We start from the raw sequence: 288,358 nt of genomic DNA, 5'->3' as shown, positions 1-288,358 counted from the left end.
ATCACTTCCCTGGATTGTGTGACCCTGCCTATAGCTCACCTCTTCCCACAGCTTCGGCCACTGTGGATTCACATACAGGCTCAGCCTGACCTCAGCCCTAAGGCCAAACAAGACCCATTGGATAAGAAAGCTATAGGAGACCCCTAGCACCATGCTGGGACTCAGCATCAAGTCGGCCCAACTGCCATTTGAGGATTGGCAAGGGAATGCCCAGTGTTCCTGACATGTGGTCACCCTGCGTTGTTCTAGGTGTAAGAATCGCAGTGTGGGTAATTTCCCTCTGTAGGACTGTATTCTGCCAGACTTTTGTCCGTAATTGTTCCAGAGATTGCAGTCTTTGCAGCTGCTAGCAAACATTCCCTAAATAGACTCCTTGCTTAGCTGTCGGCCTGCCTCAGGCTCTGAAGGTTGCCTTCCCCTGGAGCCTAGGTCGCCAAGTTCTGCTGTCTTGGTGAGAAACCCCTTTGCTCCATTCCCATGTTTCAGCCTTCCATGCTGACCATTTCATTTGTTGTTCACTGCCAAACTCTTTAGTACCATTGCGATTATATTACCTCCATACTGTGTCATACCTGCTGGAATGAATTTTGTCTTTGTGCCTAGAACTAGGGTGCAAGGTCCAAAGTGCAACGCAGCCATTCTCAGTATGTCCCATCCCACTGCCTGAAATAAGACATGCTGGACACTCGGAGCAAGTCCACTGTTAAAAATGTGCATCCCGTTCGTGATGAGCCTGGGCAACATGGCGAAACCCCGTATCTACAAAAAATACCAAAAAAATTAGCCAGGTGTGGTAGCGTGCGCCTATAGTCTAAGCTACTTGGGAGGCTGACGTGGGAGGATCATTTAAGCCCAGGAGGCGGAGGTTGCAGTGCGCTGAGATCACGCCACTGCACTCCAGCCTGAGCAACTGAGCCAGACCCTGTATTTAAAAAAAAAAAAGGCCGGGCGCGGTGGCTCAAGCCTGTAATCCCAGCACTCTGGGAGGCCGAGACGGGCGGATCACGAGGTCAGGAGATTGAGACCATCCTGGCTAACACGGTGAAACCCCGTCAAAACTAGCAAAAAACTAGCCGGGCGAGGTGGCGGGCGCCTGTAGTCCCAGCTACTCAGGAGGCTGAGGCAGGAGAATGGCGTAAACCCGGGAGGCGGAGCTTGCAGTGAGCTGAATCTGGCCACTGAACTCCAGCCTGGGAGACAGAGCGAGACTCTGTCTCAAAAAAAAAAAAAAAAAAAGTGCGCATCCCTTACTGGGGGGGTCTTCTGTGACTCCTCTAAAATTTAGTCTGCTTAACATTTTCTTTAAATATCTATAATCTACTGGCTATTCACTGACATCATACACTTTTTTTCCCACCTGAGACAGAGTTTCCCTCTTGTCACCCAGGAGAGAGGGGTTTCACCATGTTGGCCAGGCTGGTCTCGAAATCCTGACCTCAGGTGATTTGCCCACCTCAGCCTCCCAAAGTGCTGAGATTACAGGCGTGAGCCACCACGCCCGGTCAACATCATACACTTTTTTTTTTTTTTGAGACAGAGTTTCGCTCTTTTGCCCAGGCTGGAGTGAATTGGTGCAGTCTCAGCTCACTGCAATCTCTATCCCCCAGGTTCAAGCCATTCTCCTGCCTCAGCCTCCCTAGTAGCTGGGATTACAGGTGCCCGCCACCACGCCTGACTAATTTTTTAAAAAAATATATTTTTAGTAGAGACGGGGTTTTGCCATGTTGGCCCGGCTGGTCTCGAACTCCTGATCTCAGGTTATCCACCCGCCTCGGTCTCCCAAAGTGCTAGGATTACAAGTGTGAGCCACCAAGCCCGCCATCATACACTTTTAATGGAAGCTTAAGATGTCAACTTTCACACACAATGCCAAGAAATAGAACGGCTATAATCACCTTCACAAAAGATGAGCAGAAGCCATGGAAGGCACCACAGTGGCTTACAACAGTGGTTCTCAAACTTCAGCGTGCATCAGAGGGAGATATTATGAATGTAGAGTGCTGGGCCCCACCCTCAAGGCTTTTGATTCAGTAGGTCTGGGGTGAGGTTGAGAATTTGCGCTTTTAAAAAGTTCCCAGGTGGTGTTCATGCTAGTGGGCCACATATAGAGGTTAAGATGAGAAAACTGAGCTAGGGGGATTATATGACTTGCCCAAAGTCACAAAGCTGGTAAGTGATAGAACCAGAATTTTGAACACAGATATTTTAACTCCAGGAACATCACTATATCATGTTCCTTTTGCAAAAACAAAACAAAAAAAATAGCAATATTGTTACGGGTGAAGGGTATCCAGGTTCTTGGCGTTTTGAACAAATAATTGGACAGAATGCACAATCAAAGCAAGAAAAAAATGAAGCAACAAAAGCAGAGGTTTATTGAAAATGAAGGTACCCAAGCATAGGGGCTCAAGAGCCCGATTACAGAATTTTCCGGGGCTTAAATACCCTCTAGAAACATTGATTACTCGGTGTACACCCTATGTAAATGAAGTAGTGGCCTGCCATCAGTCTAATTTTTTGCAGAAAGCTTTCTGCAACCAATCAGAGACTGAAGAGAAGTTACAGAGGTTACACTCCATGCAAACATCTGATTGGTTGTGGAAAGCAACCAATCAGAGGCAAAAGTGAAGTTACAAAGTTACACGTCTATGCAAATCAAGTCTAATTGGTTGTGGAAAGCACCAATCAGAGGCTGAAGTGAAGTTACAAAGTTATACTCCTATGCAAATGTCTGATTGGTGGCAGAAAGCAACCAATCAGAGGTACTTTCAATTTTCCATCTGCCACCGCAGAAAAGGGAGGGGGTTTGCAAAGGGAGTAGCCTCCGGTCCTTTTGTTACTTAGGTGTGGAAAGTTGAGGTTTTCCTTTTGATTTAGTTCTAGGAAGTCAGCGTGAATCGGCCTTAGGTTCCCTGCCTCCAGACCCTATTCTCCTGCCTCAATATAAACAAACTTAAAATCTAAAATCTAAAGAAAACATAAACATTTTAGAATCATTGTGATATAGCATTTTTAAAAATTTTTTCATAACATCTATTTTTTCAGCACCCTGAGATTCTCTACTAAGTGCTAGTGCTATTAACCATTAAATATATTTTCTCGCCGGGCGCGGTGGCTCAAGCCTGTAATCAGAGCACTTTGGGAGGCTAAGACGGGCCGATCACGAGGTCAGGAGATCGAGACCATCCTGGCTAACACGGTGAAACCCCGTCTCTACTAAAAAGTATAAAAAACTAGCCAGGTGAGGTGGTGGGCGCCTGTAGTCCCAGCTACTTGGGAGGCTGAGGCAGGAGAATGGCGTGAACCCGGGAGGCGGAGCTTGCAGTGAGCCGAGATCCGGCCACTGCATTCCAGCCTGGGCGACAGAGCGAGACTTGGTCTCAAAAAAAAAAAAAAAAAAAAACATATTATATATATATTCTCAATAGTTTTAATTGTTTTCAATATAGAAGAAAACAAATGTTTATTGAGCATCCAATATGGTAATCATGGATGGTAATTGCCAAAAATATAAACAATGCATTTCAGAAAAGCCTCTATTCATTCATTCACCAAAATCACAAATAATTTTAAATTTTTCTGGCTGAATTTTTAATAATTTAATGCAAAGCTACAGTTTCATTGGCAGCGGTTCTGTTAAAATGTTCCTTGGTACCTTTTCTGCATTTTTCACAGTGGCACCTTTATGCATTCGAAAAATTTGGAGTAAGAAATGCAAATAAATCAGCAACTGTCCTCACCGTTAAAAGTATGTGTCTTGCCAGGTACTTATTCTATCTATTACATGATTAAAAAGAGTAATCTAGAATTCCTTTCCCTAAAAATAAGTGTCAAAGTTACGGTGCTATCACACAGGCAGAGCAAAAATCTTTAAACTATTAGTAAATTTTGCCGGGCATAGTGGCTCACACCTATAATCCCAGTACTTTGGGAGGCAGAGGAGGGAGGATCATTTGAGGCCAGCAGTTCCAGAACAGCCTGGGCAAAAGAGTGAGACCCCATCTCTACAAAAAATAAAATAAATAAACTAGGCATGGGGGTATGTGCCTGTAGTCCGAACTACTCGAGAGGATTTGGTGGGAGGATCACTTCAACCTGGGAGTTCTGGGCTACAGTGAGCTACGTGCCACTGCACTCCAGCCTTAGGCAACAGACTGAGACCGTTTGTTCAAAAAAAAAAAAAAAAAAAAGGCCAGGTGTGGTGGCTCATGCCTGTAATCCTAGCACCTTGGGAGACCAAGGCAAGCGGATCGCGAGGTCAGGAGTTTGAGACCAGCCTGGCCAATGTGGTGAAACCCCATCTCTACTAAAATTACAAAAATTAGCTGGGCATGGTGGTGCATACCTGTAGTCCCAGCTACTTGGGAGGCTGAGGCAGAAGAATCACTTGAATATAGGAGGCGGAGGTTGCAGTGAGCCAAGAGCGTGCCACTGCACTCCAGCCTGGGCAACAGAGTGAGACTCTGTCTCAAAACAAAAAAAGAGTATCAACTGGATAAAGAAAATGTGGCACATATACACCATGGAATACTATGCAGCCACGAAAAAGGATAAGTTCATGTCCTTTGCAGGGACGTGGATGAAGCTAGAAACCATCATTCTCAGCAAACTAACACAAGAACAGAAAACCAAACACCACATAGTCTCACTCATAACTGCGAGTTGAACAATGAGAACACATGGACACAGGGAGGGGAACATCACACACCAGGGACTGTCAGAGGTCGGGGACAGGGGAAGGGATAGCATTAGGAGAAATACTTAATGTAGATGACAGGTTGATGGGTGCAGCAAACCACCATGGCACATGTATGCCTATGTAACAAACCTGCACGTTCTGCACATGTACCGCAGCACTTAAAGTATAATTTAAAAAAAGAAAGAAAGAAAGAAAGAAAAAAGTATCACTAAATTTTGCTAATATATTGACTAAAGGAGTCATCCATGCAGATAACGTACATGAAAAAAATAGTTATCTTGTATGTTTTAAGACAATCCTTTATTAGCATATAATATATTTTATAATATGTAATTCCATCTGACTTCCTCATACTTGCAGCTAAGAAATGGCCAATTATTAATCCATCTCTGCCACAAGGCTTTATCTTTACCTTACCTACAAAGGCTTCAGAATCCTTTAGGCTTAAAAGCTAGCAAGTTTAAAAAGCTTTGAGAAATGTTCTTGACACACCCGTGAACACCTGTGAGCTCTAGGTAGGCTCTCTGCGTACACACAAGCTCTGTTCCATTCCAACAACCTGGACAGTAGTAACACATGTAACAAGTGTGCTCTTTGGTGAAATGGAGATTCTGAATTATTCAAGGTAGTTTCACCAACAAAATAATCGAATGTGATACTGATTAAGTTTGTGTTCATATTTTCATTATCCTATATAATTTGGTCTAGAAATGCTTCAAACGTTAGACCTAAATGAAACTACAAAACAAACAAATCCATTTATTACTGGATAGGTCATTGATTAGGTAGGAACATTTACACAATTTTACCCTCATGAAATTACACCAAGGTCACCAAGCTGCAAAATAAAACTTGTGGGCCAATACAGTAGGCAGAATTCTAGACGTTCAGGAATCTGCATTAAGTCCCACACATGGAATAAATTCAACGTAGCTGGGCAAAGAATGATTTCCCTTTTTTTTAAATTTTTTTTTGAGATGGAGTCTTGCTCTGTCGCCCAGGCTAGAATGCAGTGGCACGATCTCTGCTCACTACAGTCTCTGCCTCCCGGGTTCAAGTGATTCTCTTGCCTCAGCCTCCCAAGTAGCTGAGGTCACAGGTGCCCACCACCATGCCTAGCTGATTTTTTTTTTTTTTTTTTTTTTGAGACAGAGTTTCGCTCTTATTGCCCAGGCTGGAGTGCAATGGCACAATCTCGACTCACTGCAACCTCTGCCTCCCAGGCTCAAGCGATTCTCCTGCCTCAGCCTCCTGAGTAGCTGGGACCATAGGCATGCACCACCACGCCCGGCTAATTTTGTATTTTTAGTAGAGACGGGTTTTCTCCACGTTGGTCAGACTGGTCTTGAACTCCCGACCTCAGGTGATTCGCCTGCCTTGGCCTCCCAAAATACTGGAATTATAGGCGTGAGCCATTGCACCTGTCCAATTTTTTGTATTTTTAGTAGAGACAGGGTTTCACCATGTTGGCCAGGCTGGTCTCAAACTCGTGACCTCAGGCGATCTGCCCACCTTGGCCTCCCAAAGTGCTGGGATTATAGGTGTGAGCCATCGCGCCTGGCCGCAAAGAACAATTTCTACAGAAATAACTACCAGGAAGTTGTATTCAAACAATTACCAGAGTTCACACAGGACCAGGGATCTTCAAGTTTCTACCAAGCTGAGTAAAGAAACTTTGTTGAATAAATGGGGAACTCAGTAGAGACCCCAGAGGCTTCACACCTCAGGGGTGTGGCTAACCAAGCCCTAAAAGAAAGGTTACTCTGAACCTACCCTAAACATTTTCAAAAGCAAGTCTTGAAGAGATCAAGCTGATCTGCAAGTAACATAAACTGTCTGCCAGAGCAAAGTCCAACAGTATTTAAAGAAGAATGACGAATTCTAGGACTTAGCAATGTAAAATTCATATGCCTGGCATCCAAAGAGAAATTACCTAGTATGTGCTCAGGAGTTCAAGACTATCCTGGGCAACATAGGGAGACTCCATCTCAACAAAAAAATTTAAAATTGAACCAGGCGTGATGTCACATGCCTGTGGTCCCAGCTACTCAGGAGGCTGAGGTGGGAGAATCGCTTGAGCCCAGGAGGTCAAGGCTGCAGTGAGCCATGATCATAACACCGCTCTTCAGCCTGGCAACAGAGCGAGACCCTGTCTCTAAAAAAGAAAAAAAAAGAAATTACCTAATATATAAAGAAACAAGGCCAGGCACGGTGGCTCACACCTGTAATCCCAGCTCTTTGGGAGGCCAAGGCAGGTGGACCACCTGAGGTCAGGAGTTCAAGACCAGCCTGGTCAACATAGTGAAATGCCATCTCTACTAAAAATACAAAAATTAGCCAGGTGTGGTGGCGCATGCCTGTAATCCCAGCTACTCAGGTGGCTGAGGCAGGAGAATCACTTGAACCTGGGAGGCAGAGGTCGCAGTGAGCCGACATTGTGACACTGCACTCCAGCCTGGGTGACAGAGCAAGACTCCGTCTCAAGAAACAAACAAACAAGCAAAAAACCACAATACGGCCCAAAACTAAGAGAAAAAGTAGTCAATAGAAATAGACACAGGAATTACAAAATGATGGGGTTAATAAGACAAGGATAATAAAACAGCTATTATACATATTCTTGGATGGGCTCGGTGGCTCACGCCTGTAATCCCAGCACTTTCGGAGGACGAGGTGGGTGGATCACTTGAGGTCAGGAGTTTGAGACCAGCCTGGCGAACATGGTGAACTCTCATCTCTACTGAAAATACAAAAATTAGCTGGATATGGTGGCTCTCGCCTGTAATCCCAGCTGTTTGAGAGGCTGAAGCAGGAGGATCGCTTGAACCCAAAAGGCAGAGATTGCAGTGAGCCGAGATCATGCCACTGCACTCCAGCCTGGGTGGCAGAGTAAGACTCCATCTCAAATAAATAAATAAATAAATAAATAAATAAATAAATATTCTCAATATAGTAAAGTAAAATTAAAAAGTACAGTAAAAGGAAATATGAATTGAATGAAAATATAAATGAATAATGCAAAAAAAGAACCAGGCCGGACGTGGGGGCTCACACCTGTAACCCCAAGACTTTGAGAGGCCGAGGCAGGCAGATCACTTAAGGTCAAGAGTTTGAGACCAGCCTGGCCAACATGGAAACCTGGTCTCTAGGAAAATACAAAAATTAGCTGGGCTTGGTAGCACACACCTGTAATCTCAGCTACTGGGGAGGCCAAGGCATGAAAATCGCTTGAACCCGGGAGGCAGAGGTTGTAGGGAGCCAAGATCATTCCACTGTACTCCAGCCTGGGTGACAGAGTGAGACTCTGTCTCAAAAAAAAAAAAAAAGAAAAAAGGAAATTCTAGATATGAAAAATAAACCAAGTACCTGAATTTACAGTTTCACCAAATTGGATTAACAACAGATTAGACACCACAGAAGAAAAGACCAGAGATTTGAAGACAGAAACTATCCAAAATGAAGCACAAAGAGAAAAATGGCTAAGAAATGATACACAGGCCAGGTGCGGTGGCTCACGTCTGTAATCCCCGCACTTTGGGAGGCCAAGGTGGGTGGATCACGAGGTCAGGAGGTCGACACCATCCTGGCCAACATGGTGAAACCCTGTCTCTACTAAAATACAAAAAATTAGCCGGGCATGGTGGTGCACACCTGTAGTCCCAGCTACTCGAGAGGCTGAGGCAGGGGAATCACTTGAACCTGGCAGGTGGAGATTGCAGTGAGCTGAGATTGTGCCACTGCACTGTAGCCTGGCAACAGAGCGAAACTCCGTCTCAAAAAAAAAAACACAAAAAACAAAAAGAAAGAAACGATACATAGAGCCTCAGCGACCTATAGAACTATACAATAAACCAAGTGATTTGATATATGTGTAATTGGAATCTCAAGAGAGGAGAAAGGAGGAGGACACAAAAATACTTGAAGAAAGAATGGCCAGAAAATTTCCAAATTTGCTTTTTAAAATCCTGTAAAGCCACAGATCCAAATAGCACAATGAACCCCAACAAAACAAAACTGCATCAAGGCACAACAAAGTCAAATTGCTAAAAACCAGCAATAAAAAGATTTTTTTTCTTTTCTTTTTTTTTTTTTTTTTTTTTTTTTTTTTTTGAGACAGGGACTCGCTCTGTTGCCCAGGCTGGAGTGCAGTGGCTCGATCTCAGCTCACTTCAACCTCTGCCTCCTGGGTTCAAGTGATTCTCGTGTCTCAGCCTCCCCAGTAGCTGGGATTGCAGGCACATGACACTATGCCTGGATAATTTTTCTATTTTCAGTAGAGACGGGGTTTTGTCATGTTGGCCAGGCTGGTCTCAAACTCCTGGCCTCAAGTGATCTGCCCACCTTGGCTTCCCACAGTGCTGGGATTACAGGTGTGAGCTACCATGCCCGGCCTAAAAGAAAAATCTTTTTTTTTTTTTTTTTTTTTTTTTTGTAAGAGGGAGTCTCATTGTTGTCGGCCTGGGCTGGAGTGCAATGGCACGATCTCAGCTCACTGCAACCTCCTCCTCCCGGATTCAAGCAATTCTCCTGCCTCAGCCTCCCGAGTAGCTGAGATTACAGGCATCCGCCACCATACCCGGCTAATTTTTGTATTTTTAGTAGCGACAGGGGTTTCACCATGTTGGCCAGGCTGGTCTCGAACTCCTGACCTCAGGTGATCCACCCACCTCAGCCTCCCAAAGTGCTGGGATTATAGGTGTGAGCCACCACGCCCCACCAAGAAAATCTTAAAAGCACACGGAGAAGAAAGGTACATTATGTACAGGTGTACAGAGGTAAGAATCTGTAGACTTCTCTTCAAAAACTATGAAAGGCATAAAAAACAGTTCTTTATAGAACTGAAAGGGGGAAAAAAGGGTTTATTTAGAATTCTCTACTCAGAAAAGATATCCTTCAGAAATGAAGGTTAAAAAATAGTTTCAGACAGAGCCAGGCATGGTGGCTCACACCTGTAATCCCAGCACTTTGGGAGGCCGAGGTGGGCAGATCATGAGGTCAGGAGTTCAAGACCAGCTTGGCCAATATGGTGAAACCCCGTCTCTACTAAAAATACAAAAATTAGCTGGGTGTGGTGACAGGAACCTGTAATCCCAGCTACTCAGAAGGCGGAGGCAGGAGCATCACTTGAACCTGGGAGGCAGAGGTTGCAGTGAGCTGCAATCATGCCACTGCACTCCAGCCTGGGTGACAGAGCAAGACTCTGTCTCGAAAAAAAAAGAAAAAGTTTCAGACAAACAGAAATTGGGAGGATTTGGCACCAGCCCATCTGCACTACCAGAAATGTTAAAAGAAATTTTTCCAGCAGAGAAATATGATACCAGAAAGGAACTTGGATATACACAAAGGGTTAAAGAGTACTGAAATGGTAAATATGTTGTTAAATGCAAAAGTTGTTTTTCTAATTTTCTAATTCTTTTACGAAATAATTGTTTATAGCAAAAGTAATAGCAATGTACTGTGGAGTTTTTAAGATAGGTAGAAATAAAATGTATGGCAAATTAACACAAAGGCCTGTAAGGGAAAAAGGGAAGTACACTGTTGTAGGAAGTACACAATATGTAAAGTGGTATATTATTTGAAAATAAACTATGATAAGTTAAAAGAGCAGTTTGTAAACCCTAGAGAAACCACCTTAAACCAAACAAAGAGGCATAGATGGGCAGGTGCGGTGGCTCACACCTAACATTTTAGGAGGTAACATGAGAGTATCGCTTGAGCCCAAGAGTTCAAGGCTGCAATGAGCCATGATCACATCATTGCGCTCCAGCCTGGATGACAGAATGAGACTCTGTCTCAAAAAAAAAAAAAAAAAACAAAAAAACTACAAAGCCATAGTAACCAAATCAGCACAGTACTGGCATAAAAACAGACACACAGACCAGTGGAACAGAATGGAGAACCCACATAAAAATCCACACATTTACAGCCAATTCATTTTTTAGAACTTTTTTAAAAATTAATTTTTTTAATTTTGTTTTTAATAGAGATATGAGGTCTTGCTTTTCCCAGCATGGTCTCAAACTCCTGGCCTCAAGGGATCCTCCTGCTTCAGCCTCCCACAGTGCTGGGATTACAGGCATGAGCCGCCACCATGCCCGGTCCAACCAACTAATTTTCGACAAAGGCGCCAAGAACATGCAATGGGGAAAGGACAGGCCCTTTAATAAATGGTGCTGGGGAAACTGGATAACCATATGCAGAAAAATGAAATTAGACCCCTATCTTTCACCATATACAAAAATCAAATCAAAATAGATCAAAGACTGAAACTGTGAAACTACTAGATGAAAGCATTAGATAAATGCTCCAAGATATTGGTCAGAGCAAAGATTTTTTGGGTAAGACCTTAAAAGTACAGGCAACAAAAGAAAAAACAGACAAATGGGATCACATCAAGCTATAAAGCTTCTGTACAGCAAAGGACACAATCAACAAAGTGAAGAGACAACCCACAGAATGGGAGAAAATATCTGCAAATTACACATCTGACAAGGGATTAATAACCAGAAGATATAAGGAACCCAAACAACTCAATAGCAAAAAAAATTCCTAATAATCCAATTTAAAAATGGCCAAAAGACCTGAATAGACATTTCTCAAAAGAAGACACACGGGGTTGGGCGCGGTGGTTCGCGCCTGTAATCCCAGCACTTTGGGTGGCCGAGGCAGGCAGATCACTCGAGACCAGGAGTTCAAGACCAACCTGGACAACATGGCAAAACCCCATCTCTACTAAAAATAAAAAAATTAGCCAGGCATGGTGGCACGCACCTGTAGTCCCAGCTACTCAAGAGGCTAAGGCAGGAGAATCGCTTGAAGCCAGGAGGCAGAGGTTGCAGTTAGCCGAGATAGGGCCATAGCACTCCAGCGTAGGCTACAAGAGTGAAACTCTGTCTCAAAAAACAAAAACAAAATAGAATTACCATATGATCCAGCAGTCCCGCTGCTGGGTATATACCCTCAAGAAAGGAAATTAGTATACTAAAGAAATATCTGCAGTCCCATGTTTGTTGCAGCTCTGTTCACAATAGCTAACATTTGGAGGTAACCTAAGTGTCCATCAACAGATTAATGGATAAAGAAAATGTGGTACATATACACAGCGGAGTACTAGTCAGCCATAAAAAAAAGAATGGGATCCTGTCATTTGCAATAACATGGATGGAACGGGAAGTCATTATGTTAAATGTTATTATATTATTACCTCTTGGAGAATGCATTATGTTAAATGACTTCCAGTTCCATCCATGTTATTGCCAGGCATAGAAAGACAAATATTGCATGCTCTCATTAACAAGTGGGAGCTAAAAAAGCAGATCTCATGAAGATAGAGAGTAGGTTGGTGGTTCCCAGAGGCTGGGAAGGATAGCAGGGAGAGGGAGATTAAGAGAGATTGATTAATGGGTTCAAATATACAGTTTGAAAGAAATAAGACCGAGTGTTTGATAGATCAGAAGAGTGACTACAGTTTACAATAATCTATTGTATATGTCAAAACAGCTAGAAGAGAAGAATTAGAATGTTTCCAGCTTTATGCTGGAAAAGACAAATATTTAAGGTGATGATACCCCAACTATATTGATTTCATCTTACAGATTATATGAATGTATTACATGATCGCATGTACCCTCTAAATATGTACAGCTATTATGTATCAGTGAAAAGAATAAAATTTTAAAAATACCCTGCACAACTACAGAATACACATTCTTTTCAGATGCACATGGAACACTCGCCAAACAGACCCTATGCTGGGCCATAAAACAAGTCATAATAAATTTACGAGGATTGTAAGCAAACAGAACGTGCTCCTCGACCACAACAGAATTAAATTACAAATAAATAAGAGAAAGATATCTGGAAAATGCCCCCAAATTTGGAAACTAAACAACACACTTCTAAGCCATGGGTCAAAGAAGAAATCACACGGGAACTAATACTGTATTTTTAATGGGATATAAATAAAAATACAACATATCAAAATTTGTGAGTTGCAGCTAAAGCAGTGTTTAGATCTTAGAGGAAATTTTATAATATTAAATACTTATATTAGAAAGAAGAGGCCAGGTGCGGTGGCTTACGCACTGTAGTCCCAGCTATTTGAAAGGCTGAGGTGGGAGGATTGATTGAGTTAAGGAGTTTGAGGTTGCAATCAGCTATGATTGCACCACTTCATTCCAGCGTGGGTGGCAGAGCAAGACCCTGTTTCTTGGGAAAAAAAGGAAGAAGAAATGTCTAAAACTGATTATTTAAGCTTCCGCCATCAGCTAGAGGGCCGGGCAGGGTGGGTCACTCCTGTAATCACAATACTTTGGGAGGCCGAAGCATGGAGGATCACTTTGAGACCAGGAATTCAAGACCAGCTTGGGCAACATACCACTACCCTGTCTCTGAAAAAATTAAAACAAACAAACAAAAAAACAAGCTAGAAAAAGAACATATTAAACCCAAAGAAAGGAAAAGATAGGAGTAGAAACCAATATAATAGGAAATTAACGAACAATAAAAAGATCAATGATACCAAAACCTGGTTCTTGAAAATATAAAATTGGTAAACCTCTAGCTAGACTGATCAGGAAGAAAAGAGAGAAGACACAAATTACCAACATCAGGAATAAAGGAGGGCACGTCATTCAGATCACAGAAACTATATATACATATGCGTTGCTACGTGTGTGTGTGTGTGTAGCAACGCATAATCAAAATAGGTAATAACTACATTAATTAGAAAAGGATGGATAATTATGAATCTGGTTTTAAAGCAAACATACACATATACACTCACACAAGCAACCAACCAGTAAATCTTTTTAAAGATTTTTCCCAATTCCGGTTATTACCTCTTAGAGAATGCATTTTCCACAATATTTCAGCACATAACATAAAAAATATTCAAAGCTCTAGAAAGCTGCCACTGTGACTCATCATGACGCAGTCTGAGTAGAACTGGCAAAAAGTGCCTCTTATTTTTATAAAAAAAGGATATGTTTATTTCAGAAACACAGCATTAGTGAACAATCCGAAAATAAATGTTACTATTTGCCATATTAACAGAATAAAGGAACAAAATTATACATGTCTCAAAATGCATTGTAAGTATTTGATACAGCTTCTATTCATGATAAAAATCCTTAGAAAGCTACAAATAGACATAGGCTTCCTTAGAATGACACCGACAACAAACATACACAATGATAAAATACTGAAAGCTTTGAAATAGAAACAAGACGAGGTTATCCACTCTCACTATTTCATTGCCATTGTAATGTAGCTCCTAATGAGTACAATGAGGTAAGAAAGAATAAACGAGAATGCATCATGTCTTGCAAAGGAGCAATAACTCTCATGCTTTGTTAGAAGCATGATTGTGTATATGGAAAGTTGTATATGTGGAGGGTCACCAAAGTGCAGGATAAAATGTTAGTATATAAAATCAGTTGCATTTTTATATGCCATAAAAAAATTAGGAAATGACATTTTAAGAGAAATCATTTACAATAGCACAAAAGAAGCAAATACTTAAATCTATCATAATTGTGCAAGAACTCTACAGAGAAAGCTGTAAAATCCTGTTGATATTATTAATAGAAATGCAAGGAAACTTACACCGGAAAACTTTATACTGCGAAAATATCAATTTTCCACAAACCTGTTAGATTTAATCATCTACATATTGTGTCTTTAAGGGGAGATTGGCTAGCTTATTCTTTTTTCTGAATATGAATTTTAATCCATAATCAGTGCCATTATTGAGAATATTAAGACGCTTTCATGTTGAACTGATGAAAACAGCATTTGGAATAGTAAATGGCATGTAATGTATGAATAACCTCCAGCTGGCCGGGTGCTGTGGCTCATGCCTGTAATCCCATCACTTTGGGAGGCTGAGGAGGGTGGATCTCTTGAGGTCAGGGGTTCGAGACCCGCCTGGGCAACATGATGAAACCCTGTCTCTACTAATAATACAAAAATTAACCGGGCATGGTGGTGCACACCTGTAATCCCAGCTACTCGGGAGGTTGAGGCAGGAGAATTGCTTGAACCCGGGAGATGGAGATTGCAGGGAGCCGAGATTGTGCTACTGCACTCCAGCCTGGGTGACAGAGCGAGACTGTCTCAAAAAATAAAAATAAAAATCTTAAAAAATAACCTCCAGTTATCTTTTTTCTATTTTATTTTAAGTGTAAAAATTATAAGCAACTGTAATGAAAAGTCTTCAGAGGTATTCTCTGGGAGACTCAGGATTGAAGGGGCCAGAAGCAGAGAGCCAGCAGGTCCTAGGAAATGGTCTACTAAAAGATCTGGGGGCTCACTGCCTACCTGAAAAGATACAGAACTCCTGCCCTCAATAAACGAAAGGGAAATTGAACTACTCTGCAAGTCAGTTTTCATCAGTATTCATTTTCTTTTGAATCGTTGAAAGACTGAAGATGCCTGTTAAAATAGGTCTCTGTTATAATCCTGTAGAAAAAGTTTGCCAAGATTTTCTGATTTTGAACCCAAATATTGCTTAAGCATCTGGGGCACAGCTCCAAATGTATTGAACTTGCTTCTCCCCCTTGCCAAGGGTGCATGAGGCCCTTTTCAAAGCCATCTTAATTCCATTTTGCCAGCAGTATAGGCCACACACAAAGTGGTGCTTCTGGCTTTTGTAATCAGAACGCAAAGGCACCATTCTGCCAGTACTGAAATCAGCCAAGCCCAACCCTTTGCAGGGAGCTCCTTCTGGTGTGATGGCTGATCAGCCTGCTGGCTTCAAGAAGAGCTCTCTGAGTACCAGCATAAACAGTACCAGTATAAACGAATCCACCAAGGCAAAGTTTTGTGGAAGAGCCTGGCAGGTTCCTCACCCTATACCCATCCCCAATGTACCCGTGCCTCCACTCCCTCTGCCACTCCCATCAGCCTCTCATCTGCCACCAGAATGATTTTTCTTCCTGCCTTCCTGTAGCATTTTTTAGAATGCTATTTTGATTTGGCTTTAGTGTTCTTCGGGTGTATCTCTTTAATAGTTGCCCTAAGAATTGCATTATATATACGTAACTTACTCTACGGTTGTCAACATCTTACCAGTTTGAGTGAAGTGTTAAAACTTTACCTCTTTTTATAACTCTCAATCCTCCCCCGTTTATAATATAATTGTCTTAAATATTTCCTCTACGTACATTGAGAACTACTGCATAAGCCAAGATTATAATTTTGTTTCAACTGTCAAATATAATTTAGAAAACTCAAGAAGAGAACAAAAGTCTATTGTATTTACCCATGCTTTTGCTTTATCATTCTTTCTTCCTTCCCGATGGGCCAAGATTTCTTTTTCTCTCATTTTCGTTTTGCTTAGAGAACTTCCTTTAGCTATTCATTAGGGCAAGTCAGCTGGCAACAAATTCTTTCAGTTTTTTGTCATCAGAGTATATCTCAATTTCCTTTTCGTTCCTGAAGAATGTTTCGGCTATACGATTCTGCATTGAAAGTTCTTTCCAGCACTTGAAAACTGTTTTGCCATTTCCTGCTGGCCTTCACGGTTTCTTATAAGAAGAAATCCACAGTCGTTCGAGTTGTTTTGCCCCTATAGGTAACATGTTGTTTCTGTCTGGCTGCTTTCAAGATTTTTTTCTTTGTCTTAATTTTCAAAAGTTTGTCTGTGATGGGCCTTAGCATAGATTTCTTTAGGTTTATCCTGTTTGGGATTTTCTCAGCTTCTTAACCTGTAGGTTTACTGCTTTGGCTAAATTTCAGAGCTTTTAAGCCATAATTTTTTCAGTTCCATATTTTTCTCCTCTCCTTCTGGAACACCCATGATCTGAGTATTAGATATAGATTTTGTTACAGCAGTCTCACATGACCCTGAAGCCCTGTTCTTTTGTTTGTTTGTTTGTTTTTTAGTCCATTTTTTTCTCTGTTGTTCAGATTGAGTAAATTCTATTTGATCCTCAAATTCGGATTCTTTCTTCTGTCTATATTCGGCTCTTGAGTATATGCCTTGAGTATTTTATTTCGGTTATTCCAATTTTTAGTTTAAAAATTTCCCTTTGGTTCTCCCTTATATCTTTGATTTCTTTGCTGAGACTTTCTACTTTTTTTGTTGTTTCAAGCATGTTTGTAATTGTTCGCTAAAGCATTTTTAGGATGGCTGCTTTAAAACCTTGTCAAATAATTCTAGCAATTCTGTCATCTAGGTTAACTGTCTTTTCTCATTCAAGTTGACATCTTCCTGGTTCTCAGTATAACAAATGATTTTTGATTTTTTTTTTTTAATTGAAACCAAACATTTTGGGCATGATGTTGTAAGATTCCAAATATTATTTAAATCCCGTGTTTGAGCAGACCTCTCGTGCCTTACTACTGGCAGATGAAGGTGAATGTCCAGGTTCTCCCCTCAGGGGGAGTGAGTGTGGGAGGAGTGTTCCTTGTTATTGGCAGGCAAGGGTGGGAGTTCAGGCTCCCCAGTAGGCTTCCATTGATACCACCCTGGTTTGGAGGGTTGAAGGTGTTTCATTATTGCCTCCCTTGATGCCATCGTATCAGGGTGACCTCATTACCATGGAGCAGTGGTGAAAGTTCAAACTCTCCACTAGGCCTCTTCTGACACCACCCCAGAGAGGAGGGTGAGGAGTACTTTGTTACTGCCTGGTGGAGGTGGAAGTGGAGGCTGCCATGTGGTTTCCACTGACACAGGGAACGAGGAGGCTCCTTACTCCCCAGCAGGGATGTTCCTGCTGCCTTCCTACTCAGCCTTCTCTGACCCCACTGGGTGTGGGGAAGGGGTGGTGTGGGGCATGTCCTTACAGTCTGGTAAGGGTGAAAGTCTAGGCTCCCCATTTGGCTTTTGTCCCACAGGGTGGAGCCACAATTTTTTTTTTCTGTTGTGTTTGCTTGCAGCAAAGTGATTGTTGTCTAGAAGTTTTCTGCCTTACTAAGCTATCCTTTTCCTCGTCCTTTGGCTAGAAAGAGCAGACTTTTCTTGGAGGTTTTATGTTTTGTGTTTTTGTCTGTGGCTATTGATGTTTCTAGGTTGCTGGCTTCATCAGCACCCAGTCAGGAAGATGTCAGACAAAAAGCAAATTCTGGGAATTCACAGCCATGTTGTTCCTTGGGTCCCAAGGCCCCTAATGACTGTGCCTTTTTCTCTCTGCCTTTCAGTCTTCATATGCTTATTTTACATAGAAAATCTAGGGTGTTGGCGGGTGCGGTGACTCAAGCCTGTAATCCCAGCACTTGGGAGGCCAAGACAGGCAGATCACTTGAGGCCAGGAATTTAAGACCAGCCCGGCCAACATGGTGAAACCCCTTCTCTACTAAACATGTAAAAAATAGCCAGATGTGGTGGCACATGCCTGTAATCCCAGCTACTTGGGAGGCTGAGGCAGGAGAATCCCTTGAATCTGGGAGGCAGAGGTTACAGTGAGCCAAGACCACACCACCGCACCCCAGCTTGGGTGACAGAGTGAGATTCTGCCTCAAAAAAACAAACCAACAAACAAATCTAGGATTTTGAGCTGTACTTAGCAGGAAGAATAGTACATGTACTCCATCTTCTCAGAAGCAGAAGTCCCAAAGGCTGCCTTTTCATATTTTATCACAGCCAAGAAAGTATTACTCTACTCTGTTCTATGTTTGGATTTGGAGGACCTTTCCTACTGTAAGGGAGTCTATGTTGGAATGCAGAACTGTCTTTAAAAACAAATTATTGGGTTTAAAAAAGAACAAACTTGAGGCCAGGCGTGGTGACTCACGCCTGTAATCCCAGCACTTTGGGAGGCTGAGGCAGGCGGATCACATGAGGTCAGGAGTTCAAGACCAGCCTGGCCAACATGGTGAAACCCTGTCTCTACTAAAAATACAAAAATTAGCCGGGCATGATGGTGGGCGCCTGTAATCCCAGCTACTCGGGAGGCTGAGGCAGGAGAATCGTTTGAACCTGGGAGGCAGAGGTTACAGTGAGCAGAGATCACGCCATTGCACTCTAGCCTGGTTGACAAGAGCAAAACTCAATCTCAAAAACAAACAAACAAAAAAGAACAAACATCAAAAACCTAAGCCTCTGCCAAAATTGTCCTGTCTCCCTGCTGTTAAGATTATGTAGGACAACAAATCCACGATTTTGGGGAGGAGATGATGAACCCAAGTCTGGGAGTTTTCTGCATGTTTTTTTTGAGAAGGAGTCTCACCCTGTAGCCCAGGCTGGAGTGCAATGGTGCAATCTCGGTTCATTGCAACCTCCTGCTACCCGGTTCAAGCAATTCCCCCACCTCAGCCTCCTGAGTAGCTGGAATCACAGGCATGCGCCACCGTGCGCAGCTAATTTTTTTGTATTTTTAATGGAGATGGGGTTTCACCATGTTGGCCAGGCTGGTCTCAAACTCCTGACCTCAAGTGATCCGCCCACCTCAGCCTCCCAAACTGCTGGGATTACAGGCGTGAGCCACCGCACCTGGCTGAAAATGTAGTTCTTAAGTTTATATGGAAATGTAAAGGACCAAGAATACGAAAAAGAACAAAGTTTGAGAACTTACATTACCTGACTTCAAGGATTATTATAAAACTATTATCATCAACAGAGTATGGCACATAAATTAACAAGTAGAATAAAAAGCTAGACATAGACACACACATATATAGTCATGTGATTTTTTACAAAAGCACCAAAGCAATCCAGTGGAGGAAGGAAAGTTGATGCAACAAATAATGCCATATGGAAAAATATGAATCTCAACCTGTGCCTCACACCATATACAAAAACTAATCTGAGATGGATCATACACCTAAATGTAAATGGTAAAACCGTATGTCTTTCAGAGGAAACCTCAGAAGAATATCTTCATGATTTGGGATAGGCAAAGTTTGCTTAGCAGGTCACAGAAAACAGTAACCATAAAAGAAAACATTGATTAGAGTTCATCAAAATTTAAAACTGTTCATCAAAACACACCATTAAGAACATCGAGGCCAGGTGCAGCGGCTCAGATCTGTAATTACAACACTTTGCAAGGCCAAGGCAGGAGTACTGCTTGAGTCCAGGAGTTTGAGACCAGCCTGAGCAATATAGGGAGATTCCATCTCTTAAAAATAAATAAATAATGGCTGGGCATGGTGGCTCACACCTGTAATCCCAGCATTTTGGGAGGCCGAGGCGGGCTGATCACTTGGGGCCAGGAATTCAAGACTAGCCTGGACAACATGACAAAACCCTGTCTCTACCAAAAATACAAAAATTAACCTGGGTATGGTGCCTATTCCTGTAGTTCCAGCTACTCAGGAGGCTGAGGTGGGAGGATCGCTTGAACCTGGGAGGTGGAGGTTGCAGTGAACCAATATGGCAGCACTGCACTCCAGTCTGGGCAACAGAGCAAGACCCTGTCTCCATAAATAAATAAATAAATAAATAAATAAAATTGAAAACCAAGCCACAGACTGGGGAAAATATTCATAGAATACATATTTGACAAAGCACTGCTATACAGGAAATATAAAGAACCTGAAAAATTAGTAATACTAGGACAAATGGCCCAACTTAAAATGGGCAAACAATTTGAGTAGATGCTTCCTAAAATAAAATGAACAAATGAACAATGAGCACATGAAAAAGTGACCAAGGTCATTAGTCACTAGAGAAATACATATTAAAACCACAGTGAGATACCACTACATACCTATTAAAATGACTTGACCACCCCAAATGGTGAGGATGTAAAGCAACAGGAACTCTCAAACCCTTTTGGTGAAAATGTATAATTGTATAACTACTCTGGAAAAAGATCTGGCAGTTTCTTATAAAACTAAACATTTACTACGCTGTGACCCAGCAATTCCATTCCTAGGTATTTACCCAAAAGAAATGAAAGTATTTGTCTGTCCAGGCGCAGTGGCTCATGCCTATAATCCCAGCAGTTTGGGAGGCCAAGGCAGGTGGATCACAAGGTCAGGAGTTCAAGATCGGCCTGTCCAATATGGTGAAACCCCGTCTCTACTGAAAAATACAAAAATTACCCAGGCGTGGTGGCGCATGCCTGTAATCCCAGCTACTCAGGAGGCTGAGGCGGGAGAATCACTTGAACCCAGGAGGCAGAGGTTGCAGTGAGCCGAAATCGCGCCACTGCCCTCCAGCCTCTCCAGCCTGGGTGACAGAGTGAGACACTGTCTAAAAAAGAAAGAAAGAAAGAGAGAGAGAGAGAGAGAGAGAGAGAGAGAGAGAGAGAGAGAGAAAGAAAAGAAAAGAAAAGGAAAGAAAAGAAAAGAAAAGTAAAGAAAAGGTTTCTCTACACAAAGACTTGAATATGAATGCTCAGTGAAGCTTTATTCATAGCAGCTAAGCCCAGGAAAAAACTCAGGTGTCCATGAATAGGAGAATGGATAAACAAGCTCTCATATATTCATACTGTAGGGGAGGCAAAATTTTACTTCTACCTTCTTCAGATCTCTAGCAGGGCCTGAGAATTAATTTGGCATAAGACAGATGAGCAAGAGAAAAGCATACAAATTTATTCGATGTAAGTTTTCTGTGATACTGGTGACCTCATAACAAGGAAATGAAGACCCAAAGAAATGGCAAGACTTTGCCGGGTGTGGTGGCTCACGCCTGTAATCCCAGCACTTTGGGAGGCCAAGCCAGGTGGATCACTTGAGGTCAAGAGTTCGAGACCAGCCTGGCCAACATGGTGAAACCCCATCTCTACTAAAAAAAAAAAACAAAAGCAGCTGGGCATGGTGGCGGGCACCTGTAATCCCACCTACTCAGGAGGCTGAGGCAGGAGACTCGCTTGAAACCGGGAGGCCGAGGTTGCAGTGAGCCGAGATTGTGCCCTTGCACTCCAGCCTGGTCGGCAAGAGCGAAATTCCGCCTAAAAAAAAAAAAAAAAAAAAAAAAAAAAGAATTGGCAAAACCTAAATGCTTTTATACTGAGTTGAACAGAGAGGCAATTGTGGAAAAGTAACTAAAATATACGAGAAGGTTAAAGAAGATCGGTTTGTACAGATTTCTCTCAGTCTCAACTGCCCATCCTTGATAAGAATGTTTCTATTCTCTTGATATAAAGAAGGCAGTGCTCGCATAATAATTTTATCTCATATTTTTTAAAAAGAAAAGGGGGATCAGAGTGTCCTTCTTGCATCTGCTGTTTTTCAAGTGCCTTTAACCCCAAATAGTCAATATGGCGTGGTGACATATTTTAGGGTGACATGTTCTGAACTCCTTCAATACAATGGAATACTACACAGAGGGAATTAATTGCTGATAGATACCATAACATGAAGAATCTCAAAATCATAATGCTCAGTGGAAAAAGCCTTACATAAAAGACTACATACCGTATGATTACATTTACATGAAATTCCAGAATGACCAGAGTAATCTATAGACGAAAAAACCAGAACAGTGGTTGCCTCTGGTAGATGGGATTGGACAATGCTTGGGAAAGAACATGAGGAAACTTTCATGGGTAATGGAATTGTTTTATATCCTCATGGGACTTTTGATCATATGGCATTTTTCAAAACTCAGTGAATATGCTCTTAAAATATGTGTCTCTCGTTATAGGTAAATTTTACATAGAAGAAAAACTATAAACAAATATTCAACTCTTATTAACTATTTGCCTGCTGAAGTATTTAGTGAGATGAATACTGATGTTAACAATTTACTTTAAATGCATTAAAATAAGATAGACTAATGGATGAATAGAAGGATAGATAAATAAATAGATTAGTAAGAAAACAAATGTAGTAAAATGTTAATGCTAAAATCTAGATGATTTTATGAATGTTTGCTATAAAACTCAATGTTGCCATTATGTTTAAAAATTCAATGAAAATTTTCGGCCAGGCGTGGTGGCTCACGCCTATAATCCCAGCACTTTGAGAGGCCGAGGCGGGCAGATCATCTGAGGTTGAGAGTTCGAGACCAGTCTGACCAACATGGAGAAACCTGTCTCTACTAAAAATACAAAATTAACCGGGCGTGGTGGTACGTGCCTATAATCCCAGCTACTCCGGAAGCTGAGGCAGGAAAATCGCTTGAACCCGGGAGGTGGAGGTTGTGGTGAGCGGAGATGGTACCACTGCACTCTAGCCTGGGCAACAAGAGCAAAACTCTGTCTCAAAAAAAAACAAGCCAACAAACAAACAAAAAATTAAATGAAAATTTTCATAATAAGATCAGTTATGGTGACTCATGCCCGTAATTACAATACTTTGGGAAGCCAAGGTGGGAGGACTGCTTAAAATCAGCAGTTTCAGACCAGCCTGGGCAACATAGCAAGACCCTGTCTCCATTTTTTATTAAAAATTTTTTTTCATAATAAAATATTAAGGAAAAAGTTAAAAAAATTCAGAAGAATATGTAGTAAAAAGTAAAGTCCCCCTTTTTCTACTCATCCCAACCATTTTCCCTTTCCAGAAGCAACTACTACTAACAGTTTGGTAGATATTGTTCCAAATCCTTTTCTTTAAATTTGCGTATATGTATATATTGAAATATACAGTGATCTTTTAAAAGCAAAATGGGGGGCCAGGCGCAGTGGCCAACACCTGTAATCCCAGCACTTTGGGAGGCCGAGATGGGCAGATCACCTGAGGTCGGGAGTTCGAGACCAGCCTGACCAGCATAGAGAAACCCTGTCTCTAACAAAAATACAAAAATTAGCCAGGCATGGTGGCGCATGCCTGTGGTTCCAGCTACTCAGAAGGCTGAGGCAGGAGAATCCCTTGAACCCGAAGGTGGAGGTTGTGGTGAGCCGAGATCGTGCCATTACACTCCAGACTGGGCAACAAGAGTGAAACTCTGTCTCAAAAATAAATAAATAAATAAATAAATAAATAAGTAAATAGGATTATACTAGTCACATATTAAGTAACTTGGTTTATTTACTTGACATTTTGTTTTGGAGTTTGTTTCATGCCAGCACATCTACATTGGCTTCTTTGTCTTTAACGTCTGCTTGCTACCCTATTCCCAATAGAAATGTAGGTTGCTTAAAGTTTTTTTGCTATTAAAAATTACTCTTCAAAAAGGCTGGGCCAAATTACCTACAAAATGGCTATTTTTTTATATTGTGTGTATCAATACCTGATTTCCCACACTTTTGCCAGCACCAGATACTATCAATCTTTTTCATTTTTGTCTACATGATGGGTGAAAAATGTTTTGCATTTTCCTGAGAGTTGGTAAGATTGAGTCTTTTAATGTTTTGTTGGCCATGTATGATTTTTCTTTCGTGAATTGCCTTTTCATATCTTTGCCCTCTTCTCTATTGGATTTGACTTTTTCTCATTGATTCTTTATATATTCCGGATACAATCACTTGTCAGGTATCATGTTGAAAATATAAAAATATTGTCTTTAGTTTGTGGCTTGTGTTTTTGTCTTTTCATTAACAAAAGTTTTTAATTTAAATTTATTCAAATGTATAAGCCTTTCTTTATGGTTTGCACTACTATGTCTTATTTAAGAAACTTCCCAATATCACAAGATTATAAAAATATTCTCTTAATCTCCTAAAAAGTTTCCTGGATATTTTTTCTTTTCTTTTTCTTTCTTTTTTTTTGAGATGGAGTCTTGCTCCAGGCTGGAGTGCAGTGGCGCAATCTCGGATCTGCCTCCCGGGTTCAAGCAATTCTCCTACCTCAGCCTTCTGAGTAGCTGCGATTACAAGTGCGTGCCACCACAGCTAGCTAATTTTTGTATTTTTAGTAGAGATAGGGTTTCGCCATGCTGGCCAGGCTAATCTCAAACTCCTGACCTCAAGTGATCCACCCACCTCAGCCTCCCAAAAGTGCTGGGATTGCAGGCATGAGCCACCACGCCTGGCCCCCAGATATTTTTTCTAGGCCGACCTATAACCTGTATAGTTAAAAAAAAAAAAAAAACAGAATGACAGCATGCATACTGCTTTATAACTTGTTTTGTCATTTAACTATATATTTTGAACATCTTTTCATTTGAATAAATGTATCAGTAGTGTTGTGGGTGGGGTTTCCCAGGAAACAGACTCGGAGACAGAGATTTGTGTGCAGGAAGTTTATCAGGGAGTGCTTTCAGGATCAACACATATGGGGGAAGGGAATGAGGGAGGATTAGACAGGAGGAGAAGTTAGGCTGTGGTGCAGTACCAACAAGGGCTCCGGCTTTGTTGCTTAGAGGGCCCTGCAATGCTGTCCCAAATTGAAGAAAGAAAGCTGGGTCTTTATACACCCATGTCGTTTGATGTGAGCCGCCCCTGGGAAGGGGTGGGGGTGATATTGAGCAAGGCAGTTGACTTCAACTGAATTCAATTCCCAGAGGCAGATGAAGCCTGTAGCACTCCCAATAGCTGGGAGTCCTGAAGAGGGATCTGAGCCCTGCATCACAGAACCCACCATAGTTAGGGACACTATTGATCTCTTTTTTTTTTTTTTTTTTTTTTTTTTGAGACGGAGTCTCACTCTGTCGCCCAGGCTGGAGTGCAGTGGCTGGATCTCAGCTCACTGCAAGCTCCACCTCCCGGGTTCAAGTGATTCTCCTGCCTCAGCCTCCTGAGTAGCTGGGACGACAGGCGCCCACCACCTCGCCCGGCTAGTTTTTTGTATTTTTTAGTAGAGACAGGGTTTCACTGTGTTAGCCAGGATGGTCTCGATCTCCTGACCTCGTGATCCGCCCGTCTCGGCCTCCCAAAGTGCTGGGATTACAGGCTTGAGCCACCGCACCCGGCGACACTATTGATTTCAACCAGCAGAAAACCCAACCATCCCTTGTTTCATAAATAGAAATTAGTCTCAGTTAACAGGTCCTCAGTAGGTGATTGCTGGCATCAATGCTATCTATCCCTTTTATTAGAAAACAAAAACTTTCGGAGAAATCCTCAGTAGATTTATCTTTACATTTTATTGGCCATAACTAAAAGTGTCCAGCCCCAGGTGCAAGGGAGGCTGCGAAAGTAGTATCAGAATTGTCAGGATTTTGTGTCTGGAGCAGTGAACATTGCTGCCCTGAATGGTATCCAGATTGTTAGTATAGAAGAGCATAAAGGATATTAGACATGCAACTAACAAAATAGACTTGTACAAAATTATTTTGAATAATTGCGTATGGATTTAACTTACTAAAACAGTCTCCATATTGCTGGACACTTGGTAGTTTCCAACTTTTTGCTATTCTCCACTGTACTGCAATAAACACCCTAGATATTTTTCTCTGCCCATTATTTGTTTGGGATGAAATTGTAAACATATAATTGATAACAACAACAAAAAAGTGGGGAATGGATTTTTGAAATAATTTTGATGCAGATTACCAAGAAGTACCTTTGAAAGTCCCTACAAATTCATGTTTTCTCCTGTAGTAAATTTTTTAATTTTAATTTTTTTTTTTTTTTTTGAGATGGAGTTTTGCTCTGTCGCCTAGGATGGAGTACAGTGGTGAGATCTCTGCTCGCTGCAACCTCCACCTCCCGGTTTCAAGTGATTCTCCTGTCTCAGCCTCCTGAGTAGCTGGGATTACAGGTGTGCGCCACCACGCCCGGCTAATTTTTGTATTTTTGAGATGGGGTTTCGCCATGTTGGTCAGGCTGGTCTCAAACTCATGACCTCATGATCTCACTGCCTCAGGCTCCCAAAGTGTTGGGATCACAGGCATGAGCCACCACGCCCAGCAGTCCAGCAGTGAATTAAGAGGTCTATTTTTCCTCACCACATCCTCACTGTAGCTCCAGCTACTCAGGAGGCTGAAGCAGGAGGATCACTTTAGCCCAGGAATTGGAGGCTGCAGTGAGCTATGACCACACCACTGCATTCTAGATTGGGCGACAAAGTGAGACCCTGATTCAAAAAAAAAAAAAGAAAAGGTATCTTTATTTTGTTTGTTTTTTGAGATGGAGTCTCACTCTGTTGCCCAGGCTGGAGTAGAGTGGCATGATCTCGGCTCACTGCAACCTCCACTTCCTGGGTTCAAGCAGTTCAACTGGGTTCAACCCGACCCTTCTGAGTATCTGGGATTACAGGCGCCCGCCACCATGTCCGGCTAATTTTTGTTTGTTTGTTTGTTTGTTTTGTTTTTAGTAGAGATGGAGTTTCACCATCTTGGCCAGGCTGGTCTTGAACTCCTGACCTCGTGATCCACTTGTCTCAGCCTCCCAAAGTGGTGGGATTACAGGCATGAGCCACCTCTCCCGGCCGAAAGTATCTGTTTTAAATCTCATTTTGTGTAGAGTTTTACTGTCCATATTTGCTAATTTTTGCGCTGTAGTCGAAAAATGTGCTCCAGACTGTTTTGGCTTTTTGGAAAGTATTGAAATACAGTAGATGTCTTCGTTCCTGTGCTGTGAGTGATAATTCCAACAGACCTGAGTTGTTTTGCTGGTCAAGGCAAGCAACATACAAATTAATAATGTTTCCTGGACGAGCACGATGGCTCATGCCCGTAATCCCAACACTTTGGGAGGCTGAGGCGGGCGGATCGCCTGAGGTCGGGAGCTCAAGACCAGCCTGACCAACAAGGAGAAACCCAGTCTCTACTTAAAAAATACGAAATCTTGGCTATAATAATAACTGTTATATAACTGTTATAGCCGTTATAACTGTTATAGCCGGCCGTGGTGGCATGTGCCTGTAATGCCAGCTACTCGGCAGGCTGAGGCAGGAGAATCGCTTGAACCCGGGAGGCGGAGGTTTCGGTGAGCCGAGATCGCGCCATTGCGCTCCAGCCTGGACAACAAGAGTGAAACTCCATATCAAAAAAATACATAAATAAATAATTTTTAAAATAATAATTTTCCCTTTTAGCTAGGAACCTCACAGGCTGGAAACACACAAATTAATAATGTTTCCTTTTACCTAGGAACCTCATCAAACATACAAATTAATAATGTTTCCTTTTAGCTAGGAACCTCACAGGCGGGACGGGGCAGGGAGGGGCAGGGGCCCACGCCGGAAAGATTTTCAGAGCATTTTGACCCAGTTTGATAGAATTGTTTATTGATAACAATGAGATTAGCCGGCGCGATGGCTCACACCTATAATCCCAGCCCTTTGGGAGACCGAAGCGGGCAGATCACCTGAGGTCAGGAGTTACAGACCAGCCTGGCCAACATGGCGAAATCTGGTCTCTCGTGAAAATACAAAAATTAGCCGGGTGTGGTGGTGGGAAACTGTAATCCCAGCTACTTGGGAGGTTGAGGCAGAACAATCACTTGGGTGTATGAGGTGGAGGCTGTAGTGAGCCGAGATCTGCCACTGCACTCCAGCCTGGGCGACAAGGTGAGACTGTCTCAAAAACAACAACAACAACAACAACAAAGAAAAAACAAAACAAAACAAAAAAACGACCAGACGCAGTGGCTCATGCCTGTAATCCCAACACTTTGGGAGTCCAAGGCGGGCGGATCATGAGGTCAGGAGTTCGAGACCAGCCTGGCCAACATGGTGAAACCCCGTCTCTACTAAAAATCCAAAAAATTAGCCAGACATGGTGGCGTGCACCTGTAATCCCAGCTACTTGGGAGGCTGAGGCAGGAGAATCACCTGAACCCAGGAGGTGGAGGTTGCAGCTAGCGGAGATTGAGCCACTGCACACCAGCCCTGGCGACAGTGTGAAACTCTGTCTTAAAAAAAAAAAAAAAAACCTACAATGAGATTGATGATAGCAGGTGGTCTTGGTATTACATACCCCCATTCTCTACCCCCAGGGAGCTCTGCTGTTGAGTCTTGTTACATTTCAGGAAAACAGCTAGGTATTACCAATACCTAAATATATATTCACAATTAGTATTCACGGTATTGAATATGATTGACGAAAGCTAGACCTCTCTGAATGTATCTTGCCAAAGTACTTTATTATATAAATAATTCTTTCATGATCTATGTATTACATTCTGCATATCTAATAAATAACAAATATATATATATATATATATATATATTTTTTTTTTTTTTTTTGAGACGGAGTCTCGCTCTGTGGCCCAGGCTGGAGTGCAGTGGCCGGATCTCAGCTCACTACAAGCTCCGCCTCCCGGGTTTACGCCATTCTCCCGCCTCAGCCTCCCGAGTAGCTGGGACTACAGGCGCCCGCCACCTCGCCCCGCTAGTTTTTTGTATTTTTTTAGTAGAGACGGGGTTTCATCGTGTTAGCCAGGATGGTCTCGATCTCCTGACCTCGTGATCCGCCCGTCTCGGCCTCCCAAAGTGCTGGGATTACAGGCTTAAGCCACCGCGCCCGGCCAACAAAAATATTTTTAAAATATCACTCTGAAAAGTAAAAGGGGAAAGAAATCATTTTGCTCATTTAATGAAGAATGATGACACCTGAACTTTTAGAAACATGTGCCACAGCTATCTTAATGGGAAACATGAGAGTGCTGTTTTGAAAACATTGAAGGACTATATAGTTCATAAATAATAGATCTGTAATTCTAGTTTATGTTTCATTAGCAAAAAAAGTTTAACAGTTATTATTATAGCCAAGATAAAACTACAATGCTACAAATCCAACAAAATAACTTGAATATTTCACTCTCTCTAAGTACATGAATATATTATACTAAAAATGTTTGGAATCATTTTTAGTGAATATTGTATGGAATGTAATCAAAATCATTGATGCACTTGATCATTTTTGTACACATTGTAGTCTTCATGGAAATGTGAGTACTCAATATTTTACTAGCTCAGAAAAATTATCTAAGTCCACATTCAGTTCAGGTGAAATATACAGAAAAATTAAATAGGAAAAAATGGCATTTGAAATATGTATAATACAGTTTTTAAAGTAACAAGTTATCATTGAAATACATAAAGTAAACTAACTTAGTAGTAAGAATGATGTGAACACATATGGACACTACAGAAATCCACTTAGGTATATCCGTTAAAATAAGTGAAGACTAAAAAGAATTAGGCTACCAAATGCAGATCACAATACATAGAAAACGAACACTCTCTGCATAGTAGGTGGAAACATAATGCAGTATAACTCTTTTGTGAACCAATTTAGCAACACATAAGCAGAACGTGAAACTTTTCATATCTTTGACTTAATAAATCTCTATGTCTGCATCTAGTACCCTAAGATAAACCTACATCCAGCAAAACCTTTGTACACAAAGATATTCATTGTGGCATTATGATGATGAAAATTATAAGTAACTAATGTCCAAAAATTGGAGAAAAACTGATAAATGATGAAGCCATTACAACATTATGTAAACTACAGGATCACTATATAATGGAGTTGAATTAAGGTATAAAATGGAATAAAGATATCTATAGGTTATCATTAGGTGGTCTGTTGAACATGGCGTTGATTGAAGAAAGCAAGGTGCTGAAAAGGTGTATAGTAAGTTAATTTTGGAACTACAGATATATGTACATATTTTCTGATATTTTTCCAAACAAAACAATGGAAAAATAAAGCAAGTAGTAACAAAAGTGGTTTCCTAAAGGTAGAGGTAGGCAATGTGGAACACACAAAGGTGAAAACTAGAACTCTCTGAATGTATCTTGCTTTATATTTTGGCTTTGTGTAAAAGATGGCCCCCAAGAATCCCCACCTCGTGGTATTTACACCCTTGTGATGTCCCCTCTGACACTGCACCAGGGTTGATCTGTGAGACCAACAGAATTTGGCAGAAGTTACATCTGTTTTGTGTGTGGGGAAAAAAAAAAACAGAATTTGGCAGAAGTGATGGTATAAAAATTTCCAAGATGAGATTCTAAAAGACAATGTAGCTTCCTTTTTACCCTGTTTCTCTCTCTTGGATCACTTGTTCTGGGGGAACCAGTTGCCTTGTAGAGCAGTCCCATGTGGCGAGGATCCAAAGCCCAACAAAGCCACGTGAGTGAGCCCTGGCAGAAGCAGATCCTCCGGCGTTAGTCAAGCCTTACCACATCCCTGGCTGACATCTTGACTGCATTTCAGGAGGAGACCCTGAGCCAGGACCACCTAGCTAAACTGCACCGAAAACTGATGAGATAATAAAAGCTGATTCACAGAAACTGTGAGATAATAAAATTTGGTTATTTTAAGCCGCTAAGTTTGGTATCATTTGTTATGCACCAGTAGATGTTAGAATAGTAAGACTGTTGTAAATAATTTAACAACTGGGCCGGGCGCTGTCTCACGCCTGTAATCTCGGCACTTTGGGAGGTCAAGGCGGGTGGATCGCCTGAGGTCAGCAGTTTGAGACCAGCCTGGCCAACATGATGAAACCCCGTCTCTTCTAAAAATACAAAAAAATTAACCGGCCTTGGTGGCGCGAGCCTGTAATATCGGCTACTTAGGAGGCTGGGGCAGGAAAATCACTTGAACCCGGGAGGCGGAGGTTGCTGTGAGCCGAGATCGCGCCACTGCACTCCAGCCTGGGCGACAGAGAGAGACTCCACCTCAATAATAATAATAATAATAATAATTTAACAACTGAATATAATAAAAAGGAAAAGAGGCAGTCATTAAAAATTGAAGACAAACTGAAACAAATTGAACCTCATTATATATCAAGTTGGTGGCAAAACTACACATATAATAACAATTTTAACTGATTCATGAACACAGTATTTTTCCTGTACATCCTTAGTGGGCTGGATCCTAAGGACTAAAATAACTGCGAATAAATCTTAAATGGCATTTAGTGATCTATCTGTTAGTAATAACATCGGTATTGTTATCCTGAAACTATTTCATTTATATAGGAGAAGAAAGCAAATAGGTCATTATGTTAATATCATTAGGAACCAAGATTTTACACATGAGAGAAGAGATGCAAACACAAAATCAAAGAAATTAAGTTAAAACCCTTTAATCTTTAATTTAGATTAGAAATAGCAGTATTTATTCATAATTTATTTTTATTTTGAAAAAAAATTTTCTTAGCTTTGTGCACTGAAAAGACCTGACAGAAATGACAGCATGATAGCAATAAAGACCCAGCATCCATATCACAGTGAGTAAATATAATTTAAAACAAACAAACAAGCAGAACTCCTTAGGGAACTGGCTAATTCCAATTCCCAGGCTGGAAATGTGAAAGATGAACTTGGAATTACTGAAAGTTAAGGGAGAAATTACAGATTCCAAGGGTTGTATGACAGTATTAAGGAGCCGACTTTTTAAGGTCCCTCACTGGCACAAGATGGATAATTTGAGCATCAGAAAGCATAATGAGGCCAGGCGCAGATGCTCACACCTGTAATCCCAGCACTTTGGGAGGCCAAGGCAGGCAGACCACTTGAGGTCTAGTGTTCCAGACCAGCCTGGCCAACATAGTGAAATCCTGTCTCTACTAAAAATACAAAAGTTAGCCGGCCATGGTGGTGTGTGCCTGTAATCCCAGCTACTTGGGAGGCTAAGGCAGGAGAATCACTTGAACCCGGGAGGCACAGGTTGCAGAGATTCAAGATCATACCACTGCACTCCAGCCTGGGCGACAGAGCGAGACTCTGCCACACACACACACAAAAATGACAGAATTGGAGCATCAGCTTTTATGAAGGATAGTCTGGGTATGGAAATGCTTTATGTCTTAATGTAAATGGTGGTCACATAGTTGTACAATATGTAAATATTCATCAAGCTGTTCACTTAATATTCATACATTATATTTTAAGTAGTTTCATTTAATTTAACCTTAATTTAATAATTTTATCTCAATTTTAAAATTACACTTCAATTTTCAAAAATCTCCATTGTGGGGCTGGATGCGGTGGCTCACTCCTGTAATCCCAGCACTTTGGGAGGCTGAGGTGGGCAGATCATGAGGTCAAGAGTTCAAGACCAGCCTGGCCAACATGGTGAAACCCCGTCTCTACTAAGAATACAAAATTAGCCAGGCATGGTGGTGGGCACCTGTAATCCCAGCTACTCGGGAGGCTGAGGCAGGAGAACTGCTTGAACCCAGGAGGTAGAGGTTGCAGTGAGCCGAGATCATGCCACTGTACTCTAGCTTAGGCGACAGAGCAAGACTCCATATCGGGGGGAAAAAAATCTCCACGTGCCTGCCAGTGAGGAAGTACACAGCACCCTATGAAATATGCTTGCCAAAAAATTGAACCTGAATCTAATCAAGTCTCCTAATGTGACTACTAGCTTATAGAAAATAAAGGGAACAGAGGAACATGTTATATGATACCAATAGGATACAACCAGAGGAATTTAAAATATGGGATATTCTGTAGGACAAGCGACCTGATTTAAAATAGAGAAAAGGAAGTATGGAAGGAAGGCGTCTTAGCCCCTTTGTGCTGCCATAGTGGAATACCTGAGACACGGTAACTTATAATGAACAGAAATTTATTTCTCACAGTTGTGGAGGCTGGGAAGTCTAAGATCAAGACAGCGTCTTGAGCGTCTAGTGAGGGCCTTTGTGCTGTGAAGGGCAGAAAGCTGAGAGTAAAAAGAGGACCTAACCTATCTCTTTATAATGAATCCACTCTGGAGATAACAGGATTCATCCATTCATGAAGACAGAGGCCTAATCTGTTTCCTGGACTAATTACTTCTTATTAGGCCCCACCTCTCAATATGGTTGTTTTGGGGATTAAGTTTCTAATACATTCTTTTTAGCGCATACATTCAACCCATGGAAGAAGGATTATACAGTAAAAGAGACTTAAGGGACATATTCACCAAAACAATATGTGGACATTGTTTGGGTCCTGATTCAACTCAGGCTGGTTCGAATTAAGCCTCACAACACAAGAGCAAGTGGAGAGCAGAGTGCTTTCCGTCCTTCCCGCATGCTTCCCGCTTCTCTCAGTTTCCCCACCAGGAACATCTCTTCTCTCCACTCCGCCGACGCCCTGCCCGAGTCTACACCAGAATCCAGTTGGTGGTTTTCCAGCATCACAGAACCAGCCTCGAGGCAGGCCCATCGGCAGTGCCAGCATGAGGTGAGCAGCACCAGTATTTTCAGTCTGTCACATAGGTGGTAAAGCTGACTCCAGCAGGAAATCAAGCTTCAGTGGCAGAGAAAGTCGTTGGGCAATGTAATGCAGGAGCTACAGCAGTTGGAAGTTGGGCCAGTGTGTGCTAAATTGATGAGAGTCAAGGGACAGGGGTAGGGGGCATGACAATGTTTTCTACACAGCCAAATGGCCGTTATAAAAAATTAATTTCTTAACTACATAAGCATTCATTATCCATCAAGGATACTTTGCTCTTAAGCACAGGGCTAAAATACTCTCAGTCACCACCCCCAATCCTTCTCTTCCTTCTCCCCAGAGTTAACCACCATTATCAGTTATCATTTACACGTGCTTGTATACATAGAGATACTCATTGAAATATATATGGCATGGCTTTTTAGATTTTTTGATTTTATTTCATAATATACATTGTAACTTGCTTTATTCAGTAAACAGTTTGTCTTAGAAGTTGACTATTCTAAATTATGGCATATAGATTCACTTCATTCTTTTTAACTGCTGCGTAATATTCCCCAGTATGCATATGCCATGGTTTAGGTTTATTTCACTGTTGACCTGCATTCCTTATTACAAAAATCCAGTGATTAACATCTCTGTCCCTGTGTCTTTGTCTCTGTTTAGGAGTGTCTCTCTAATGTAGATAGATAGTAGTAGAAATGCTGGGTCAGAGAGAATGTATATTTTGAAATTGCATTAGATGTTAAAAATGCATTCTCTAAGGCTAGGCCCAGTGGCTCACACCTGTAATCCCAACACTTTGGGAGGCTGAGGCGGGGGGATCACTTGAAGCCAGGAATTCAAGACGAGCCTGACCCACATGGTGAAAGCCCATCTCTACTTAAAGTACAAATTATTAGCTGGGTGTGGTGGTGCACGTCTGTAGTTCCAGCTACTTGGGAGACTGACATAGGACAATCACTTGGGCCGGGCGCGGTGGCTCAAGCCTGTAATCCCAGCACTTTGGGAGGCCGAGACGGGCGGATCACAAGGTCAGGAGATCGAGACCATCCTGGCTAATCTGGTGAAACCCTGTCTCTACTAAAAAATACAAAAAACTAGCCGGGCGAAGTGGCGGGCGCCTGTAGTCCCAGCTACTTGGGAGGCTGAGGCAGGAGAATGGCGTAAACCCGGGAGGTGGAGCTTGCAGCGAGCTGAGATCTAGCCACTGCACTCCAGCCTGGGCGGCAGAGCGAGACTCCATCTCAAAAAAAAAAAAAAAAAAAAAAAAAAAGGACAATCACTTGAACCCGGGAAGCAGAGCTTGCAGGGAGCAGAGATCGCACCACTGCACCCCAGTCTGGGTGACAGAATGAGATTGTCCCTCAAAAAAAAGAAAAGAAAAGAAAAGAAAGGAAAAATGTTCTCTAACCAGGCATGATGGCACATACCTGTAGTCTCAGCTAACTGGTAGGCTGAAGTAGGTGAATTGGTGGAGGCCAGGAGTTAAGGATGCGGTAAGCTGTGATCAGGCCTGTGAATAGGCACTGCACTCCAGCGTGGCCAATAGAGCGATACCCTGTCTCTAAAAAAAGAGAAAAAAATGTGTCCTCTGAAATGTGGTTCCAATTTACAAGTGTACCTGGAGAGCACCAATGCCCTTTTCTTACTACAGTACTTCCGATAGCTGCCTTAGCCGACATTTCCCACCTGGCACCGCCCTGTACTACTTTAGCAGAAGATAACCCAGGGAGAGAGCTGTTCATCCCAACCACCCACAGACCACTGCACACCTTCTGCAGCCCCCTACAGTCCAGGGGGCCACCAGGGCAGAACTATTGCAATCCTGCAGGAGAAACCAACACCCTAACAGAGCCCTTAGAGCGGCAGCAGTGTCTGTGGTATCCAGCTGAGAGTAGTCTTACAGAGACTGTTGCAGTGGACTTGTTCCTAAGTATGTGTGACAACCTCCAGCAACTCCTGGAAATAATGAGGTGCTTTTTGTGGAGATTTCGGGTTCTTTTTTTTTTTTTCCTTTTTTGAGATGGGGTCTCGCTACATTGCCCAAGCTGGAGTGCAGTGGTGCTATCTCGGCTCACTGCAACCTCCGCCTCCCGGGTTCAAGCGATTCTCCTGCCTTAGTGTCCTGAGTAGTTGGGATTACAGGCGCATGCCACCACGCCTGGGTAATGTGTGTATTTTTAGTAGAGATGGGGTTTCACCATATTAGCCAGGCTGGTCTTGATCTCCTGACCTCTGGTTAGACCCCGCCTCAGGCTCCCAAAGTGCTGGGATTATAGGTGTAACCCACTGCACCCGGCCTTTTTGAGGTTCTTGCATGACAGATGGCAGGGCAATTAGGTTTCACTTAGCTTTTGTTTTATGCCAACAGTGGACCTGGATGCCTGTGGGAGTGGCAGTTTGCAGGAAGAAAGCTAGACAGTTTCTATCAATTTCCCCTAAATAGGCCTTGGGCTGGAATCCACAGTGTCCTTTGCCATGTGAATTTCTGAAAAAAACATTTTTTTCCAGTCAGAGGTAACAGCAAAGGCAAAGGTGGTAGCATGTTTATGGTTAAAGGAATGGTAAGGAGGCTGGCTGGAATGGAGGGAGTGAGGGGGAAAGTAGGAAATGAAGTCAGAGAGATAATGATGGGGATTGGAGACCATGGCAGTCTTCTCACATCATTTCCTGCCCAAGGGTCGTTTTACACCTCAAAGTGTTTTGAGAGCAGGCTCTTGGTCTCTTTGGTAATTTAATTCCTTCAAAATCATAGAAGGTTTCAGATCTCTTTGCTTCCAGACAGTTCCATGTGCTGTAACCATGCCCAATGTTCTTTCTTAGACATAGTGGTAAAGTCTCCCTTATGTAGTATTTGCTTCACTGGTCCTGTGCTTCTCTCCCTTTCAAATTAATGGTGGCTACCTTGATGTCATCTCAAGCAATACGCTTAGGTGAGGGCACCAACACCCTTAATCAATTTTTCCTTTAGGGCAGGGTCTCTCTGTTTAAGTGAGAGGTCTTATGGGCCATCGTGCCAAGGGGTCAAGCGCTCCCTAAGCAGCAACAGCATAGTGGCTGACACTATTGCAGCTCTTAGGCTGGCTTGCCACACTACTAGAGATTTGGCTGGTAAGAGGTAATGAGGCCACATGGATTTGGAATGGTATATTACTTACAGAGACAACGTAAGCAAGATCAGCATGGTGTCGGCTTCCCAAGTCCTTAGTCCCACAGGGTGGCATGGAAGCTGAGGAGCCAAATGACAGGCCCCTGGAGTGACAGGTCACTCTGCTGCAGATAAGCCAGGTATAAACCATGATTGATCAGTTTTGTAGAGTGCCTCAGAAACACACAACTGCACCCTAGCTCGGAGGTGGGGAAGGTGGAAAGGGTTGCCCTCCCCAAATGAGGGAGATGCAGTCTCTCACAAGATAAGGACAAGAAACTGCCTTGCAGCAGTTCCTTGTTTTCATCTCCCCTTGTTCCAGTGGGAATCAGGGGGCAATCTGCCAACACTCAGGTCAGACTGCAGCCAAGCCTCGCTCGTGTGGCCTACATGAAGATGTGCAGCGTCACCAGCATATCATGACAAAGCCTTTCCTGTACACTTTGTGACACGAAGTCTTTTTCGGTGTCCTCTCTTCTTATTTGGGATATAGACGTTGTGAGCTTTTCTAACCCTATATCCCCAAATTTCTCAACTCTTTAATTTTTAGGCTCAGGGGTACATGTGCAGATTTGTTTTATAGGTACATTATGTGTCATGGGGGTTGGGTGTACAGATTATTTCACCACCCAGGTAATAAGTGTAGTAACCAATAGGTAGTTTTTTGATTCTTATTCTTGTCCCTCCCTCTACCCTCATGGAGGTCCAGGTGTCTATTGTTCCCTTCTTTATGCCCGTGTAGACTCAGGGTTTAGCTCCCACTTAGAAGTGAGAACATGTAATATTTGATTTTCTGTAAAATTTGTTAGTTCGCTTAGGATAATGGCCTTCAGTTCCATCCTTGTTGTTGCAAAGGACGTGATCTGGTTCTTTTTTATGGTTGCACAATATTCCATGGTGTATATGTACCACCTTTTCTTTATCCAGTCTACCATAGATGGCCTTTTAGGTTGATTCTATGTGTTTGCTATTGTGAATCGTGCTGTGATGAACATATGCATGCATGTATCTTTATGATACAATGATTTCTATTCCTTTGTATATATACCCAATTATGGGATTGCTGGGTCGAACGGTAGGTCAGCTTTGAGTTGTTTGAGAAATTGCCATACTGCCTTCCACAGGTGCCAAATTAATCTATATCTCCACCAGCAGTGTATAAGCATTCCCTTTTCTCCACAACCTTTCAGCATCTGTTTTTTTTTTTTTTAATTTTTTAATAATAGCCATTCTGACTAATGTGTGATGGTATCTCATTGCGTGTGTGTCTGTGTTTCATTGAGACTTAAGGCAAGGTGGGCTTTGCCGGCTTTCAGGCCACTGTGGTTTTGATTTGCATTTCTCTAATAATTAGTGATGTTGAGCCTTTTTTCATATGCTTGTTGGCCATGTGTATGTCTTCTTTTTTTAAATAATTTAATTTAATTTAAAGTTCCAGGATACATGAGCAGGACATGCAGGTTTGTTACACAGGTAAATACGTGCCATGATGGTTTGCTGCACCTATCAACCTATCATTTAGGTTTTAAGCCCCACATGTATTAGCTATTTATCTTGATGCTCTCCCTCCCCCTGCCCCACTGTGTACGTGTGTATGCCTTCTTTTGAAGAGTGTCAGTTCATGTCCTTTGCCCTTTTTTATTTTCTTTTTTTGAGATGGAGTCTCGCTCTGTTGCCCAGGCTGGAGTGCAGTGGCACAATCTCAGCACACTGCAACCTCCGCCTCCCAGGTTCAAGCAATTCTTATGCCTCAGCATCCCAAGTAGCTGGGATTACAGGCGCACACCACCATGCTTGACTAATTATTTATATTTAGTAGAGACGGTTTCACCATGTTGGCCAGGCTGGTCTCAAACTCCTGACCTCAAGTGATCCGTCCACTTCGGCCTCCCAAAGTGCTGGGATTACAGGCGTGAGCCACTGCGCCCAGCTTCCTTTGCACATTTTTAAAAGGGGTTGTTCGTTTTTTTTCTAGTTGATTTAAGTTCCTTATAGATTATGGATATTAGACCTTTCTTGGATACACAGTTTGGAAATACTTTCTCCCGTTCTAAAATTGTCTGTTTACTCTGTCGATAGTTTATTTTGGCTTACAGAAGTTCTTTAGTTCAATTAAGTCCTGTTTGTCAATTTTTGTTTTAGTTGCAATTGCTTTTGGAGTCTTTGTCATGAAATCTTTGCCAGGTCCTATGTCCAGAATGGTATTTCCTAGATCATCTTCCAGGGTTTTTATAGTTTTAGGTTGTACATTTAAATCTTTAATTCATCTGGGGTTTATTTTTGTGGATGTTGTAAGGAAGGGGTCCAGTTTCAATCTTCTGTATATGGCTAGTCAGATATCCCAGCAGCATTTGTTGAATAGGGAGTGTGGCATTATTTAAACTCTTTAATTTCTGCTTTTTTTTTTTTTTTTTTGGAGACAAAGTCTTGCTCTGGCGTCACCCAGGTTGGAGTGCAGTGGCACAATCTTGGCTCCTTGCAACCTCCACCTCCAGGGTCCAGGTGATTCTCCTGTCTCAGCCTCCCGAGTAGCTGGAATTACAGGTGCCCACCATCTCATCTGGCTAATTTTTGTATTTATAGTAGAGATGGCATTTCGCCATGTTGGCCAGGCTAGTCTCCAACTACTGACCTCAAGTGATACGCCCACCTCAGCCTCCCAAAGTGCTGGGATTACAGGTGTGAGTCACCGCACCAGACCTACAGAATTATTTTGAATAATTGCATATGGACCTAACTTACTAAAACAGTCTCCATGTTGCTGGACATTTGGTAGTTTCCAACTTTTTGCTACTATCCACTGAACTGCAGTAAATACTTTAGAAATTTTTCTCTGCCCATTATTTGTTCATGATGAAATTGTAAATATATAATTGTTAGGCGAAGGGAATGGATCATGAAAGAATATTGATGCAGATTATCAAGAAGCACCTTTAGAAAGTTCTACAGGCAGGGCGCAGTATCCTCACTGTAGTCCCGGCTACACAGAAGGCTGAGGTAGGAGGGTCACTTTAGTCCAGGAGTTGGAGGCTGCAGTGAGCTGTGATCACAGCATGATCACAGCATTGCACTCTAGCCTGGCTGACAGAGCGAGCCTCCATCTCAAAAAAAAAAAAAAAAAAGTGTTTTAAATTGCATTTTGCATTCACTTTTACTGTCCATATTTGCTAATTTTTGCACTGTAGTCGAAAAATCTGCTCCAGACTGTTTTAGCTTTTTGGAAAGTATTGAGATACAGTCAGTGCCTTTGCTCTTATGCTGTGAGGGTTAATTCCAACAGGCCTGAGTTGTTTTGCTGGCAAAGGCATGAAACATACTAATTACCAGTGTTTCCTTTTAGCTAGGGCCCCACAGGCTCCAGGGGACCAAGAAATTTCAGGGCATTTTGACCCAGTTTGTTAGAATTATTCATTGAGGACCTTGAGATTGATGATTAGCAGTTGGTCTTGGTCTTATATACCCCATCCCCCACCCCCAGGGAGCTCTGCTGTTGAGTCTTGTTACATATCAGAAAAACCGCTAGGTATTACCGACTCCTAAATATATATTCACAATCAGTATTCACAGTATTGAATGTGATTGATGAAAGCTAGACCTCTCTGAATGTATCTTGCAAAGTACTTTATTACATATACCTTTTATGACCTAACAATTACACTTATTAAGTGCCAAAAATATTTTTAAAATATCACTCTGAAAAGTAAGAGGAGAAAGAAATCATTTTGCTCATCTAATGAAGAATGATGACACCTGAACTTAGAAACATGTGCCATAGCTATCTTAATGAAAAACATGGCAGTGCTGTTTTGAAAACATTTAGGGACTATGTAGTTCGTAAATAATAGATCTTTAACTGTAGTTTACGTTTTCTTAGCAAAAAAGGGTTAACAGCTATTATTATAGCCAAGATAAAATTATAATTCTACAAATCCAACAAAATAACTTGATTTAGCATCTCTAAATATATGAATATATTGTACTAAAACTTTTTTGAATAATTTTAGTGACTACTATATGACAAATATAATCATTGATGCACTTTATAATTTTTGTACATATTTTAGTCTTGCATGGAAATGTACTAAATATTTACTAGCTCAGAAAAATATTCTATGGCCAGGCACGGTGGCTCACACCTGTAAACCCAGCACTTTGGGAGGCCAAGGCGGGCAGATCACCTGAGGTCAGGAGTTCAAGACCAGTCTGACCAACATGGAGAAATCCCGTCTCTACTAAAAATACAAAATTAGCCATGTATGGTGGTGCATGACTATAATCCCAGCTACTTGGGAGGCTGAGGCAGGAGAATTGCTCGAACCTGGGAGGTGGATGTTGCGATGAGCCAAGATTGCACCATTGCACTCCAGCCTGGGCAACAAGAGTGAAACTCTGTCTCAAAAAAAAAAAAAAGAAAAAAAGAAAAATATTATGTAAGTCTACATGCAGTTCATGTTAAATATATAGAAAAATTAAATAGCAAAAAAAAGGTATTATATATATAGAGTATAGTTTTTAAAATAACAAGATATCATTGAAATACATAAAGTAAACTAACTTATACCTAGCATGATGTGAAAATATATGGGGACTAAAATAATACACTTAGGTATATCTGTTAAAATAGTGAAGATTAAAAAGAATTAGGCTACCAAGGGCCAAGTGCGGTGGCTCACGCCTGTAATCCCAGCACGTTGGGAGGCTGAGGTGGGCGGATCATCAGAAGATCGAGACCATCTTGGCTAACACGGTGAAACCCCGTCTGTACTAAAAAAAAAATACATAAAATTAGCCGGGCGTGGTGGTGGGCGCCTGTAATCCCAGCTACTCGGGAGGCTGAGTCAGGAGAATGGCGTGAATCCGGGAGGCGGAGCTTAAAGTGAACCGAGATCGCTCCACTGCACTCCAGCCTGGGCGACAGAGCAAGACGCCGTCTCAAAAACAAACAAACAAACAAACAAAAAAACCCATCATATCTTTGACTTAATGAATCTGTATCTGTGAGTCTAGTAGTCTAAGATAATTCCACATCCAGCAAAACCTTTATACAGAAAGATATTCATTGCAGCATTGTTTATGATGATGAAAATTATAAGTAATTAATGTCCAAAAACTGGAGAAAAATCGATAAATGAAGAAGCCATTACAACATTATGTAAACTACAGGATCACTATATAATGGAGTTGAATCAAGGTATAAAATAGAATAAAGATGTCTATAGGTTGCCATTAGGTGGTCTATTGGACACGGCGTTAATTGAAGAAAGCAAGGCGCTGAAAAGGTGTATAGTAAGTTAATTTTGGAACTACAGATATATGTACATATTTTCTGATATTTTTCCAAACAAAACAATGGAAAAATAAAGCAAGTAGTAACAAAAGTGGTTTCCTAAAGGTAGAGGTAGGCAATGTGGAACACACAAAGGTGAAAACTAGAACTCTCTGAATGTATCTTGCTTTATATTTTGGCTTTGTGTAAAAGATGGCCCCCAAGAATCCCCACCTCGTGGTATTTACACCCTTGTGATGTCCCCTCTGACACTGCACCAGGGTTGATCTGTGAGACCAACAGAATTTGGCAGAAGTTACATCCGTTTTGTGTGTGGAAAAAAAAAGAAACAGAATTTGGCAGTAGTGATGGTTTAAAAATTTCCAAGATGAGATTTTAAAAGACAATGTAGCTTCCTTTTTACCCTGTTTCTCTCTCTTGGATCACTTGTTCTGGGGGAACCAGTTGCCTTGTAGAGCAGTCCCATGTGGCGAGGATCCAAAGCCCAACAAAGCCACGTGAGTGAGCCCTGGCAGAAGCAGATCCTCCGGCGTTAGTCAAGCCTTACCACATCCCTGGCTGACATCTTGACTGCATTTCAGGAGGAGACCCTGAGCCAGGACCACCTAGCTAAACTGCACCGAAAACTGATGAGATAATAAAAGCTGATTCACAGAAACTGTGAGATAATAAAATTTGGTTATTTTAAGCCGCTAAGTTTGGTATCATTTGTTATGCACCAATAGGTCAGTAATAGATGTTAGAACAGCAAGATTGTTGTAAATTCTTTTTTTTTTTTTTTTTTTTTTTTTGAGATGGAGTCTCGCTCCGTCGCCCAGGCTGGAGTGCAGTGGCGCAATCTCGGCTCACTGCAAGCTCCGCCTCCCGGGTTCACGCCATTCTCCTGCCTCAGCCTCCTGAGTAACTGGGACTACAGGCGCCCGCCACTGCGCCCGGCTAATTTTTTTCTATTTTTTAGTAGAGACGGGATTTCACCATGGTCTTGATCTCCTGACCTTGTGATCCGCCCGCCTCGGCCTCCCAAAGTGCCGGGATTACAGGCGTGAGCCACCGCGCCCGGCCTGTTGTAAATTCTTTTTTTTTTTTTTTGAAACGGAATCTCACTCTGTCACCCAGGCTGGAGTGCAGTGGCACAATCTTGGCTCACTGCAACCTCCGCCTCCCAGGTTCAAGCAATTCTCCAGTCTCAGCCTCCCGAGTAGCTGGAATTACAGGCATGCCCCACCACACCCGGCTAATTTTTGTATTGTTAGCAGAGACGGGGTTTCACCGTGTTAGTCAGGCTGGTCTCTAACTCCTGACCTCATGAGCCGCCCGCCTCAGCCTCCCAAAGTGCTGGGATTACAGGCGTGAGCACCACCGTGCCCGGCCAAGTTGTAAATAATTTAACAACTGAATATAATCAAAAAGAAAACTAGAGGCAGTCGTTAAAAATTGAAGACAAACTGAAACAAATTGAACCTGATTCTCTATCAAGTTGGTGGCAAAACTATACATATAATAATGATTTCAAGTGATTCACGAACAAAGTATTTTTCTTGTACATCTGTAGTGGGCTGGATCCTAAGGACTAAAATAACTGCGAATAAATCTTAAAAGGCATTCGGTGATCTAACTGTTAGTAATAACATTGATATTTTTATCCTAAACTATTCTATCTAACCAGTGGAATAAATCGAGTAAGTCATTATGTTAATCACATTAGGAACCAAGATTTTACACATGAGAGAAGAGATGCAAACACAAAATCAAAGAAATTAAGTAAAAACCCTTTAATCTTTAATTTAGATTAGAAATAGCAGTATTTATTCATAATTTATTTTTATTTTGAAAAAAAATTCTTAGCTCTGTGCACTGAAAAGACCTGAAAAGAAATGACAGCATGATAGCAATAAAGACCCAGCATCCAGATTATAGTGAGTAAGCATAATTTAAAACAAACAAATATGCAGAACTCCTTAGGGAAGCGGCTAGTTCCAATTCTGAGGCTGGAAATGTAAAAGATGAACTTGGAATATCCTATCCTACCAGAAATTAAGAAAAAAAATAAGGACTCCAAGGGTTTTATGACAAGAATAAAGAGTGGCTTTTCAAGGGCCTTCACTGGCCCAAGATGGGACAATTTGAGCATCAAAAAGCATACTGACTGCAAAGTACTGTAATATTTACACATCAAGTATTTTAAAACTCCATGAGTTCATAATGACATCGATAATCAATAAATAAAACCTCATTGGTTACCTTTTGGAGGCTGCTGGGACATCAACTCACTAATTGTAAAATAGGCAAATAAAGGAAAAGAATATCATTTGTTTTGCTTTTCTGGGCAAACTATATTCAAGAGCATCCAGAAATGATAGGAAAGTTCTTCATTATAAACTAATTCAAGTTCATAAAAAAATGACAGAATTGGAAAATCACCTTTTATGAAGGATAGTCTGGGTTATGGAAATGTTTTATGTCTTCATATAAGTGGTGGTTACATGCTTGTGTAAATATGAATATGTAAATATTCATCAAGCTGCTCACTTAATATTCGTTCATTATATTTTAAGTAGTTTAACCTTAATTTAATAATTTTGGCTGGGCGCAGTGGCTCATGCCTATAATCCCAGCACTTTGGGAGGCTGAGGCGGGCGGATTTCCTGAGGTCAGGAGTTCGAGACCAGCCTGACCAACATGGAGAAATCCCGTCTCTACTAAAAATACAAAATTTAGCCAGGTGTGGTGGCGCATGCCTGTAATCCCAGCTACTCGGGAGACTGAGGCAGGAGAATTGCTTGAACCCAGGAGGCAGAGGTTACGGTGAGCCGAGATTGTGCCATTGCACTCCAGCCTGGGCAGCAAGAGCAAAACTTTGTCGCAAATAAATAAAGAAACAAATAATAATTTTACCTCAATTTTCAAATTACACTTGAATTATAAAAAATTTCCGGCCGGGCACGGTGGCTCAAGCCTGTAATCCCAGCACTTTGGGAGGCCGAGACGGGCGGATCACGAGGTCAGGAGATTGAGACCATCCTGGCTAACACGTGAAACCCCGTCTCTACTAAAAAAAAATACAAAAAACTAGCCGGGCGCGGTGGCTCACGCCTGTAATCCCAGCACTTTGGGAGGCTGAGGCAGGTGGATCACCTGAGGTCAGGAGTTCAAGACCAGCCTGGCCAACATGGTGAAACCCCATCTCTACTAAAAATACGAAAATTAGCCGGGTGTGGTGGGGCATGCCTGTAACTCCAGCTACTCAGGAGGCTGAGACTGGAGAATCACTTGAACCCGGGAGGCAGAGAGGTTGCAGTGAGCCGAGATCGAGCCATTGCACTCCAGCCTGGGGGACAAGAACAAGACTTCATCTCAAAGGAAAAAAGTAAATAAATAAAAAATAAAAAAATAAAAATCCCCATTGTGCCTCCCAATGAGGAAGTACACAGCACCCTATGATATAGACTTCCTGAGCTCCAGCAGTCTTCCCACCTCAGCCTCCGGAGTAGCTGGGACTACAGGTGCACGCCACCACACCCGGTTGATTTCTTTTAAATTTTTTATAGAGATGGGGCTTCCCATGTTGCCCAGGATGGTCGCAGACTCCTGAGCTCAAGCGATCCCTCAGTCCTGCAAAGTGCTGTGATTACAGGTGTGAGCGATGGAATTCGGTCCCTACTTAACAATTTTACGCCTAGTTAATTTTTTTTTTTTTTTTTTTTTTTGAGACAGAGTCTTTCTCTGTCTTCCAGGCTGGAGTGTAGTAGTACCATCCTGGCTCACTGCAACCTCCACCTCCCTGGTTCAAGCGACTCTCCTGCCTTAGCCTCCTGAGTAGCTGGGATTACAGGCATGCGCCACCACAGGTGGCTAATTTTTTTGTATTTTTGGTAGAGACGAGGTTTCACATGTTGGCCAGGCTGGTCTTAAACTCCTGACCTCAAATGATCCTACCGCCTTGGCCTCCCAAAGTGCTGGGATTATAGGCCTGAGCCGCTGGGCCTGGCCTTTTTTTTTTTTTTTTTTTTTCTCTCCTTGAGAAGGAGTCTCGCTCTTTTGTCCAGGCTGGAGTGTAGTGGTGCGCTCCCAGCACTTTGGGATGTTGAGTCGGGTGGATCACTCAGGCCAGGAGCTCAAGACCAGCCTGGCCAACATAGTGAAACCATGTCTCTACTAAAAATACAAAAATTAGCCGGGTGTGGTGGCAAACTTGTAGTCCCAGCTACTCGGGAGGCTGAGGCAGGAGAATTGCTTGAACCCTCGAGGGGGAGGTTGCAATGAGCCGAGATCGCGCCACTGTACTCTGTCTTGGATGACAGAGCGAGACTCCATCTCAAACAACAACAACAACAACAACAACAACAAAACAGGTGTTCTCTGACCAGGCATAGTGGCACATGCTTGTAGTCTCAGCTGCCTGGGAGGCTGAAGTGGGTGAATTGCTTGAGGCAAGGAGTTAAGGCTGCGGTGAGCTGTGATCTCACCTTTGAATAGGCACTGCACTCCAGCCTGAACAATAGAGTAATACCCTGTCTCTAAAAAAAAGAGAAAAAAGTGTGTACCTGGAGAGCACTAATGCCCTTCTCTTACTAGACTTCCAATAGCTGCCTTAGCCTATATTTCCATCTGGCACCACCCTGTACTGCTTTAGTAGAAGATAACACGGGGAGAGAGCCGTTCATCCCAACCACCCACAGACCACTGCACTCCTTCTGCAGCCCCCTACAGTCCAGGGGGCCATCAGAGCAGAACTATTGCAATCCTGCAGGAGAAACCAACATCCTAACAGAGCCCTTAGAGCGGCAGCAGTGTCTGTGGTATCCAGCTGAGAGTAGAGTCTTACAGAGACTGTTGCAGTGGACTTGTTCCTAAGTACGTGTGACAACCTCCAGCAACTCCTGGAAATAATGAGGTGCTTTTTGTGGGGAGTTGAGGTTCTTGCATGAACAGGTGGCAGGGCAATTCGGTTATGCCTAGCTTTTGTTTTATGGCAACAGTGGACCTGGATGTCTGTGGGAGTGGCAGCTTGCAGGAAGAAGGGTAGACTATATCACTTTCCCCTAAATAGGCCTGGGGCTGGGATCCACAGTGTCCTATGCCATATGAATATCTGAAAAAAACAATTTTTTTCCTGGCAGAAGAATCAGCAAAAGCAAAGGTGGTAGCACGTTTATGGTTAAAGGAATGGTAAGGAGGCTGGCTGGAACGGAGGGAGCGAGGGGGGAAAGTAGGAAATGAAGTCAGAGAAATAATGATGGGGATTGGAGACCATGGCAGCCTTCTCTGATCATTTCCTGCCCAAGGGTCGTTTTACACCTGGAAGCGTTTTGAGAGCAGGCTCTTGGTTTCTTTGGTAATTTAATTCCTTCAAAATCATAGAAGGCTTCAGATCTCTTTGCTTCCAGACAGTTCCATGTGCTGTAATGTAACTATGCCCAATGTCCTTTCCTAGACGTAGTGGTAAAGTCTCCGTTTTGTAGTGTTTGTTTCTTGGTCCTGTGCTTCTTTCCCTTTCAAATTAATGGTGGCTACCTTGATGTCATCTCAAGCAACAGGCTTAGGTGAGGGCACCGCCACCTTTAATCTAATTTTTGCTTTAGGGCATGGTCTCTCTAAGTGAGGGGTCTTTATGGACTATTGTGTCAAGGGATCAAAAGCTCACAAGATAGGGACATGAAATTGCCTTGCAGCAGTTCCTTGCCCTTATCTCCCCTTGTTCCAGGGAGAATCAGGGGACATTTTGCCAACACTCAGGTCAGACTGCAGCCAAGCCTCGCTCGTGTGGCCTACATGAAGATGTGCAGCGTCACCAGAATATCATGACAAAGCCTTTCCCGTACACTTTGTGACACAAAGTCTTTTTCAGTCTCCTCTCTTCTTATTTAGGATATAGCAGCAGAGAGCTTTTCTAACACTGTATCCTCAAATTTCCCCTCTTTCCTTTTAACTTTTAGGTTCAGGGGTACATGTGCAGGTTTGTTATATAGGTACATTGTATGTCACAGGGGTTTGGTGTACAGATTATTTCACCACCCAGGTAATAACCAATAGGTAGTTTTTTATTCCTCCCCTCCTCCCTCTGTCCGCCTTCAAGCAGGGCCTAGTGTCTATTGTTCCCTTCTTTACGTCCATGAGGAATCAGTGTTTAGCTCCCACTTATAAGCGAGAACATGAGATATTTGGTTTTCTGTTCCTGTGTTAGTTCACTTAGGATAATGGCCTCCAGCTTCATCCATGTTGCTGCAAAGGATATGATCTTTTTCTTTTTTAAAGTTGCATGGTATTCTATGGTGTATATATACTACCTTTTCTTTATCCATTCTACCATACATGGTCATTTAGGTTAATTCCATGTATTTGCTATTGTGAATAGTGCTGTAGTCAACATATGCATGCATGGGTCTTTATGGTAGAATGATTTGTATTTTGGGGGGTATATACCAATAATTGGAATGCTGGGTGGAATGGTAAGTCTGCTTTCAGCTCTTTGATAAATTGCCATACTGCTTTCCACAGTGGCTGAACTAATCCACATTTTCATCAGCCGTGTATAAGCATTCCTTTTTCTCCACAACCTTTCCAGCATCTGTTGTTTTTTGCCTTTTTAATAATAGCCATTCTGAGTGCTGTGAGATGGCATCTCGTGTTTTTTGTTTTTTTTGACATGGAGTCTCACTCTGTTGCTCAGGCTAGAGTGCAGTGGCATGATCTTGGCTCACTGCAACCTCTGCCTCCTGGGTTTAAACAGTTCTCCTGGCTCAGCCTCCTGAGTAGCTGGGGTTACAGGTGCCCGGCTAATTTTTTTGTATTTTTACTAGAGACGGGTTTCACCATTTGGTCAGGCTGGTCTCGAGCTCCTGACTTCATGATCCACCCGCCTCGGCCTCCCAAAGTGCTGGGATCATAGGCGTGAGCCACCTTGCCCGGCCACGATTTTTTAAAAAATTTGACTTAAGGGCAGGGAGGCTTTGGGGACTTTGGGGTCATTATGGTTTTGATTTGCATTTCTCTAATAATTAGTGATGTTGAACCTTTTTTCATGTGCTTGTTGGCCGTGTGTATTTTTTAAAATTTAATTTAATTTAAAGTCCTGGGATACCTGTATAGCACGTGCATGTTTGCTACATAGATTAACATGTTTCATGGTGGTTTGCTGTACCTATCAACCCATCATGTAAGTATTAAGCCCCACATGCATTAGCTATTTGTCCTGATGCTCTCTCTCCCCTCGTTTCCCTGTGTATGTGTTTATGTCTTGTTTTGAAGAGTGTCTGTTATTGTCCTTTGCCCATTTTTAAATGGGGTTGTTTGGTTTTTTTTTTTCTAGTTGATTTAAGTTCCTTACAGATTCTGGATATTAGACCTTTGTCGGGTTCATAGGTTGTAAATACTTTCTCCCATTCTATAGGTTGTCTGTTTACTCTGTTGATAGTTTCTTTTGCTGTGCAGAAGCTCTTTAATTAGGTCCTATTTGTCAATTTTTGTTTTTGTTGCAACTGGTTTTGGCATCTTTGTCATGAAATCTTTGTGAGGTCCTATTCCAGAATGGTATTTCCTAGATTATCTTGTAGGATTTTTATAGTTTAGGTTTTACATTTAAGCCTTTAATCCATCTTGAATTGATTTTTGTGTATGGTGTAAGGGAGGGGTGGAATTTCAATCTTCTGCATATGGCTAACCAGTTATCCCAGCACTATTTATTGAATAGGGAGTCCTTTCCCCATTGCTTGTTTTTGTCAACTTTGTCGAAGATCAGATGGTTGTTGGTGTGTGGCATTATTTTAACTTTTTGTTTTTTTATTTCAAGATAGAGTCTTGCTCTGTCGCCCAGGCTGGAGTGCAGTGGCACGATCTTGGCTCACTGCAACCTCCGCCTCCCGGGTTCAAGCAATTCTCCTGCCTCAGCCTCCTGAGTAGCTGGGACTACAGGCACATGCCACCACACCCGGCTAATTTTTGTATTTTTAGTAGAGACAAGGTTTCACCACTATGGCCAGGCTGGTCTCAAACTCTTGACCTCGTGATCCCCCCACCTTGGCCTCCCAAAGTGTTGGGATTACAGGCGTGAGCCACTCTGCCCAGCCTATTTTAACTCTTTATTTTCTTTCATTTCTGCCATTGAACAAGCCAGTTTTTGAGTCAGCTTTTCTCTTCATGTAATACCTTGCTAAATACAGCAAGTAACCATCAATACATACCTAAAATTGCTTTCTATCTTTTTTTCCCTAGAGTTATAGGCTCAGGAGACATTTGGTCTGACTTCTAATTTATCACAGGTGACATTTTAATCAAGAATTTTGCTGCTTTTTAACATGGCTCTCCATGTTGTATCCTCCAATATCAGTTTTGTCACTGCTCACTGACTCAAATACAACACGTTTTGTTATTGCTCATCTTAAAGTATTACGTGGGTGAACAGGTCAATGGGGCAACCTTCCTCCATGCAGTCATTCAGAAACCCAGGGTGACAAGAGCTTTGCTACCTTCAGCACATGGACACCAAAGTCATCCTTGGGGGTCGCACGCAGTCATCCCTACTGGAGCAACCTGGTAGAGGATAAAAACATATAGGAATATGTTTGTGAGTTTTATAGGAGCAGGCTAAAAGTGGCATGAGAAATTTGCTCTCCTATTTCATTGCTTATAAAGCAATTTCATCATATGACTATATACAACTGCAAGGGGAGGCTGGGAAATGCGTTCCCAGGAAGAAGAGGAAAGCGTGGATCAGGTGAGGAGCTAGCAATCTCTGCCACAGGTGATTTGGAATAGTGTATTGGCAATGAGAGTAGTGAGAAGTGGTAGAATTTTAGGTTTATATTGAAGGTAGAGACATCAGAATTTGTTGACTCCAAGGCTTTTGGGCTAAATAATTGGAAGAATAAAAATGCCATATACTGATATGGTAAAGACTATTGAGAACTCAGTTTTAGGTATTTAATTTTTGAGATGTCTGTTAGCATCCACGGGGAGATGTCAAGTAAGCAGTTGGATATGTAGGTCTACAGTTTAAAGAAGTGGTCAGTATTGAAAATGTCAATTTGGGGGTCCTTAGGACATGGATGGTATTCAAAGCAATTGTACACTAAATGCAAAACTATATATAACAATACTGAATTTCATTCACTCTACAAAGTGCAATTTCCTCACATCTTTGAAATTGGAATGCATTTTAGAGCACTCAGCCTTCAGTTATGATTGGCAGGGTTTTCTTTTTTTGTTAGTGGCACATAAAATAACGATGTATCTACAATTGATGGCACCTCAGATTCAATGAAGCATAGTAATAATGGTAAAAAATGATAATGATAATATTGAGCACTTAATATTGTGGTTGAGACACTGTGCTAAGCCCCTTCTACGATTATTTTTATATGCAGTTGTAATATAGAAAGTCTAAGAACACAGACACTGGGGCCTGACTGAGTGGGGTCTGTCTGAATTTTAGCTCTGTGCCTACTAATCACATGACTCCAGCCAAATGCTATATCTATGCCATAGTTTTCCTCTCTAAAATAAGATAATATCACCTCACTTACAGGTTTATTATAAAGATTAAAGGAATTAATACACATATAGTGCCTAGAACAGTGCTTACTTCGCACGTAAGTACTGAAATGATTTAATATTTTTGTTAAAATATGTGAAAAGCATATGCAGGCCAGGCACGGTGGTACGCGCCTATAATCCCAGCTACTCAGGAGGCTAAGGCAGGAGAATCGCTTGAACCTGGGAGGCGGCCATTGCACTCCAGCCTAGGTGACAGCGAGACTCCATCTCAAAATCAATCCATCAATCAATCAATAACGAGCATATATGTATGCACGTAAAACTTGACGATACTTTTTTTTTTTCTTTTTTTTTTAAGACAGAGTCTCCCTGTGTCACCCAGGCTGGAGTACAGTGGAATGATCTTGGCTCATTGCAGCTTCCTCCTCCTGGGTTGAAGCCATCTTCCCACGTCAGCCTCCCAAGTAGCTGAGACTACAGGCATGAGCCACCATGCCCAGCTAATATCCCTTTACTTTTAATATATGTCTTTATATTTAAAGTTGGTTTCTGGTAGATGATAAATAGCTGGGTGTTGGGTTTTTTTAATCTCTTCCGACAGTTTCTGTCTTGTAATTGGTGTCTTTTATAATAATTAGACCATTGATGTTTAAGTGACTATTGATATAGTTGGATTAACGTCTACCATGTTTGTTACTGGTTTCTATTCATTATCCTTGTTCTTTCTGTTTTGTTTCGTTTTTGTCTTACACTTTTTTTCTGCCTTCTCTGGTGTTAGCTGAACGTTTTTTGTTTTTTTCTTTTTCTTTTTTTTTTTTTTTTTGAGACGGAGTCTTGCTCTGTCGCCCAGGCTGGAGTGCAGTGGCTGGATCTCAGCTCACTGCAAGCTCCACCTCCCGGGTTCACGCCATTCTCCTGCCTCAGCCTCCTGAGTAGCTGGGACTACAGGCGCCTGCCACCTCGCCCGGCTAGTTTTTTGTATTTTTTAGTAGAGATGGGGTTTCGCCGGGTTAGCCAGGATGGTCTCGATCTCCTGACCTCGTGATCCGCCCGTCTCGGCCTCCCAAAGTGCTGGGATTACAGGCTTGAGCCACCGTGCCCGGCCTGTTTTTTTATTTTTCTAAACAGGATTTTGCTTTGTTGTCCAGGCTGGAGTGCAGTGCCATGATCTTGGATCACTGCAGCCTCGATCTCCTGGGCTCAAGTGATCCTCCTACCTCAGCTTCCTGAGTTCCTGGGACTACAGACGTGCGCCAGCACACTTGGCTAATTTTTGTATTTTTTTTTTTTGGTAGAAAGAGGAGTTCACCATGTTGGCCAGGGTGGTCTCGAACTCCTGGGCTCAAGCAATCTGTCTGCCTTGACCTCCCAAAGTGCTGGGATTATAAGCGTGAGGTACCATGCCCGGCCAGTTGAACATTTTATATGATTCTAATTTCTCTCCTCTCTTAGCATATAAATTCTATTTCTTTCTTTTCTGAAGTTGCTGTAGAGTTTGCAGTATACATCTACAACTAATCTAAGTCCACTTTCAAATAACACTACCACTTGACAGGTAATACAAGTACCTTATAACAATGTATTCTCAATTCCTCTCTCACACCCCTATAACATTGCTGTCATTCATTTCAGTTATCCATAAGCTATACTGAATACTGCTAATATTGAATCACTGCTATTATTATTTTGAACGAACTATTATCTATTAGATTAAAAATAAAAATAAAATATTTTATTTTACCTTCATTTATTCCTTCTCTAATCCTCTTCTTCTTTTTTTTTTTTTTTTCCTTTGAGACAGAGTCTCACTCTTGTCACTCAGGCTGGACAATACCGGCTCACTGCAACCTCCTCCTCCCGGGTTCAAGCAATTCTCCTGCCTCAGCCTCCTGAGTAGCTGGGATTATAGGCACCTGCCACCACGCCCTGCCAATTTTTGTATTTTTAGTAGAAACGGGGTTTCATCATGTTGGCCAGGCTGGTCTCCAACTCCTGACCTCAGGTGATCTGCCCACCTCAGCCTTCCAAAGTGCTGGGATTACAGGTGTGAGCCACCGTGCCTAGCCCCTCTTACTTTCTTAATGTAGATACAAGTCTTTGACCTCCCTCTATAATTCTCCTTCTTTCTGAAGCACTTAACATTTCTTTCAAGGAGGTATACAGGCAAGAAAATACCTCAGTGTTTGTTTGTCTGAGAAAATCTTTACTTCCCCCTCACATTGGAAGGATAATTTGGCTGCATACAGAATTCTAGATTGGTGGGTTGATTTTTTTTTTTTCTAACACTTCAAATATTTTACTCCACTCTCTTCTTGTTTGTTTGTGTGGGCTCTAAAGAGAAGTCTGATGTGATTCTTATCTTTGCTCCTCTGTAGGTAAGGTGTTTTTCCCCTCTGGCTTCTTAGAAGATTTCATCTTTGATTTTCTTTCTTTCGTGCAGTGGCATGATCTCGGTTCACTGCAACCTCTGCCTCCCGGGTTCAAGCGATTCTCCTGTCTCAGCTTCCCAAGTAGCTGGGATTATAGGCGCCTGCCACCACACCTGGCTAATTTTTTTGCATTTTTAGTAGAGACGGAGTTTCACCATGTTGGTCAGGCTGGTCTCGAACTCCTGACCTCAGGTGATCCATTCACCTCGGCCTCCCAAAGTGCTGGGATTACAGGCGTGAGCCACTGCGCCTGGCCGATTTGAAACTTTTAGTAGCCTGCAGTAGAGTCGCTGGAGGTACCTCTTTAACTTGGCCATGGCTCTCTTGATTCTAGAAAGTTCTGTGTGGAAACAGGGCCCTTTCACATGCTTTAGAGAAGCTACTTTAATCACTAAAAATGATTTAGAAGTTTAGCATTTTAGCAGATTTTTCTAAAATATTCCAAACAACTTTGTAATAGAGACTAGATTATAAATAATTCTCTTATAATTTTGTTTATACTGTTGATTTGAATATGCTTTTTTTTTTCTTTCCCCCAATGATAGGATAAACATAAAATTCAAGACAGTTGCTGTCTAGAATATCATGTTCTAATTTAGTGAGATCCAAATTAATGATGTTATAGTAGATGAATTGGTAGCAAATGAGCATATTTGCTTATGGGCTTTAAAAGTGTTTACTTTTTCTAAGATAAGCAGTAATATTTCCAAATTAGAGTAGACTTTGAAGAAACTCTAGCAAAAGGAAGAGTTGGTTGAAAATTTGCCTTTTTACAAGACTTCTAGGCTAGTCAAGAAGAAATAACAGTGCTAAGGCAGAAAGCAGGACAGAACTGAAGCTTCTCTCTAGGTTGCAGTCATGTAGAGAATTTGACTTGATGTCTGACTTGAATTAGCAAATGGTTGGTCTGGGTGACTGCAGTGCAGTTTTGACTGTGAATATGGCTAGAAAATTTGGAATCTTCCAGATGGTACGTAGATATATATCTGAGCGATACCACTGCTAAGGAGCAATGGATTTACTAGAACCAGCATAGGGTCAGGAATGAGGCATAATCTGTGCCACAAACTGGTGATATCTCCTCCGGGGAAAATATGTACTTCTTAGGCCTAAATGAAATAAACATGATTTCGCTAGTAAAAACAAAAGGATCAAATTATTTTGCGCTATGGTGGTTTACACAGAATATGTAAGATACAGCCCTTCAAATTTTTTTAAAAAGCCCCAAAGATCTAAAAACTCTACAGTAAAAGGAGTGAAATAATACCTAAAACACTGGCTAAAAGACTCTGGTGGAATATTAATCGTGATGCTCCCTGGGGTAAGGTAAGGTGCAGGGAGGCAGGTTGACCTGGGGTCAGCTCTGGGGTCCCTCCAGCACTTTTCAGGTCTTACTCCTCAAATCTTTATTTTTATATTTTATTTTGTTGTTGTTGCTGTTGTTTGTTTTGAGACGGAGTTTCGCTCTTTTGCTCTTCTTGGCCAGGCTGGAGTGCAATGGCGTGATCTCAGCTCACAGCAACTTCTGCCCCATGGGTTCAAGCGATTCTCCTGCCTCAGGCTCCCGAGTAGCTGGGATTACAGGCATGCACCAACACATCCGGCTGATTTTTGTATTTTTAGTAGAGACGGGGTTTTGCCATGTTGGCCAGGTTGGTCTCAAACTCCTGACCTCAGGTGATCCACCCGCCTCTGCCTCCCAAAGTGCTAGGCATGAACCACGGCGCCCGGCCCTGTTTTTTGTGTTTTTTTGAGACAAGGCCTGGTTCTGTTGCCCAGGCTGTACTTGCATGTGCCACCATGCCTGGCTGATTTTTTATTATATTTTTATAGTGATGTGGTCTCACTATGTTGCCCAGACTGGTCTCAAACTCCTGAGCTCAAGTGATCCTCCCATCTTGTCCTTCCAAAGTGGTGATGTTACAGGCCCTGGCTGGCCCTTGCTCTCTCAGCCACCCCTCCTCCTTTTTGCTCCTATCCCAGATTTCTTCTTAGGGTTTCCTGCAAAGCCAGCCAGTTTGATGCCCAGGCCCTGGGGGCTCAGCTTCCACCATTTGGGCCTCTCGAGGTTCTTTTGAAAATCAGAATAAGAAACGTTTCATCTCATTGCGTATATTTATTTCATTTGTGTTTTTCTTGGCTTTCTAAATTGTTGGGGGGATTTTTAAAAATCTTTTTGTTTTTTAACTAGAGAAACTAACAAAATATACACAGACTCTCAAATGACACTACAGGTACCTTCATGGCTTTGCCTCTAATTATTTATTATTACCTTATCCCTCTTCACAGGAGCAAACCCCTGCTTTATGAAGCCTGATGCTTACACAATTCTGGGAGCCTTCCTTGAAAAAAAAAATTTCAAAATTACAAATGCAAAATTAGGTACAAAAGGGAATATTTACAATGAGAAACCACCACAAATAGCAAGATTTAAACAGCTGATAGGCCGGGCGCGGTGGCTCAAGCCTGTAATCCCAGCACTTTGGGAGGCCGAGGCGGGCGGATCACGAGGTCAGGAGATCGAGACCATCCTGGCTAACACGGAGAAAACCCGTCTCTACTAAAAATACAAAAAAAAACTAGCCGGGCGAGGTGGTGGCGCCTGTAGTCGCAGCTACTTGGGAGGCTGAGGCAGGAGAATGGTGGGAACCCGGGAGGCGGAGCTTGCAGTGAGCCGAGATCGCGCCACTGCACTCCGGCCTGGGTGACAGAGCAACACTCCGTCTCAAAAAAAATAAAAATAAAAATAAACAGCTGATAAATTAAACAGTGCAAAATCCAGGGAAAAAAATCATGGTTGATCAAAATTTCTTTCTTTTTTTTTTTTTTGAGATGGTGTCTTGCTCTGTTGCCCAGGCTGGAGTGCAGTGGTGCCATCTCCGCTCACTGCAACCTCCGCCTCCCAGGTTCAAGCGATTCTCCTGCCTCAGTCTCCTGAGTAGCTAAGACTACAGGCACGCGCCACCATGCCCAGATAATTTTTTGTATTTTTAGTAGAGACGGGGTTTCACCATTTAGCCGGTAGGTCTCTATCTCCTGACCTCGTGATCCGCCTGCCTCAGCCTCCCAAAGTGCTGGGATTACAAGTGCCACCTCGCCGGCCTTTTCTTATTAATAATTTAGAAACGTTTTTTCAGCCTCACAATTTGTGAGTAATATCAAGTACTTTTTTTTTTTTTTTTGAGATGGAGTGTTTCTCTGTCCCCCAGGCTGGAGTGCAGTGGCACAATCTCGGCTCACTGCAACTTCTGCCTCCCGAGTTCAGGCGATTCTCCTGCCTCAGCCTCCTGAGTAGCTGGGATAACAGGTGCACACCACCACGACCAGCTAATTTTTATTTTTATTTTTATTTTTAGTAGCCATGGGGTTTCACCATGTTGGCCAGGCTGGTCTCGAACTCCTGACCTTGTGATCCGCCCGCTTCAGCCTCCCAAAGTGCTGGGATTACAGGCGTGAGCCACCGCGCCCGGCCAATAATCAAGTGTGTTTTTAAGATGATCAACTGGTCGCGCGCGGGGCACGTGGGGAGGTGCTGAGGAGCCGAGGCTACGGCCAACTAGACGCGGGACTGTCCAGCGAGCACTGCAGCGGGAGCCGGCAGTCGGAGCAGCCCCGGAGCAGGAGCAAAAGCAGCAGCAGCAGCTGTCGCCGTTAGCGGAGCGCAGCCGAGCCGGCCATGGCGTTGTCGATGCCGCTGAAGGAGGAGAACAAAGAGCCCCTCATTGAGCACCTCGTCAAAGCTGGCAGTGATGGTGAAAGCATAGGAAACTGCCCCTTTTCCCAGAGGCTCTTCATGATTCATTGACTCAAAGGAGTTGTATTTAGTGTCACAACTGTTGACCTGAAAAGGAAGCCTGCAGACCTTCAGAACTTAGCTCCGGGGACCCACCCACCATTTATAAGTTTCAACAGTGAAGTCAAAACGGATGTAAGTAAGATTGAGGAATTTCTTGAAGAAGTCTTATGCCCTCCCAAGTGCTTAAAGCTTTCACCAAAACACCCAGAATCAAATACTGCTGGAATGGACATCTTTGCCAAATTCTCTGCATTTATCAAGAATTGAAGGCGAGAGGCAAATGAAGCACTGGAGAAGGATCTCCTAAAAACTCTGCAGAAACTGGATAAATATCTGAATTCTCCTCTCCCTGATGAAACTAATGAAAATAGTATAGAGGACATTAAGTTTTCTACACGTAAATTTCTGGATGGCAACGAAATGACATTAGCTAATTGCAACCTGCTGCCCAAACTGCATATTGTCAAGGTGGTGGCCAAAAAATATCACAACTTTGATATTCCAAAAGAGATGACTGGCATCTGGAGATACCTAACTAATGCATACAGTAGGGACGAGTTCCTCAATACCTGTCCCAGTGATAAGGAGGTTGAAATAGCTTATAGTGATGCCAAAAGACCCACCAAGTAAAATCGCATTTATGAAAGAGATGTCTTCATGTCTTCCCCTAAGAATATGCTTTTCCTAACAGGCTACTCTTCTTATAGCGTAGAAACTGTATTTTTTTTTTTTTTTTTTTTGAGACGGAGTCTCGCTCTGTTGCCCAGGCTGGAGTGCTGTGGCTGGATCTCAGCTCACTGCAAGCTCCGCCTCCCGGGTTCACGCCATTCTCCTGCCTCAGCCTCCTGAGTAGCTGGGACTACAGGCGCCCGCCACCTCGCCCGGCTAGTTTTTTTGTATTTTTTAGTAGAGACGGGGTTTCACCGTGTTAGCCAGGATGGTCTCGATCTCCTGACCTTGTGATCCGCCCGTCTCGGCCTCCCAAAGTGCTGGGATTACAGGCTTGAGCCACCGCGCCCGGCAGAAACTGTATTTTGCATGAACATGCAGTTATTGAAAATTAGGATCAAGGATAGACAAGGTATAGTAGTTATCTTAAAATATACACTCCTTGACTGGGCGCGGTGGCTCATGCCTGTATCCCAGCACTTTGGGAGGCCGAAGCAGGCGAATCACCTGAGGTCAGGAGTTCAAGACCAGCCTGGCCAACATGGTGAAACCCAGTCTCTACTAAAAATACAAAAAAAAAAAAAAAAAAAAAATTAGCAGGATGTGGTGGTGCGCACCTGTAATCTCAGCTACTTGGGAGGCTGAGGCGGGAGAATCGCTTGAACCCGGGAGGTGGAGGTTGCAGTGAGCCGAGATCGTGCCACTGCACTCCAGCCTGGGTGACAGAGCGAGACTCCGTCTCAAAAAAAAAAAAAAAAAAAAATACACACACACACACACACACACACACACACACACACACACTCCTAAGCAGTATTATTTTGAAATCCTTTTACCCTGCCTACCTCTGTACCCGAGTTCCCCTCTTTTTAATTTGGAGACACTCTACCACAAACTTTACACTTTAGAGGTAGCTTGCCATCTCTCAGGAGCCCTCACCATTGTGTCCCTTCACTGTGTGTAGATGGCAGAATTTTGAGGTGCAATGCTTGTTAGAATAGTAGCTACGACTTTATCAGGCAGCCCCAAACTGGTGCATAATGCATGGTACAAGGAATATTTATGTATTTTTTTGGATTTTTGTATTATTTAGTGCAGGGTGGAGAGCTAACAGAGGAAAGAGCTCCGTTCTTCAAAATAGAGTGATGAAAATTCATTCTAAAACTCAAAGTATTTTCTTTTCTTTTGGGGGAAGGGGATGTAGTCTCACTCTGTCGCCCAGGCTGGAGTTGCAATAGCGCGGTCTTGGCTCGCTGCAACCTCCTCTTCCCGGGTTCAAGAGATTCTCCTGCCTCAGCCTCCCAAGTAGCTGGGATTACAGGCGCCTGCCACTGCGCCCGACTAATTTTTGTTTTTAGTAGAGATGGGGTTTCACCATCCTAGCCAGGCTGGTCTTGAACTCGTGACCTCATAATCCACCTGCCTCGGCCTCCCAAAGTGCTGGGATTACAGGCATGAGCCACTGCATCTGGCCCAACTCGAAGTATTTTCATTTGGGATATTTATTCTCTTGTTTTTTATTAACCCAGTGATTACACTTGGCTACGTTCGAGGAAGGCATGTCCATTGTAATTTTGATGATGACAGAATTATTTTTCTTTGTAGAAAGACAGATACTACTTTATCAGGGAAGTTAGTCAAATGAAATGGAAACCGGTAAATGGACAAAAGCTACCTAGTTAAAAGGATGATCCGACAACATTCTTTAACCCCATTGTATGTGGAAAGAGCATAGCTTAAAATCTTGAGAAATTTGGGTCATAAAAGTTGTCATGGTAGACAGTTGATGCAGTATATAAATTGGCATAATGGAAATAATCTGATTTTATTTTTACAACTAACAAATCATTCCCCTTCATTTAAACACCTTTTGAATTTACTTCAATGAGGCGATTGGAGTCTGAATGGAAAGTCTTACTGTTTTCCAAGGGATTCTGAGAAATTTTTGTATTCAACAGTTGGAAAGTTCTCTACTATTCTAGTTGATAAAACTTCCCTTTTTTGATGTAGATGCAGATTTTCTATACAGTTCTATTGTTTTCTTTTACTAGGACTGTTAACTTTTGTCATAAAATTCAAATAAGATTTTATTTCTTGGTAATTTTGGCTTTCACAATTTGTCTTTAAATCCTTGAGCAAGATGTTTACAATTAAGAGATTTCTGACATTTATTCTTACACTAAGTGGATCAACTCTAGGATTTAGGCACGTTAACTTTACTTCTGTTGTGTTTTGAATCTCTCCGGAGTTGCATGTAGATAGCATTTGTTTCTGTGCACTTAAACCTATTTAGAAAATATCTACAAAGTGAAAATGGAGAGGAAATAGACATGTGTTTTTTCATGAAAATTTTGATGCAAATTTCATCAAGTTTAATGATTCACCAATTTCTTACATTAATTAGAATTAAGCATTTAATTCAAAGAGGGGGGGCATTCATTATTGACATATATGGGCTTTTAAAAACTCCATCCTTTATAAATAGTCAAGGTTTGGGTCACACAAATTATATTTTCATCATGGAAAAATTTCAGTTTCTCAAGCCATAATGTTGAACGGAATTGGAGCATTTTCTATAGAATTTCTTGAACAGGCAAATGAAAGCTTATTATAGCATGTATGTATTTTCTTTTCTCTTTGGAACATCAACACCAGTATATTGTTGGCAGCTATTGTATTTAAAAAAAAGTATATTTTCACTATCATAAAGGATTCTTCCCCCCCCTCATGAAAATAAACAACAATTTGGGGTAAAAAAAAAAAAAGATCAACTTTGAGACAACTGTCAAGTTTCTTTCATACATGGGTTGCAAGTTTTCAAGACTTTTGTGCAGTTACTAATATTAAATACTCTTTGAGTTGATAACGCTCATAACTAGCTTATCCTCGGTGTTCTCCTTCTAATGTCTGTGGCATTGATTGGTGATTAAGCCCCATTTACCATGACTAAGACCAGGTAGCTTGTTGCCTTTGAGTGGGCAGATACATGGTAGTTTTACTTTAGACTCCTTTATGTCCCCAGAACTCAGGGATGATCCAAGGCTGGGGCTACTCTTGCTATCCTTACAGGACTCTGCATCCAAGTCTTTGCCTGGGAATAGGTCAGTTTCAGAGAGATTCCCACAGAGCAGGAGGGACAGACTACTTCTGAGCATGTTGTTAGGCACTGGTGTTTAAAATTTGGTCGAATATCCATGAGCAATAGCACATTATCAACACTGATCATTTAATTCTCTCTTGCTCTCCCTAGCTACATTTTCTGCCTGTTGTCATAAAGATGAAGTGGGACCACCTACTTAGATTTTTAGTTATCATATTTTTATATTAAAAATAGTAACTCATTGTGGACTTTGCTCATTCCATTCAATCACAAAGCCTTCTCTAGGGAACATATTATCAAAGGTCCCTCCTCTTCTATTTTAGTTTGGCCATTAGCCCGGAAAGTATTTCTACAGGTATGAAGCCTTTAACCGCTTGCCTATAGAACTTTAAAATTTGTAGCCCTGAAAATATTAAATAATATCAATTTATCCAGGAAAATTTATCTATGGTTTAAGATAAGTGTCCTAGTAAACAATGAGTATACTTATCAGCTATTTCTAGGGCAGGGAGGGTGGGGAGAGAGAGCAATGGGAAATATTATGAGGAAATGTAATATAATAAGGTTTTGCCCTAATGAAGCAGAACCAGGAAGTTAGAAAAAATTACAGTTTGAAAACTAAAGGACAGGTGTTAGAAAAGAGAAACCCAAACAAAGGAAGAAGAAAGACCTGGACTATATGGATTTTAATTTAAGGAGTTACACTGTGATAATAAACCTACTCTTTTAACTCAAAACTGTTTATTTCCTATCCCATTAACTAAGTGGAAGATCTCAAAAGGGGGCAGTCCTGTAGGCCAAATGTACCCTGGGAGCCAAGGTGCACCTTCTGGGTAGCTCCAGCGCAAGGCATCAGTTGGTGGTGAGCTTGACTTGAGAATTGAGACTAAAACCGCTGGTGGGGGTGTAATGTATAGCCTAAACCATATGACATTGTATTTGGCTGGATTTTCTTTTCTTCATTTTTTTATTGTAAAATACAGATAACTTAGAATTTACCATTTTAAGAGTACTATTCAGAGGTATTAAGTACATTTGCAATGTTGTCCAACTATCACCACTTTGCATTTCCAGAACCTTTTTCATCATCTCAAACAGAAATTCTGAACCCATAAAACAACTCCCTATTACCCTCTCCCCCTAGCCCCTGATAGCCTCTATTCTACTTTCTGTCTCTATGAGTTTGACTACTCTAGGTACCTCATATAAGTGGAACCATACAATATGTGGCCTTTGTGACTGGCTTCTTTCACTTAGCATAGTGTTTTCAAGGTTCATCCATGTTGTAGCATGTATCAGAGTTTCATTCCTTTCTAAGGCTGAATAATATTTCATTGTGTGTATACACCAAATTTTGTTTATCCATTCATTTATTGATGGACATTTGGGTTGTTTGCACATTTTGGCTACTGTGAATAATGCTGCTATGAATAGTGGTGTACAAGTGTCTGTTACAGTCCCTGTTTTCCCTTCTTTGGGGTATATACCTAGGAGTGGAATTGCTGGGTCATATGGTAATTTTATGCTTTTTGAGGAACTGCCATGTTTTCCACAGCAGCTGCACCATTTTACATTCCTGCCAGCAATGTAGGAGGGTTCCAATTTCTCCACATCCTGGCCGGTTATTATTATTATTTTTTTGGTTAATAGCCTTTCTAATGGGTGTGAAGTGGTATCTCATTATGGTTTTGATTTGCATATCCCTAATGACTATGATGTTAAGTGTCTTTTCATGTGTGTATTGGATATTTACATATATTCTTTGAAGAAATGGCTCTGCAAGTCCTTTGCCCATTTTTGACTTGGGTTTTGTGTTTTGCTGATGTTGAGTTGTAGGAGTTTTTCATATGTTCTGGATATTAATGCCATATCAAATATATTATTTGCAAATATTTTCTCCCATTCTGTAGGTTGCCTTTTCACTCTATTGATAGTGTCTTTTGATGCACAAAAAGTTTTAATTTTGTTGAACTCCAATTTATCTATTTTTTCCACCTGTGCTATTGTCATATCCAAGAAATTATTGCCAAATCCAATCTTGTGAAACTTCCCCGTCACGGTATAGTTTTACCTCTTATGGTTAGGTTTTTTATTCATTTTCAGTTAATTTTTGTATGTTACATGAGGAAAAGATCCAACTCCATTGTTTTGCATATATATGTATATATTATATAATATATATTATATAATACATATATAATATATATGTATATACGTATATAATATATATATACACACACACATCCAGTTTTCCCAGCACCATTTATTGAAGACTGTCCTTTCCCTCATTGAATGGTCATGGCACCCTTGTGGAAAATCAGATGACCATATATGTTAAGGGTTATTTATGAGCTCCTTATTCTATCCCATTGGCGTATATACCTGTCCTTCCTCAGTATAGTTTCACAGTAAGTTTTGAAATCAGTAAGTAGGAGCCCTCCCAACATTGTTCTCCTTTTTCAAGACTGTTTTGGCTAGCGGAGAGGAGGATAAGGAAACTCCTTATCTGTATGAATTTTAGCATCATCTTGTCATTTTCTGCAAAAAAAAAAAAAAAAAAAGCCTGCTGGGATTTTGATAGGGATTGCATTGACTCTGCAGATCAATTTGAGAAGTATTGCTATCTTAATAGTATTATGTCTTTTAATCCTTGAATATGGGATTTTTCCTTTTATTCCAGTCTTTAATGTTTTTCAATGATCTGTAGTTTTCAATGTACAAATCTTGCATTTCTTTTGTTAAATAGATTTTTAACTTTATTGATTTTGATGCTATTGTAATGGAATTTTAACTTAATTTTCAGATTATTGCTAGTGTGTAAAAACTATAACTGATGTTTAAATATTGATCTTATATCCTGCAGTTTCCAGAACTTGCTTATTGGCTTTATTAGTTTTTTTTTTTATAGTGGATTTCCCAAGATTTTCTATATATAAAATCATGTCATGTGAAAGTAGCGATAGTTTAATTGTTCCTTTCTTATCTGGATGTCTTTCATTTCTTTTTCAGGCTAGAACTGCAAGTACAATATTGAACAGAATTGGTGAGAGGGGACAATCCTTGTTAAAGGTGCACTTTTGATAGGGTTAAAAGACCAGTGTTCAACACTTTCCAATCCTGACCTTGGGAAAATCATTTACCCTTTCTGTTTCCTTATCTAAAATCGAAGATAACAGCCTACAGTGTACACGGGTGGTCGTGTCTACTTTTTAGAAGCCCATGAGCTAGTGGGTAAGCAAATGATTCATGGAAATAATTACAAAAACAAGGTAACATATGCTAAGAGTTATTAGGGCTATGAATGATGTATCTTGGATACTCTATTAGATAATTTTGTGGTGAAAAATTTGTAAACAATCTAGTGCTAAATAGAGAAATGGTTTAAAAATTTAAGATACCAATAACTTGCTTTCACTGTCACCTAAATTAGTTTGGTTCCATTTTTAACAGTCTTTTATTACAAACTGATATAATCATAGCATAACTAAATTCAACCCTGTTCTCTATAAAATAGATCTCGTTTTGTAAGGTTTTACTATGATTTTGCATGCCATTTGATGTCCACAGGTAGTAAAGTCAAAAGGAAATCTGTAAATTAGGAACTGTTAATTTCCTCTTCATTTGGGCATCCTAGGTAGACTGTATAGAATTGTTCCAAGCACCCCATTAATTTGAGATTAGCCTAAGTTTTTCCTACGCCTGCACTTTGGAATATAAACATGTAGAAAATAGTCCATGACACAGCGGATGGGTTCATAAGTTTCTTCCGGGTTCTAACACCGAATCGTGCTGATGATCTGGCAATGGAGGCTAATCTTGCCACATCAAGTAGGGCGTATTCGCTAAGCCGTCTGGGGTACTTTATAATTTTTTTCTTTGCTGGTCTGTTTGAAGGGCTCCTATAGCCAACAAGGTGGTCAGTCCCGTCAGTTACGCTGTGAGGACGCCTAAACGCTTTCAAGTACTGATGCTGCATGATCGTGTGAAAGTGTTTCCCAGAGCACCTCCCTCGCGGGGTGGGGAAAAGGACCTCACTCCCCACGCCCCCTCCTTCCGCTGCAGGAGATAGCCACACCTTCCCCCTATCGGCGCCAAGCAGGTGGCCAGGCCCTCGGGACCTCGCGCCCCCGCAGCCCAGTGGCCCGGCCAGCTCGTGCGTCACGTGACGCGGGTCAGCTGCGCCGCCGGGACCTCCAGGCACCGCGGCGGCGACAGCCCAGCGCGTGGTCTCGGGATCTCATCTTTCCGCGCCCCTCCCCCCACGATCCCGGAAAAGGGGGAGGCCGGTGACGTCATCATCCGGGTTCTTGTCGGTGGGGCCACGGTTCACAATGGAACAAAAACAAGCGGCCACAGTCAAACTATGAGCGACGCGGCTGCGGCTCACGCGATTAACCCCGTCGTGACCGCACACCCCGCCAGTCCCTGCCGCCCAGCCCCTCCGGCGTGGTGTGCCAGATCTTTTCGGGCCTCCCTTCCCCAACTTCGGTCCTAGAGCCACCTCTGCCCTCGTCCCGCTCCTGAGCCGAGGGGCATGGAACAGGATTTCTGGCGGTAGCACGACCCTGAAGGGGCCAGCCGGAAGCAACGGTACTGCGCGAACAATCTTTACCGCATTGTCTTCCCCTCCCCCACCCTAGCTCTCCGAGTTCCCAGCGGCTCGCGCCCAAGCCCGGCCCCCTCGGCGGCTCGCGCTGCTCTCCCAGCCTTGACGGTCCGGGGTGGAAGGGGGAGAAGAGGGGGCAGCTGAGCGGGAGGGGGCTGGGCAGGAGCAGGGGGAGGCCCGAAAGGAGGGGCCTGAGAGGGGCGGGGTCTGACGGGGGCGGAGAACTTCGGGTCTTGGGCGGCTCTGGGGCTAGTGGGAGTCTGCGCCGCCGCCGCCACCGCTGCTGCCGCCGCCGTCGCCGCTACCGCCGCCGCCACTGGCCGAGCGGTTTTTTTTTTTTTTTTTTGGTTTGCCGGATCCGCCATATTGACGAGGACGGGCATCCGCGGCTGCGGACGCTAGTCTCCGCCGCCGCCGGAGCCGCAACCTCTCCGCACCCGGCCCCGTCAGGGCCTCTGCCGCGCCGAGCCCCTCCCCGCCTTCACAGCTCCCGGGCCTCGCGGGAGCCCTCCGCCGCCGCCTCTCTCTCACGGGAGGCGGCCGCCTTAGCGCCCGGTGCTTGGGTCGGCGCCGGGAGCTAGGAGAGAGCTGCTGCAAAGCCACCAGGCCCGGAACGGGGACAGAGGCGGCGACTAGGGGAAGGTGAAGCCGTCGCTGCAGGAGGAGGAGCAGGAGGAGGTGACGCAGGAGAAACGCACCGCCCGGAGCCCGTCTGAGCTCAGCGAGAGCCCCAGGCTGAGGGGAGAAGGGGGAAGAGGGCCGTAGCCGGCCAAGGAGGAGGAGGAGGCGGGCGCGGCGAGGAGCGAGTTCCGGCGCCGGGTGTGCAGCCTTTTGGTTGAGACGCCCTCAGCCCCGAGCCCCGCCGCCGCAGCCTTTCAATACACTTTGTTGCCGGTCACCCACGGGCCTGGGATGCACCCAGGGTAGGTCTTGTCCCGAGACTGAGCCCCAGCGTCCTCTGCTGCCTCCCGCCTCCACGTGCCCTGGTTCTGAGAAGACGTCTGTGTCGTGCGGTGAGTGGCCAGCTGCACCGGGGCGACGCGCCTTCCCGGGGCCAACAGCTGGATGTGGGTGAGGGGAGGAGGGCGAGGGGGGTGTGCGTGTGTGCGAGCTTCTTCCCTCGGCGGCTGCCGGCCGGGCCGGGGCTTCCCCGTTCCCCCTCCTCCGGCCCGGGCTGGGCGGGCGCGCGGGGCCGTGTTGTGTGTGGAGCCGGTGTCCCGAGAGCGTGTCTTGTGTGTTTTGGACTGTAAGGGAAAATGGCTGACGGCTCCGTCCCTCCCCCTCCTCCCCCTTCCCGTCCTGTCTGGGGCCGAGTAGGAGGATGGAGTCTCCGGGCGTGGCGGGCAGCCCCCCCGCCGTCCGCACCCGGGGCCCGGGTCGGTTTGGGGGCTGGCCGCCCCCGGCCCGGCGGCCGCTTTCCTACCCGGTCTGGTTCCACTTGACACCAAACGCCATTACTGAGGTGGAGTGATTTGGAGTCGGGGAGCTAGGCCTCGGCTACGCCTGGCTATCAGGCCTGACGACTTGTCCGCCTCCCCCCACCCTCCCGCGATAACCCGCAGTTTCTCCCCGGCCCTGGGCTTCTGGAGTCGGAGCTGGGTTATCGGCCTCCTACACTTCCTTAACCCCGCTTAATTTGCAGAGGGCCAAAGCCGTGAAAGGGGTTTTTGAGTGCAGAAATCGCTTCCAAGCTAGCTTGGACCTATTATCTTTCTATTTTTAACTGTTTCTGCAAATATTAGCATGTGCGAGTTTATTAGTGATCAGATCTTCAGATTCTTGTGACGTGAGGCTTAGGGTTGGATAAATGGCTGATTTTTCATTCATTGTGAAATAAGTTAAAGAGTTATAGAGCAGGTGTACAGATGGCTTCTTCAATTATTTTTGTGGATTTCTATAGCGACTAGAACTTACACGAGAATTTGCAAAATTTCTAGTAGAACCTGCTTAAATTAAACATGTTATTTTTTGGAAGTCCCATAGTTATAACGTTAATTGAATTTAACACGGTGCAGTTTACAGGTGTATGTAATTGTTTCAGATTGTCTTTTAGTTTAAGCAAGTTGTAGGTGTAGATTATTCATACTTTATTTTTCGGCGAGAGAAGTGTGTGTGCCGCTCTTTTACCTGGAAACCCATGAGTCCCTAAATCTACCTAACGTATGTATACTTTCACTTTTGAGGGGAATAATTTGGGGTGCGTTGATTAGGAAACTTTCCAGCAGGTACTTAACCCTCTCGGAGCTAATTATCCTTAGGTAACTCCTTCACCATGACTAGCTTGGCTGGTTAGTACACTTGAACTTAAAAATAGAGACTACAAACTCTCCTTTAGATCTCGCTGGTCTTCTAATTCGCTGGGCTGCCATTTTGGTTTCAGCAAATGCCTTCAAATTCTTGAAGAATTATGTATTAAATATAAAAAAATGCCAACATTCTTTTTCTCAATTTTTAAACTAATGTGCTGTGTCATACATCTAACTTTAACCCTTTAAACTTTATCGTTCCAGCGTTTGGGTGGAGTGAAAGCTTGAAGTATTTGGAATTGGTGTTCCACAGGTGAACTCAAAATGTCTTTGGTATTTTACTGTTTTGTTTTCTCTAATTTAAAAATAGGACATTTGGACTATATTAATTATCTCTACCCCTTTTCTTGTGTTTTTTTTTTTTTTCGCATGAACGTGTAACTTGTAATTCTGGTTATCAACGTTCTCATGTTTCTTTTGTTTGCTGACCTTGGTAGTTTCTGAGAATTTCTGGAGGGAGTAATAGCACCAGCAACAGTACATGTGAGAATTTTAAGTTACTTCAGGAAGGAACTTTGAAGGGCATATTTTACCTTTCACCAGGTTATTGGGGTCTCTAGTTTGGTGTTCCATAGTCCATAGTTCGCATGGTTTTTGTTTTTTTTTTTTTTTTTTTTTGTCTGTCGCCCTGGCTGGAGTGCACGATCTTGGCTGGAGGCACGATCTCGGCTCACTGCAACGTCCACCTCCCGGGTTCACGGGATTCTCCTGCCTCAGCCTCCCGAGTAGCTGGGACTACAAGCGCGTGCCATCACGCCCGGCTAATTTTTTGTATTTTCAGTAGAGACGGGGTTTCACCGTGTTAGCCAGGATGGCCTCGATCTCCTGACGTCGTGATCTGCCCGCCTCGGCCTCCCAGTTCTCATGTTTTATCTATGGAATGCTCAAGTAGGATTTATTTTAGATCTTTTTTCTTTCAGAGTCTTGTTTTTAATGTCTTAAGATATGAGATTTCTTTGCTATCTTCTCAGATTTTTCTTTGACATGGTGGTAATATAATGCAGTTTATGGTTTTGAAATGGTTGTTTGTCGTGAATTTGCCAATCATCCAGTTCTTGATTAGTTGGTCACACAACAAGTGTCTTTGAGCTTATTTTTATTTAATAAGATCAATTTCTAACGTTTTAGTTTCAAAATTTTGGTATTAAAACCAATCTTTGTTTAAAACAGATTTAAGAATTCGTTATTTGAAATATCTAGCAGCGTGTGTTAATGGGTTAGTGTTTTTGTAAGTCTTTTGGGCAGTGAAGGTGAGGGGGCTCTTATCCTGAGATTGAGTTAGTTGGTTTTTATTCTGAAAGAACGTATTACTTTTTATGGTAGCCTACATTATGTTTCCCCTCTTGTAGGTATGTTTTCTGAGTCTTGAATCGTTTTTCTCTTTTTTCAAAAAGGGAAAAAAACGTATTTTAGTTTTCATTTGGTTCTTTTTGGAGCTGTATTTTTGAAAGCCATGCTAAGTTCTTGTATTATTTTGTATTATTTTAACATAGAGTCTAACGTTAATATTTGGGAAAGAGTTAATACATTGGACCTCAACCCTGACTGGACATGAGAATCACTGGGCCTGGTTAAAAAACAAGAACAACAATAAAAAAAACTGATCCCTGGGTTCCACCCCCAGAGAGTGATTAATTGGTCTGATATGGGGCCTGGGCAAAGGTATATTTTAACAGCATTGTGAATGATTCTTACATGCATTTGGGAGTTGAAAACCACTGGGCTATTGTTTTTATCATCTTGTTAGAACTTTCAAGTGGATAAATAAGAAAATGGATTTTTTTCTCAATTGTTTTCAGTTATTAGCATGATTATCATTTGAGCGTTAATTATGTGTCAGTACTGTTAAGCATTTTCCATTTATTGCCTTACGGAGATGGGTCTGAGGTCTGTCAGGTTCAACCAGTGGTGCTTCAACTACTGTGCTATGTTAGTGAAATGACACTGATTGCTATTTTTAAAAAAGCATTTAGAGCTTTTGGTTTGTTTCTTGTACCAGAGTAGGTTTAGATATAGTTTAGTTTTTAAGACTATCAAGATAGTCTCCAATTTGATAAATATCTTGGTTGCCCAAGGGATATGTTAAAAGCTATATGGCAAATAGGTTTCTCCCTTTCCATATATCTTCCAGCATGCTCAGGGTGATAGTTTAGTTGGTGAGTTTATGAGAAAATATTACACAACATTCCTAAAAGGTGTAGAAACTCTGCGTTTGTCTCCTAGTAATTTATTTAAATGATCTCATAAATGACCATTTAGTATCACATGAAATTCTGTTATCTCAGTTTGAGAATTTAGAGTTTTATTTGTCTTAGTCAAAATCGGTTTGATTTTGATTAAGCGTTTTGAATTTTGTGTTGTTTCGGGATTGATGTATAGTTGTTTTATGGAACAAATGAAATAACAGTACCAGACATTTATTTGGAGTTTCTGTCTCTTAATCCACTTGGTCCATTGGACCAAATTCTGCATGGTGGGGGGATGGCAGCGGAGAAACCTATAGGAGTTCAGGATCTATGAGGTTTTTTTTTTTTTTTGGAGACAGATTCTCGCTCTGTCACCGAGGCTCGAGTGGTCACGGTTCACTGCAGCCTCGACCTCTCCTGGGCTCAGGTGATCCTCTCACCTTAGCCTCCTGAGTAGCCGGGACTACAGGCGCTTGCCACTGTGCCTGGCTATTTGTATTTTTTTTTTTTTTTTTTTTTTGTCTTTTGTAGAGATGGAATTTTGCCATATTGCCCAAGCTGGTCTTGAACTCCTGGGCTCAAGCGATCTGCCCACCTGGGCCTCCCGAAGTGTTAGGATTCCGGGCATGAGCCACTGGGCCTGGCCCTGTGAGCATTCTTAGTGTGACACAAGATTCCTCAAAGATCTTTTTGTTACATTATATCATAGAAAATGGGACTCCAGGGATCATGAAAAAAGTTGATGTAATTGTTATAAGGAAAAAAGACTTAAAACTTCTAACACTTACCTATATTGGGCATTGAATTTATCATTTAGTTATTGTGGATTATAAAGTGATGACCATTGTAATATACTTTTAAGGAATAACTTGTGAAAAAGTATATTGTTAGGATGAGATCGCTTACCTAAAATTTATTCTTCAAACATACCCATGCTAAATCTTGGTGGCTTCAACATGTGTAAACACACATACCTTATGTTTGGCAGCAAATGGATTTTCAGTTTTATTCTCAGTCACTGCCTAACAAGGATTTTCTACCACCTCTGTGTACCAGTCATCTGTGGAGCTTTTTCAAAATATATATTTGCTCTACAGGTGAGTCTGATGTGTAACCAGGGTTTTTTTTGCCATCCCTTTTAGGGAAAGGGGAGATCTAAGACCCTTTGCATGTGTTCCACCGTTAGGCAGTAGTACTCTTGCTTGAGTTTCGTTTTGTTAGTCACACAGTCAAAAATTACGGACTGAAACACAGACATGCAGTGAAAAGCTCAAACACTAGAAGAGACAGGGATTCCACACTCAAATGTAATATATACAGTATATTTGCACATACATATCAAATTTATTGTCACTTAGCACCTTCTCAGTGTTACGGTTCCAGCTTTACTATAAACATTAATATCTGTTAAGACATTTGTTTCCTTTTTAATCCATTCAACAAATACTTATGGGGCATGTGCTATGTGCTAGGCGCTGTTCTAGATATTACTGTTGTCTAGAAGCTAACATGCGAAGTGAGGTGGGCTGGACTAGCTGATCTCTAAAGTCTTTAGTGCTAATTTTCTGGCATTCTTTTATGTACCTCATAGGAGAGATTGGATTAAGTTGTTATTAAAAAAAAAAAAAAAACTTTGTTATGGTATATGCCAATTGAATTTTTTTGTCACTTTATATAGAATTTCATTCTGAACTCCAGTTTTCTCCAGTGAGCCCAAATGTCAGGTATAGTAGAAATAGGTTCTTTTGAAATTCTTGGCATACTGGCTTTAGGAATAGCTATACTTCTGATGCTGTTAATTTTTGACTGGAAATTACATACTCTGGTGTCACCCCTTACTCCTGCCATTCCTTTGCTGTATTGATGCTCTGTTATCTCTGCACAGCGTGTTTTTCTATTTAATTTACTTTGTTTAGGTGTTTTGATTAGTTTTGTCCTTCAAATTCTATCTTTAAGGTTAGTGGCTTTCATTCTAAGTCACTGATACATCCTTAGCACCTAGAAAGTGCCTGGCATACAGACATTTAGTAACTGTTGGATGAACGTAGTTTATCATATTCTTGCTATTTTGCTTATTTTTTCTAATTCTTTTTACTACTTGGAGTCATATGTCTTACTAATCCCATTACAACGAGGAGTCCTGGAAGAGATCTCAGTTCTTTCTAGTCAGACCCTTCATTTTTCAGATGAGAAAAATGACTCAAAGAGGTGAAAGGTGAAGTAACTTGACCAAGATAGCATGCCATAGACTACCTTCTTTATGAAGCTATTTCTATATCTCTCAAATCACATTAATTATTAAATTCTCTGTAGTCACTCATAAAATTAACATTAAATTGTCTCTCGTAATGGATAATAAGGTCAGGGATTCTGTCCTTTACCTTTGTGTATTACAGAGCACCTAGAATAATACTGTTTATAATAACCATTTGATTACCTGAATGGGAAAATCTGGGGCAGTATTTAACTTGCACTACCTCCAGCCTCTTGTACAGAATGGATGCATCTTCATTTTATGGCACCCTATAGTTTATTGTTATCAATCATGTGAGCTTTGAACATGTTCGACCCATGTTAGTCAACCATAATCAAAGGAATTATTTTCCTTGGGATGAGTTTGAGCTGGTGATCTTGGATATTAGATCCCATCTTCTACAGAGGCTGTGAATTGGGTGGAAAGGAAAAAGGGAGTGGTGAAGCTATGTCCATTTTATTCCTGCTGACTTTGGTGGCTACTGAGAGTTATAAATTGAGGCTGTTGGTTACATCTCTCATTTCTGGTCTTTTCTGTTAACTGGTTACTTAGAACTCCTAAGTAAGGCCGCTCATTATTAACTTGGACCCCAGAGAGCATGGAAGTCACCGTATGGTATTGGACCCATTTCTGCCTAACAGTGTTTTCTCTGTGGTCGAGATGTAGTGTACAAAGTTTTGGTTGCTCTGCTTGGTAACATCTCTGGAGTTCAGAGCAGGGATCAGTAAACTTTTTGTGTAAAGGGCCTCATAGTAAATACTTTGGATTCGTGGGCTAAGAGGCAAAATTGAGGACATTGGGTAAATTTTTTATTGGTGAAATAAAAAATATAATTAAATACAGTTATGTATAACTTAGGTCTAATGAGAAAAACAATTTGGTGTGTGTGTGTGGAGGGGAGGTAATACAGTATTTTGCTTTATTGGGTAAAGTTGAGTGTTCCCTGTCATCAAATTGAGTGCAAATGTTCTGTGTGAAATCCATTCTTAGCTTGCGAGCTGTACAAAAACAGGAGGCTGGAATTGGTCTGTTACCATATTTTGCCAGCCCCTAGTTAAGAGCAGCGATTTTTTTTTTTTTAAGAGGGGGTCTCGCTGTCACTCAGGCTGGAGTGTGGTGGCACAATCATAGCTCATTGTAGCCTGGAATTCCTGGGTTCAAGCCATCCTCGCACCCCAGCCTACCGAGTAAGTAGGACCGCAGGCCTACACCACCTCACCTGGTTAATTTTTGGTAGAGAACGGGTTTTGCTGTGTTTCCCAGGCTGGTCTCAAACTCTTGGCCTCAAATGATCCTCCTGTTTTGACCTGCCAGTGTTGCTGGGATTATAGGCCTGAGCCACTGTGCTCGACCTTCTATTTGATACACTATATGTTAACAACTCTGAATCTCCTTTCCTTAAGTTGGGTTCAGACTTCTGTACATTAGCTGATGAAAGGGTTTCTTTTTATTGCAAGGTGGTATTGCCTGAGAATAGTTTGGTTTCAGCAGCTTTGCTGTATTTGTACAGCAGTATCTTGCGTTTATGTGCAAGTTCAGGTGTATTTTGCCCTTTTATAAGAATCAGTGGAAAACAAAAATAAATGGTGCGATCTTGGCTCACCGCAACCTCCGCCTCCTGGGTTCAAGTGATTCTCCTGCCTCAGCCTCCCTAGTAGCTGGGATTACAGTCATGCGCCACCACACACGGCTAATTTTGTGTTTTTAGTAGAGACAGGGTTTCTCCATCTTGGTCAGGCTGATCTTGAACTCCTGACCTCAGGTGATCTGCCTGCCTCGGCCTCCCAAAGTGCTGGGATTACAGGCGTGAGCCATCATGCCCAGCCTACCTGGAGGTCTTAAATATCCTTGAGACAGAGGGAACTGGTTAGGGATATGAATCTTAAACCTTACTGGATTAAGTTGTGCTTGTTGGTTCGGTTAGTTGGCTTTGTTCAAATAGTGAATGAAATAATTAGAATGAAATAGGAATTAAGTGTGGCAAATGTATGATGAAGTTTATGAATGAATTTGAAAGGTGAGGGTATAATTAGAAATAAAATTTTCTGTACTCTGTGAGTGGGAAAATCCCCTAAAAACGTGTGACTGTTGTTTTTGAAATTTTTGACTTCTCTCACATTTTGGGGAATGTGAAAGGATACTGGCTATGTACAGCATTTGTCCAGACGTTTGAAAATATAGAAAATCTCATTTACTCAATTAGTGTGTATATTATCTGTTTACTGTGTTCTTTGTAGATATAATTAATTATCCAGGATTCTTAAGAGTTGACTTGGAGCGTGCTGAGCTGAAGCAAGAGGGGTTGTGGGGCCAGACTGAGTGTTGGAGTAGGAACCTACTGTAGTGTCTACGGGTGTATTTCTTTTTTCTTTTTTTTTTTTGAAATAGAGTTTCACTGTTGTTGCCCAGGCTAGAGTACAATGGCATGATCTCAACTCACTGCAACCTCCGCCTCCCGGGTTCAAGTGATTCTCCAGCCTCAACCTCGTGAGTAGCTGGGATTACAGGGGGGTGCCACTATACTGGCTAATTTGGGGTTTCACCATTTTGGCCAGGCTGGTCTCGAACTCCTGACCTCAGGTGATCCACCCACCTCGTCCTCCCAGAGTGCTGGGATTACAGGTGTGAGCCACCATGCCCGGCGTGTTTCTTGTTTGATGTCAGTGCATATCATTATCTGAGCCATGTCAGTGTCAGCTGAGGATTGCTTTGTTATCCTCGGTGCATTATGGGAAGGATTGAGTTAGTATGCCTTATCCATAATGTTTGGGATCAGAAGTGTGCCCGATTTTGTAATTTTTCCCCCAGATTTTGGAATATTTGGAATATTACTTGTGGGTGAGTGAAAATTCAAAATCCGAAATTTGAGGCCAGGTGCGGTGGCTCACCCCTGTAATCCCAGCACTGTGGGAGGCTGAGGTGGGCAGATCACTTGAGGTCAGGAGTTCGAGACCAGCCTGGCCAATATGGTGAGACCCCCGTCTCTACTAAAAATATAAAAATGAGCTAGGTGTGGTGGTGTGCACCTGTAATCCCAGCTACTCAGGAGGCTGAGGCTGGAGAATCCCTTGAACCCGGGAGGTGGAGGTTGCAGTGAACCCAGATCGCGGTACTATGCTCCATCCAGCCTGGGTGACAGAGCGAGACTCCATCTCAAAAAACAAAAAAAAGTTCGAATATTAGAGCGTTTTGGATTCCAGATTTTTCAGATAAGGGATGCTCAACCTGTGCCATTTTAGTCACCAGAGGGTATATGAAGATGATTCTCTACTTTCAAGGCTCTGAAGATGGTGAGCCAGACAATTATACAGTGCAATTACAGCTGTATTAAATGGAGGTGTGAAAAGTGTAGTAGGAGAGATGGAGAAATCATTGTTTGGCATTGGATGAGGTCCTCAAAGATGTACTTTAGATTTAGATTAGAGCAGGGACTTCCGGGCAGAGGGAGCAACTTGAGATGAGGCAGGGTTTTTTAACCTTGACACTATTGACAGTTTGGGCCAGATAATTCTTTTTTGTGAGGTGCTGTCCTACTCAGCCCTGGCTTCTACCCACAAGATGCCAGTGGTATAGCCGCCCCCCCCAATGTCTTCAGACCTTGCCAATTGTGCCCTAGGGGCAACATCGAGAACCATTATTTGACATGGAGCAATGAAAGTGTGGAAGTATAATGTTTTCAGAGTAAGAACTAGTAGGAGAGTGTGGAAGGAACACTAGAGATACTGGGAGGGGAGAGGTTATGGGAGATGGGACTGAAAGGTAGTTTGAGTGAAGCTAAAATCACAAGGGGTGACCTTGAGTGCCATGTTAGTACATTTGCCTTTTACTGTTAAGGTAATGAGATGTACTTTCAAGTTTAAGTGAAAGGAAACATTAGATTTGTATTTGTTTTCGGAAGATAATTCTGGTGGCATTCGTGGCAGATATGTTGGAGAGTTGGGTCACGGGGGATTGAGATGGTATTTTAACCATCCTTGTGAAAGATAAGAAATAATGATTAGGGAATGGAATAAAGGAAGGAGATCAATGGGGTGCTCCCATGGTATGAGGGAGGTGCTGCTAATTTGAGTTTGGCTTTTCTGCCGCAGAATGGAGTACTGAGCTAAAAAGCAGAACACCTCTATTGTCTTCCCTTTCAACTTTTCCTGCCACCTCCCAATTCCCTTTCCTCACTGAGAGCTGCTGTCTGTTGAGATCTGTTGAAAGGTCATCGAGAGAAAGGAATCTGGGTTACAGAATGACTACTCTCCCAATGTGGTTCCTTAAACAGTGAATTATCAAAGCAAAAGTGTCATCGTCCCCCCACACCCTCCTCCCCCCCGTAAGGGGTTAGACTCTGGCATCCAGAGAGCATTAATTGTAGCCTCTCCTTGGTGTGTGTAGATGTTATGTTGCCTTAAAATACTTTGACATACAAACATAAGTGAATAATCTGATCGTTTAAATAATTGTAATGATTTCATTGCTTCCTATTTTGGAGGTTAGCTTTATTTTAAGTGAGAATGTAGTCAGTGGAAGGGTACTGGACTTGGATTTACAAGATCTGTGTTTTATTTTTTTATGTTATTGATTTTTTGAGACAGAGTCTCACTCTGCTGCCCAGGCTGGAGTGTAGTGGTGCGATCTCAGCTCACTGCAACGTGTGCTTCCCGGGTTCAAGCGATTCTCCTGCCTCTGCCTCTCAAGTAGCTGGGATTACAGGCACCACCACCCACGGCTAATTTTTTTATTTTTTGTAGAGACGGGATTTCACTGTGTGAGCCAGGCTAGTCTCAAACTCCTGACCTCAGGTGATCAGCCTGCCTTGGTTCCCCAAAGTGCTGGAATTACAGGCGTGAGCCTGGTCAAGAGCTGTGCTTTAGTTCCACTTACCTAACACCCTGTGTTAAATCACTTAGCTAACCTCTTGGGTCTTCATGACTCTGTAAAACCAAGGTGTTGGACAAGAGGTGTGTTTACTACTTTTTAAAGTTCTTAAATTTTATCTTTATTCCTAGAGATGTGGAAAAATCTGTAGTCTAGAGAAGAGAAATTGTCAAGTAAAGGAAAATAAAAAAGGTAAAAACACGTTAATGGGTTTAGGAGTTGGTTATATTCATCCATTTACTTGTCAATCTGACAACTTGAATGTCTGCTCCCCCTTGTTTCTCCTTTGTGTGGTCTGAAGGGCTTTATTTTATTTAGAATCCTGTGGGTTAATTGTGCTTGGCCCACAGCTTGTACTGTGAATTTAGGGACCATAGACTTTGTAGCCAGGGGTATAATTTCTTTGTTGGCAGAGCAACTTAAAGTTTGGTTAAGTTTTCATCTGCAGTCTAGCTTGAGCTTTAATAACATAACTGTTGCTAAAAAGTGGTATAGCCTGCTAGGGGAAATAATATTTAGGGGAAAATTATTTTTTCTGAATTGAAGATGAAAATACACAGATAAATACAGTAACAGTGATTTTTATCTGGCACAGATGGTTTCAGAGAAAATGTTGATACCTCATTTCTTATTACTGTAAGAACTAGCAAAAGAAGCTTATTTTTATTGTGTTTCTTAGGTGAGTCGTTCTCAAACTTCTTGCTCTCAGGATGCTTTTATACTCTTAAATTATTGAAGACCCCAAAGAGCTTTTGTTTATGTGGGGTTACAGCCTTTGATTATTTACTGTATTAGAAATGAAAACAGACATTTAATAAAGTTGTGTATGCTTTTAAAAGTAACAAAACCCCACTGCAGGTCAATGTAGATAATATTTTTATGAAAAATAACTTTTCCAGAACAAAAATTAGTGAGAAGAGAGGCATTAGTTTACATGTTTTACAAATCTCATATCTAGCTTAATAGAAGACAACTGGATTCTCTGCCTCCTGCTGCCTTCAATCTATTGCGATATAATACATTATATAGCCTTTGTAAGAACTCCATAGTACACTTGAGAAAGAATGACAGTGAAAGTTGCAAGTAAAGTCTTATGAAAACAATTTTGACTCTGACCTCTTGAAAGGGTCTCAGGGATCTTTGAGAACCAGTGTCTTGGACTGCCAAGAGAAGTTGTGATGTTATCTTTTGAGTGACTTATCTACTGTAAATTTTACTTTAACTGATATATATAACTTACAGTAAAATGCACAAATATTAGATTGTATAGCTTGATAAATTTTTAGAAAATACATACATCTGTGTAGTCATTCAGATCAAGATATAGAATATTTGCAGCACCCTGTAAGGTTCCCTTATGCCTCTACCTCCTCCCCATAAAACCCCAAATACCCTGACCTCTGTCTTTTATTTTTTTTTTCTTGAGATGGAGTCTCGCTGTTGCCCAGGCTGGAGTGCAGTGGCGCGATCTTGGCTCATTGCAAGCTCCGCCTCCCGGGTTCACGCCATTCTCCTGCCTCAGCCTCCAGACTAGCTGGGACTACAAGTGCCTGCCACCATGCCTGGCTAATTTTTGTATTTTTAGTAGAGACGGGAGTTTCGCCATGTTGGCCAGGCTGGTCTTGAACTCCTGACCTCAAGTGATCTGGCCTCCTCGGCCTCACAAAGTGCTGGGATTACAGGCGTGAGCTACTGTGCCCGGCCTGACCTCTCTTTTAATGAATGTTATGCCAATTTTTAAACTTCAGATAAATGGAGTAATATACTGTATACTCTTGTATCTGGCTGCTTTTGCTGAACACATGATCACTAACTTTGTCTTTTTCTTTATTGTTTTTTTTTTTGAGATGGAGTCTTGCTGTGTTGCCCAGGCTGGAGTGCAGTGGCACGAGCTTGGCTCACTGTAGCCTCTGCCTCCCGGGTTCAAGCGATTCTCCTGTTTCAGCCTCCCGAGTAGCTGGGATTACAGACGCCCGTCACCACACCCAGCTAATTTTTGTATTTTTAGTAGAGATGAGGTTTTGCCGCATTGGCCAGGCTGGTCTCGAACTGCTGACCTTGGGTGATTGGCCTGCCTCGGCCTCCCAAAGTGCTGGTATTACAGGCGTGAGCCACCGTGCCCAGCCAACTTCGTCTTTTTCATTACTGTATAGTATTGTATTACATACATGATTTATTTATCCATTCTGTTGGATTGAGGTGGGGTTTTTTTTGTTGTTTTGAGACAGGGTCTTGATCTATCACTCAGACTGGAGTGCAGTGGTGTGATCACAGCTCACTGCAGCCTTGTCCTTCCAGGCTCCAGCGATTCCTCCCACCTCTGCCTCTCGAGTAGCTGGGACCATGGCCACATGCCACAATGCCCAAATAATTGGTTTTATTTTTTTATAGAGATAAGAGTCTCACTATGTTACTCAGGCTGGTCTCGAGCTCCTGGGCTCCAGCGATCCTCCTGCCTCAGCCTCCCAAAGTGCTGGGATTACAGGTGTGAGCCTCTGTGTCTGGCTGACATTTGAGATTGTTCACAGTGTTTTCACCAATATAAAGAGTGTTGCCATGAACACTTTTGTATATGTCTTTTGGTGGTCTTTTGCTACATATCCAGGATTGGAATTGCTGGTTTATAGGATATATACGTGTTTAACTTTAGTAGATACTGCCAAACAGATTTCCCAAGTAGTTTTACCAGTTTTAACTCCTACTAGCAGTAGGTCGTGTTGCTCTTCCTTATCAACACTTAGTATTATTATCAGTCAGTGTTTCTAATTTTAGCCATCTTGGTGGCAGTTTAGGAATATCTGGTGGCTTAAATTTGTGTTTGTGTCTAGTGTTTAGAATACTTTCACATGCTCACTGGTCACTTTACTGTTTAACTCTTGCTTACCTATAAAATTTGAAGCTTGGCTAATACGTCTTATAGCTCAAAATCTCTCGTTGAATGAATTTTCTGAAACGAGGCTTTTAAAAAAAACTTAATTGGCTGGTCATGGTGGCTCACGCCTGTAATCCCAGCACTTTGGGAGGCCGAGGCAGGTGGATCACGAGATCAGGAGATCGAGACCATCCTGATGAACATAGTGAAACCCCGTCGCTACTGAAAATACAAAAATTAGCTAGGCATGGTGGCACACGCTTGACTAATCCCTCTTCTGAGAAGCCTTTAATAGATACTCTCTACCCTCTTCTAATTTACTCCCTTTCCAAGTTTTTTATTAAGGAAAAATCAAACACACAGATGTAGATAAACTTCCATATGCCCATCAATCACCTTCAACTCATGGCTAGTCTCTTTTTACCTACCCTTTCCATTTTGACACAAAAACCAGACAGCATTTCATCTTACATATTTCAGTATATCCCAGTCTAATTTAGATGTTTTTTCCTTGGTGGTCACATTGTGCTGCCCTATTGTAAATTATAAGTTCAATTTAGTTCTTACTATTACTCTACTTTGTAAACTTCTCCCAGGTAATAATCACTAACACTTAATACCTGTGTGTGAGGATCTATGAAATTGCTTCACCTGCATACATTCTTTATCTTCTTCACAGCAGTTCTAAAAGGTAGATAGATATTACTGTCTCTGTTGTATATATAAGGAAACCAAGGCACAGAGGTTGAATAACTTGCCCAGCTTGTACACCTAGTTAAGTGGTAGAACAGGAATTCAAACTAAGGCAGTTTATCTTCAGTCTTTAGTGTTAACCACTGCATTACATAATGTCTGAGTAAATAAGCTCTCTACTGCATGTAAGTTCTTTCAATCGTCTTTTTTAATTAGCATTTTTTCCTTGTTAATGTTGCCTCCTGTCTTGCATTTGCCAACGGCACACAGGTATTTGCTCTTTCATAAAATCTAGCTAAAAGGGTCTTTAGCATGCAACTCTCTTATTTTATTTTTTATTAAAAATTTTTTTTTTTTTTGAGATGGAGTTTCGCTCTTGTTGCCTGGGCTGAAGTGCAATGGCGCGATCTTGGCTCACTGCAACCTCTTCCTCCTGGGTTCGTGTGATTCTCCTACCTCAGCCTCCTGAGTAGCTGGAATTACAGGTGCCCACCACCACGCCCAGCTAATTTTTGTATTTTTAGTCGAGATGGGGTTTCACCATGTTGGCCAGGCTTGTCTCCAACTCCTGACCTCAGGTGATCCACCTGCTTCGGCCTCCCAAAGTGCTGAGATTACAGACGTGAGCAGCTGCACCTGGCCAACTCTCCTGTTTTAAAGATGAGCATCCCTTGCTTTTAGCTGTTGTGCTTCTAATTTTATATGTGATATTCTGTCAAAAAATTGCAGACCTCTGGTCTCTTTGTTTAATAATAGTGTCTCTATAATTACGGGGAGAAGGTAACACATACTGAATTTAAATATTTTTGTTTTTTATATACTATATTTTAAATTTTTAATGTTTTCGTTTTTGCTTTAACGTTGTATTTGAAAATTTCATTTGCAGTAACTTGATACAGCTTTCACTTTAGATTTTTCTGTTTTGAGTATTAGCCCTCATGGTGTTATTTTGAGTGTTCGAATCTTTAGGATTAATTGTGCAAAGATATAAAGACTTTAGAGGAGCCGGCCAGGCACTGTGGCTCAAGCCTGTAATCCCAGCACTTTGGGAGGCCGGGGCGGATGGATCACGAGGTCAGGAGTTCGAGAGCAGCCTGGCCAATATGGTGAAACCCCATCTCTATCAAAAAAAAAAAAAAAAAAAAAAAAAAGATTAGCTGGGTGTGGTGGCACATGCCCGTAGTCCCAGCTACTTAGGAGGCTGAGGCAGGAGAATCACTTGGACCTGGGAGGTGGAGGTTGTAGTGAGCACAGAGATCGTACCACTGCACTCCAACCTGGGGCGACTGAGCGAGACTCCGTCTCAAAAAAAGTAAGTTAAAAAAAATAAATAAATAATTACTTTAGAGGATACTTCTTCTCAGATCTTTCTTAATGGAATTTGTGTGTATAAAACTATTACAGAAACAACCCAAATGTCCATTGTCCATCAAGTGATGAATACATAAATGTATAATGGAATATTATCTGTCAATGAAAAGAAATGAAGTACTGATACGTGCTGCAACTTAGATGAACTTTGAAAACGTCGTGCTTAAGTGAAAGAAACCAGTCACAAAAGACCTCATACCATATGATACCATTTGTATGAAATGTCCAGAATGGGCAAATTCATAGAGACAAAATAGATTAGCATGGGGCCGAGGGGAGGTTGGAGGGAAGGGAGAATGCTATTAATGGTATGAAGTTTCTTTTTGGGGGCGATGAAAAAAATAATCTGAGATTGATTTTGGTGATAATTGTGCAACTCTGAATATACTGAAAACCTTTGACTTGTACACTTTAAATGGACGATTTGTATGGTATGTGAATTAGATCTCAAGGGTGCTATTTTTAAAAAGTTAAATATAATTTATAATGATAATCTCATCAATTAAAAATAATTTGAAATTCTTTGGTGTGCTTTTTCAGATTCTTTACATTTATGACTTAACCAATCTAGTTTTGGAAGATACAGGCAAAAAGAACACCCAGTGGAGACACATAAAAAATGTTATTAGGCTAGGCGCAGTGGCTCATGCCTGTAATCCCAGCGCTTTGGGAGGCCAAGGTAGGCAGATCACTTAAGGTCAGGAGTTCAAGGCCAGCCTGGCCAACATAGGGAAAACCCGTCTGTACTAAAAATACAAAAAATTAATTAGCGGGGTGTAGTGGCACACGCCTGTAATCCCAGCAACTTGAGAGGGTGAGGCACGAGAATTGCTTGAGCCCAGGAGGTGGAGGTTGCAGTGAGTTGAGATCACGCCCCGCACTCAAGTCTGGGTGACAGAACGAGACTCTGTCTCAAAAAAAAAAAAAAAGTTAATTATTAATACTGCCTTGTCTAAAATGTTGAATAAATGAAATGAGATCTTTGTTTTCAGTGTATTGGGTCAGCATTTCATGATTGGGTTAGTAACTTAGAAAAGTTAGATAATTTTGACAAAGATTGGTAAAAAGCTGTTAACAGATAACTTTGAATTTACCTTTTTTTTTTTTTTTTTTGAGATGGAGTCTTGCTCTCTCACCCAGGTTGGAGTGCAGTAGCGCAGTCTTGGCTCACTGCAACCTCCACCTCCTGGGTTCAAGCAGTCTCCCTGCTTCAGCCTCCCTAGTAGCTGGGATTATAGGTGCCCGCCACCACACCCGGCTAATTTTTGTATTTTTTAGTAGAGACAGGGTTTTGCCATGTTGGCCAGACTGGTCTTGAACTCCTGACCTCAGGTGATCTGCCTGCCCTGGCCTCCCAAAGTGCTAGGTTTATAGGCTTGAGCCACCACACCCGGCCTAACTTTGAGTTTATCTTAACCTGTTGTTTCAACAGAGTAGATTGATAGTTAGGCCTACCCGCATTCTGTAACATTTGATGTGACTTATGTCTAATATTAAGTCAACATAGCTCACCTATTGGCTGATTTAGGGACTGGGATTTATTGGAACTTCACAGCCTTTGTAACGATTAATAAAAGGAGTTAAAAACAGGTGTTTTCTTTTTAAAATAAGTTTTTTCATTTTGATGATATTCTTCAACATTAGTATGTGCATTTTGGATTACCCAGATGAATGCCTCATAATCAAGAACTGTTAACATCATTTCAGTACTTACGTTAGCTTTGTGTTTTTATTGCCTTGCTTAGTTGTAACATTAGATTTGTGGGTTAATGAGAACAACAGAGGCAGACCTAACACATGAATAATAATGATGGTGCCAAGGGCAAATGAACACACACAGGACACTATGTGTATAGAGTAGTGTAATCATTCAAGTAGAAGTAGGAACATATGATGGTGGTATAGCCAGGCAAAACTCGAACCCATGCCTTAGCATTCAGTAATACACTGCCATCTGTCGTGTTATTTTAATAGTTTTATTTGTATTTTGTTTATAAATTTATTTTGGTTTTAGTTACAAGAGCAGTAAGCATAAGGAATTTAATCCTAATTTCATTTCTGCATTTATTTAAGCAACATTGAAATAGAGAGTGATTAGTTTTTGAAAATTCTGTTACGGTAGAACCAGAATTTGCAAGCTTGAGCCAGCTTACTTAATATTATTGATAGAAACCTAGCATTTGGCATTAGATGACTGGAACTGGGACTGCAATTCTCTATTTACTAGGTTATTTCTCTGTTTATGAAATGGGAAATATATTTATATTTCTACCTAAAAGGGTCGTTCATTTGTTCCTTCTTTCACTCAACAGATAATTAGTAAGTTGTATAGCACCACATAATTTTATGTCATTATTAGTTTAATTTTCCCTACTGTCAAATTTTCTTTAGAGCCAGCACAAAATCTGATAGGAATATTATGCTATGAATTGTCTTCTAGAGGGTAAGATACCACCCCCATTCCCCCTTTTTTGAGACAGGTTCTCGCTCTGTCACCCGGACTGAAGTGCAGTGGTGCGATCATGGCTCACTATAGCCTTGAACTCCAAGGCTTAAGTCATCCTCCTGCCTCAGCATCCCCAGTAGTTGGGACTACAGGTGTATGCCGCCACGCCCAGCTAATTTTTGTATTTTTTTGTAGAGGAGGATTTTGCCGTATTGCCCAGGCTGGTGTGCTGGGCAAGTCCTGGGCTCAAGTGATCTGCCCACCTCGGTCTCCCAAAGTGTTGGAATTACAGGTGTGAGCCACTTCACGCGGCCTAAACCTTTAACTTGAAATCTACTTTTTAAAAAATAGGACAAAATAATTTTAAAATGTGGTAGGATCCTGTGTTAATGCAATGGAATAACAGCTATATCAGTAAAACTGTTGAGGCTGTTCATGTATTTAAAAATCAACCTAAGCAATTGTAGTATGTATGCCAGGAGCAGAAAATTCTGGTAATTTATAGTTGGGAGAATAATTTTCCTCTGGGCTGATCTAGAGATTATATTTATAGGGACCCTCTGAAGGTTCAAAGATGAGAATTGTCAAAAGGGGATAATAATCAGCATTTAAAGAGAGGAATAACCAGCACTTGTTAAAACACCTACTCTTTACTGGGTCCCTCTGTGTGTGTGGTACTTCACATGCATTCTATTAAAGCTTTTCAACAGTCCCTGGAGGTATTAGCCATCTTGAGAGAGAGAGAGAAAAAAAAAGATACCTGGAGTTAGAACTAATCATCTATTGTTGACCTGTCTGCTATGTTGCAGTATATGCATTTCCGAAAACCTCATAGCCTGCAAAAATCAGGTACCAAAAACTAACAATGTGTATAGGGAAAAATGGGATTAAGAGTAAACTGATCACTCCAAAGCTGCGTTACTTTATAATTAGAGCACTAACAAAACAAAAATTCCAGTAAAATAGCAGTTTTAAAGATCCTGAATTTCTGACAAACTGCGATAAATATAGTACTTGAAAAAGGATAGCTTGATGGAAGGGGCAGGTATAAGGGGGAGGATTGGGGTGACTGAGTTAGGGAGACAAGGCTAAGATGTATAAATATCAGATGGAACTGCATACATACTTCTGAGACAGAGCATGTGGCCAGACTAAGCCAAGAAGAAGAATGCAAGGGGTTAGGGGGTGGTGGTGATGAGCATCTGGTTCAGACCTATAACCCCCAACCCCATGCTGCATTCAGCTTCTGTTACTTGTGGGTACAAAACATTAATGTGTTGGGGGAAAAGTGGCAACCAGTATTCTACTTTGTGAATTTGATGACTCTAGGTATGTCATAAGTGGAATCATAAAATATTTGTCCTTTTGTGACTGCTTTATTTCAGTTAACATAGTGCCCTCAAGGTTCATCTATGTTGTAGCATGTCAAAATTTCCTTCCTTTCTAAAGCTGGATAATTTTCCATTGTTTGTATATCTATTTTATTGACACATTCATCTGTCAAACAGATACATGTGCTTCCACATTTTGGCTATTGTGACTAATGCTGCTATGAACATGGATGTACAAGTATTTGTTTAAGTCCCTTTCAGTTCTTTTGAATGTATACCCAGAAGTGGGTTTGCTGTATGTATCATATGTAAATTCTGTGTTTAACTTTTTTTTTTTTTAATTTTTTGAGACAGAGTCTCACTCTTGTCACCCAGCCTGGAGTGCAGTGGCTCCATCTTAGCTCACTGCAACCTCTGCAGCCCTGGTTCAAGCTATTCTCCTGCCTCAACCTCCCAAGTAGCTGGGATCCCGCCACCGTGCCCGGCTGATTTTTGTATTTTTAGTAGAGACGGGGTTTCACCATCTTGGCCAGGCTGGTCTTGAACTCCTGACCTCGTGATCCACCCACCTCGACCTCCCAAAGTGCTGGGATTACAGGCATGAGCCACCGTGCCCGACCAATTCTGTGTTTAACTTTTTGAGGAATCACCATACGTTTTCCACAGTGACTGCACCATTTTACATTTCTTCCAGCAATGCACAAGGGTTCCAGTTTCTCCCCTTATCCTTGCTATCACTTGTATTTTCTGCCTTTTTGATTATAGCCATCCTGGTGATATCTCATTGTGGTTTTGGTTTGCATTTCCCTGATGGCTAATGATACTGAGTATCTTTTCGTATGCTTATTGACCATTTGTATGTCTTACACATTCAGATCCTTTGCCCATTTTTCAATTGGGTTGTCTTTTTGTTATTATTGAGTTGTATGAATTCTTTGTGTATTCTAGATACAAGTCCCTTACTGGACACATTATTTGAAAATATTTTTCTTGTAATTTGTGGGCTGTGGGTTGTTTTTTCACTGTTTATAGTGTTCTTTGGAGCACAGAAATTTTAAAATTTTGATAAAGTCCCATTTATCTATCTATTTTGTTGCTCCTGCTTTTGGTGTTGTACCTGTTAGAATCCATTGCCAAATCCTAGATCATTAAGATTTGCCCCCATGTATTCTAAGAGTTCTATAGTTTTTTACCTTAATTTAGATCTTTGATGCATTTCACGTTAATTCATGTTGTTACTGGAAAACATTTCTATATGTAATAGGCTCAACAATGAATTATACACGTGTTGTTTTAAACAACGCATTTTAAATGAGTTAAGAGAAAGGAGAAATATGCAGTCATACTGTTTTCTTATAATTTTGCATAATTGCATTTACCAGTTTTCTTTAACTGAGGATCTGTCTTGTCATGCTCCTCAGGTTGTCATACTGGAAGTTGATTTCTGAATTCCTTTTTTTTTTTTTTTTTTTAAAGACAGTCTTGCTCTGTCACTCAGGCCGGAGTGCAATGGCGCGATCTTGGCTCACTGCAACCTCCGCCTCCTGGGTTCAAGCAGTTCTCGTGCCTCAGCCTCCCAAGTAGCTGAGATTACAGGTGCCTGCCGCCACACCCAGCTACTTTTTTGTGTTTTTAGTAGAGACGGGGTTTTGCCATGTTGGCCAGGCTGGTCTCAAACTCCTGACCTCAGGTGATCCACCTGCCTCAGCCTCCCAAAGTGCTGGGATTACAGGTGTGAGCCACTGCACCCGGCCCTGAATTCATTTTTGAAATAAATTTGGTTGTGATGGTTTCTTTTCTTTTTCTTTTTTTTTTTTTTTTTTTTTTTTTTTTTGAGACAGAGTCTTGTTCAGCCTCCCGAGTAGCTGAGATTACAGGCAACTGCCACCATACCTGGCTAATTTTTGTGTTTTTAGTAGAGATGGGGTTTCACCATGTTGGCCAAGCTGGTCTTGAACTCCTGACCTCGTGATCCGCCCGCGGTGGCCTCCCAAAGTGCCAGGATTACAGGTGTGAGCCACTGTACCTGGCCAATTTTTTGTATTTTTAGTAGGTCTTTTGATAGCTGCTTATTGCCATGATCTCTCCTGTTTTCTGTTGTTTTCCAACACACCCTCAGGCAGCATATTACCATATCGTTTCAAATAGTTCACTTTAAGACAACTTCAGAACTCTATTCTTAAGGCCTGCCTTTCCCCCTGGGCAAAATCTTTACACCACCGCTTCAGAACTGGGTTGGACTGTGGCTCACTTCTCAGAGTGACACCTCTGCTTCTTGAGCAGGGTGCTTGACCTTGCCTGTCATGGAATCTTGACTCTGAGTGAGGTAGGGTGGGGGCCGTTAGGACCACGCTTTTCTTGACCTGCTGCACCAGGGGTTAAGAGCGTCTGCCTCACAAGTGGTGCCTAGCTGGAAAAAAGAGCCCCAGACTTCTTAGCCATTCTTGCCTGCAATAGAGCCTCTGCAACTCAAAGTTGGGGGTGATGAGAAATGCTGGATGTCTTTCCCTCCTGGAGAGATACCATCAACTGGGAGCTGGGTCAGGGGAGGTGTGTTCTTGGCCATTCTCCAGAGTGGAGCTACTGTCCTGCTGAGCTGGCTCAAATGCCACAGACTGTCCTTATTGAGATATGGTAGATTTTCTTAAGTAAGTTATTTTTTCATTTGCTATATGCCCTTAGGACAATTTCCAGAGGCTTTTAGTGTTTTTTGTTTTTTAAAAAAATAATTTTCACCAGTTACAGTTGTTTCACTGGGAGAGCATTTACAGAGCCTCTGTTGGCACCATTCCAAAAGTTATTTTTAAACGTAAAATTACTCAAATTGCCTACAGCCACTTAAAAATTTGTGTTTGAGAATGCTTTGGATAAGATGCTGAAGTTTATATGTATGTAAAAGCTTCAGTACCCTAATTGTGTACATACAACTTGACAGACGCTCAGTATGGAGGAGGTTTGAATAAGGGTGTTTGGCCAATTACTGAGCATTTCTAAAAGAATAAATTGCTCCTGCCACAAGAATTTCAAATGCAGGATGTCGTTCTGTTGCAGTGACTTGTAGGAAGTTATCCATAGGAAGTAGCCATGGATGTACACAGTAATTTAGTGACAAAAATCAGGAGTCTGTAAGGGGGCGTGTGTGTGTGTGTGTGTGTGTGTGTGTGTGTGTGTAGTGTTGGAAATAAAACACAAGCATTTAGCTCAAGTAACATATTTAACAAAGATTAATTAGACATGTTAATTTGCATTAACCTGAATTATTGATTGGATTTAAAGCTGTCTAGAACTAGCATCACACTGGGGGTGGGGAGTGCAGGAAACCTGTGCTTAATATAATTACCTTGACTGGCCTTGTGTATAATTTATCATAATGTGTGGTAAAAATGATAAGGTCTGTGCAAATGATAATGGCAGTGCCGGTGGAACTAGGAAAAGAAAAGCTTTTACCTTTGAGCAGAGGCCACATTTTAAAATAACTTAGGGATGTTTAGGTTTGTAGCTGTGGGCTCAACTATTAAAAATAACTTACTGTATTTCAGACTCCTTAATGTGAACCTCCCCATTTAACACTCTATCTCTGTCAGAGGGAGAGATCCCCAGACTTCTCAGCCACTCCTGTCTGTTTGAGAAGCATTCTCAAACAACACCCCCCAACCACACCCCAGAGAAGGGGCCTCATTTTGTTGCCCAGGCTGGCCTCAAACTCCTGGGCTCAAGTGATCCTCCTGTTTCAGCCTCTGGAGTAGCTGGGGCTATAGGTGTGCACGACCACACCCAGCTAATTTTTATAACGTGATTTTTTATTATTCCATATATCTGAGGAATACAGCTAATTGTGTCTTAGCTCCTTGATATGTACTATAACAGTGACAAAGAATACTTAACATGCGGAAATCGTGAATTAAGTGAAAAATCCAATTTTGTAAAACATGTTTCTGCATCAAAAACTAAACAGTTTGTCTTGGGAGTGGGGTTATGGTGAGATTAATGGTAGTTCCCCCCACCCTTTTCTGACATTATTGATGTATGGTCTGATAGTTAAAACTGTAGGACACTGGCACTTGCACTGCCTGAGTTTGAATCCTGGCTCCTACCACTTTGACGGCCTATATTCTCTCTGTCCCAGTTTTTTTACCCATGAAATTGGGCTGATAATAGGGTTGTTCTAAGGGTTAACTTGCTTAGAATAGTGCCTGAGACAAAATAAATACTTAAATGTTAGCTGTTGTCACTATTAATGAGGAAAATGTTATTTAAAATTTGAGATATGTCACCCTGGCTGCATTAGTATTGAAGTTGGGAAATGAGAGATAAAGTTGGAAAAAAAGGTTACAGGCTAATGATGAATGACCTTGAATATGTGTACCAGATCGAGAAGAGAAGCCATTAAAGGTTTTAGAGATGGAAAGTGTTAAGATTAATTTAGCATTAATATACTGAACGATTGGTGTAGTAGTGTGGACACTAGCCAGGATGCTGTTAAAATAGGAGTCTAGGCTAGAGTGGTTTGAGTGGGAGTGGAAAAGATAACATTGGACACATTATAAAAGAGGAATGAAGGAGATGGGAAGGGAGAGATTTGACTTTTACTGTATTTCCCCACACCCCCAATTTTAGTTTTGAGCTCTGCTGTAGACTGAATGTCTCCACTCCCCCACCCCGAAAATTCATATGTTGAAACCTAACCCCCATGTGATGGTATTAGGAGGTGTTTGGGAGGTGACTGGGTCATGAGAGTGGAACCTTCACAAATGGGATTAGTGCCCCTGTATTAGTAAAAGAGACTCAAGGAGAGGCACACTTTCTGCCTTGTGAAGATACAGCAAGATTGCTATCTGTGAACCAGAATGCAGGCCTTCACCAGACACTAAAATATGCTTGGCCCCTTGATCTCCAGCCTCCACAACTGTTAAGTGTTACTTGAGCCACTCACTCTGAGCTTTTGTTACAGAAGGGGCTAAGAGAAACACCTATTGTTTGCCAATGAATCCTTGGGATTCAGTGATGAGCAAAGCTTGCATAGCTTCTGCCCTTAAGGAGCTTTTATGTTTTAGTAGAACATAAACTCACACAGGTGCTATGAGAAAATAGGGTAGCTGGCTCATAGAGCCTAGGATATGAGTACTTGATGAATCCTGACTCAGGAGAGTTGGGAGCTGATGAATTAGTATGGGTAAAACTAAGCAGAGTGCTTTGTTCAGAGGCTCTCAGAGGTGGCATGAAGGAGCACCTTGTGAAGGAACAAGAAGGCAAATTGAACTGGAGTTTGGACAAGCTTTGGGTCGGGTTAGCTGCAAGATGAGGCTGGAATTGGGTGTTTGAGGGCCTTGTAGACCATTAGATAAGTATTTTGATCTTCATCCTGGTCTTCGAACATTTTTTTTTTTTTTTGAGATGGAGTTTCGCTCTTGTTGCCCAGGCTGGAGTGCAGTGGCGCGATCTTGGCTCACTGCAACCTCTACTTCCTGGGTTCAAGCAATTCTCCTGCCTCAGCCTCCTGAGTAGCTAGGACTACAGGCATGTGCCACCACGCCCGGCTAATTTTGTATTTTTAGTAGAGACGGGGTTTCTCCATGTTGGTCAGGCTGGTCTCGAACTCCTGACCTCAGGTGATCTGCCCCTCGGCCTCCCGAAGTGCTGGGATTATAGGTGTGAGCCTATAATATATCCCGGCTAGTCTTTGAAGATTTTTAAGCAGTGCCATGACATGTTTTGCATTTCAGTAATACTCATAGTGATGATTTTTAATACCAAAAGAACAAAACAATTGTAAGAATGGATGCAGGCCTGACAGTCACTGTGCTTTCAAGAGAAAGCTCAATCCCTTTTCCCTGTTGTTTCCTCTTCTCGTTTGAGTTTATAGAAAACAACAGAAGGTTCTATAGAGAACCTTCATGGTATAGTGGAAGAGCCAAGGGTTTTAGAGTCTTAACGGAAATATTGTGATCTTATATAAGCTCAGTGTACTTAATCTCTTAGCTTCTATTTATGTCTGTTAAATTGGACCGATGGCTGTGTGAGATAGGTATTATGATTAAGTGAGATTATACAAATAAAGCACCTACTGTTGTGTCTGATACACAAATAAGTACTTAAAACTTTTCAAGAATAACATAAGATAGAACAGGAAAGGAGCCACAGAGAACCTTTTAATGAAATGGAACCAACAAGTCCACAAAAGAAAATAAATCTTTAGCATAAATACTGAGACCTGTTTCGCCTTGCCCACAGGGTAGTTATGGACCATAGTGTCTGAATATAATTTATTGTGAGGTGTATGCCACAAGTAATTATAAGTAGTTAAATAATTAGTTAAACAGTAATGTTTGCAAATGAGATTACCTAAAAATATTAGAGTCAAGGTTATCTCCTTAATAATTATTTTCACTCATATTTCATGTGTTTTCTTTTGAGGCATCAAAAGAACCCTTCAAGTCCAGCACATAAACTATTAATATTTGCTATTTTTGTTTTGTGTTCTGCTTTATACAGTTTTTGTGTTTTGGCAATTTCTCGGTGTCCATAGAAGTGTGTCAAGCCTGTGATAACCTTATTTTAGTGTCCTTTCTCATGCTGTGGTAGAAAAACTGCTGTGTAGGATACTTTTTCTCTAGACAACAATGCATTAAGATTTTGTCTTTAAAAACATATTGAATCTGTCATAGCAACAAAATCTTCAATTTAAAAATTCAAAAAGATCTAAACTTGGCTTAAAAATAAGTTTTTTTTGTTGTTGTTTTTATTTGAGACGGAGTCTCACTCTGTCACCCAGGCTGGAGTGCAGTGGCACGATCTTGACTCACTGCAAGCTCCGCCTCCCAGGTTCACACTGTTCTCCTGCCTCAGCCTCCCTGGTAGTTGGTACTGCAGGTGCCCGCCACGATGCCTGGCTAATTTTTTGTGTTTTTAGTAGAGACGGAGTTTCACTGTGTTAGCCAGGATGGTCTCCATCTCCCAACATTGTGATCTGCCTGCCTCGGCCTCCCAAAGTGCTGGGATTACAGGCATGAGCCACCGCGCCCAGCCAAAAATAAGTATTTTCATACTCCAAAATGGTGGGTATTTTGAAAGAAAGCTTAGCTGAAAAGATACTGCTTACTGGATTGTAATAAACATGAAACAATTGATTTATATGTTCACATTATAATTTTAAATCATTATATAGTTGACCCTTGAACAACACGGGTTCAAACTGTGTGGTCCACTTACACTGCAGATTTTTTTCAATAAATATATTAGAAAATATTTTGGAGATTTGTGACAATTTGAAAAAAGCACGAGGATGAACTGCATAGCTTGGAAATACTGAAAAAATTAAGAAAGGTGTGTCATGAACGTGTAAAATATATGTAGATGCTAGTCCATTTACTACCATGAAATGTACGTAAATCTATTATAAAGTTTATTAAAACTTAATGCACACAAACGTTTTTATAGACCACATGTGGTGCCATGTGCAGTTGAGAGAAATGTGAACAAATGTAAAGATGGATTAAGTCATAACTGCATAAAATTAACTGTAGTACATTTTCTACTGTAGCTTCATAGCCATCTTCTTTTGCTACTGCGGTGAGCTTGTTATAAGTATCGGATGAAAATATGTGATGCTAATCTCTGCGTGAGCAGTTCATCTCTCCAGTAAATGGTCTATCGTAAAATGATCTCTCATATTCTCATGTATTTTTCATCATGTTTAGTGCAATACCATAAACCTTGAATAACATTGCGGGACTCATGAAGTGCCACTAGTGGTGCTGGCGAATGGGCTTCCAAGAAGCAGAGAAAAGTCATGACGTTATAAGAAAAAGTTGAATTGCTTGATAGTTACCATAGATTGAGGTCTGAGGTCTGCAGCTGTGGTTGTCCACCATTTCAGATGACTGATCTTGTAAACAGATGTTGTAATATTACTGTATTGGTAAATACAGTACAGTACTATAAATATGTTCTCTCTTCTGATTTTCTTCTTTATTTTTTTTTTTTTTTTTGAGACAGAGCCTCGCTCTGTCACCCGGGCTGGAGTGCAGTGGTGCGATCTCAGCGCGCTACAACCTCCATCTCCCGAGTTTAAGCGATTCTCTGCCTCAGCCTCCCCAGTAGCTGGGATTACAGGCACACACCACCACACCTGGCTAATTTTTGTTTGCATTTTTTATTAGAGACGGAGTTTCACCATATTGGCCAGGCTGGTCTCAAACTCCTGACTTCAAGTGATCCGCCCACCTCAGCCTCCCAAAGTGCTGGGATTACAGGTGTGTGAGTCACCATCCCCGGGCTCCTTCTGATTTTCTTAACTTTTTTTCTCTGGCTTGCTTTATTATAAGAATACAGTATACATGTAACAAAATGTGTTAGTTGCCTCTTTATGATCAGTAAGGCTTCTTGTCAGCAGTATGCTGTTAGTAGTTAAGTTTCTGAAGAATCAAAAGTTATTTATGGGCCGGGCGCAGTGGCTCACGCCTGTAATCCCAACACTTTGGGAGGCCGAGGTGGGTGGATCACGAGGTCAGGAGTTATAGACCAGCCTGGCCAACATAGTGAAACCCCATCTCTACTAAAAATATAAAAATTAGCCCGGCATTGTAGTGCATGCCTGTAGTCCCAGCTACTTGGGAGGCTGAGGCAGGAGAATCAGTTGAAACCAGGAGGCAGAGGTTGCAGTGAGCCGAGACGGTGCCACTGCACTCCAGCCTGGGCAACAGAGTAAGACTGTCTCAAAAAAAAAAAAAAAAGAAAAGAAAAAAAAAGTAGTGAGGTCTGCTGCCCTCTACTGGTGAAGGCTAAGTATAGCTTGTGTTGTACAGTTAGGTCTCTTGTCTCTAGTGAGTCAAATATTTTAAGAATGGAAAAACAAGGGTTATAGATGTCAGTTAAACATAGAAATTTGAAAGAAAGAGAAGTAATTCCCTTTGATTATTGGTACGTAAAACCGGAATAGGCAAAATTCACAAGTCAAGATAATTTCCGTGTATGAGCTTAAGGATGATTTATCAAATTGTTTTCTAAGAAACTCAACTCGCTTTGATGTCCAGTAAAGGAAATAATCTGGTAGGGAGTTGGAATTGTTGTTGCTTGTTTATTGTCTCTGTCCTCAGTCTGTAATGTTCTACAAAAGCAGAGATATTTGATGCACTGTGTACTTCCATATATTCTCCTATGATTAGAACAATATGTGGCCCATGTAATGCTCAGTACACAATTTTTGAACGACTGAGCTTTGTGTTTTTATTTAAACATCTTTTTTTGGATAAAAAGAAAAATTTAGAGAAGAAAATCTTAAGTATCCTAGGATCATATATCAAATCAGAGGATTTCAGTGAGCTGTATAAAAGGAGATAGATTCTGGGACATAGGGCAAATTTTAGCAGAGTTGGGATAATGACTGGGTAAGAAAGGACAATTCTTTGTCCCGAAAGGAATTCTCTGGTATTAAGGCCCTCTGTGAAAGCTGCTGGAGAAATTCAGTTCTGCAAAGTTTAAAGTAAATGGTTTGCTGTTCATGGAGTGCTAGATTACTTAATACAGTCCAGCCTTTATCTAGGTAAAGGTGATGCTTTTCCCATTATGGAAGATGTTAGGATGCTAAGTTTGAATATGAAAAAGTGCTGTTTTTCCTAGAGGTAATCAAATCACCATTTTGGTTGTATTTCCCATTGCAGAAAATTCAAGATGCATTCTGTTTGTATAATTTGTTTTTATGAAATAAAGCGTAAAACTTCATATGGTAAATTTTCACACTGTGATTCATTGTATTTGAGCATGCCTATAGAAAGTGGTTGCTACTGTGTCAAATATTGATTGATTTGAATAATTACTAAGTTGTTCAGTTGTGTGTAGGATACTGCTGCTTTGACTTGGTAGAGAGCTTGTTCTAGCCCTGCTAGGTATGCCTAAATCTCCGTGACATAAAAAACAGGCTCTTTTAGAGTTGTGAGACTGCTGCTTGAAATCAAGCAAAGCTGTGTGATTCCCAGCTGTTTCCACCACTTGAGTATTGAATAGGATTTATTAAGAAAAGTAGTGGTGTTATTCTTGGATAACTTAATTGTATCTGTGATAAGTTTTTTCTCCACTCAAACCTGTCCAAGTTATATCTGAAAGCAATATTTTCAGATTCATTCTTCAAATATTTAGGAACTCTGCACAGTACATTGTAGAAAGGGAAATGAAAATTTAATTGCTCCATGCCTATTTCTTGCTCTTTATCTTGCATCCTAGTGTGCTGAGGGAAAGGGATCAAATTCTTATGTGGTAGTAGAGAGATGCAGCGGAGTATGCTATGCTGAGACCTGACATACCTGCTCAGCAATACTGGAAATATAGAAATGAGGACAGCTTGTCGGGTAGAAGAAACAGAGAAACCAAGAGCTAGAAAGGTGAGACTATGTAAGAGATAGGGATAGCAAGCAACTTGAGGCTTTGCTGATTGAGTGTCCTGTCATAAGCAGAAGATGATTTAGTTCTGTGGTCTTAGAGAAAGGTATTTTGAGAGAGGAGCTTCACACTGCCACTTTTCCCATTTATCTTATTTTGTTTAAAGGGATAGTCCCTTAGTTATCCACATAATACTTTGGTCTAGAATAATTTATACCATGACTTTTGTCAGATATTTCTGATTTGTCTATAGATAGTTACTGAATTCGTATAGATGGAAGGATATTGTGCATAAAAATATGAGAATATAATTTTGAGCTATTTTAGCTCAAATGATCTCCAAATGCTAAAGAACTGCAAGGTAAGGGAACAGCGAGTACTCTATATATACAATTTTACTGTGGGAAAACATACATACAATTTATCATTTTAACCTTTTTTTTTTTGAGATGGAGTTTCGCTTTGTCCCCCAGGCTAGAGTACAGTAGTGCCATCTCGGCTCGCTGCAAGCTCCGCCTCCTGGGTTCACGCTATTCTCCTGCCTCAGCCTCCCAAGTAGCTGGGACTACAGGCACCTGCCACCGTGCCTGGCTAATTTTTTTGTATTTTTAGTAGAGATGGGGTTTCACCGTGTTAGCCAGGATGGTCTTGATCTCCTGACCTTGTGATCCGCCCACCTCAGCCTCCCAAAGTGCTGGAATTACAGGCATGAGCCACCACACCCGGCTAATTTTTGTATTTTTAGTAGAGACGAGTTTCACCATGTTGGTCAAGCTATTCTTGAACTCTTGACCTCAGGTGATCCACCTGCCTCAGCCTCCCAAAGTGCTGGGATTACAGGCGTGAACCACTGTGCTCGGCTGATTTTAACCATTTTTAAGTTTGCAGTTCAGTGGCATTAAGTACATTCACATTGTGGGATGCTTACCATCATCCATTTCCAGAACTTCTCTTCTTTCCAAACTGAAACGCTATACCCCTTAAGCAATAACTCCCTATCCCCCCAGCCCCTGGCAACCATCATTCTACTTTCTGTCTGTATGAGTGTGACTAATCCGGGTACCCATGTTTGTGGAATTACGCAATATTGTTCTTTTGTGAATGACTTACTTCACTTAGCATGATGTCCTCAAGGTTCACCCATATCGTAGCACCTGTCAGAATTTCCTTTCTTTTTAAAAAATACTGAATAATCCACTGAATGTATGTACCACATTTTGTTTGTCCTTGGATTACTTCCTGGAAATACTTTTAAAAGAGACATAGTATTGGCTTAGTAGACAAGGTGATCTCCCCGGCCCCCAACTTGCCCCACACTTGGGAATATATAGTCGCTTACCTCGTCGCTCTCAGGAGGAGATGGTAGGGAGTGGAGGTTGTATTTATTTTCGGGAAAAAAACCAGACTCCCAGGTGGTGCTGATGAATCCATCTCTTCCTACCCTTTTGTGATTAATTGGATCTGTGTTCAGGATTCCCAAGTTTTGCCTGAATTCTAGACGTGTAGAGCCAACTCTCTAGTGGTTTTCACCTCAGTTTCAGTGTTAGAACTGTAAGAACTGCCACTCTATCCCTTTCCTTTGAAGAGAAGTGGACGGGAAACCTGGAGTCCAGGATTATATAAGCCAAGGAAGCTCAGAGTTTCAAGAAGGGAGAGGAGTTCAGTGTCTAATGATGAGAACTGTGTCTAATGATGAGAAGAGGGCAAACAGGATGAATATTGAGAAGCAATTACTTGATTTGTCAGTTAGTAAGTAGAATGTCGGGCCTTCTTCTCGTGCTTCCCCTAACGCACATACTCAAAAGCTTTGTATGTAATTTTTAGGGGAATTAATCTTCAAGCCCATCCCTACATCTCAATTAAGACCTTCTGGCTTAAAGCAGTTTTAGTTTTAGTAGCTTTGGGTGGAGCCAGGTGAGAATGGACAAAGTGAAAGGCAAGATGGGCGGGGCATGGTGGCTCACAACTGTAATCTCAGCACTTTGGGAGGCCAGGAGGGAGAATTGCTTGAGCCCAGGATCTCGTGACCAGCCTGGGTCTTAAAACAACAACCACCAAAAACCCAAAATTTACAACTTAGCTACTCTGTCTCCATCACATTTATTTAAAAAGAAAGAAAAGGGGAGGTGGAGACAGTGTTATGACTTGTGGGAAAAGGGAAGGGCAGACACTGGTGATTTTCAGTAGGGAAGATTCAAGCACAGGCTGGGAAAAGATTGATTGGGGATGATGATGATTGGAGCATCATCCCTTGGAGAGGGTATACAATGGGATCATCACCCCAGGCTGAGGGACAAGAAGAAGAAACTGGAGCAGATTTGAGGTATAAAGTTGAATTGGTTATAAATTTGAGAATAAAGTTGAATTGGTTATCTAGTATTTTGAGTGCCAAGAATATAATCATTCACATATTAGCCTGGTGTGGCGGCACGAGCCTGTAGTCCCACCTACTTGGGAGGCTGAGGCAGGAGAATTGCTTGAACCTGGGAGGCGGAGGTTGCAGTGAGCCAAGATTGCGCCACTGTACTGCAGCCTAGGTGACAGAGCGAGACTCCGTCTCCAAAAAGAAAATAATCATTCACATAATTTGTCAGCAGACCCAAAGTGACTAAGGAAAATGATAGGCAGGTTTCTCAAGGTTTTTAAAATTGTCTGCTTCACGTAACACTCTTTGTAATTTAGGGTGTATAAAATGGATAACAAAAGCGAAAGAGGGACTGCTTAAAGCAGACCTTTTCATTTTTGTTTTCCACTTTATGTGTTTAAAGAGCTTCTATGTCTTAGACTCACCAGTACTTGATAGTATCAGTCTTAAAGCTTTGTTTTGCTTTGCCAGTTTGATCAGTGGAACAAATCTTGGTTTTGTAATTTGCATTTTCACAATTACTAATAAGGTTGAGAGGCAGGCTAGTGTAGCATTTAAGAGCTATGGACTCCCTGGGTTTGAATCCCATTTTGCCACTTAGTACTTACTGATACAGGTAATTTACTTTTGCTCTCTGTGCCTCCCTTTCCTTAGCTGTGAAGAGGGATGATACTAGTTCCTACTATATACATTTGTAAGGATTACAGTGCTACAAACAGTGCCTAACGTGTGAAAAGCTCTATTTTAAAATTACATTTTATTTCATGTATTTATTAGTCATTTCTATTTCTTTTTCTGAGAAGTCTGCATACCCTTTGCCTGTTTTTCTACTGAGGTGTCTTTATTTTGTAATTTGTTGGACATATATAGTTACGGATACTTTCTTCTACTCTGTTTGCTCTTTAATTTTTCAGAGAAAAATCTGACTTCTTCCTGAAGCCTCTGAATTTTGCCTACAGGAGGACATATCTTAAAAATCAGTTTTTGTGTGTGCTTTAGTCAAGTTTTTTTTGTTTGTTTGAGGCAGGGTCTCGCTGCATTGCCCAGGCTAGAGTGCAGTGGCCCCATCTCAGCTCACTGCTACCTTCACCTCCTGGGTTCAAGTGATTCTCCTGACTCAGCCTCCTCAGTAGCTGGGACTACAGGGGTGAGCCACCATGAGTGGCTAATTTTTTTTTTTTTTTTTTTTTTTGGTATTTTTAGTAGAGATGGGGTTTCACCATGTTGGCCAGGCTGGTTTTGAACTCCTGACCTCAAGTCGCCTGCCTTGGCCTCCCAAAGTGCTAGAATTACAGGCGTGAACCACTGCTCCTGATTTTAAACATATTCCTCTAGCACTTTCTATAGTTTACATTTTCCTCATTAATCTACCTATAATTTGTGTGTATGTTGGGTGGAGGCGGGGGTTAAAATGTACATCAACTTTTTTTTGACAATGATAGAGAACTTGAAGAGGAAGAAGTCTTAGAGTCAGATCTGAATTAGAGTCTGTTCTGCATAACTTGGGCAAGCCCCTGCTGTCTCTTATTTTTGACTCTGTAAAATGGAGATACTACTCAATTTCTGTGCTGCATAGACTGGGTATGAGAATCAAGTGAGTTGTGGCAAAGCACTTGGAAACTTCCTGCAATGGCTTAGTAACCTAAGTGTCTGGTGAAAAATACTTGGGTATTAATATTACAGAAGCAAGCCCCAGGTATGTTTTATATACCATGGTGTACGTTCGGTCTTGAATGTCTTAAGCCAGGTCATGATTAGAAAACTTAGAAATGAAACTTTGCAATGCTTGTGGGAAGTCTCTCTTAATCTCTTGAGAGCCAGTGAGTTAGAACCAATCAGTTAAGTTTCTCTATCTGGTGGCATGTTAGAGTCATTCACTGGGGAAGATTTTTTGCAAAGTACTGATGCCTAGGCCTCACTCCCAGATACTGTAATTTATTCCATCTGGAGAGGAACCTGGGCATCAGTGTTTTAAATAAAATCACTTCAGGTGATTTTATTGTGCAGCTGAAGGAGGGCTACTGATACAATGAATATAGAATTGAGGATTTGGTAGCATTCTTCTATACTCGTTTGCTGGTCAGGTTGTAAAGAAGAGTTCCCTGTTCTTAAACAGTTGTGGCCTTCTAACCCTGGCTCTAGGATAGGCTGGAGTCAAAACCTTGCCAAAGTAGAGAGCTGAGATCATCTGACAAATTAAATTGTATTGGAGTGTTACGTAGTTTGAACCCTCTTAAAGAAAATTTTGTCAGAGGTTTTTGGGGTTTTCAGGGTTTTTTGTTTGTAGGGGGTGAAGAGGGTGGGGAGCTTAACAGAAATTTGTTCTCTCAATTCTAAAGGCCAGAAGCCCAGTATCAGTGTGTTGGTAGGTTTGGTTTCTTCTCTGTGGCTTGCAGGTGGCCACCTTTTTGCTGCATCTCTACGTGGTCTTATTCTGTATGCGTGCACCCCTGATGTTTCTCTCCAAAGTGTTAAAAGTTTATGTTAAAAGCACTTGGAAGCTTGTTTAAAAAACCATTTATAATGCCCTAGTATCAGTGATAAATGTTAGTTGTGCAGCCTTCCTTAAAATGTTTTAAAAAATTACTTTATACTTTGTCTTAGTACACATTATTGAAACAGGAGACTTCCCTGACCCCCTCACAGGACGGGACGTGTGACAGGGGTGTGGCTTGTTTATTCCTCTTATGGGAAGGGGAGCTCACAGGTGAGCAGGTACAGGAGCCAGGGCGAGCGCTTTTGGGCTCCGGCCCCACAGCAGTGTCTAGGAGTGTTACAATGCTCTTTTAGCCCTGTTGTCCCAGCATAAGTGTTAAACAGCTCAGAAAAGAGTCAGTGTGACATCCTTTTTGGGTTCCCACATTCAGGGCATCCCGAGTTCTTTTCCTGTGTCCGGGAAGAATCAGGTCACAGGGACTTGAAGGATGGTGAATGTGGAGATTTTATTGAGTGAGTGATGGAAGTGGCTCTCAGTGGGATCGGGAGCTGGTGAGAGGGGATGGAGTGGGAAGATGATCTTCTGGAGTTGGGCTATCTCTCAGCCAGTCTCCAACCGCCCCCAGCTTCAACCTCCTCTCCACCTTTAGACATTTCCTCACTTCTCTTCTTCTCTGCTGTGCTACGCTGCTCTGCCACTCTTCTGCTTTTGGAGCCTGGGGCTTGGGGTTTATATGGGCACAGGATAGGGGTGCGTGGCAGGCCAAAAGGGAACACTTGGGCTGAAAACAGGAATGCCTGTTCTCATTTAGGGCTGCAGGTCCAGGCTTGAGCCCTCGCCAGGGACCCCACCCTCATACCTCCTGTCCTTATTATTCTTGCAGTATAATGAATGCATCAGCAAATTGAAAACAGATAGTTTTTGCCCTTTCTTAATTTAATTAAAATGACAAGTAGTTTGATATATTGCCTTTGGAGTCATTTCCAGGAGGCTATATTTGTTTTCTTGGTATAATGGCCGGTGTAACATTATCAGTTTTAAGTTAAATGTAGTATTAATGAAACTTCAGCTTTTTACTTTCTCTTCTTGTTTCTATAGCCCCTTTTTCCTGACTAGATTAACTGGTGATACTAAATTTGAACAGTTCCATAATTCATGTTTTTTATGTCTAAAACCAATTATTTTTTCCCCTTTCTATTTGTAGGTTATGCAATGGTCTCTGCAAGATGGTTTATTCTTGAATTGGACCTTTTTAAGACTGACAAATGCTGGTACTTCATCTTCTATAAGTGGACTATAATTTCTTTTCTCAAGACAACTACATAAGCAGACAAAATTGCAAAGATCTGCCCTGTGTCGAGTATGACAGCCACGACTCGTGGCTCTCCGGTCGGAGGGAATGACAACCAGGGCCAGGCTCCTGATGGACAGTCTCAGCCCCCCCTCCAACAGAATCAGGTAGGATGTTGAAGATACTAGTTAAAGCTACAGTGGAGTGGGGCTGGGCTCAGTGGTTCACACCTGTAATCCCAGCACTTTGGGAGGTCAGGGCAGGCGGATCACTTGAGGTCAGGATTTTGAGACCAGCCTGGCCAACAGGGTGAAACCCTACAAAAATTAGCTGGGCGTGGTAGCGTGCGCCTGTAATCCCAGCTACTTGGGAGGCTGAGACAAGAGAATCGCTTTAACCTGGGAGTCTGAGGTTACAGTGAGCTGAGATAGCGCCACTGTACTCCAGCCTGGGTGACAGAGCTAGTCTCTGTCGCGAAAAAAAAAAAAAAAAAACGAAAAACCAAAACCTACCTTGGTAGGTCTACTGTTGGGGTACTAAATGATGGAACATGTTCTAAATACTTTGTGAAGCAACTGTTATTTTAAGTTTTGATTAACAAAAGTGAACAGGTCAGGCGCGGTGGCTCACACCTGTAATCCCAGCACTTTGGGAGGCCGAGGCAGGTGGATCACGAGGTCAGGAGTTCGAGACCAGCCTGACCAATATGGTGAAACCCCGTCTCTACTAAAAAATACAAAAATTAGCTGGGTGTCGTGGTGCGCGTCTGTAGTCCCAGCTGCTCAGGAGGCTGAGGCAGAAGAATCCCTTGAACCCAGGAGGCAGAGGTTGCAGTGAGCCGAGATGGCGCCACTGCATTCCAGCGTGGGCGACAGAGTGAGACTCCATCTCCGAAAAAAAAGAAAAAAAAAAGAAAAATGAACATAGGTCTCACATAGTAACAAGAAAGCTCAAGTGGTGTAGATGGTAATCCTTGACTATGTAGTCCATCTTTTTCTGGCGGCTTAACTGTCAGTCATTAAAATTAAGCCATGTGTCGATTCTAAGAGGGAAAACATTAAATCGTTCAGTGTAGCCTATGATTAGCATGGACCCATCATAAATCATGACACCACTTTCTACCCCATACATACATACAATTGTAAATTGTCAATTTACGATAAGATTATAAAAAGAACACGGACCCAAGTCATGTTGCCTAGCATTCAAATTTCAGCTTTGTACTATATTTGCGTTATGACTCTGGGTAAATTACATAACCTCTAAGCCTCAAGTTTGTCTGTCTGTACAGTGAGGGTAATAATAGTGTAACTACTTCATGGGTTGTTAAAAGGATCAATTGAAGTAATGCTAAACATAGATTTTGGTATTAAGGTTTTATGCTGACCTCAAAACTCATAGGGTGTGTCTCTTTCTGTTCTCTGGATGAATTTATGCGAAGTTTATTATTTGTTCATTAATTGTTTGGAAGATTTTACTGGTGGACCCATCTGGCCTGGGGTTTTATTTATGTAAAAGTTTTAATTGAAGATCCATTTTTTTATTTGGAGATGGAGTCTTGTTCTGTTGCCCAGGCTGGAGTGCAGTGGTGTGATCACCATGTTGGTCAGGCTGGTCTCGAACTCCTTACCTCGTGATCCGCCTGCCTTGGCCTCCCAAAATGCTGGGATTACAGGCATGAGCCACCTGCGCCTGGCCGATCCATTTTTTTTTAAGTGGAGGAATTTTAAAATTTTTAGCGTCTTCTGGTAAATTGTGTTTTTCAAGGAATTGGTTTATTTCATCTAGATTTTCAAATTTGAGGTAAAGTTGTTAATGATCCTTTTTATTATCTTTTTTGTGTCTTGGGGCCTATGGTAATGCTTCCTTATTTCTGATACCACTACTAATGTCATTAAACCTTCTAAAAAACCAACTCTCTTGTCTTTACTCCCTCCCCCCACCCCCTCCTGCCAACACACACACACATACACACACACACACACACACACACACACAGACGCACACATACACTCTCTCTCGCACGCGTGTGCATCTCTGTTCCTTTTAGTTTGGATTTGGTTTGCTGTTCTTTTTCTCATTTCTTGAAATGGAAATTAAGATGATTGATTTCAGTTGTCTTTTCTAATATATACAGTTTTATATTGGGAAGTATTAAACTGAATGACAAAACATTAACACTTGTGATGTGCGGCTCAAACAGTGCTTAGAGGTAAGTTAGTTGAGGTGTGTGTAAATTATCACAAACATGCTGCTTCCAATTTTTACACGTTTGTGTAGAGTCGGGTAAGTTTTTAGGCAAAAGTGTTATTTTTAAGTTTTTATACTATTATTTGGGGATAAGTTCTTATTGTCCAGCTATTACAGGTTAGATATTATAAGTAGTATAGAAAAGAGCTTCTGTCTCTCCTTTTTCCTCTTCCTCTGCCATTTTAGAGAAGTGAACAAGTTGGGGTTTTTTTCTCCCCCAAATAAGTGTGTCAGTTTTATTCCTTTTCCTCTCTAGTTCCCATTTTCGAGACATAAAATATTAAAGTGTATGGTCACAGGTCTTGGACAGAGTTAAGTCCTTCCTGTATCATACATTTGTTAGCCAGTATTCAGGTTTTTAAAAGCGTAGTCAGAGGTTTGAGTTGGATGCCAAAGATTTCTAATTTTAAACCAGAAGCTAGTAGTTAGAGTTCCAATATCTTTCCCTTTCTATACCTGCATTGTCCATGAAATTCTAACCTCTTTTGCAATGTTTCTGATTTGCATGACTTTGGACAAAAATCAAACCTTTTATTTAACCTTACTCTTATTTTAAGGTATGCTTGATGATTTTTAGAGCTCTTGGGTTTGTGATATTCAACCTAATATTCTATGTCTACATTGTGTTCCTTTTCTTCTAAAAACTTTACATTTTTTAAGATGACTGGTAATTTAAAATAACAAAGGAATGAAACAAATCACATTATCCCTCACCCTAACATTTTGTTTTTCTCTACTTATTAATGTTAGGATTTTATTTTATAAGATCTGACACGGTTGTACCAAGAAGCAGCAACCAAAGTGTTAATCACTGTTCAATTTAGGGCTCACTTTTTGGATATGCTTTTTATGTGCTGGCATAAAGGGAATTTCTAAAATCAGATTTTTCACTTAAATTTTTTTAAGCATGCCGTTAAAAATATTCTCTTAGAGAATTTTAGGCTTTAGTATGTAGTAAAACTCGAGAAATGAAACAGCCTTGGCAGAGGCACTGTGGGATGAACACTTTTGGATGCGGTTGCTGGGAGGGTGCAGATTTTCTGGAATGAAATTTGGCAGTATATGTCAGTGGCCTTCAAAGAAATTGTTTATACTGTTCTAGTAATTATGTATCCAGGATCCTATCCTAAGGAAAAGTTGAAGTTCAACACAAAGGTTTATATATGAGAACATTCATTACGGCTATGTTTATGTTTGTTAGCAGTAAAAAATACCAAATACTAAATGTCTCCTTAATTTTGTTTAATTCATGCAATATTATCTGGCCATTAATATTTTTTTAAGATTTCTAATGATCAAAAATATTGAATACCTAGATACATTGAATGGAAAAGGACACAGACTTAAGTATAATTCCAGTTTTATTGAACATATATATGGACAGTTTTTATTTACTCTTAAAGATTACAAGGAAATAAATATCGGTGGTGTTTATAGGTGTGGAATTACAGGTGTTTTAAATTTTATTTTTTATATTTTCTATTTTCTATAAGCATGTATAAACTATGTCAGGGGGAAAGGAGTTAAAAAATAATAAAGCAGGCTTCCAAAGTTACATACTTCACATCAGACATTTTTGTTGGACTTGTAACACTTGACTTCTGTGCTGTAGTTTCCTTTGCCTTGAGACCAGCTCTGTGGGCACCTGCACAGTGTTCTCCATCTTAAGTAGAAGTTCACCAGTTAGTTACTAATTGACCATATGAGTTCATGTATAAACTTTGTAAGTAAAACATATTAATGCTGGTAAACTCATCTGTCTTCGTGCAAGTGCTTACTTATGCAACTCTTTATTTTACAACTGTTCAATAGGTGCTTGAGTGTTAGGGCGAGGGGCCCCTTTCTCTTAAAGGGCCATCAGCCTACAGTGAATAGAAAATTCAAGAACATATGAGTAAAAATCAGTTTAAAATTTAGGTTAGTTTCATTTTGAAAGGGAAGATACCACTTGCTTTCTGAATTAAGAGTGAAGGTCATAAAAGTTCATTCACTTAGTTGTGAAAATATGCACTGCTAAAGCAGGGGGGAGAGAAAGACATGCTAAAAATGAGGAATAAAAGAAGTGAAAAATAGCCACATTAGTTGAAAGTGATGTTACTTATTTAAGAACCATAATCATGAACTTCTAAATAATTGTTGTTTGAGTAATAGTTTGGGTGTAGGGAAATTATGGAATAATTACGTTTTCCCCCCTTCAAATAAAAAAAAGTAGAAGTTATAAATTATAATGTGTAAAATGAGATGTATCATATTTGTAGAATAATTTCTGTCATGGCTCATATAATGGGAAATGTAAGCAGAGAGGCAGTACACATTATGATTAAGAACGCAAACTATTTAGACTTCGATTCAAATCCTGAGTGTAGAATTTGAGTTGTGTGATCTTGGGCTACTTTTGTCTGAGTTTTTTTCATCTATTAAATGGCAGTAGCATACTTCATTAGGTTGTTGAGGATTGAATGAAATTATTTTAAAGCACAGTAGTACAGAGATGGCCTGAAACATCATAAAATTTCAATTATTTTATCTTTTGTAAAAATTTACAATACAGTTGTCCCTTAGTATTCATGGAAGATTGGTTCCAGGACCTCTTACCACTTGGATAGCAAAATTGGTGTATGCTCAAGTCCCTGATATAAAATGGTTTAGTATTTGAATATAACTCATGTACATCTTTCTGTATATACTTCACATAATCTCTAGATTACTTATGATGCCTAATATAGTGTAGATGCTGTATAAATCGTTATTATGCTGTATTGTTTGGGGAATCATGACAAGCAAAAAAGTTTGTACATATTCAGCACATATTCAATTTTTCCTGAATATTTTCGATCCAAGGTTGTTGGTTGACTTTGCAGATGCAGAACCCATGGATATGTAGGGCTATTTACTGAATTTTAAAATCTGCAATGCTTGTCTGTGTTGATATTTGGATTACTATTTTACATATGTTATAGAAACTTAAATGTGGAATATTTAATTTTTAATTAAGACTTCATCGCCTGATTCTTCCAATGAAAATTCCCCGGCAACTCCCCCAGATGAGCAAGGTCAAGGTGATGCCCCACCACAGCTTGAAGATGAGGAACCTGCATTTCCACATACTGACTTGGCCAAGTTGGATGACATGATCAACAGGTGAGTTGGTGTGTAACACAGAAGAAAGAGAGCAGACAGGAAAGTAACCCCACTGCCTCCTTAATAGTCTTTACAGCTTCGTCACTACCAAGTGCTTTATAACCCATGATTCTTAATGGATTTAATAAATGAAAGGGGGTGACAGTGTTAGTAAAATTTTCACATTAATGATGATGACCCTGCTTAGTTTGTTTCTGAAGTAAAATTGTATGTTCAGTTTCCCTCTTGGAGAGTTTATGAAGTTTTTTTCTCATTGGTCTCTTGGTTGCTGGATGACTTTCATAATTTTGGGATAGCCTGCGGTAAATCAGGTCATGAGGACATTGAGTTCCTCAGAACCTGATCCTAGTGAACTCTTTAGTTTGAGCCATTTAACCATCCTAGATGTTTCCTTTTTTTGGTCTTCATCTCAGGGAACAGTTCAGAATATAATTTTTCACACTTGTAGTACAAACAACCACCCTATCCCACCCCCACACACTTTGATTATTTAGAGGAAGACTCCAAGAGAGTGAAGCTTTAAGCTTTTGTGCAGAGGAAGAAAAAGATTTCAAGAGGCTAGGGAAGAGCACATCAAAGAATCCCATATGACTGTGGTCTTGACTGTGGGCTCAACAAGTGAGTGCCAGGAAGGTGTGACACATTTCCCCCTCACTACCCAAAAGGAAAGTAATGAAAACACATGTTCTTAAAGGCACTTGCTTTACTGAGTTGTTTTTTTTTTTTTTTAATTTCATTTTCTAAAAATAAGTCAACACTATTAAATGCATAATGTGAGAGGAAATAAAAATCCTTTGCATTAAAAAAAATCTAAATACATAAATAGTGAGTATGCATTGTTAAACAGAAATATTTTATGTAGGTAAACTTCTCTATACTTTCCAACCCTTACATGCACATATTCCTGCCAAAAATTACTGTTAACAATTAGTACATTCTCCAGATTGCCTTTGTGTTTACTATCATATATGAATTGATTTTTCTATAAATACAGGATTCTTACTATAATTTTGTAACTTGCTTTCATTTATCTTGAATACTTTTCCTATTAATATCCATTGTTTTTAATTATATATTTACAAGAATACATTGTGTGATTCTGGCAGGTGTCTATAGTAATGGTATATAATTATGTTTAATGGTGGTCCCTGATCATTCTCTATAGCAGTGATACCATAGCAGAAGGTTGTATTGTTTGTTGCTTTTCCATACTTGTCTGGTGGTTGGTGATTGGTAGTAAAATACTTCTTAGGCTGAAGTTGCATATTATTAGCAAGTTCTCAGTGGGGAGAAAAATATAAATGATTTTTTTTTTTTTTTGAGACGGAGTCTCACTCTGCCACCAGGCTGGAGTGCAGTGGTGTGATCTCGGCTCACTGCAACCTCCGCTGCCTCGGTTCAAGCGGTTCTCCTGCCTCAGCCTCCTGAGTAGCTGGGACTACAGGAGTGCGCCACCACGCCCAGCTAATTTTTGTGTTTTCAGTAGAGACGGGATTTCATCATGTTGGCCAGGATGGTCTCGATCTCTTTTCTTCTTTTTGAGACAGAGTCTCTCTCTGTTGCCCAGGCTGTAGTGGAGTGGCACGATCTTGGCTCACTGCAACCTCCGCCTCCCAGGTTCAAGTGATTCTTCTGCCTCAGCCTCCTGAGTAGCTGAGATTACAGGCATGTGCCACCATGCCTGGCTAATTTTTGTATTTTTAGTACAGACGGAGTTTCACCATGTTGGCCAGGCTGGTCTTGAATGCCTGATGTCAGGTGATCCGCCTGCCTTGGCCTCCCAAAGTGCTGGGATTACAGGTGTGAGCCACCACTTCTGGGCGACCCTGTCTCTTACCACAAACAAAAAAGCAGGAGGAGTGGGGGCGGTGCAATGAAGAGGTTTATCATGTCTCCTTTGATCTGATTCCTGAAAGAGCACTTCCCTGTGAATTTTAACAAAAATATCCCTGATACCTAATTAATTAATATTTGATTGTTATAATAGTTTTATATCTTAAGTTATCAAGATAATTTAGTTTTCTTCCCTCTCTTATTGCTGTATCTTTTGACAGTACCTGTAAAAATTTGTAGAGACAACAGATGGTGCTTACTCCCACAAAGCAGATATTCCGCCAACCTTGTCTTAATATTTTAATATTAAATATTTTCATAGCAAGATAATTATAATTAGTAGCTCATTTGTAGTGCCTCTTTTAGTGTACAACCATTAAGCATGTTTTATTTTATAAACCTTTTAGGCCTCGATGGGTGGTTCCAGTTTTGCCAAAAGGGGAATTAGAAGTGCTTTTAGAAGCTGCTATTGATCTTAGTAAAAAAGGTAAGTTATATGTTTTTATGCTTTCTATAATGTATGCTACTATATGTGCTTTTACTTTATCCCAAAAGTGGGTGAAATGGATTTGTTTTCCTCCATTTAATTGAGGGTCTTACCTGTTATGGGAAATAATATACAGAAGAACATTTTACAATTAAGTACCCTATAAATGATGGATGGTATGATGGACTCCAGACATACCTGCCCCCTGCCCCGCCTTGTAATTTATCTTGAGTCATTTCTGTCCTCAAAATATGTACTGTGTAAGTCTACAAATTATTTACACTTGCCCTTTGACTGCTTTACTAAAATGACAATGAATTAGGATGTGTGGCTCTTTGTACCTAGTAAAATCTTCATTCATAATCCTTTAGGTAAAAATTACCATTTTGTTAATATTGTACTTTTAAAATAAACTGTCTCGCTTACATGTTTGTAAGATTGGGTCTTCTTTGTCACCCAGGCTGGAGTGTGGTGATGTGATCACAGCTCACTGCAGTCTCTACCTCCTGGGCTCAAGCAGTCCTCCCACCTCAGCCTCCTGAGTGGGACACAGGCATGCACCATCATGCCCACTAATTTTTTTTTTTTTTTGAGATGGAATTTCGTTCTTGCCCAGGCTGGAGTGCAGTGGCGTGATCTTGGCTCACTGCAACCTCCACCTCCTGGGTTCAAGCAATTCTCCTGCCTCGGCCTCCCAAGTAGGTGGGATTACAGGCGCCCACCACCATACCCGGCTGATTTTTGTACTCTTAGTAGAGACAGAGTTTCACCATGTTGGCCAGGCTGGTCTCGAACTCCTGACCTCAGGTGATCCACGTGCCTTGGCCTCCCAAAGTGCTGGGATTATAAGGCATGAGCCACTGCACCCGACTAATCTCTTTTTCCTCTTTCTTTCTTTTTTTTTTTTTTTTTTTTGTAGAGACAGACTGGTTCCCCAGGCTGGTCTTGAAGTCCTGGGTTCAAGCGATCCTCCCACCTCGGCCTTCCAAAGTGCTGGGATTGCAGGCATGAGCTACTTACTGTACCCAGCCAATTTTTTTTTTTTTTTTTTAAATACACAGGAAAGGTGTGATTTTTCTCTTAGAGAATTGAAAGATGAAGTCTGTTTTTGTTAAACCAACAAAAGGAAATCTGGTGTTTTTACTCAGTTGTCCAGAAGAAAAAGTTTAATGCTGGAATTAATCTTTTTTTTTTTACCCCAATGTCTTTGGTCTACTTTAGGTGCAGTTGAGTTATCTAACAGAGGACTACTATTGTAATAATTTTCAATTCATCTTTTAAGATACTGCAGATTAAAAAGCAGTAACATTTCATTTTCTGAAATAGGATGGCTATGGATATGTTATAGTTAACAATAGGCACTATCACAATTGAAATTGATTATTGTCAAAATTAACATGTTTAAGTACAACTCCATGGCAAGAGAAAGTTTGATTTATAATAATTCCCCTCTTTTGTTTAAAGAACGTGTCCTTATGCCTCATTAATCCTGTAGAAGTATACCAAAGTGAAAATATAACACACGGACAGGTTACAGTTGTTTTCACCACTCAAAATTTTTTGTTCTTTTACGCGTTTATTCACCAATTCATCAAAATTTTTTAAAGAAAATATCTTTTTTATCTTAAAAATGTTTACTTTTTATGGGTATATAGTAGGTGTATATATTTTGGGGGTAATGAGATATTTTGATACAGGCATACAATGCGTAATAATCACATCAGGATAGATAAGAGTATCCATTACCTCAAGCATTTATCCTTTGTGTTTCAAACAATCCAATTATACTCTTCTAGTTATTTTAAAATGTACAATTAAATTATTTTTTTACCGTACTCCCTGTTTGGTGCTAACAAGTAACTAGGTCTTATTCTATTTTTTGTACCCATTAACCATCCTGCTATTCTCTACATCCGTGAGTTCAGTTGTTTGATTTTTAGATCCCACAAATGAGTGAGAACATGTGATGTTTGTCTTTCTGTGCTTGGCTTATTTCACTTACCATGGTGACCTTTTGTTCCATCCATGTTGTTGGAAATGACAGGATCCCTTTTTTTTTTAATGGCTGAATAATACTCCATTGTGTATATGTACCACATTTCCTTTATCCATTCGTCCATTAATACTTAGGTTGGTTCAAAATCTTGGCTATTGTGACCAGTGCTGCATCAAACATAGTAGTGCAGATATCGCTTCAATATACTGATTTTCTTTCTTTTGGGCATATCAGCAAATTTTGGAAGACTTCTGTGCTAAGCATGTTCTAAGTCTTGACTGTAAAATGATGGGTAAACACTGATTAATGGTATTTCATTTATTAGCATTGACATTCAGTGGACGTGTATTCCTCCCTCCACCGTATTTTTTTTTTTTCTGAGACCACAGTTATTTTTGACAAGTTCCAAATTTTTAAAAGTTTAAATTAGCCAGGCGTGGTGGCTCAAGCCTGTAATCCCAGCACTTTGAGAGGCCGAGACGGGTGGATCACGAGGTCAGGAGATCAAGACCATCCTGGCTAACACGGTGAAACCCCCTCTCTACTGAAAAATACAAAAAAACTAGCCGGGTGAGTTGGCGGGCGCCTATAGTCCCAGCTACTCGGGAGGCTGAGGCAGGAGAATGGCGTAAACCTGGGAGGCGGAGCTTGCAGTCTCAAAAAAAAAAAAAAGTTTAAATTACCATCTCTTTTGTACTATCCATCAAATAATACTTTCTATACAAATCGAATAGTTTTTTTTTTGTCATTAAGAGTTACAGATTTTCTTTGTTTGGAAGCACATTGCTCTGTTGCCTTTCTAAAATGAGGTGAAATTAAGCAAAGATGTAAAGAAACAGAGACACTGAGATAGAGGCTAATAAGGAAGACAAGATATAATTCATTTTATTTGATCAAACACAGAATAATATAAGGATATTGATGCTAAATGAATGATTTATGAACAAAATAAGATTTTAAAAATTGGGAAATGTTTTTAAGTTCGAAGACTTATTTTCAGGGAGCAAAATTCTATTTAAATTTGCCTCTTCTCATGGTGCTGCTGATCACCATTTTGTGTTTAAGGCTAGTGCCATAATTTGTAACATTTTCAGTTAGTGTTAATATTACTCGGTCAATCTACTTTTATGCAATTAAGTATTTGTTAGCTGTCGGTGAAGTTTTCAGTTACTACCTTTTATTGTATATTGGACAATGTAAAAACAATCAGATAAATATTTTGTTTGCATTAATTTTTCTCACTTTTCCTTAGGCCTTGATGTTAAAAGTGAAGCATGTCAGCGATTTTTCCGAGATGGGCTAACAATATCATTCACTAAAATCCTTACAGATGAAGCAGTGAGTGGCTGGAAGTTCGAAATTCATGTGAGTCTTGTTTTTGACTTTAAAGGATCAGATTTACATAGTGATGCCAGTGATTGGGGAGGGGTATATGTATGTATGTGTGGCTGTGTTATATTTATTCTGTTATAATTGAATTAAAAGGTCTAAAAATGAAAAACTTAAAAATGTTTATAAATTAAGTCTCTTGAAGGCGGCAGCATGGTCATTTAGAGTAAGCATGAGATTTAGAGTTAAACTTGGGTTTAATCTCTCCCCTGGGATCTCAAGTGTCTGTGACCTTAGGCAAGTCATCACATTTCATTGAAAATGTAATGCTATCAATTGTAAGGTACATCACTGTTTTATGGCCTATTAAGAAAAATACTCAAGATGGGGCATTTCATATACATCTGGGACACCAAAGGGTCAGTGTAGAGGTAAATGAGAAAGAACTTGCTATGCAGAAAGGGACAGCAAAAAACCCTGCATGTCTTAACCTTGGCACTTGGTGGAGGGAAGGATTTAAAAAAAAAAAAAAAGTGAAAATCTAAACCACAAGCCAGTATTTACACAGTTTTGTAGTCTGAATTCAAATTATAGTTGTGATACAAAAAGCCCTTAAGTGGAAAATGTAAAGTGGTCTCAAGTTGATAGTGCCCCCAAGTGACTAACAGAAGCAAACACAATTCCTCTTTGCAAATACCTTCCATTTAGGAAAACAGTAATGTATTATTCATTGATTATAAGATAGAGTCAGATTCCAGAGATCTTAAAAAGTGAAAAAAAAGTATATGTCCCAGACTGATAAAATGCCGTCATTACTCTAAGTCTCTGTTACTTTTGTTTTTTTTGTGTGTGTGTTTTTTTTTCCTGAGACAGAGTCTCGCTCTGTCTCCCAGGCTGGAGTGCAGTGGTGCGATCTCAGCTCCCTGCAACCTCCGCCTCCCAGGTTGAAGCGACTCTTCTGCCTCAGCCTCCCGAGTAGCTGGAACTTAGGTGTGCGCCACCATGCCTGGCTAATTTTTGTATTTATAGGAGAGATGGGGTTTCACCATGTTGGCCAGGCTGGTCTTGAACTCCTGTCCTCAAGTGATCCGCCTACCTCAGCCTCCCAAAGTGCTGGGATTACAGGTGTGAGCCCCCATGCCCGGCCTCTGTTCTTTTGTATACTGTGTAAGTGGTCATGTCAAGCAGATAATGTTTTTGTGGCCTGTAACCTATTTCCCAAATATGACCATAGCATAAAAATTCCACATTTTCTAGCCGGTGGCTCATGCCTGTAATCCCAGTACTTTGGGAGGCCGAGGCAGGAGGATCACTTGAGGTCCCGAGTTCGAGACCAGCCTGACCAACATGGAGAAACCCCGTCTCTACTAAAAATACAACATTAGCCGGGTGTGGTGGCACATGCCTGTAATCCCATCTACTCCGGAGGCTGAGGCTGGAGAATGACTTGAACCTGGGAGGTGGAGGTTGCTGTGAGCTGAGATCGTGCCATTGCACTCCAGCCTGGACAATAAGAGCGAAACTCCATCTCAAAAAAAAAAAAATTCCACATTTTCTGATTTAACATGTAATTTTATAGGTGTAGAAAGGGAAACTTTGGAAGTGGAGTCAGACTTTTGCATTTGACATTTAGCTAGCAGATTTATCTTGGATGATTGACATATTGTATTTTATTTATTTTTATTTTTTGAGACAGAGTCTTGCTCTGTTGCCCAGGCTGGAGTGCAGTGGCGCCATCTTGGCTTCCTTGGAACCTCTGCCTCCTGGGTTCAAGCTGTTCTCATGCTTCAGCCTCCTGAGTAGCTGGGACTACAGTCACATGGAAGCACACGTGGCTAATTTTTGTATTTTTAGTAGAGACACGGTTTCACCCTGTTGCCCAGGCTGATCTCAAACTCCTGGCCTCAAGTGATCCACTCTCCTCAGCCTCCCAAAGTGTTGGGATTAACAGTCGTGAGCCACTGTGCTCAGCCTGACATATTGTTTAGATTTTAGAATTGCTGCCTCTCGTGTACAAATTCCAGAGAGAAAAAATAGTAACTTGCATCTTATCTGTGGACGTAGAGCAGGAATAGATAACTTACGGTGCCTCTTGTATTTTTTAAGCCATAGCAAATGGCTTTTGAAAGTACCATCTAAATTATGAAGTAAACAAATTCTAACTTGTCCTTTGATAATCAGTTTGATCCCAGTATTAATGAAATGGTTAGAAAAATGGAGAGATCATTATTTGTTAGGATACGATTAATATTGAAGATATTTCTGTTTGAAATTGCAGTGTTTTGATCTTGTAAATTGCCTTTCCTCCTCATGTAACAGAGGTGTATTATTAACAATACTCATCGTCTGGTGGAGCTATGTGTGGCCAAGTTGTCCCAAGACTGGTTTCCACTTTTAGAACTTCTTGCCATGGCCTTAAATCCTCATTGCAAATTCCATATCTACAATGGTACACGTCCATGTGAATCAGTTTCCTCAAGTGTTCAGTTGCCTGAAGATGAACTCTTTGCTCGTTCTCCAGACCCTCGATCACCAAAGGTGTGTTGGTTTGTTATTTTCAAAATTAAATAATACAATTGTTTTGCTCTGACACAGAATCTTCAATGATCTGTATTTAAAGTGTGACAATGAAATAACACTTTAAATGAAAATACACCCAACCAGAAGCCTTTTTCGTAGCTTTGTCATTCTGGTTCTGTCTTTGTTTTTTCTGCATGTATAATTATCCCCATTGTCTTCTGTCCAGCCTCTTTAGAAGTAGTCATAATTTGGGTTAGTAGGAAACACTGTATTTTTTCTTTGAAATAGAGTAGGAGATTATTTCTTTGACCAAGGACTCAAGTGTTGTTCTGTAGGGCCATGATCATTTTAGGCATTCCAAGATTTTGACTCCAAAATCAAGTATATCCTCTAAATACCTAATAATACATCATAAAATTACAGAAATTGTTAATGAAATCAATATAGTAAATCTTCCAAATCTCACTTAAATATCTATATTCGGTACATAAATGTAAATTTTCTATATTGGTGTAAACAGACTATATACTTCATAGTCTGTTTGAAGTCATAGATGAAGTGAAAACTTCATCCCGAAATGCTGCTGCTTTTAATAAATATTAAGTAATTTAAAAATTTTAGATTTTAGGGAGACATTTTTAATATTATAGGTCTTGTACAAATTTCCCTTTTTCTATCCAGCCAGAAAAATTTTGTCATACATTATGCAGAACTTGGTTTATTCTTCTAATAAGCTGAGGTTATCAAAAACATGTCAAACATAAGTTGAGATTTTCTGATATTTCCCAGTTCATATAGTTGCCACTAGATGGCTTATTTTTGCTTGAGTAGATCCGGTTAATATCTTAATAATGGCAATCTTCAAAATGAAAATTTTAATCTATACCTGTATTTCTTTTTAAATTTTACTTTTTTTTTTTTTTTGCTCTATGTGCCAGTAATCCACAACTTAAGAGACTCAGAGGAAACAAAACTTGATTTGGCAATGCTAAATGTAAAATTTTTAGATGACTTCTGGTTGAAGATAGTTTTATATCTTCGAAGTATAGTTCTTGCTATTAAACTTATAAAATACAGTGACTGGGAGAGTAGTTAGCCTTTCAAAGCCTTCAAGAGTACAATTTTAAAAAATATAGCCCAAAATATAGTTGTGAATCAAAGAGAAGCATATTCTATGGAGTTACCTACACATTTACTTGCTGTTGAAGTAAGAGAAATTTTATACAGCTAGATAAGTCTTCTATAAATCTGATTAAAAGGGGACATATTTGGCAGAATCTTCAACCATGTCTCTAGTTGGATGCAGATGTCATGATATAATGAAAAATCTAAGGGATATATAATAGCCTCCATATGTTTTTTTTAATCCTGTTCTTCAAAGGTGGTAGTGGCAAAATTCAGATCATCAGACTTAGTCGATGGAGGTAAACTTTCTAAGCTGTAGATTCACTTTCGGATACTGTTTGTAATGAGTTTCATTTACCTTTGAGAAATTTGAGTTACAGAGCTTAAAAGTCTGTTTTATTAGGAATATTTTTGAGCCTTAATCTTAATCATTTTCTAGAGCTGTTGGTAGGTCTTCTGTTCTACTTCAAATTCTCTCTACACCCCCTACCCTCCTGGGACATTGAACCTCTGTGGCCTCAACTTTTGACCCATGAGAAAGCTAAAGCTGTCAGGACTATCTCTGAGAGTGTTTCCTGTTCCCCATCTTCCCCCAAGATGTGTGAAGATGTTTAAATGAGATTATTTATTCAAACATTTAAAATATAATAAAAACTTCATTGGTTGTGACAAAAGGTCTCAGGTGAAATTCACCATGCTATTTTTGAGAAAAGGAACTTGTAGTAATAGAAAACTGTGTGGAAAGCATATGGTGAATTGTAGGCTATGTGGTCATTTTGAATTTTCTATTTAAGGTGACTGATCTTTCTCTGCCAGTCTTGACGACTTAGAGCCAGCCAGAGAAGGAAAGCTGTTGTTGGCAGCTGCTGAAGCTAGCCTATTAGCCTCAGTTTGAAGCACTCTATCTGAATATTCCCAATTGTTTTAAGTGTACATTGCAGCCAAAGAAATACAGAAAGATTAGCTTTAGACTAATTCTTTACTGTGTCCACACCTGCTGTTTTACAAATATTGTAGCTATCAAGTATATCAATCTAATACTCTCATTATAGTTACTGAAGAAATAAAATATATTACATAATGAGCATGTACTTTCTTACAATTGCTGAATGACAAAAGGGATCTGGTGAATTAAGTACTCAAGAGTTTTAATGGTTTTGAATTAGCCTTTCATGACTAAAAAGGAAAACACTATTATATTGAAATATGGTAATGGATTTATTAGAGAATTTAGTTCATTCATATTCTTTTAAAACCATATAAAAATTAGCAGTAGGCCAGGCAAGGTGGCTCATGCCTGTAATCCTAGCACTTTGGGAGGCCAAGACGGGTGGATCACCTAAAGTCAGGAGTTCGAGACCAGCCTGGCTAACATGGTGAAACCCCATCTCTACTAAAAATACAAAAATTAGCCAGGCGTGGTGGTGCGTGGCTATAATCACAGCTACTTGAGAGGCTGAGGCAGGAGAATCGCTTGAACCCGGGAGGCAGAGGTTGCTGTGAGCCGATATCGCACCATTGCACTCCAGCCTGGGCGACGAGTAAAACTCCATCTCAAAAAAAAAAAAAGAACACTGGCATTACCTATCATATTTTCTTTTTAAACAAACATTGGAAATACAGCCATTTATTTAGCATCTTTACTTTTTCCTATATATTTTTTAAAAATAGTTGTAGAAATTATTTTTGCTTAAGGCTTAGAAGAGAAATTGTCTCTCTTGTCCCTTGTTTTCCAGTGGCTTCTAAAACATGGCCTAAATTTTAGAAGGTGGCAAGGTGTGAAAGGTTTTCTTAGGTACATTAATTTCTACGTATATTTGATTCTTATATCTGTGTAGCCTTTTAATTCATCTTAAGTTTTTACATACAGACATGCTTTTAACCTCACAACTGTTGTTTTGTGCCAGCTGTATGGTACTTTGAGCTACAGCTCTTCCTTAGTTCATCCTGTTGCGTGGTGTTACTTCTAAGATAAGGAGAACTGGGTGCAAATCGTATAAGCAAAAGTATCAACCAGCATATTCTACTTAGGAACAATAGATAGTAATACCAGGCCTTAGTTTTTAATTGACAATTCACTCTCAGGCTATTAGTTACTATGTTTATAGGGAAATTTTAATATTTTACAACTAAACAAGAAGTAGATTCAAAATTCATTACTAAGTAGCTTCTTCTTAACTCTCTTGAAGTCTATCTGCCTCCTGAAAATTATTTTAATATAAAAGACTTTCCAGTAATTAGAAGGTATTCATTCTTACATGGTGGGATATCTGAAATAGGAGCATGTCTTCTAATTCCTGTTCACCACTTACATTGGTACAAACAGACCGAACTGTGCCCCAGTGATTTAATCTATACTTGCTACGTATACTGCTTCTGTCTCACAGATGGAATTACTGTGAACAAAATGCAATGTTTTGTGGTCCTTTGAAAGATGATTTGTTTTACTGAATTTACTATTTCCAGTATATTTCAAGAAGGCTTTAGTGCTTTTTACCCCTTGAAGTAGGAAGTTAACTTTTTTCATTAATTGTGTTACAGGGTTGGCTAGTGGATCTTCTCAACAAATTTGGCACTTTAAATGGGTTCCAGATTTTGCATGATCGTTTTATTAATGGATCAGCATTAAACGTTCAAATAATTGCAGCCCTTATTAAGTAAGTTACATTTAAAAATCAATGTTTAGTGCACCGTAGAATTGCTGGTTTTTGCTTCATAAAAATTGGGTTTTTCAAGTGTGGTTTCTTCAACTAATAACTTGGATTTTTAAAAAGTAATAGAGTTTAGTCCTAAATTGATTTTAAGAAATTGCGTATTTACAGGAGTTTTATATGTTTCTTATTTCAGACCATTTGGGCAATGCTATGAGTTTCTTACTCTTCATACAGTGAAAAAGTACTTTCTTCCAATAATAGAAATGGTTCCACAGTTTTTAGAAAACTTAACTGATGAAGAACTGAAAAAGGAAGCAAAGAATGAAGCCAAAAATGATGCTCTTTCAATGATTATTAAATCTTTGAAGAATTTAGCTTCAAGGGTTCCAGGACAAGAAGAAACTGTTAAAAACTTAGAAATATTTAGGTTAAAAATGATACTTAGGTAAGATACTTACCTCTTGAAATAATTATTTATGCCGATTTTAGAATCATACTTATCACTGAATTTTTCTTACAGATTATTGCAAATTTCTTCTTTCAATGGAAAGATGAATGCCCTGAATGAAGTTAATAAGGTGATATCTAGTGTGTCATACTATACCCATCGACATGGTAATCCTGAGGAGGAAGAGTGGCTCACAGCTGAACGAATGGCAGTGAGTCTTTCGATTCTTCTTTATATGAATAAGAATCTACTTAAGACAAAAAATTAGAATAGCTCTAGCTAAAAAAATTAGTAGTAGTAACATTTTGAAGTAAACTGGAATTGGGAGGTGTTTTGATTGATTTATAACTCTGTTAATCCCGATAACTTTTTGAAATAACATAGTTTATTATTTGGTAGTGATATGAGTAACTTTAAAACATCTTTGATAAACTTAGTGATGAATGTGGCATTCTGAAGTAATTACTAGTTTGTTGGAGGGTGGGAAGTTGGTTGAAATGGAGTAGGTAGAGTTGATCTAGAAAATGGATTGGGTAGTATCTGCTACCTTATAAAGTGGCCTATTGTTCATTTGCCATTTACAGTTAAACGTTTTAAAACAGGAAATAAAATTACCAGAATAAGATCTACACAAATTGTTTCATCACGATTTTGAGAATTTTATTTTGATATTGAAATTTTAGGAAACTTTATGTACCATAGATACTTTGTATGATATTGTTTTGAAATGAGTAAGTATGCCATCTAAGTTACAGTGCCAATATTTTTTGAATGTATATTGTGTGACAGTCTTGGGAAAACATCTATAGGAGAACTGTCCTTGCCCTCAAGGAGCCCTCACTTTAATAGGGGAGATAGTGATTAGAGTGTGTTAAAATGTATGTGGAGACTGCTTAGATACTGCCGTGTTAGGGGGTCGGGGTAGACATTTAGTTTCATACATATGATGTACGTATCTGCCTCGTGGAAAGTCCAGCACAGAGCTATTCAAAGTGTGGTCTGAAGACTGGTGCTGATTCTTGAACAAGTCCTAGGTAGGACAGAAAACAGCAGTGAAGTGTTTAGAAACTTTAGTTGCAGTTTGACATTGTGACATTCTTATTGTGTTTTACAAAAGTATCTGTGGCTCTGCAGTGGCTCACGCATGTAATCCCAGTACTTTGGGAGGCCGAGGAGAGATTGCTTGAGGTCAGGAGTTCAAGAGCAGGCTGGGCAACAAAGCAAGACCCTGTCTTTATATTAAAAATATATGTGTATATATGTAGAATAACATAAAAACAACTATCTGCAACAGATTAGACATTAAAAACTGGCTCTTTATCAGCTGAGACATGTACTTCTCTAGCACATTTTGGGCCTAACTACTTTTTATTCTCAGTAAGCTAAATACTACAAAATCATATAGTGTGGATTACTCCCTGTTTGTAGCATGAGTTAGCACTTTATTCTATTGCTGTAGATCAAATGAATGCTAGTTGAGCAAGCTAGCACAGTGTTACAGAAAAACAGACTGTGGAAGCATATGACTTGATTCATATTCCAATTCTAGCATCTGTGAGCCTGTTTACATTTTGTAATATAATAATGTATCTCTGACTAGGATTGTTTGGAAAATTAAAGAGAGAATGGATAAGCAGTAATAGTGCCTAGAATATGATAATTGTTAATAAATAAAAGTAAAAAATAGAATGCCTTTTTACCCAAGGTCAAAACATAATTCTGGGGCAAAATTGGGATAAAGAACCAAAGATCCTAAAATTGGTCCTGTACCCACCCTACCATGGTGATTGTGTACTTAAATAATATTTTTCTGAGTAAATGCTGGAGTGTAGAATCTTTTTAATTTCAGTATTTCTAATTTATGGGAAGATTTCTGTATGTGCAAAATTGTTATAAAATTTCATAATTTTCCATTAAAGCAACACATAAGTATATTTTATCAGTATTATATTTTGTAAATGTGTTTTAAATTTCCTTATATTTAATAATAGTGTAAGCAATTAAGAAAAAATTGTTTTAATTTCTGCTTTCAAACACGTTTTTGAATTAACATTTAGGAATGGATACAGCAGAACAATATCTTATCCATAGTGTTGCGAGATAGTCTTCATCAGCCACAATATGTAGAAAAGTTAGAGAAGATTCTTCGTTTTGTAATCAAAGAAAAAGCTCTGACCTTACAGGACCTTGATAATATCTGGGCAGCACAGGTAAGGAATTTAAAGTGATGGCTATTTAGTTTTTTAAATAAAGATACTAAAAACTGAATAAATACAGTAGTAGCTGTCATGAAGTGGATGCAGGCTTGTATTGTTTGACTTTGAGAATATTTAAATGCTTGTTACCTTGCCAGGAATCTTTTTGAAATAACTAATAATCTTTTAAAAATAAAAATATTCTTTTATCTGTATTTGATAAAGGTTGAGAATTTGTCAGTGGCTTTTCGTTTTCTTTTTCTTTTTTTTCCTTCCTTTCTTTTTGGGACGGAGTCTTGCTGTGTTGCCCAGGCTGGAGTGCAGTGGCACGATCTTGGCTCACTGCAAGCTCTGCCTCCCAGATTCACGCCATTCTCCTGCCTCAGCCTCCCAAGTAGCTGGGACGACAGGTGCTTGCCACCACACCCGGTTAATTTTTCGTAATTTTTAGTAGAGGCGGAGTTTCACTGTGTTAGCCAGGCTGGTCTCGATCTCCTGACTTCATGATCCACCCGCCTGGGTGTCCCAAAGTGCTGAGATTACAGGTGTGAGCCACCGCGCCCGGCTGTCTGTGGTTTTAAATAAAGGTGCAAACAGTAAAATCATAAGGAGTGTCTATTGAAAGAGAGTAAAGACATCTGTAATTGGTTTCTTCATAGATTTAATAGAAAGCAAAAACCTCCAGTGTCTGGAGAATTAAATCACTTGATTATTTATAAAGACCTGTAACAATTATTCCAGAGGATTTATAACTCTTCAGAAGGATTAGTAACCTTTTTAGTTGTTGAGTTGGAGACTGCAACTCCTTCTACTAATGACAGTTTTCTAATCATGGATTTCTTGGGAAGCATTATTGAGTTGTAGATTATAAAGCTTTGTTTTTTTTTAGTTGATAAAAACCAAGAAAACAGCTTTGCCTTTGAGTGCTTAAGGTTCCAGTTTTTAAACAATATTGTTAGTGTGCCTTATTTTTTTTTTATTTTTATTTTTATTTTTTTTGGTGAGACAGAGTCTCGCTCTGTCGCCCAGGCTGGAGTGCACTGGCGCAATCTCGGCTCACCGCAAGCTCCGCCTCCCAGGTTCACACCATTCTCCTGCCTCAGTCTCCCGAGTAGCTAGGACTACAGGCGCCCACCACCACGCCTGGCTAATTTTTTGTATTTTTAGTAGAGACGGGGTTTCACCGTGTTAGCCAGGATGGTCTCGATCTCCTGACCTTGTGATCCACCCGCCTCAGCCTCCCAAAGTGCTGGAATTACAGGCGTGAGCCACCGCGCCTGGCCTAGTGTGCCTTATTTTTCTATTTGCAATATTAAAATTGTCATGTTAAATTAAATAAATTGTATTAAAGGTTTGTATGAACTGCCAAAGTACACATTAGCTATATTTATTATATCATGAAATTAAGTTGCCAGGTTTTAGATGGCAGTTCTAAAGCATTTTATAATGTTAGTTTTTTTTTGTTTTTTTTTTTTTTTTTTTTTGAGGCAGAGTTTCGCTCTGTTGCCCAGGCTGGAGTGCAGTGACTTGGTAACAGCTCACTGCAACCTCCGCCTTCTGGGTTCAAGTGATTCTCCTGCCTCAGCCTCCCGAGTAGGTGGGATTATAGGCATTTGTCACCACGCGGGCTGTGTTAGGAATTTTCTTGTGTTACACAGTTAAATGAAGGAGATAAGAGTACTTTATTAATAGTTGTCTGTAAGCAGTATACACTACCTAATCTGTTACTCAGATTCTAGTGTGTTGTGATTTTGTTTTTGTTTTTCAATAGGCGGGGAAACATGAAGCCATTGTGAAGAATGTACATGATCTCCTGGCAAAATTGGCATGGGATTTTTCTCCTGAACAACTTGATCATCTTTTTGATTGTTTTAAGGTAATTGTTAACATAGCAAAATATTACCATTCTATTTCAAATATAATTGATTAATTAGATCTGTGAATTACTTTTAGCCAATAAATACTTCAATAGAAATCCCATTAAACAGTCTGTGGTGTGAAGGAATTGGCCATTGTTTTCTTTTCCAACGAGAACTTGATTTTCATTTTCTTAATAGCCCCCATAAGGGAAACTCAGGCTATCACTTTTTACTTCTTTCCCTGGTAGTTTCTATTTTAGTTACAGGTTCAAGGAAATTGTAGGACTACAGGGAAGGATGATTGGTTGCAATAAACAGTAAGATGACAGCAAGAGAATACCAATATCTTGGTATTCTGGGGTCATATGTACAAGCAAAATATGAGTTAATCAAAATGTAACTGATAAGGTAGCCCAAGAACTCGTCCTACAGTCATATCTGCATTGATGCCATCATGTTGGGTTTTGAGGCCATGTTTTGTAACATCTTTGATTAGTTGCCAGGGTTAGGTTTGTGAAAGCTCAAGTGGTTAGTGAATTTGTGGATTAAGAACATAAAGACTTTTTGGCAGTTTGCGCTAAGGGGTGTTCTATTAACAACTGGCATTAGATCATTAGGTCACCAAGGTTTCTTGTTAAAAATAGCAATTATACCGACTAGTGGGAACATAAATTGCTATAGCCACTTTGGGAAATACTTGGTATTTCTGGTAAAGTTTAAGATTCTCATAACTCATCAGTTTGACTTCTGAATATACACTTGAGAAACTCATGCTTATGTACACCGGGGTACGTGTTCAACAACACTTGTAGCAGAATTACTAGTAATAGCAAAAAAACCTGCTATGTAGGATAGATAAAGCATAAAATAGATAAATTATGGAATGTTTATACAGTGCAATATTTCACGGCAATGAAAGAGCAACTCAACCATATGGAGGAGTCTAATAAACAGAAGGTTGAAGAAAGGAATAAAGCCACACAGTAATTCATACACCTTGATTACATTAATGTAAAGTTCTGAAATGGGCACAGCTGGTTTCTGGGGCATTACTTGCCGTGTATTATTTTTTACCTGGGTACTAGTTACCCAGGTGTTTACATTGTGTACCGTAATGTTGGTATATGCTCGTACTTTTCTAGATACGTATTTCACAGTAGAAGAAAAAATACCATTTTTACTGGCTTCCATCACACATATTAAATCAGATCAGTAGGTAATGAAACCCAAGAGTCTGTATTTTTAAGTAAGTTTCACAGACAAGTCTTAAGGTCATTAAAGCTTTGCTTTATGGAAAAATCGCTGCTTTATGGAAAATTTTATTTTGAAGGGAACAAAGTATTGAGTGAATCTTTTGTGTGGTTTTTATATATTTTGTTTCTATGCATGTAAAAGTAAAACTTACATACTTTTTCCATCCATTGAAATATCTCAAAGGCAGCTGAGGAAATAATAGAATTGGTTATCATGGGCACTGTAAAGATAAAGACTTCTGAAATGATATGTGATCAGTGATGCCTTTGATGAAAGAAGTAAAAAAAGGGGTTGATTGTTATTGTGTCTCCTGTATCCCTCCTCTTCTCAGGATAGTCTAAATACAATAATGGTCTTAATATAATAATAACTCTTCATGTTTTTTCCCCTTTGGCTTAACATACGTTTATTGAGCACTTGTCATTTCGTAACAAGCACTTTTTTCCCAAGGTGTTGGTAAATCTGGCAATTCTTATGGAGTGTTGAAAGTTTCTGCTAAAGATGATTTTGAAAGGAAGCAATGAAGTCTGAGTCACCTTGTGATTCTTTGCAGATTGCAACCAAATGATTCCATCCTTCTGGGTTAGACTTTGCTTTATGTCCTTGGCCTAGTTTTTAAACATTAGTCTAGTTTTTAAACATTTGAGTTCTAAGTAAGTTTCATATCTTTGCCAGCACTTGTTCGTGTCAGAGTTCTGAATTTTTGACAATCTTCTTGGTGTTTGAAATGTTACCTCGTTGTGCTTTTAGTTTTTATATCCCTTGATCAATGATGAGATTGAGTATCTTTTTGTATATTTTTTGAGCTGTTCACTTTTTTTTTTTCCCTCTTTTGGTGAATGCCTGTTCAAGTCTTTTGTCTATTCCCCCGCCCCTGGCCCCATGGCATTATTTGTATTTTTTTTTTATTGTAGTTCTTGATATATTTTGAATGCTAATCCTTGTCAGTTCAAGAGTTACAAATAATTTCTCCCAGTTTGGTTATCTTTTTCACTCACTCGATGGTTGCATTGGTTGAACAGATGTTCTTAATTTCTCCTTTCATGTGGTTTGTATCTCTAAAAGATGAGTACATGAAAAAATTCACAATACCATTATGTACCTAAAAAACAATAATTCCTTAATATCATAGTGTTAAAACTTCCAGTTGTCTTAGATCATACGTCTTCATTTTAGAAGTGAGTTTTGATCAGGATCCTGGTGTAGTCCATGTGTATGTCTTTTAAGTCTCTTTGAAACTAGCTTCCTTCTTTTTTACTTTCCCTGCAATTTATTTGTTGAAGAAACTGGATCGTTTGTTGCCTTGGTGTCTGTCAATAGTTTTGATACAGAAGGTTTTGCTTTTTATTTTACTAGAGCATATCTTAAGTGGTGGTGTGCTTTTCCTTGAGGAGGAATACCTAGTTGTCTCTCTTTTTGTTATGTGAGCCAGATGTTTTTAATTGTAATCTGATATTTAAGTCTTATATTCTTAGCTGTTGTCATATTTCTTTTGTTATTTTGTGTAGACTGAAAGGAAATAGAAATGGGCGCTCACATCATCTTTGAAGACGTACCATATTAGTAATTCCATTGAACGGATCTTCTCTCATTAACTTAATCGTTCTTTTTTTTTTTTTTTTTTTTTTTTTTTTTTTTTTTGAGACAATCTCTCTCTGTCACCCAGACTGGAGTGCAGTGGCACGATCCCAGTTCACTGCCTCCTGGATTCAAGCAATTCTCCTGTCTCAGCCTCCCGAGTAGCTGGGATTACAGTCATGCGCCACCACGCTCAGCTAATTCTGTATATTTAGTAGAGATGGGGTTTCACCATGTTAGCCAGGCTGATCTTGAACTCCCGACCTCAGGTGATCCGCCCGCCTGTGTCTCCCAAAGTGCTGGGATTATAGGCGTGAGCCACTGCGCCCAGTCAGCTTAATCGTTCTTCTACTGTTTGATGTGTTAGGTTCATTTCAGTTTATTTTCTAATAAACACTGATTAGCAACTTAGTCCATTTTCTGCTGCTATAACAACACCACAGACTGGGTAATTTATAAAGAACAGAATTTTATTTGGCTTATGGTTCTGGAGGTTGGGAAGTACAAGAGGCATGGTGCCAGCTTAATCATGAGTTTTGGAGGGGACATTCAAACCATAGCAGTAACTTTACTCATAAAGCTTTTCCCATGTTGCTTAGCAGCATCCCTGGTCTCTACTCACTAAATGCCATTAGTACCCTGCCCTTCCACAAGCATGATAACCATGTTGTATTACAGTACCATTTTAGAGGTTTTAAAAAAATGTATTTTAGAGTTTTTAATTGGATGTCTTCTAAATTGAAATAATGTATCATTTATTTTTCATTTTTGGAATTTACCCTATAAAAAAAACCAGGCTAACTGTATTTTCAGATCTCACTTGAATAATTCTGTGCTTAGCTACATTTCTTTTGATGAATTTGAATATAGTTAACCTGGTGACAATTTATGAAGTGGTGACTAAATATGTGTTTTCATGTCACTTATTTTTTTTCCAGGCCAGTTGGACAAATGCGAGTAAAAAGCAACGTGAAAAGCTACTTGAGCTGATACGTCGTCTTGCAGAAGATGATAAAGATGGTGTGATGGCACACAAAGTGTTGAACCTTCTGTGGAATCTGGCTCACAGTGATGATGTGCCTGTAGATATCATGGACCTGGCTCTCAGTGCCCACATAAAAATACTAGATTACAGTTGCTCCCAGGTAAGAGTATACTGCTTTGCTCACTTTTTGTCACCTTTCCCCTTCCCCCTTCAGTTAGGATGGCTTAGTTACAGGATGGTTCTATGTTACTCTGACATTGTTAGTTTTTAAATGATCTTCCAGAGTTGAACAAAAAAGTTCATTAGTCTGCCTTCCTTAGAATGTGTACATTAAGGTTTTGTGACTCATGTGAAAAGCATTTTAGTCTCCTTAAGAGAAAGTATAAACAGAACAGATTATACAGTGGTGGTGTTACCAAGTGTATGGTTTTGAAATGCCAGTTTTGAATAGAATTCGAATATTAAAGCTGATTAGGGACTTCAGAGGGAAGAGAAATGAGGTTTTCTTTGCTCATAGGGAAGTTAAGAAAAATTAATAGAATTTCCTAACCATTAAAACATTCAGTGCCTCCACAATGAGCAAATCACACAATTTCCCTACAGTCTAATTTGTAGCATGTGTATTTTTTAACACATGGTAAAGTGAACATTGAGTAATTTCTCACATGTTAATAAAACTATTTGTTACACTGATGAACTGGTATTTAGGTAAGAGCCAAGGAAAGCTCAGGAAGGTGTATTAATGTAGATACTACTCAGGTTTTGACTGTAATTATTTGTGACAGTTCGTTAAGTATTCAGCAAATTAAATAGTAATAAAGGCCTTGAGTATAAATTATTTCATTAAATCAAGGGTCCTTCTGAGGAGTCTTGAATCAGAGCAGTACATTTGCTATCAGGGCTTTTAACTGGTAACTTCTCTTTTAAATATCTATTAGTATCAGTGCCTGGCATAGTGATTTACACATTCATTCATGAATAGTTACTGAATTTCACTGAATTTAGTAGACTGTTGCCTTTTTTCAACTTCAACTTTCATTTATTGTTTGGGAAAATTTTTTTTAAAGTAATTCTCCAACTGCCACCTTTTCCCTTCTTGCCAAAACTGCTGTCAAAGTGTACATTTGATCATAAATATTTTCATGGCCTTAAAAATGTACACACTATTAAACTCAGCAATTCTACTTAGATAAATTTCTTCTCAGAAATAGTGAAAAAGGATACAAAGAGGTACCCACAAGGACATTCATTAGTGTTTATGGACATGAACACGTGGAAGCCACCTGAATAATTACTTTTTTTTTTTTTTTTTTTTTTTTTTTTTTGAGACGGAGTCTTGTTCTGTTGCCCAGGCTGGAGAGTACAGTGGTGCAATCTTGGCTCACTGCAACCTCCGCCTCCCAGGTTTAAGCAATTTTCCTGCCTCGGCCTCCCCAGTAGCTGGGATTACGGACGCGTGCCACCACGCCCAGCTAATTGTTTTGTATTTTTAGTAGAGACTGGGTTTCACCATGTTGGTCAGGCTGGTCTCGAACTCCTGACCTCAAGTGATCCACTCGCCTCGGCCTCCCAAAGTGGTGGGATTATAGGCATGAGCCACAGCTCCCAGCTGTGAATAATTACTAATAGTTTATACAAGGTTGTATTATGGAGCCATTAAAAGGATTAATATCACTTCAGAGTATGATCCTAATTTTGCTACCAAAAAAGGAATATCTGCATTACAAAATAATCCCAAACTTGAGGGGTTTCAGGAAAAAAAAAAAAACTCCACAAAATTGTTTTCCTTTCCTTGTATGCAAAAGTAAAATAATTCGAGCTTACAAAATTGTTAGTCACACAAACTTGCAGTTGTGATTCCTATTGACTTTAGGGGAAGAGCTGAAGTAACTAAGGTTTGAGAAGTAAAATATCATAATCGAAATAATTTTGAGTTTATAACATTCTTAATTTAATTTTTAACAGTTTATATCTGCCTCTGTCCTTTTTCTCTCCTTGTATGTATGTTTCTTTATTTTGATTTTGGTGATTATTTTTAAATGTAGTTGTCATTGTATTTATTTTCTTAGTCAAATATACATTTTCAGTGTTCTTCACTCTACTAAAAGATGGCCCATTTAGAGTAGAGTAACAGGGTCTTGTTATGTATTAATTCTGGATTTTATGATATGGTAGAATCTCTTAAAATGCTGGCTAAATTCCTACCCTCTGGCAAACTTGGAAAATCAAACTTTCTGTCAGTGTGACTAATACTTAGGATCTGCAGTGTGTGCAGATCAATTTCAGTCCATATAATACAAAGCTTTTATAACAGTGCTGGGCTTTTTGGAGTTTTGGTAGTAAATGTGAAATAAAAACAAACTTAAAGCTTTTATTATTTAAACTCTTTACTGTAATTACAACATGATGCTTGTGTTGCTAATCTTAAAAGAAAAGCTTTTATTTTACAATTCTCAAAATAATTTGAAAATAAAATTCTCCTGAGTATTGATCTGTTTAAAACATTGAAATCATTTGTTTAAGGACCGTGATACACAAAAGATCCAATGGATAGATCGCTTTATAGAAGAACTTCGCACAAATGACAAATGGGTTATTCCCGCCCTGAAACAGATTAGAGAAATTTGTAGTTTGTTTGGTGAAGCGCCTCAAAATTTGAGGTAAGACTTTTTAACATAGAAAATTTCAATATTTAAATTTATGTACTTTATTGAAAAGAAACAGCATATCGGCTGGCAAATGCAAATTTTTCAATTAGTGGAGTGAGAAGAGTCTATATAAGAAGTGTTTGAAACAAAAGAATCCTTTATTATATCTATCTCCTTTGTTTTATTAATGAGGAAGTAAGCCACAGTTAAGTGATAAATATCAGAATCAAGATAATATTGCTTTTGGGTTCTTGGTTCAGAATTATTATTATATACATACCATATTTCCAGCAAGTATGCCAAGAAGTTTCATGGCATGTCTTTAAAGTTGGATTAGACCACAAGGACATTTAAATTGATGAAAGATGACAAGATACAGTTTCATAATTTTTAAACATTTGTTTTAGTTAAATTTCTTTTTAATAGCTGTCTTTATACTATCTTAGGTGTCAAATTCTGGTTACTGAAATAGTTTGTCCTATTTTCTGGTAATAGAATTGGAACTGATAACATGAAAAGGAAAAATAATGTGAAGAGAAAGAGAGCAGGGTGCAATAGAAGGAATATTCACAGTGGAGTCAGGATTTCTAGGTGTGAATCTTGGGTCAAACCAGTAATTTAATCTTATAAAAATTCTGTAAAGAATCATGTTTGGCCTGGTGTGGTGGCCCACCCCTATAATCCTAGAACTTTGGGAGGCCGAGGAGGGTGGATCACCTGAGGCCAGGAGTTTGAGACTAGCCTGGCCAACATGGCGAAACCTTGTCTTTACTAAAAATACAGAAATAAGCCAGGCGTGGTGGCGTGCGCCTATAGTCCCAGCTACTCGGGAGGCTGAGGCACTAGAATCGCTTGAGCCTGGGAGGCAGAGGTTGCCGTGAACTGAGATTGCACCACTGCGTTCCAACTTGAGCAACAGAGTGAGACTGTCTCAAAAACAAAACAAAACAAAACATGTTTTGTTTATATGTAAGATTAAATGAGTGCCAGGATCCTTTACAGCTGTACATTACTATGATTATAGCTCAGACAGAAAGAGAAAAGGTCATGTATATGTCTTTATTTAAACAGTTGAACTTTGTCTCACTTTTTTCCCTAAGGCTAGAAAAAAATATCAAATTGGAAAAACTATGCAGATATAAACATTGTAAGAAATTGAGACATATATCTCATTAACAATAATATTTATTTGAGGGCGTATTTTGAGTATGTGTGGCCCATCGTACATATGACTTTCGGCCTTTCTCAAATGAATGCATTTGGCTTTCGAAGTAGACACAGTAGTTTACATAGTCTTCCAAGAATAGTGGCCTCGTCTCCCCTAAAATAGTAGTAATGGATGTGAAAGTTAATTGGTTTCAGCAAAGGTAGCAAAACAGATTAGGTTTCAATGAAGATAGCAAAACAGATTAGTGTTTGTGGTGACACCTGTGGGCAAACTTACCTACAGAGTGTCCCAGGATGTTTTCTTAAATAGCTAATAATTAATAAAATTCTTCCTTACAACTGTAGCATAATTTTTGTGATGCTAATCTTGCAAAAAATGTTTCTATTTTATAATTTTGGTAATAATTACGTAACACAAGCACGTTGGTACTATTATAGGATAGAAAATAGTCATTGAGGTATACTCGCATTTGGTGAAGTTGGTGAATACTGATGGATGCTTTTTGTGTAAAATAATAACGTAATAAATGTCTTATTTTTTGAAGAGTTTAAGTTGTGATATTTTCATTAAAAAAGTAAATGTACAAAAGTATAATTTTTAAATTATTAAATCAGTAGCTAAGAATTTAGATAGTATGAACTCTTCTGATTACAACAGAGTTTAATTGCCTAATTATATTGTTAAGTTCTTCTCGTTTCAGTCAAACTCAGCGAAGTCCCCATGTGTTTTATCGCCATGACTTAATCAATCAACTTCAACACAATCATGCCCTAGTTACTTTGGTAGCAGAAAACCTTGCAACTTACATGGAAAGCATGAGACTATATGCTAGAGGTATGTATTGTAAGCTAAAATAAACTATGGGAAATAGCAGTGACCTTTTTTTGCATTAATTACCTTAGAAATATAAATCATGTTCCTTTATGGGTTTAAGATCTACTATTACTCCCAACTGTTAGACATCCTAAACTCCAGGTCAGCAGCAGTTTAAGGGTCTTCACTAAGTGCTTGCCTTCCCCCATTCTCTTTGTTAAATAGATTTTTCTTCCCTGCCTTGGGAACTCTGCCTGCCTTTATTACAATTGATTGCTACCTTCTTAGGAATGTACTTGACTCATTTTCAACCTTTATTTCCTTTACCACCACCTTTAGCTTTTTAAAAGGAAACTTGTTTTGTCTATGTCTGTTCTTACATTATAGTTCTTTTATAATCCCAAGCTTATGTTTTGTAAGTGCTTCGAGACTCCATGAATTTAAAAAACATAAGAGTAGAGATGGGAGGCTGGCTATAAGAATCTAGATGTTTACATTGGCATTCAAAGTGTGAAATTATTTGAACATGTTTAGGATAAAGTTTCCTGTGATTTCAACAGATCCTGATTATAAGTGCCTGCTATATGTAGAGCCTTGTGTCAATGCCCTTTTGCCCTCTGACAGTTATGTCAGTCTGTGTGTGCAAGAGTAGGGATGGCTTCTCAGTATATACTATTCCTCCTCTGTCTTATGACAAATTCATGCCCCTTTCCCCATCGATACTTTGTAGTTTCAAGTTTGTTTCCAGAGCAGTATATAAGAAGAAAATACTGTATTACCAATGTTAGTGATAGAGTTAAACATACTGATTACTCAACTTACCATTCATTTAACATGTTATGTAGGATTTGCAGAAGCCCATAGTGTGTGTATGTTAAAAATGAGAATATTTATAATACTCAATATTTGAGGAGTAGGCTTTTGACATTATTGAATAAAATCCCCCGGTGCTTATGAATTACCAGATTTTTGCTTAATACTTACATACATTTCCCAATGAAATTCAGATAAACATAAAAATTAAGCAACTCTTCTGATACTCCTGGTAATAGTGTTGACTCTTTGTTCTTCCATTTATCCCCTCGGGGCCAATAGATTATAGAGCTAGATAAGCAATCTAAGTGTTAGGCAGCTGATGAGCAACAGACAGTGATCTGAGCATTTCAGTCCTAGGTTCCTTCTAAGCAGTATAATAGAACGATCAAGGCAGTACAGCCATGTGATTTATGTTCTATACCAAAGGTACTCAAAATCATTGAAATAAAAAAGAGGTTTATGTGTAGTAGGGTTTAGTATATTATGATTATAATCTCTTCCTGGTGGTACAAAGCCCTCATGATTGCCAAGGAGGGCCTTCCCCCAGAGTAGAGCCATATAATCCATATGTGCTTTAATGCTGATTTTTATTTACTTCATTTGCATGTGGTGGTTAATTTCATTGTCAGAGGTCGGGAACCCTACTGTCTTACTAGGGTTTTTTCTGCTACATTGTAGTACAATTCTACTTGAGTTACTGCCTCATCTCAACTTCGTTGTCACAGGAATGATTACATTCTTCAGTTTTTCCTCCTTATGTTGTCTGTATATCTACAGACTGAGAGATGTGAGTCTGCATAGTCAGGTTGCCTAGATCTGAAACATGACCCAAACATATTAGCTGTATGACTGTGGGCAGGTTATTCATGCTAGAATAATGCCTGGCACATAGTAAATTTCCCTCTGAATTTTAACATCATACCTTTTCTTCCTCCTAACCTTGGTACCTTTTCTTCTTCCAATTTATTATACTACTCTTGATTAATACTGATGAGTCTGGAGATACTTAAATATGGGGGTGGGGGAAAATAATTTTTAAAACTAGTAAAATTCTTCTATTAAACTTTTTACAACGTTAAATCACTTCTGTGGTAACATCATCCAGTAACATTTCTAAATTTGCAATTCTAAAGTAAATTATGGTTTTTGCCTCTATAATAAAAGTGATAGATGAATCCCATTAGGTATGAGGCATTATGTTACTTGGCATGATAACATCAGGCTTCCACAGTTCACTGATATTCTCAATTTCTGATAACCATTTTACCAATGGTTTGTCCTGCCTGTCTTTTATCTTCACTAGCATCTTTAGCTTTGTGGGGAAAAACATTTCCTCAGTAAGCATGATTAGCCGATTTTACCCCCTGTAAACATTATTTAGATAAAAGAATGAACTTAGTAAAATTCTCTACAGTATTTACTCAGGTTCTCACTACAAGTGCTTTCATACACTGGTGCTTACTTAAATTATTCTTTAAAAGTTTTTCATATGCATACAATAAAGTATAAATCACCTTTTAGTTTTCACTCAAGTTTTAACTCATTGGTAGAATAGTCATTCTACTGACTTCAGTACTTATTGAAAGTTTAATTTACCATTTTTTCTTGTTTCTGGATACAGTTGGACGACCCAACTTCACTGTAGGTCAGATTTTTGCACTCTGTTTACTTAGGACTGCCACCTTCTGTTACTTCTTCCCAGTCTTTTCCATCCAACAGTAACAGTTTTTAGGAACATTTTCCACACAAAAGGATTTCTTTATGAGTGTCATTCACCAGCAGTGCTATGTTAGGATGCAGATCCTGTGCTAGATTTTCTCACTTCTGACTCATTCCTACACATGAACCATGAAATACTGTTGTCTGTGTGGCTTCTGTGTGGTTTAAAAATAATTAAATATTATCTATTTTGTGAACAATTTATACCTTCCTGGAGAAACGACTGTTTTCAGGCCTGGAACAGGGAAAGTACAACATGATCCTTGACCATCCTATTCCAGAAAGTAAAGTATTCAACTTTTCTTACACGTTGACATGTCAAAAGGACACAGGAGTTGGCTTTCACTGGCCATAATTAGGTCAAAATTAGTAATGAAAATATGAAAATACTCATGTAAACAAAAATGCTGACTAACAAATGTAGAGTATATGATGAAAATAAACCCAAGGGGGTGAGGATTTTCATATCTGGAATGGCAAAGTAAAAGGTTCAGCAGGCCTTAACGAAACCATTTAACTGGAGATAAATATTAAAAATAGTCATTTAGAGTACCTGAAAATTGTCCTAAGGGAGTATAGCAAATGGGAAAACACTCAAGAAAATCTGTTAAATCTGCAAAACAGTAAGAGTCTGTAGCATTTGAGCCACAACTTGTTCTGTTCTCCCATGTTCAGATCCAGCTTTCTTGTGTGGAAACTCTACTCCAGGCAGGTATGACTAAGAAGCAGGGGCTCCCTCTCCCCACAGCTGCCAGTCTAGGGCTATAGTTTGACCACATGAGGTGCAGGCTACTGACATTTCTGATCCTTTTCAGCCCTCTGTGACAGAAGCTCTGTTCCAGGCAGTCATGTCCAAGAAAACTGAGACTCTTTTACCTCACTCAGTGCCTACTTGTAGGATAAATGCTTTACTTAAGGCATGACAGACTGAGAATACTGGGGCTCTGATTATCCCCAACCTAGCTTGCTCACAGGGTGGAAATTATATGTCAGGGAGTGCAATCTGAGAAAATCATAGTTTGATCCCACACCCCCAACACCAGCACCTGCTCTTAAAGCAGGGATATCATTTTGGGAGAAGCTAGCTGCTGTCCTCCCTCTATCTCCTGAATAGTAGCATAGATGTTCTGTCCAGATGGAGAGATAAGGTGTGAGGATGCTGTGCTCAGCAGTTGTGCTTGAAGAGACCAACTTTCTTTGGACCAGACCATACCGTGCATGCCTAAGGGTATTATCACAAATGGAGATTTGGGTGATGAAGAATTAAGTGCTTGTGGCTCCCTTGTACTGGTATCAGCAAGTCACAGGATGAGCAACCAGAAGTTTAACAGAAAGATCTAGATAAAGAGATAGCCAAGACAAGCCCTCTTGTGATCACAGTCAACCCTGGGGGTCAGGAATGATACGTGTATGCATTAGGCTGCACCTAAGCAGAAACCATCAGAACTGGACACGGGACAAATTGAAAACATTCCCCAAGCTTCATGTCGATCCATCAGCAAAGGGTGAAAGCCTCACCGGTACAGTGGACTTAAATACAGCTCTGACCAAACAGAGCACTGGGTGAATAATAAGCTACCCTGACTCAGGGGCAACTCTTTAGGAAGCCAGATGTGAAAATTACATGTATCTCTGGCAGTCTGGAAGACTGTGTATATATCATTGCATCCTTACAGTAAGACTGCATCCTTGCTGGAGTGATTGAGAAGGGCACATGCAAGCTACTTGTCTCCAAATGAACATAGGATAAAAACAAACTTTTTGAGTGGTATGATAGCAGCCTCCAAGCCACGCAGGCATCCAGTGGTAAAGGGTAAAAATCTACTAGTCAAGGAGGCTTAAGCACAGGGTTTGGCCAGTAAAGGGCTTATACTGACCCAGGGACAACTCCTAGGTAGGCAGGCTAAAGGATTAAAAGGAGGAGGAAAACATCTGGACAGAGCTGTTGGAAGCTGTGCACTGTGAGGGAAATAGACTATAGTCTATTTCCCATAGTCATAGCCCAGTCACTAAACAAGCAAGCAAATGGGTGGGGGAAGGGAGATCAGTATTCAGGTTGTTATTGTATATCTAACATATCCAGATTTTGATGACAAAAATTGAGGCATGCAAACAAATGGGAAGATGTGACCTGTAGACTGACACAGAGACTGCCTTTGAAGGAGGCCACATGGAGGGCTTTACAGACACACTTGACAGCAAAGACTTGAATTACAAATATGCTCTAGAACTGAAGAAAACTATGTCTAAAGAATTTTTTAAAGTATTAATGACAATGTCTAAATTAGAGGATAGTAAAGAGAAATTATTTTTTATTTTAAAAATCATGTAGAAGTTTTGTACTTGAAAAGTATAATAACCAAAATGAAATATTCATAAGGGGGGCTAAACAATAGATTTGAGCTGGCAGAAGAATTAATCAGTGAACTTGAAGATAGATTAGTAGAAATTATGCAATCTGAAGAACAGGAAAAGTGAACAGAATCTCACAGAAATATTGTGTACCATGAAGGGGACCAATATTAATTGTAATGGGAATACCAGATGAATGAGAGTGACAGAAAGAGACATAGTCACTGAAAGCATCCCAAATTTGATGAAAGACAAGAAACTTAAAGAATTGCAAATAGAGTAAATGCAGAGAGCCCCAGACTGAGACACATTGTAGTCAGAACAATTGGAAGGTAGTAAGAGAAAAATGAGTCTTCCTGCACAAGGAAACCCCAATAAAAATTAACAGCTGACTTCTCATCTGAAACATTGAGGCCAGAAGGCAATAGGACAACATACTCAAAGTGCTGGGGTTGGGGGACAGACCTGACAACCAAGAATTTTACATTCAGCAGCACAATCTTTAAAATCTGAAGGCAAGCTAAAGATATTCCTAGATAAACAAAGACTGAGAGAATTTGTTACTCTAAGACTTGGCTTACAAGACATCCTAAAGGAAGTAATTAGGCCCAAGACAAGTGACATCAGGCAGAGTGTTCCAAATTTGCAGGAAAAAAATACTTGAATACTATAAACCAGCGGTCCCCAACCTTTTTGGCACTAGGGACTGGTTTTGTGGAAGACAATTTTTTCACGGACTAGGGGGGTGGGGGTGGGTTTACCTCCTGCTATGCGGCCCCGTTTCTAACAGGCTACAGACCTGACAGACATCTATGGAATACTCCAACAATAGTGAAACTACTAAAACCACATATCATCTTAATAGATGCAGAAAAAGCATTTGTCCAATCCAACCTCTTTTCAATATAAAAAGGCTCAAACTAGGAATAGAAGAAAACTTCCTCTACCTGATCAAGAGTATCCCAAAAAACCCACAGCTAACATCATACTAATTAATGGTAAAAGACTGGTTGCTTTCCCCTTAGGAACAAGAATGAGACAAAAGATGTCCACTCCAATCACTTCTATTTAACATTCTGCTTGAGGAGTTAGCCAGGGTAACTAGGTGAGAAAAAGAAGTAGACAACCCAATTAAGAAATGGATGCAAAGGATCTGAATAGAAATTTCTGCAAAGAAGGTATACAAATGACCAATGAGCACTTGAAAAGATACTTAGTATTATTAGTTATTAGGGGAATGAAAATCAGAACCACAGTGAGATAATGCTACTTCATACCTACTAGGGTGACAAAAAACAACAGTAAATGTTGATGAGGCTATGGAGAAATTGGAGCGTTCGTATAGTCCTTGTGGGATTGTAGAGTGGCACAGCCACCTTGCAAAATGTTAATCGTAGAATTTACCATATTACTCATTCCCAGTTATATACCCAAGTGAAATGTATACATAAATCTGTACAACATGAATGAACTTTGAAAACATTATGCTAAGTGGGAAAAAGTCCATCAGAAAATACCACATGTTGCATAATTTTTTTGTTTTTTTGTTTTTTTTGTTTTTTTTTTTTGAGATGAAGTCTCGCTGTGTCGCCCAGGCTGGAGTGCAGTGGCACCAACTCGACTCACTGCAACCTCCGCCTTCTGAATTAGAGTGATTCTCATGCCTTAATCTCCTGAGTACGTGGGATTACAGGCACATGCCGCCATGCCCGGCTAATTTTTTTTTTTTTTTTAAGTAGAAACAGGGTTTTGCCATGTTGGCCAGGCTAGTCTCAAACTCCTGACCTCAGATGATCAGCCCACCTCAGCCTCACAAAGTGCTGGGATTACAGGCATGAGCCACTGTGCTCAGCCATGTTTCCATTTTTATATGAAATGCCTCAGACTTAAGCCGCAAGAACAAGGGGAGGGGGTGATTTGTACAGGGTTTCTTCTTGGGGTGAGAAAAGTGTTGTAGACTTAGATTGTGATGGTGGTTATACAACTCTACTAAAAAAATTGAATTGTATTTAATGGATGGATTTTATGGTACTTTATGACTCAAGATTTTTTTTTTAAATGAACTTTTAATATAAGTTCTAAAATGGACCCTAGAAAACTTGCTGTTTATGATGACAAGAACCAATTTATGTTAGTCTCAGCCATGATTCACCACCTCTTCCTACCTATTTTCATAGACACCTGTGTAATTTAGTCTCATCTAATTCTTCCTGCTGTTTTCAGTGGGATACTTGCCACCTAGACAATATGAGTCAAAAATGGATTATCCTCCTCATTTGACTGCTAGCTAACAAGTCCAGGTATTTGTTTTGAACTGAATATTTACTACAAAACTACCAGTTATTTATGTATGTATGTATGTGTGTGTGTGTGTGTGTGTGTGTGTGTGTGTGTGTGTGTATGTATATGTCTTGACAGCTTGGAAGCTTCTCTTGAGTAAGAGGGCCTCTTCATTCCTATTTAGCATAAAGGCATCTTATTTCTTGACTTTTACTGATTAGCTATCAGTTGAATGCTTCCAAAGTTCTACTCTTTGTGCAGGGTCCCAGTTCTTCATAAGTAAAGTGTTAGCACCTAAACGAAAAAAGGAAGGTGGGTTGTTTGCTAAAACTAGTGGATAAAAGTTTAACAAAATAGTTACATAGTCTCAAAAGTCTCTCTCCACAAATTACTTATTAATTACAAAGAGAAAAGTAGTACCTTTACAGCAGAGAAACCTGCCTCCCTTCTGTGTTACTGGCCACAATGCTTAGACTGATCTAATTATGAGGAAGTGGCGTGGAAGCCCAAATTGAGTGACATTTCAACAAAATTGGCTTCCAGTTTTCAAAAAGGTCAGAGAACACAAAGGATGATTAATTCTGCAGATTAAAAAGTAAAAAGTCATAAGAACCAAATACAATCTTGGACTTTGTAGAAAAGATGTAAAAGGGCATTATTGGGAAAATTGATGAAACTCGAATATGGACCATGAATCAAATCAGTGCTTCTCCGAGGGGGTGGAGGTGGCTATTTGACAATGTCTGGAGCTGTCTTAAACTGGGGTTGAGGGGTGAGTAGAAGCCTAGAATGTTACTAAGTAACCTATAGTATAGTCCTAGACAGAACAGTCCTGCACAATGAAGATTACCTGGCCAAACGTCAATAATGGAAACCCTGGGTTAGATGATAATAGTATTTTACTAGTGTAGTTTTCTCGTTATTTGGAAATACTCACTGACGTATTTAAGTGTAAAAAGACATGTCCAACTCTCAAATAGTTTAGAAAGATTATGCACACACATGTATGTGTGTATTTTTTATATGTGTGGCAACTAATGAAGCAAATGGAGGAAGATGTCAACAGTTGGTGAATACAGGTAAAGAGTATAAGAGAATTCTTGCTTTTTCTTTTTTTTTTTTTTGCGACAGAGTCTCGTTCTGTCACCCAGGCTGGAGTGCAGTGGCACAATCTCGGCTCGCTGCAACCTCCGCCTCCCGAGTTCAAGCAATTCTCCTGCCTCAGCCCCCGGAGTAGCTGGGATTACAGGCACCTGCCACCATGCCCGACTAATTTTTTTATTTTTAGTAGAGATGGGGTTTCACCATGTTGGCCAAGCTGGTCTTGAACTCCTGACCTCAGGTAATCCGCCCACCTTGCCATCCCAAAGTGCTAGGATTACAGGTGTGAGCCACGATGCCTCGCTTTTTTAAGAGACAAGGTCTTGATATTGCCCAGGCTGGAGTACAGTGGTGCAATCATAGCTCACTGCAGCCTCGAACTCTTGGGCTCAAACCATCCTCTCACTTCAGCCACCACACCTGGCTAATTTTTTTTTTTTTTTTTTTTTTTGAGACTGGATCTTGCAGTGTTCCCCAGGCTGGTCTCGAACTCCTGGCCTGAAGCGATACTACTGCCTGGGCTTCCCTAATTGCTGGAATTACAGGCATGAGCTAAAACTTGATTTTCTTTCCAGTTTCTTAAGAAAACCTCTTGAAGTAGTCCTTTAAGTCCCAATGTCTGATGAAATACACATTCATGGAAGTAGACAGTGTTTATGCCTGTTTGCATATTCCAGTATGTGTGGAATTAGAAAGTAGTTGGTCGTAATATGTGGGGCTTTTTTCTTTACCAAAAGATCAAAACCAAATATGTTTCCAGACATTATGAATGTCCCATTTTTATAACACATCAAGAGTTTATTCAGAGAAGAAATATCAGTATTTTGAAGACTTTGATTACTGATTTCCAAAGGAGCTCACATAGACCCTTTAACAATAGCTTGCACATACCAAGGGTCTGGGATCTGATATGGAAATACAGTAATTAATGCTGAAGGAAAATGACACATTCTGGACATTAACATGGTAATGGTGACGATTGTATAAGTTGGTCATGTAGAGTAGCATCTTGTGTTACCCTCACTTCTTAGATGTAATATTTATTTTTACATCAAAATAATTTTTTCTTCACGAAAACACCTTTCAGTGTAACAGGTAAGAAATTGAAGAAAAAAAATTTTTTTTTCTTTTTTTTTTTTTTTTTTTTTTGAGACGGAGTCTCGCTCTATCGCCCAGGCTGGAGTGCAATGGTGGGATCTCAGCTCACTGCAAACTCCACCTCCCAGGTTCACGCCATTCTCCTTCCTCAGCCTCCCCAGTAGCTGGGACTACAGGCACCCGCCACAACGCCCGGCTGATTCTTTTGTGTTTTTAGTAGAGACGGGGTTTTACCGTGTTAGCCAGGATGGTCTCGATTTCCTGACCTCGTGATCCGCCTGCCTCGGCCTCCCAAATGCTGAGATTACAGGAATGAGCCACTGCACCCGGCCTGAAGAAAAAAATTTAGTCTTCCTTGTCAGTTCATAGACCACTTAGGTCGGTCTTAGGCTGCAATCATGAATTGCTTCATTGTGTGTGAAGGTTGCATGAAAGGGTTTTGCTGAATAATTATTTTTGATAGCACATTTAACAGATTATTTTCTTTTGGTTATGTAACAGGAAAGTATTTTTGTAGGGAAAATAGGAGATGGATAGAAACCACCAATTGGTAGAATTTAGGTTGCCTCTTAATGATAAAGGATTAATGGCATTTTAACTGATCTAATTTCTTTGGTTGAAGTCAGCAGTGATTTGGGTTATCCATGTGTATAATGCGTGATTTTTTTCTTAACTTGCAGACCATGAAGATTATGACCCACAAACTGTGAGGCTGGGAAGTAGATACAGTCACGTTCAAGAAGTTCAAGAACGGCTTAACTTCCTTAGGTTTGTTTTATACAATTAATGTTGCTCTCTTCAAGGAATACAGAATGAATAGACTATATAGCTTGGTCTTTGTTGGGTAGCCTTTTCCCAAGTCATATAAGACATTTCCCTGTATTGGTTACTAAATACTTTAAAATGATTCGCTGAGTTTTAACTTTTTTGCAGTGTTTTAAGAGAACACATTTTAACCTTTAGAGTTGACTTCTGTTCTTCATACCTGTTTATGCTGGAAATAATGTTTATTTTTAAAGGACAGATTCCCGTATTTTGACACAACCAGAAGGAGGACTATACTGACAATGATATCATAGACACTAAGGAAACGGGGGCAAAAGGCTGCTAGACCAGCACCTCAAAAGAGTGGTTGGAGTCCTCTGGTGCCTTGTTTATTCTAACAGTGGCTGACAGGCAATCTAAAGTCGTGTGTTAATATCATTACTGATTGGCTTGAGGGAAAAGGTTTATTAAGATAAAAAGTAGTCTAGGGCTGGATTTGCTCTGCAATATTTAGCTTTTGGTGATCATACACTTACAGATGTGCAAAGTGCCTTTGTTAAAAATTTTGATGGTCAGGTACGGTGGCTCACACCTGTAATCCCAACACTTGGGGAGGCCAAGGCAAGCGGATGGTTTGAGCCCAGGAGTTCAAGACCAGCCTGGGCAGCATGGTGAAATCCCATCTCTAAAAAAAAATACAAAAATCAGCCAGGCATGGTGGTGTTCATTTGTAGTCCCAGGTGGCTACTCAGGAGGCTGGAGTGGGAGGATCACTTCAACCTGGGAGGCGGAGGTTGCAGTGAGCTGTGATTACACCACTGCCCTCCAGACCCTGTCTCAAAAAAAAAAAAATTATGAGGTTTCTTTTGAATTCAAAAAACCACATGTAGCAAAAGAGCTTGTTTAGATTACAGGTGTGCTAACAGAAATGCCCAGATTATCACTGCTTCATGAAGTCTATTTTATTTATTTTATTTTTTTGAGACAGTGTCTTGCTCTGTCACCAGGCTGGAGTGCAGTGGTGAGATCTCAGCTCACTGCAACCTTCGCCTCCCAGGTACAAGTGATTCTCTTGCCTCGGCCTCCTGAGTAGCTGGGACTATAGGCGCGCGCCACCACGCCCAGCTAATTTTTGTGTTTTTAGTAGAGACAGGGTTTCACCATGTTGGCCAGGATGGTCTCTATCTCTTGACCTCATGATCTGCCCACCTTGGTCCCCCAAAGTGCTCGTATTACAGGTGTGAGCCACTGCGCCTGGCCCCATTTATTTTAATAACATTCTGGGGAGTTTTGTACTGGGCTGTGTTAATTACGGATTTCTATTTATTGAACTCTGTGCTTATTTATGGAGAAAATTTTAAGTAGCTATATAATGATTTTAGTTTTAGGAAAAACCTCAACCAAATTTTAAGAAATTTGGCACTGATTTAAAGTGATTTTTTTTTTTCTGTGTGTTTTGTTTTTAACCACCTGGGTAGAAGGACTTGCCTCCCCACATTGAGAGTTACTGCCATAGTAAGCAGTCGTTACTGATTGGCGTGTGTTATATGTCCCTTAGGTTTACTAGAACAGAAAAGTGGTTTCAAGCCCTTTTGCCATTTTAAAGTTTGGAGTCCAAGAAACTATTGTAGTTTCTACTGTGTTAGTACCTCTGTATGTGAGCTATAGCAACTAACTCAAGGGAGAGGAACCTGACTTTAATGCCTGCTGTGTGTTGGGCCTGTGCCAGACACTTTATATTTACTCCGAAGCAACACAGTGCAGCAAGTGTTACTCCCATTTGATCAATAAGAAACCCAGGATTCCAGTGGCTTAAGGTAGTTTGTTTGAAGTCTCACAGCCAGTATATAATGGAATTGCACTACTCAACTAGGTCTCTTTTACTTAAGTCTGTGCTCTTCCTATTAGACCAGTAGTTTTTCAAACTTATGTAGGAGCTTTAGGGCTTCTGAGTTAAGTTCCTTGAAGATTTCTGAACAAGCAGTAGGAAGTTTCCCGATTTTTTCCTTTCTTTTTCCTCTCCCGGCAACTGGAGCAGCTATAGTTTTTATATATATATCAGATTCCAACTGGGATTTTCATTTGAAGAAGGGTTTATGCCATCTTTAGAATAAAACAAAAAAATGGAAAAGCTTTGAAAATGTTAGCAGTTTTAACTCATAAATATTGATGGATTCGTTATTTGTGAAAGTCACTTAATTGAATACCTCATTTTTCAATGATGCCATATAAGCAGGATGCTAAGTCTCTTTCTCTTTCTTTCTTTCTCTCTCTCTCTCTCTCTCTTCATTTTTCTGTCTTTTTCTTTCTTTCTTTCTTTCTGACTTACTTTCTGTCTTTTCTTCTATCTTTCTTGACAGGGTCTCACTCAGGCTGTAGTGCAGTGGCACAGTCTTGGCTCACTGCTACCTCCACCTCCCAGGTTCAATTGATTCTCATGCCTCAGTTTCCCCAGTAGCTGGGACTACAGACATGAGCCACCACACCCAGCTAATTTTTGTATTTTTAATCGAGATGGGGTTTTGCCATGTTGACCAGGCTGGTCACGAACTCCTGACCTCAGGTGATCTGCCCACCTCAGCCTCCCAAAGTGCTGTCATTACAGGCATGAGTTACTGTGCCCAGCCGAAGTCTTTTATTTTTAACTCAAGCTACTAAACGTCCTTCTTTCCAAAAGTCTGGTTTCAAAGACTAAATGGTTAAAAGTTCAGGGAACGAATCTTTTATTCATAATTCAGCTAGCTGCATTTCAGGCACAAAGTGGGCGTTCATTGTGTGCTTGTTGAATTAGTATCTAGTGGGGATTTTTTTTAGTACCAGATAAAAGTAGAAAAATAGGCTATTTTGAAAATGAATATCTTTTTATCTATAGTTAAAATATAATGGTGATAAATGTATTTTATAGATAATATAGATTGCCTTTCAGGATAAAAATTACATAAATCTAATTGCCAATTTTTTATGTTTTTTCAAGATTTTTATTGAAGGATGGCCAACTGTGGCTATGTGCTCCTCAGGCAAAACAAATATGGAAATGCTTAGCTGAGAATGCAGTTTACCTTTGTGATCGTGAAGCCTGTTTTAAGTGGTATTCCAAATTGATGGGGGATGAACCAGACTTAGATCCTGATATTAATAAGGACTTCTTTGAAAGTAATGTACTTCAGCTTGATCCTTCTCTGTTAACTGAAAATGGAATGAAGTGTTTTGAGCGATTCTTCAAAGCTGTGAATTGTCGAGAAGGAAAACTAGTAGCAAAAAGGAGAGCCTATATGATGGATGACTTGGAGTTAATAGGATTAGATTACCTTTGGAGGGTAAGTCAAAAGTAGGAACTCTGTAAACAGTGTCTGATGTACTTTTTCCATATACATAAGGAATTATAATTTCGCATATAAATTGTGTATTTTACTGTGATGTTTGTCTCAGGAATTTGGTGTAGTTAGTAATTGTTCATTTTTATTATTATATCACTTGTCAGTGGGCGCTTTCTTCTCTCTTCCTCTCCCTCCTCCTGCCACTGATGTTCCTTTTGTCTTAGCTTAGTATCTGTGTATTCCATAGATGTGCACTAAACATACAAATCTTCCATTCCTCCCCTGTGGATATTGTTCCTTCCCAATTTTTCATTCAGTGTCAATCTGTTTCCTCCTCTTCAATGTTTAACGCTAAAATAGAGGACGGAAGAGAGGATTTGTGTTTAGTATAGATTATGAGTATATACTTTATTGGCACTGTTTACCTTGTGATATTTTTAAATACCTGGGGGAATAAAATACTATCTTTTTAAGGCTAATCTTTCTATTTTTATAGTACTAGTGTATTATTCCTATCTTTAAAAGTCTGATCTGTTATACAGCAGTTTATATTGTTGTTTGGATGTCTGAAATTTTTTCCTGCAAACCATAGATGAAGATGTTTACTGTGGCATTTGAGTATTTAAAAGCTTTTCGTTAAGTATGTGGTTTTTCAACATTGTTTTAACAGCAGAAACACATCTTAAAAATCAAAATTTGCACCACTCTACAAAATGTATACTGAATTGAACAAGAAAAATATATTTTCTTACTTGGTCTCCCCATGCTTACCCCCTTTCCCCTCCCCAACCCTTTTTATAGGGGCCAACACTGAAAGACTTCCTCAAAGTCCTCTAAGGTTCTGAACATAGTTTGGAAACCACTAATGTAATTAGATGAGTGATAAAGATTTATAGAAACTGGGGGTAGAGTAGTCCTTTATGCTAAACTGTGTTTCATGTAATCTCTTATTTCCTGTCAACTAATTTGAATTTCTTCTTGAGTGTCTGACTTGGTTATCAAGATATTAAATTATAGGATTAAATAATAGTGGTCAAAGCATATTTTATTTTTACAAAAATGTACCTTTCATTCTTAAACAAATTACTTTTTTCAGAGACTTTCATTTTGCATTTATTATCCTTTCTTTTGATCTGTGCTTCTCACTTAATTTTACTTGATTATCAAAGTCAACTTACCATTAAATAATTGAATAGTGTATTTAAGATAACTGAGGATATGGTTTGAATTTAAATGCCCAAAAAAATATATGTTGAAAGGGGTGAATACTTTTATCATTTTGAAACCAGGTCGTGATTCAGAGTAATGATGATATTGCCAGCAGAGCTATAGATCTTCTCAAAGAGATATACACAAACCTTGGTCCAAGACTACAAGTCAATCAGGTGAGGATTGATGTGCATTAAAACTTCCATATATAATTATTTCAGCCCACATTTCTCATACAAAAGAGAAAAAATACTATCTAAATGAATCTTGCCTTGATAATTGTCTTGAAGTGATTGGGTTATTTTTAATATAACTATTTATTATATGTTGAAATGGCAAAGAAAGTCTTTGTGAATTCATTTTGATGCTAACACCCAGTCCTGAAGTTCACTTTTGGCTATCTAGTTTATATTCGTTAACTTATGTAATGCTAGCTTCCTTTTAATAAACATACATTTTATTATTATATGGATTCTCTACTTAAATATGACTGTTGTTAATTGAGTGCTATGATTAAATTAGCCATTGCCATCTTTAATTGGATTAATGTTTGATTTTTTACGTTTTAAAGCAACTTTAACTGTGTTTATTTGGCCCGATATTTGTAGGTGGTGATCCATGAAGACTTCATTCAGTCTTGTTTTGATCGTCTGAAGGCTTCCTATGACACGTTGTGTGTTTTGGATGGTGACAAAGACAGTGTTAATTGTGCAAGACAGGAAGCTGTTCGAATGGTTCGAGTATTAACTGTTTTAAGGGAATATATAAATGAATGTGACAGTGATTATCATGAGGAAAGAACAATTCTCCCTATGTCGAGGTTTGTGAATCACTAATCTGTTGGTGCTAATTCTTAATTATTTGATGTTTTCCTAGCCATTTGGTAAAAGGAGAGCAGAAATTTTTATTGTTTGTAAATTGTTGTCTTTGCCCATTAAAAACATTTTCATTTCATATAATTTTTTTTTAATAATCTCCCCCACTCTCCCATCTGGTTTTCTTTTGGTTTTTTTGGGTGAGGCATTCTTACTCAAGTTGTTTTCTAATTTTCTTTTGTCTTTGACATTATTGCTCATTAAGTGTTGCAGTGATATTTTGCAGTTGAAGTGTTTTTGTTTATTTGTTTATTTTGAGACAAGGTCTTACTCTGTCACCCAGGCTGGAATGCTGGGGTGTGATCATGGCTCACTGCAGCCTCAACCTCCTGGGCTCAAGTGACCTTCCCACCTCAGCCTCCCAGGTTTTTGGGGCTACAGCACAGGCTACCACACCTGACTAATTTTTTTTTTGTGGAGGTGGGGTCTCACTACATTGCCCAGGCTGGTTTCAAACTCCTACGCTCAAGGAAATCCTTCTGCTTTGGCCTCCCAAAGTGCTGGGATTATAGGCGTGAGCTGCAGTGCCTGGCCTGTAAAGAACTCTTAAAAGCTGCCTTGCATGGCAGTATAACAAATATTTTCAGATGGTGTTTATAGTTTTGGGATGTTTTGTATAGTCAGTGCCATCATTTTTTTTAAAGAGTTTTATTAACCATGAAATTATATACAGTTGCTTCTTGAATATGATTTTTATTTTATATTTTACTTTTAAAAAAAGATACTATACCAATATAAATAGCATTTTGGAGTGAATTTTGATACGAAGGCTTTTTTCCAGAAAAGTGCATTGTGGCATTTTTGTTGATGCTTTTAACAAAATGTAAAACTACCTTTTAAATGTAAAAGGTAAGCTCTTCCGTCTTTTTTTGATTTTTTTTTTTTTTTTTTTTAATTAATACAGAGTCTACCTATGTTGTCCAGGCTGGTCTTGAACTCCTGGGCTCAAGGGATCTTCTTTCCTTGGCCTCCCAAAGTAGTAGGATTACAGGCATGAGCCACTGCGTCCAGCCTACCTTTTACTTTTAAAAATAGTCTTAATGAGTTGGGCTTTTACAGCGTAGAAATAAGCATTACATCTTTGTTTTAATTTCTTTTCAGTAGACACCCTATTTTCTGCAATCGTAGATACAAGACTAACAATAATAGAATATGATTATGTTTTTAAATATTATTTATATTTGTAGTTAAAAGGAGCAATATTTTTTTTTCTTTTGCATTTCACTCTTGTTGCCCAGGCTGGAGTGCAGTGGTGCGATCTCGGATCACTGCAACCTGTGCCTCCCAGGTTCCAGCGATTCTCCAGCCTCAGCCTCCCAAGTAGCTGGGATTACAGGCGCCCACCACCAAACCTGGCTTATTTTCTGTATTTTTAGTAGAGGTGGAGTTTCACCATGTTGGCGAGGCTGATCTCGAACTACTGACCTCAAATGATCCACCCGCCTTGGCCTCCCAAAGTGTTGGGATTACAGGCATGAGGCACCGTGCCTGGCCTTATTTTCAAGATACTGAAAATAATGCAGGTTGAGTATCCCTAATCCAAGAAATCCAAAATTCATCTGGTCCCAGACATTTCATATAAGGGATTCTCAAACTATATTAAGTATCTTTAATTCACATTCTCTTGTTTAATAAGAAAATACTCAATGTTAAATCCCTAGCATTATTTTCTTAGCAACAAAATTTCAGTCTGCTGAATATGATGATGTCTTTCTTTTTCCCCCCAGAGCATTCCGTGGTAAACACCTCTCTTTTGTAGTTCGATTTCCAAACCAGGGCAGACAGGTTGATGACTTGGAGGTATGGTCTCATACAAATGATACAATTGGTTCAGTACGACGATGTATTCTCAATCGTATTAAAGCCAACGTAGCCCACACAAAAATTGAGCTCTTTGTGGGCGGTGAGCTGATAGATCCTGCAGATGATAGAAAGTTGATTGGACAATTAAACTTAAAAGATAAATCGGTATGTATGTATAGTTAACAAATTTTTCAGTAAAATCAAACCAGAGACTATCATTTAATCAGTAAATACTAATTGAGCATTTGTTATGTTTGGGACTCTGTGTTAGGTATTAGAGTTACAGCATTAAAGTATAGCATGTAGTCTTTTGGATTTTTTGCTTGGTATATCGCTAAGTTTTGTGTTTTGTGTAAGTATTTTTCCTTGTTTTTGGTACTAACATAGTATATCATTTTCAGCTTATTACAGCCAAACTTACACAAATAAGTTCCAATATGCCTTCAAGCCCTGATAGCTCTTCTGATTCCTCCACTGGATCTCCTGGAAACCATGGTAATCATTACAGTGATGGTCCCAATCCAGAAGTGGAAAGCTGTTTGCCTGGAGTGGTGAGTAGATACAGTTTTGAACTACTGTATGTAAGGTATTATGCTAGGGTTTTTGAGAATAAAGTATATAGAGTAGTTCTTTCTTTTCTTGAGGAGCTTACAGTTTAATGAGACAAAATAGTAACTCTACAGTTAACCACCAACTTCAGAGTGGATCCCTCTAAAAGGTAATTGTAACACAGTTGGAATTTAAAACATTATTTCCCCATAGGTATAGTATTGTTACTTTTACATAAAATTAACCAATTAGAGCTTAATTATAACACTATTGGATGTATAAATTTAGAAGAATACAGTCATCCCTCATATATGTGGAGAATTGGTTCCAGGACCTCTGCGTATACCCAAAATCTTGCAGATGACCCTGTGCAACCAGTAGCCTTCCATATACTTGGGTTTTGCTTCCTGGAAATACGGAATTTTCTATTCCACATTTGGTTGGGAAAAAGTCTGCATGTAAGTGGACCTGTGGAGTTCAAACTTGTGTTGTTCAAGAGTCAGCTGTATCACTTTTAAAAATTTATGCCGCAAAACAGATCGTTCTTTTAGAACTATATATGAGCTGGGCGTGGTGGCTCACACCTGTAATTCCAGCTACTTGGGAGGCTGTAAGGCAGGAGGATTGCTTGAGCCCAGGAGTTCTAGGCTGCAGTGAGCTGTGATTGTGCCATTATGCTCTAGCCTGGTCAACAGAGTGAGATCCCATCTCTAAAAATATAAATAAATGAAAACAAGAACTATGTAGGAAAATACCTGTAATCTTCATCAGATTGTCAGTAACATATAGCCGAAGAAACAATGACTCCTCCCTTTTTTAAGTTCTCCTTTCGCCCCTCCCCACAGAAATTTTGATGGTTACAATAACAGCAGCCACTCCAGTGTCAGGAGGATTTGGCTCTCTAGAACAGTTGGATTAAGAATTTGATAGTGGGCCAGGCAAGGTGGCTCATGCCTGTAATCCCAGCACTTTGGGAGGCCAAGGTGGGTGGATCATAAGGTCAGGAGTTCTAGACCAGCCTGGCCAACACGGTGAAACCCCATCTCTACTAAAAATACAAAAATTAGCCGGGCGTGGTGGCGGGCTCCTGTAATCCCAGCTACTCAGGAGGCTGAGGCAGGAGAATCGCTTGAACCCAGGAGGCGGAGGTTGCAGTGAGCCAAGATTGTGCCACTGCACTCCAGCCTGGGCGACAGAGCAAGAATCTGCCTCAAAAAAAAAACCCAGAATTTGATAGTGGGCATGGCAGCCTTTTGTTATGTCTGGAGTCTAAATTGTATATAAGAGAGAAATGGTTTAATAGAACAGGAGAGGAGCTATCACAAAAAAGTGACTGGAAGTGACTTGGATGATGTATTTAATCTGCACTATTAAGGATTTGTAAGGATTAAAAGATGGGAAAGTCAAAAAAAAAAAAAAAAAAAAAGATGGGAAAGTCAGACTATTTCGAAGAGTAGAAATGGCATAAGTAAAAGTAAAGGGATTAACACAGAGAAACTTACTTAGGGGGGCTTTTCTAATGGGAGTAAATAATTTACAGGTAATTATTTTGTGTATTTTATATTCTAGATAATGTCACTGCATCCCAGATACATCTCTTTCCTTTGGCAAGTTGCAGACTTAGGTAGCAGCCTAAATATGCCACCGCTTAGAGATGGAGCAAGAGTACTTATGAAACTTATGCCGCCAGGTAAGAATTTTTAAATGATGATCAAGTACTTGCTGGACAATAAAGGAATGTATTAGCAAATTCTGTTTCTAAATGGACCGTGCTTTTTGGTATAGACTACAACAAGAGTCACAGATGACAGCCCACAAGCCACATCAAGCCCACTGCTTGTTTTTCTGCATCCCAAGAGCTATATTTTTAAGTGGCTACCAAAAAAAATCTAGAAGAAGAATATTGTGATACATGAAAATTATGTGAAGTTTAAATTTTAGTGTCCATGATCAAAACCAGGCTCATTTGTTTATATTCTGTCTACATGACTGCTTTTGTCTTAAAACAGCACAGCTCAGGAGTTGTGGCAGAGGCCATATGGCTCACAAGCCTAAACTACTTAATTTCCGTGGCCCTTTACAGAAAATGTTCGCCTATACCTGGACTATAATGTGGGTTATGTGTCATCTGCGGTATTGTTCCTTTTTTATTCCTTAGAAACAACCACTTTCAGCTTCTCGCTTTTACTTTTGTGTATATATGTACCATTATGTCTGGAGTGCCCTCATATGGCTATTTGTTACTTATAGATACATACTGATTTTCTACTGTGTAGATGAAAACTTAACTGTTACATACCCCCAGATCCTCCCAGTATTTGCTTAAATCCAGATTCAACATTTACATTTCCAAGATTGTGTGAAATGTAGTTCTCTAGATTACTGACAACTTTCATCCTGGATTTAATAATTTCCCTTTTATTTTCCTGATTGTACACCTATCACTTATTCTTTCCACATACTTTTTTTTTAGATATTTTTTATCTGAATGTAGGCAAACTATCACATTTGGTTAATGGTTTGGGTATAGAATCCTAGGTTTGAAAATATATTCCTTCTAGCTGGTGGCATTGCTGATGAGAAGACCAAAGTCCTCTTGGTTTCTGTTCCTTTGCATGTGACCTTCATTTCTGGAAGTTTTGGTTTTATCCTTACATTTTGAAATATTATGATGTGCCTTAGAGTTAGGTCTGTTTTGTGGTGCGTCATCTGTGGGCCTGGAGATTTCCTCAGTTGAGAGAGATTTGTGTTCTTTGATAGTTTTCTCACCAGCATTTTGTGTTTTGTGTGTCTTTGAAATGTCTAAGTGTGATGGTGAATCTTCTAGATCTAATTTTACCTTTTCTCTCTTCCCTTCTCTCTTTAATCTTTTCCACCTTTGGGGTGGCTTCTTTAACCTTTTCCAGCTCTCTTGTTGGCTTTTCCCTTCCAAATATTCCAGTGTTAAAATTTCAAGACATTTCTGCTAGTGATCCTTTTCTATACACAGGATTTTATTTTTCACTAACACCCTCTTGTGTTTCTGTTATAATATATGTGTGTTCCTTTAAAACCTAATGTTCGGCAAAATTATGCACTAAAAATAGTAGGGCTTTGGGGGAAAAAATAGAGTTTGGGCAGATCGTTCAAGCCTATACAACCTAAAAATTTTTTAAATGTATTTTTTGGAAATATTTACAGTCTTACAGAAAAATTAGAAGTATAATTCAAGAACATTTGAGAGTAATTTAGTGGTTTTTGTAATCCCATTGCCCACCAAATACTTTCCCTACAAACAAGGATATTTGTCTGTATAAGCAAAATCAGCTATCTGTACCAGGAAGTTAAATGTCGATTCATTACTGCCATCTACTTAGCAGACCCTATTCAGTGTTTTCAGTCATCTCCTTCACAGCAAAAAGATATAGTTCAAACTCAAATATAGTCAGCCCTCCATATCCATGGGTTCTGGATCTATGGATTCAGCCAACTGTGGATCAAAAATGTTTGGAGGAAAAAACATTGTTCAAAGTTCCAAAAAGCACAACTTGAATTTGCCACATGCTGAGTACTGTGTTGAATCTACACAAATGAAGCTATGTGTAGGCATTATATTAGGTGCTACAAGTACAGTGAGACACCAGATAATGACATTTTAGTCAGTGATAGACCACATATACAATGGTGGTTCTATAAAATTATAATACCATATTTTTACTGTATCCTTTTTATGTTTAAATACACAAATACTTACCATTGTGTTATAATTGCTTACAGTATTCAGTACAGTAACATGCTTGTATGGGTTTATAGCCCAGGAGCAATAGGCAATACCATATATAACCTAAATGTGTTGTAGGCTGTATCATCCAGATTTGTTGTAAACACATTCTATGATGTTCACATAGTGATAAAATTGCTTAATGATGCATTTCTCAGAACATATCTTACGCAACATGTGACTGTAATCCGGAGTTAATTTATACGGGAAAATGTGCATAGGTTGTATGCAAATTCTACATCATTTTATATAAGGTATTTGAGCATCCCTGGATTTTGGTGTTGGGAGGGTGGATCCTGGAACCAACCCCGCACCCCCCCCACACCCCCCATGGATATCAGGGAATAACTGTATTGCATTTAGTTAATATATCTCTTTAGTTTCCTTCTGAAACAGTTCCTCATACTGTTTTTGACCTTCATGACCTTGACTCTTAAGGATTACAGGCCAGTTAATTATAGAATGTCCTTCAGTTTAGATTTGTTTTATCATGATTAGATTCAGGTTATGCATCTTTGACAGAAATACCACAGAAGCGATGTTCTGTTCATCTCAATGCATCTGGTCAGATAGTATGTAATTTCAGTTTTTCCCATTACTGACGATGATCACTGTGATCACTTGAGTTTTTTCCTTGCTTCCCCACTGTAAAATTACCCTTCCCTTTGAAAGTATTTTGGGCCAGGCGCAGTGACTCATGCCTATAATTCCAGCACTTTGGGAGGCTGAGGTGGGCAGATCGCTTGAGGCCAGGAGTTTGAGACCAGCCTGGCCAACGTGGCGAAACCCTGTCTCTACTAAAAATACAAAAATTAGCCAGGCACGTTAGCGTGCACCTGTAATCCCAGCTACTCGGGAGGCTGAGGCTGGAGAATCGCTTGGACCTGGGAGGCGGAGGTTGCAGTGAGCCGAGATCATGCCACTGTACTCCAGCCTGGGCGACAGTGAGATTCCGTCTGAAAAAATATATATATTTTGTGCAGAGGTACTTTGAAAATATTTATACTGTTCCTCATCAGGCTTTTTATTCGTTCATTTTTATCTGTATGAAATAATGGTCAAGGAGTTATAATCTGTTACTATCATTTATCTTGATGCTGAAATGATCTCTAGTTTGGCCAGTGGGAGTCCTTTCAGGCTGTTCTGTGTTACTTTAATATGTTCCCATTATTCTTTCAGCAGTTGTATGCTTTTTGGCTCAAGATGTTTCAGATTAGGGCCGGGCGCGGTGGCTCAAGCCTGTAATCCCAGCACTTTGGGAGGCCGAGACGGGCGGATCACGAGGTCAGGAGATCGAGACCATCCTGGCTAACATGGTGAAACCCCGTCTCTACTAAAAAAATACAAAAAACTAGCCGGGCGTGGTGGTGGCGCCTGTAGTCCCAGCTACTCGGGAGGCTGAGGCAGGAGAATGGCGTAAACCCGGGAGGCGGAGCTTGCAGTGAGCTGAGATCCGGCCACTGCACTCCAGCCTGGGCGACAGAGCCAGACTCTGTCTCAAAAAAAAAAAAAAAAAAAAAAAAAAAGGATATTTCAGATTAGGTCAGGTGCAGTGGCTCATGCCTATAATCCTAACACTTTGGGAGGGTGAGGCAGGAGGATCACTAGAGCTCAGGATTCATGACCAGCCTGGGCAACATAGCCAGACCTCATCTCTATTAAAAATATAAAAAATTAGCCAGATGTGGTGATGGGTACCTGTAGTCCCAGCTACTTGAGACGCTGAGGTGGGAGGATCACTTGAGCCTGGGAGATGGAGACTGCATTGAGCTATATGATCATGCCACTGTACTCCAGCCTGGGCAACAGAACAAGACGTGTCTCCAAAAAAAGAAAAAAGTTCCAGATTAACATCTTGTACCCTCTCTGCCCCAGTCCTGGAATTGGCTATTTCTCCAAGGAGGCTTGCTTGGTTTATTTTCCTGGTGAATGGTATTTAGAAACCAAGATCTGGACGTTTATTGCACTCATTGCTATTGATGTATTGTTGCTCCCTGGCTCTCTAAGCAGTTAGAACTAAGGAATGTATGTATGTGTATCCACATTTAAGTCTGTTACTATATATACACACACGAATATATATATGTGTGTATGTTTTTACAAAACCATGGGGTCACACGACTTCTTCTCATTCCAGCCTATCAGTTTCATTCTAGTTTTCTCCCTTTCCATATTTGTAATTTTTTTTTTTGTTTGAGACGGAGTCTCGCTCTGTCACCCAGGCTGGAGTGCAGTGGCGCGATCTCGACTCACTGCAACCTCTGCCTCCCGGGTTCAAGGGATTCTCCTGCCTCAGCCTCCCAGTAGCTGGGATTACAGTCCTGAGCCACCGCGCCTGACCAAACTCTCTTTTCTGACAGTGAAACACCTGGCTTCCGTTAGCCTCTCACTTATTTTCCTATTTAATCAGTTATCTCTAGCACCCCTCACCCTTTCTTTGAATGCCGAAGGACTCTGTCTCTGAATGTTGGGTCTCCACCCTAGGGACACTTCTCACTCTGCTTGAGTTGATTCTTTATGCTGAGCTCTACTGCTTGTTGGGCTCCCTCCTCCTCCATGATCTGTAATTCCCAACATAGGACTACCTTTAAAACTTGTACATAGTTTAATTAGAGCACTCATAAAATGATAATTAGTATCCTCAGAGATAACTTGGACAGCCCAGGCAGGTACTTCAGTGTGGCTGAAGGCTTCCTCAGGAGATAGTAAAAATACAAAACCAATACAGAGGAAATGCTGACTTGACATTGCTGAGATACAGTGCAAAAGAGTGGAGTTCTGAGATAGATGGGCTACTGTTAGATAGGCACGGCGGGAATAAAACTTGCCAAGGTCCATGAAAGTCTAGTTGAGGATTGTATCTCACAAGATGAGCCCTTGATGCAAGTATTCACTTTAAATTTTCCTTTAAAAAGAAATAGGCTTCTGCCTACACATCTGCCAAGCTGAGGGGGCTTTTTGCTTTGCTCATTTTTATTTTTTTGTTGAAGATTAACAGTTCTGCTGTTCTGGCTACTGTTACCTGGGAGAAATCACGTATGAACAAACTCACCTTCCGCATTACACTGACATCATTATATTTGCCAATTGATTGTGAGCTAATTGGGGTTATAGAAACATGTGCTGTAGCATAACAGACTGTAATTATTTCTCTCTAGGCTATTACTGATGGATATTATGTTTTCTTCTTTTTCCAGCATCATCTTTTACTGTCCTTGAGTGTTTTTTTGTTTGTTTGTTTTGTGGTTTTTTTTAAACAAAACTAGCTTCAAACTGTTTACAAAGAATACAAATAGCTCCCAAATTCAGTAATTAACAGTTTGCCGTAGTTATGGCATTCTGTGATTTTTTTTTTGTCCTAACATTTGGAGAGCAAGTTGTTGGCCAGGCTGGTCTCAAACGCTTGACCTCAGGTGATCTACTCGCCTCGGCCTCCCAAAGTGCTAGGATTACAGGCATGAACCACAGCACTGGGCCAAGTCATCCTTATTTCATTCTAATTGTGGTAAGGTGATATCTCATTGTGGTTTGGATTTGCATTTCCTTAATGATTTAGTTATGTTGAGTGTGCTTTTGTGTACATGTTGGCCATTTGGATGTCTTCTTTAGAGAAATATTTATTCAAGTCTTTTGCCCATTTTAAAAATCAGATTTTTTGCTTTTTTGCTGTTGAGTTCCTTATATATTCTGGATATTAACCCCTTGTCAGATGCATAGTTTGCAGATATTTTCTCCCATTCTGTAGATTTGTCTTTTTGTGGTCTTGATTATTTCCTTTGTTGGGTAGAAGCTTTTTAGTTTAATGTAATTTCATTTGTCTGTTTTTGTGTTTGTTGCCTGTGCTTTTGAAGTCTTAGCCAAAAAGTCCTTGCCTGCACTAATGACATGAAACATTTCCCTTGTGTTTTCTTCTAGTGGTTTTATAGTTTCAGGTCTTACATTTAAGTTTTTAACCCCTCTTGAGTTTATTTTTACATATGATGAATAATAGGAGTCGTTTCATTTTTCTGCATATGTATATTCAGTTTTCGCAACACCATTTTTATTCAAGAGATTGCCTTTTTCCCCAATGTGTGTTCTTGACACCGTTGTTGAAAATCAGTTGTTTCTGATTATGTGGATTTATTTCTGGGTTCTCCATTCTGTTCAATTGATCTGTGTCTATTTTTGTGTCAATACCATGCTATTTTGGTTACTATTGCTCTGTAGTGAATTTTGAAGTCAAGTAGTGTGATGCTTTCAGCTTTGTTCTTTTTCCTCAAGATTGCTTCAGCTATTTGGAATCTTTTGTAGTTCTATATGAATTTTAGAAGTGTTTTTTGTATTTTTTTGTTTTACCTTGCAGATTCAGCTCAAAGGATGTTTTATCTATTTCTGTGAACAATATAATTGGTATTTTAATAGAGATTGCGTTCAATCTGTAGATTGCTTTGGGTAATATGGACATTTTAACAATATTTGTTCTTCCAATCCACGAACATGGAATAGTTTTCCATTTATTTGTGTCCTGTTTTCTGTCTTTCATCAGTTTTTTTGTAGTGATCTTTCTCCTCCTTGCTTAAATTTATTCCTAGGTATCTTGTATTTTTGCAGCTATTGTAAGTGAGATTTCTTTCTTGATTTCTCTTTCAGATAGTTTGCTGTTGGCAAATGGAAACACTACTGAGTTTTGTATATTGATTTTTATATCCTGCAGTTAACTAACACAGGTTCACGCTTGTACCAGTTCAGCTTCCTAGTCGTCTTCCGTTCCATATTTGTATCTCTACAGCAGTGAGAAATCTGTTTCCCCAACTTCCTAAACCTGAGGGAGTTGGAAAGGCTTCTTAATCAGTCTTCAGCCTCTGTCTTTAGGCCTTTGAATCATCTGCGCCTTCCAAATGTTTGTTGCTTTCATATCTTAGCTTTTCTCAGATTTAGTAGGGCACTAATTTATAGGCACCCTCTTCTCTTTGCCTTCACAACAAGCACTTCTTGATTCAGCTAAACCAACTATCTATCTTCATCTTCACTACACCTTCAGTAATTTGTTGACAGCAGTTTAATGTGTTGCTTCCTCTTCTGTTTTTATGTTCTTTTGAGTTTACGTATTTTTATATTCATTAATTCTCATTTTAGTGGGGTTTGGGGATGAAGTACTGATAAATTTAGTTCAGTACACCATATTTAGTTGACACATAATTTTTAAAGCTGTCTTTTGCTTTTATTACCTCCATTTTCTAAATTAAACACTTTGCTGGGCTTCTCATCTTGCTTTACAATTATTATGGGACAGAAGCATTTCACATGAGATTCTTAGCTAACGCTTCTCTCAAAAGATATATTGCATTCTTGTCTGTTACATCGTTTAGAATTTACATAGTTTCATTTGCTAATATTTCAGTAATAGTCCTTGCATTGCTTTACTGCAGATTCAACCTTCACAACATACTGTAGAAACACAAACCCACCACTGAATCCTTGATCTTGTGATTGGCGCTTAATGCCACCAGATGGCGAGCATGAGCCCTTGTCAGACAGTTAAGGCAAGAAACTTGAAGTGGGTGCTTTTTTCATATTTTATATAATAAACTAGAGTACCTAAATTTGAAACAGCCAGCTTTTGAAAAAGCTGGTAATGGTTGTATTGCAGCAGAAAATCATAGGCTTTGGACTCAAATGGGCTTGAGTTCCAATCCTGCTTCTAATTGCTACTCTATGGTGTTAAACATAAGTTTCATAGTTTATTAGAGCTTCCTTATCCTTAAAACTGGGATAGTAATAGCTTTTTTGTGTAATTGCAGGGATTAGATGAAACAATGTATGGAAAACCCCTAGCCTAGTGACTGGCACTTGGTATTCAATAAACATTAACCTACTCTCTGTCACTTCCTTTTCTTAGAACTCCTGCTTCGTTTCTTATTCAAGAGTTTATGTGTCTAAAACTTGGTAATACAATCTTTTGTAAAAGTCTGTTGTAAGCTCTTAGCACTGATAAACTCAATTTAAACCGCACAACATCCCTGTAAGGTATAGTTAATGACTAGGAAAAAAGCTAATGATTCTATCTTTCCCCTCCATTTCAAACACGTCCAAGACTGCACAAATACTAAATGATCACCCAAATGTTACACTTCTCTTCATTCTGAATCTTTGCCTGAAGCCAAGTGCCCATGTTGTGATTTGCTGTTAAACTTAAAACTGTTGCAGTACTCTCTATATGTAATACAATCTTTTGTAAAAGTCTGTTGTGAGCTCTTAGCACTGATAAACTCAAACCACACAACATACCTATAAAGAAATTATTTATTTTATCTGTATTTTAAAGATGGAGAAACTGAAGCACAGAGAGATTGTTAATTCACTTGGGACACATAGCTTAAATGCCATTTCTCATTTCTTTCTTTCTTTTTTTTTTTTTTTTTAAAAGAGAGAGGGCCTTACTCTGTGTCCCAGGCTAGAGTGCAGTGGCATGATCCTAGCTCACTGTAACCTCAAACTCCTGGCCTCAAGTGAGGCTCCTGCCTAGGACTGCAGGTGCATACCACCACACCTGCCTTTTTTTTTTTTTTTTTTTTTTTTAAATATGGAGTCTTGCACTATCGCCCAGGCTGCAGTGCAGTGACACAGTCTCTACTTACTGCAGCCTCTGCCTCCTGGATTCAAGTGATTCTCCTGCCTCAGCCTCCCGAGTAGCTGGGATTACAGATGGACGTCACCATGCCTGGCTGATTTTTGTATTTTTAATAGAGACGGGGTTTCATCATGTTGGTCAGACTGGTCTCGAACCCCTGATCTCAGGTGATCTGCTTGCCTCGGCCTCCCAAAGTGCTGGGATTATAGGTGTGAGCCACCGTGCCCAGCCCTATTTTTCTTTTCTTTAAAAGAGGCTTTTACTTTAAAAAAAAATATATATATATATATATTATTTATCAAGTTTTTTTTTTTTTTAAATCATAGGGCAATTACCTTAGATCATCAAAATACTTTCCAAGGTTGATTGTTAATAAAATTGGAGTATTTGGTAGCTAATGCTTAATTGTATTTTGGGATTATCTTACTTTTCCCCCACTGTGTCTTTTCACTGTAATTTAAAATACATTTATGTTTTGGCTGGGAGCAGTGGCTCACGCCTGTAATCCCAGCACTTTGGGAGGCCGAGGCGGGCGGATCACGAGGTCAGGAGATTGAGACCATCCTGGCTAACACAGTGAAACCCCGTCTCTACTAAAAATACAAAAAACTAGCCAGGCATGGTGGCGGGCGCCTGTAGTCCCAGCTACTCGGGAGGCTGAGGTAGAAGAATGGTGTGAACCCGGGAGGCGGAGCTTGCAGTGAGCTGAGATGGTGCCACTGCACTCCAACCTGGGTGACAGAGCAAGACTCCATCTCAAAAAAAAAAAAAAAAAAATTATGTTTTAATATTATGACAAAAGGACAAAAGCTCTGCTTATTTTGAGGTGAATGAACATAGGCACTTATCCTTTTTTAGTGTTTACTCTTTAGGGTTCATTTTCTTGGGTACCACTACATTTCTTTCAGTGAAGTAAGCCAGTTATATTGTCAGGGAGCAAACAATAAAGAGGTTGGAGGGAAGAGTTTATAATTTTTTTTCTTGTTATTTTCAGTCAGAACTACTTCCTTTTGAAATGTATTTTTTTCCATCTCCAGTGGCTGAGCGGAGGGTATCTTGATTTGAGGTCCCTGAGTAGCAGATGGTTTGTATTGAGAGTAACTGATTAAAGAGCCCTGGTTTTTTTTTTTTTTTGATTTTTTTTTTTTTTTTAAATCATTCCAGGTCTTGTCATGTCTTGGGAAGTTTGAGCCTGTAGCCCAACTGAGTGCATTGTTATTCCATATTAATAGGGTCTTTGAGATATCAAAAGTTAAATATGTATGAACACATGAATTACATTTTCACGCTTTCTCTTTTTTTCCTCCAGATAGCACAACGATAGAAAAATTAAGAGCTATTTGTTTAGACCATGCCAAACTTGGAGAAAGCAGCCTTAGTCCATCTCTTGACTCGCTTTTCTTTGGTCCTTCAGCCTCACAAGTGCTATATCTAACAGAGGTTGGTTTTTTTGTTGTTGTTGTTTTGTTTTAATTTATTCTGTGTTCTTTAAATTTGACCTTTCATATGGTAAGGTTAATGATTTGGGTAAAATTGTAATGAAATAGTTTTGAAATTAAATATTAATTTGAAATAAATAATAGTGAGATGGTCAAGAATTTCTTGGCAGTGACAATAGTACAAATAGAAGTTTGTTTGTTTGTTTGTTTTTAATCTTTTAATACAGCCCTCTCCCCCTCTTCTCTATTTTTCCAGGTAGTCTATGCCTTGTTAATGCCTGCTGGTGCACCTCTGGCTGATGATTCCTCTGATTTTCAGTTTCACTTCTTGAAAAGTGGTGGCCTACCCCTTGTACTGAGTATGCTAACCAGAAATAACTTCCTACCAAATGCAGATATGGAAACTCGAAGGGGTGCCTACCTCAATGCTCTTAAAATAGCCAAGCTTTTGCTAACTGCCATTGGCTATGGTCACGTTCGAGCTGTGGCAGAAGCTTGTCAGCCAGGTGTAGAAGGTGTGAATCCCATGACACCGGTAATACAGACTTTTAAAAAATCTTTTTATAATAGTAGATAGCAATTTTTAAAGTAAAACTAATTAGTGTTTTAAATGTAGAGTTCAAGATTGACTCAGTGTTCAAAGTACCTTATTTCAGAGGTTTTCTTTATGATGTTTGTATTAAAAGTGCAAATACTTTTCGCTGACTGCTAATAATATGAGGGTAGTTTCTCCCTGCCCACTTAAATCTCTCTTGACTTTCAATTATTTTAAACCTAACAAAAACTCCATGTGAATCTCTTATTAACTTGTGCCTGGCAGATATATAAAGACAAAGATTGTAATAAGAGATGTAATTGGTTTATCTAGTTGCTTGTTTCCCTTCCCACCTTGGGCTTAAACCCAAGTTCTGAGCTTATTCTGACTCTGTTTCTGCCTTGGTGGCATTCTTGATGTATGTCACAAAAAATTCTCAAGACATACCGGAATTTGATACTTATTTATAAGAGATCAAACTATGCTTTTAATTCTAAGTAAAATTTCATAAACATCATAAATGATTGTTTTACTAAGTTACTGATAGAAGGTAAAAACTTCAGGGATAAAGATTTTCTTCTTTAGAAATGGCTTAGGTTTCAATTGGGGAGATCAGAATGTTGATAATTATGGTAATATCACATATAGTTGTTTTAGCTGTGATAGTATTGTGGTTATGTTTAAAAGAAAGAGCCCCCTATATTTTTGAAGTGATTGCTGAGATACTTCCAGGTGAAATTATATGATATCCAGGATTTGCTTAAAAACAATCCTGGGGTGGAGAAGTGATGGAAAGCAAGGGAAGATAGATTAAACAGTTTGGTCCACTGGTGATAATTCCTGAAGCTAAGTAATATGTACATGGGAGTTAATTATACTACTTTGAACACTTTGGTGTGTGTTATGAATTTTCTGTAAAAAAAAATGGCTCAAATTTTATATTGTTTTGTATCACAGGTCCCATCTTTGTTAGGATTTTTTTTTTTTTTTTTTTTAAGTAGTTTTTATTAGGTAAGTAAAAAGGCAGCTTCTTGTTAGGATAAAAACAGATTTTTGTCATGATCCCTGACACAGATGCTCCATGAAGTACGCAGAAAGCAATTACATGTATCCACTTTCACCTTTCTTCAATATTTATTCAGAGTATGTGCCACTATGGATACAGAGGTACATAATAACCTCTAATCTCAACGAGCTCACAGTAGGGAGCCCAGTGCAAAATTAGTAATATAGAAATATCTTAAAATAATATTGTAGAAATATTGACAGTATATACATAGGAGGGGAGTTGCAACTTGAAGGCAGTTAGAATTACCTCGCTAACAATTACTTAATGAAATTAATCTGTCACTGATTTAACAACTTGATTATACTGTTAAGTAAAAACTAGGATACCTTTTGTACATTAGTCCTCTTACTGCTTTTTCAGTATTCCTTAATTTTTCTTTTTTTCAAAGCAAAACGTGATAATAATGGGGAATACAAGCAGGGTCTACCCAAGGCATGTACATAAAAGACATACAATACTTTACTGAGTCTCTAGAAGGGAACCAGGCTATTTAGTTACCATTATCCCCTGCAAGTTAAACTGAGCCCAGATTTAGAGACACAAGTTGATTGCTCTAGAATGAGGATTTGCAGACACTTGCCACTACAGTGCGCAAGAAAGAGAGGAAGCCCACTTTGTTGGCAGTGCTTTTCGTGTAGGTTGCCACAGGTTCTATAATGTGTATATGCAAGATAGTCGTTCTGAGGGAGTGGGTGATGAATGAAGAGCAAATGGTTAGGTCTGGTTATGTACAAATTATTTACTCCAAATAAAATGGTTAACTTTTTTCAGATCAACCAAGTTACCCATGATCAAGCAGTGGTGCTACAAAGTGCCCTTCAGAGCATTCCTAATCCATCATCCGAGTGCATGCTTAGAAATGTGTCAGTTCGTCTTGCTCAGCAGATATCTGATGAGGTTAGTTTTATCAAGACTTCTGTCACAATTTTAACTTTTCTAGGCCCACTTATTTTAATCGCTGTCTCATCCTTTAGATAATGTTCCCTTAGTATCAGTTTTGTCTACTATTAATATTAGTACTTTCTATTTTTAATCAACTATATGTATAATAAACAGCATCCTTTTAAAGTGTACAGATTGGGTGATTTTTTTTTTTTTTTTTTTTTTTTTTTTTTTTTTTTTTTTTTTTTTTTGAGACAGAGTCTCACTGTGTTGCCCAGGCTGGAGTACAGTGGTGCCATCTTGGCTCACTGCAACCTCAGCCTCCAGAGTAGCTGGGATTACAGGTGCCCCCCCGACCATGCCCGGCTATTTTTGTATTTTTAGTAGAGATGGGGGTTTCACGATGTTGGCCAGGCTGGTCTTGAACTCCTGACCTCAGGTGATCCACCTGTCTCAGCCTCCCAAAGTGCTGGGATTGCAGGCATGAGTCACCGTGCCCGGTCCAGATTCGGTGAATTTTGGCATATATATGTGAGAATACTGCTGCGGTCAAAACCGAATATTTTCATCACTCTTTCTTTATGCCCTTTTGCAGTTTATTCTTTCCCCAGGTAACCACTGCTCTTTTTGTCCCTAGAGAGTGTTTTTTGTCTTCTAGAGTTTTATATAGATGGATTATAGTATGTGTTCTTTTGTGTTAGGCTTCTTTCACTAAGAATAATGACTGAGAATTACCTGTGTTGTGTGGATCAGTAGTTCATTCCTTTTTATTGCTAACTAGTACCCATATGAATATTCCACATTTTGTTTATCCATATTACTTGGTGAAGGAGAGTTGGATCGTTTTCCCTTCTTGGCTGTGAATAAAGCTGATGTGAACATTGTGTACAAGTGTTTGTGTAGACATAAGTTTTCATTTTTCTTGGATAAGAAACTACAAGTGGAAAGATTGTCATCTTTGTAGTATTAAAATATAATAGTAAAGAGCTAGATAACTTGGAAAGCATACTTTACTGTATTGCTGTTTAAAGGCTGGAGGTGGGGAATAAGCCAGGTGTAGTGACAGATGCCTGGAGTTCCACCTACTTGGGAGCCTGAGGTATGAGGATCTCTTGAGCCCAGGAGTTCAAGTTTGTAGTGAGCTGTGATCACACCACTGTACTCTAGACTGGGTGACAGAGCCAGTCTAGAGACAGGGCTCCCCTCAAACCTTTTTTGTTTTCTTTTTTTTTTTTTTTTTTTTTTTAAGAAGACAGAGGCAACTTGGGAATTTAAAGACAATGATACTACACAGTAATTCCTGTTTCCTTTACAAGGTGAAACATTTTTGTTTTTCTAAACATAATTTCACTCTCATTCTATCAACAGTTCTATTTACTCATTATCTTGCAGGCTTCAAGATACATGCCTGATATTTGTGTAATTAGAGCTATACAAAAAATTATCTGGGCATCAGGATGTGGGTCGCTACAGCTAGTATTTAGCCCAAATGAAGAAATCACTAAAATTTATGAGAAGGTAAGAATTATCACAGAACTGTATTCCTTGTAAGCAAATGTTTCTTAATTGTGCATGTGGTTTGATTTTTATTAGGTTTGCTATTTTTAAAAATTCAATCACTTGCATCTTAATGGTTGAAAATTAACTGATAGCTATATTGAGAATATGGTAAAATTTTACTTTGAAAATGAAGTACTTAAGAATCCTGCTATGGGGCTGCTTTTTAAATGAAATTGCCTTTTTCTGCTTCTTGTGGGGGTCAGATATAATTATCTCATACTAAATTTGTTTTATCCCGTTCTCCTTTTTCTTTTATCATCTTTCTGTCCTGCGTAAATTTTGGTTTGTCAGTTATGGTATGGCATTTAAGTGTTTTTTTTTAATTTATTCTCTTGAAGCAGTCAAAAATAAGACTGTTAGCCAATTAGATATCATTCCTGACCTTCTATTAGATTAAGCAAATTATCTACAGAAGAGAAACTGTGGTTGGCTTTTTCATTTATCATGTGTACCTGCCCCTGATGCTACATATTTAGAAGGAAAAATTGAGTTACAGGAACTTCCCTGGCTTGGTAGAGCTTCCTTTACATGGCCAACATAACCCTGATTCGCCTAGGATATATGTTGATGTTCCATAGTATTTGTCTGGCACAGCCCTAGGTATTTCAGTATATTAACTGAATACTTACTCTGTTTCAGGCATGTACTATAGTTACTACTTTTGGATTAATGAAGTCAGATTAGAATTCATTAGGTACCTCCCCAAGCATATTTTAGGTTGTAAGTCTTTGATACCCTTCCTGAATAGTCAAAGACAATTGATTTTGAATAAAATGGCACAATAGGCAAGCAACATAATGGAACTAGTCAAAAGTACCTAAGTGCTATTGTGGTTCTTGAGAAAGGATTGGTTGTTGGTTCAGAAGTAAACAACTCCAAAGTCTCAAAAAAAAAAAAAAAATAGGTAGTGTCCTCCTCCAACCCTCCTTGAGACATAAGAAAATAATGGAATTAGACTTTATTTTCTATTATAGTCATTTCCGGACTATTCTAAAGGGGCCTCAAGAGTTACATGCAGCCTTGGAGAGGCTGAGGCCAGGTGGTTTAAGTGAGTAGGTTAAGCACTAAATAGAAGTCGTATAAGATTTTTCTTAACCTCTTTGGGTAATTTGTTCTTGATTATAATTTTACAGACCAATGCAGGCAATGAGCCGGACTTGGAAGACGAACAGGTTTGCTGTGAAGCATTGGAAGTGATGACCTTATGTTTTGCCTTGATTCCAACAGCCTTAGATGCTCTTAGTAAAGAAAAGGCTTGGCAGACATTCATCATTGACTTACTATTGCACTGTCACAGCAAGTATGTGTCTTTTATAATTGTAAGAAACTTACTTTTGTAAATGGAGTGAATTAATTTAGGCTGGTAAAATGTGTCCCAAAAATTAAATATTTATTGTCTCTATAGCATATTGGTATTGAGGAAAATAGTGTTTTGTTTAACCTAAATTTGTTTGGTTTTAGTCTCTGCAAATGCCAATATTAATTGTCAAAGCATGATTTTTTTCTAATTCTAGAATTTAGCTTTACCTAGGAGGTATATAGGTTAGCCTGTTTCTAAAAATCTAGTTTGCAAGATTTAAATCATATAGGATATTAGCCTCCTATCTTAGATTCCTAGATGCCAGGTTTTTTTTAAAGCCAAACAGAATTTGATATGAAATTTGTAAGACAGGGTCATTGTAAGAACTTTTGCAGTTTACACTGAGAATGAAGATAAGTTATGAAGCTCATGTTTCCATTTTAAGAGCGTTTAATCAGTGGCAGTAATTTTATTTTGGGCTTCTTTTTTGTGCAAGTCAGTCAGATTTATAGAAAATGTTGGTTTCTATCCTCATGTATCAGTCTGATCCTGACCTCGTATATGGTAACTTTATAAACTTGAGCTCTAATAGTGTCACCATTATATGTAATTAATCTGTTTTATCTATATTTTGTGAAAAGACACAAAATGTTTACTTTCATCGTTCGGTCACATGCCATTCAATAATGACAAAATTCATTGATGAAAGGTTAATGTAAAGTCACAATAAGCCATTTGTTGAAATGAAGCATAGTGATAAGTAAAGTTTTAAAAATGTACATACTTTGGGGGCTAGGGTTCAACTTGCCCACTCAAGAGGATGTAGAGTCTGAAGTGGGAATGTCACTTTAGAGTCTAAAGTGATTTAGTGGATTTAAAGCATGAATATCACTTATTTTAAGAAATTCCTTGGTGTAAGTTCTTTGAAGACATCCAGTTCAACCTATTCAGAAACTCTTTTAACAGGATCCCCACAAATCAGATTGGGCGTGCTATCTCTTTGAGAAGACAATTCTGCATATTGGAAAAGATAAATAGGTTTAGTAAGTCTAGTTCCATTTAATGATACATACATGTGGGAATGGTGAGGATAGGAAAGATGATTAGCCAACAGTTTTAATGATGTCAAACCTAGAGGGTAACAAGTTTCTTATTCTATGTTGATTTAAAAAAAAAAAAATATTTAAATTAGGAACTTATTTCACCTCTTAGTCTAGTAACCATTAAGGAACTTGGTTTAACAGGGTTTTTTGCCCTCTACCCTTTATGAAAATTACCCTTACATAAGTCAGAACCGTTTTGCCCCCTCTTCCCTGAAACTTGCATGCAGTGTGGTAAAGTACTGTAGAAAGCATGTTATCTCATTATGTCACCTTATTGTCTGCAATAATAAAGAGGGTGTTCTAAGTTAGGATTTTTTTGAGTTTTAAGTACCTGATTTTTATAAATATCTGAATACCTATGTAGGTTCAAAATCCATTATTTCCCGTTTGTAAGAATTTGTCAGCAAGTCCGACTTGGATATTAATCATTGGCATTAATATTCTAAAATCTGAATCCCCAGGCCAGGCGCCGTGGCTCACACCTGTAATCCCTGCACTTTGGGAGGCTGAGGCGGGTCAGGAGTTCTAGACCAACGTGGCCAACATGGTGAAACCCCGACTCTACTAAAAATACAAAAAATTAGTTGGGCTTTGTGGTGGGCACCTGTAATCCCAGCTACTTGGGAGCCTGAGGCAGGAGAATCGGTTGAACCTGGAAGGCGGAGGTTGCAGTGAGCCAAGATCACGCCGTTGTACTCCAGCCTGGACAATAAGAGTGAAACTCCGTGTCAAAAAAAAAAAAAATCTGAATCCCCAAATACATACTAGCCCCAGGGGTTTCAGATAAGGGATTGTGAGCTGTGTACAAGTCTGCCCCTCAGATAGAGTTTATAATCCTACAGTAACATTTAAGCATAGTTACTTACAAGGTACTTCTCACTTAATCCCTATAGCAACTCAGAAGTAGACTTTGCTGATGGAGAGGCACAAGGACTGTAGAAATTAAATGACTGACAAGGACATCATCATCCCTAAATGCTAAAACTAAGACTGAAGGTTTTCTACCTCTTGAGTTCTGACATTTCTGCCACACAAATTGGGCTCTGGGTGTAATTATAATCCACCAGCAAATATGTGAATCCCTATGTATGTGCTTGGCCATTAAAACCAAAGTCAAATAAAGCAGTTCTTGCATTCAGGCAACTTTGAGACAGAAATTGGTGCCATAAAAGGTAAACTACTTTGAGAATTGGAAAGGGAATATCTTACTTTCTACCCGGAAGGAGCAAAAGTGAAGGTTTTGTGCTGGATGTAGCATGTGAGCTCGTGTTTGGGTAGGATTTATATGTGCATCAAAGTAGAAGATGGTCATTGCCAATGTTCTCTCTCTCTCTCTCTCTCTCTCTCTCTCCCCCCCTCCCCCCCTCCCCCCCCCTCCCCCCCCCGCCCCCCTTCTCTCAGTTATGTGGCTTTTATTTCATGTGTCTTTGTACTCCATACACTTTCCTTCTCATGGTCTACCCTCATCTAAGCAGTCTGTACCCATTGCCTGGACAATCATAGTATCCTTGATCTTCCCACCTGTAGTGTTGTACTCTTCTAATCTGTTCACTACACAGCAAGCAGAGTGCTCTCCAGAAAATATGATCATGTTGCTTTCCTACTTAAAATCTTTCCATGTCTTCCCATTATCTTTGAATTAAGTTCAGACTTTTAAATTTGGCTTATTAAGCACTCCATAATTTGGTCCCTGCTTCTACTTACTCAGAAGTTTCAACTTAAATGCCACATATTCTTGAAACTTCCTTATCCCTAAACTAGGAAAGGTTTCCTAGACCTCTGTTCCTATTAGATGGTCTGCTTCCACATCATGACACTGACTTTATTTTATTATAATTAGTTGCAATGGATTTAAATTCTTTTAGATAAATGATATTCTTTTCTGCTGTTTCCACAGCCTGTTGTTTTATTCCCTGCCTAGTTAACTCACTTATGTTACCTCTCTGATCCGTGAAAGCATTTGACTTTGCCACTCCTGGGATAGTGCTTTCAGAGCAGAGCTGAGTAGTTGGTTTAATGTTTAGAAAAGGAGTCAAGGATAATACTGTAAAGGAGGTTAGTGGGAGTCAGTTTGACAGAAGGCCTATGGTGCTAAGGTCTAAGCAGCATTTGATTTTAATGTGGTGTCGGCAGTCTCGTGTATGTTTGGTAAATATTGATCAAATACCTGTTGTATACAAGATACTACCTACTGTGGATATGGCAAAACGGACAAAATCTTAGCCTTCTAGGAGCTTACATGCCAAAAGGGATGGGAGAAGAGAAGACATACGAGAAGTATATCAGATAGGAATAAGTGCTATGGGAGTGACATGTAAAGCAGGAAAAGGGGCTGTGTAGTACGGGGCATGAGTGGAGTTCAGTTTTTTATAGGGTGGTTGAAGAAGACTTCACAAAGGTGATAGCTTTGTTTAGAGGTCACCTTTTATCATTACCTTTCAGAGCAAAGTAATAATCCATGTGGCTCATGGGGAAAGTGTATTTTAAGCAGAAAAAAACAACATATATATGTCCAGCCATGTCAAGAACATGCCTGACATGTGAAAGAACAGCAGGGAAACTGGAGTGGATGGAACAGAGGTGGTAGGGGATGGGGAGTAAAGTCAGAGAGGATAACAAACACCCAATGAGGGTTTTTATAGGTCATCATGAAGACATTGACTTTGACCCTAAGTGAGATGGGAATCTTTCAGAGGGTTTTAAGCAGAGAAATGATGTGCTCCGCCTTAACTTTGTAAGTTTATTCTGGTTAAGAATAGTATGTAGGATAGCAGGAAAAGCAGGCTATTTTATGAATTCAAATGAAAGATGACAGTGGGCTGCGTGCAGTGGTTCATGGTTGTAGTCCCAGCACTTTGGGAGGCCAAGACAGGAGAATCACTTGAGACCAGAAGTTCGAGACCAGCCTGAGCAACATAGTGGGACCTTGTCTCTAAAGAAAATAGAAAAAACAAGCCGGGCATGGTGCACATGCATGTAGTCCCAACTACTCAGGAGGCTAAGGTGGGCAGATCACCTGAGCCCAGGGCGGACGAGGCTACTGTGAGCCGTGACCGTGCCACTGCACTCTAGCCTGGGTGACAGAGCGAGACCCAGTCTCAAAAAAATAATTTTTTTTTTTAACTGGATGTGGTAGCATGCATTTAGTCCTAACTACTCAGGAGGCTGAGGTGGGAAGATTGCTTGAACCCAAGAGTTTGAGGTTACAATGAGCTAGGATCATGCCACTAAACTCCAGCCTGGGTGACAGAGGGAAACCCTGTCTAAAATAAAAGGGACTGACTATCATGAAGATAGAGGCAACAGAATTAGTTGACAGAAATATATTTCTTTTGAAGCACTGTAGAAGTCTGCATTTGCTCAGGAAAGTTTTATCAGGAATTGATAAGCATCAACTTTTTATTGCCCCCCACCCCCACATTTGGGCTGCATACCTAGCTTGTTGAAAAATTAGTAAACCAAAGCAGTGGGAATAACATATACCTTTGAAAATCTAATTAAGTTATGGGCTTGTTCCCAGAAAACTAGATATGCCTAACTTTGGTTTACTTGGGTCCCCCCCAAACTCTACCTCCAAAAATTTTAGGGGCTTCTGAATCCCTCTGATTTATAGGCCTATGAACTGTTTTCAGAAACCTAAGATACCCTCTAGGGAGGGAAGTTAGTACACAGAATGTATGCTGTCAGGTCCTTTACACTTGTACTTTAAATTAGGTTCTAAGGGCTGGGCTCAGAGGCTCACGCCTGTAATCCCAGCACTTTGGGAGCCTGAGGCAAGCGGATCACCTGAGGTCGGGAGTTCGAGACCAGCCTGACCAACATGGAAAAACCCCGTCTCTACTAAAAATACAAAATTAGCCAGGTGTGGTGGCATATACCTATAATCCCAGCTACTCAGGAGGCTGGGGCAGAGAATCGCTTGAACCTCGGAGGTGGAGGTTGCAGTGAGCTGAGATGGTGCCATTGCACTCCAGCCTGGGCAACAAGAGCAAAACTCTGTCTCAAAAAAATAAATAAATAAATAAAAATAAGTTCTGAGTTACCTAGTAACTAGCACAAAGACAGAAATGTAGTTATCCATGAAATGCAGTTTGTGATGTCTGTAAGGTATTCACAAATGCTTAGCAGGTACTTGTTGAGCATCTTCCATGTGTCATACGTTGTTCTAGGTGCCAGGACCTCTGGCATCAAGAAAGCCCCTACCCTGAAAGAGCTTACTTTGTAATGGAGATAGACTACACATTTGATAACTGGTTCTTGAGCTCCCCCTATATGCCAGATACTATTCTAGGTTCCAGAGGCACAATGTTAACTAAATAGATGATGTCTCTGCCCTCTTGGAACATTTTATTCTAGTAAGATCTATATAGTACATAACGCAGTTTTTAAAAAAGATAGATCCGTGATTCCCAGATCTGAGAATCATGAGACAAGTTTTTCCCAAGGGTCATCAGAGAGAAAATACGGTATTGTGGTTCTCAATCTTTTTTTTTTTTTTTTTTTATGAGATGGAGTCTCGCTCTGTCACCAGGCTGGAGGAGTACAGTGGCATGATCTCGGCTCACTGCAGCCTCCGCCTTCCAGGTTCAAGCGATTCTTCTGCCTCAGCCTCCAAAGTAGCTGGGACTACAGGCGTGCACCACCACGCCCGGCTAATTTTTGTATTTTTAGTAGAGGCAGGGTTTCACCATGTTGGCCAGGATGGTCTTGACCTCTTGACCTCGTGATCCATCTGCCTTACCCTCCCAAAGTGCAGGGAGTACAGGCATGAGCCACCATACCCAGCCTGTGGTTCTCAGTCTTTAGTGCACATCAGATTCACCTTAAGAGTTTATTAACACATTGCTGGGCCCCACCTCCAGTATTTCTGATTCAGGAGGTCTGCATTGGAGCCTGAGAATTGGCATTTCTAACAAGTTCCCAGATAATGATGTTGCTGCTCTGGGGACCGTGCTTTTGGAACTGCCAGTACGGTATAAGGCAGCAGTTCCCAACCCTTTTGGCACCAGGGACCAGTTTCATAGAAGACAGTTTTCCATGGATCAGGGAGGTAGTGGGGAATGGTTTCAGGATGAAAGGATTGGAATCCTCAGATCATGAGGCTTTAGATTCTCATAAGGGGCACATAAGCTAGAAGAACCCTTGCATGTGTAGTTCAGTAGGGTTTGCGCTCCTGTGAGATTCTAATGCTACCGCTGATCTGACAGGAGGCGGAGCTCAGGCCATAATGCTCACTCGTCCTTCTGGCCTGGGGTTTGGGGACCCCTGGTATAAGAGACATATGCCACAATAGCCTTACTGTGGTTACTACATAATTTCCACAGAGCTGTTGTGCAAAACCATAGTTGAATAAAAATTCTGTGGAAGGCCAAAAAGATGCATAAAGTTTATTGTAGTAGAGCATTTGGTATATAGAGGAACATTTCCAGCCTGTTCCAAGAAAGAGGTGTTAGAAGATAGTATCCCTCAAACTCTTAGTGTCAATTTGAGGTTATAGTCCTGGACATAAAGCTTAAGTTCGTGTATTATGTGGTGTTGGCTTGAGTGCTTCGTGTGTGGAGGTAGAGTAATCCTGTATCCTTACTATTAATTTATCTCCCTCTTATGCTCCCCCCACCCCTCCTCCCCAAGAGGGAACAATGTTACAATCATTTTTTTTTTAATTGGAATAATGTATTAAATGTGAAACATTTTTATTTCAGAACTGTTCGTCAGGTGGCACAGGAGCAGTTCTTTTTAATGTGCACCAGATGTTGTATGGGACACCGGCCTCTACTTTTCTTCATTACTCTACTCTTTACTGTTTTGGGGGTGAGAGACTTTTTAAAATATGCCTATCAATTCAATGTGATTCATTCTTTAAACAAGAAACATTCAGAAATTTGTGGTTTTAGCTTGCACTAAAGTCAGGACAGTCTATATTTAATAAATGAAGTACTACTTAATTTCCCGTACTGTGGTAGTCATCTAGTTAACTCTGGGTTTTTTAAAAAGTGGATTTTGAGGATAGACATGTAAATTGATATTATTCTACTTTGTTTCCAGAGCACAGCAAGAGAGAGAGCTAAACATTCAGGCGACTACTTTACTCTTTTAAGACACCTTCTTAATTATGCTTACAATAGTAATATTAATGTACCCAATGCTGAAGTTCTTCTCAATAATGAAATTGATTGGCTTAAAAGAATTAGGGTAAGTTGCAGATAATACTCCATTTATATGTCATTATTAATAAATAGAATGTTTTATTGATGGTTTATATTTTTTGAGCATTTTGGTTAAATGGAATACTCCAAAGACTGATAAAAAGGGACCAAAGAATATACTCTGCATCGGTGGACGTTAGTAACCTGCGATTCACAAAAATGAATACATATCTAGTTTTGTAAAATGAATTGCTTACTTGAGACTTGAAATACTGATGTTCAGCTTCTTTTATTTTAGCATTTTGGGCCTTTTCGCAAATTCTCATTTTTAAAAAAAGTATTCTTGAATTATGTCAAAAATAAGTCTGATAGAGCAGAACTTTTGATCATAACATCTGATACTTTTTACTTAGGCAAAATGATACAAGAATTTATTTCTGAAGAGTTTTGTAATTTTTAGCCTTCAAATTAGCATTTCTTCTAGTAGTTCATAAAGCCAATTTCTAGAAAGTTCTGAAGAAAACAAACTTGTTTGAATGGAAAGACTTAAGGAAATTATCTCATATCCCTCCAGCTCTGTCTTGTTCTGGCTCCTCTCTCCCTCTTTACCTCCCTTTCGTAAGCTAGACATTTGATCTCTCCTCCCCACCCCCAACCCCCCGCCTTTGGCAGGATGATGTTAAAAGAACAGGAGAAACGGGTATTGAAGAGACGATCTTAGAGGGCCACCTTGGAGTGACAAAGGAGTTACTGGCCTTTCAAACTTCTGAGAAAAAATTTCATATTGGTTGTGAAAAAGGAGGTGCTAATCTCATTAAAGTAAGTTCTGTGTTCTTGGTTGTAAGCTACATATCACAACCTTCTAAATGTTTATAATCAAATTAATTTATAGTAGTATCATGTCTTTGTACTTTCTTGATGTTTTCTCTTTTTAAAGAATCTTTATCAAATTTACAGTAATTTAAGAAATACAGTTATGCCTTACTTTATTCAAGAGACATTTCTAAATTTGTATTTAAATAAGATTTCATGGCTGGACTTGCTGGCCTCACGCCTGTAATCCCAGCACTTTGGGAGGCCGAGTCTGGTGGATGGCTTAAGCCCAGGAGTTGAAGACCAGCCTGGGCAACATGGTGAAACTCCTTATCTCCAAAAAAAAAAAAAAAAAAAAAAAAAATTAGCCAGGTGTGGTGGCACACACCCTTGGTCCCCAGCTACTTGAGAGGCTGAGATGGAAGGATCACCTGAGCCCAGGAGATGGAGGTTGCAGTGAGCCGAGAACGCACCACTGCACTCCAGCCTGAGGAACAGAGCAAGGCCCTGTGTCAAAATAAATAGATAAATAAATAAGATACTTTATAAAGTAATTGTTTAGTTTTTCTCTTTGGAAAATCTGAATTGTTCATTTAATGAGGCAAACCTCTGTTTTGTAAGAATGCATCTTCTATATCTTAGAGTTTCTTCATGTAGTAACACAAGGAAACAGTTTCATTTTTGTATATTTTATTTCTATTCAAAATGGGTTTAATTTGCTATGGACTTGATTAAAGGAGCAAACTTATTTAAAATAAAAATTTTGATAAGTACTACATTCAGTTCTTTCTTAATATTTACAGATTTATTTAACCTGGGAAATTAGGTATGTTAATGATAAAAAATAATGTTTTGAAGGAAGATCTTTTTATTAGAAAATCCAAGTTTTCTGAGATGTAATAAGATCTTAAATTCCAGTTATTTTAATTTTAAAATGATTTACTTACAAGAGACTTTTCTTTTTTTCTAAAAATATATAGCATTGCTAATATGTAATCCCTTTTTCAACTTTTTAGGAATTAATTGACGATTTCATATTTCCTGCATCCAATGTTTACCTACAGTATATGAGAAATGGAGAGCTCCCAGCTGAACAGGCTATTCCAGTCTGTGGTTCACCACCTACAATTAATGCTGGTTTTGAATTACTTGTAGCATTAGCTGTTGGCTGTGTGAGGAATCTCAAACAAATAGTAGATTCTTTGACTGAAATGTATTACATTGGCACAGCAATAACTAGTAAGTATTTTTAATATAATGTGATAATTGATCATTTCAGTGTTTCACAGTTCTGTTTTCCTGTTTTTCTTTCAGAAAATATTTCCAACTTATATATTTCTTTCAGTAACTAGTTTAACATTTTTAGTGAATGAATGTATAAGACCATTATAGGCCGGGCACAGTGGCTCAGGCCTGTAATCCCAGCACTTTGGGAGGCCAAGGTGGGTGGACCACCTGAGGTCAGGAGTTCGAGACCAGCCTGACCAACATGGCGAAACCCTGTCTCTACTAAAAATACAAAAATTAGCTGGGCATTGTGGTGCGCACCTGTAATCCCAGCTACTCAGGAGGCTGAGACAGGAGAATTGCTTGAACCCAGGAAGTGGAGGTTACAGTGAGCCGAGATCGCGCCACTGCACTCCAGCCTGGGTGACAGAGCGAGACTCCATCTCAAAAAAAAAAAAAAAAGGAAAAATAAATAAGACCATTATAAGCAGACCACCTTGTATAGAAAAAAATTCAAACATTTGTTAAATGACATCCTATAAATGGTGTTGCTATTTGGCAAGATAAGTTTCATATCATGAAACCTGACATAAAATTCAAACTCCAGATGAAAAAGTAGCCAAAGTAAATGCCGTAGAGTACAGACGTAAAACTTTCTTTCTTTCTTTCTTTCTTTCTTTGAGACAGAGTTTCGCTCTTGTTGCCTAGGCTGGAGTGCAATGGCGCGATCTCGGCTCACTGCAACCTGTGCCTCTCGGGTTCAAGTGATTCTCCTGTCTCAGCCTCCCAAGTAGCTGGGGTTACAGGCACCTGCCACCATGCCCGGCTAATTTTGTATTTTTATTAAAGATAGGGTTTCACCATGTTGGCCAGGCTAGTCTCGTGGCTTCAGGTGATCCACCCGCCTCGGCCTCCCAAAGTGCTGGGATTACAGGTGTGAGCCACCACACCTGGCCCAGACTTAAAACTTTAAATTGCATGTATTGGAAAACTTTTCAGGTCCTCACTTAGAAGCTCCTTAACATTATGAGTTCGAAGAAAATCTGGCTTTGAAGATGAGAACATGAGAAGTTACCATTTTAGTGCACCTTATTTATGTTCTCATTTAATGCCCACATCAGGCGCATGAATAGGCTGCAGATTTCAGAACTTACAGATAAGGAATTGAAGCTCAAAAGGGCAAGGGCAATATAAAATATTAATAACAGAAAAAGCAGAAATAAGCATAGTTGATGCTGTTTTGTTTTAAGAGAAAATCGCTATTTAAAACACTTAAGAATATAATTGATTATAGTAAATCTTTAAGAACATGTCAAATTACTTTTTAATGTGGTTCAGAATATTTGGAAGTTTTAAATAACATCTTAGGAATTTCTGAATAAATTGATTGCTTAAAAGGTTAGACCTTTAGCTGTCCTATTAAATCTATGTATGTGAGAATTTTTTTTTTTTAACTTAATGGGGGTTAATTTTTTGATCACAGATTGGAGTATAGTATAATGTTGTTTGCATCGTTCGCTATCTGTCATTGTTCCCTGTCAACACATAAATATTTACCTAATTCATTTTTGGCCATGCAGTTTAGTATGATATAATTAACTAGTCCCCTAGACAGTGATACTTAATGTTGTTTCCAGGTTTATACTAGGTGGAGGGAGGTAGGAAGATGTACAGTGATTTACAATTATCACAAATCTACTGTCTTGCTCCCTCCTCACAGTAGCATTATAGATATAGGAAAAGCAAGTGTTACTTTTATTATTACATTTACCAGGAAGAAACAAAGTCACCTAAAGGTTCGGGGGAAAAAAGAGGTGATAAGCATCAGAACCAGGATGCGAGCCCATATGGTTTTAGGATTATTTAAAACTGAGAAAATTATAATGTGTTGATATATTTAGATAACATTTCATTCCTTGGCAAACTGAAGGCAAAAGTATAAAATATTAAGAAAGTGAAAAATGTCTAAAAGTAAAGATGCAAGTAAAGTTAGCATGTAGACATTAGCATTATACTATCTTGTACTTTTGAGACTACTATAGAAGCAACATCATACAAAACGGGTTTGCGGGTGATTAGATAAGAAGCTACACAGCGGTGCTTGTTGCTGTATATTTTATTTTATTTTTTTTATTTTTTTTATTTTTTTTTTTGAGACGGAGTCTCGCTCTGTCGCCTGGGCTGGAGTGCAGTGGCCGGATCTCAGCTCACTGCAAGCTCCGCCTCCCAGGTTTACGCCATTCTCCTGCCTCAGCCTCCCGAGTAACTGGGACTACAGGCGCCCGCCACCTTGGCTGGCTAGTTTTTTGTATTTTTTAGTAGAGACAGGGTTTCACCGTGTTAGCCAGGATGGTCTGGATCTCCTGACCTTGTGATCCGCCCGTCTCGGCCTCCCAAAGTGCTGGGATTACAGGCTTGAGCCACCGCGCCCATCTGTTGCTGTGTATTTTAGATTGTTTGAAGATGAAGTGCAAACACAGAACACTGCTTCAGGTTGCTCTAGGGTTAGTGGAATTATGGGTAGTAGAGTTATTACCAGGGTTGCTTTGTCAGCATAATAGAGTTTGAAAGGACAAAATGGCTGTGTTCATGCTACAAGAATCTTTTCTTCTCTCAGCTTGTGAAGCACTTACTGAGTGGGAATATCTGCCACCTGTTGGACCCCGCCCACCCAAAGGATTCGTGGGGCTGAAAAATGCCGGTGCTACTTGTTACATGAATTCTGTGATTCAGCAACTCTACATGATTCCTTCCATTAGGAATGGTATTCTTGCCATTGAAGGCACAGGTAGTGATGTAGATGATGATATGTCTGGGGATGAGAAACAAGACAATGAGGTAAATCTGAGTTACCATTTCTGTTTTCTGTGTTTCAAGTTATGATACCAGATATTATTCTCTCTTAAGAGAGTATTATGCTTTCATCAAACGTGTTAAAGTATATTTGAAAGTAGGGATGGGCTGGGCACACACCTGTGGTCCCAGCTACTCAGGAGACTAAAGCAGGAGGATTGCTTGAGCCTGGGAGCTTGAGGCTGCAGTGAGCCGTGATCATGCCACTGCACTCCAGCCTGGGTTACAGAGTGAGACGCTGTCTCAGAAAAAAAAAGAAAAAGTAAGTAGGGATGGACTTCTCCCAGCCAGCGTGAACTGCTACCTCTTAACATAGTATAGTGCTCACTACCTACCAGACTTTAAACTGCAGTTAATTTTTAGAATAGTTTGTACGTTTCTTTTGTTGTTGTTGTTGAGATGGAGTCTCGCTCATTGCCCAGGCTGGAGTGCAATGGTGCCATCTCGGCTCACTGCAAGCTTCACCTCCCGGGTTCATGCCATTCTCCTGCCTCGGCCTCCTGAGTAGCTGGGACTACAGGCGCCCATCACCACGTGTGGCTAATTTTTTGTGTTTTTAGTAGAGGCGGGATTTCACTGTGTTAGTCAGGATGGTCTCGATCAGTCAGGATGGTCTCGATCTCCTGACCTCATGATCCGCCCACCTCGGCCTCCCAACGTGCTGGGATTACAGGCGTGAGCTGCCACGCCTGTCCCAATAGTTCCTACATTTCTAAAGCAACAGTTGGTATTAAATACATTTACATTGTTGTACACTATCACCACCACCCATCTCCAAAACCCTTCATGTTGCAAAACTGAAACTAGCCATTAAGCTACTCCCCATTCTCCCTCCCCACAGCCTCTGACAACTACTCTTCTTTTTGTCTCTATGCTTGACTACTCTACATACCTCATATAAGTGAAATCATACAGTATTTGCCTTTTCATGGCTGGTTTATTTCATTTTAAAGTCTAAGTAATATTCCATTATATGTATATAACACATTTTGCTTATCCATTCATTTGTCAAAGGACATTTGGGTTGCTTCCCTATTTGAGCTATTGTGAATAAGGCTGCCATGAACATGAATATACAGATATCTGTTTGAGGTCCTGCTTTCAGTATTTCCAGTTATATGCTCAGAAGTGGAAGTACTAGATCATATGGTGATGCTATTTTTATTTTATTTTATTTTATTTTTTCCAGAGTCTCACTCTGTCACACAGGCTGGAGTGCAGTGGTGCAATCTCAGCTCACTGCATCCTCTGCCTCCTGGGTTCAAGTGATTCTACTGCCTCAGCCTCCCGAGTAGCTGGGACTACAGGCATGCACCACCATGCCCTGCTAATTTTTGTATTTTTAGTAGAGATGGGGTTTCACCATGTTGGCCAGACTGGTTTCGAACTCCTGACCTCAGGTGATCTGCCCACCTTGGCCTCCCATAGTGCTGGGATTATACGCGTTAGCCACTGTATACAGCCAAATTTTTTGAGGAACTGTTTTCTAGAGTGACTGCACCATTTTACATTACTACCAGCATTGCACAAGGGCTCCAATTTCTCCATATCCTTGCCAACACTTACTATACTCACTCTTTCTGGTAGTCGACACCCTAATTGAGTGTGAAGTAGCATCTTGTCATGGTTTTGATTTGCATTTCCCAAATGGTTAATGATTTTGAGCGTCTTTTGCTGTGCTTATTATTGGCCACTTGTACATCTTCTTTGTCTGTTTTTAAGTTGAGTTGTGTTGTTGAGTTTTAAGAGTTCTCTGTCAGATATGTGATTTGCAGATACTTTCTTTTGTTGCCTGTACCTCTGATGTCGTATCCAAGAAATCATTGCCAAATCCAGTGTCTTAAAGCTTTTGCCCTATTTTTTTTTTTTTTTTTAAGAATTCTGTGGTTTTAGCTCTTACATTTAGGATTTTGATCCATTTTGAGTTAATTTTTGTATGTAGTGTTTCATAAGGGAAGGGCCCAACTTTATTCTTTCGCGTGTGGATTATCCAGTTTACCCAGCACCATTTGTGGAAGAGTACTACAGTCATGCACCAAATAACAATGTTTCAGACAATAACAGACCACATATATGACAGTAGTCCAATAAGATTATATTTTATTTTTACTGTACCTTTCTATTTTTAGATGCACAGATTCACCATTGGGTTGCAGTTGTCTATAGTATATAGTACAATAACATGCTGTACAAGTTTACAACCTGGGAGCAATTGGCTATACCATCTAGGTTTTATAGGTATACTCTATGATGTTCACATGACAAAATCACTAGTGATGCATTTCTCAGAATTTATCCCTGTCATTAAGCAAAGAATGACTATACTGATACTAATAAGTATATTTTATTGACAGATCTGAGCATTTTATATACAACAACTACACGAAGGATATGTTATCCCCATTCACACATAAACTTGAAGCTTAGAAAGTTTAAGTAGTTTTTACTGGCTCAAAGTTACTTGGCTTATAAGTGGTAGAGCCTGCATTTATGTCTCGTTCAGTCTAAATTACTATGCTAACGCTACACTGTATTATCTATCTCTCCTATACATGGTCAAGGTTATTTGGTTATGATAACTGATATGTGAAATGGTGTGGATAAACACTAAATACTAAAAATTTATAAATTGAAAATTAAGTGCTTTGGAAATGAGCGGAATAGGAATACAAATCATTTATTCACTAACTGCTTGGCATTTGTTTCAATGTATTTTACTGTACTTTAACTCATTGGTGATAATTTTTGGTTTCTAGAGCAATGTTGATCCCAGGGATGATGTATTTGGATATCCTCAACAATTTGAAGATAAACCAGCATTAAGTAAAACTGAAGATAGAAAAGAGTACAACATTGGTGTCCTAAGACACCTTCAGGTCATCTTTGGTCATTTAGCTGCTTCTCGACTGCAATACTATGTGCCCAGAGGATTTTGGAAACAGTTCAGGTAAACTATGGATGGATAGTAATAGAGACACTTCTTAAAATGAGCATCTCGATACACTAACATTAAACCTCTCTCTAAAAGACATGTTGGAAGGCATCTTTTTTTAAGCACTGGTAATATTCAAACTGTCCTTAGTTGGGTGGGTTTTTTGTTTTTGTTTTTGTTTTTTTTTGGGTCCCCTTAGGAAGAAGTAGAAACTGGCATAGTAAGGAAGGGCAACATCCTTTAGTCTCTTAACCATATTATTAACTTTTTATTAGGAAAACATCTAATAAATATAGAAGTGGAAAAAATAGTGTGAACCCCTGTATACTTGTCACCCAACTTCAGTAGTAGTCAACTTGTGGCCAGCCTTTTTTTTTTTTTTTTGAGACGGAGTTTTGCTCTTATTGCCCAGGCTGAACTGCAGTGGTGTGATCTTGGCTCACTGCAATATCCGCCTCCCGGGTTTTAGCGATTCTCCTGCCTCAGCCTCCCAAGTAGCTGGGATTATAGGCACCCACCAACACGCCTAGCTAATTTGTTGTATTTTTTAGTGGAGACGGGGTTTTACCATGTTGGCCCAGGCTGGTCTCGAACTACTGACCTCAGGTGATTCCCACCTCAGCCTCCCAAAGTGCTGGGTTTACAGGCGTGAACCACTGCACCCAGCCCCTACCTATTTCTTTCTAGATTGTTTTGAAGCAAATCTTAGTTCCATCTATAAATACTTAAGTATGTGTCTGTAGTGTCTGTCTCAAAATATAATCATGATACCATTATGTTTTTTTAAAATTGCTTAATATCAAATATCTCTGTCAGTGTTTGAATTTACCGAGTTATCTCATAATTGGTTTTTACTGATATTTTTTAAAAGTAAGATTCAGTTGAGGTCCATTTACCACAAATGGTTGATAATGACTCTTGGTTGTTCATCCGTTCCTTTTTTTCCCTTTACAATTATGGGAGAATCAGAGGACAAATAGTTTACCCTATAAATTTCCCCACAGTCTGAATTTTGTTGATGGAATCCCTGTGGTCATTTATTATTTTCTGTTTTTCTTGGTCACCTGCATCTTCTATAAACACCTTGTGAGATCTAGAGGCTTGATCAGATTGAAGTATTTTTTTTCTTTTTGTGGAATGGATAGGCAAGGCTACTTCACAGGGGGTAATGTTTGAGTAACATATAATGTCTGTCTTATGATGTTAACAGCAATTGATTATCTTTTTTTTTTTTTTTTATTCTGAGATGGAGTCTTCGCTCTGTCACCCAGGCTAGAGTGCAGTGGTGCGATCTCAGCTCACTGTAACCTCCGCCTCCTGAGTAGCTAGGGTTATAGGCATGTGACACCATGCCCGGCTAATTTTTGTATTTTTAGTACAGACGGGGTTTCACCATGTTGGCCAGGCTGATCTCGAACTCCTGACCACAAGTGACCCGCCCACCTCAGCTTCCCAAAGTGCTGGGATTACAGGCGTGAGCTACTGCTCCCGGCTTTTTTCTTTTTTCTTTTTTTTTTGGAGACAGAGTCCTGCTCTGTTGCCGCCCAGGCTGAAGTGCATTGGCTCAATCTCGGCTCACTGCAACCTCTGCCTCCTGGGTTCAAACAATTCTTCAGCCTCAGCCTCCCAAGTAGCTGGGACGACAGGCCCACCCCACCCCACCAATTTTTTGTATTAGTAGAGACAGGGTTTCGCCGTGTTGGCAAGGCTGGTCTCGAATTCCTGACGTCAGGTGATCCACCCGCCTCGGCCTCCCAAAATGCTGGGATTACAGGCGTGAGCCACTGCGCCTGGCCGATTATCATTATCTTAATACAGTATTTCTTCAGGGTTACAAAATAACAATATTTTATTTTTTCATTTAATAGCTAGAAAAGATCTGTAAAGGAAAAATTACCCTCACCAACTATTTTTTTTTAAGTTAGAAAACTCAATTACATTTTTATCTTGTTTCCTTTGACTTTTTTTAAGTCAGTAATACGTCATGCACTGTGCTAAAATAACTACAGTACAACACATAACTCTTACTGTGTATGAAAAGGGGTATAATTATTTATAGCAGTGAGTTTTGGTTTGTTTTGTTTTGTAAATAATCCTCCTTGGAATCCCTTTAAGGTGCTTCCCGGCCAGCTGAGAGGAGTGGGGAACGAAGGGTCACCTGATACTCTGGTCCGCCTTCCCTTCTGACAAAGCAGTATAAATTTCTTCTCCTCCCCTAGCTGGGCCCTCTACTTACTCTGTACTAGTGTCTTGCGTGGACCACCCTCCCTCCCATCTCATTTTGCTTTTAGTCCCGTCGCCTAGCATACCACTCGCCCTCCTCTCTAACTATTTCAGTTCTGTCTTCTTTCCCTAGGTTATTCCATCTCTGCCTTAAGGCTTTTAGCATTTCTGTTTATGCTTTTTCAAATTGAAGAACACAAACAGAGGCTTACACTGGGTGTTTTTTGAGATGTAGTCTCTGTCGCCCAGGCTAGAGTGCAGTGGTGCGATCTTGGCTCACAGTAACCTCTGCCTCTTGGGTTCAAGCATTTCTCCTGTCTCGGCCTCCCAAGTAGCTGGGATTACAGGTGCCCGCCACCATGCCCAGCTAATTTTTGTATTTTTAGTAAAGATGGGGTTTCACCATGTTGGTCAGGCTGGTCTTGAACTCCTGACTTCAGGTGATCCATCCACCTCGGACTCCCAAAGTGCTGGGATTACAGGCGTGAGCCACCACGCCCAGCCGAGGCTTACACTTTTTAAACTTTTGTCTTAATTTGTCATTCAGTTACAATTTTTTCTCTTGTAATGCCTTTGCTTTTTTGACTTTTCAGTTACTCCCTCTGCTAGTGGAGCTCGGTTTGTATAGACTAGCACTTTGAATTATCCACACTTTAGACACATAATCTACTCTTGATACAAGTGGTTTAGTTAACTATACTTCCTCACCCCACTTTTTTATTTTCTTTTTTTTTTTTTTTTTTTTTTTTTGAGACGGAGTCTTGCTCTGTCGCCCAGCCTGGAGTGCAGTGGCCCGATCTCAGCTCACTGCAAACTCCGCCTCCCAGGTTCACGCCATGCTCCTGCCTCAACCTCCCGAGTAGCTGGGACTACAGGCGCTCGCCACCTCGCCCAGCTAGTTTTTTGTATTTTTTAGTAGAGACGGGGTTTCACCGGGTTAGCCAGGATGGTCTTGATCTCCTGACCTCGTGATCCACCCATCTCGGCCTCCCAAAGTACTGGGATTACAAGCTTGAGCCACCGCACCTGGCCCACTTTTTTATTTTCAAAAGTTTCAAACCTACAGAAAAGGTGAAGAAGAGGTATAATTATCACCTTTATGTTATATTCTGTATGCAGTTTTACTAGTTAACATTTTGCCATATTTGCTTATCTTGCTATATGTATACTTGGTTTTTGGTTTATTTTGTTCTTAAGTTGATAGTAAGTTGCAAACATGATGCTTCACCCCTTCATACTTCAACATATATCTTATAAGACATCATTTATCAGAATAAAGCAGTTTTCCTACTTAGGTATAATATAGTTATATCCAAGTAATATAATATCGATTTTTAATCTCTAATATTCATCAGTATATATTCTGATTTCCCAAAAATGGTCTTTATAACTTATCTTTCTATCCCAATCTGATACTTATGAAGGAATCACAAGAATTTGGCTGTTTGCTCTTTAGTTGCCTTTTATGTAAAATAATCTCCGTAACTTGTGACTTGTATCAACTGAAACTTTTAAAGAGTCCAGGCCTGTTGTCTTGCAGAATGTCTTTTTTGATTTGTGTGATTGTTTCCTCATGATTAGCTTCATGTTAAATGTTGAGGGGGTGGGGGCAATAAAACTACATAATTGATGTTTTGTGTTTCTCACTACACTATATTGGGAGGCATATGTTACCACAATTATTAAGTGATACCAATTTTGATTTCTTGGTGTCTTAACAGATCTCTCCTTTATAAAGGGTACCTTTTCCCTTTTGAAGTTAGTTGATTACATGTTTGAAAGTTTGAGGAGTTGAGTATGGTTTGAAAGTAAATAGAACGGATTGGTGTAATTTCTTGTAATGGAACAAGCTGATTTTTAACAAATAATTTATTTGATTTTAAACTTACTGTATACAAATTTTTATTTGTCTAAAGTATAATAGAAATGAGATTGTTTGCTATATAGAAAAGGTTTTACAAAAGTATCAAAAGACAGTTCTTGCATACTTTAAAATGTTTGTCATTTCTTGCTTAGAACAAATACACTTAAATTCTCTATGTACATTATTCTGTATATACAAATCAGGTATTATTGATAGTTTCCAGCAGTGCCTGAGTTTTAGAAGTATGAGTTCTCATTTTGTGGTATGTAGTGATGGTGTCTTTTCTTAGATTATTCAAGAGATTAACTGTAAAACAAGTTAAAGCTTTCTCTCTTGGGGAAAAAAATAAATTTAAGAGTAACTAGATCTGATCTTTTTACTATTTATAATCTAAAATATAAGCAGCCGGGCGCGGTGGCTCAAGCCTGTAATCCCAGCACTTTGGGAGGCCGAGACGGGCGGATCACAAGGTCAGGAGATCGAGACTATCCTGGCTAATACGGTGAAACTCCGTCTCTACTAAAAAATACAAAAAACTAGCCGGGCGAGGTGGCGGGCGCCTATAGTCCCAGCTACTCGGGAGGCTGAGGCAGGAGAATGGCATAGACCCAGGAGGCGGAGCTTGCAGTGAGCTGAGATCTGGCCACTGCACTCCAGCCTGGGCGACAGAGCAAGACTCTGTCTCCAAAAAAAAAATAAATAAATAAAAAAAATAAAATATAAGCAAAATGAAAGAAATAAAATAGTAATTGTAACATCCACATAAGAGTGAGATCCACCACCTCATTCTTGGAGCCGTACTATCCATCAATTACACCACTGGTTTCGTGGCAGTTCTTTGCCGCTAGGGTACTAGTTTTAGTATGAGGCTCACTCTCTTACCCCACTACATTCTATAGGGAAAGCACATTCTTTTTTTTTTTTTTTTTTTTTTTTTTTTACTTTTTCTGTGTGGTTGAGGAATAAAATCTCGGTTTTATATACTGTTGTTTGTGGTCCTATTGTTTTTTTCCCCCCTGAAAAATATAGTTGTACATATTGTTCTGTGAATGTCACGTTACATGTTTTATTTCATTCATTTCTTAGGCTTTGGGGTGAGCCTGTTAATCTGCGTGAACAACACGATGCTTTAGAATTTTTTAATTCATTGGTGGATAGTTTAGATGAAGCTTTAAAAGCTTTAGGACATCCAGCTATGCTCAGTAAAGTCTTAGGAGGTTCCTTTGCTGATCAGAAGATCTGCCAAGGCTGCCCACATAGGTAAGTACTAATCACACATTGAAAGTATATGTTGTACCATGTATATACTAACAAAAATAAAATTTTTACTTGTACTTATATACAAAAGTGGAGTATGTCACTGATTACTAAATACCTGAAACAGAATGATTTATATACTGTGCATACCTTACTGCTGTGGGACTATTTTTTGTTTTTGTCAATTAATTTTTAGTTCCTTCTACTCTGCCTGATCTCTTAGCCATTTTATTATATTATACTCTTACAGTCTCCCTTCCCTTTCCTTTCCTATTTCCTTTCCTTATTCCTTTTTCTTTTCCTTTCTCTTTTTTTTTCTTTCTTTCTTTTCTGAAAGAGACAAGGTTTCTCTTTGTTTCCCAGGTTGGAGTTCAGTGGCATGATCGTAACTCATAGTAACTTTGAACTTCCAGGCTCAAGCAGTCCTACTGCCTCAGCCTCTCAAATAGCTGGGACTACAGGCATGTGCCATCACGCCTGGCTAATTTGTAAATTTTTTTAGAGATGGGAGCTCTTGTTGGCCAGTGGGGTCCCAAACTCCTGACCTCAAAATCAGTCCTCACACCTCAGCCTCCCAAAGTGTTGAGATGACAGGTGTGAGCCACCACGCCCGGCCTACTATTACATTCTTTTACAGAAGATTATTCCTGGAGAAATGAAATGGCATTTTGCATATAGCTACAGGTGTTATTTATAAATTTGCCCTTTATCTTAGAACTTGAGTGATTATAATAGTGTAAATACAGTAAGTTTAGAAGATGACAAAGAAATGAAATGACTTTTAAAATAGCATTGATTATTGTCATTGTCTTTAAGGTATATTTGTATACAAAACATACCAAACCTATTGTTAAAAAAAGATTTTACAAGAAAAACATTGACAAAACAGATTGACTAAAAGGAAAATTAATTAAGGGCTTCTATTAGCAGTAGTTAATGAGTTCATTACTGATAAACACACATGCCTGTCATAATGGAAGTTTTACTTTGGTACTTGTTATAATATGGATTAATGTTGATTTGCAATCGTTTTTCACCAAAATGTCACAGTAAGATAGTATTTTCTACAATCCAAACTCTATTAAATATAGTCATGGGCTGAGTATACATGTGGTTTGTGTGGGGGTGTTTTGTTTTTGATTACCAGGAAATGATTGGGGGAGAGGTAATACTATATAAATGAGAAATTTCTAGGAAGTTATAGTCTTACCACTCATTCATAATTAGGGAATATACTTACTTAGCCTAGGCAACTTTCAGTCCTTTTGAAAGGCCTTTTATATTAGGTGAACAATAAAATAAAATTTTAACCTTGTTTTTAATTAGTGATGAAAACAGCCAATTTTGGGATCATTTGTTCATGTCACTCCTCCTTAGTTTTAGACAATTTTCTAAATTATTTGGAAATCACTGGTTTTCTTGGCAAGTGAAATGTCAAAAGATTATGGTCTTGAAATCAGATCCTTGTACGTGATCAACAGCTAAACTAGTCTTTTTTTTAACTAGCTGGGCATGGGGGTGGACGCCTGCAGTCCCAGCTGCTTGGGAGGCTGAGTCAGGAGGATCACTTGAGCCCAGGAGTTAGAAGTTCCAGTGAACTATGATCATGCCACTGCATTCCAGCCTGGGTAACAGAGCAAGACCTCACCTCATTAAAAACAAAAAAGAAAGAAACTCTACTTTGAGTGCCCATACAACCATTCTGTTTTTCACTCTCAGTACAGTATTCAATGAATTACATGAATCTTTGTGTTACAAGATTTTGCCCAACTGTAGGCTAATATAAGTGTTCTGAACACATTTAGGGTAGGCTAGGCTAAAGCTATGATGTTTGGTAGGTTAGGTGTATTAAATGCATTTTCAACTTATGATATTTTCAATTTATGATGGGTTTATTGGGCTGTAGCCATTTCATAAGCGAAGAGCATCTGTAGTTACTGTGGAGACCATATGCCTCACAAAACCTAAGATACTTACTTTCTGGCCCTTTACAGAAAGACTTTGCTGTCCTCTAGTGTTAGAACACCTTCTTTTTATAGGTGTTGAAGAATGTCCTACTTTTGAAGTGTAGTCTGAGATCTAACTTTTTTTCTTTTATGGGCTGTTCCCTGATTATATAGTAGCAATTTGCTTAATACCTGCGTTATATTTCATTCATACAATTTATAAATGCCTTTGTGTACCTTTTTCCTGAGTTTAAAATTCCTTAAATAAGGGACTATCTTAAACATTGAATATTCCTCAGTGCATTTACACGTAGAAGGTACTCTCAGTCTATCCACTGAATGAATTAATGGTTAATAATGTATTCCTCACATCCCTTGTTTTGCATTTATGCATGTGTCTCACCAGAAATCGGAGTCTCTTTGGTAGAAAATGACCGTAAACTGGGATTCTAGCTCCTTCTCAGGTTGCTAATCCTGTATTCATTTGTGTGTTCAAACTTTTGCTTTACTAAGACTTCCATTACAGAAAAGGAAGAATATATAAAAATTTAGCTTATTCATAGTTTATCATTTTCAGAACTTAATAAATTCATGCTTTGGCCTTGGCGTGGATTACTATCTAAACAGTTAACACTGGAAGCAGCATCGTATACTACAGAGATTCAGCTGTGAATCCAGACAGATTCAACTTAAAAAACCATTTCACCTAATAATCTTGATCAAGTTAACTTTTATTGCTAACATTCTATGACTTAACGGGTTTCGTATTATAAAAATGGCAAATGTATGGGTGCAGCAAACCAACACAGCACATGTATACATATGTAACAGACCTGCATGTTGTGCACATGTACCCTAGAACATAAAGTATAATTAAAAAAACAAAGGCAAATGTAGTTTTCATTAAGTCCAAAACTAAATAAACGTTTAGAAAACTAAGGGATAAATCCTTTCTTTTATTGTTTTTAGGTACGAATGTGAAGAATCTTTTACGACCCTAAACGTAGACATTAGAAATCACCAAAATCTTCTTGATTCTTTGGAACAATATGTCAAAGGAGATTTACTAGAAGGTGCAAATGCATATCATTGTGAAAAATGCAATAAAAAGGTATGGGCTGTCTAGTTTTGTTTCATTTTGATTACATTTAATGGATTTAGAAGAAATTGGTTTTTTTGGTTCATCCTCACAAGTCACCCTCTTTTTATTTTCTCCTACTTTGGTATAGTGGTAGCAGAGAAGTAGTCAACATGATAACTGATAGAAGGTTTGGCAGGGAAGGAAAAAAAGTAGTGCCAAAGGGGCTAGGTAAATAAGATAAAAACAGGTAAATAAGAGTGAATAATTTTAAAAGTCATAACATGATAGCACATTCTCTTATCTAAGTTACACAGACACTTTCCATCTCTACCAAGAAACAAATTGCCAATGAACCCCTCAAAGATACAGAGCTGATAGAGGAAAACATTTCTCCCGTCATGTCCAGGATTACTTGTCAAGACAAAAACATTTGCTGAAACCATTTAATTACTATATTGAACTACATAAGATTTCTTTTAGACTAGTCAAGTGGCCCGTAAGATTTCTTTTGTCACCTATGTTATAAAACCATTTATTTTGGAATCTTACTAGCAGTTCTTTGGGAGAGATAATTCACACGCATTATAGTAATGAATAAAGTATATCTTTGGAAGCTCCCAAACCCTTTCACCCTCAAGTCACTTGTGTTGTTTTGGCCTTATGCACCACTTAGAGAAGTCTTAAAGTTTAAAGATTGAGATTGTGGGCTGTAAAACCATACTGCCTGCCAGCTGCAGCTCCTGAGACCTGAGGCAAGTTACTTGACCTCTCTGTGATTACTAATTTTCATCTTTAAGGTTCAGTAGTATACACTTGAGAAGGTTGTAAGGATTAGGTATGTTTTTACGTGTGCAGCACTTAGTATATTACCTGGCATCTGAATTGCCCAACAAATATTAGCTACTATTATTATTGTTTGTGCATAGGAAACCACCTTCATGGGAACAACAGTAAATATCAAACAGGTAATAATGGCTAGATAACAATGACAGAAACCAGTCAACAATTTACTGTTTGCATATTATTAATTTTAGCATTTAAGTCAGCTGATAGGATTATCTTGATTATGCTCATTGTCATGTATTTGTTTACACTTAAAAATTCAGATAAGTCTTAATATCATTTAAAAGTTTGCTTGGGTTTTTGTTGGGTTTTTTTTGTTTGTTTGTTTTTATTGTGGATTTTAATAGAACATCTAGTAACTTTCTCTTATTTATTTTAGGTTGATACCGTAAAGCGCTTGCTGATTAAAAAGTTACCTCCTGTTCTTGCTATACAACTAAAGCGATTTGACTATGATTGGGAAAGAGAATGTGCAATCAAGTTCAATGATTATTTTGAATTTCCTCGAGAGCTGGACATGGAACCTTACACAGTTGCAGGTGTCGCAAAGCTGGAAGGGGATAATGTAAACCCAGAGAGTCAGTTGATACAACAGAGTGAGCAGTCTGAAAGTGAGACAGCAGGAAGCACAAAATACAGACTTGTGGGTGTGCTTGTACACAGTGGTCAAGCGAGTGGGGGGCATTATTATTCTTATATCATCCAAAGGAATGGTGGAGATGGTGAGAGAAACCGCTGGTATAAATTTGATGATGGTGATGTAACAGAATGTAAAATGGATGATGATGAAGAAATGAAAAACCAGTGTTTTGGTGGAGAGTACATGGGAGAAGTGTTTGATCACATGATGAAGCGCATGTCATACAGGCGCCAGAAAAGGTGGTGGAATGCTTATATACTTTTTTACGAACGAATGGACACAATAGACCAAGATGATGAGTTGATAAGATACATATCAGAGCTTGCTATCACCACCAGACCTCATCAGATTATTATGCCATCGGCCATTGAGAGAAGTGTACGGAAACAGAATGTACAATTCATGCATAATCGAATGCAGTACAGTATGGAGTATTTTCAGTTTATGAAAAAACTGCTTACATGTAATGGCGTTTACTTAAACCCTCCTCCCGGTAAGTATCAAGAGAGTTCAGCTTCTTAGTAATAAAGAATAATTTCTAGTAGGCATCAACATGTTTAAGTTCATAAAAATTAATGTTTTCACTTTAAATGAGTCTAAATTGCTGGGTGCGGTGGTTCACGCCTGTGATCCCAGCACTTTGGGAGGCCGAGGTAGGTGGATCACCTGAGGTCAAGAATTCGATACCAGCCTGACCAACATGGTGAAACCCCATCTCTACTAAAAATACTAAAATTAGCCAGGCATGGTTGCATGCACCTGTAGTCCCAGCTACTCGGGAGGCTGAGGCAGGAGAATCGCTTGAACCTGGGAGGTGGAGGTTGCAGTGAGCCAAGATGGTGCCACTGCACTCCAGCCTGGGTGACAGAGTGAGTCTCCATCTCAAAAAAATAAATAAAATAAAATAAAAATGGGTCTAAATTATAGTAGCCTGAGAGAGGTTCTTAATAAATTTAGGACTTCTCAAAATTAATGGAAATGCAGACTTGTTTGAAAATGGGGTTGGAAAATAAAAATTTGTTTTTATATCTGCATTTTATTTATAGGGCAAGATCACCTGTTGCCTGAAGCAGAAGAAATCACTATGATCAGTATTCAACTTGCTGCTAGGTTCCTCTTTACTACAGGATTTCACACAAAGAAAGTAGTCCGTGGCTCTGCCAGTGATTGGTACATTGCTTTGGATTTTCATTCCTATTATACTAATGTTTGGTTTGGTTCTTTAATAGACTGCTTTATTTTTTTCTAAACCATGAGAATTTTGTTTGAAGTTTGGAATACAGAATAAAAATAACTCTGGGTCACAATAGAGAAATCATATTAAAATAGTTACTTAGTCTAAACATGGCCTTTTGTTATTCAGAAAGTGACTTCTATTACCTTGTATCATATCTTTGACATCTCTGCACCAAAGATTACAAGATGAGACTGGGAACAGTGACTCACACCTGTAATCCCAGCACTTTGGGAGGCCAGGGTGGGAGGATTGCTTGAGCTCGGGAGTTCAAGACCAGCCTAGGCAACGTAGTGAGACCCCATCTCTTCAAAGAAGATTTTAAAAATTACCCAAGTATGGTGGCATACACCTGTAATCCCAGCTACTCGGAAGGCTAAGGTGGGAGGATCGCTGGAGTCTGGGAGGTTGAGACTGCAGTGAGCCATGACCGTGCCATTGCACTCCAGCCTGGGCAGCAGAGCAAGATCCTGTCTCAAACAAAACCAAAGATTACAAGATGAGACTGAAAAGTGTAAGCTACTTATGAAATTTATGAGGTTTTAGCTTACCTAGATTGAATTCTGACACAGATTAAAAGGGTAAAAAATTAAAATGGTTTTCTTAAGTTTCTAATTATGAAAGTATAGAGGCCATTATAATACATTGATTTAATAATTTTTACTTACTGATTTCAGAAATAGTATGTCAAGATAAGGGGGTGATATTTTGTCGTTGAACCTAGGAAGAGTTTGTTAATGGATTTTTAGAGGACAAACTTTCACCCGTTTTGTAACTGAGAGAATAGACCAAGTCATAGTATTTATCTGTTATTTTAATACTAGAAGCAACCTTTGCTGGTTCTCTCTTCAGCAGTAGAGGAAGATCTTTATCTTTTTTTTGGTTCAATGAGACTCATCCTTTTACTATAGAGAACAAATTATTGAATTAATAGTCATAGATTTTTTTGTTTTATTTTAGGTATGATGCATTGTGTATTCTCCTTCGTCACAGCAAGAATGTACGTTTTTGGTTTGCTCATAACGTCCTTTTTAATGTTTCAAATCGCTTCTCCGAATACCTTCTGGAGTGCCCTAGTGCAGAAGTGAGGGGTGCGTTTGCAAAACTTATAGTCTTTATTGCACATTTTTCCTTGCAAGATGGGCCATGTCCTTCACCTTTTGCCTCTCCTGGACCTTCTAGTCAGGTAATTGCACAGCTTTCTTTCTAAATGATGAGATGTTTACAAATAAACTGTGTTTCCTGGAAGTCGAAGTCACAAACCTATGTGCATCCACTTGATATGTTTACCTAACAGAAACACACACATAATATGATGTCAGTGAGTTCCATTTAATATTACTGCATAGCAATGAATAGTAATTATTGGCTCTTTAAAAATGTAAGAGACTATTTTGAAGATTTTTTAAAAATAGTCTTAGTTTTTTAAAAAAATTACAAGTGTAAAGAATTATAATGAAATCCACCTCTGATCTTCATTCCCTTTCCCAAGAAGCAAAATAGTTTAGTTTGTGTGATCAGTCCTTCCATAAATGTATGCCTGTATCAGCATATGTGCATGTCCTTTTTATGCAAATAGAAGTATACATATACCTTGTTGCTGTAAAACAGGTAATGTTTTATCCTTTACAGGCTTATGACAACTTAAGCTTGAGTGATCACTTACTAAGAGCAGTACTAAATCTCTTGAGAAGGGAAGTTTCAGAGCATGGGCGTCATTTACAGCAGTATTTCAACCTGTTTGTAATGTATGCCAATTTAGGTAAGAATTTAAGTTTTTTAGAATTCTGTTTTGATGTATCATATTAAATTGTGAAGTCATTTAGGTCAAGTGATAAAATATAATCTGATTTGAAATAGAAACAATTTCCCATAAAACCTGTTGTGAATTTTATCTGAACATGGCACTTTCACCTTTTACTTTATGCGTGTGTCTTTGTAGTAGACACAGGTCAGAATCTGTGTCTTGATTTTTTTTTTTTTTTTTTTTTTTAATCTCCTAATGCAGTGGTGCCAAATCTGGCTGCTTTTGGAAAATACTGGTTTCTAGGCCTCTTCTCACACTGATTGAATCAGCATCCGCAAAGCTAATGTCAGGGAATCCATGTTTTCAAAGGAGTCCCCAGATGGTTGTGTTACTCACCAAATTTAGATAGCAGACTTGGTCTGTACATAAGTTTTTGTGTAAGTAAATTACAATTATGGATAATAAAAATACTTGTTTCAAATATTAATTTAAGGGCTGGGTACAATGGCTTATGCCTGTACTCCCAACACTTTAGGAGGCCAAGGCAAGAAGATTGCTTAAGCCCAGGAGTTCGAGACCAACCTAGACACCATAGGGAGACCCTATCTCTACAAAATGAAATTTAAAAATTAGCTGGGTGTGGTGGCATATGCCTGTAGTCCTAGCTACTTGGGAGGCTGAGGTGGGAGAATCACTTGAGCTAAGGAGGTTGAGGCTGCGGTGACCCGTGATTGCATCAGTGCTCTCCAGCGTGGGCAACAGAATGAGACCCTGTCTCCAAAAAGCAAACAAACCAAACAGCCATATATCCAAAATGAAGTTCTATATCCAGGCATACCTGTCATTTCAGGTTTTTTTTCTGTGACATTACTTAATCACCATTGGATTCATGGACTTTTTAACATAAGGGAAATTGTACTTTTCATTTGTCTATTTAGTTTGTCTTCCTTTCCCTTACCTTTTTCCACATTGTAGATATTTGGGTATTTGTAGATGAGAAAGAAAAGAATATTTATTAGATAAGCATCAGTGGAATTGGTATTTCAAACTTAAAAATGCCAAATTTAGACATTCAGAAAAATCCTATTCTGTTCAACTCTTCTTTGAGATATTGCCTTTTCAGAAAGCACACATCATTGTTCCATAATGTAACCTACTTATAAAATTTTCTTGCTGAAAACAAATACTGTATGGTCTGTAAACCTTAATATGAAGTCCTTAAGATGGGATATGCATTGGGATTGAGAATTGTTTGGATTTAAGAAAAGCAAGGCAGTGCATATATCCGTATCTCTATAGCAGGGTCTGAGACAACAACTTACAATTGAACACATTAATATTTCTACAGTAAAATGTAAATATTTATACTGAAGGGAGAAATGAAGACTGTAAGTAGCCTTTAGTCAGTTCAGGCTAGGTTATCCCAACAAACACATTTTGACACCAACTTAATGAAAAACTTTGTTGGGCTGGACGAGGTGGCTCGTGCCTGTAATCCCAGCACTTTGGGAGGCCGAGGCAGGCAGATCACCTGAGGTATGGAGTTCAAGACCATCCTGGCAAACATGGTAAAACCCCATCTCTACTTAAAAATACAAAAATTAGCAGGGCGTGGTTGCGGGCACCTGTAGTCCCAGCTACTTGGGAGGCTGAGGCAGGAGAATTTCTTGAACCCGGGAGGCACAGGTTACAATGAGCAGAGATAGCACCCCTGCACTCCAGCCTGGGCAACAGGGCAAGACTCCGTCTCAAAAACAAACAAACAAAAAACCTTGTTATAATAATAGCTTTTAGGCCGGGTGCGATGGCTCACGCCTGTAATCCCAGCACTTTGGGAGGCTGAGGCGGGTGGATCACGAGGTCAGGAGTTCAAGACCAACCTGACCAACACGGTGAAACCCCGTCTCTATTAAATATACAAAAATTAGCCGAGCATGGTGGCACATCCCAGCTACTCAGGAGGCTGAGGCAGGAGAATCCCTTGAACCCAGGAGGCGGAGGTTGCAGTGAGCTCAGATCACGCCACTGTACTCCAGCCTGGGAGACAGAGTGAGACTCCGTCTCAAAAAAAAAAAAAAAATTAAAATAGCTTTCGGAGTCTTAGGATTTTAGATAAGAGGTTGTGGACCTGTTTTTATTATGTTTTGGGGGATATGGCAATAAATAAGATTGCCTAATGGAATATAGAAGCAAATAATGTAGTTGCCATAAAATATGTTAATGGCTCTAATAGGGAAAATGCAAAGTGCGTCATGGGGGGCATAGTACCTGAAGGGATTTGGGGAGTACAGAAGACTTAATGGGGAATGTAACGTGGGAATTGGTTGGTTGAGCTTTCCATCTAGAGTGAACAGCAGATGCAAAGACGTGATAAACTTGGTGTGGCTTATTGGATGGAATGAAGGTTGTCCAGTCTGACTAGAATTGATGTAAGATGGGAACGGCAGGAGTGCTGAGCAGGAGTTTCTGATCATGTGGTTCTAATAGGCCTTGTGAGAGAGACTGAGGCATTGGATGAGCCATTGTAGGGTTTTGAACAGATAAATACCATCTAGAAAGATCCCTGTGGCCACAGTGTGGAATGGATTGCAATGGAATAAGATCCCAGAGAATGTTAAAATGATCTATAGACATAAGATCATTGTGGCCTGTACTGGAGAACTGGCAGTGAGAGAGATACAAGTGGACAGATAGATATATGGTGCTTTTTATAAGAAGTGGAATCAGTGGATTTGGTGATTGGATATTCAGAGAAGGACGGGACAGGGAAGAGATGTGAAGAATGATCCCCAAAATTCTAACATAAACAACTGTGAGTGGTACCATTTACTGAGGGGAAATACAGGAGGAGAAACATTATGGGAAGAAAGGGGTGAGTTCAGTTTGGGTAGATTGAGTTTGAGCCTTTGTGACACCCAAATGGAGATATACAGTAGAACAGTAAGTAATTTGTCTTGAAATGTTTTTGAATCATCTGAATGAAAATATCTAGAACATTAAAGCCATGAGTGTGGGCTACATCATCCAGGGAAATCAGTGTGAGAAGATAGCCTGACATGGGAACTTGGAGAAACATCAGTTTTTAAGAGACGGGAAGGAGGAGTTGCAAATAAGAACAAAAAGAGGTAGAAAGAAAATCAGGAATCGAGGGAGGAGGAAGTGGTTATGGTTTGAGAACTGCTCCTTAGCTTATTACCATGAAGAGGGGCCAAAACCAAGAGTTCTTACTTTTTATTTAATATAGTAGTTGTTGTTGTTTTCATCCTCTCTTCCTTACAAATGAGGGTTGCAGTCTTGGTTAGTCCCTTTAGACTCTCCAGGCCGTAGAAAGTGTTCATCTTCCAGTCGGGCGCAGTGGCTCATAATCCCAGCACTTTGGAAGGCCAAGGTGGGCGGATCATGCGGTCAAGATACGGAGACCATCCAGGCCAACATGGTGAAACCCTATCTCTACTAAAAATACAAAAATTAGCTGGGCGTGGTACGTGCCTGTAATCCCAGCTACTGGGGAGGCTCAGGCAGGAGAATTGCTTGAACCTGGGAGGCAGAGGTTGCAGTGAGCTGAGATCGCGCTACTGCACTCCAGCCTGGCGAGAGAGCAAGACTGTCTCAAAAAAGAAAAAGTGTTCATCTTCCTTACAGTGAGCCGGTGTGATTGGAATGTCATAGTCATGGTCACTGTTTAACAATGTTAATACTTATACTCAATGGGCGAGTTTTCTTTTCTGGTAAAATAATTCTCTGAATGCTAAGTAAAAGGGATAAAGTTACAAATCAAAATTTTTCTGATCATAAAAATTATAGACAAGATATTTTGTGTAACTGCTTGTTTTATTCATGAAGCCCTTGCCATCTTAATTTTTTCCTCGCATTTTTCTCCCTCTCTTTCTTCTCCCCTTCACTCCTTTGTTGTAGGTGTGGCAGAGAAGACACAGCTTCTGAAATTGAGTGTACCTGCTACCTTTATGCTTGTGTCTTTAGATGAAGGTCCAGGTCCTCCAATCAAATATCAGTATGCTGAATTAGGCAAATTATACTCAGTAGTGTCACAGCTGATCCGCTGTTGCAATGTCTCTTCAAGAATGCAGTCTTCAATCAATGGTAAATTTGAATGCTCCATTCTTTACAGTAGTCTTTTGTTGCTGTTGTTGTTGTTGTTGTTTGAGACGGAGTTTTGCTGTTGTTGCCCAGGCTGGAGTGCAATGGCATGATCTCGGCTCACTGCAACCTCCACCTCCCCGGTTCAAGCCATTCTCCTGCCTTGGCCTCCCAAGTAGCTGGGATTACAGGCACCCACCACCACGCCCAGCTAATTTTGTATTTTTAGCAGAGACAGGGTTTCGCCATGTTGGTCAGGCTGGTCTCGAACTCCTGACCTCAGATGATCTGCCCACCTGGGCCTCCCAAAGTGTGTGCCACCATGCCCGGCCCTCTTTACGGTAGTTTTTAAATACTACTGAGCTAAGAATCTGGAGGAAGATTTTTGCTTTGGAGTATTTTAGCCCTGTACCTATTTTACGTATTTAATGGGGATCTTTTTTCTGTCTCATTGTGACTGAGGTTGATACCATGTTTATGAAATAGTTTAAGAATTAACTTTTTAGGCTGGGCTCAGTAACTCATGCCTGTAATCCCTACACTTTGGGGGAAGCCAAGGCAGGAGGATCACAACAACAACAAAGTTGGCTGGGTGTCGTGGTGTGCACCTGTAGTCCCAGCTACTCAGGAGACTGAAGTGGGAGAATCACTTCAGCCCAGGAGAAGGCTGCAGTGAGCTATGGTCACGCCACTGCACTCCAGCCTAGGTGACAGAGAGAGACCCTGTGTCCAAAAAAAAAAAAAAAAAAATTTATGTTTAGATTTTGCATTTTTACATCTTGGTATATCTATCTGATCATTATAATGCATAATGTTACTTTCTTTGTTGTGCTTAGGAAACTTGATTTAAAATGTTATTTTTCTAAAATAAAACATTTGGCCAGCCGTGGTGGCTCATGCCTGTAATTCCAGCATTTTGGGAGGCCGAGGCGGGTGGATCACTTGAGGTCAAGAGTTCAAGACCAGCCTGGCAAACATGGCGAAACCGCATCTCTACAAAAATACAAAAAAATTAGCCAGGCTTGGTGGCATGCACCTGTAGTCCCAGCTACTCAGAAGGCTGAGGCAGGAGAATCGCTTGAACCCGGGAGGTGGATGTTGCAGTGAGCTGAGATCGCGCCATTGCACTCCAGCCTGGACGACAGAACAAGACTCCATCTTAGGAAAAAAAAAAACAATTTATAGGCTATATATAGGCTATTTTCTGTCATGAAAGTTGTGTATTATTGTGGAGAAGCTTATTAGTTTTTTTATTGGTGACAAATCTGTATTCTAGGTAATCCTCCTCTTCCCAATCCTTTTGGTGATCCTAATTTATCACAACCTATAATGCCAATTCAGCAGAATGTGGCAGACATTTTATTTGTGAGAACAAGTTATGTGAAGAAAATCATTGAAGACTGCAGTAATTCAGACGAAACCGTCAAATTGCTTCGTTTTTGCTGCTGGGAGAATCCTCAGTTCTCATCTACTGTCCTCAGTGAACTTCTCTGGCAGGTAAAAGGAAAATAACATTTGTATGTTTATAATTTGATTTCTTATTCCTTTCATTAAGTTACTCACTATGTCTTATTTGTTTTTAGGTTGCATATTCCTATACCTATGAACTGCGACCCTATCTGGATCTGCTTTTGCAAATCTTACTGATTGAGGACTCCTGGCAAACTCACAGGTGGATACTCTTTTTGTGACTGGAAGCAATTAGGCTTGCCCCAGGTGTTAGAGTTAACTGAAATTGACAGTCACACATTTTTGTAACCTATTGGAGTTCTAGTGAATGTTTTACCTTAAACCTAGGACAAGGGTAAATAACAAGTTCTCCCCCTTTCCTCAGAATTTTATTTCCTCTTTTATTCTTTTCTCTCACTGCCTAAATTTCATACTTAATAAGCCTGTTTCTTTAGAATGCCTTTTTTAATTAAGGAAGAGCTAGCTTGGGCTTTTGGTAAATATTTGAATTTCATTAATGATGCCTGAGGATTATTTTATGATTAGATTACATTTGTTTTAGAATTAGTCTCTTGAAGTAACTTAGTCATTAGTCACATGAAGTATAATAGTATATGTAAAAATAGGCTTTAGGTAAGTACGATTTCCATTTTTCATGGTATTTATATTCTGTAAAGTCCCCACAGACACTGAGTTAACAAATACTGAACCATTACTCCTAGGAGGAAATACAGAATTAGGTTTCTATAAGCCTCTTGTTTACATTTTTATCAGCCAGTCAATACATAACCTTGTTTTATGTGTGTTTCTATTTAAAGTCATTTAATATATATTGTTGACTTAGAGTTCACAGCCAAACAGCTCTGTAACTTAAGCCTGAACTTAAGCTTCTCAACACATTCTCCATAAGGCGCATCACAGCCTTCTTGTGGTCAGGAACATTAGATACCACTTCAACATTATATACTTGGGGGTCATTTTAAACATAAAAATAACCAATAAAAGCACAAATATGTGGAAAATGTGGCACTAAATACACCATGAAGGACACTTGTTTACAGCTTAAGCTGAAACAAGACAGAATGACACTCTTTTGGACTTCAGCTAAGAACGTTTGTGTTGGACAACTTGATATTTTTGCTGTTCTGCATGTGTCCACAGATGCCCAAGAAAGCACCTTGATGATTGATCTTGCAGTTATAAATAAAGTTTAGGAAGTAAGCAATTCACAAATGCGGAATTCATGAATAATGAGGGGATCAATTATAATTAGTTTTTATGAGAAGTTTTAGAATGTTAACTTTTTTCCCCCGTAAAAACTAAGGTTATCCAGCTTAACTGGCCCTCAAACTTTCACCAGAATTTTTCTATTTGTTTCAGTTTTTTGTTTTTTGTTTTTTTTGCAGTAAAAGTTGAATATATTATCTTTAATCCCAAGAGTTATATAATTGATGATAAATTATGGTTATTAGTTGGCAGCACTGCCGGGTTTTAGAACTTACCTTCCCACACGGAAGATAGTATAATAGTTTGTTTGGGAAAACAATTCAAAGTCTATGTCACAGTTTGCCTCCCATCTGCCAATGTAATAAAACAAACTCAAAAACAAGTTCTGTAACAACAAAATGCTTAAAGAGAAGTTACAATCTGGAGTTTTAGTGGGGATTGCGAACGCCAGAATTTGTGACTTAGTATTTTCAAATTATCTTCAAATTTACCATAATAGATTTCAAACAAATACTGTAAAAATAGCATTAAACCAAAAATAAATTTTCGTGAGACACAAAAGATAGTAGCTCAAAATTATAGTCATTTATTCAGGCAGTATTCAGTGCCCTTCTAAATATGTTCATAGGATTTGAAAGCTTTCTTCAGAGTGGATTTTAATGAAATCTAACTTTTACTATTTTCTTTTTTTAAAATGCTGTATTTCTGGGCACAGTGGCTTACCCCTGTAATAAGCACTTTGGGAGGCCAAGGCAGGAGAATCGCTTGAGACCCAGGAGTTCAAGGCCAGCTTGACCAACATAGCAAGATCTTGCCTCTATTTTTTAAAAAAGGAAAATACTGTAAGCACTTACAGTTTTAAACCAGTTAATCACATCTTAGCTCTTGTTTGATTAGAGCAAGTGATAATGGCAAAGACATAATGTGCTAGAGCAAATGTGGGAATTACACTTTTGTGTAATCAGATGAGTAAGATACTGTTGTTAAATGAATCACTGGCCCAAACGTGAAAATAATTTTCTCATAATGAGCTTTTAGTTCATTCAGTAAACAATGTTCAAATATTTATGGAGTGTCTGCCATGTGCCCAGCACTGCTTGGCATCAGGTAATAGGCAAGTGAAGGTAGTATTAATAAAAATGGCATTTGAGAACGGTTGATACTAATAATGGGGAGAAAATATGACATGGTAGAAATAATGATTTAGCACTTCATTGTTACCTGAAAAAACTGAAGGTAAAAGCAATTTATATGTAGCGTTTCAGATTAAACAGCAAGAGGGCCTGAACATGGTTGATTGGTCTGAAATGATTAAACTTTGCAAAATTGTTGAAGTAATCTGTTTTGTTTGGAAATCATGAATGCATTTGATGGAGGAAAAAAATCTTACTTTGAATTGAAACATACTATTAAGTAAAATACATAGTGTACATGAGAATCTGTAAATTCTCAGTGTCCGGGTTATGTTTTCTAATTGATGTAAAATTTACATAACAAAACTCACCGTTTCAAAGTATACAATTCAGTGACTTTTAGTACATTCACACTGTTGTGTAGCCATTACCACTATCTGATTCCAGAGTTGTTGTTGTTTTTTTTTTGTTTTGTTTTGTTTTTGAGAGGGTGTCTTGCTCTGTTGCCCAGGCTGGAGTGCAGTGGCACGATCTCGGCTCACTGCAAGCTCCGCCTCCCGGGTTCACGCCATTCTCCTGCCTCAGCCTCCCGAGTAGCTGGGACTACAGGCACCCGCCACCACACCCAGCTAATTTTTTTTGTATTTTTAGTAGAGACGGGGTTTCACCATGTTAGTCAGGATGGTCTCCATCTCCTGACCTTGTGATCCACCCGCCTCAGCCTCCCAAAATGTTGGGATTACAGGCGTGGGCCACCGCGCCTGTCCCAGAACATTTTTTTTATTACCCCAAAAGGAAGCCCCTACCCAATTAAATAGTCACTCACCATTCCTTCCAGCCCTAGCAACCACTAATCTGCTCTCTGTCTCTGTGGATTTGCCTATTCTAGACATTTCGTAAAAATGAAATCATGCAATTTGTGTGTCTGACTTCTTTCACTTAGCTTAATGTTTTCAGAGTCCATCCATGTTATAGCATATATCATTAGTTTATAGCTGAATAATATTTTGTTTACTGGCACATAATATTTTTTAACACAAAAGAAACAAGGCATGTTTGTGCCCCTCCAATCATGTTTTAAGTTAGTTATTTCAGGGAAAGACAGGAACTAGTTGGCTATGTATTATTACTCCGTTGTAGTTTGGGAGAAACTGAAATGAAATCCTGTGTTACTGGCAAATCAGCCAAATTGTACTATTGCCTGTCAAAATGCTTTGCCTGCAATGTATTCTCATTATTAGAATTCAAATACTGTACCTCCAAATTATGTCACTGAATCCTAACTTGCCTTCAGAGATGCAGTTTTATAAAAGGTATTGATGTATAGCAAATTACCCTCGACTACAGCAGTCATAAACTTCGTTATTAACTTTTTAAAAATTTGCATTACTCTTGAGTGTCCTGAATTCACTTCAGGTAATGTGTTTAAATTGCATACATGGCAGAATTATTTTGGATTGGTAATAAGTTAGAGTGCAGACTCTGGAGTCAGACTGCTCCACAGCTATATGACCTCAGCAAGCTGTGTAACTCTGTGCCAATTTTCTCATCTGTTAAAAGGTTTAATAATAAGGCTGGGCATGGTGGCTCATGCCTGTAATCCCAGCATTTTGGGAGGCCGAGGCGGGTGGATCACGAGGTCAGGAGATCGAGACCATCCTGGCTAACATGGTGAAACCCCGTCTCTACTAAAAATACAAAAAATTAGCTGGGCATGGTGGCACGTGCCTGTAGTCCCAGCTACTCAGGAGGCTGAGGCAGAAGAAGTGCATGAACCCAGGAGGCAGAACTTGCAGTGAGCCAAGATGGCACCACTGCACTGCTGCCCAGGCGACAGAGTGAGACTCCGTCTCAAAAAAATAAATAAACAAAGGTTTAATAATAATACCTGTTGTCTAATGTTAGATTAAATGACTAAATCAAAGACATTACTGAGTAGCACATTGTAGGCACTCAGTATATATTAGCTATTAGATTTTAGATGTTTTTATTTTATATCTGGTTCTCTTTCAGAATTCATAATGCACTGAAAGGAATTCCAGATGACCGAGATGGGCTGTTTGACACAATCCAGCGCTCTAAGAATCACTATCAAAAAAGAGCATACCAGTGTATAAAATGTATGGTAGCTCTATTTAGTAACTGTCCTGTTGCTTACCAAATCCTGCAGGTGAGGATTTTTTTCTTACAATTTTGTAGAAATCTTAATCAGAATTAAGGATTCTGTTTTAAAAGAAGAGAATAATGAGAACTTGGGGTTGTCATTTTAAGTTAACTTTGAAGTATTCCAAATCCTGTTATATATGTGGTTTTATTTTCTTTTGCAGGGCAATGGAGATCTTAAAAGAAAGTGGACCTGGGCGGTAGAATGGCTTGGAGATGAACTTGAAAGAAGACCATATACTGGCAATCCACAGTACACTTACAACAATTGGTCTCCCCCAGTGCAAAGCAATGAAACATCAAATGGTTATTTCTTGGAGAGATCACATAGTGCTAGGATGACACTTGCAAAAGCTTGTGAACTCTGTCCAGAGGAGGTAAAAAAAGCCACCAGTGTGCAGCAGATAGAAATGGAAGAGAGCAAAGTAATTCTTTATTTTATAGGCCAGTGTTTATGTATTAATGATATTATTAAAAGATTATGTTGAAGTTTTGGGTTTTGAAAAATGTTTATTCGGCTGGGCGCAGTGGCTCATGCCTGTAATCCCAGCACTTTGGGAGGCCAAGGCAGGCAGATCACCTCAGGTCAGGAGTTCAAGACCAGCGTGGCCAACATGGTGAAACCCCATCTCTACTAAAAATAGAAAAATTAGCCAGGCGTGGCGGTGGTGCCTGTAATCTCATCTACTTGGGAGGCTGAGGCTAGAGAATGACTTGAACCCAGGAGGTGGAGGCTGTAGTGAGCAGAGATCGTGCCAGTGCACTCCAGCCTGGGGGACAGGAGTAAAACTCCGTCTCAAAAACAGAAAAGAAAAATGTTTATTCTGTGTCATCTTAAGCTAATGAGGGAGCCTTCTTTTGGAGAAATTTCTGTGAAATTGTCTGAAATGTAGTAGTTCTGAGAGAATGCAAATCAGGTTTTTGTTTGGTTTTGTTTTTTGTTTTTTTCCCAAAGTTCTTTATCTGCAGTAAAAGAAAAGTTGCTAATGGGTCAGTTTTGTAGATTTTTAAAGTTTATTTCAAATAGAAGTTAAAAATAAACTTGAGTTTGCCTACATAATTCTTTATCTTGAAATATTCAAAATTAGGAGCCAGATGACCAAGATGCCCCAGATGAACATGAGTCGCCTCCACCTGAAGATGCCCCATTGTACCCCCATTCACCTGGATCTCAGTATCAACAGGTAAAACAGGAGTCAGTTTGTGGTTTTATCCCCTAGAACTAGGTTTTATGCTTATTTTTAGAGGATGACTCAATTGTTGGTTGTGACTACAAAGTAACAGGTAGGATTATCTACTAGCTTTGGGAGCATGATCAGAAGAGGAATGGTTTGGAGCAGGGGTCATGGTGTAACGTGTTTGAACTTAACCACTGTAGGGTTTTCCTTGTCAAGAAGGTGTCCTTATGCTGGTAGTTAATAAAACTTTGAGAATTTATGTCAACATGAAATGATCATTGTAAGGATTGTGGTGATATTTCCTGTGAGGCAAAATCTTCACCTGGATTCCAAAAACATTAAGATATGCAATGAAGTAAGAAGTCCTTGGTTACTTAGCCATAGGTTTCAGCAATGGTAAAAAATCACTGGGAAAAAAAAAGGATTTGGGTAGATTTCCATAGGTGATTAGCTATAAAGTAAATAAACTAGTAAATAAATAGCAAAAGAAATGAGATGAAGAAACATTCTAAATGAAAACTTTTTCTCTCTGAAACCGAAATGTGACTAAATCAGCTCTTGTGGCCCGGCACGGTGGCTCAATCCTGTAATCCCAGCACTTTGGGAGGCCGAGACGGGTGGATCACGAGGTCAGGAGATCGAGACCATCCTGGCTAACATGGTGAAACCCCGTCTCTACTGAAAAATACAAAAAAAAAAAACTAGCCGGGCGAGGTGGCGGGCACCTGTAGTCCCAGCTACTCTGGAGGCTGAGGCAGGAGAATGGCGTGGACCCGGGAGGCGGAGCTTGCAGTGAGCTGAGATCCGGCCACTGCACTCCAGCCTGGGCTACAGAGCGAGACTCCGTCTCAAAAAAAAAAAAAAAAAAAAAAAAAATCAGCTCTTGTGAGGCAATGGTACTCAAACTTGAACAGACATGAGTCTCCCTGGAGGGCTTGCTCCAGCAGAGGGCTAGACGCTATCCCAAAGTGTCTGATTTCATAGGTCTTCAAGGGGCTGGAAAATGAACATTTCTAACAAGTTCCCAAGTGATGCTGCTGGTGGTCCAGGAACTATACTTGGAGAAACATTTCAGGCATTCTTTCTTACATTTCACTGTGTACACAGAAGCAAACTGAATAGTTAGGAAGTACACATTCAGCATACGTATTTTCATCTGTAGAAAGTAAAGCCCGACCGGGCGCAGTAGCTCATGCCTGTAATCCCAACACTTTGGGAGGCTGAGGCAGGCGGATCACCTGAGGTCAGGAGTTTGAGACCAGCCTGACCAACATGGAAAAACCCTGTCTCTACTAAAAATACAAAATTAACTGGGTGTGGTGGTGCATGCCTGTAATCCCAGCTACTTGGGAGGGTGAGGCAAGAGAATCTCTTGAACCTAGGAGGTGGAGGTTGTGGTGAGTCGAGATAGCACCATTGCACTCCAGCCTGGGCAACAAGAGTGAACTCCATCTCAAAAAAAAAGTCTAGAATCTTGGCTTGGCTGATGGAGCATATACAGAAAAATGAGAGCACTGTAGGGTTCAGACATTTTAAAAGGTTAAGGAACCAAATCCACAAGGAAGGTTAACTTCCTTTGACCCTGAGAAAGCTCTTATGTTAATCATGCCTGGTTACTTTATCATCTTGAACATTGTTCTGTTTTTAATCAGCATTATTGTGAGTTCAGGGTTACTACTCCTGTATATCTTGTATCATGGTTAGTCGATTGGATTTAGCATGTGGAAGAGTCAATAGATGCTCATAGATTGTTTTCTGAACATTTTTTACCAAGAGCAACAGTGGGTTAATCCTTTATTTGCCAGACTTGAGTCGATATTTTGGCACTAAAAATCACTTTGGCCAAAGATGTATGTGGACCTACACAATCACTGCTCTTATTCAGGGTTTGGGGGTTTGCATTTACACTATGTTTTTCTCTTTCAAGCCTTTTTTTGTTTTTGTTTTTGTTCTTGCACAATAGTAGTCCAACGGTATTTACAGAGTAAGTCCCAAGAATAAAAGTTTACATTTCCAGAGACTTCAGACCATGATTTTGAAGTTGTTTTACTATGTGAAAAGTTTTAACATGCAGATCTCTTCTCCTTTCCCAGAATAACCATGTGCATGGACAGCCATATACAGGCCCAGCAGCACATCACATGAACAACCCTCAGAGAACTGGCCAACGAGCACAAGAAAATTATGAAGGCAGTGAAGAAGTATCCCCACCTCAAGCCAAGGATCAATGAAATGCACATAATTAACTGGTTCCATCAAGACTGTGCACCCAGGCCTTACAGTCCAACCTTTTTCTGTGTCTGGCTAATATTTAAAACTAGAAAAACTATTCCTAATCAACATGGAGTGGAGAGTTTATTCACTGTCTTATCTGCAGAAATTTGCTGTCAATATATAACCCGCCTGCAGTGGAAAGTGTATAGTGTTTTGTAATAAATGGCCTGATGCTAATGTGTAAATGGCAAAGGTGTATATAGTATATTAATGTTGACTGTTAATTCTTAAGAAACTTTTTTCTTGATGAGACTCTCAGATCTACACAAACTACAAAAGTTAATTTTCTTGTTATACCCACTGCACTCTGCAACCAGTGTTGCCTGCCTCATGGCAGTTGGTTCAGCTCCTTTACAAAAAAACCCAACAGCAACAAAACAGAGCCCATTCATGTCAGCCACACCAATAGTTTCATGTTAATTCTTTGCCACTGGAGTCAATTTTGCTATGAGCAATGTGTAAGGCTGGTAACCTTTAAATTATTTGGTTGATGTGGAAAATTGGTGATGTAACACTGTTTCTAGATTTTTTTCATTGCCTTTTTATTCTGATATTAGGTTAATCACTTTGAAGCTATAGTTATGCTGTAACATTTAGCATGGCTTCACACCAAGTTAGTGTAGCCAGTGAGGAAAAAGTTACCATAATGACAGCAGTTGTCCGAGAAGTGACAGCTGTATTACTCAGAGCTTTTACTTCTTACACCTAGAATATTAAAATATAAAACAAGGCGAGAAATGTGACAAACAGGCTGTTTTCAGTTGCACATATGTTCCTTATGTATGTTTGACAGTTCAATCTCTGGGTGGGATAAAGAACACTTACGTATCAGTAATGGGAATTTTAAAAAATATAAAACAAATATGCAAAAATTTGCTATGCCAAGATGCTGGAGCATAATAGAAGACTGTATTTGGTGTGCTTGTTTTGTTTCTTTGGTAGAGTTTATTAGGTGAATCTTCTCAAACTTTCCTTCTGCTGGATCCCAGTGACGTGGAAGTCATCAGAACCCCACGATACTTGGAGTACCTCTCTGCACCAAGATAGCTGGCTGATTTTCTGCTCAGTCACAATTTTACTTGAAAGCAAGAATTGTCCTAGCTCCTCTTCCATTATTCCAAAAAGTTTAACGTTCAAAGCAGGGTCTCATTAAAAAAGAAACTACTGGTTAGTTAATATAATTGAGATATCACAATTTCAGAATAAACATTTGATTACAAATAAGGAACTCCTCAGTTCATACTGTATTTAAAAGAGAATTGGTAACTTGAATGTGTGTAATTTTTTGGAACCTGTCTAAACACCAAATACCCTGCAAACAGATACAGCCCACCCTATTCTATTTAAATATTTTGCTGTTTTATTTTATAGAAATTATTTTGCTGAATTCACAAATAGAATTTGATTTAAGAAGAACTTTTTGTCCTGTGGTGTGTTTTTGTTTTTGTTTTTGTTTTGGTTACTTTTTTTGTCCTTTTTTTTCCACAGAGGACTGCATATTAAAATTCATTCTGTGCATAGCATGCCTAGGCATGACACTGATTCAGGATTTCAGTCACACTGAGTTTTTGTGCACAGAAAGATTTGACCTTTGGCCCTTTACTGAAGATTTTGAGAAATCAGGATGTTGACACTGTAAAAGTTTCCTAACATAATCTTGTACTTTTTGTATGTTTTTTATATACATGTATATTTAATGAGCACAAGCTTGGTTGTATTTTTTACAATTCAGTTAATAGGGAAATGTTTTGTCAAAAGGCTACACTTGGAACTGAACAAAGCAGAAACAAAATTGAGCATTGCATTATTTCGTGATTAAAAGGGGCAGGTATTTAAGATAAAGCTTTGGTTATCTTATTTGTAGTACTCTGTAGTCAACCTGTGCTTCTAGGTGTTCCTGTAATAGTAGGACATTTTGACACCAGATAGTTTTTACTTTGAGTGAAAGTTACACACGGTGTTTGCAATTCCAACTGATAGTTTTTATTTTTTTGTTGTTTTCTTCTTTGAGATGGAGTCTCGCTGTCACCCAGGCTGGAGTGCAGTGGCACAATCTTGGCTCACTACAACGTCGCCTCCTGGTTTCAAGTGATTCTTCCGCCTCAGCCTCCGGAGTAGCTGGGATTACAGGCACCCACCACCACACCCAGCTAATTTTTGTAGAGACAGGGTTTCACCGTGTTGACCAGGCTGGTCTCGAACTCCTGACCTCAGGTGATCCGCCTGCCTCGGCCTCACAGAGTGCTGGGATTGCAGGTGTGAGCCACCATGCCCGGCCCCAATTGGTAGTTTTTTAATTTAAGTTTCTTGATTCCAAGCTCTTTAAACAAGTGAAATAGGTTAACTTTATTTGGATGAGTTACTATTGTTAGGTGTACCATCTCACTATCTGAGAGGAGATTTATATATTTCCTGCTCCTTAACAAAATATGTAATGTACTTAAAAACTTTAATGACTTCCTAGTTGAGAAAAAACTTGACATACAAAAAAGGCTGTGAATTTTTCTACTTGGAGGAAGAGTCCAACTTTGGTTGCTTTGAATTTACAAGCCCCCTTGTGCCAGGTGAGGGGCTCATGAATCATTTTTGTCTCCATTTGAGGAAGAGTGGTCTGTGTTGTGACCAGGAGCAAGGGAAAGTGGAGTTATTTTTGTTTGTGCAAATTATTTTCTATATTTAACTCTTAAAGCAAGCATTAATGTATAACCGGAAATTTAAAGATGCATGTTATTGTAAGAGCAACATCATGGTGATTTTGAGGTCTTTTTCTGAACATACACGGCACATTTTAAATTTCAAGTCTTCAAAGTGCCTAAGGATTATTTAGTTCACCCTCAACTGATTTTTTGAGCCATATATTTCCTATTTTAAATGTTTGCAGAATCGCCAGTGTTGCTTTGAAAGAAATAGCCCCCAGAATTCTAAACAACATGATTATAGAAGACAGTAGAATGTGTTACCATAAAGACTGAAGATATTTTAGTTGTAAAACCGTGTGAACAAGGGCTTTTGCCCTATTGTATCTAAGTATTTCAGTGCACAACTTGTTAAAAAAACCATATTGCTGCTGTTTCTAAGCCCTCCACCAACTGAATTTTCATGTTTAGCATTGTAGAGGCAGAAATAACATTTTTTTTCTTTCATTGATTTTTCTCCTGGTGATAATTTCCCAGCCTTGTGTCTATTGTGTATACAAATTTAGAATTATTAAAATGGTTTTTTTTTTTTTTTTCATGATTAACTTAGTGAATAACTTAAATCCTTAATCCTAGTAGTGGTTAGAAAGATGAGGAGCCTTTTTTATTTGACTTACATTTGTAAATGAAAACAAGTCTGTGAATATTCAGATGACTACTTCAAAGTAATTCAGTTTTTTTATTAGTATTTTTCCAGCTTATGTTCTCCCACGAGCTATTTTACTTCGCTGAATTTTGTGGTTAATTTGGTGGATATATCCTGCCTTATTTAGGATTATAGCTGGATAAGAAAATTGCCTTTTCATTGTAAGTGCCCAGTTTTGGTCTCTAGTTTAAAGGTACTACATACTGCTGATAAAGGAAAACACTCCCCTACACCCCACTTTTTGTGTTACCAAGAAAAAAGAAAAAAAGTACTGGTTTCATAATAGGACTCAACCAGAATTGGTCCTACACATGTTGAGTGTTTAGTTTTTGCAAATAAGGTTTTTGAGTGTGATAAAACACTACAGAAGTGCTAAATGTATTGAGAATTTGCTGCCGATTGTATTTATAACAATTATTTTAAAAAGTTTGCAGAAATTTAGCACTTTCCCTCCAAATTTATAGGTGTAAAAGAAGCGGGGGCAAGGTGCACCACATTTTAAAACTGCAAATGTGTGAAAATTTATTTTGAGATTCAGATTCCTAAAAGGAAATTTCACCACCCAAGTCATGCACTTCTTAGCCTTTTACAAGCCAACAGACTGACATGAAGATTGTTCACAGTTCCTAAGATTTAGCACATATACAAAAATAAAACTTTATAAATTCAATTTCGGTTTTCCCTTTATTTATTAATACAAGATTTTTAAACAGAAGGTAGAGGTGTAATAGAGCTGAAGGGAATGTTTTAAAGGGGAATGTTTATGAGGAATTCAGCCATCATTGTGTATACCCAAAGTGGATTCACACCTAAGGACCTCAAAGAAATGAGTTGTGATCTAATTGCAGACTTTTTAGTTAAAACTAAGATTCGACAAACTGATGTTTCACAGTTCTCTTAAATTGTAAATAAAGCAGACCACATGTTTTGAGGAGAGCCAGGGAAGTGAAAGTTCAGTTAACTCTCTAGCAAGTTCTGTCTGCTGTTTTTTGTTTGTTTGTTTGTTGTTGTTTTGAGATGGAGTCTCGCTCTGTCGCCCAGGTTGGAGTGCAGTGGCGGGACCTTGGCTCACTGCAAGCTCCGCCTCGCGGGTTCACGGCATTCTCCTGCCTCAGCCTCCCGAGTAGCTGGAACTACAGGTGCCCGCCACCGTGCCCGGCTAATTTTTTTGTATTTTTAGTAGAGACGGGGTTTCACTGTGTTAGCCACGATGGTCTCGATCTTCTGACCTCGTGATCCGCCCGCCTCGGTCTCCCAAAGTGCTGGGCCGTCTGCTGTTTATAGTGTCTAGAAATAGCTCTTTGTTGTCATGTCCCAGGGAAATAAGATTTCCACAGAAACCTGGCGGTGCTTTCCGAAAGTTGGGTTACTTCAAGAACTGCTGAAAGTCAAGAACTGCTGAAAGACAAATCTCAGATTTTCATTGGATTTAATTTCACTGATTTTTTTTTTTTTATGGAAAACTAATATTTAACTTTTCTGCAATTTGGAAAACTCCCTCCAGTTGGATTAGACTGTATTTTACGTATTTTTAGCTACATGAGTACATCTAACTGAAAAAATACATTGCCGCCAATATTACGAATTGCTTCATTGTAATCTGATAACTTACAGATAGGCAAAAAGTTGACATCTTTATTTTTATCTATACCTGAAAGTTTAGATAGCTTACTAAAGTTCGGGTTACATAAAACGTTTCAGTGACTTTAGGGATGTAAATTGTCGAGAAATTTCTTAAACTACACCAAAAAACTTTCCTAAATAGAGCAAATTTCAGAGCTATTTAAATAAAAGTTGATTATTTTAAGGTCATTCTATTTAAATGGTCAAAACTCAAGAGTGAAATAGGAATCATTTTCGCCATCATCTGAGAAAACAAGTCTCGTTCTGATCCATTAACACTAGACAGAATATACTGCATTTCAGCAAGTCCAAGATGCCATTGGTTACAAGCCGCCTCAGCAAGCAAAATCACTGACTTTCATGGATATTAAAACGTGGGATATCCCATCTGGTAGTAATCTTTGTCATGACAAATGTCTTTTCACATCTGGAAATAGGTTTTTGTCATGGACTTTTCTCACATTTTTTTTTTTTTCCATTAGTGGAAATTAGAAATTCTATTTTTATGTGTAATTGCTAACAAAGCTGGCCAATTTACAAGTTTATGAAGAAATGGCTTGATGGAACTGAACCTTTAAGGAGTCACCAAATTATTAATGAAGTGCCCTGTGTAAGCGGTCTTCTTGACATAGTTTTGTGTCATAGCTTCTAGTTTTCACATACTTTATAGTTAACACACCAAGTGGACTTTCTTGCTCTGCCAGTACGGTTCAGCTGCCCTGGACTCGTCTCTGCCTGTCAAAACACTCCCTATGTTAGAAAATGAGTTACAGAGGCCAGGCGCGTTGGCTCACGCCTGTAATCCCACCAGTTGGGAAGGCCAAGGCGGACGGATCACCTGAGGTCGGGAGTTCGAGACCAGCCTGGCCAACATTGTGAAACCCTGTCTCTACTAAAAATACAAAAATTAGCTGGGTGTGGCAGCGCACACCTGTAATCGCAGCTACTCAGGAGGCTGAGGCACGAGAGTCGCTTGAACCGGGAGGCAGAGGTTGCAGTGAGCTGAGATTGGGCCACTGCACTGCAGCCTGGGCGATGGAGTGAAACTCTGTCTCAAAAACTATATATAGAGAGAGACTGGCTTCTGTAGCCTTCCCAGTGCTAGCGAAACTCCTCAAAGGTAAGCAAGTGGGGGCCACCTTGCAAGATAGTAAAAATTGTGTTCATTTTCTATTTATATTCAACCCTATAGATGTGTTTAAAAACAAAGTATTCCAAATGGGTACTTTGGATATTGGAACATTTTTTCCATGGAGTCCTTTTTAGTAATTCAGTTGCATGAGGAATAGAAATGTATTCTTAACAGTGTTGCTGCTGTGTTTCTTAAATCACTTGCCATTAATTCTCTTATGTTCTCATCTCATTCTTCCCCCACCCATTAAAACATTGGTACACCTTTGGAGTTCAGAAGTAATGATGATTTTGTCTGGGTCTTAATTCCCATGCTGCTAGGACCAGAGAGAAGGAAGGATATGCTTCATGGAGGTTCAGAATTGCATTCCATTCTGACCCACCAACTACTGCCTGCACGATGGCTGTTAGCAACAGGAAGCATTTGCAGGATGTCAAGGAAATGAGTCAATATTTAGGGCACATGGTGTGTTGAGGGAAAGCCCTTCAGCATCCATTTTCCTCAGGTGTCTATATGTTTAGGAGGTGGCCCTTATTTATTGATGTAAACTAGTGTGTTCTGCTGGGTGATTAAGGAAACAACTTTTTCAGGCTGTGTTTAAAATCAATCAGAAACCTAGATGGGACTGCTTAAATTTGGTAAGTTAGTACCTTTTCTTACTGAGAATATTAATCAGTAGTACTAGTAATTAGTTATTCCAGCCACCTACTTTCAAAATGTTTTCTTAAGCATTTATTATGACTCTTTTCTAGCAAAATGGTCCATACGCAGATTCCCAAAATATCTTCTTTAGGAAGTCTGACTTAGTCAAAGAATGAATGTACTAAAGAGATTTGAAAGCTAAACCTATTAAGTTGTTTTTTTGTTTGTTTGTTTTGTTGTTGTTTTGTTTTTGAGACAGAGTCTCGCTTTGTTGCCCAGGCTAGAGTGCAGTGGCGCGATCTCGGCTCAGTACAAGATCTTGTACAAGATCTCAGTACAACTCCACCTCCTGGGTTCATGCTATTCTCCTGCCTCAGTCTCCCAAGTAGCTGGGACTATGGGCACCCGCCACCATGCCTGGCTAATGTTTTTGTATTTTTAGTAGAGACGGGGTTTCACCGTGTTAGCCAGGATGGTCTCAATCTCCTGACCTTGTGATCCACCCGCTTTGACCTCCCAAAGTGCTGGGATTACAGGCGTGAGCCACCATGCCCAGCTAAGTTGGTTTTAAATAAGCACTTAGGTTGTAGTTAGCCTTTTCTATTGCTCCAAGATTGGATTTTTTATTTTTTATTTTATTATTATTTTTTTTTGAGACGGAGCCTTACTCTGTCGCCCAGGCTGGAGTGCAGTGGTGTGATCTCAGCTCACTGCAACCTCTGCGTCCTGGATTCAAGAGATTCTCGTGCCTCAGCCTCCCGAGTAGCTGGGATTACAGGTGTGTGCCACCACGCCCGGCTAATTTTTGTATTTTTAGTAGAGACAGGGTTTCGCCATGTTGGCCAGGCTGATCTCGAACTCCTGACCTCAGGTGATCTGCCTACTTCATCCTCTCAAAATGCTGTGATTAGAGGCATGAGCCACTGCACCCAGTCCAAGATCGGAATTTTTGTCTAACAGAAAAGCAAAAACCAAAAATTCAGACTTGCACTAAAATGGTAGCAAGTTTGCCTTACTAATGGCCACTGAAGCTTGGTTTCGTAACTCAGTAACGTTAAGTGCTAGATAAACTGGATGATGGGTTATTGTTTAGCACTTATCAGCACAGCGTTAGACTCTTGAACTATGCCTCTTACACTGATATTAGCAAATACTCCGTTATTACAAGGAAAATAATTCACTGTTCAAGAGTGCAAGCTGGAGAAGAATGTAAAATAGAAATGGCTACAGGATGTCCCTCTCATTCTGTGCTTTTGTCTCTAGAAAAGGGTGATAAAGTAACAAAGAGTGACACTTATATTATCAGGTGCTTTTGGGGAGTAACAATTTATCAATATGCAATCCACATTTACGCTTTTAACTGCTGTTCCGCTATGCTGAAGTGCAATGGGCAATACTCATCACAAAAGCAGCTTACAGCTGTAAACAAAAAAGAGGAATTACTTTTAGGGAAGCTGGTTTAACTGTACAAATTTAAAGTCAAGAATTAACTGAAGATTTAAGGATAGAACTAAAAGAATGCATATATAATGTCATACCTGAATCTCCTACTAAATATTGAAGTTTGGTATTAGGTTGGTTTGAAAACAGTTGTTAAAACATGGCCTTCTGGCCTGGCATGGTGGCTCACGCCTGCAATTCCAACACTTTGGGAGGCTGAGGCGGGCGGATCACTTGAAGTCAGGAGATCGTGACCAGCCTGGCCAGCATGGTGAAACCCTGTCTCTACTAAAAAATACAAAAATTAGCCGGGCGTGGTGGCGGGCGCCTGTAATCCCAGCTACTTGGGAGGCTGAGGCAGGAGAATTGCTTGAACCCGGGAGGTGGAAGTTGCAATGAGCCAAGATCACGCCATTGCACTCCAGCCTGGGCAACAAGAGCAAAAATCCATCTCAAAAAAACAAAACAACAACAACAAAAAACTTAGCCTTCTAAATTTGACTAGTGAGGGGGGGAAAAAGTCAAGTAAGTTTTTTTTTTAAATTCTGAATTTGTTTGCAGATATACCATAGTTGAAATATAGTGTTACATTTTGTGTCTAGATTAAAAGAAAATACAGTGGCCTAAAATATCCCATATTTTAAATTCTGCTATACATCAATCGCAATAGTTTCTTCCCCCCACAGTAGTTCTTTGCAATGCATTTAGCGTGAACTCCTGTTGAGGAGCAGCTTTTGTTACAAATTTGATGTGGGATTACAACTTTGAAAACTGAAATACGCCTTTTACTTTTTCGTAGCTCTGATTTGAACCTCATTTGAAAATAAGTACATTGAAGATTTATACTAACACATTTCCAGTAGCTGAGATCAAGTGTTATAGCCACTACTTTGAATGAGAAGAAAATGTGCTAATGTGCTGTACAAAACACACCGGTCCCAGGAAGAAAATAAAACAGCAGTCCATATTTTCAAGTGACAGCAGGTTGTACCCTGACTCAGCACCAATCCATCCAAACCCTTTAGCAGCTTTAAAATGTGGATATCACAGACCCCAGTGGTGTCTTCGGTACAGCAATAAACAAGAAGTGGGCCTGTGAGCTCTGTGTTCTGGCCCAGAGGGGCAATGCCTAGCTCTAAGAAAGCAGTCTGTATACGGTTCTTCTCAAGTCTGGTCTCAACTCCAGATGTTTTCCTCCATTAGAAAATGAAAAGCTTGTTTATTCATATGAAACCCTACCAAGCTGACTTTGATTAAAAATGCATCTCCTTTATCACTTTCGCAAATGGGCTGAATTTAGACTGTGCCTACTGGTAGCCATTTGTCAAGTCTCCAAGACAGGAATTTTTCTCATCTGCCTTTCAAAAACTCTTGTTTTTGTTACAATAAGCTTTCTCTTCATCAGAAGTTAATTTTAGGCCGGGCGCAGTGGCTCAGGCCTGTAATCCCAGCACTTTGGGAGGCCAAGGTGGGCGGGTCACCTGAGGTCAAGAGTTCGAGACCAGCCTGGCCAACATGGTAAAACCCTGTCTCTACTAAAAATACAAAAATTAGCTGGGTGTGGTGGCATGCGCTTGTAATCCCAGCTACTTAGGAGGCTGAGGCAGGAGAATCACTTGAACCCGGGAGGCGGAGGCTGCAGTTAGCTGAGATCACACCACTACACTCCAGCCTGGGCGACAGAGAGAGACTCTGTCTCAAAAAAAAAAAGTTAATTTTGCTGTCACAATCACTCAGGAATAATAATGCTGCAAACATGTTATGGGACTGAAGAAACAACATAAAGAAAGGAGGTGGCCAGGCATGTTGGCTCACGCCTATAATCCCAACACTTTGGGAGGCTGAGGCGGGCAGATCAAAAGGTCAAGAGATCAAGACCATGATGGCTAACATGGTGAAACTCCATCTCTACTAAAAATACAAAAATTAGCCGGGCGTGGTGGCAGGCACCTGTAGTCCCAGCTACTCAGGAGGTTGAGGCAGGAGAATGGCATCAATCCGGGAGGTGGAGCTTGCAGTGAGCCAAGACACGCCACTGCACTCCAGCCTGGGTGACAGAGCGAGACTCCGTCTCAAAAAAAAAAAAAAGGAGGTGAGAGTGGCCATCACAACTGAGGCACAGGTTCTACACGTGTGAAGTACACTTTGCCTTAAATTGTGTTCTCTCCCAGTTGCTCTCTTTTTTTTTTTTTTTTTTTTTTTTTTTTTTTTTTTGAGACGGAGTCTCGCTCTGTCGCCCAGGCTGGAGTGCAGTGGCCGGATCTCAGCTCACAGCAAGCTCCGCCTCCCGGGTTTACGCCATTCTCCTGCCTCAGCCTCCCGAGTAGCTGGGACTACAGGCGCCCGCCACCACGCCCGGCTAGTTTTTTTTTTTTGTATTTTTTAGTAGAGACGGGGTTTCACCGTGTTAGCCAGGATGGTCTCGATCTCCTGACCTCGTGATCCACCCGTCTCAGCCTCCCAAAGTGCTGGGATTACAGGCTTGAGCCACCGCGCCCGGCCCCAGTTGCTCTCTTGATTTGAATATGGGGGATTGAGTCCAACTTGACCTCTGGAAAACTCATCACTCCAGGTGCACAGTCATTAATCATGTCTAAAGTATTTGTGTTTGGTTTGGAGAAATCCTAGTGTCAGGCATATCCTTGCTGGGGTTTTCTGGGTGTACTCCGTGTCTTTTTTATAAGAAAAGTCAGCTTTCTTACAGACAGTTGATGCAACTCTCACGTTAAAAAAAAAAAAAAAAAAAAAGAGGGGGCAGGGGGTGGACGCTGTGGCTTACACCTATAATCCCAGCACTTTGGGAGGCCAAGGCGGGTGGATCACCTGAGGTCAGGAGTTCGAGACCAACCTGGCCAACATAGCGAAACCCCGTCTCTACTAAAAATACAAAAATTAGCTGGATGTGGTGGCATTCGCCTGTAGTCCCTGCTACTCCTTGGGAGGCTGAGACAGGAGAATGGCTTGAACCCGGGAGGCAGAGGTTGCAGTGAGCTGAGACTGCGCCACTGCACTGCAGCCTGTGCAACAGAGCGAGACTGTCTCAGACAAAAAAAAAAAAAAAAAAAAAAAAAAAAAAAAAAGTCAACCAATAAAATCTGTTAGCTTAGAATTCAAGTGGAAAAATTGGTACGTTTAGGATTGCATGGTTACCTGGAGAGGTGGATGCAACCTGAAGTTGGTTGGTAGTGTTGGCTTTTCAGTTGCTTCCTTGTATTTACTCTTCTCTTCTCTTTTCTTTCTTTTTTTTTTTTTTTTTTTTGAGATGGAGTTTTACTCTTGTTGCCCAAGCTGGAGTGCAATGGCAAGACCGACTCACTGCAACCTCTGCCTCCCTGGTTCAAGCGATTCTCCTGCCTCAGCCTCCTGAGTAGCTGAGATTACAGGCGTGCACCACCACGCCCCGCTAATATTTGTATTTTTAGTAGAGACGGGGTTTCACCACATTGGTCAGGCTGGTCTTGAACTCCTGACCTCAGGTGATCCGCCCGCCTTGGGCTCCCAAAGTGCTGGTATTATAGGCGCGAGCCACCGTGCTCAGCCAATATTTACTCTTTTCTTTATACATCCAGATTTTGAACATATACACATTTAAAGAATATTATCTTGCCTAACTCTGGTTACTTTTCTTTATATTTTGTTTGAATTAATTTTCATTGAAAATGATTGGGGCCGGGCGTGGTGGCTCAAGCCTATAATCCCAGCACTTTGGGAGGCCGAGACAGGCGGATCAAGAGGTCAGGAGATCGAGACCATCCTAGCTAACACAGTGAAACCCCGTCTGTACTAAAAAAATACAAAAAAGGCCGGGTGTGGTGGCTCAAGCCTGTAATCCCAGCACTTTGGGAGGCCGAGACGGGCGGTTCACGAGGTCAGGAGATCGAGACCATCCTGGCTAACACAGTGAAACCCCGTCTCTACTAAAAAATACAAAAAACTAGCCGGGCGAGGTGGCGGGCGCCTGTAGTCCCAGCTACTCAGGAGGCTGAGGCAGGAGAATGGTGTAAACCCGGGAGGCGGAGCTTGCAGTGAGCTGAGATCTGGCCACTGCACTACCGCCTGGGCGACAGAGAGAGACTCCGCCTCAAAAAAAAAAAAAAAAAAAAATACAAAAAAACTAGCCGGGCGAGGTGGTGGGCACCTGTAGTCCCAGCTACTTGGGAGGCTGAGGCAGGAGAATGGCGTAAACCTGGGAGGCGGAGCTTGCAGTGAGCCGAGATGCGGCCACTGCACTTCAGCCTGGGTGACAGAGCGAGACTCTGTCTCAAAAAAAAAAAAAAAAAAAGAAAAAAGAAAATGATTGAATTCTTTGCTGTTGCAATGCTCCTGTACACTTGAACTTGGTTTCCTTTTCCTCATGGTACAAAGTCAAGGGTAGCAAGGGCTGCAGTGGCCCTTAAGAAAGGACTGGAGGCTAGGCGTGGTGGCTCACGCCTGTAATCCCAGCACTTTGGGAGGCCAAGGCAGGTGGATCACCTGAGGTCAGGAGTTCGAGACCAGCCTGGCCAACATGGCAAAAATCTGTCTTTACTTAAAAAAAAAGGCCGGGCGCGGTGGCTCACGCCTGTAATCCCAGCACTTTGGGAGGCCGAGGCGGGCGGACCACAAGGTCAGGAGATCGAGACCATGGTGAAACACCGTCTCTACTAAAACATAGAAAAAAAATAGCCAGGCGCAGTGGTGGGCGCCTGTAGTCCCAGCTACTCGGGAGGCTGAGGCAGGAGAATGGCGTGAACCTGGGAGACGGAGCTTGCAGTGAGCCGAGATTGCGCCACTGCACTCCAGCCTGGGCGACAGAGCGAGACTCCGTCTCAAAAAAAAAAATAAATAAATAAAAATAAAAAAAAAAAAGGATTTTGTGAAACTTTAAAAATACAGAGAAATGGCCAGGCTTGGTGGCTCACGCCTGTAATTCCAGCACTTTGGGAGACTGAGGAGGGCGGATCATGAGGTCGGGAGTTCAAGACCAGCCTGGCCAACATGGCAAAACTCTGTCTCTACTAAAAATACAAAAATTAGTCGGGGGTGGTGCCGCATGCCTGTAATCTCAGCTATTTGGGAGGCTGGGCAGGCGAATGGCTTCAACCCAGGAGGCAGAGATTGCAGTGAGCCGAGATCCAGCCACTGCACTCCAGCCTGGGCGACATTTCCCCCATCCTCCGTTTCATTCCCTTCCCCTACACCAGAAGCAAGCACCACCATGATTCAATGTGTATCCTTCAAGCACAGTTTTTAATGGTGCCCAGCTTTGCTGACAGATGGCCCATTCAGGATGCCACTTCAACCCTAAGATAGGGACTTCAAAGGGAAAACTGGAAGTGGCGTTTCTCCAGCAAAGGACCAAGAGGATCCTACTTAGAGAATTCCAAACCAAAGAAAATAATCTGGTGAATTCAGGAATACTACTAACATCGTGTGAGCAAAATGGCTGTAACAGAGTATATCCTAGACAAAGATGTCAGAGTCCAAAAGGAATTGACAATGTTTCTTCCGAAGTGGTCATGAGGTCCTGAGTTGGAAATGGGGTCGCAGCGCACGTGGTATATGACATGGCTACCTTCCCTAGATTTGTGGAAATAAGATTTCTAGTCATCATAGGTTTTTCTCACCTGTGGTTTGAGTCCTATGAGCAAGAAAAGGATGGTTTTTGTGTCTGTTAAGTTTTCCTTTAAGAAAAGAAAAGTACCAAGGCCCAAGTTTGTGTAGAGCCTTGCCTTGTAGGGGACTTTGATTCTGCCCAAGACAATTCCTCCAGCTTTAAGCTTGGCATCTCAGCAGCCCAACTTTCCAATCTTCTCTGAGCAAATAATGACAAACGAAATAGCACTTTAAGCCATCTGTTCAAGTTGGTGCATTTTGCCTCTGGTGTTTATAAACCTGCTCCAATAAAAAGCAAAAACAAAGCCCAGAGTTTAGCAAAAAGCATGGTTGGGTGAGCAGCCAAAAGCAATTTCCATCTCAGAAAGAAACACAATTTTATTTTTATCCAAGATGTTTTGGTAATGTGCGGTTTGCTTCAGAACAACAAATGTGGCATGGCCTGGTATCTTGAAGTGTCTCTCCTTTTTGAAGAAAAGCAAAGAAATGGGAGGAATATGGGGAGGATCACAACTTTGTGGTTGTGTGTTTATGTGTAAGCTTGGCTTTGTTGCTGAAATTAGCAATAAGATTCTTCTGGAACATCTGCCTATCTAGTTCATCAAATGATTCTTCATAATGCTTGGGGATGATTTTCAGGGCTGACCAATGGCGGTTAGCTTTACTCTTCGTTTGCTTTGGGGAATTTCAATGGGGATTTTTTTCTATTGATTTGCTAAATGATATCACAAGGTAGTATTCTTTTGTCTTGTCTACGGAATATCACTACAAAAAGATTGGAGTATTTCGTTCTCAGCAAGCAGTAGGATAACCTTAATTCCCATAACCCTGTGAGGTACGTGAAATATCCTTATCTTACTGAAGAAATTTCAGCTCAGGCCGGACGCGGTGGCTCAAGCCTGTAATCCCAGCACTTTGGGAGGCCGAGACGGGCGGATCACGAGGTCAGGAGATCGAGACCATCGTGGCTAACACGGTGAAACCCCGTCTCTACTAAAAAATACAAAAAAACTAGCCGGGCGAGGTGGCGGGCGCCTGTAGTCCCAGCTACTCGGGAGTCTGAGGCAGGAGAATGGCGTAAACCCGGGAGGCGGAGCTTGCAGTGAGCCGAGATCTGGCCACTGCACTCCAGCCTGGGCGACAGAGTGAGACTCTGTCTCAAAAAAAAAAAAAAAAAAAAAAAAGAAATTTCAGCTCAATGGGCTTAAATATAATAACTTGTCTGGGGTGGCTCAGCAGGATGAAAGATAAACAGGAAATTATTTTCTTTTCTTTCTTTTTTTTTTTTTTGAGACAGTCTTGCTCTATTGCCCAGGCTGGAGTGTAGTGGTGCAATCTCGGCTCACTGCAACCTCTGCCTCCCAGTTTCAAGTGAGTCTCCTGCCTCAGCCTCCCGAGTAGCTGGGATTACAGGCATGTGCCACCACGCCTGGCTAATTTTTGTATTTTTAGTAGAGACAGGGTTGTGCCATGTTGGCCAGGCTGGTCTTGAACTCCTGACCTCAGGTGATCTGCCTGCCTCGGCTTCCCAAAGTGCTGGGATTACAGGCGTGACCACCGCGCCCGGCCTTAAATCATTTTTTAACAATGAAAATCCATTTTAGAATTAAGGTCTGGCAGACAGTCCTGTTTAGTCTTGTTATGGCAAGGAGCATTCTTGCCTGAAACTGTAAGCACTAAGGAAGTGAATTGTGAAGTCTCTGTACCCTATGTCTGTTCCTCCTCTGCTATTTGACATCTTGCTAACTCCACTGGTTCTGTTAAGTCCTTCCACGCCGGGAACAATATCATAGCGGTAACTCAATTAGTTAGCAGTACTTTCTCAGGGATTTGAACCTAGGGCGTTTGACTCCAGAATACAAACTCTGTTGCCTCAGGATCAAATGGATCAAATTCTTTGTATCATAGTTTTGGTCACCTAGGTCCAATGTGAATGATTTACTCAATAGATATTTCGACCACACAATAATTTGAGTTCTGACCTCTATGTATTAATAAAAGTGCACCTGATAACACATAAGCACTTGTTTTTGTAATTTTTTTATTTTTTATTTTTTGAGACAGAGTCTTACTCTATTACCCAGGCTGGAGCGCAGCGGCATGATCTCAGCTCACTGCAACCTCCACCTCCTGGGTTCAAGTGATTCTCCAGCCTCAGCCTCCTAAGTAGCTGGGATTACAGGTGAGTGCTAGCACGCCAGGCTAATTTTTGTACTTTTAGTAAAGACGGGGTTTCTCCATGTTGGCCGGGCTGGTCTTGAGTTCCTGACCTCAGGTGATCCACCTGCCTCGGCCTCTCAAAGTGCTGGAATTACAGGCATGAACCACCGTCCCCAGCCAATTTTTGTAATATTTTTTAAAAGCCTCCAAAATGAGTGATTTCTAGCAAGCTTGCTCTGGGCTTCCCTAAGGACCTCTGAGGAAGCTCTTGCTACCCGGAGACAGCAGCTGTTTTGAGACTGGCCTTTGTAGCCAAACCTTAGAAACCATCTGAGTTCTGACTGAAATGTACAATTTGCAATGTATTAATGAGTAGCAGAATTCTTTTTTTTTTTTTGAGACGGAGTCTCGCTCTATCGCCCAGGCTGGAGTGCAGTGGCACGAGGTTGGCTCACTGCAAACTCCGCCTCCCGGGTTCACACCATTCTCCTGGCTCAATTTTTTGTACTTTTAGTAGAGACGGGCTTTCACCGTGTTAGCCAGGATGGTCTCGATCTCCTGACCTTGTGATCCGCCCGCCTCGGCCTCCCAAAGTGCTGGGATTACAGGCGTGAGCCACCGCGCCCGGCCTGACTAGCAGAATTCTTAATAACTTGGTTTCCTGTATTGGATCAAAATAAGTCTACGTGGTTGATCAAAGGAAGAGGAATGAAACATACTTTCAATAAATGGTTTTGTGCCATTCTATTTATACCTTCAGCCTGTCAACTAATGTTAGGCTGAAAAATTAGAAAGCTGTCTCCATATAACTAATTCTCAACTACGCCAGATATTAACATCTTAGTAACTGGAAAGTGGCGCTGCTTTCTCATTAGCATGAATCTACTTGATTGCACAGACATTCTACCCTGGAAGAAAATACATGTCCTGCCCCCACTCCCATGGGATTCAAAGCTATTTTCACTTGGAATGAAAATAAATGCAGCCCGTAAGCATCATTTTCCCCTAAATTGGCTCTTGTGGGGGAAAATTAAGTTTGCTCACCATTAATATAGAAACTTCTAGAAGGTACAAGAGGTTTTGATTTGAGCTGTATGGGTTTCTCATTAGCCAAAGACCCCATAGGTGCCTATGAAGAAAACTGGGAGGAATAACTGAAGAAGAAAACAAAATAATCAGATGGGATGCTCCCAGGGATCCCTGGGGGAGGCACTCTGGAAGTGGTTTCTAAACACTGGGTTGATCCCCAGACCTCATAATCCTTGAGGATTTTGTCTGGTCAAAATGATGCAGAAGGAGAAATTGGGACAATCGAGTAAGATTTTCATAAAACTGAATTTGCTCTATTTAAACAACTATCCTATGAGATTATGTACCTTTGGATCTTTTTTAAAGAATTTTTTATAGAGATGGGGTCTCACTGTATTGGCCAGGCTAGTCTCAAACTCCTGGCCTCAAATGATCTGCCCACCTCTGCTTCCCAAAGGGCTGGGATTACAGGCGTGAGCCACTGTGCCTGGCCTCCTTTGGCTCTTTTGAAATTCAAATGTCTTTCCTTATATGGAATGACAGTGATAGTTGTGGTTGGTTGTTTGTTTTTTAATTCCCTAACTTGGCACAACAAAAAGTTGGCAAACCAAATTGGTCCCTTTTTTTTGCTTTTTGTTTTTGTTTGTTTGTTTTTTATTTTGATTCAGAATCTCGCTCTGTCACACAGGCTGCAGTGCAGTGGCGCAATCTCAGCTCACTGCAACCTCCGCCTCCCGGGTTCAAGCCATTCTCCTGTCTCAGCCTCCCAAGGAGTAGCAGGTACTACAGGCGCATGCCACCACATCCAGCTAATTTTTGTATTTTTAGTAGAGATGGTGCTTCACCATGTTGGTCAGGCTGGTCTCAAACTCCTGATCTCAGGCGATCCACCCGCCTCGGTCTCCCAAAGTGCTGGGATTACAGGCGTGAGCCACAGCACCCGGCCAGGTCCCATTTTTTTAAAAAGTGTATCAGTTTGTGAAATTTGAGATATCTGAGAGCAGCTCATCTGTGGCATCTCAGTAAATGGTGGATTCCAAATGAGGCAAGCTGGAATTGGGCCCACAGTGTTCACTGACACAGCAAGTGTAGGGTCAGCAAACGACGGGGTGGAGCAGAGAGGACAAGCGTGTGTTTATTTTCTGTAGCTCAAAGACTTGACAAGTCAAAGAATCCCTGGCCATTGAAGTCCAAGGAGTAAATATACCAACTCATGTACCTTACACTGATACGAGCTGTTCACTGATCTGAGTGCCCAGGGAGGGTTCGTTCCCTGCATGTGGATTTGGGGAGAGATTCTCTTCTCCCCAGGGCCCATTGACTGCCTTTTCCAGAATTGGCCATCACAATTTGCCCATCTATCTTGGCAAAGAAGAACCACCTTGGTCTGCTTGTCCAGGCAGGGCCTCCACAGACACCCCCCTTCCCCCACATGGTCTCCCCTCCTCTCGCTTCCTGCCCTGGCCTGGGTAGACTGGCTGTGCTGGGAGGAAAGGTGGCCCCCATCATCTCCCCTACCCACTGTCCTGGGCCGTGGCCTCCATGTCCCACACTGTCCCACCCTCCACTCAGTTGTCATGCAAGACAGTAAGTGAGGATGAAAATATGCAAAATTGACTGGGCGCAGTGGCTCAGGCCTATAATCCCAGCACTTTGGGAGACCGAGATGGGTGGATCACCTGAGGTCAGGAGTTCGAGACCAGCCTGGCCAACATGGTGAAACCCCGTCTCTACTAAAAATACAAAAATTAGCCGGGCATGGTGGTCGGCGCCTGTAATCCCAGCTACTCGGGAGGCTGAGGCAGGAGAATCGCTAGAATCCGGGAGGCGGAGGTTGCAGTGAGCAGAGATTGTGCCACTGCACTCCAGCCCGGGAGACAGAGTGAGACTCCGTCTCAAAAAAAAAAAAAAAGAAAGAAAAAAGAAAATATGCAGGATCACATTTGCATCCCCACGCCCTTCCACTGCTCAGCATTTCCTACTGTCTTTGCCTTGTCCATCCTCTCATCATGGTGGCAGCCAGGCCAGTCTTGTTCTTTGTCTTGGGGATGTATTAGCAGAAAGTAGAGGAAAAGGAGCTGCTTCTAGCATCCGACTTTTAAAGGGCCTGGCCCCTGAGAGACAACAAAATAACTCCAAGTGGACCCTTGATTTGAGGCAACATGCCTGGACCAGGAAAAAATGGTCCACATGCCTGGACCAGAAAAAGGTCCACATGCCCGGACTCACCAGGGAGTAAAAGGGTGAGGGAAGGTGTGCAGGCCCAGAACACCTGCTCACAGCCCAGCTGGCAGAGGGTGCTAGACCCAGAGGGGCCTGCAGATGAGGGCCAGACACAGCTGCAAAGGCGTGCCTGTCTCATTCACAGTTGACAACAGGTGGAAACAGCCCAGGCATCCATGGACAGATGAATGGGTAAACAGAATGGGGCCTATCCATACAATGGAATATGATTCAGCAATGAAAAGGAAGGAAGCACTGATGCGTGTTGCAACACAGATGAACTTTGGAAACAGGCTGAGTGAAAGAAGCCAGATACGCCAGGCACGGTGGCTCATGCCTGTAATCCCAGCACTTTGGGAGGCCGAGGCAGGCGGATTACCTGAGGTCAGGAGTTCAAGACCAGCCTGTAAGATGGTAAAATCCTGTCTCTACTAAAAATACAAAAATCAGCCGGGCGTGGTGGCGGGTGTCTGTGATCCCAGCTACTCGGGAGGCTGAGGCAGAGAATTGCTTGAACCCGGGAGGCAGTGGTTGCAGTGAGCCGAGATTGTGCCACTGCACTCCAGCCTGGGCGACAGAGCTAGACTCTGTCTCAAAAAAAAAAAAAAAAAAAGAAGCCAGATACAGGAGGCCTTGGTCACATGATTCTATTGATACAAAACATCCAGAATAGGCAAATCCATAGAGATGGAAAGCAGATTAGTGGCTGCCAGGGGCTGGGAAAGGGGAGAATGGGAAGTGACTGCTAATGGGCAGGGGTCTTTTTTTTTTGGAGAAAGGAAAATGTTCTGGAACTAGTGATGATAGTTGCACAAGATTATGAATGCACTAAATGCTACAAATTGCACACGTTAAAATGGTTACAATGGTAAATGTTATGGTATGTATATTTTACCACAATAAAAAAAACTTTTGGCTGGTGCGGTGGCTCACACCTGTAATCCCAGCACTTTCAGAGGCCGAGGTGGGTGGATTGCTTGAGGTCAGGAGTTCGAGACCAGCTTGGCCAACATGATGAAACCTCATCTCTACTAAAAATACAAAAATTTAGCTGAGTGTGGTGGCATGTGCCTGTAGTCCCAGTTACTCAGGAGGCTGAGGCAGGAGAATCGCTTGAGCCCGGGAGGCAGAGGTTGTAATGAGCTGAGATGGTGCTACTTCACTCAAGCCTGGGCAACAGAGCGAGACTCCATCTCAAAAAAGAAAGAAAGAGAGAGAGAGGAAGGAAGGAAGGAAGAAAGGAAGGAAGGAAGGAAGGAAGGAAGGAAGGAAGGAAGGAAGGAAGGAAAGAAGGAAGGACGGACTTTTAATGGTGAACATGGTTAATTATATATGTATTTTACCACAATAAATTTAAAAAAAATTTTTTTTTTTTTGAGACAGGATCTCGTTCTGTCCCCCAGGTTGGAGTGCAGTGGTAGTGCAATCTCAGCTCATCACAACCTCTGCCTCAGGGGCTCAAGCAATCCTCCCACCTCAGCCTCCCGAGTAGCTGGGATTACAGATGTGCGCCACCATGCTCTGCTAACTTTTTTTGTATTTTTTGTAGAGACAGGGTTTTACCACATTGCCCAGGCTGCTCTCAATCTCCTGAGCTCAAGCAATCAGATTTACCCGCGTTGGCTTCTCAAAGTGCTGGGATCATAAGTGTGTACAATTAAATTATTATTGACTATAGTCACCCTATTGTGCTATCAAATAGTAGATCTTATTTATTCTATAAATACCAGATGCTATTCTATTTTTTTGTACCCATTAACAATCCCCACCCCACCCCCACTACCATTCCCAGTCTCTGGCAAGCGTCCTACACTCTACACAATAAATTTTTAATAAAAAAAAATTTACTTTTTAGTTTTTGGTAGAGATAGGTTCTCCCTATGTTGCCTGGGCTGGTCTTGAATTCCTGGCTTCAAGTGATCCTCCCACCTCAGCCTCCGAAAGTGTGGGATTACATGCATGAACCACTGACCCCGGCCTCAATAAATGTTTTTGTTTGTTTGTTTGTTTTTGAGATGGAGTCTCACTCTGTTGCCCAGGCTGGAGTGCAGTGGTGCGATCTTGGCTCACTGCAACCTCCACCTCCCAGGTTTAAGTGATTTTCCTGCCTCAGCCTCCCAAGTAGCTGGGATTACAGGCACCTGCCACAACGCCCTGCTAATTTTTGTATTTTTAGTAGAGACAGGATTTCACCATGTTGGCCAGGCTGGTCTTGAACTCCTGACCTCAAGTGATCCGCCTGCCTTGGCCTCCCAAAGTGCTGGAATTATAGGCATGAGCCACCATGCCCAGCTGCCTCAAATTTTTTAAAAAAACATGTGCCTTCCCCTGCACATTGTTCCAGGGACCTGCACACACACCCTTTGCCTGGCACACCACAGCTGACAAGGGCTGACAATAGTCAATTTCATCAGAGTGCTTTTCTTACCTAGATCCTTCTTTTCTGCCTCCTCACCACACCCCTTTACCCACAGACAGTGGGAGGGGAGACCTGGACACTCTCAGCTTCCTCCTGCCCCCGAGTTCCAGGGATCAAAGATAAAATTGAAAACAGTAGCTATGCCCACTGCTCCCTGGTGGAAGGCAAAGCCACCTTCTGAGGAGGTCTCATGGGAGAGTGAGCCCCCTCCCTGTGCATAACCTGACCCCCAAATTGGGGCTCTTCAGACCCCATCAGATCCTGCATAGGCCCTCCAGGATAGGTGCTCAGGGTACAGCAGCTGGCCAAGGCGCTGTGCCTTGTTTTCTAGGTGGTGTGCCCACCCGGGCTCCCGGTCCCGCCTGGTCACAAGCATCCCCGTGTCAACTGATGAACACCCCTGTCCAGCAGGTGCCAGACACCCGAAATCAAGAGAAGTGTTCTGTGTTTCAAGAGCCTGATGCGGTGGCAAAGTCCCCGGGGGAGGCCTGATGGCAGGGTAAGCTTCTGACACACCTCTGCAGGGGCCAGGGCCCTGAGTCCCCAGTCCCCATGGTGTGTTTCTGTGTGAGGTCAGTGGCACTGCCAGCGCCGTGGTCATATTACCCAGCCCACAGCTGCCAGGCCTGCAAGCTCTTTCCTACTTCCCTTAGGTGCCCAGACCCAAAGCCAAAAGGACCTTGACCCGTGGGGGTCGTGGGTAATGAAAACAGTCCTGCGAACTTGAACTTCACTAGGGAGGTGGCGCTCTCTCTGCCCCGGTTCTATCACGCGCATCCGTTAGGAACCAAGCGGCACCTGCACGAGGCCAGGCTTGTTGACATATTTCCTGCTGGTGGCGTCCTCTCGCGGAGAGCACGACTGCGCAAAGCGCCCACAGTCACCCGAGCGATGACGGCAGCAAGACTCCGAAGCCCCCTTAGCAACCAAGCCAGCGCCGCCGCCCTCGCGCAGGGACTGCAGCCGGGTCTTCCGAAGTGAGGACATGCTGCCCTCTAGAGGCCGGGGGGTGACATGGCCCATGACGCAGTCAGGGCAGGGTGGGTTCGGGTGGGAGGAAGCAAAGTGGACAACCCTGGAGAGGGGGGAGGGGCGAGGGATAGCATTAGGAGATACATCTAATGTAAATGACGAGTTAATGGGTGCAGCACACCAACATGGCACATGTATACATATGTAACAAACCTGCACTATGTGCACATGTACCCTAGAATATAAAGTATAAAAAAAAAAGAAATAAATATAAGAAGGCAAATGCAAAAAAAAAAAAAAAAAAGATCTGTTCAAGGTCACAGGGAGTCGGGGCTCTCGCGGAGGCACAGATCCGAGCTCTCTGTACTGGGCCCTTTGGTATTCTGTTGGCTCCTGTTTTTTTTTGTTTTGTTTTGTTTTTTGTTTTGTTTGTTTGTTTGAGATGGAGTCTCTGTCGCCCAGGCTGGAGTGTAGTGGCGCGATATCGGCTCACCACAACTCCGCCTGCTGGGATCAAGCGATTCTCCTGCTTCAGCCTCCCGAGTAGCGGGGATTACAGGCGCGCGCCACCATGCCAGCTAACTTTTGTATTTCTTAGCTTTTTTTAAGCTTTTTTTTTTTTTTTTTTTTTTTTTTTTGAGATGGAGTTTCGCTCTTGTTGCCCAGGCTAAAGTGCAGTGGCGTGATCTTGGCTCATGGCAACCTCCCCCTGCAGGGTTCAAGAGATTCTCCTGCCTCAGCCTCCCGAGTAGCTGGGATTATAGGCGTGTGCCAACATGCCTGGTTAATTTTTTGTAGCTTTAGTAGAGACAGGGTTTCACCATGTTGGCCAGGCTGGTCTTGAACTCCTGATCTCAGGTGATCCGCCCACCTTGGCCTTCCAAAGTGTGGGATTACAGGTGTGAGCCACCGCGCCCTGCTGCCCCTGTTAATTTTTTTTTTTTTTAGATGGAGTTTCACTCTTGTTGCCCTGGCTGGGGTGCAATGGCATGATCTCGGCTCCCCGCAACCTCTGCCTCCTGGGTTCAAGTGATTCTCCTGCCTCAGCCTCCCGGGTAGCTGGGATTATAGGCATGTGCCACCACTCCTGGATAATTTTGTATTTTTAGTAGAGATGGGGTTTCTCCATGTTGGTCAGGCTGCTCTCAAACTCCCAACCTCAGGTGATCCACCGCTTCGGCCTCCCAAAGTGCTGGGATTACAGGCGTGGGCCACCGTGCCTGGCCCTGCCCCTTTTAATTTTTAAAAAAGAAAACAATCCGGCCGGGCGCAGTGGCTCACGCCTGTAATCCCAGCACTTTGGGAGGCCGAGGCAGTCGGATCACCTGAGGTCGGGAGTTTGAGACCAGCCTAACCAACATGGAGAAACCCCGTCTCTACTAAAAAATACAAAAGTTAGCCAGGCGTGGTGGTGCATGCCTGTAATCCTAGCTACTCGGAGGCTGAGGCAGGAGAATCACTTGAACCCGGGAGGCAGAGGTTGCGGGAGGCAGAGGTTGCAACGAGCTGAGATCCTGCCATTGCACTCCAGCCTGGGCAACAAGAGTGAAATTCTGTCTCAAACAAACAAACAAAAATCTCATTTCTGTAATCCCAGCACTTTGGGAGGCTAAGGTGGGCGGATCACTTGAAGCCAGGAGTTTGAGACCAGTCTAGCCAACATGCTGAAACCTGTCTCTATTAAAAATACAAACTTAGCCAGGTGCAATGGCGAGTGCCTGTAATCCCAGCTACTTGGGAGCCTGAGGCAAAAGAATCCCTTAAGACTGGGAGGCAGGGGCTGCAATGAGCCAAGATTATGCCACTGCCCTCCAGCCTAGGCAACAGAGTGAGACTCTGTCTCAAATAACAAACAAAAAAACTTCTCACACACTCATACATACACAGAACTCATGAAGCTTAACCCTCAGAGCCCCTCATTTGCAGAAGACCCTTCGGGGCCTTTAAAATGGGATACGTTTCACATATAGTTTTCACATATGGTTATTATTGGCCATCCTGGGGTAGAAATGACTTCCAGGAATTATCTGACCTGCCCACCTGGCCTCATGACACTATGCACTACAGCAGCTGGGACTGGGCTGGTGGAGGAGCAGCAAGGTTTGGAATGTACAGAACCAGAAGTTAATCCGTGGAAAATTCTTCCAACCATCAAATGCAAAAACTCGTAAGCAGATCAAAATGAAAGTTTTTCCTCTTAAGAATATAATCAGGCTATGCGTGGTGGCTCACGCGTGTAATCCCAGCACTTTGGGAGGATGAGGCAGGAGGATCGCTTGAGCTCAGGAGTTTGAGACCAGCCTGGGCAACGTAGGAAGACCCTACCCCTAAAAAAACAATAATAAAAGATTAGCCAGGTGTGGCGGCGCATGCCTGTACTACTGCGGAGGCTGAGGTGGGAGGATCACTTGAGCCCAGGAAGTCAAGTCTGCAGTGAGCCATGATTGCACCACTGCACTCCAACCTAGGTGACAGAGTGAGTGAGACCCTGTCTCGAAGAAGAAGAAGAAGAAGAAGGAAAAAAAAAAAATATATATATATATATATAATATATATGTATTCAATAATGCAGTAATATAATTGCAAACTCACTAGATGATGAAATTATTTTTCAAATATTTCTATATATATCCAATAGAAACTATTCTGACATCTGAGAAGTAAATTGTACCAAAATGTTTTTTCAGATCATACCAAAAGAGGAAGAGAGAAATTTTGAATAGAGGTAATATATGGGCTCTTAGATTGTTAAATAATCTACTTAATAAAAGAAGTGAAATACATGAACACAGTAGGAAAACATTTACATTTTGTGCAGATTTGACTAAAATACTGTCATTGACAAAGATAACACAAATCTCATAATAGACTAGATCTCTACAGCAAGAAATGGAGATCAAATTGGTTCATGAGTATTGCCAATCTAGAGTATTTAGGGTTAGTTCCTGAACATGAAACCTTGACATGCCCTGAAAACTTACAGCTTTTATATGAAAGAAACTTGATAGAAGTTTTCCCGAATTTGACAGCAATCCTAAAAATGTGCACAGAATTATTAATTATGAAAATGTAAAGCTGAAATTTTTCTAAACTATCAATAATGAAAACCAAATTTCTATCAACCATGCTAGAACAAAAACTGAACTATCTTTATTTATTTATTTATTTATTTATTTTTGAGACGGAGTCTGGCTCTGTCACCCACGCTGGAGGGCAGTGGCCCTATCTCAGCTCACTGCAACCTCCGCCTCCTGGATTCAAGTGATTCTCCTGCCTCAGCCTCCTGAGTAGCTGGGATTACAGACATGCACCACCACGCCTGACTAATTTTCGTATTATTAATAGAGATGGGGTTTCACCATGTTGGCCAGGCTGGTCTCGAACTCCTGACCTCAGGTGATCCACCTGCCTCGGCCTCCCAAAGTGCTGGGATTACAGGCATGAGCCACACCCCCCCCAGCCAAAAACTGAATTATCTTTCTATCTTCTCCCTAGAAAATATTATAAAATTGTGGCCATAGGCCAGGCGCGGTGGCTCAAGCCTGTAATCCCAGCACTTTGGGAGGCCGAGGCAGGCGGATCACGAGGTCAGGAGATCGAGACCATCCTGGCGAACACGGTGAAACGCCGTCTCTACTAAAAATACAAAAAATTAACCGGCCGAGGTGGCGGGTGCCTGTAGTCCCAGCTACTCGGGAGGCTGAGGCAGGAGAATGGCGTGTACCCAGGAGGCGGAGTTGCAGTGAGCTGAGATCCAACCACTGCACTCCAGCCTGGGCAACAGAGCAAAACTCTGCCTCAAAAAAAAAAAAAAAAAAAAAAAAATTGTGGCCATACGAAAAGGTGATCAAAGAGTATGCAGCCAAAAATTGTAGGGGGAAAATGTGCCATTGAGGTTTGTTAAGCAGTTAGCAAAACTTTGTTAGTTTTCTGAATTGTGTGAAATTTGAGGTATTGCTCAACTTTGAAAATATTGTGAATTGTGTTTTCTTTCTAATTCTAAATAGGCATCCCTTTCTTACCTAATTTTGCATTCACATTTTGTGGTTTTTAAAACATTTTTATTAATTTTTTTTTTCTTTTAAATAAAGACGAAACCTTGCTATGTTGCCCAGGCTGGTCTTGAACTCCTGGGCTCAAGCAATCCTCCTGCCTCAGCCTCCCAAAGTGCTGAGATTACAGGTGTGAACCACTGTGCTTGGCCTGTGTTCTTTTTTTTTAAAGGGCTCCCCAAAATTGTATAATCTTTAGGGACCACAAAACCTGGGTCCACCCCATGCATGCATGCACACACATGTACATGCATGATCGCACATGCAACACGCACCCCAATGTGCACACGTACACATATTCCAGAAAATTCATAGAATCACCAAATTATCATAGATTTAGTCAAAGCTTGCTCCAAAGAGAATTTTTGCTAATTAACTTTACTAATTAAACTAATTTTCCCATTGGTTCCCCCAGTACCTTCTGTTCCTTTAGTGTCACCCCCAAAGAAATTGCAGAGGACTGCTTTGGGCCATTATTGCACAATTCTCTCAGACAGAAGGGGTGGTTTTCCTTCCTCTTTCGTCTGTCGGGTATTTTAAGATTGTCATCATCTGTTATGCAAAAAAAAAAAAAAAAAAAAATCAAACCTTCATTTTTATGTTAATTTCCATGAGCTAAACTTTCATTTTGTTCTACTGACATTTATAGAAATAGGTTTTTTTAGAAGTCAGTTACTCAAAGTTAAGTGGATGCAACCTGAAGAGGGGTACCTTGTCCCCTGAAATCTATGATAACATCCTCCTTGGTAGCGAGGTTCTGGTCCCATGATAGGATTTTTGCTGACCTAGAAGAGGAAACATAAGAGGCATACGGGTATGCCAGATGGTGAAAAATAGGTTTACAGCACCAAAATAGTGTTGTTTCTTTTTTATTAAAAAGTAGGCTAGTATTGAATGCCAGAAGGCGCGAAATCCAGCACTGAGTAAGAATCTCCACATTTAGCATTCATCTTGGCACGCATGACAAGGCAGGGGACAGTGGGCGCCCCAGCCTGGTGGGGGGTACTGCTGCAGGCTGGCTCCTGCGGCACACAGGATCCGGGAGGTCTGAGGCTGGGAGGGCCAGCTTGGCCCCCGTTCCCCATCCCCACCACCATCAGACTGGAAGTCCGCAGCTCTGTACTCTCTGACTCACCACATCTTCTTCATACTAGATTCTAATGTCCAAGAACCAGGAAGGCTGGAACCCTGACCTCCAAGAAGTCCTAGCTTCTTCAGCGTCATTGATGGTAACTGCCATCTGTAAAAGTTTCCCCCATGCTGGACACGGTGGCTCACGCCTGTAATCATGAGCCACTGCCCGAATGGGAGGCCGAGGTGGATGGAACACTTGAGATTGGGAGTTTGAGACCAGCCTGGCCAACGTGGAGAAACCCTGTCTCTACTGAAAATACAAAAAATTAGCTAGGCGTGGTGGTGCGTGCCTGTAATCCCAGCTACTTGGGAGGCCTAGGCAGGAGAATTGCTTGAACCCGGGAGGCAGAGGTTGCAGTGAGCGGAGATCAAGTTACTGTACTCTAGCCTGGGTGACAGAGCAAGACACCGTCTCAAGAAAAAAAAAAAAAAAGTTTCCCTCAAACCACTAGCAACCAGCCTCCTTCGAGCTCTCCAATTTATGAGAAACTAGAATTCAAGAGGGTTAGTCTCTTTGCCAGCAAAATCCTTATCACCTGCGTCATCCCACTCTGAGTCAGGTAGCTTTTGCTGCAAAACCGACCCCCACAAAGCTTAGGGCCTTAAAACACCAACTTTTTGTTGTTGTTGTTGAGACAGGGTCTTGCTCTGTCACCCAGGCTGGAGTGCAGTGGCTCGATCACAGCTCCCTGCAGCCTTCACCTCCTGGGCTGAATCGATCCTCCCACCTCAGCCTCCTGAGTAGCTGGGACTACAGTCACACACCACCGTGCCCAGCTAATTTTTTAATTTTTTTGTAGAGACAGGGTCTCCCTGTGTTGCCCAGGTTAGTCTTGAACTCCTGGGCTCAAGCGATTCCCCCCACCTCAGTCTTCTAAGTAACTAGGACCACAGACATGGCCAGCTAATTTTTTTGATTTTTTTGTAGATATGGGGTCTTACTGTGTTACCCAGGCTGGTCTTGAACCCCTGGGCTCAAGCGATCCTTCCGCCTCCGCCTCTCAAAGTGCTGGGATTATAGGCATGAAGCCAAAACACCACCTGTTGATTTAGCTTTTGCTGCTGAGGGCTGGCAATCTGGGCTGAGCTCAGCTGATGCACATGGCTCCCACCTGCATCTGCCAGACTGGCTGCAAATGGGCTGGTCTGGAGTGACCTCAGCTGGTCGGATCGTGTTCGTCTGCCTGGTTCTGCATCCCCAGCAGGCTAGCCCACGTTTGTTCAAAGGGAGGCGGCAGGGTTCCAGGAGAGTGAACAGAAACCGCAGACAAGCTCAAGGTCTCTTGCCACTGAGACCTGGAGCAGGCACAATGTGAAGTATTCAACTGGTCAAAGCAAGTCCCAAGGCCAGCCCAAGCTCAAGGGCTGCCCCTCTTGATTCAAAGAGCTACCCTGCATTGAGAAGGAGTGGGGGCACAGGAAGGGTAATTATTGTAAATAATGCATTGTAAATATTGTATTTTTTCTTTAAAAATATATATTTTTTTGAGGCAAAGCTTTCTCTGTTGCCAGGCTGGAGTGCAGTGGCACAATCTTAGCTCACTGCAACCTATGCCTCCCGGGTTCAAGCAATTCTCCTGCCTCAGCCTCCCGAGTAACTGGGACTACAGGCGCATACCACCACGCCCAACTAATTTTGGTATTTTTAGTAGAGATGGGGTTTCACCACATTGGCCAGGATGGTGTCGATCTCTTGACCTCATGATCCATCCACCTTGGTCTCCCAAAGTGCTGGGATTACAGGCGTGAGCCACCATGCCCGGCCTTAAAAAGATTTTCTTGTGATAAAATATACATACAATTTGCCATTGTAACCATTTTTATGTATACAGTTCAGTGGCGTTAAGTACATTCTTAACGCCACTGAACTGTATCTAGCACATGATCGTGGTTCACTGCAGCTTCAACCTTCTGGACTCAAGTAATCCTCCCACCTCAGCCTCCCAAGTAGCTGGGACTACAAGCTAACACCACCATTACCAACTAATTTTTGTATTTTGTGTAGAGACAAGGTCTCCCTATGTTGCCCAGGCTGGTCTCGAACTCCTTGGCTCAAGCAATCCTCCCACCTTAGCCTCCCAAAGTGCTGGGATTATAAGCGTGAGCCACTGTGCACAGCTGTGGATGAGTTCTTGTTCACCTTTCTGCAGGCGCCATGTTTTCATCCCTCTGGAACCTCCCCATACCCCATCTTCTTGGCCTTTTATGGAGACTTCATTGGATAGGCATGAAGCATGGACATCCATTTAGAAATGTGATTGGGCCAGGCGTGGTGGCTCATGCCTGTAATCCTAGCACTTTGGGAGGCTGAAGCGGGTGGATCACCCGAGGTCAGGGATTCAAGACCAGCCTGGTCAACATGGTGAAACCCTGTCTCTACTAAAAATACAAAATTAGTCGGGCTTAGTGGCATGTGCCTGTAATCCTAGCTACTTGGGAGACTGAGGCAGGAGAATTGCTTGAACCCAGGAGGCGGAGGTTGCAGTGAGCCGAGATCATGCCAGCCTGGGCAACGAGCGAGACTCCGTCTCAAAAAAAAAAAAAAAAAAAAAAAAAAAAAAATGTGACTGGACCAAAAGGATATGATCTAAACCTAGCAAGGCCTGTCTGTTCAGATTCTTCTTGGCCTCTCTGTGCGGCATTCCCTCCTCCCAGGTATGGGGCGGGATCTCTTCCGAAATGGAGGTCTTATAACCTATACTGAAGTCAAGTAAAATATACAGATAAATCTGAAATTAAAACATTTTATTTGGAAAGAAAGAATTGCAATTCAGAGCATATATGCAGACTGGCCGGTCTTCAGTATGTCTGAAGAACAAAGAGAAGGTTAGAGGTTTTATGGAAAGGGGAAATGTTACATATTGCTCTTTGAGGAAGCTCATTGGCACTAGTAAGGTTTCAGAGAGGTGGCAAGCAAGCTCTGATTGGAGAGTGATGGCAGTGCGTAGAACTAGTCTTAGAGTTGCAGCAGTTTGCTTCAGAAGCCATGAGATAAAACTGGTTTCAAGGCCAGGCGTGGTGGCTCACGCCTGTAATCTCAGCACTTTGGGAGACTGAGGTGGGTAAATCACTTAAGGTCAGGGGTTCGAGACCATCCTGGCCAACCTGGTGAAACCCTGTCACTACTAAAATTACAAAAATTAGTCAGCCGTGGTGGCGGGCGCCTGTAATCCCAGCTACTCAGGAGTCTGAGGCAGGAGAATAGCTTGAACCCAGGAGGTGGGGATTGCAGTGGGCTGAGACCACTGCACTCCAGCCTGGGCGACAAAGTGAGTCTCCATCTCAAACAAAGCAAAACAAAACAAAAAACTGGTTTCAGGTCATAGCAAGCAGTTTCAGCAGCCAGGCTTGCAGATAATTACTTTTTTGGAGCAATGTTATGTGCCCGGACTGCTTCCCCCGACCTCCTGACTCTGTTTCAGCTGGGTATGTCAAGAATGACCCAATTCGTATGATCTTTCTTTCTCTCTCTCTTTCTTTCTTTCTCTCTCTCTCTCTCTCTCTCTCTCTCTCTCTTTCTTTCTTTCTTTCTTTCTTTCTTTCTTTCTTTCTTTCTTTCTTTCTTTCTTTCTTTCTTTCTTTCTTTCTTCTTTTCTTCCTTTCTTCCTTTCTTTTCTTTCCTCCCTCCTTGCCTTGCCTTGCCTTGCCTTTCTTTTCTTTCCGTTCTTTCTCTGTGTCTTGCTCTATTACCCAGGCTGGAATATAGTGGTGCAATCATGGCTCACTGCAGCCTCCACCTCCTGAGCTCAAGCGATTCTTGGCCTCCCAAGTATCTGGGACTACAGGCATGTGCCACCATGCCCAGCTAATTTTTTGTATTTTTTGTAGAGATGAGGTTTCACCTTGTTGCCCAGGCTGGTCTCAAATTCCTAGGCTCCAGTGATCCACCTTCAGCCTCTCAAAGTGCTGGAATTACAAGCATGAGCCACCACGCCCAGCTGAAGTATGATCAACTTTTACACCTACAATCACACATGATAGGACAGATCATTTCTTTTGTTTTTCTTTTTTGAGACAGAGTCTTGCTCTGTCGCCAGGCTGGAGTACAGTGGTTCAATCTTGGCTCATTGCAATCTCTGCCTCTTGAGTTCAAGTGATTCCCCTGCCTCAGCCTCCTGAGTAGCTGGGACTACAGGTGTGCACCACCACGCCCAGCTAATTTTTTGTATTTTAGTAGGGACGGGGATTTCACCATGTTGGCCAGGATGTTCTCAATCTCCTGACCTTGTGATCCACCCACCTCGGCCTCCCAAATTGCTGGGATTACAGGGGTGAACCACCTCACGTGGCCAGAGAATTTTTTTATAGCCAGCTCCAAGACAGGTAATTTATAAAGAAAAGAGGTTTATTTGGCTCAAGGCAGGAGAATATTAGAGTATATTTTAGTTTCTAAGGTACTATGGTTTGGATACTTAATCCCTCCAAATTTAATGTGGAAATGTGGCCCCCAGTATTGGAGGTGGGGCCTGGTGGGAGGTGTTTGGGTCATGGGGGTGGATCCCTTGTGAATAGCTTGGTGCTGTCCTCACTGTAATGAGTGAGTTCTCACTCTCTGAGTTCCCACAAGAGCTGGTTGTTAAAAAGAGCCTGGCACCTCCCTGCTCTCTCTGTCTTGCTTCCTCTCTCTCCATGTGGTCTGCACACGCCATATCCCCTTCCCCTTCCGCCACGATTAGAAGCTTCCTGAGGCCTCACCAGAAGCAGATACTGGAGGCATGCTTCTTGTATAGCCCACAGAACTGTGAGCCAAATAAACCTCTTTTCTTTATAAACTACCAGCTTCAGGAATCCCTTTACAGCAATGCAAAAGAACTAAGATATACAGCCTGCCCTGGGGAGAAAAGGGAGCAGGTGAAAGGAGGGCAGGAGAAGCTCAGAAAGAGAGAGAGAGATTCTGTTTTCTGAGGCCTAAAACACTCCAATGTTATGACAAAAGACTGTCTTTCACTTTCATGGCTCTGGAGGCTGTTCTGAAGCTGCTTCAGGAACCAAGGACAAAAGGCCAAATGTTATTTATTTATTTATATTTTATTTCTTTTAAGTTCTTTTAAGATGGAGTCTCACTCTGTTGCCCAGGCTGGAGTGCAGTAGTGTGATCTTGGCTCACTGCAACCTCTGCCTCCCGGGTTCAAGCCATTCTCATGCCTCCAGAGTAGCTGGGATTACAGGTGCCCACCACCATATCTAATTTTTTTTTTGCATTTTTAGTAGAGACAAGGTTCCACCATGTTGGCCAGGCTGGTCTTGAACCCCTGACCTCAAGTGATCGGCCCGCCTCGGCCTCCCAAAGTGCTGGGATTATAGGCATGAGCCACCGCGCCCAGCCCAAATGCTTTTAAAATATATACTTATTGTTTTAGTCACTTAGGAAATAACAAGGGCTATGGCGCTTATCAACCAGGAAGTGTGAACAAAAACCTATATATATATCATAACATCACAACATCCAAGCCCAATGTGCCATTACAATGTTGGCTGGAACATCGTGCACTACTTATAAGAATGGGCCTTTGCCAGGTGCGGTGGCTCACGCCTGTAATCCCAGCACTTTGGGAGACCAAGTCAGGCGGATCACCTGAGGTCAGGAGTTCGAGACCAACCTGACCAACGTGGAGAAACCCTGTCTCTACAAAAAGTACAAAATTAGCCGGACGTGATGGTGCATCCCTGTAATCCCAGCTATTCAGGGGGCTTGAGGCAGGAGAATGGCTTGAAGTGGGAGGCAGAGGTTGTGGTGAGCTGAGATCTCACCATTGCACTCTAGCCTGGGCAACAAAAGCGAAACTGCATCTCAAAAAACAAAACAAAACAAAACAAGACACCCCAAAAGGACTGAGTTCTGGGAGCTTCTGAATATCTGCACGTGTGGAGGTTCCTGGAGGGTGGTACACCCAGAGGGTGCATTGAAGCTCCGCACCCCTTCCCCCATACCTTGCCCTACGTATCTCTTCATCTGTATCTTTTGTAATATCCTTGATAATAAACTGGTAAATGTGTTTCCCTGAGTTCTGGGAGCCCCTCTAGCAATTTTTTTTTTTTTTTTTTGAGACGGAGTCTCACTCTGTTGCCCAGGCTAGAGCGCAGTGGAGTGATCTTGGCTCACTGCAAGCTCCGCCTCTTGGGTTCATGCCATTCTCCTGCCTCAGCCTCCCGAGTAGCTGGGACTACAGGTGCCCACCACCACACTTGGCTAATTTTTTTGTATTTTTAGTAGAGATGGGGTTTCACCGTGTTAGCCAGGATGGTCTCCATCTCCTGACCTCGTGATCCGCCCGCCTCAGCCTCCCAAAGTGCTGGGATTACAGGTGTGAGCCACCGCACCCGGTCCCCTCTAGCAAATTAAATTAACCAAAGGAAGGGGTGGTGGGAACCCCGATTTATAGCCCGTCAGTCAGAAGCACAGGTGACACAACCTGGGGCTTGCCATTGGCATCTGAAGGTGGGGGACAGTCTTGGGGACTGAGCCATCAACCTGTGGGATCTGAAGCTATCTCCAGGTAGAGTGTCAGAATTGAATTGAATAGAATTGGAGGACACCCAGTTGGTGTCCACTGCAGAACTGACTGCTTGATTGCTGGTGGGGAGATATCCCCACATATTTTGGGGTCACAGAAGTCTACTGTGTTGATTGTTGTGTGAGACCAGAGGAAAGAGAGTTTGTGTTTTTTCCACTCAGACTTTGGCTTGCTAGAAAACAAATAGAGAGACCGGGCATGGTGGCTCATGCCTGTAATCCCAGCACTCTGGGAGGATGAGGTGGGTGGATCACCTGAGGTCAGGAGTTTGAGACCGGTCCGACCAACGTGGTGAAACCCCGTCTCTACTAAATACACAAAAAAATTAGCCAGGCATGGTGGTGCATTCCTGTAATCTCAGCTACTCGGGAGGTTGAGGCAGGAGACTCGCTTGAACCTGGGAGGTAGAGGTTGCAGTGAGCTGAGATCATGCCACTGCACTCCAGCCTGGGCAAGACAGAGTGAGACTCCATCTCAAAAAAAAAAAAAGAAAAGAAAAGAAAAGAAAAAGAAAACAAATGGAGGCCCCAGCTTGGAGTTCATTGCCATGCCTGCTCTGGCCCCAGCAGAGGCCGTCCTGGACTTAGCTTCAGCAGTGCAATTCTTACTGCACTGACTTAGCGAGCATGACTTAGCGATCATTCAGACAACTGCTCTCCCACGTGAGGATGGTGAGAAAATGACGCTGCAGCCAGCGTCAGAAGTCTCGTTTTATAAGCAGTTGTGCTGTGCTGTGCTGTGCTGGCAATGGTGCCCTGTGGTTACCACTTTCTTACAGAACTCACAGAAGCTGTGCTTCAGCTTTGGGATGCTGAGATGAATGGGCTTTGGAGAGAATGTGACAGTTAAAAAAAAAAAAAAAGACTTCCGTTTTTAGACATGCATATTTAGCTGTTTGGGAATGCAATTGTTTCCTTCTTGAATGTCAAATATAAGAGTGCTACAGGCAGGGTGCAGTGGCTCAGGCCTGTAATCCCATCACTTTGGGAAGCCAAGGCAGGCAGATCACTTGAGGTCAGAAGTTCGAGACCAGCCTGGTAACATGGCGGAACCTCGTCTCTACTAAAAATACAAAAATTAGCCGGACGTGTTGGTGGGCGCCTGTAATCCCACCTACTTGGGGGGCTGAGGCACAAGAATCGCTTGAACCCAGGAGGTGGAGGTTGCAGTGAGCTGAGATCGTGCCACTGCATTCCAGCCTGGGTGACAGAGTGAGACTCAGTCTCAAAAAAAAAAAAAGAGAGTGCTACAATCACATGACCATATTTGTGCTGCAATCCTCTTTCTTACTATCATTCCCATTCCATTTCGTTTAGACTTGTGACCGAAAGAGGGTCAGGTTGCTTGCTGCTTGCAGAAAGAAGCCAAAATAAGAGCAAGGCGTGTTAAAAAGAAAGTGAATTTCACTATCCGTTGCTAGCAAGGGGAAGACTGGCCAGAATCCTTTCCAAAAATTGCCATTTTCCAATTTCTGGAGAGGGAGCCCTGGTTTAAGAAGAGGGGCTTGGACTGCGGAAGAGGCATGGGGGGCTAGGAGGTGCCAGGTGGCGTGTCTCGCTCCAGTGACTTCTTTTCAATTATTGTTCCATCTGCTGAAGGGGCCAGCACCATCGTGAGTGCACCCAGCTTACAAATCAATCACAGTCAATCTCTAGCTGAGAGTGAACTCCAGCCTTGAAGTAAACCCCTGCTAAGGAGAGAATTCTAGGGATATCTGGTCCGTGTCAGAATTCAGCTCTGGAAACTTCTTTTTTTTTTTTTTTTTTTTTTTAAGTATAAACGCTTTTTATGTTCGGCCCCTGTAAAGCCATTAGATGTTGGAAAGTTTTTAAACATGAACCAAAGGGTTTAATTTTAACAACTTAGCTAGGCATGGGTGAAATCCTACCCATTTAATACAGTTCTGCAAACTAGTAAAGTGTAAAATGAAAGGAAGGGTCCCTTGGAGATGTGAAATTCTTCTGTTGAGAGTCTTGTCTTCTTTATTCAATAAGTTTGTAGCCATTTTCAGAATTCACTCAAGAACCAACTTCTTAATTTAGATATCAGCAAACGAGTCATGGCAAAAAATACACAAAGACAAACACCACCCCATCGAAAAGCATGAAGAGCCAGAGGTCCAACCAGTAGGAGTGTTTGGGAAGCCCGTTTGCCCCAGACCGAAGCCGCACATCGAGGTTCTGCCTCTCTCCCTCGCTCAAGCCTCGCCGCTCCCGGAGACCATCTCGACCATCAACACCCCGTGCGTCCACCTCCATCTCGCTCCTGCAGCTTCCTAACATTCCCAGAAACTCCAGCTCCGGAAACTTCGAAGGAAATCTATAACCAGATAAGTGAGCATGGTGTGAGTTTAGCAAGCATCCAGGTAAATAAGTGTGCGTGACACATGAGAGCGTAAAGTTGGAAAGGGAAGGGCGTTTGAAAGCGCGTGTCGTAAGACCAAAGAAAACACACCTGCAGTTTGTCTCAAAGCTACGTCTTGAGACTGAGGAGAAAGGAGGAAAGGAAAACAAGTTTTTAAAACACAGTTTGAAGCTAAGCTGGGTCTCACTCTATTGCCCAGGCTGGAGTACAGTGGAGCAATCATGGCTGACTGCAGCCTCGACTTCCCAGGACCAAGTGATCCTCCCACCTCAGCCTCCCAAGTAGCTGGGATTACAGGCGTGAGCCACTGCACCTGGTCTCTTTTTCTTTCTTGTTTTTAAAAGATATTTGAAATTTAGCTTTATATTCTGGTCAGGCACAGTAGCTCACACCTGTAAACCCAGTGCTTTGGGAGGCTGAGGCAGGAGGAATTCTTGGGCCCAGGAGTTTGAGACCAGCCTGAGGAATATAGCAAGACCCCATCTCTACAAAAAATTAACAAAAAGTTAACCAGGCATGGTGGTGTGTGCCTGTGCTGTCCCAGCTACTCAGGAGGCTGGAAATGGGAAGGTCATTTGAGTCCTGGAGGCTGAGGTGCGGTGAGCTATGATCACGCCACTGCACTCCAGGTAGGCAACAGAGACCCTGTCTCTACAAAAAAGAAAAAGAAATGCTCACAGCCATGCATCAGCAGATGTCCAATAATTCCAATGATAGCTGTAATAGTAAGAAAATGACAGGCCCGGCCGAGTGCCATGGCTCACGCCTGTAATCCCAGTACTTTGTGATGCCGAGGTGGGCAGATCACCTGAGGTCAAGAGTTGGAGACCAGCCTAACCAACATGGTGAAACCCCATCTCTACTAAAAATACAAAGAAGTAGCCGGATATGGTGGTGGGCACCTGTAATCCCAGCTACTCAGGAGACTGAGGCATGAGAATTGCTTGGACCCGGGAGGCAGAGGTTGCAGTGCGCTGAGATTGCACCACTGCACTCCAGTCTGGGCGACAGAGAGGGACTCCATCTCAAAAAAAAAAAAGAAAGAAAGAAAGAAAGAAAATTTAAAAAGAAAATGACAGGCTAGGCATGGTGACTCGTGCCTGTAATCCCAGCACTTTGGGAGGCCCAGGTGGGAGGATGGCTTGAGCCCAGGAGTTCGAGACCAGCCTGGGCAACATAGTGATATGGTTTGGCTGTGTCCCCATCCAAATCTCATCTTGAATTCCCACGTGGGAGGTAATTGAATTATGGGGGCAGGTCTTTCCCATGCTGTTCTCGTGAGAGTGAATAAGTCTCACAAGATCTGATGGTTATAAAAAGGGGAGTTTCCCTGCACAAGCGCTCCTCTCTTTGCCTGCTGCCATCCACGTAAGATGTGACTTGCTCCTCCTTGCCTTCCTCCATGATTGTGAGGCTTCCCCAGTCACATGGAACTGTAAGTCCAATTAAACCTCTTTCTTTTGTGGCTTGCCCAGTCTCTGGTATGTCTTTATCAGTAGCGTGAAAACAGACTAATACATATAGTGAGACCCTATCTCTACAAAAAATACACACATCAACTGAGTGTAGTGGCACGTGCCTTTGGTCCCAGCTATTTGGGAGGCTGAGGTGGGAGGATCACTTGAGCTCGGGAGGTTGAGGCTGCAGGACTGCACCACTGCACTCCAGCCTGGGTGAGAGAGTGAGATCCTATCTCAAAAAAAAAAAAAAAAAAAGAAAAAAGAAAAAGAAAAAGAAAAAGAAAAAAAAGAAAAACAACAACAACAAAAAACCTGTCCTTAAGGGAGCCCTGAGATGGTGATTCCCTCTGTTCTCAGGGCAGCAGGGCACGGTCCCTGGAATAGTCAACTCCAGATGTTTCAGAGGGCACCCCAGTGTGGTAGAGTCTGGCTGTGTCTCCCACACTCCCCACAGGTGGTGAGCACGTGTGACCAACTGGCCAAGGAGGGCTCTGCCATTAGACACTATTTCAGTGCCCCTTGTCATCATGGACAAGGGTCCACAGAACTGCTGGAGGCAGAAGCTTCCAGGTTCCCAAAGGCTCAGGGCGGATCAAGGCGTGGCCAACAGATAGGGATGGGAAGAGGTGGCCTGGTAGGGTGGTACCTCCACACTATGCCCTAAAACACCATCATCACACAGATCAGAAACCTCTATCTTTTTGTGGCTGATGTGTAATTTTCTTTTTTTTTTTTTTTGAGACAGAGTTTCACTCTTCTTGTCCAGGCTGGAGTACAACGGCGCAATCTTGGCTCACCGCAACCTCCGCCCTCTGGGCTCAATCAATTCTCCTGCCTCAGCCTCCTGAGTAGCTGGGATTATAGGCATGCGCCACCACACCCAGCTAATTTTTGTATTGTTTTAGTAGAGACGGGGTTTCTCCATGTTGGTCAGGCTGGTCACGAACTCCCAACCTCAGGTGATCCACCCGCCTCAGCCTCCCAAAGTGCTGGGATTACAGGTGCGAGTCACCGCGCCCACCCTGCTGGTGTGTAATTTTATGGTGCCCAAGCCAAATGCAGCATGGCTGCTCTCATAATGCATATACCTCTGCAAATTAGACCTTCATCTTTGTTTTGAAATGTCTAATAGGAAAAGATATGTTCAGATTCAAAGTCAATTCACATTACATAAGAAATGTAAACATTCCACTTGTCCACAAAATAAAGAGCTGCCAGATTCTTAGGGTTTTTTTTGTTTGTTTTTTTGGTTTTTTTCCAGACAGGGTCTCACTCTGTCAACCAGGCTGAAGTGCAGTGGTACTATCACAGCTCACTGCAGCCTCTGCCTCCTGGGTTCAAGTGATTCTCCTGCCTCAGCTTCCTAAGTAGCTAGAATTAGAGGCATGTGCCACCATGCCTGGCTACCAGGTTCTTTAAATATAATTTGAACTGTTGCAAAATTTTAAATGGATGATAAAAAACGTTAAACGTTAACTTGTGCTAACACAACTTCTTGATGGTAGGTATCAAGCATTTGAAGTTGGTCGGGAGTGGCTTACGCCTGTAATCTCAGCACTTTGGGAGGCTGAGGTGGGCAGATCACCTGAGGTCAGGAGTTCGAAACCAGCCTGGCCAACATGATGAAACCCATCTCTATTAAAAGTACAAAAATTAGCTGGGCATGGCCGAGCGCATTGGCTCACACCTGTAATCCCAGCACTTTGGGAGGCAAGGCGGGCGGATCACCTGAGGTCAGGAGTTTGAGACCAACTTGACCAACACGGTAAAACCCAGTCTCTACTAAAAATACAAAAATTAGCCAGGAATGGTGGCGGGCACCTGTAATCCCAGCTACTCAGGGACTGAGGCAGGAGAATCACTTGAACCTGGGAGGCGGAGGCGGAGGTTGCTGTGAGCTGAGATCGCGCCATCGCACTCCTGCCTGGGCAACAAGAGTGAGACTTCGTCTCAAAAAAAAAAAAAAAAAAAAAAAAATTAGCTGGGCATGGTGGTGTGCGCCTGTAATCCTAGCTACTTGGGAGGCTGAGGCAGGAGAATCACTTGAACCCGGGAGGTGGAGGTTGCCGTGAGTCGAGATCATGCAACTGCACTCCAGCCTGGGCAACAGAGTAAGACTCCGTCTCAAAAAAAAAAATATATATATATATATATATATATATGTGTGTGTGTGTGTGTGTGTGTGTGTGTGTGTATAGTTTGGCTGGGCATGGTGGCTCACACCTGTAATCCCAGCACTGGGAGGCTGATGTGGGCAGATCACTTGAGGCCAGGAGTTCGAGACCAGCCTGGCCAACATGGCAAAACCCTGTCTCCACTAAAAATACAAAAATCAGCCAGGCATAATGGTGGGCGCCTGTAATTCCAGCTACTTGGGAGGCTGAGGTAGAAGAATTAGAATTGCTTGAATATGGGAGGTGGAGATTGCAGTGAGCTGAGCGCCTACCACTGCACTCTAGCCTGGGTGACAGAGCAAGACTCAGCCTCAAAAAATAAAAATAAAATAAAATAAATACATAAAATTAAAGGCCAGTCACGGTGCCTCACACCTGTAATCCCAGCACTTTGGGAGGCCGAGGTGGACGGATTACCTGAGGTCAGGAGTTCAAGACCAGCCTGACCAACATGGAGAAACCCTGTCCCTACTAAAAATACAAAATTGGCCAGGCGTTGTGGTGCATGCCTGTAATCCCAGCTACTCGGGAGGCTGAGGCAGGAAAATCGCTTGAACCCGGGAGGCAGAGGTTGCAGTGAGCCAAGACTGCACCATTGCACTCCAGCCTGGGCAACAAGAGTAAAACTCCATCTCAAAAAAAAAAAAAAATATATATATATATATATTTATAGTTTATGAAAAGGAAAAGTTATGAATGAGCTGGGTGTGGTGGCTCATGCTTGTAATCCCAACATTTTGGGAGGCCAAGGTGGGAGGATCACTTGAGGCCAGGATTTTGAGACCAGCCCGGGAAACATAGTGAGACTCCATCTGTATAAAAATTTTAAAATTTAGCCAGGTGTGATGCTGCATGGGTAGTCTCAGCTACTCGGGAAGCTGGGGCAGGAGGATCGCTTGAACTTAGGAGTTTGAGGCTGCAGTGAGCTATAATGGCACCACTGCACTCCAGCCTGGGCAACAGAGTGAGACCCCCATCTCAAAAGAAAGGGAAGAAAGGAAGAAGGAAGGAAGGAAGGAAGAAAGAAAAGTTATGTTGATAGAAGCAAACTGCAATAGATTGTTGAAAGGCTATTGGCCAGGTGCAGTGGCTTACGCCTGTAATCCCCACACTTTGGGAGGCTGAGGCAGGTGGATCACTTGAGGTCAGGAGTTCGAGACCAGCCTGGCCAACATGGTGAAACCTCGTCTCTACTAAAAATACAAAAATTAGCAGCGCATGGTGGTGTGCACTTGTAATCCCAGCTACTCAGGAGGCTGAGGCAGGAGAATGGCTTGAACTCAGGAGGCAGAGGTTGCAATGAACCGAGATCGCACCACTGCAGCTCCAGCCTGGGTGACAGAGCCAGACACTGTATCAAAAAAAGAAAAAAAAGCCACAAATTCCTCTCATCCTAGTGTACATACCCACTCGTGCAAATCTCTGCCATTCATTCATCCCATCCATCGCTGAGGCTTATTTTCTCCCCCCTCTCCATTCTCCCTTCACCTCTCTAGTCTGGGCTGGCTTTGTGACTTGCTTTGGTCAATAGAATGGGGGCAGGGAGTGACTCAGGACTCTCACAGGTCAGGAAGTTTGAAGCTTCTGCCTTGATTCTCTTAGAAAACTCTAGGTGCTATATAAGGAGGCTCATCTAGCCTATGAGAGGATGAGGGGCCATCTTAGACATTTTAGGAGGAACTCCATTCAAAACTGGCAGAGGAACTGCCCAATCCAATCACTGGAATAGTAAGAAATAGTAAACTATTGTTGCTTTGGGCCACTAAGTTTTGGAGTGGCTTGTTACACAGCCAAGCCTAACTAAAGCACAAGCTCAGTTTATCTTATCATTAAAAAATAAAAATATGCCAGGAGTGGTGGCTCACACCTGTAATCTCAGCACTTTTGGGAGGCTGAAGCGGGTGGATCACCTGAGGTCGGGAGTTTGAGACCAGCCTGATCAACATGGAGAAACCCCGTCTCTACTAAAAATACAAAATTAGCCGGGCGTGGTGGAGCATACCTGTAATCCCAGCTACTCGGGAGGCTGAGGCGAGAGAATCACCTGAACCCGGGAGGCGGAGGTTGTGGTGAGCCAAGACCATGCCGTTGCACTCCAGCCTGGGCAACAAGAGCAAAACTCTGTCTCAAAAAAAAATAAAAAATAAAAAAATAAAACAAACAAGCAAACAAAAACACCAAATAAGTAAAATTAATTAAATAAAAATATATAATGGCCGGGCGCGGTGGCTCAAGCCTGTAATCCCAGCACTTTGGGAGGCCGAGATGGGCGGATCACGAGGTCAGGAGATCGAGACCATCCTGGCTAACGCAGTGAAACCCCATCTCTACTAAAAAATACAAAAAAACTAGCCGGGCGAGGTGGCGGCCGCCTGTAGTCCCCAGCTACTTGGGAGGCTGAGGCAGGAGAATGGCCTAAACCCGGGAGGAGGTGGAGCTTGCAGTGAGCTGAAATCTGGCCACTGCACTCCAGCCTGGGCGACAGAGCGAGACTCCGTCTCAAAAAATAAAAAAATAAAAAAATAAAAATAAAAATATATAATGGGGAGCGTAGGTGAGGATATAGGTGAAAAAAAATTGGCTCTACATTGGTAATTTTTTTTTTTTTTTTTTAAGACATGGTCTTGCTTTGTCGAAGTGGCAAGGTCACAGCTCACTGCAACCTCCTGGACGCAAGTGATCCTCCCACCTCAGCCTCCTGAGTAAGTGAGACTACAGCCACGTGCCACCACGCACAGCTAATTTTTAAATTGTTTTGTAGAGATGGGAGGGGGGTCTCACTATGTTGCCCAGGCTGGTCTCAAACTCCTGGGCTCAAGTAATCCCTCCTCAGTCTCCCAAAGTGCTGGGATTACAGGCGTGAGCCACCGCACCTGGCCTACATTGGTCATTGTTGAAGGTGAGGATTTGTTATCTACTTACCTACTTTTATGTATGTTTGAAATTTCTCATAATAAAAAGTTTAAAAAGAGGGGTTTAGAAAGATTTCATTAGAAAATTTTATATACATGCTTGATATTTCACACCTTTCCTAATGGTTTGTATTTCATTTTCTTTTTATGTTGCCTTTTGTTTTTAAATTTTTACCTAGTTAACTTTTTTTTTTTTTTTGAGACAGAGTCTGGCTCTGTCACCCAGGCTGGAGTGCAGTGGTGCGATCTCGGCTCACTGCAACCTCCGTCTCCCGGGTTCAGGTCATTCTCCTGCCTCAGCCTCCCGAGTATCTGGGACTACAGGAGCCCGTCACCACGCCCAGCTAATTTTTTGTACTTTTTAGTAGAGACGGGGTTTCGCTGTGTTGGACAGGATGGTCTTGATCTCCTGACCTCGTGATCCGCCCGCCTCAGCCTCCCAAAGTGCTGGGATTACAGGCGTGAGCCACCGCGCCCGGCCTTTTTTTTTTTTTTTTTTTTTTTTTTTGAGACAGAGTCTTGCTCTGTCGCCCAGGCTGGAGTGCCTTGGCGAAATCTCGGCTCACTGCAAGCTCCGCCTCCGGGGTTCACGCCATTCTCCTGCCTCAGCCACCTGAGTAGCTGGGACTACAGGCGCCCGCCACCACACCTGGCTAATTTTTTTTTGTATTTTTAGTAGAGACGGAGTTTCACCGTGTTAGCCAGGATCGTCTCGATCTCCTGACCTCGTGATCTGCCCGCCTCGGTCTCCCAAAGTGCTGGGATTACAGGCGTGAGCCACCGCGCCCGGCCCCTAGTTAACTTTTTTTTTTTTTATTTCCTCCTTTTCCTTTTTTTTCTCTTGAAGTTGAAGCCTTGGAGGTGCTTTTCATTCAATTACAGAAAGCACCACCCCAGCTTAAAATGTATTTAATTTTATTTACAGGATTACATAATATATGGAAAATGAAATACATGTTTTTCCCACGGGGGTCCCATTTTGACTCCCCCAATACCCTCCAGTTCATCCCAGAATGCTGTAGAAATCTATACATTTCCTGGATGTCTCAGGAGGTGAAGAAAAAAAAGGCAGGGAGTGAGCCCAGCTGACTCTACATCCAGAAACCTCTCTCAAGGCAGCTCGCGCCCCCAGGCAGGATTCCAACAGTGCGGAAGCCCCCAGTCCCCAAGTCCGGGGTGGCAAGGACGTCCAGCCTCCCCGGGGAGCCACCTTGGCCCTCCCTCCCTCCTGCTGGCTGGGTGCCGCGCTGCGGGGCTGCTCAGGTTGGTAACTGTGCAGACTGACGCCGGGGCCCGCCTGCTTGACGATGGGGATTGGTGGGGTGGGGGTGCTGCGAGGGGCGACAAGGCTCTCCCTCGCTGCAACCACGGAAAAGGCGGATCAGCCTCCATTACAAACCACTGTAGGAGGGGCCAGAAGCTTGGCTTGGCCAGACCCGGCCGTCGTTGAATCCCTGCATCCATCCTGCCCAGGTCCCCTGCTGAGTCCCCCCTGGGCTGTGATCGTTGCGGATTTAAACACCCCACTGTGGAAGCGGAGATGGCCCCGCGTGTACCCATGAAGTGAAGGGGGAGCGTGGCAAATGAGGCGGGGCGAGAGCGGCCAGAGCAGACCCCGGCGGGGTGGCCCGCCCGGGAGGTGGCTGAGGGTCCCCCGGCTGCGGAGTGAGGGACGGGACCGAGCGGCACCCCCTCCGTGATCGCCACCAGAGGCCGCCTGGAACCCGAGTTTCAACCTCCCGGTGGATCCTGTCCCCGCTTCCTAGCGATGTTTGTCATGACTGCTGCGAGTTCTCCGACCTCGAGGCCACTCTCCTTTCCTTGCAAGGACGCCCAGAACCCGCGGAGGGAGGAGGGGGGAGGGAAGAGGGAAGAGGGAGGGAGGAACGTGGCGGGGAGAAGAAGAGAGGGAGGGAGGAAAAGGAACGAACTGCGTTGGCCTGTCGCCTCCGCACTGTAAGATTCTGGCACCCTGGGTCCCGGCCCCCTCTCCTGGGGCCAAACGTTCCGGTTCCTGATGCCAGGCTGCAGAAAAAATGAGCACACAGAACACGTGGACTAGCACATAAATAAGGTTATTACCTCCTTTTTATTTTTTGCACACTAATTAATAAATAAACTACTGCAACGGAAAAAGAGAAAGCAGGCAGAATGCAAACAGCCTGGCGGTGGCTCTGTTATATAAGAGGGATGCATGGAGGCTGCTTGGTGGTCAAAGAATTCCTCCAATGCCCGCTCCAAAGCGGAGCCCTGCAACGGCCTTAAATCAAAAGGAAAGCGGGCGTCAGCAGCAAGCACAGAAAGTGGGGCCTGGTTCAGCCAGAAACTAACACAGTATTCCCGCTGGAGTGGGGATGGGGGCACGACTATTACAAAACTAGGCCCCCCTGAAAGCGCCCTGCCCCACCCAACACACACATTCACTTCCTTGCAGGTTTGCGCTGCAGGCAGCTTCCATTGAACCATACCCTGACCTCCACTCCCATGACCAGAGTTGCTGGGGCTGGGAGCAGGCACCTGCCCCAAGCACTGGGCCGCCAGCGTCCCCTTGCCCAGGAATTTAGGACTGGGGTAGAGAAAGGGAAAACAGTGTATATGGAAAGCGGGAGATCATCCTGTGTAAACAGGGGAGCTGGGGAGAGAGAGGCTACAGGGATTCTGCCGTCTGCCTCACTGCAGCATCCTCCCAGCATCTGTAACCATCCCTGTTTTCCGGTTCCTGAGGCACCTATGACCTATAACGTCCTTCTGAGGCTCAGTGAGCTAGAAACTTCTGTTACTTGCACCCAGCAGAGTTCTAAATAATATGCCCTCAAAACCAAGCTTGCTTTCTCGTTTTACTTTTTTTTTTCAATAGACTTTATATTTTTCGAGCAGTTTTAGGTTCACAGCAAAATTGAGAGGAAGGTGCAGAGATTTCCCATATTCCCCCCTGCCCCTGCACAAGCGCAGCCTCCCCTCAGCAGCATCCCCCTCCAGATGAGCCTGCATGGACATATCATTATCACCCAGGAACCACAGCTGACATTAGGGTTCACTCTTGCTGTGGTACATTCTGTGGGTTTGGACTAATGCATAATGCCACACATCCACCATTACAGTGTCATACAGAGTATTTTCACCGCCCTAAAAATCCACTGTGCTCCACCTATTCATCCCCCCTCCCCACAACACCTGGCAGTTGCTGAATTATTTTTCACCTTCTCCATAGTCTTGCTTTTTCCAGAATGCCATATAGTTGGAATCATACAGTATGCAGCCTTTTCAGATTGGCTTTCGCTTAGTAATTCCTTTTACTTTTGCAGTAACAGTTTCCTGCTTACATTTTCCCAACCCTTCTTTCATGTAGTGTATGGTACGTACACGGTACATCACATCTTCTAACTGAGGAAAAATCTCATTTCAGGCCTAGAAAAAAATTAGAATCAAGTGTTTTTCCTTTCAGAAAAAGGAAATTAACATTTGTGGAAAACTTGAAATGAGAGATCCCAGCATTTCTATTTCCAGCCATAGTGCAACCTGTCTAAAGCGTTCTCTGATTTATCTTCCAGAGAGAGAGAGTTTTAAACACCTGGGGAGGCATGTGCAGAAGAGCGGTTTCCTCACCCAAGGATGGGCACCACCCTGTGGCCTGGCACCCATGGCACGGTTCTGAGGGCTTCCCCCTCTGCCCTGGCAGCGTGATTCCATCTGCTGTGAGGAGAGTCCAGCGGCACTCTGCGTTGAAACAAAGCCATGGAACCCTGTTGCAGGAGCACCTGCAAACACTCATCACCTCCTTATTTCTCCGGCGGTCATAATCGGTGTGCCATTGGCAGGTGTTTCTCTCATTTAATCCCCACTCTGTTTCTGCAACATTCTCCTGTCAGCCATAATAACAGCAACAGCAGTTTAAATGTACTGACTGTTGATTATGTTCCAGGGCACCTTCCTTTTTTTAATTTAATTTTTTTGAGACGGAGCCTCATTCTGTCACCCAGGCTGGAGTGCAGCAGTGCGATCTCCGCTCACTGCAACCTCCGCCTCCTGGATTCAAGTGATTCTCGTGCTTTAGCGTTCCGAGTAGCTGGAATTACAGGCACTCGCCACCACATCTCGCACATCCAGCTAATTTTTGTATTTTTAGTAGAGATGGGGTTTCCCCATGTTGCCCAGGCTGGTCTTGAACTCCTGACCTCAGGTGATCCACCCGCTTCGGCCTCCCAAAGAGCTGGAATTACAGGCATGAGCCACCGCACCCAGTCTCCAGACACCTTTCTAAGGGCTTTATTTTTATTTATTTACCTTTTTTTTTTTTAGACAGTCTCACTCTGTCACCCAGGCTGGAGTGCAGTGGCATGATCATGGCTCACTGCAGCCTCAACATCCTGGGCTCAAGCGATCCTCCCACCTTAGCCTACTGAGTAGCTGGGAGTACAGGTGGCATGTGCCACCACACCTGGCTAATTTTTGATGTTTTGCAGAGATGAGGGTTTCACTATGTTGCCCAGGCTGGTCTCAAACTCCTGGGCGCAAACCATCTTCCTGCCTTGGCCTCCCAAAGTGCTAGGATTACAGGCATGAGCCACTGCATCCAGCCTAGCACTTTTATTATTATTGTTGTTGTTATTTTCTTTCTTTCTTTCTTTCTTTCTTTCTTTCTTTCTTTCTTTCTTTCTTTCTTTCTTTCTTTCTTTCTTTTCTTTCTTTCTTTCTTTCTTTCTTTCTTTCTTCTTTCTTTCTTTCTTTCTTTCTTTCTTCTTTCTTTCTTTCTTTCTTTCTTTCTTTCTTTCTTTCTTTCTTTCTTTCTTCTCTTTCTTTCTTTCTTTCTTTCTTTCTTTCTTTCTTTCTTTCTTTCTTTCTTTCTTTCTTTCTTTCTTTCTTTCTTTCTTTCTTTCTTTCTTTCTCTTCTTTCTTTCTTTCTTTCTTTCTTTCTTTCTTTCTTTTCTTTCTTTCTTTTCTTTCTTTCTTTCTTTCTTTCTTTCTTTCTTTCTTTCTTTCTTTGACGGAGTTTTGCTCTTGTTGCCCAGGCTGGAGTGCAATGGCGCGCTCTCAGCTCACCGCAACCTCCGCCTCCTGGTTCAAGCGATTTTCCTGCATCAGCCTCCCGAGTAGCTGGGATTATAGGCATGAGCCACCACGCCTGGCTAATTTTGTATTATTAGTAGAGACGGGGTTTCTCCATGTTGGTCAGGCTGGTCTCAAACTCCCGACCTCAGGTGATCTGCCCACCTCGGTCTCCCAAAGTGCTGGAATTACAGGTGTGAGCCATGGCGCCCGACATTTATTATTATTATTTTCTTAGAGACAGGGTCCCACAATTCTTCTGCCTTGTCCTCTGGAGTAGCTGGGACTATGGGTCTGCTTCACTGTGTCTGGCTTATTCTCATTTTTCAAGATGTTAGTTAACTTGCTCAATATCACATGCTAGTTGGGAGACAAAGTCAACACAGGTGGATCACTTAGCAAGGCAAATGCCTACAAATCCTGTTTAATAAAGCACACATTCAGTCCAAGAAAGTTGAGGCCACAGAGTGTATGATGTAGTTATCTATGGAAAGGTCCCTAAAAGTAAGTGCCTCTTCCTTTTTTCTGAGGCAAGGTCTCACTCTGTTGCCCAGGCAGGAGTACACTGGCACAAACACGGCTCACTGCAGCCTTGTCCTCCTGGGTTCAAGAAATCCTCCTGCTTCAGCCTCCCCAGTAGCTGGGAGTACAGGCACGCACCACCACACCCAGCTGATTTTTTACTTTTTGTAGAGACAGATTTTGCTATATATTGCCCAGGCTGGTGTGCCTCTTTCTTTCTTTCTTTTGTTTGGTTTTGTTTTTGAGATAGAGTCTCGCTCTGTTGCCCAGGCTGGAGTGCAGTGGCATGATCTCGGCTCACTGCAACCTCCGCCTCCCAGGATCAAGCTATTCTCCTGCCTCAGCCTCCTGATTACCTGGGACTACAGGTGCCTGCCACCACGCCTGGCTAATTTTTTGTATTTCACCGTGTTAGCCAGGATGGTCTTTATCTCCTGACCTCGTGGTCCACCTGCCTTGGCCTGTTTTAGGATTACAGGTGTGAGCCACCGTGCCCGGCCCTATTTTTATTTTTATTTTGAGACAGGGTATCACTCTGTCAGCCAGGCTGGAATGCAGTGGTGGGTTCACGGCTCACTGCAGCCTCAACCTCCTGGGCTCAAGCAATCCTCCCACCTCAGCCTCCCAAAGAGCTGGGACTACGGTTGTGAGCTACCATACCCAGCTACTTTTAAAAATTTTTGTAGAGATGTGGGTCTCGCCATGTTGCTCAGGCTGGTCTCAAACTCCTGGATTCAAGCAATCCTCCTGCCTCAGCCTCCCAAAGTGCTGGGATTACAGGCATGCGCCATCGCGCCCTGCCACGGTTCCTATTTTGTAATCTGCTGAGCTCTATTGCAATGCCTCTGCCCTGTTCTGCCTGGAATGCCGCTCCCTCCCTTCCCTCACCTTTTTGATGGCTTCTTCAAAAACTGAATTCACTATTCACCTACAGACATTCCCACCACCTCAAGAAAGGTGGGGTGTCACTGCCAAAGTGAAAGACAGGCCATACCACCTACCATTAAGAAAGAGGCAGCCGGGCGTGGTGGCTCACGCCTGTAATCCCAACACTTTGGGAGGCAGAGGTGGGCGGATCATGAGGTCAGGAGACTGAGACCATCCTGGTTAACACGGTGAAACCCTGTCTCTACTAAAAATACAAAATTAGCCGGGCATGGTGGCACATGCCTGTAATCCCAGCTACTAGGGAGGCTGAGGCAGGAGAATCGCTTGAACCTGGGAGGCGGAGGTTGTGGTGAGCCGAGATCGTGCCATTGCACTCCAGCCTGGGCAACAAGAGTGAAACTTCATCTTAAAAAAAAAAAAAAAAGTATTGGAGATTACATAAATACTGAATTTGGCCCAGGCCTGTAATCCCAGCACTTTGGGAGGCAGAAGTGGGTGGATCACCTGAGGTCAGGAGTTCGAGACCAGCCTGGCCAACGTGGCAAAACCCTCTCTCTACTAAAAATACAAAAAATTGGCTGGGCGCGGTGGCTCACGCCTGTAATCCCAGCATTTTGGGAGGCCGAGGCGGGCGGATCGCCTAAGGTCAGGAGTTTGAGATTAGCCTGGCCAGCATGGTGAAAACTCATCTCTACTAAAAATACAAAAATTAGCTGGGCGTGGTGGCAGGCACCTGTAATCCCAGCTGCTCAGGAAGCTGAGGCAGGAGAATCACTTGAACACGGGAGGCAGAGGTTGCAGTGAGCCAAGATCACACCATTGCACTCCAGCCTGGGCAACAGAGTGAGACTGTCTCAAAAAAACATATACAAAAAAAAAAAAAAAAAACAAAACCAAAAAATTAGCCAGGTGCAGTAGTGTGCGCCTGTAATCCCAGCTACTTGGGAGGCTGAGTCGGGAGAATCGCTCAAACCCAGGAGGTGGAGGTTGCAGTGAGCCAAGATGGCTCCTTTGCACTCAAGCCTGAGTGAAACTCCATCTCAATAAATAAATAAATACTGAATTTGCATAAAATTCAGATAAAATGACTATAACAGAGCCCACTGGCCCAAGAGCAGGAAGCTGAGAGCGTTCCACCCGTCATGGGCAAGAGAGAAGCCTGGCCAAAGGGTCCCCATGTGGTGGTGTATTATTTATCTATAGCTGTGTAACCAAACTTAGCAGCTTAAAGCAACAATAAATACTTATTATCACAGGGTCTGTGGGCCAGGAATATGGGCACAGCTGTCAGGGTCTCTCTGGAGGTTGCAGTCATGCCTGGGCTGCAGTCTTGAAGACTTGACTTGGGCTGGAGGACCCACTTCCAAGATGGCTGACTCACATGGCTGACAAGCTGGGGCTGGCTGTTAACTGTAGGCCAGGCGTGGTGGCTCACACGTGTAATCCCAGTACTTTGGGAGGCCAAGGCAGGAGGATGGCTTGAAGCCAGGAATTCGAGACCAGCCTAGGCAATATGGAGAGACCCCATCTCTATAAAACTTTTAAGGCCGGGCGCGGTGGCTCAAGCCTGTAATCCCAGCACTTTGGGAGGCCGAGACGGGTGGATCACGAGGTCAGGAGATCGAGACCATCCTGGCTAACACAGTGAAACCCCGTCTCTACTAAAAATACAAGAAAATTAGCCGGGCGTGGTGGCAGGCGCCTGTGGTCCCAGCTACTCGGGAGGCTGAGGCAGGAGAATGGCGTAAACCCGGGAGGCGGAGCTTGCAGTGAGCCGAGATCGCGCCACTGCACTCCAGCCTGGGGCACAGAGCAAGACTCCGTCTCAAAAAAAAAAAAAAAAAAAAACAAAAAACTTTTAAAAAATCTAGCAGGATGGCCGGGTGAGGTGGCTCACACCTGTAATCCCAGCACTTTGGGAGGCTGAGGTGGGCAGATTGGCTGAGGTCAGGAGTTCAAGACCAGTCTGGCTAACATGGTGAAACTCCATTTCTACTAAAAAATACAAAAAATTAGCTGGGTGTGGTGGCAGGCGCCTGTAATCCCAGCTACTTGGGAGGCTGAGGCAGGAGAATCATTTGAACCTGGGAGGCTGAGGTTGCAGTGAGCCAAGATCACGCCATTGCACTCCAGCCTGGGTGACAGGAACGAGACTTTGTCTCAAAAAAAAAAAAAAAAAAAAAAAAAAGAAAATCTAGCAGGGTGTGGTAGCTCACACCTGTAATTCTAGCACTTTGGGAGGCTGAGGCCAGTAGATTGCTTGAGCCCACGAGTTCAAGATCAGCCTGGGGGTCAGGCTGGGTGGCTCGCACCTGTAATCCCAGTACTCTGGGAGGCTGAGGTGGGCAGATCACTTGAAGCCAGGAGTTCAAGACCAGCCTGGCCAACACGGTGAAACCCCACCTCGTCTCTACTAAAAATACAAAAATTAGGCCAGGCGAGGTGGCTCACACCTGTAATGCCAGCACTTTGGGAGGCTGAGGTGGTCGGATCACTTGAGGTCAGGAGTTTCTAATATAAATATATTTTTAAATATAAAAAAATTAGCTGGGTGTGGTGGTGCTACTCGGGAGGCTGAGGCAGGAGAATTGCTTAAACCCAGGAGGCGGAGGTTGCAGGGAGCTGAAATAGCACCACTGCACTCCAGCCTGGGGGACAGAGCAAGACTCAAACAAAAATAAAAACAAACAACAATTAACTAGGGGTAGTGGCATACACCTGTAGTCCCAGCTATTCGGTAGGCTGAAGTGGGAGGATTCCTCAGTTCCTCACCACATGGGGCTCTCTATAGGGCTGCTCGAGTATTTTCACAGCGTGGCAGTTGGCTCTCCCCAGAACAAGTGATTTGAGAGAGAGCAAGATGATGTGAAAGGAAAATAAAAACTCATTGGGACCTCAATTCACTCTGCCAAAAAAAAAAAAAAAAAAAAAAATGAGGCTGAAAGCTGAGTCATGCAAGAAACTGCCTTTCCTTTTATTCCTAAGCAGATAGCTACAGATAAAAGGTTAAATACCTCCACAGGTAGCTATGTTTACCTTATCTTATGGAAAGTGGTGATTACTGAGTGCGAGTTGAATACATAATTGACTGTTCCTCTACTTGCTCCTTTTCTCTTGCAAGATGTGGATTCAGTAATGTGACCATACCCTCCCTCTTTCTCCTCCAGCCTGCTTTTCCCCTTTGAATACCGAAGCCCTCAAAATCATCTTTGGAGAAAGGCACAGACCACTAACTGTTTCTGTGACTCATGTTTATTTCTTCCGGGCATGTCCTTAACCTTGGCAAAGTAAACTTCTAAATTGATTGAGACCTGTCTCAGACACTTTGGTTTATAGTGTAAACAAACTGCAATGTCTGTAATGGGCTACCTTCAGAAGTCACACTGTCACGCTTCTGCAGTATCCTATTGATTACACAGGTCAGCCTACTGAACTAGTGAACACCGAGATGTGAGGATCATCTGGGGCTTTTTTTTTTTTTTTTTTTTTAAAGACGGAGTCGCCGGGCGTGGTGGCTCAAGCCTGTAATCCCAGCACTTTGGGAGGCCGAGACAGGCGGATCACGAGGTCAGGAGATCGAGACCATTCTGGATAACACGGTGAAACCCTGTCTCTACTAAAAAAATACGAAAAAAACTAGCCGGGCGAGGTGGCGGGCGCCTGTAGTCCTGGCTACTCGGGAGGCTGAGGCAGGAGAATTGTGTGAACCCAGGAGGCCGGGAGGCGGAGCTTGCAGTGAGCTGAGATCCGGCCACTGCACTCCAGCCTGGGCTACGGAGCGAGACTCCGTCTAAAAAAAAAAAAAAAAAAACACAAAACAGGAGAATCGCTTGAACCTGGGAGGCGGAGGTTGTGGTGAGCCGAGATCGTGCCATTGCACTCCAGCCTGGGCAACAAGAGTGAAACTTCATCTCAAAAAAAAAAAAAAAAGTATTGGAGATTACATAAATACTGAATTTGGCCCAGGCCTGTAATCCCAGCACTTTGGGAGGCAGAAGTGGGTGGATCACCTGAGGTCAGGAGTTCGAGACCAGCCTGGCCAACGTGGCAAAACCCTCTCTCTACTAAAAATACAAAAAATTGGCTGGGCGCGGTGGCTCACGCCTGTAATCCCAGCATTTTGGGAGGCCGAGGCGGGCGGATCGCCTAAGGTCGGGAGTTTGAGATTAGCCTGGCCAGCATGGTGAAAACTCATCTCTACTAAAAATACAAAAATTAGCTGGGCATGGTGGCAGGCACCTGTAATCCCAGCTGCTCAGGAAGCTGAGGCAGGAGTATCACTTGAACCTGGGAAGTGGAGGTTGCAGTGAGCCGAGATCGTGCCACTGCACTCTAGCCCGGGTGACAGAGAGAGACTCCATTCATTAGCTGACCACTAAGCTATCCCAGTGGACTTCAGTGGCTGCACATGACAAAGAACACACAGAATTAGTTCAGAAGAAAAACAAGAATAGACAGCAGCAACACAATGCAGCCTGGAGGGGGAGAGAATCTGATTTCTAGAGTTATTCTATAATATTTCAAGGGTCCAATTTTCCGAAACTTTATGGGACAAAAAAAAAATAAAACTGAAGTGATGATAGTTGCAAATATCTGTGAAAATACTAAAACTACGGAATTATACACTTTAAATGGGTGGATGGTATGGTGTGAATTTTTTTTTTTTTTTTTTTTTTTGAGACGGAGTCTTGCTCTGTCTCCCAGGCTGGAGTGCAGTGGCATGATCTCGGCTCTCTGCAGCCTCGCTTCCCAAGTTCAAGTGATTCTCCTGCCTCAGCCTCCCTAGTAGCTGGGACTACAGGCACCCACCACCACGCCTGGCTAATTTTTCTACTTTTAGTAGAGACGGGGTTTCGCCATGTTGGTCAGGCTGGTCTCAAGTCCCAAAGTGCTAGGATTACAAGCATGAGGCACTTCGCCCGGCCAGTCGTATGTAAATTATGAAGCTGTTTAGAAAAAAAAGAAAGTGAGGCCAAGTGCGGTGGCTCACGCCTGTAATTCCAGCATTTTGGGAGGCCGAGGCGGGTGGATCCCCGAGGTCAGGAGTTCAAGACCAGCCTGGCCAACATAGTGAAACCCCATCTCTACTAAAAATACAAAAAATTAGCTGGGCATGGTGGCAGACGCCTGTAATCCCAGCTACTCAGGAGGCTGAGGCAGGAGTATCACTTGAACCTGGAAAGTGGAGGTTGCAGTGAGCCGAGATCGTGCCACTGCACTCCAGCCTAGGCAACAAGAGCAAAACTCTGTCTCAAATAAAAAAAAAAAGTAAAGAAAAGAAAAAAAGAAAGTGCCTCTTTGAGAGGTCAAGGTGGGCAGATTACTTGAGCCCAGGAGTTCGAGACCAGTCTAGGCAACATGGTGAAATCCCATCTCTGCAAAAAAATACAAAAATTGGCCGGGCATGGTGGCTCATGCCTGTAATCCCAGCACTTTGGGAGGCCAAGGTGGGCAGATCACTTGAGGTCAGGAGTTCAAGACCAGCCTTGCCAGCACGGTGAACCCTGTCTCTACTAAAACTACAAAAATTACCTGGATGTGGTGGCATGTGCCTGTAATCCCAGCAACTTGGGAGGCTGAGGCAGGAGAATCACTTGAGTCCAGGAGGTAGAGGTTTCAGTAAGCCAAGGTGGTGCCCCTGCACTCCAGCCTGGGCACTATAGCAAGACTCCGTCTGAAAAAAAATACACATTGAGCAAAAAAAGCAAGATACAAAATAATAAATGCTACATGATTAGATTTCTATCTAACTGTAGAAAAGACAAATGTAATCTAGAGTGACAGCAGATCAGGCCAGATGTGGTGGCTCACACCTATAATCCCAGTGCTCTGGGAGGCCAAGGCAGGAGGATTGCTTAAGGCTGGGAGCTCATGATCAGCTTGGGCAGCATAATAAGACTCTATGTTTGATGTTTATTAAATAGAGACCATCTCTATTTCATACAAATTAATTTTTAAAAAACAGAATGCCCTGGAGGTGCTGGGGAGACTTGTAATAGAGTTATGTGACAGCTGTCAGTGGTTTGGGTCACAGGAAGGAGAGAGGCTGTACTAAGGACATTATTTGGGTTTGATTTTTTTCAAGGACAGGAGATACGGATCCTGTTTACAACCTGCGAGAATGATGTCTGGTGAAAGAGAGAAAGAAAACAAAAGAGGGATTGTGGAAATCAAGAGACAGGGAATGAGTCGGATGGGTTCAAGAGCTAGGTCAGCCTTGGGAAGGTACATGACCACTCAGCCAGTCTGCTTCAGGAAGGATCTGATGGGCACATGGAGACACACACAGACAGACACACACACACACCCAGAGGTGAAGGCAAGGCCAGTTCACCAGGCCTGGGAAGAGGAGGCCCCAGTGAACTGTTCTGTAGGAGCCTGGGGCTGGGGGAGAGCCACGGCTTTGAACCTACTCTTAGGAAGAGCAGGGAGCCGCCTGGGATTGTCAGGCATAGAGCTGGAACTTATTAATCAGTAATGAAGCCAGTCAGCGGGTTTATGGATTCTACCCTAGCAACCTGGGAGCAAAGCAGAGGAATAAACATTTCAGATGCCAGTTCCCTCGCAGTCCCCTGGACCGTGCTGGCTTCTCCCTGCAAGGCAGAATGTCTGGATGGGCCTGTCCCTGGTGGGGTGGGGAGGCTGCTGCCCAGATGAGGTTGCTGGCCTGTGCCCTCCAGCAAGGCGCCCACCTCTCAAGGGCCTCTGCTTGTGCGTGTCTTAGCTGCTGTGCACTTGGCCATCTCAGACCCCTGACCAGGCCCTAGGTGTGTGTGGCAGTAGGTGAGACTGGATGTGGGGTGCATCTGCTGTGTTCACTCCCAGTCCCCAAGGTCCCTTTGCTCAAGGGGGAGAATGGGCAGAGGTTCCTGAGAGTCAGCTTCCTCCGGAGCCCTAACCTTTCATCTGCTTCTCAGTCATCCCCAGGGATTTACGTGAAAGCAGGGCCCCTGCTCTGAAGAAGGAAAACCCTCCCCTGAGGTGGCTTTCAGCCAGAGCCCCAGCACTTTTTATGCTTATCTGTCACATGACATCCTCCTCTGTTTAGTTTTTTCCACCTTTAATTATCTTATTGTTGCAAGATTACATACTTATTGTCAGACATTCAAACTATGTGGAAAGGCTGGGCGCGGTAGCTCACGCCTGTAATCCCAGCAATTTGGGAGGAGGAGGTGGTCAGGAGTTTGAGACCAGCCTGGCCAACATGGTGAAATCCCGTCTCTACTAAAAATACAAAAATTAGCCGGGCGTAGTGGTGCACGTCTGTAATCCCAGCTACTCAGGAGACTGAGGCAGGAGAATCGCTTGAACCTGGGAGTCGGAGGTTGCAGCAAGCTGAGATCATGCCACTGCACCGCAGCCTGGGCAATAGAGCGAGACTCAGTCTCAGACAAAAAAGCCAAAAAACCCCACAAACTATGTGGAAAGATCCTTTCTATAGGAGACAGCTAAAGAAAAAAGAAAGAAAGAAAGAAATGATGTGGAAATGATAGAATATTCGCTATATTCTCACCTTCCAGAAATGACCACTGTTCAGTCTAGTCTATATTCCTCAGGACGTACAAGAATATTCTTATACATAAGAATGTAGTCTTTATTTATTTTTTATTCTGGTAAATATACACAACTTTAAAATATCTTGTAAAATTTTATAAAATATTTTTAAAAAGGCTGGGCGCAGTGGCTCATGCCTGTAATCCCAGCACTTTGGGAGGCTGAGGTAGATGGATCACTTGAGGTCAGGAGTTCCAGACCAGCCTGGCCAACATGGTGAAACACTGTGTCTACTAAAAATACACACACACACACAAACATTAGCCAGGCATGGTGGTACACACCTGTAATCTCAGCTACTCAGGAGGCTGAGGCAGGAGAATCGCTTGAACCCAAGAGGTGGAGGTTGCAGTGAGCCGAGATTGTGTCACTACACTCCAGCCTGGGCAATAGAGCAACACTTCGTCTTAAAAAAAAAAAAAAAAAAAAAAAATTAGACCAGACGCGGTGGCTCACGCCTGTAATCCCAGCACTTTGGGAGGCTGAGGCGGGTGGATCTCCTGAGGTCAGGAGTTTGAGACCAGCCTGACCAACACAGAGAAACTCCGTCTCTACTAAAAATAGAAAATTAGGCCGGGCGTGGTGGCTCAAGCCTGTAATCCCAGCACTTTGGGAGGCCGAGACGGGCGGATCACGAGGTCAGGAGATCGAGACCATCCTGGCTAATACAGTGAAACCCCGTCTCTACTAAAAAATACAAAAAAATAGCTGGGTGAGGTGGCGGGCGCCTGTAGTCCCAGCTATAGGGAGGCTGAGGCAGGAGAATGGCACAAACCCGGGAGACGGAGCTTGCAGTGAGCTGCGATCCGGCCACTGCACTCCAGCCTGGGCGAAAGCGCGAGACTCCCTCTCAAAAAAAAAAAAAAAAAGAAAATTAGCGGGGCATGATGGCGCATGCCTGTAATCCCAGCTACTTGGGAGGCTGAGGCAGGAGAATTGCTTGAACCCAGGAGGCAGAGGTTGCAGTGAGCTGAGATCACGCCATTGCACTCCAGCCTGGGCAACAAGAGTGAAACACTGTCTCAAAAAAAAAAAAAAAAAAAAATTAAAAATAGAAAAAATATATAATTTACCATTTTAACCATTTTTACGTGTCCAGCTCAATGACATTCAGTGCATTCACATTGTTGTGCAAACCATCATCACCATCCATCTCCATAACCTTTTCATCTTCCCAAACTGAAATTTTGTATCCCTTAAACACTAATTCCCTATTTTCCCCTTCCCACTGGTTGCTGACAACCACTATTCCACCTTCTGTCTCTATGAACCTAACTATTCTAGAGACCTCAGATAAGTGGACTCACAATATGTGCCCTTTTGTGTCTGGCTTCTTTCACTTACTAGAATATCTAAGTTTCACCTATGTTGTAGCATGTGTCAGAATTTCCTTCCTACAAAATTTAGTTTCTCCAAAAAATAAACAAAAATGTAAAATACAAAAATTAGCTGGGTGTGGTGGTGCACACCTGTGGTCTCAGCTACTTGGGAGGCTGAGGTGGGAGGATTACTTGAGCCTGGGAGGTCAAGACTGCAGTGAGCTGTGATTGTGCCACTGTGCTCCAGCCTGGGTGACAGTGAGACCCTGTTTCAAAAAAAAAAAAAAAAAAAAAAAGTCCTTCCTTTTTAAGCCTGAATGATATTCCATTGTATCACACTTGTTTACCCATTCATTCATTCACTGATGGACATTTAGGTTGTCTCCACAAGAATGTATTCTTTTTTTTTTTTTTTTTTTTGAGACAGTGTCTCACTCTGTCACTCAGGCTGGAGTGCAGTGATGCAATCTCGGCTCACTGCAACCTCCACCTCTTGGCTTCAAGCAACTTTCCTGCCTCAGCTTCCCTAGTAGCTGGGATTACAGGCATCTGCCACCATACCTGGCTAATTTTTGTATTTTTAGTGGAGATGAGGTTTTGCCATGTTGGCCAGGCTGGTCTCAAACTCCTGGGCTCAAGCAATCCACACGCTTCGCCCTCCCAAAGTGCTGAGATTACAGATGTGAGCCACCGTGCCTGGCAAGAATGTATTATTATATGAAAGAATATCAGTGAATCTTGTTGATTCTCACTCCCAAAAATTCGTTGGATAGTTTTAGTTCCTGATTGACACAGAAGAGCCCAGCAGGCGGGCCCTCTCTCCTTCCATGTCTATAATCAGATGGCCTCTTAAGCCAGGCCCTTCTCACATTCTGGATCCTGCGGTGCTTTTTGCCTCTGCACCTTTGTCCCACTAATTTTGCCTTTCTTCTGGCAGTTTCTGTTGCCTAAAAACTCTCTTTGTGCTCCTTCCTGCCTGGCCATTCCTTTCTTGGCCCCTGGGACTAGGCCAATTCTCCCTTCACCCAATCACTCCCTGCTGTTTGTATCTAAAGCAGTACTTTGCAGATTAGCATGAGATTTACCTCATTGTGTTATTTTGACTTCCCAACTAACTGTAGACACCCCTTGTAAGGTGCCCTTGTGTCTGGCATTCTCCCTGGCTCTAGGTTTGTTACTGGACACAGTCATTTACGGAGGGCTTGACTCCATAGGATCCTGAAAGTCCGGCCAAGCAATTGAGACTCTGTGCTAGCAGGACATTCTTAAGTAAAGCAGTGACAAAACCAAGCAGTATTTTATGCAGATTTGTGTTGGGGCAGGAGAGTAAACTAAATGCCCTTTGCAAGCCCTACGAACTGTGGCTTTCTCTCCATATCTGGTTAATGCTCCCTGTCTTATTAATAAATGGACAATATACATTTACTGCACATTTGCAGCTGGCATTCAGAATAATGATTACAAAGTCATTGTGGCACGAGACTGGACAACAGTCAACACGGTGGAGAGGAAAATGTACTGAAGAGATCTGAAAAATCACATGCAATCGCTATGAACAGCTTTATGCCAATTAATTTGGAAAACTAGATGAAAGAGACAATCTTCTAGATGTACAATAAATCAATTAAGAAATGGGATATCAGAATAACCAATAACCCTTTTTAAAAATACGAAACAGAAAGCCAAAAATCTCTCCCAAGGCCTGCGCCCTACCTCCACAAAAGAAAGAAAAAAAAAAGGAAGAAAGGAAGGAAGGGAGAGAGGGAAGGAGGGAGGAAGGAAGGGAACCAGGTTCAGACAATTTCATGGATGTGTTTTACCTAGTCTTCAAAAAAAAGGAAATCCTACCTAATGTAAATGGTTACAGAAAATAAGGTGGGTGGATCACGAGGTCAGGAGTTCGAGACCAGCCTGGCTAACATGGTGAAACCCTGTCTCTACTAAAAATACAAAAATTAGCAGGTTGTGGTGGTGCACACCTGTAATCCCAACTATTTGGGAGGCTGAGGCAAAGAGAATCACTTGAACCTGGGAGGCAGAGGTTGCAGTGAGCAGAGATTGCACTCCAGCCTGGGCAAGAGAGCAAATCTTCATCAAAAAAAAAAAAAAAAAAAAAAAAAATAGAAAAGAGAGAAAGCTGCCCAATTCATTTTATGGAGCTATTAGAATCCTGATATTCAGTCTACGGCCATACCACCCTGAATGCACCCAAACCCATCTGATCTCGGAAGCTAAGCAGGGTCGGGCCTGGTTAGTACTTGGATGAGAGAATCCTGGTATTGAAACAAGAAAGTAGAGTAACGAGATAAGAAAGAAATAGGCTGAACTCACTTATGAACAGAAATCCAAAAATCCTAAATAAAATAATACCGAATTGAATTCAGCAGCGTGTTAGGACACTAAAACATGGCCAAGCAGGATTATTGCAAGAATGCAAAGATGGCTCAACATCAGCAAATCTACCATGACATTCACTGTGTTGATAGAAGAAAACAGAAAGAACACTGGTGTGGGCATTAAAAGACAGACTTAAGTTCCATCTTTGCTTTGCCATTAACTAGCTATGTAACATTTTACCTCTTTCCCATCCCCACATGGGTTCCCAGCTCTTCTCTGGGGAGGGGAGCACAGCATTGAGAATCAGTCTGCTCCTCTCCCTGCCTCATTTTCTTCATCTGTAAAATGAAGAAACATTCGAATTTTATGATTTTGCAGGCTTTGTGAAGGAAGCATGATGGAGTCCAACAAACAGTGAGGGAAATTTGCTGTGTAGCTGGGTCCTGGCTAAGTCATTGCATCCATAGTGCTGGTGGCCGCCTCAGAGGAGATCAAGCTGGCAGTGCCACCCTGTGGCCTATTGGGAAGTGCATAAAAAGCGTAGACACCACTAGGGCAGACTACAGACCAGAAGAAACACTCTGTTACTAAATACAGTGGTAGATGAGGGAAGTCACCATCACCACATGAAGTAGTTTTAAACACAAAACGAAATCTTTGGGAGGCCGAGGTGGGCGGATCACGAGGTCAGGAGATCGAGACCATCCTGGCTAACACGGTGAAACCCCGTCTCTACTAAAAATACAAAAAAATTAGCCGGGAATGGTGGCAGGCGCCTGTAGTCCTGGCTACTCGGGAGGCTGAGGCAGGAGAATTGTGTGAACCCAGGAGGCGGAGCTTGCAGTGAGCCGAGATCACGCCACTGCACTCCAGCCTAGGTGACAGAGCGAGGCTGCATCTCAAAAAAAAAAAAAAAAAAAGAAAACTCTGCTCAAGCCTCTAGATCTACATTGTCCAATTCAATAGTCACTAACCACATGGGGCTATTTGAATTTAAATGAATTAAAATTAAATAGGCCGGGCACGGTGGCTCATGCCTGTAAGCCAGCACTTTGGGAGGCTGAGGTGAGTGGATCACTTGAGATCTGGAGTTCAAGACCAGGCTGGCCAACATGGTGAAACCCTGTCTCTACTAAAAATACAAAAAAAAAAAGGGCCGGGCAAGGTGGCTCACACCTGTAATCCCAGCACTTTGGAAGGCCAAGGCAGGTGAATCACCTGAGGTCGGGAGTTCGAGACTAACCTGACCAACATGGAGAAACCCAGCCTCTACTAAAAAATATACAAAATTAGCTGGGCATGGTGGTGCATGCCTGTAATCCCAGCTACTTGGGAAGCTGAGGCAGGAGAATTGCTTTAACCCAGGAAGTAGAGGTTGTGGTGAGCCAAGATCATGCCACTGCACTCCAGCCTGGGCAACAAGAGTGAAACTCCGCCTCAAAAAAAAAAAAAAAAAAAAATTAGTTGAGCATGGTGGCGAACTCCTGCAGTCCCAGCTACCTGGGAGGATGAAGCTCGAGAATCTCTTGTACCTGGGAGGCAGAGATTGCAGTGAGCTGAGATCACGCCACTGCATTCCAGCCTGGGCGACTGAGACTCTGTCTCAATAAGTAAATACGTAATTAATTAAATTATTAAATTAAATTAAATTAAATATGCAGCTCTTCAGTCGCACTGGCCCCATCTCAAGTGCTCATAGCCACACAGGACGAGTGGCTACCATCTTGGAGGATGCAGCTGTAGAACATCTCTATAATTGCAGAAAGCATTATTGGATAGCCCTGCTTTCACTCTAACTTCCAATTTACAGAGAATATCAAGGACAGAGGAACATGTGAAACTGCACCATGAGTGTGCACTAAGCAATATTCAGGCAATGAGAAACTCTTATGGACAACTATTCAGTTTCTTTAACAACAACAAATTGCAAGAAAAAAAAATGAGATGGAGGATAAACCTACAGACTAACAGGCTTAAGAAATGTATCAACCAAATGCAATGTATGGACTTATTTGGATCTCGATTCAAACAAACTATTAAACATGTGTAAGATGGCCAGGGGCAGTGGCTCACACCTGTAATCCTAGCACTTTGGGAGGCCTAGGCAGGAGGATAACCTGAGGTTGGGAGTTCGAGACCAGCCTGGCCAACATAGTGAAACCCCGTCTCCACTAAAAACAAAAAATTAGCTGGGTGTGTGTTCTGTGTGGGAAATGTGAGAGGGGAGAAGAAAAGACACACACACAATACCTTCAAGGGTAAACAACCTGTATCCCACGTAAATGGCAATGCAGATATAGTAGGCAAACGATATAATAAGCAAATTGCAATGGGAAGGGGAAAAGGGAAAAAAATATATATATATATAATATAAAAATATAATATAATATAAAAAAAAGCTAATATATATATATATTTGCATTCACCAGACTATGGCGGATTCACCACCAGACTGGAAGCAACAGCCTGGGATCCAGAGTCAGACACTGCACTCACCAGACTATGGAGGACTCACCACCGGACTGGAAGCAACAGCCTGGGCTCCAGAGTCAGACACTGCACTCACCAGACTATGGAGGACTCACCACCGGACTGGAAGCAACAGCCTGGGCTCCAGAGTCAGACACTGCACTCACCAGACTATGGAGGACTCACCACCGGACTGGAAGCAACAGCCTGGGCTCCAGAGTCAGACACTGCATTCACCAGACTATGGAGGACTCACCACCGGACTGGAAGCAACAGCCTGGGCTCCAGAGTCAGACACTGCACTCACCAGACTATGGAGGACTCACCACCAGACTGGAAGCAACAGCCTGGGATCCAGAGTTGGCCACTCGTCCGTGCACAGACTAGGAGAGGTCTCATGAAGCTTCGGCGCGGTCTAGGACCCTAGTTCGTTTTGTAACGAGTTGTTTAGCATGAGAACCGGTCATGAGGGCCCTTTGCGACTGGGCTCAAGGACCACAAAAAGGTCAACTTGTTTTTGCGATTGTCTGTTGTTTTTCTTTTTCTTTTCTTTCTTTCTTTCTTTTTTTTTTTCTTTTGAGACAAGTCTCGCTCTGTCACCAGGCTAGAGTGCAGTGGCGCGATCTTGGCTCACTGCAACATCTGCCTCCCGGGTTCAAGCGATTCTCCTGCCTCAGCCTCTTGAGTAGCTAGGATTACAGGCGTGTGCCACCACACCCAGCTAATTTTTGGGTTTTTAGTAGAGACGGGGTTTCACCATGTTGGCCAGGATGGTCTCGATCTCCTGACCTCGTGATCCACCCGCCTCCGCCTCCCAAAGTGTTGGGATTACAGGCGTGAGCCACCGCGCCTGTCTGTTGTTTTTCAACAACTAACGTGTAGGAATAGATTGAAATAGAGATTTCTCTGAAACAGTGCTGGATGAATGCCTCAAGGGGCTCACGCAAACTGTTCTGGGACTTGGTGACCATTGTTTGTGTCCATGTTCAGTTTAGTTCAAGTTTAATATTTAACTTTTCCGGCTGGGCATGGTGGCTCACGCCTATAATCTCAGCACTTTGGAAGGCCGAGGTGGGTGGATCATCTGAGGTCAGGGGTCCAAGACCAGCCGGGGCAACATGGTGAAACCCTGTCTCTACTAAAAATACAAAATAAGCCGGGCATGGTGGCGCATTCCTGTAGTCCCACCTATTTGGGGGGGCTGAGGCAGGAGAATTGCTTGGACCCGGGAGGTGGAGGTTGTAGTGAGCTGAGATCATGCCATTACACTCTAGCCTGGGCAACCAGAATGAAACTCGGTCTCAAAAAAAAAAAAAATTAATATTTAACTTTTCCTCCACAGTGTGGTGGCACATGCCTGTAATTCCAGCTACTCGGGAGGTTGAGTCAGGAGAATCGCTTGAACTCCGGGGGTAGAGGTTGCAGTGAGCCGGATTGCACCACTGCACTCCAGCCTGGGCGACAGAGCGAGACTCAGTCTTAAAAAAAAAAAAAAAAAAGTGGGAAAATGTGAACACTGAGTAGATACTTGAGGATATGAAATAATTATTGTTATGATGAATGTTAATGCTACTGCAGTTATGTTCTTTTATAAAAGGCCTTAGCTCTTAGAGCTATCTTTGGAAAAATCTACAAATGATATGATACCTGGGATTTGCTGCAAAGTATTCTGGGCATGGAGGAGTGGGTGAAGGTATGGAGGTAGTAAGATTGGCCATCAGTTTTTGTTTTTTTGTTTTTGTTTTGAGACAGGGTCTTGTTCTTTCACCAGGTCTGGAGTGCAGTGGTGTGATCACAGCTCACTGCAGCCTTGACCTCCTGGGTTCAAGTGATCCTCCTGCCTCAGCCTCTCGAGTGGCTGGGACAACAGGTGCATGCCACCATGCCCAGCTAACTTTTATTTTTGTAGAGATGGGGGTCTTGCTATGATGCCCATGCTGGTCTCAAACTCCTAGGCTCAAGCAATCCTCCCTCCTCAGCCTCCCAAGGTGCTGGGATTACAGGCGTGAGTGACTGCACTGGGCCAGTTTTTGAAATGGGGTGAAGAGTACAATGAAGTTTATTTTACTGTTTCTCTATTTGGATATATGTTGAAAATTTCCATAATAAAAAGTTTTAAAGGCTGGGCATGGTGGCTCATGCCTATAATCCCAGCACTTTGGGAGGCTGAGACGGGTGGTTTACTTGAGCTCAGGAGTTCAAGACCAGCCTGGGCAACATGGTGAAGCCCTGTCTGTACAAAAAATGCAAAAAAAAAAAAAAAAATAATAATAATAATAATAAATTTAGCCGGGTGTGGCGCCTGTGGTCCCAGTTACTTGGGAGGCTGAGGTGGGTGGATCACTTGAGCCCAGGAGGTCAAGGCTGCAGTGATCTGTGATTGTGTCACCACACTCCAGCGTGGGTGACAGAGTAAGACCCTGTCTTGAAAAAAAAAAGTTTGAAAATGTTCAAATAAAAATGTGTGCATAAATATGTACAACTGCTTTCCTGGTCGCACTACATTTACCATAGAACCGAATCCAGGACAGAGAAGAGAGATGTTCCAGGACAGCATGCCCATTGTAGATGGACTTCCAGCCACTTGACCAACTGCAAGGAAAAGGAGAAAAAGAAAAGAGAAGTTGGGGCCGGGCGCGGAGGCTCATACCTGTAATCCCAGCACTTTGGGAGGCCGAGGCAGGTGAATCACCCAAGGTTAGGAGTTCGAGACCAGCCTGGCCAACATGGCGCAACCCCCCTCTACTAAAAATACAAAATTAGCTGGGCATGGTGGCGCTTGCCTGTAGTCCCAGCTAATCGGGAGGCTGAGGCAGGAGAATTGCTTGAACCCAGGAGGCGGAGGTTGCAGTGAGCTGAGATTGCACTGCTGAACTCCAGCCTGGGCAATGGAGCAAGACTCTGTCTAGAAAAGGGAAGTTGGGATGATGATGAGAAGAGAGAGGAAAGGAAAGGAGGTTGTGGAAAGGGAATTCTACATGATGAGAGAAGCAAACCAGAAGGGCCCAGAGGAGGGTGCCTGGGATAGTGAGAAGCCTGGAAAAGGACAAGGTTGGAAAGGACCTTACTGCACAGCCCTGGGACGCCCTCTCCCTCCCAGCTTCTTTGCCCAAAAGCCTCCATCTGCTTTTTGAACACGCGACTCAGACTGTATGCCCACTGGGACCATATGCCCACAGTGCATGCACACCGTGTGCCCACAGAGACTCTGGGAGAATCACCCAGATAACTGGGGGCCTCTTTCACCAGTTCCGCCTGCCAGTCCCCTAACTGCTCCAGTGGCTGTTGCTGATGGTTCACACCTGTGACCCTTGACAGAGGTTTGCCCTCAGATGATTGGAGCCACTCAGACCCGAGGTGCTGTGGAGCTAGGCATCTTCAAGCACTGATTGGTATACAGGCATATAGTCACCTTTCCCTGGCTTCGGCGCAGAACAGATTCTGAGCTTCAGTGTCTGCTCCAGAGCTCCCCGTAGGATCAGGCCTGAGGCTAGACTCCTGGAACCACATCCTTGCTAACCTTCTTCTCTCCTCCCCCCTTACAGCTTCCTGCTGAGAGCACCCCCACTCAATAACTGCCACTTGTGCAAGAACCCCTGTTCCAGGCTCCACTTTTAGGGAGGCTTACTTGAAACAGAAGGTGGGGAAGGCACGCAGTTTGTTTTTCTCTGGGTTGTCATGCTCAGAACACAGTGTAGAGATTATGCAGAGGCAGAGACCAAGTCTCATACATATTTCTTTCCTCCATCCGACCTGAAATGATTAAAGCAGAAAAGATCCTGGCTTGAAGTGCCCACTGGAAAGGATGTACAAGTGCTGGAGCTACTGGGCTACAAAGGAAACTGTCTGGCGCCTTGGTCTAAGCTGTGTAAGAAAAAGAAAAAACAAAACAAAACAAAACCAGAAAACCTAGTTCTGTGGATTGTTACACCCAAGCTAAGCCACTAGAATTCAGCTTGGGGACTTCTCTGGCTGATTGCGGCCTGAAAGTTTTCTTTTTTTATTTTTTGAAATAGAGTCTCGCTCTGTCGCCCAGGCTGGAGTGAAGTAGTGCCACCTCGGCTCACTGCAACCTCCACCTCCCGGGTTCCAGCGATTCTCCTGCCTCAGCCTCCTGAGTAGCTGGGACTGCAGGTGCGTGCCACCACGCCCGGCTAATTTGTTTTTGTATTTTTAGTAGAGACAGGGTTCCACCGTGTTAACCAGGATGGTCTCCATCTCCTGACCTCATGATCCACCTGTCTCAGGCTCCCAAAGTGCTGGGATTACAGGCGTGAGCCACCGCGCCCGGCCCTCTTTTTTTGTTGCCCAGGCTGGAGTGCAGTGGCGTGATCTCAGCTCACTGCAACCTCTGCCTCCTGGGTTCAAGGGATTCTCCTGCCTCAGCCTCCCGAGTAGCTGGGAATTACAGGCACCCACCACCACACCTGTCTAATTTTTTTGTATATTTAATAGAGACTGGCTTTCCCCATGTTGGCCAGGCTGGTCTTGAACCCCTGACCTCAGGTGATCCACCCGCCTCGGCCTCCCAAAGTGTTGGGATTACAGGCGTGAGCCACCGCGCCCAGATGCCTGCAGGAGTCACACCTGTAATCCCAGCACTTTGGGAGGCTAAGGTGGGTGGATCACTTGAGGTGAGGGGTTAGAGACCAGCCTGGCCAACATGGGGAAACCCCGTCTCTACTAAATATACAAAAATTAGCCAGGCATGGTGAACATGCCTGTAGTCCCAGCTACATGGGAGGCTGAGGCAGCAGAATCGCTCAAACCTGGGAAGTGGAGGTTGCAGTGAGCCAAGATTGCATCACTGCACTCCAGCCTGGGCAGTACAGCAAGACTCCATCTCAAAGAAAAAAATAAAGTAATCACCAGGCTATTTCAGAAGCGGGTGTTACATCCACCACAAACTGGGGGAGAATCATGTCTTGAATGATTCTGAGACCATGTCTAATGGGGATTTCATTAGGATTCTGACTGTGAAGACGTTGCTTCAGGGATTGGGGGGGATGTTGCCTGCAGTTCAGAGGGCAGAGTCTAAAACTGAGAGCCAGAAGGTACTAACCATGTGTCAGGCAGATGGGGGCTGGCTAAAGGGTGAAGGGGTCAGGGATTGGGTAGCCAAGGGTCAGGGTCAGGTTTAGCAGGCCCCACAGGAGGTCCTGAGCTAGTTCTAAGAATATTAGTGGAATGTTGTCTATGCTTGACTCATACATAATGAAAACACTATTTTTATTGAGTCTTCTCTAAAATCCATTCAATGGGCCAGGCACGGTGGCTCACACCTGTAATCCCAGCACTTTAGGAGGCTGAGGTGGGCGGATCACTTTGGGCCAGGAGTTCAAGATAAGCCTGGGCAACATGGTGAAACCCCGTCTCTACAAAAAATATAAACATTAGCCGGGCGTGGTGGTGTGTTCCTGTCATCCCAGCTACTCAGGTGGCTAAGGCAGGAAAATCACTTGAGCCCAGGAGGTAGAGGTTGCAGTGAGCCGAGATCACGTCACTGTGCTGCAGCCTGGGTGACAGAGTGAGACTGTGTCTCAAAAAAATAAATAAATAAAAAATTAAAAAATAAAATCCGTTCAGTGGACATTGCCTGGATGTGACATTGCCTGGATGTGTTGGTTAATTTTGTGAGTCAACTTGACTGGGCCACAGGGTGCCCAGGTATTTGGCTAAACATTATTCTGGGTGTTTTTGTGAGGGTGTTTTTGCATGACATTAATGTCTGAATCCATCGACCCAGCAAAGCAGATGGCCCTCCCTAATATGGGCGAGCCTCATCCAAGCAGTTGAAGGCCTGAATAGAACAAAAGGGCTGATATCCCCCAAATAAGAGGGAATTTCTACTTCCTATCTTCAAGCTGGGACATTGTTTTTTTCTCTCTTCAGCCTCAGACTGAAACATTGGCTCTTCTTGGGTCTCCTGCTTGCTGAGTCACTCCGCAAATCTTGGGCCTTGTCAGCCTTCATAATCATGTGCCCCAATCCTACCGGTTCTGTTTCTCTGAAGAACTCTAATATGCTGGATAAATAAACAATTCCATTCCTGTATAAATGCTCCAGTGGGCCTGGTGATTTTCAGCTGAGTCTTAGGTAATAGTCTCATAGTTCCTCAAAGGCACAAATGTAGCCTCTCCCATAATTAGAATATCCAGTCTAAGAGATTCTTTATAACTTCTCCTCTCCCCAATTCAGGCCCGCTTCCAGTTGGAATCATCCAGCAGGAAGTGGGCAGGAAGTGGATGTGGCTGGCTTCCTATTTCTCCACCTTGTACTTCCTTCTCCTTCCCTCCACCCCTACTAGCTTCTGAGGGTGGGGAATGGGTGGAGGGTGGAGTGGTAAGGGAACAGGCAAGGCCTCCCTCCGCCAGGTTCTCTCTGAGCCTGACAGGTGTCTAAAGCTGACTTTCTGTCCCCTGGCAGTTTTTATGGGCTCTTCAAAGATTCTCATGGCTGGGGGATCTCCCAGGCTTGTGAATACAGAGGCATGAGTGTCACCTCCCTCAGCCCTGGGCACTGGGCAAGTACCCTCTGACTTCTTTATGCTGAGGCCTCCCCAGCCCCCAGAAGTCCTCTTGAGCAGCCTCCCAGACAACTCTAGGGACGTTGCCTCCTGTGGAGTTCAAGGAAACAGACAAGTTTTCTCCCATTGTGCTCTGGAAGGATTGGGTGATTCCAGTGCGGCAGCACTCCCCTGTCTTGGTCACCATGGTAGCGAGCCAGCCATCATTTACCTTTTATTTATTTTGGTTTAATTTTTTTTTTTTTTTCTGAGACAGAGTCTCACTCTGTTGCCTAGGCTGGAGTGCAGTGGTTCGATCTCGGCTCACTGCAACTTTCACCTCCTAGGTTCAAGCGATTCTCCTGCCTCAGCCTCCCTCGTAGCTGGGATTACATGTGTGTGCCACCACACCTGGCTAATTTTTGTGTTTTTAGTAAAGACAGGGTTTCGCCATGTTGACCAGGCTGGTCTTGAACTCCTGACCTCAAGTGATCCACCCACCTCAGCCTCCCAAAGTGCTGGGATTACAGGCATGAGCCACCACGCCCAGCCCATCATTTACCCTTTAGAAGTCCCAGGTGGGAGTCGACCCCAGTCTACTTCACCACAGCCTGCTTTATTCTTCTCAAGCGTGGGTCTGACAGGGTCCCCCATGGTTCTAGACAGTGGCACCTCCCTCAGCATCATGAGCACCTCTCACTCTGGCCCTGGGGCTTCTTTGTGGCTGCCCAGGTTGGGAGACCTCAGCATTCTGAAGCTTGTGCAAACACCCCAAGGGCAACCCTTGGCCGAGTGGGGCTGGGAGCCATAGATAAATACTGTCCTGTTCCAGCCTTCGGGCAGAGAATTCTGAGAGTCGTTTACATGGTCTGGGAAACTCCCCAGTGATAGCAAGCCCCAGTTACCTACAATAATGAGGAGCTTCGATCAGCTTTCCTTCCTCCCCTGTTTCACTCTTTCCTGTCCCTCGCTCCTGTTCTTGGGGACCATTCCAAGAAATCAATTAAGTGTAAAGAAGTCCTGCTTTGGGGGCCAGGGTGGGGAGAGTGGCGGTGAGGAGACAGGCTCAGACAGATCCCTCATTAGACTTTGGTTAAGAGGTAAAACCTTCCCACATACGTCCTTCCCCATATAACCTTTCATTTTAAGGGCTTTGGTGGGGTCTCAGACACTGCAGTTACTACCCCTTTCCCCTAAATCTCTTCCTCTATTTCACCTTTCTCGCTCTCTGACCTTTCCTATCTTTGATCTGACTGAGACCCTCCAGAGACGCTGAACAGGCCCGGGAACCATTTCTTTTGTAAATCTATATATGGCGATTTGTCACCTGACTGAAATTTCACGTTTATTGTAGCTCAGTGTCTCTGTAGAAGCTTCCATTTTTATATCCTGTTACACACTGATCATTCCACCCAGAGTTCCTCTTCCAGAAAACGCTGACACCTAGTTCTTTTAGTGTCTGTTACACAAGTTCCAGTTTTCCTGCCATCCCGGTCCACCCCTCTGGTCCTGTTCTGAGCTGGGTTACTAACGTCAGTCTTAAAATATGCCCACTCCCTGCCCACTGCCAGCGAAGCCAATGAGGCACACTCCACAAAAGACCTGACTGGCAAATAGTCGATGACTACCTCTGCCTGAATACTATGCGGCTATAAATGCAGCCTCATCTTGTCCTCGTTTTAGCAGCCACGTCATCTGGCTACATAGTAACTGCTGATCCCTATTTCCTAATGCCTGCCGGACATTTCCACTGGGATGTCTTCAGGCTCCTCACATTAATAAGCCCACGATAGCTCATTATGTCGTCCCACAGAGCTCTGCCTCACGTATTTGGGGTCTCGGAGAATGGAGTCACCCGATCTCCCAGGCTAGCCACCTCAGAGACTCTCATAAAGACTCCAGCCCCTCCACCCTCCCCATCCAATTCCACCTCTCCCCGATCCTCTGGGTTCTACAGCTTGAACGAGTCTCCAGCCCCACTACCTCAGTTCACGTCCCTTCACTCCAGCAGCCTCCTATCTGCTACCCCTCTGACCTCCAAGGGGTCTTATCTTTCTGAGTTGATTCAGATCTTGTCACTTTTTGGTTTAGAAACTTTTGTGGCCTTTCCATCGGCCGTATGAACGGCTAGCTTTCAGTTCACAGGTGAGAACTATAATAAAATTATTCACAAATCAGCCCCAAGACCTTTCCCCAGCCTCAGCTGGGGCACATATACGACGCCCCGACCTTCCTCGAAGGTCACAATCTTGGGTCCAGTGGGACCAAGGTTTGAAGCTCTACTTTCCTCTTCATTTCTGCCACCAAGTCTCTGAATTCCTGCCTCTGACAGTAACCCCGTAACTGTGGTTCTCCAGTCTCCAGTCATTACTCTCGGCTCTCATTCTCTTCCTATATCGAGTCAGGTTTCTCAATGATGACTGCCTGCTATTAATTTTCAAACTCCCAAGCATCCTGCTGGCCGCATCCAAATAACAGTCATCTGAGTACATAGTCCCCAGTTCCCTGGGAAGCATCAAGTGGCCAAAGCTCATTAAGAAACTACAGAAGTGTCCTACGATGTTCACTCTTCCTACCTGCTTTGAGGGCAGGATTCCAGAACACAGCGATCTTCTCCACCCACTCTTTTCAGTTGCTGATGTTGTCCTGAGAGACTCAACTCCAGCACATCAGAGTACCTGCATGAGTCCATTGATATTCTGAGGACAGACCCACCTGCTCTTGGAGTGGTCAAAGGGCTGGGGGTGGGGGAGAAGTCTGGGGACCCCGGCACCACTGGAGTACATGCCAAGAGCCAACCAAATCAGCCGGGTGTAGTGGCTCACGCCTGTAATCCCAGTACAGTGGCAAGCCCTGTAACCCCAGCAACTCGGGAGGCTGAGGCAGGAGAATCACTTGAACCCAGAGGTGGGAGGTTGCAGTGAGCACACAACTACACTCCAGCCTGGGTTACAGAGTAAGATTCCATCTCAAACAAACAAACAAAAACAAAAAAGAAGAGCCAATCAAATCTATATACAGGATGGAAGCCGTCCAGACTGTAGATGAACAGTTCTGAACTCAGGGCCTATGAACCCCTAGGTTGTGAATCCCCAGAAATTATAGGTGAAATCTGATAATATATATACTGGCACTTCTGGGAAGAAGATCCACAATTCTCACCACATTCTCAAAAGAGTCTGTGACACAAATGAGGTTCAGGAAAGGAGAACAAAGTGGCCCTCCAGATTGATTATTTTGTTAGAATATGTTTCTTCTTGATTACAAAAGCAATCCATGTTCATTGGAAAACTGGAAAATAAAACGAGCACCAAGAAGACTGTAAAATCAGCCCTGGCTGGGTGCAGTGGCTCACGTCTGTGATCCTAGCACTTTAGAAGGCCGAGGCAGGTGGATTGTCTGAGCTCAGGGGTTCAAGACCAGCCTGAGCAGCCTGGTGAAAGCTCATCTTTACCAAAAATACAAAAAATTAACCGGTGTGGTGGTGCACACCTGTAACCCCAGTTACTCGGGAGGCGGAGGTGAGAAGATCACTTGAGCCTGGGAGGCAGAGGTTGCAGTGAGTGAAAATGGCACCACTGCACTCCAGCCTAGGTGACAGAGTGAGACCCCGTCTTGAAAATAAATACATAATTAATTGTAAAAAATCAGCCCCGATTCTACCATCCAGAGATAACCATGTCAATATTTTTGTGTGTATTCCTCCAGTCCTTTTCCTGTGCACACATAACATACCTTGTCCTTCTAAACCTGGGGAAGATGCTCCTTTGTGATCTACTTCCATCTACTTAAGATATCATGGACAATTTTCCAGTTCATTAAATATCCTTCTATAACTTTAATGACTTAGATCAATTCATAGTATTCAATCATTTCAGCGCCTTATTTTATATTGCTTTCTGATGTTTTCTGCTATTATAAATAATGTTGGGAAAAATATCCTCTTACATACACTTTTTAAAAAAGAGATGAGGGAGAGCGGGCACGGTGGCTCACGCCTGTAATCCCAGCACTTTGGGAGGCTGAGATGGGCGGATCACGAGGTCAGGAGATCGAGACCATCCTGGCTAACACGGTGAAACCCCGTGTCTACTAAAAAAAATACCAAAAAAACTAGCTGGGCGAGGTGGCGGGCGTCTGTAGTCCCAGCTACTCGGGAGGCTGAGGCAGGAGAATGGCGTGAACCCGGGAGGCGGAGCTTGCAGTGAGCCAAGATCACGCCACTGCACTCCAGCCTGGGCGACAGAGCGAGACTCCATCTCAAAATAAATAAATAAATAAATAAATAAATAAAATAAAAAAATAAAAAGAGATGGGGGATCTCACTATGTTGCCCAGGCTGGCCTCGAACTCCTGGGCTCGAGTGATCCTCCTGCCTCAGCCCTCCTCATAGCTGGTACCTACAGGCATGCACCGTCATCCCCGGCTTTACGTATACTTTTAAAAGTATTTCTTTGTTTTCTTTTAATACAATTCTAGAAGTGGAGGGTTTTTTTTTGGCAGAGGGGGGATTTTCTTTCTTTTTTTTTTTTTTTTAGATGGAGTCTTGCTCTGTCGCCCAGGCTAGAGTGCAGTGGCATGATCTCGGCTCACTGCAACCTCTGCCTCCCAGGTTCAAGTGATTCTCCTGCCTCAGCCTCCTGAGTAGCTAGGACTACGGGCGCACACCACCACGCCCAGCTAAATTTTGTATTTTTAGTAGAGATGGGATTTCACCATGGTAGCCAGGATGATCTCGATCTCTTGACCTCGTGATCCGCCCACCTCAGCCTCCCAAAGTGTTGGGACTACAGGCATGAGCCACCGTGCCTGGCTTTTTGGGATTTTTTGAGACAGAGTTTCCCTCTGTCACCCAGGCTGGAGTGCGGTGGTGCGGTCTTGGTTCACTGCAATCTCAGTCTCTTTGGCTCAAGCGATTCTCCTGCCTCAGCCTCCTGAGTAGCTGGGATCACAGGTGCATGCCACCACGCCTGGCTAATTTTTGTATTTTTTGTAGAGATAGGGTTTTGTCACGTTTGGCCAGGCTGGTCTCAAACTCCTGGCCTCAAGTGATCCGCCCGCCTCGGCCTCCCAAAGTGTTGGGATTACAGGCATGAGCCACCGTGTCTGACCAGAAGTGGAGTTTTCGAATGAAAGAGTATAAACACTTTTATTTAAAGATTTTGTATTGAAAAACTATTCTCCATAAAGTTGACTGCAATTTATTCTCCTACCACCAATTTATGAGAACGCTCACTCCCTTGCATCCTCTAGCAACCAATAGTTGTTGGGTGTTATCTTTTCTGGAGGAGGGAGGGGAATGTTTGCAATCTGGTAGGTAATAGAGCACATTTCAGGTTTTGCTGAAGCCCTGTGTGGATGCCGGTCAGGACTGCAGCTGTGGATTGCATGGTTAACATTGCCTGAGAATTTTCCCCAGAGTTTTAGCAACCCTCTGACAGGTGCTATTCAATAGAAGATGACTCTGCTTTTTTTTGCCTGTGACCTGGAGACATGGCAACAGCTTAATTTCCAGGCAGTGACTAGTTTAGAGTCCATGAGATTGAGTGGCAGCAAGTAAATATTTGGTGGCTCTTTAAAAGAAAAGATTCCAGGCCGGGCGCGGTGGCTCAAGCCTGTAATCCCAGCACTTTGGGAGGCCGAGACGGGCGGATCACGAGGTCAGGAGATCGAGACCATCCTGGCTAACACGGTGAAACCCCGTCTCTACTAAAAAATACAAAAAACTAGCCGGGCGAGGTGGCGGGCACCTGTAGTCCCAGCTACTCGGGAGGCTGAGGGAGGAGAATGGCGTGAACCCAAGAGGAGGAGCTTGCAGTGAGCTGAGATCCGGCCACTGCACTCCAGCCTGGGTGACAGAGCAAGATTCCGTCTCAAAAAAAAAAAAAAATAGAAAAGAAAAGATTCCCTCTCCTCGCCCCGGTTTAAGTCAAAATTTCTTTCTTTTCTTTTTTTTTTTTTTTGAGATGGAGTTTCACTCTTGTCGCCCAGGCTGGAGTGCAGTGGCATGATCTTGGCTCACTGCAACCTCCGCCTTCCCAGGAGCAAGCAATTCTCCTGCCTCATCCTCCTGGGTAGCTGGGATTACAGGTGTGCACCACCACGCCCGGCTAATTTTTTTGTATTATTAGTAGAGACAGGTTCTGCCATGTTGCCAGGCTGGTCTTGAACTCCTGACTTCAGGTGATCCGCCCACTTCAGCCTCCCACAGTGCTGGGATTACAGGCATGAGCCGCTTCGCCCAGCGTAAGTCAAAATTTCTATGTCTTGTGAAAGTTTTAAGAATTGTGGCTCAGGCAGGGCACGGTGACTCAAGCCAGTAATCCCAGCACTTTGGGAGGCCGAGACGGGTGGATCACGAGGTCAGGAGATCGAGACCATCCTGGCTAACACGGTGAAACCCCGTCTCTACTAAAAATACAAAAAACTAGCCGGGCGAGGTGGCGGGCGCCTGTAGTCCCAGCTACTTGGGAGGCTGAGGCAGGAGAATGCGTAAACCCGGAGGCGGAGCTTGCAGTGAGCTGAGATCCGGCCACTGCACTCCAGCCTGGGCGACAGAGCTAGACTCCGTCTCAAAAAAAAAAAAAAAAAAAGAATTGTGGCTCATCCCTTGGCCTGTAGTCCCAGCTACTCGGGAGGCTGAGGCAGGAGAATGGCGTGAACCCAGGAAGCAGAGGCTCATCCCAAAGCCCCCCTGGCATACACCAGTTTTCTGGATAATTTGAGGAAATAATGAGCCTGTGTGAATAAATATTATTCATAATTAATAAATTAATAAATATCTGCCTAAAGACATGTCTTATTCTACACGGTAGACTTGTTGGGGACTCCAGAAATGTGCATGTAACTGAAATCCTATTTTTTATAAAAATTTTTTTTAAATTTACATACAACTTACATTTCTCTATTTTTAACTTCTCTAGGATTACCCTCAAAAGTAAGCCCAAGGCCCAACACAGTGGCTCACGCCTGTAATCCTAGCACTTTGGGAGGCGAGAGGATCACTTGAGCCCAGGAGTTGGAGACCAGTCTGGGTAACACAGTAAGATTCCGTCTCTACAAAACAAAAAATAAAGTAAAATAAAGCAAGCTCAGGGTGATTCTTTTTTTTTTTTTTTTGAGGTGGAGTCTCGCTCTGTCGCCCAGGCTGGATTGCAGTAGCATGATCTCCCACTCACTGCAAGCTCTGCCTCCCGGGTTCACGCTATTCTCCTGCCTCAGCCTCCTGAGTAGCTGGGACTAGAGGCACCCACCACTACGCCCAGCTAGTTTTTTTTTTTTTAATATATATTTAGTAGAGACGGGGTTTCACCGTGTTAACCAGGATAGTCTCGATCTCCTGACCTTGTGATCCACCCGCCTCAGCCTCCCAAAGTGCTGGGATTACAGGCGTGAGCCACTGTGCCCGGCCAATTCTTTTATAAAGTAAATAATAACCTATGTTGCAAATTCACATTTTTGCCTAGCTAGAGTGCTGGAAGTCACTTATTCAGTTAATTCACTCACCTAACATCGTTACCTCACATAGGGTGCCTAACACTGTGTTTGGAGTTGTAGAAGGGATTTTGATTTTTGTCTTGTCCCTTGGGGCTTTTTTTTCTTTTTCTTTTTCTTTTATTTTTTGAGACGGAGTCTTGCTCTGTTGCCCAGGCTGGAGTGCAGTGGTGCGGTCTCAGCTCACTGCAACCTCCACCTCCCGGGTTCATGTGATTCTCCTGCCTCAGCCTCTTGAGTAGCTGAGATTACAGGCATGCGCCACCATGCCCAGCTAATTTTTGTAATTTTAGTAGAGACGGAGTTTTGCCAGGTTGGTCTGAAACTCCTGAGCTCAGGTGATCCGCCTGCCTCGGCCTCCCAAAGTGCTGGGACTAAAGGCGTGAGCCACCACACCTGGCTATGGGGCGTTAATGAGGAGTGTGGCAGAGTTCCCTGACAGCCGTGCCCCTACCATGGTGGGCTTGCGGACAGGCAAGAGTTGGTGTCACAGGCTGGGTGTACTGCTCTCCCTCCTTCCTGCTGGGGGCACTGCTGTTGCCACAACTCTTCCCTCCTCTCCCTTCAGGTACCAATAACTGAAGGGTACAGCTGAGGGAAAGCAGACACACGTGGACAGTAACCCCAGAGGTCACCAGCCCAGATAGCAGTGATCCCAACTTGGCCAGTGATGTTAACCAGCAGTTTCTGCTTAAGTGGAAAATAGGTCCTAAAGGAAAGCTCCTGCCCTTCTGTGGTTAGCAGTAGGGCTAAGGGTTAGACTGGTGGAGACAGCATGGCATGGGGAAGTCCCAAACCAACACAGAGCCTGCCTGAAATGCCCGCATTGACTTTGCTTTTCAGTATTTCAATGTCATGCACAAAATCCAAAAGTTCATGGTGTATGTAGCTCAATGGAAAGAAGCAAATGAGCAGGCAGGAATCAGATGCAAATGGGGTGCGTCCACGAAATGTCATTTTGAAGTTTGTGGTTTGGCATTTGGAATGTATTTTCCTAGAGGAAAACAGAACTATGTTTAAATGGATATTAGATTCCTAGACTAGACTTCAAAATTCTATGTAACTCATAACGTGGCTAAATACCCTCCCTGGTTTTTTGTTTGTTTGTTTTGTTTTGTTTTTTCTTTTCTTGAGATGGAATTTCACTCTTGTTGCCCAGGCTGGAGTCCAATGGTGTGATCTCGGCTCACTGCAACCTCCGCCTCCCGGATTCAAGCGATTCTCCTGCCTCAGCCTCCCAAGTAGCTGGGATTACAGGCATGAGCCACCATGCCCAGCTAATTTTGTATTTTTAGTAGAGACGGGGTTTCTCCATGTTGGTCAGGCTGGTCTCGAACTCCCGACCTTAGGCGATCTGCCCGCCTCGGCCTCCCAAAGTACTGGGATTATAGGCGTGAACCACCGAGCCTGGTGTATACCC

At 41.7% G+C, this 288,358-nt stretch overlaps 2 protein-coding genes, 1 long non-coding RNA gene and 1 pseudogene across 6 annotated transcripts; 3 read left to right on the top strand and 1 right to left on the bottom strand.

Annotated features, from left to right (window-relative positions):
- The first annotated feature begins 57,558 nt into the window (after nucleotides 1-57,558).
- Nucleotides 57,559-58,362, top strand: LOC103231823 (chloride intracellular channel protein 4 pseudogene; annotated as a pseudogene).
- Nucleotides 58,363-66,396: 8,034 nt separating this feature from the next.
- USP9X (ubiquitin specific peptidase 9 X-linked) lies at nucleotides 66,397-213,628 on the top strand. 4 transcript variants are annotated; one of them, XM_007991439.3, is made up of 45 exons: nucleotides 66,397-67,081; nucleotides 102,774-103,027; nucleotides 108,106-108,251; nucleotides 110,492-110,571; nucleotides 113,820-113,932; nucleotides 116,216-116,434; nucleotides 120,083-120,198; nucleotides 120,389-120,640; nucleotides 120,716-120,854; nucleotides 122,701-122,853; nucleotides 124,610-124,714; nucleotides 128,468-128,674; nucleotides 131,038-131,174; nucleotides 133,031-133,164; nucleotides 143,190-143,277; nucleotides 146,249-146,591; nucleotides 147,881-147,976; nucleotides 148,409-148,620; nucleotides 150,403-150,643; nucleotides 150,880-151,029; nucleotides 152,597-152,717; nucleotides 162,710-162,840; nucleotides 163,096-163,374; nucleotides 165,215-165,340; nucleotides 166,718-166,843; nucleotides 168,019-168,185; nucleotides 174,991-175,099; nucleotides 175,334-175,480; nucleotides 176,107-176,253; nucleotides 177,264-177,486; nucleotides 180,092-180,312; nucleotides 183,084-183,274; nucleotides 188,433-188,606; nucleotides 191,519-191,660; nucleotides 192,853-193,606; nucleotides 194,160-194,283; nucleotides 195,308-195,533; nucleotides 195,980-196,109; nucleotides 200,010-200,195; nucleotides 201,469-201,689; nucleotides 201,776-201,864; nucleotides 206,015-206,171; nucleotides 206,329-206,541; nucleotides 207,253-207,348; nucleotides 209,436-213,628. In XM_007991439.3, exons 2-45 carry the CDS (start codon nucleotides 102,932-102,934, stop codon nucleotides 209,571-209,573), a joined length of 7,665 nt encoding a protein of 2,554 aa, XP_007989630.1. In that variant the 5' UTR covers nucleotides 66,397-67,081; nucleotides 102,774-102,931; the 3' UTR covers nucleotides 209,574-213,628. The 4 variants fall into 4 exon arrangements, with proteins under 4 accessions (XP_007989630.1, XP_007989628.1, XP_007989629.1 ...); XM_007991437.3 differs by having other exon boundaries at nucleotides 206,329-206,589; XM_007991438.3 differs by having other exon boundaries at nucleotides 133,016-133,164.
- Nucleotides 213,629-245,695: 32,067 nt separating this feature from the next.
- Nucleotides 245,696-246,195, bottom strand: LOC103231829 (sarcoplasmic/endoplasmic reticulum calcium ATPase regulator ARLN-like). Its single transcript, XM_007991434.3, has one exon. The coding sequence runs from the start codon at nucleotides 246,174-246,176 to the stop codon at nucleotides 245,952-245,954; it is 225 nt and encodes a 74-aa protein (XP_007989625.3). The 5' UTR covers nucleotides 246,177-246,195; the 3' UTR covers nucleotides 245,696-245,951.
- Nucleotides 246,196-253,922: 7,727 nt separating this feature from the next.
- On the top strand, nucleotides 253,923-254,962 carry LOC119622037 (uncharacterized). The gene is made up of 2 exons (XR_005238632.2): nucleotides 253,923-254,067; nucleotides 254,278-254,962. It is a non-coding gene; the product is annotated as an uncharacterized lncRNA (long non-coding RNA).
- The last annotated feature ends 33,396 nt before the right edge of the window (nucleotides 254,963-288,358 follow it).

Source organism: Chlorocebus sabaeus, chromosome X (assembly GCF_047675955.1).
Source record: "Chlorocebus sabaeus isolate Y175 chromosome X, mChlSab1.0.hap1, whole genome shotgun sequence".
Taxonomy (NCBI): Eukaryota; Metazoa; Chordata; class Mammalia; order Primates; family Cercopithecidae; genus Chlorocebus; species Chlorocebus sabaeus.
Note: the sequence above shows the minus strand (reverse complement) of the source record. Positions and strands in the feature narration are given on the sequence as shown.

What these genes read in the sequence shown, in the direction of transcription:
- USP9X (XM_007991435.3), top strand. Translation starts at nt 102,932, where the DNA reads ATGACAGCCACGACTCGTGGCTCTCCGGTCGGAGGGAATGACAACCAG. An exon ending in TCACTAAAATTTATGAGAAG is followed by an intron (nt 166,844 to 168,018) that starts GTAAGAATTATC and finishes ATAATTTTACAG; the next exon opens with ACCAATGCAGGCAATGAGCC. An exon ending in TACTCTTTACTGTTTTGGGG is followed by an intron (nt 175,100 to 175,333) that starts GTGAGAGACTTT and finishes CTTTGTTTCCAG; the next exon opens with AGCACAGCAAGAGAGAGAGC.
- LOC103231829 (XM_007991434.3), bottom strand. Translation starts at nt 246,176, where the DNA reads ATGTTAGGAAGCTGCAGGAGCGAGATGGAGGTGGACGCACGGGGTGTT.